Source organism: Podarcis tiliguerta (genome assembly GCF_965153285.1).
Source record: "Podarcis tiliguerta genome assembly, chromosome: 2".
Taxonomy (NCBI): Eukaryota; Metazoa; Chordata; class Lepidosauria; order Squamata; family Lacertidae; genus Podarcis; species Podarcis tiliguerta.
Window position 1 is genome coordinate 9,765,999 of NC_139535.1, and position 279,239 is coordinate 10,045,237.

Consider the following 279,239-nt stretch of genomic DNA (forward strand, 5'->3'; position numbering starts at 1 on the left):
AGTTGGACTAAGTGCCCCTTTGTATTACTTCCAAGTCTACAATTCAAAGATTCTATCATTAATAAAAAGGTAAAGGTACCCCTGCCTGTACGGGTCAGTCTTGACAGACTCTAGGGTTGTGCGCCCATCTCACTTAAGAGGCCGGGGGCCAGCGCTGTCTGGAGACACTTCCGGGTCACGTGGCCAGCGTGACAAAGCCACATCTGGCGAGCCAGCGCAGCACACAGAAACGCCGTTTACCTTCCCACCAGTAAGCGGTCCCTATTTATCTACTCGCACCCGGAGGTGCTTTCGAACTGCTAGGTTGGCAGGCGCTGGGACCGAGCAACGGGAGCGCACCCTGCCGCGGGGATTCGAACCGCCGATCTTTCGATCGGCAAGCCCTAGGCGCTGAGGCTTTTACCCACAGCGCCACCTGCGTCTATCATTAATGGTTTCTCCCAAAAGGGGCGTGGCCAGCAAGAGAATTCCCAGTTGGCCCTGCCCACCTCTTCTAGTACCCAATGAGGCGGCTCTTGTCTGAGGACATCCAGAATTCGGGAACTACTGCCAGGCTCACAGCTCTTGAGCTATTGCTCCGAAAAGCTCTGAAAACATAGGCATTATCTGCAGCTTACAAAAAGGTCTGTGTCTGTCAAAACACACACACACACAAAATACACAAACGGCCAGCGCATCTTTGAGAGCCCCATTAATTCTCAGAGTATTAACAAGGCCTTTTCCCCCAGATGGGTTTTCTCGTGTCTGTTCAGTATGGCTCTCTGGGTGAAGCTTTCCCCGCAGGCCTGGCACCCGTATGGCTTCTCTCCCGTGTGGATCCTCTGGTGCCTGAGCAGCACCTCTTTCTGGTTGAAGCTCTTCCCGCACTCGGGACACTCGTACGGCTTCTCCCCTGTGTGGATCTTCTGGTGCCTTACCAGCGAGTCCCTCCGGCAGAACTTCTTCTCGCACTCGGGACACTCGTACGGCTTCTTCCCCGTGTGGATCTTCTCGTGCCTGATCAGGCTCTCCCTCTGGCTGAAGCACTTCCCGCACTGAGGACACTCGTGAGGCTTCTCCCCTCTGTGCATCCCTCGGTGCCGGACGAATCCTTCTCGCCCGTTGAAGCTCTGCCCGCACTCGGAACACTGGTACACCTTGGGCCTCGCGTGGATCCTCTGGTGTTTCGCCAGGTAATTCTTCTTCTGGAAACGCTTCCCGCACGCGAGGCACTCGTAAGGCATGGCTGCAGAGTGGACACTCTGGTTTGCAACCAGTCCGGATTTGCATCGGTACCATTTCCCACCCTTCGAGTACAGAAATTTATTCACCCGTGCATGTCTCGAGGTTCCCTTCACTGCCCCGTGACTTTCTGCCACCTCGTTTGATTCACCCCATCCCTCCGCCGGCTTTCCTCCCCATCGCTCGTCAGATTTGCATCCTTGTTCGTGAATCTCGGCTACCAGAGAAGCTTTCCCTTGGGATATTTCCAGCGACATAGTGTATATTTCATCCGGCTCTCTGGATCCTTGCGCAGGACTCTCCTTCTTGATTTGAAGTTCTTCATCATCTGCAAAGAGAGATGACGCAGACAATAATTCTGTTCAAATTGACAGCCCTTAAAAATACCCCAAAGCCTTTTTGCTAGGAATAATGGGCATGGAGATCCCGAGAAAGCTGACTAATTTATTTATGTACGTGACAACAGCAGCTAGAACTTCATATGCACAGGGGTGGAAAGAGGAAGGATTACCAACGAAGAAGGAATGGCTTACGAAACTGATGGACTATGCTGAAATGGCAGTATTAACTGCCAGATTAGGAGGACATAATGATGAAGTGTTTGAGGAGGATAGGATTATCTATCAGAGTGTCACCCATACATAATCTCTGGCAGGATTTGAAATATAAGCAGTGGATTAATGAAAGAACTAGAATTTAGATAGTAAAAACACGTTTGTTGTAAACAGCTCAGAAGATGGAGTAAAAAACAAGCATTAGGAAAGGGTGGGTGGGAAGTCAATTGGAAACTTTATGGGGGGGGGGGGTCTGTACAATATTTTTGGAGATTTAATAAAAATTATATATAAAAAAGAATCAAGAATTCCTGCCATTACCAACGTCAGAGTGTAAGTACCGTTCGTTATGCAGCTAAAATGCCACCATCCACACACAAGGGAGCAGAGACAGTAGGCTCATGCATGATGTCACAGCTAACCTGTTTTTCCAAGCATGGTGTGCAGAAATCCCAACGATCAGCTCACTGTCTCCGCTTGCAAACTGTTGTGAACAGGGCTTTTCAGATGTCCCCAATCAGCTTATTGGCAACGGATGCAACTCCTCTTTCCCCCCAGTTTGCATCATGAGCCAGTATGCTGGACTAGGATTTGGGAGATCATGATTTGAATCCCTACTCAGCCAAGAAGCTCACTGGGTGACCTTGGGCCGGCCAACATCTCTTAGTCTAAGCTACCTCACAGGGTTGTCATAAGAATTAAATGAGAAAGTGGGAGGAAGCTGCTCAGAGGGGGGGGGGGGGCAGTTTGCCTATACATATAGTAAATGTAGTAAGTTTCAGATCCTTGCAAATAGTAAACCAGCACAGCAGGCAAAGGAGGTATTTTTCCTCTTTGATGTGCTAGATTTCTTCCTGCAGGGAGGTGCTGGCTCACTCATTTTATACAGGGAAGTTTTTAGTGGTTTGATGTTTTATCGTGCTTTTGCTATTCTGCTAGAAGCCAGCTAGAATGGCTGGGGAAACACAGCCAGATGTGCGGGGTATTATTATTAATAATAATAATAATTACTACTACTACTACATGGGACCTTTAAAAAATCCCCATGCAGTCCGAAGTCTGTTCAACCACCTCAGAATTCTCCCACCTCATTCTGACATGTGGATTGGCTGAAGCAGCCATGTGGGTGTGGTCAACCGTATGGAACTTTCCCAGCCAATCAGCACCCAGGACAAGAAAATCAGGAAGTGGCACATGGAAAAACAGGCACAATGAAAGCAATCCCAGGGTGTGTGATGCACCCCTCTGTAACCACCCCCTCCCAACTAAGCCCCGCCCTGCCTTTAATACCCCTCCCCTTTACCTGAGATGCTTTCTGCAAATACCTCGCCATCCTCAGAGTCCTCGGTGAAACCCATGTCTCCTTTATCCATTTGGGATACAGCCTCTGGTTTGGGAATCACAAACCCTCCTTAGAATAGAGAGAGAAACAGATAAAAGGAACATTGAGAGAAATAGTCATTGACTGAACGTTTGGCGGGGCAAAGAATATTTGTGGATTCAACCTAAAAAGTTTCAAAATAAGCTGGTTTATGAAACTGATGGACTCTGATGAAATGGTGAAATTAACTGCTGGACTAAGAGGACATAATGACAAAGTGTTTAAAGAAGAATGGAGGCCATTGATGGATTATCTATCAAAATATCACCTATACATGAAGTCGCAGGCAGGCTTTGAAATGTAAGCAGTGGGTTACTGAAATAACTAATGGTAGTGAAGTTTAGATAGTAAAAACAGATGTATTGCAAAACAGCTAATGAAAAGAAGCAAAAAACAAACACCAGGAAAGGAGAAGTGGGAACTCAAGAAGAAATTTACATTGAAAAATATTTTTTTGTATATGATGATAAATGGTTTGGAATATTTTTGGAGATTCAATAAAATACAGTTTTAAAATAAGCACAGAACACTTTCTACTTAGACTGCTGGTTGGGGATTAAGCAGAAGCAGCCACAGAATGAGATCCTCAGTCAGCCAAACCCTGTTCCACAGTACTCCATTTCATTCATCCTCCAGTTTTCCTCCCTCGCAAACAGCCACCCAGCATTCCATGACCAATGAACATGGTCAATCTTCATTTGATTGGCTTTTTGTGGGGGGGGGGGCAGTCTCTTCTGAGGGGCTCCCCCACCCAAAAAGATGTTTCGTGCTTTGCAAATCATGGGGCATTACCCCAAGTTTACCAATGCTTCTCTCTTCTGTATGGATGGGGCTGTTTCAGTTGCATTAGGATCCCAACTCAAACAACGAGCTTGCCTTTAGGATATAGGATGAGGGCAGGGAGGAGGGTGCGTCAGAGTCATAGCTGTCAACTTTCAGATTTGAAAATAAGAGATCAGCAGCCTCGAAAATAAGGGATCAGCAGCCTCGAAAATGAGGGATCAGCAGCCTCACCTGTCCCGGGGACAGTCCACGGGATATCTAACAATCCGGGATAGCAGCAGGAAGCAGCGGGAAACTGCGCTGGAATAAGGGAATTTCCCACAAAAACTGGGAAGGTTGACAGCTATGGTCAGAGTCTGCCAACCCAAGCCCAGTTCCAACAGCCTTGCGGGGTTCAAGACAACACCCTGTTCTTTTCATGGAGGGATCGTTTTATTGATTGTTGTGGAAACTGCTTTATGACCATCTATGGTGAAAATCGGTCCCTAAAGAATTGGAAATAAATAAAACGTATTTGTTCTCCCCCCACCTTCTTTTTCCTTATTATATTTTGATGCATTAAAAAAAAAAAAAAACCTCATATTCTCTCTTCTGCCACGTTCCATTAATACAGGGTGAGGACTTCCTTACCTAGAGAGCTGATGTCCTCAGAGTCCTCCTGCATGACTTCCCAATGCATGGTTCCTTGACTGGTGTTCAGCACTGCCCACTCAGCACTGCCCAATGCCACAGTCACCTCATTCAAATTCACACTTCCCTGGAACGATAAAAGTATCCCCTCCATTCCTGCATTTTCCTAGGTTGGACCAGATGATGCTTAGTGTCCCTTCCAACTCTACCACTCTATGATTCTAATAGCTGTATAATTTTGGAGACTGGCCCTTTCCTCCTCTCCATTATCTCTCCCCACTGTCAACACTGTAGGCTCATTGAGGTAGAGGCCCACCTGGTTTGCCTTGTTCTGCCTCAAGTTAGATCATGGCTGCAAAACGTCAAGCTCTGGGGCCAAATGCAGCTCCCAGGACATTATCTGGCCCTCGGATGTTTCCTCTCACCAGCCCTGCTTCCAGCCTTCCTCAAGTGTTTTTGGTTGCTTGAAGTGCGCCCTTGAACTCTTGCTTGCCTGGATGAAAAACGGTGTGGGGTGTGTGTGTGTGCACGCACATGCACATAAGCATGTGTGAACGTACAGAAATAGTCCTACTCTCCAAACGGTAAAATTCACACTTGTTACTCCATTCACTTTTGCCTACTGCTATGTGGCTCCTGGAAAGTTGCTCAGAAGGAAATGTGGCCCTCTGGTCAAAACTTATTTCCCACCCCAGAACCTCACATACCTCAGAAAGCTCAGTGTCGACTATTTCTTGTTCTTCGGGAGGAAGCACCGGACTGGGATGACTTGGCGACATTATTCCACTGGCTGTAAAGAAGGGGAATGTTTCAGATACCAATAATAGTGATCGAGTCCATTTCTTATCCGCCCTTCCCGATAAGGTCCTGGGCAGGTTGCAGCGATTTAAAACCCACTAGGAAGATAAATTTCAACAGGGCTTTTATCAGCTGAAACTCATCGGAACGTTAATTGCCATTATAAGAGAACAAGGGAAGCGTTCATGGTGAGTTCCAGCACCGATTTTTCTAGAAAATCAGCACTGAGTTTAAAATAAATTACAGTCAGAAGCTATATAATGAAGGAGCCAGAAACAGCTCTGACAGTAAGGAGTTCCACAATCGTGGGGATGCTAGAGAAGGCTCTCTCTTGGGCTACCCCACCATAAACTTCTGGGGTGAGCAGAACTACCAAGAAGGCCCCCTCTGCTTATCTTAACACCCGGGAGGGTCTGTAGGGAAAGAGGTCATCTCAGATATTTGAGGCCTAAGTCATGTAGATATTTGAGGCCTAAGCTTGAAACAAACTGGCAACTGGTGCATCTGTTTTACAAGGCAGGATGCCACACAATACCCAGGGCTTGGAAGAAACAAGTGTCAGCCCCAGACATTTTGTTCCTTGGAGTGGCGGCCACATGGTAGCTAGCCCCTCTTTGCTGCACTTTGAGCCCAGAAATAACCAGCACAGATGTCATAGGAGTGCCAAATGGAACCCCAGCCATCTTTGTTCGTCCCCTAAAATAGCCTTCGCCAACCTAGTGGGCCTTCAGAAGTTGCTGGACTCTAACTCCAGTGAGGGATAATGGGACTTGTAGTCCTTCAATATTTGGGGTGAGCCATGACTGTCTTTCAGCCGTTGCTAGTTTTCTCATCGCAAGACCCCCTGAAAATCCGCGGAAGGATCCCAGGAATCCAGTTTGAAGAAATGCTGTGCTAGCCCAATGAATCCTCACCCAGCAAACAGAGGTCTTTTTCTGCTTTCTCATCGGCCTCTATGTAGATTTGCCTCCGAGGTGCCCCCTTGGCTTCTGAGGGGCTTGTGGGCACTTCCTCCGCCGGCATCTGAAAAAGAACAACACAGATCCCACTCAGGATGGGGAAGACGCAGGGGGGCTTGAGAGGAGGGCAGGAGGTGGACAAAGCGAATAACTGAAGGGGGCAGGGGGAAGCAGGGGAGCTTCTTACAAAAGGGGGGGATCAAGTAAGAAAAGCGCCTGGGCATTTTGTGTCACCTCTATCATCTGCTTGGTGCATATTGAAGGCCTTCCTTGTTCAACCATCCTTTCAAGTGCAGATTTTTACCCCAGCCTATTGAGGATGTTTCACCCTTCCCATTGCAATAATCTGCTGACAATGTTTCAGGAAGGAGGGGGCAGATTTTGCTCATCACTTCTTCAGCTCCAGCCTGTGGGAGTCTGAGTGTTATCAGTATATAGATAAGGTGACTGCTCAAGCAGCCGTAACACTCATGCAGTCCAGCGTCTCTAATTAGTCTTTAGCTAGTTTATGCAGTAGCTGTAGAGAATAAAAGAAGTTATACTTCAGAGCTGTCGTTTGTGTGGTTCATGCTCTGCTGTGCTCCGCTGACTTTTGGAACTGAGTTTGGTGCTCACAGCTCTAAGTTGTGAGTCCACGGCACTTAGACCTGCTCCCTGCAGTGGAAGGTCTCTGGAAGTGCTTTCCAGCTCGCCTGGCCCAAATTCATATTGGATTTGAAATAGTTTCTTTATTCCTGCTGCTAGAAGACGATGGAAGAGTGTGCCTTGGTAGGCAAAGTCAAACTGATGGAAAGTTACAGCACCTACTGCAGTGTGGAATTGTTCTTAATTGCTTTCAAACGTGGAATTGTTTTAAAATTATTTTTACCGTTGAGGTATTTTTGGGGAAAGCAATTCATAAATGGCATGAAAAAAGGAGCAAAAGATGAGCTTGCCAAAGTCTCTATGACACACTGGGTGATAGATATACTGTAGGACATAATATAGATTTTAATCTCTGGGAAAACCTTTGGAAAAGCGATTTGAAGTTCACAGCATGTTATTCTTTGAAGGAGAATTACTCAAAAATGATTTACAGATGGTATTTAACTCTGAGTAGGCTAGTTAAGATGTATAAGACTGAATCAGATAAGTGCTGGAGATGCAAGGAGGTTGAGAGAACGTTCCTTCATATGTGGTGGACTTGTAAAAGGGTAAAAGAACTGGGAAATAATCCAAAATGAATTGAAAAAAATGTTTAAAAGTACTTTCCCAAAAAAACAACAGAGTCCTTTTTGTTGGGGATAATTCAGACAGAAATCCCCAGGTGTCAGAAAAGATTGTTTATGTATGCCACTACTGCGGCCTGTGTTTTGTTAGCCCCAAAACTGAAAACGAACTAGGTCCCAACCAAAGAAGAATGGCAACTTAAGTTGATGGATTATGTGCACCTTGCAGACATAGCATATAGAATAAGAGAACAAGATGAACATAAATTTAGAGAAGATTGGAAAAGGTTTATTGAATATATGGCAGGAAATCGTGTTCACTTGAAAATGTTGGCAGCATTAAGATAAATTCAACAGTGTAAATAAGCTTTGATGGATAAAATAATGGAATACTGAATGGTTTAGTTTATATAAAATATGCAGGGATTTATGGTATGCAAAATGAACCATGGAAAGAGAAGAAGAGAAGTCATTGATAATTTAAGGATGTTTAAATGAGTATTCAAAATTGTGAAAGAGAAAATTTAATAAAAAACTATAGATAGATCATGATAGATAGATAGATAGATAGATAGATAGATAGATAGATAGATAGATAGATGATAGATGATCTAGATAGACAGACCGCACAGCACAGCTTTCACAAATGCCAAAAACTTTCCTCTGTTCTTTTTAGTCGAAAGCTGGGAATTATGATTTCTTTTTGGGGGTGGAAGTGGCTGTTCTCCCTGCTCCTTCCCCCTCTCCTGTCATAGATGCCCCATGTGCTGGCTCAATGTATTTTGCTGCCTGAGGTGAAAGACTAGAAAACACTTCTGTATGCAAAAGCAGGCCCGACTAGCCGTTGAATTACAGGCAATTGAATGTTACCAAAGTAGGAAAAGTCGTGGGAAGACCCCGCTATTCCCCTCACGCAGCTACAATTTCCAGGTGACTTTGTCAGGCTCTCTTCCCATGGAATGCTGGGAATTGTGGCTCCGTGAGGGGAATAGGGTCAGCACCCTCAACAAACAGTTCCCAAGGCTCACTGGGGGAAGAAGCCATGACGGCTTAAAGTGATACAAGACTGCTTTAAAAGTACAGGGCAGATGGGGGCCTCATTCAATCAGGAGCCGTCCAAGTAGCGCAGGGTTGGGGAGCCTGCGGTCCTTCAGCTGCCATTGGACTCCAACTCCCATCATGGCCGATGGCTGGGGACGATGGGAGTTGCACTTCAGAAGCATCTAGAAGGCTGTTTCCCCACACCTGAATTAAACGGCGACATGCATTAAAACCTCACCTGCCATTTCCAAGCCTTGGCCTCTTGGGGACTCATCAGGAACTCCTCTGCCGCCATCTGGGTGCTGGTCTCCGGGTCCCAGGCCCTGATCCTGCTCTGCATTTCCTGGGGCAAGATGGCCAGGAACTGCTCCAGGATCAGCAGCTCCAGGATCTGCTCCTTGCTGCGCCTCTCCGGCTTCAGCCACTGATGACAGAGCTCCTGCAGCTGCCCGTAGACCCTTCGTGGGTCCTCGACTTCTTGGTAGCGGAACTGCCGGAAGTGCTGCCGCAGCGCCTCCATTCTGCTGGCTTCCCCTCGCAAGATGGCCGCCTTCACCTTCCTGTAGTCCTCCCTCTCGGCAGCTTCTAGGCCGCTAAAGGCCTGCTGGGCTTCTCCGCTGAGAGCCGGCAGGAGACGCGCCGCCCACTCTTCTGGAGGCCATTGGCAGGCTTCAGCCACTTGCTCAAAGGAAGCCAGAAAGGCCTTGGCATCGTCCCAGGGCCCAAGCTTTGACCGTGGTGGGCTTCCCCATCCTAGGCGATGGGAGTCCAGGGCCTTCAGGAACTCTTGGCACTGGGTTGCCCATTCCTGGGGCAGCCCATCCTCAAGCTGCTGCTTGCCATTTTGCAGCGCTGCCCGGCCCGGCAACTCCTTCAGGCGTGCCATCGTGACGCCATGCGGTGCTGCTTGGCCTGCGGGTTCTAACCTCTCCTCCATCTTGGATCCTCGGTGTCCTCTCTCTGCTTCAGGGGGGGGGATTGGGACAAATATCCCACACCCGTAATGTCAAATTTTTGTTTCGGGTCTGTGGCTATACAGACAGGTTCAGTTCAAGGAGGAGACCCTACAGCATTTTGCCGAGACTTTCTCTGACAGTATCCCCTGGGTGTGAACGGCAAGTGGGACCGGTCCCTGCAGAGAAGAAAAAGAACAAAACACCAAAAGGCATAATGAAGGAGCCATTTTGGCAAATTGCGGCACTATAAAATTCAAAACACCACAATTGCCATAGTGGTTGAACAATCAATCCCTCTTTTCCAGGGAACTCTAAGAATTGTAGGTCTGTGAGGGGAACTGGGGTCTTTTTGAACCGCTCCCAGCACCTTCAGCAAACTACAGCTCCCAGGATTTCCTGGGAGGGAAGCCATGACAGTTTAAAGTGATTATCATAGTGCTTTCAATGTATAGTGCCATTTACAACATGCGCTCAAGTCCCAGAAGTTGGGGAAACAGAAGCCTGCTCAGTCTCAGACTCAAATTCCCTCTCCCTGATGTTGATGGACTACAACTCCCATCAATTTACACTGGTTATTCCAAGCACCTTTCCCCACAAGCAGTGACAAAACAGTGCCTGTTTTTGCCTTGCTCCCATCACCTACAACCGGCATATGGCCCTCCGAAGGCTGCCTGGAAGGGAATGTGGCCCTGGGGCTGGGAAAAGGTTCCCCACTCGTCTCTACACTCTTCCCCTGGGAGTAGCAGTGGTTAAGAGTGTCAGACTAGGGAGATAAGGGTTCGATTCCCCACTCAGTCATGAAGCTCACTGGGCCAATCTCTCTTCCTAACCTCCCTCACAAGGTTGCTGTGGGCATGAAATGAAGAGGGAAGAACCATGTGCAGCACCTTGCACTCCTTGAAGGAAAAGGTGGGGCAGAAATGCCAGTGTGGCCTTTTGAACCGCAGAGAGAAGAGCCCCCACTTTGGTTTGGGGGTAACAGCTTCTAGATCAGAAGACGGGGTTCCCACAGCAGACCTGGCCAGCCACTCTGCGCATGTTGTTGTTTCCAAACCTGCAAATCGACCATTGCCGCAAGCTCAAAAGGTGCGGGATTGCAGCGGGGGCTTCCTACCCACCCACCCTCGAACCTAGTTGGAAGCCCAACTTTCCCAGTCGCGCCTCCGCACGCAGCCCGGACAAGCAACACATTTTTGCAACTCTTCCTTTCTCTGATCTGCACCAGCCCCCACCACATTTCGGCCAAATCTGCCCCTTTAAAACTCACCTTTCTCTCGCAGCCATTCAAAAGCAGGCATCCGACCCTCTCAACAAAGCAGGAAAGAGAAGGGGAGGGAGCAAGAGAGAAAGAGAGAGAGAATTATTACACCACTTCCAGTTCCACCCCCCTTCTCAAATTTCCCAGTTCCTCCAGGAATCTGAGTTTAACCCTTTCCAGCAATACTTTCTCTCTCTCTCCCTCCATCACTCTGAGGCAGGAGGAGGTTGCAACCCGGATCAGGCCAAACCTTAGCGGGGGTGGCTGGCGTTTGCAAGCTTTACTTCCCCGGGAAAGCTGCATTTAAGGCCGGATCGGGCTGCCACGCTTTTTAAGGAGGAAGGAGGCAAGAGGCCGGGAGGAGGCTGCAACGCACACGCGCTTCTTACTCTATTTCCGGTCCCCTTTTGAACGGAGGGAGAGGGGGAAATCGCGTTCCCTCCGCCGTTTCAGATGAAGCTGATCAAATGTCTGTGTCTTTTTGATTAAATTGCAAGATGGGAAGGTGACTTCATCCATTGGGCCCATCCAGCCCGCTATTGCATGCCCTTATTGGCAGCAGAGGTTCTCCAGAATTTTAGGCGAGAGTCTCCTTGACCTCCCTCTCCTGGAGATGCTAGGAACAGAAACAGAGACCTTCTGCATGCAAAACAGATGTTCTGACCACTGAACAACACAGCCCCATCGCAAATAGCAATTTGCATTTGATGATGTGGTCTACAGAAACTTCTGCTCTTAAAAATGAATTATTATTATTATTATTATTATTATTATTATTATTAAGCTGTTACGCCCTAAAGGTGCCACAAGACCCTTTGCTGTCTGCTTTTGCTTCATCAGAGACTGGTAAGGTCTGGAATACCCCTCAGATTTTTTTGCAATTTTAGGCTTGCAGGCAAGGGAAGTCAATAGTTCCCCGCAGTTCCACCAGTAGTTTCTTATTTCGTAAAATTCATACACTGCTTGATTGTTAAAACAAACAAGCAAACCTCTAAGCGGTTTGCAAAAAAATATAAAATAATAAAACTCCCAATAAGAACAACAGTAATTTAAGACTTTGAGTAAGTTAAAATAGCAATACACTAAAAACGGATTAAAGGTTTTCTAAATATTTTGGTAGGCTTGCCTAACAAATCTGTTTTTATCAGGCACCGAAAGGAGCACAGTGAAGACGCCTGCTTGGTCTCAACAGGCAGGGAATTCCAAAGTGTAGATGGAACAGGTATTTTGTAGCACCTGGAAGTGCCCGTTCCGCTGATTGAAGTGGTAACAGTGGGTGTATATTGGGTAAGGCGATCTTGTAGGTTAACCAGTCCCAAGGTAAGGGCTTTATAGATTAACAGTGACACATTCAACTTGGCCCAGTAGCAAATTCCCAACCAGTGCAGATCTCCAAGTGCAGGTGCTATATGCTGACAAGGCCTCGCTTCTGTCAGCAATTGTGCACTAACTGCAGCTTCTGGATCGAGTGCAGCGGAAGCCCTGCATGGAGTAATCCAGTCTTAAATTGCTTGTAGATAGCTCCCTCTGCATAGGTGGAATCTTAGTCTCAGTGGCAAAATGCATCTCTCAAACCCTCTCTGTGTGGCCCCTCCCTGGTCTTGCTGCCCCTCGCAAGTGTCCTTGAACTCTGATAATGCCTCTAGCTTGTCTTAGAATGATAGAATTGTAGAGTTTGAAGGGGACCTGAGGGTCATCTAGTCCAACCCCCTGCAATGCAGGAGGGGATCTTGCCTACCTTACAGAGGTAAAATTTACTTTTGTTGCTCTGCCCAGTTCAGCTCCTGGCTCCCCGCCCCTCACTAGCATGTGCCCATGGAAAGTTGCCCCAGAGGGAATGACAAGGGTTTCTTTTCTACTCTTGCTGCGTGTGCAGAGCTAATCCAAGATATTTTGCTGCCTAAGGTGGAGCAGCAATGGCATCCCATTCCCCAAGTCCCAGGACTGCTTCATACCAGGGTTGTTGTGTGAGACAAGAGGACAGGAGGGTCGCTCCCTCTTTTCTAAGACTCTTCTGAGGCTCCCATGTTCTCTTTGTAATAATTTTTAATTGAGTATTTATCAAAGTGATACAGAACAGAGCCAAAAACAAAAATTAAATAATGAAGAACAGTCCAACCAGATTGGATCAGCATGAGAACCAAAAGTAACTGGCGCGAAAAGCTATACCGTATATTATATAAATTAATCACAACTTCTTTTCGGAGGGAAGGAAGCTGCATTGGGGAAAAACCCCAGTCAAGTCAATAAGGAAAGGCATTGCGATTCAAAAACTATATTTCAAATGACCAGCAGAACGGATGGAAGAGATTGCTGCAATTGTTCATTACTGACACGTGAGATGAAGTCCCAACACAGAGCAGCAAAATGGTCTGGGTTTAGCTTTTCCAACCTAATAAGCCAAGTGATTTTTTCCCTCTCCCCTGAAGCACAACGTTCCACCCATTTTGCCACCAAATTGAGATAGTAATATTGGTTAATGTTTTCCCAGCCCAGCATTGGCCTGTGGCCCACAAAAAGTTGCCCAGGAGGTAATGCAACCCTCAGGCTCAACAGCTTTCCCCACCCCTGGATTAAATAAAAACCACAGCCAGGAACTGCTCCAGGACCAGCAACTCCAGGACCAGCAACTCCAGGACCAGCTCCTCGGTGTTCCTCTCAGCCTTCAGCCACCCGTGGCACAGCTTCCGGAGCCGACTGTAAGCCCCGCTGGGCCCCTCAGCCTCCAGGTAGCAGAAATGTCTGTAGTGCCAGCACTGGCTCTCCCTCCTCTTGGTGTCCCTCTGCAAGATGGCCGCCTTCACCTTCCCATAGTCCTCTCTGTCCCCAACTTCCAGCCTGAGCAGCAGAATAATCTGGCCTATATTAAGAAATTCAGTGCTTGGTACGCTTATCTGCCCCCCTCCCACTTTGATTTTCGGGCATCTTATTTGTCTACCTTAACCATCCCAAAACTCAGACAGGCCTTTACACTGGCCAGACTAAATATGTTACCCTCAGCTGTTCTTGAAGGCAGATATCAAAAAATTCCATTTGAGAACCGGCTCTGCCCCTGTGGAGCTGGCTATGTAGAGACGGTGTCACACGTTCTCTTGTCTTGCTCCCTATATAAAGATCTCAGGGACGAGACCATTACGCCGCTCCTATCTGCCATCCCGGGCCGCTCTTGCGAAGCCAAATTGTTCTCACTTCTAGCCGACCAGAACAGCTCGACAACAGAGAAGGTTGCCAAATTTATCGAGAGAGCAATGAGACTGAGAGCTGTTATCTGAATGACACCAGTGTCGTCACCCGGATTCCTCGCCTAGGATCTTATGATTATTATCATTATGTTTTATTATTATTATTTTATTACTTCTGCCAAGTTTTAAGAACTGAGATTATTAATTTACCTAGGGTTTTAATAGGTCACAAGATTTTATGGTAACTATATTTGTAATACATTTTTGTTGGTGTTTGTTCTTTGATGCTATGGCCTGTCGGCTACGCAAATAAAGTCTACTATCTATCTATCTATCTATCTATCTATCTATCTATCTATCTATCTATCCAGCCTGGCAAAGGCTTATACGGCTTCGCCCTGGAGGGCTGGCAGGAGTCGGGTCACCCACTCCTGCTTGGGCTACCAGTAGGCTTCGGCCACTTGCTTGAAGGATGCCAAGAAGGCCTTGGCGTCATCCCAAGGCCTAGGCTCCTCCAGCGACTATGCCATTGCCCGGTGTGACGGAGGCGATTCCACCGTCCTCAGGAACTCCTACCACTTCTCCAATACTCCCAGCCTGGAGGACATGAGGGTCTTGCCTATGGCCCAGACATCCATCCCGTCGAAGCTTTCACACCTCCATTTTCATCCTCGCCAGATCCTGCAGTAATAATGTCTTGCGCCTTCAGAAAAACAAGAAAAAACAAACAGGAGTTCATGACTCCTTTTTCATTCCCCGCGTTTGCATATTTTTTTTCTCTCTTCAGGTGGTCCTGCCAAGAATTCTGTAACCGAGGCCCCATCTGTTCTGTACATCAAAAGCAGAATCGTGCCACTTTAAACAGTCACGGCTTCCCCCAAAGGATCCTGGGAACTGTAGCTCAAGTGTGCTGAGAATTGTTAGCAGAGCCTTCCCCATTCCCTGCTAGAGCTACAGTTCCCAGAGTTCCCCAGGAAGAAAGACGGACATTTAAGCCACTCTGGAAACTGTAGCTCTGTGAGGGGGGTAGGGGTCTCCTAACAACCCTCAGCACCCTTACAAAACTACAGTTCCCAAAATGTTGTGGAGTTTAAAGTGGCACATTCTGCTTTAAATGCATAGCCTAGAAAGCCATAGATGGGGCCTGAGAAGCAGTGCCTATGCTTACTTAAAGGTAAAGGTAAAGGTACCCCTGCCCGTACGGGCCAGTCTTGACAGACTCTAGGGTTGTGCGCCCATCTCACTCAAGAGGCCAAGGGCCAGCGCTGTCCGGAGACACTTCCGGGTCACGTGGCCAGCGTGACGAAGCTGCTCTGGCGAGCCAGAGCCGCACACGGAAACGCCGTTTACCTTCCCGCTAGTAAGCGGTCCCTATTTATCTACTTGCACCCGGGAGTGCTTTCGAACTGCTAGGTTGGCAGGTGCTGGGACCGAACAACGTAGCGCACCCCGCCGCGGGGATTCGAACCGCCGACCTTTCGATCGGCAAGCCCTAGGCGCTGAGGCTTTTACCCACAGTGCCACCCGCGTCCCCCATATGCTTACTTACCCCCTCCCAATAAATTTTCCTTTTGTGTCATTTCTTCTCATTGATATTTGTAAGCTGTTGAGGAACCTTTCTCCCCCCCCCCTTTTTATTTTTATTTAAAGTTTATTGCTTTATCAGCCTGTAGTTCAAGTTATTTTATCATGCGCAAGCGGCGAAATCCGGAAGTAACCCTTTCCGGTACTTCCAGGTCGCCGCGGGACACAACCTGACAAGACGTAACCTGAACTGAACATAACAAGAGGTATGATTGTTATTAGATACTTTCAATAAAAAATTCACAAAGTTAAGTTGAATGGTTTAATATAGCCGAGTTTCCATCCAATACAAACTAAATATTACATCAAATAATCAGGTATCCGACAAGCTAAGGAGACTGTTTTTCACTTGATTCAAATTTAGTTTCCAGAAGTTAAGTGTATCATACAGCTGTTGCCACTGCTGTTTTCCAAAGGTTTGATGTGTGCTGTGACTGACCACTACTTTTCTCTGTTTGATCAATTTTGCAATGCACCATCTTTGTCTTTACAGCATCAATAACAAATGCTCCAACATTATCAGCTCCAACCTGAAGTTCCTGCTGCATAGTGTCAAATGATATTTCCTTGTTTTCCACAGCCATTCCCATAAAGTGAGCAGTCGCATTTTTGCCATCTTCTGTTCCTGCAATAAACCAAGAAAGAGAGTTTACCTCTTTGCTCAACTCCAGATTCTTATCCCTCTGCTCCTAATGGAATTTCACAGAGGACCAGAAAAAGGCACACAGCCTCTACAGCTGGTATTTGTCTGAAAGCAACAAAGACTTTTCTTCTTTTTTAAAAAAATAATTTTTATTAACCGGCCAATCAGATCAAATCACATCACACAAATTCCGAATTACAAAGCCGAATTTTAAATTTTGTTGAGGGGACCCATATTTCAAGATCCGAAGGGGGATTCTGATCATCTTCTTGCTGCTGCATTAATGTCCAAATCAGTCCAAACAAAGTTCATAATTCTATCCAGTCTTATCTTGCGGTTTCCACATCACATCTTGTTCATATATTTTCTCTTTTTTCTTTATGATCTCTTCTGATAGTCTCCTTAAGCCGATAAACACCAATAATAATCCTGTGTGAATTTTTCCATTCTTACAATCCTCAAATCGAGATGGTTTCCATATATCATCGCCTTCATAGATAACATCGCTCTTTCCATCATTAATTGCAGAACTGTCAATCTTAAGTCCCTCTGAGGAGTTTCATCCACAGTATAAAAACAGCTCTATTTCTCTATTTCTCCTCCCAGACTCAAGACCTCCGACAGAACTTCCCAATATGGCGACGATATTTTTAACTGCGTCATTCCAAAGCCCTTATACATTCCACGCTCTTCTTAAAACATGCTTTGGTTCGAAAGTTTATCTCCACACAGCCTTAAATCCACAGCTTAAGTCCTTAAATCGACATTCCTGACTTGGGGGGGGGGGGTTCTTGTTTAATCACATAAAGGAAAGAAAGGGAAGTTTTTCCCCCCCCCTCCCCCATCAGCCCCTTTGCCATACCGAGTCTTAGCGTATCTTCTCGTAATCTATCCTTGTTCCTCCGAGTCATCTTGATTTATCAGAGATCTCTTCTGTTAGCAGTCTTTACTCCCCCTCCTTCCTTGAAATATGTGCATTCCTTCATCCAAATTGTTTCTTTTGAAGTTCTTGCCGCTAGTGGCGCGAATCAGAGACGGCGTCCAGGAGCGCCGTAATCCCACAGGAGGGCATTGTGCCTAGTGCCCCCATCCCCACAAAATCGGGGGGTGGTATAGGGCACAGCAGGCAAGGGCAGTTTCCCCCACACACAATCCTGGGGGGGTAGGGAGGCTATTTACTCCCATCACAGCCTCCAAATTACCTCGTGTGGGTCGGAGAGATGTTATTGTCAGCCATCTTCTGATGCGCCCCCTAGTGGCCCCCAGCAACAAATATTTTTCTGTGGGCGCAATGTGGCATCGATTTGTTCCTTGGCAAGTCTGGTGACAACCTTGCATCTCACATAGGTGTTTTGTGAAAGTAACAATATGTTTTTTTCCTGTCTCTGCATTATATACCCCTTGCATTGAATGTTAGGGTGGAAATCTGTTGAATTGACTACCGGAAATATTATAAGGACCTCATAGTAGCTCTAGTCCCTTTGGGGAACATCCCTGGCATAATAGGAAGGGAGGCTTCACTGTTTTGCATGCTTCCTCTCTGCAATCCTTGGTGGGCCTCTCTAGGAAACAACCTTCTCTGGGTTTAACTCTTTGAAGCTTTGCATAAAAACAAACAAACCACACACCTTTTTGTTGTATAGTGGGAAAGGTGGGTGACAGACACAGCTCTTTTAAGCAACAGCCCTTTATTACAGCAGTTAGCACTGCTCTAAGTCTCTCTGAACAACAGTGAAGCTGGCTGCCTTATATAATGCTCAATAACTTGTAACATACAAGACTATAAAGAAGGCTGATCACCAAAGAATTGATGCTTTTGAATTATGGTGCTGGAGGAGACTCCTGAGAGTCCCATGGACTGCAAGAAGATCAAACCCATCCATTCTTAAGGAAATCAGCCCTGAGTGCTCACTGGAAGGACAGATTGTGAAGCTGAGGCTCCAATACTTTGGCCACCTCATGAGAAAGCCACTTCCGGCTTGCCCCAGGAGGTGGGGTTGCGGGCGTCACGCCCCCCCACATGAGCAGGGGCTGGTTCAGCCCCTGCGAGAATAGGAATGGGAATCCCGGGGGCTTCCCTCCCAATCAGCTGGCTTAGGGGGCGGGGCTTGCCCCTATTTAGCGCCGGGGCGAGGAGGCTCGCCCTCCTTTCGCCGGCTGGGACCCCACGCAGGGCGCAGGGTAACCAGGAGGAGTCCCAACCCTTTGTTATACCTAGTAACCCGCAGGCTCTTGCGCAGTTTTTTGCATCTTTCCAAGAATTTTATAGGCAAAGGTCCGCCGCCCAAGCAACAGTGGTACCGGGGACAGCGGCTTCGCTGGCACCAGTAACATCAACCCCAGCGGTTCAGATGGTGTCGGCACCAGCGGCTCCAGCAGCAGTGGCACCAGTCGCAGCAGTAGCACCGCCAATGGCACCAATGGTGCTGACCCAGGATTTCATTCCGGACACTCAATTAATCGAGGTAGTTCTTCCCAGTACTTCCGCAGCCACAGCGGCAGTACTGAGTGCGGCTCAGGCAAGTCAAAAGGGGGGCAGAAGGGCGGCAGGAAGGGCAAGGCCGCTGCACATGTGGCTACAACAGTAATCCAACAGGGGGATCCAGGTGTCCCTAGTTTTTTCCAGAACCCCCCACAGCAGGTGGCACCGGCCGAGGGTGCATCCGATTCCTCTTCAGATGAGGCCCAGGGACTGCAGGTGGATCAGTCGCTCAGCCGGCCGTTGCAGGGGGCACCGGAGGGCCGCTCAGGGAAGAGGAAGGAGAAGAGGAAGCACGCCAGCAAGAAGAGTAAGAAGAGTAGGCGGTCGGAATCGGAAGACGACTCAGGTACCTCCTCCTCATCGTCTGATTCCGATAGTGAGGTCCCCGTGGAGGAATATTGGGGCCACGGGGAGGATTCTGTGGGTTTGCCTCTATGGGTCCATGAAAGAAGGGCCAATTCCTATCGTAAATCATTCAATGGGACCCTCGAATGGAAGGACGGGGCATTGGTCCCGGATGTTAAAACGTCCACGCATCAGTCCACAGATTTCATTGTGGGTAGTCATTTATCACAAAGAAAGAGGAATAAGATCCTCAACGGGGAATTTATTGATATATTTAGATTATTGCCTCCAGCTAAGCTTACAGGTAGAGGGGAAAAAAGGCGCAAATACGGGAAACGCAGGTACAGGGCACCTAGAGCCGAGCGCACTTTTGACAACTGGCTGGATGGCTTCCAAGTCTACATGGGTGTCGTGAGTGCTGCTTATCCAAAACGGGCGATGCACCTGATTGCCTACATGGCTCATGTCAGGAGGGCACGGGATTTAGCAGGCGATATTGCCGCTTTAAACTACGATGAAGATTTCCGCAGAAATGCGTCACAGCTGTCTTCCACGCGCTGGGACCTGAAGGACCAGAACTTCTGGTCAGAGCACGTGGGCCCGTTCGTAGACAAGAAGCTCCACGAATCGGTAAAATCCTGGAAGACCGTCCCGAAGCAGCGGCGTCTATGTTGGGAGTATAACAGAGGGGTTTGTGCGCGGCCGGTGTGTAAGTATAGTCATGAGTGCGAAAAGTGCCTTGGCAACCACCCAGCCACGGCCTGTTTGAAAGGGAGGCAGCCCTTTCGAGGCGGCAGGGGTGCGTTCAACCAGGGATCCAGAGGGGCTCATGGAGCCCCATTTGGACCTCAGGGGAACAGGCAGTAACTGCAATCTGAACCTGGCCTGTTCCCCCATTAAGTTGATTCCTCTAAAGAACCTCCTAGCCCTTTATCCCAACAGAACTGCTGCTGCGTATTTGCGGGAAGGTTTCAGCACCGGCTTCAGGATCCCAGTAGCCTTTCCCCCCAACTCCGGGGACCCACCAAATCAAAAATCAGTGAGAGACATGCCAGAGGTTGCCCGGAAAAAGATCAACAAAGAAATAAAGGCAGGAAGGGTAGCTGGCCCCTTCTCAGTTCCTCCAATAGCAGGTTTACACATATCTCCGCTAGGCATAGTCCCTAAAAAAGCGCCTGGTGAGTATCGCATGATTCACAACCTTTCCTACCCAAGGGGAGGGTCTGTTAATGATGCGATACCGCATGAACTATGCACGGTGAGATATGCCACCTTTGACCAAGCGGTCAAGCTTATACGCAAATTTGGTAAGGGTGCGCTGCTAGCAAAATGCGACATCGAATCTGCTTTTAGGCTCCTTCCAGTTCATCCCCAAGACTTCCGGTGGCTTGGCTTTAAATTTGAGGGAGCTTATTTTGTCGACAAAGCAATGCCCATGGGTTGTTCAGTGGCCTGTGCAGCCTTTGAGACATTCAGCACCTTCCTGGACTGGGCGCTGCGCTTTAGAACTGGCTCCGAGGGGGTGTCGCACTATTTGGACGACTTCATCCTCGTGGCTGATAGTAGGCCCAAGTGCTCAGAGCTCCTTAAAGCCTTCATATCATTAGCGGGGGAGCTGGGAGTTCCGCTAGCCGCCGACAAAACAGAGGGCCCCGCTACCACCATGGTTTACTTGGGAATTGAATTGGACACTGTCGCTCAGACTTCTAAGCTTCCAAGGGAGAAATTGATAGCACTAGGGGACACCATCCGCCAGCTACTCCCCTTAAGAAAAGTCACCCTTAGGCAGATCCAGTCCCTGCTGGGCCATTTGAATTTCGCTTGTCGCGTGGTTTCCCCGGGCCGGCCATTCTGCAGTCGCATTGCAAGGCTGTCAGCGGGTTTGCGTTCCCCTCACCACAGGGTTCGCTTGTCCAGGGAGGTGAAGTCCGACCTGGAAGTCTGGTTAAAGTTCTTGGAAAATTATAACGGTATTTCCTTGTGGCAGGACAACTTGTCGCTGCAGGTTGACTTCCAGGTGCATTCGGACGCCTCTGGGTCCCTTGGGTTTGGCGTCTATTTTAGAGGGCAATGGTGTGCCCAGCGCTGGCCTGCTGCCTGGCAGGGTGGCCCCATTACAAGAGATCTAACCTTCTTAGAATTCTTCCCAATCGTAGTGGCAGTCCACCTGTGGTCCGAAGTCCTCAGCAATCATAGGGTATGTTTTCACACTGACAACCAGGCAGTGGTGGCAGTCCTTTCCAGGCAGGCAGCGCGGTCCCCAAGGGTAGGAGTTCTTCTGCGTTCCTTTGTTCTTCGGTGTCTGGAGCTCAATATTCACTTCTCCGCCAAATTTGTGCCTGGTGTAAACAATGACATCGCGGATGCTTTATCTCGCTTTCAGATGGACCGCTTCCGCTCGTTAGCACCGGACGCGCAGCCGCTTCCTCAGGCGTTCCCGGAACATCTGTGGAGTCTTGGCGACCCGAGTCCTGGGAGCCAGAAGTGATCCAGGGAGTATTGGCCTCATTGGCACCCTCCACGCTAAGATCATATAATAAGGCCTGGGCGGACTTCTTAAAATTCCGCAGCAAAACCTATCCCACCAGGAGTAGTGCTCCTCCCATTACATCAGAGGTTTTGTCCTACCTAGTACACTTGAGACGCTTAGGGCGCGCCCCGAAAACCCTAAACATACAGGCTGCAGCTATATCGTTCTTCTGCAAGGTGCTATTTGCATCTGACCCATGTGCCGATTTTGTAGTGCGGAGAACCTTAGAGGGTTGGCGTAGGCTACAGCCCCCAACCTGCGATACAAGAAGGCCGATATCATTTGACATCCTTTACAAAATCCATAAAAAATTGAGAACTGTCTGCTGGTCAAAGTATGAGGCGCGCTTATTTTCAGCGGCATATTCCATCGCCTTTTTCGGGGCCTTGCGCGTTGGGGAGGTTGTATATGAAGTAGGGCAGCGCGCTTCCTCCCGGGGGTTGCTTTTAAGCGACGTTACGCTCTCGCAAGACGACCTGGTCTTGCGGATACGTAGCTCCAAGACTGATCAGTACGGGAGGGGGGCCCTAGTGCGGCTTCTGGCAACCGGGCAAGCAGGCCCGTGTCCAGTTAAGGACACTAGGCGCTTCTTATATTTGAGGGCCAATTCAGCGGGGCCATTATTGATTCATGCAGATGGCTTACCCCTGACGCGTCACCAGTTCACTCGGGTTATGCGATTAGCACTGGCTGCATGTGGCCTTCCGCCCGCAGATTTCGCAGCACACTCCTTTAGGATAGGGGCGGCCACCACAGCGATGCATTTGGGCCTCACTGCAGAGAGGATTAAGGACCTAGGCCGCTGGAAGTCTGATGCTTATAAACGTTATGTTAGAAATAATCTGTGATGCATCACATGGTTTGACTGACCATAGCGTGTTCTTCAATTTCTTACAGGAAACATGGGGGTACGCGTTTGGATAATCGGGCACAGTATTGTGCATTGGGCCAAGGTCCGCGCCATCAGTTCGGGTTTGGGACCACGCCTGGGTTTACCGCCCACAATTGCTATATCCTGGGTTTCCCGGAGGGGGATGCGCTGGGCTGAGATGTTGCCCGCGGTTAAGGCCAAAGCAGCAAGGGAGGGGCCCCCAGACGCTTTACTCATACAGTTGGGGGAGAATGACCTGGCATACAGAAAGGCAGTTGACCTACAGTGGCATATAATTAGTGATTTTGAGGAGCTCAAGGCCTCCTACCCAAATATCACAATCATTTGGGCCTCGTTGATGGAAAGGCGGGTTTGGAGAGACAGCAGGTGCCCGATAGCCATGAATAGGGCCAGGAGAGCCCTGGATCGGGCGGTGGTGCGTAGAGTGGCAGCCCTGGGTGGAAAGGTGGTGGAACACCCGGGCATACGTTACAACAACGAGGCCCTCTACCGGTTTGATGGCGTGCATCTGTCCGATGCTGGGAATGATGTTTGGCTGAAGGAGGTAGCGAAGGGTATAAGGGATTGGTTTCAGGCATGAGAGGATTGGCGGCGAGCGTGCGCTCGTGTGGCGGTAGGCATTGGTAAGAAGGGGTTCAGAGGATGCGTGTGGGGGGGGAGGAACGCCATCACCTCCCCCCAGTGAACGAAGGGTGGTCCGTTAAAGGATTCCGGGGGGCGTGGCCCTGTCCGAAGCCTATGGAGGTGTGGGCCGAAGGCACGCCCCAGAGCGGTGACCGGGGGAGCTCCTAGCTGACGTGCCTCGGCGGGTGACTCCCCCACTAAGGTGTTAACCCTTCACCGTGTCTCCAGCAAATGGGCTGGAGCCGGATAGTCGGTAGGGCCAATGCCTAAGCCAATGCCTCTCATTCCTGAATTCAATAAAGTTGTGGCCTAATTCGCCCATTTAACCTTATATCATGGTGTCTCGTGTCTTTATTTATCCTGGTGGGGGGCGGGAACTCGCCACGCAAAGCCACTTCCGGCTTGCCCCAGGAGGTGGGGTTGCGGGCGTCACGCCCCCCCACATGAGCAGGGGCTGGTTCAGCCCCTGCGAGAATAGGAATGGGAATCCCGGGGGCTTCCCTCCCAATCAGCTGGCTTAGGGGGCGGGGCTTGCCCCTATTTAGCGCCGGGGCGAGGAGGCTCGCCCTCCTTTCGCCGGCTGGGACCCCACGTTTGCCCGCCCTCCCTCCCTTTAGGTAGGCGTTAGGTAGGTCTCTGACCTTGCTATGGACCTCGGTCTGTCGCCGCAAGGGGCATGGTAGGAATTTTTCCCAATTGGCGATTTCCAGCCTTTTGGTTTTTCGCCTACCTCGTAGCAACTCGTCACAACTTCTCGGCATTGGCGGTAGGCATTGGTAAGAAGGGGTTCAGAGGATGCGTGTGGGGGGGGAGGAACGCCATCACCTCCCCCCAGTGAACGAAGGGTGGTCCGTTAAAGGATTCCGGGGGGCGTGGCCCTGTCCGAAGCCTATGGAGGTGTGGGCCGAAGGCACGCCCCAGAGCGGTGACCGGGGGAGCTCCTAGCTGACGTGCCTCGGCGGGTGACTCCCCCACTAAGGTGTTAACCCTTCACCGTGTCTCCAGCAAATGGGCTGGAGCCGGATAGTCGGTAGGGCCAATGCCTAAGCCAATGCCTCTCATTCCTGAATTCAATAAAGTTGTGGCCTAATTCGCCCATTTAACCTTATATCATGGTGTCTCGTGTCTTTATTTATCCTGGTGGGGGGCGGGAACTCGCCACGCAAGAGAAGACTCCCTGGAAAAGACCCTGATGCTGGGAAAGATGGAGGGCACAAGGAGAAGGAGACGACAGAGGACGAGATGGTTAGACAGTGTTCTCGAAGCTACAAACATGAATCTGACCAAACTGCGGGTGGCAGTGGAAGACAGGAGTGCCTGGCATGCTCTGGTCCATGGGGTCACGAAGAGTCAGACACGACTGAACGACTAAACAACAACAACAACATTTTAGACACATGGTTTATATATTTAGATATGTGTGTGATGTAAGTAAAAAAAAACTGCTTCTTTTCCCTTATGGGGTACCCAAGAGCCCATATAGAGTCCTTTTGTAGGTTCGCTATCGTAGGAGAAAATAACAGAGACCAAACAGAGAATATTGAGAAGCAAAGCAGCTAGTAAGCCTGATCTTTATTAACTGTTGCAACAGGATGCTCCCCCACACGCAGGAGAGAGGAGGACCACCCCAGCCATTTTAAATTGCCCGCCCTGGAGTCCAAGAGCACCCCCAGAAACATCATACATACATCACAGAAGGCGGCAACAGAAATCTGAGTGCATTGTTTCTACCTTGTCTGCCAAGTTACCTGTTAATGTTCACTTGATTGGATTACCTGGGGAGCCTTGCTATTCTTTTGTAATGATAATACTTAATTCCTGAGCCAGGTCACAGGCTCACCCTATTCACACCTTAAATGTGCCCTTAAAGCACATTTGTCAGGACAGAGACAATGGGGAGGTTTCTGCATTTCCTTCAACCTTGTTGAGAAATATTTGAGGTGACTGAAAGAGTCAAAATGGCTTTAGGACTTTTCCTGTGGGTTTTAGACATGTGATTTATATATTTATATATTTGTTTGCTTGGTACATTTATGAACATTTATTATATACATATAAGACCTAAACATTATTATAATATTTGCATTTATGAATATTCTATATTTGAGACCTTAGAATTCTTATAACAATAGTGCTTTATAGAAGGTGGTTGTTTTACTGATTTGATAATTATTCTATAATTGTGATGTTCTATTATGTTATTAGGGACGTGGGTGGCGCTGTAGGTTAAACCACAGAGCCTAGGACTTGCCGATCAGAAGGTTGGCGGTTCGAATCCCTGCGAGGGGGTGAGCTCCTGTTGCTTGGTCCCTGCTCCTGCCAACCTAGCAGTTCGAAAGCACGTCAAAGTGCAAGTAGATAAATAGGTACCTCTCTGGCGGGAAGGTAAACGGCGTTTCCATGCGCTGCTCTGGTTCGCCAGAAGCGGCTTAGTCATGGTGGCCACATGACCCGGAAGCTGTACGCCTGCTCCCTTGGCCAATAAAGCGAGATGAGCGCTGCAATCCCAGAGTCGGTCACGACTGGACCTAATGGTCAGGGGTCCCTTTACCTTATTATGTTATTGCTTGTGAGTCACTTTGTGACTCGTGTGAGTGAAAAGTGGCATAGGTATAAAAGGTAAAGGTACCCCTGCCCGTACGGGCCAGTCTTGACAGACTCTAGGGTTGTCCGCCCATCTCACTCAAAGAGGCCAAGGGCCAGCGCTGTCCGAAGACACTTCCGGGTCACGTGGCCAGCGTGACATCGCTGCTCTGGCGAGCCAGAGCAGCACACGGAAACGCCGTTTACCTTCCCGCTAGTAAGCGGTCCCTATTTATCTACTTGCACCCGAGAGTGCTTTCGAACTGCTAGGTTGGCAGGCGCTGGGACCGAACAACGGGAGCGCACCCCGCCACGGGGATTCGAACCGCTGACCTTTCGATCGGCAAGCCCTAGGCACTGAGGCTTTAACCCACAGCGCCACCCGCGTCCCTGGCATAGGTATACAATACATGAAATGAATGAAAATGGCTGAGGGGAAAGAGGCAGTTATTAGTGGGAAGGGGGGAAGAACCCAAAGAGGAGGCAGCTCAGGAGAAGCAGAGGCATGGCTAACCAGAGACACAAAAGGGAAAACAGGGTTGGCTTCTTCCTGTCTACCTGAGTTGCCAACTTCTACTTCTCTGCAGGCTCCCAGGCTCTGACGTACATACATACGTAGCTGTCAAAAAAGTCACGACTGATTCTGTCACTGAGAATCCCAGCTCCTCCAACAAACATCTAAGGATCCCCAGAGTTTGGAAAGCTGGACAAGCTGCTTGCTTCAGGATCAATCAGTGATAATATTTGGAAGAAAGACTCTTAGGGAAATGTGACTTGTGACCCTCTGTAATTTTCAGCCATCTCAAAAGGGGCCTGCGGGTAGAAAATTTGATAACCCCAGCTTTAAAACTATATCAGCAGCAACAGAAAGGCAGTGCAGCTGGGTTGGGGGGGGGTGAGTCAATTTGCCAAAATCTTTGGGGAATAAACAGAGTGACTTTCAAAGAGCACCACAGATCCTGGGGGCCAAAACAGAAAAGTTCCTGCTTGTTGCTGAGACTGACTTATAGAAGTTGAAAAGGTCTCACTTGTTGTTTTGTAGGGATTAATTTGGAAGAGTTTCATATGGGCATCCTAACTAAGAGCTGGAATGTTTTAAGGTTTAACTAATAAAAACCAGCACCTTGGATTGCAAACCTAAGCATGTGTTTACTGAAAAATAAGTCACATTAAGATCAGTGGGGCTTAAGAATTAGCTTGTAAGTACAAGAGGTTAAGTAAAAGAAGTCACTCCACTGATTTTGAAACTTCAAAGCCATTTTTAATAGACAAAAAGTAATTCAACAATTCCTCCTTGCCCCCCAGCTGCCACATTTTAACAGGGCACACATAACTTTGCATCTCTATCTGCACATGTATCAGAACAGGGTGTTATAGGGTCTATTGATTCTTCTGGGTGTGTAACAAGGTCTATTTTCCTACTTGGTTAGAACTACAACTTCCATCATCCCAGCCATGTCGGTTGGCTGTGGCTGATGAGAGTTGGAATCCCACACTATTTGGATTACGCCAGGTTGACTATGCCTAGATTCAAATGTCAATTACAGTACCATAGGCATCTTGCTCAAAATTAAATTGGAAGATTTCAGCCTTGTACAGTTGAAATCCGTCCAGTTGAAATTGAACAAATTAATTGCATGTGAAGAGAAGAGCTTAAAAGCTCGTTTTGTGCCACGCTTTCCTGGCATGAAGAAGCTTTTAAGCGTTGTCTTGCTTACCAGGCTCTGGGATGCTCTTGCAGGAACTCAGACAGAGCCATGGATCCCCAAGCTTACTCACCGGGCTGGTAAGCAAGCTGGAGAGCTTAAAAGCTCTCTGCTCTTCCTTGGAAGGTAAGGATGGTCTCACAGGGGCAGTTTCAAGAGGGTGGTTTGCATATGCGTGTTTTTGTATACATGCACCATCCCCAGAATGTAGCCCTTGTACAAGATACGATCGTACAGCATTAAGCTTCTTTTTACATCAGAACAAGCAACATTCTCCCTGCTCTCTGGTGATTCACATGACTGTTCCTCTGGATTTGTGCATCAACAAATGTTCTACAAAACATTCTTCAAGGAAACAACCAGGAAGAAAGAAAATGGGCGAAAAGCAATGTGTCTTCATATAGAAGCACAGATCAAGCTTTACAGATTACAAGCCTCCACAAACACTCAAGCAACCCATCACTCTCACCATTGCAACAAGTGAAGTCAGATTCAGGTTGGGGGAAATGACAGAGTGGTGTTGGGGAATCAAGTGGTGCTCTATATCTCTCCTGCACCCATCAAATTTTACAGTCAGAGGTTTAATATCTACAACTTCTCACTATAAGCTTTTTCCTCTCTCAAAGCATCCATAGGCTTTCTTTCCTGTGTGGATTCTCTGATGGCCAATGAAACACTCTCTAAAGCAGGAGTAGGGAGCCACCAGGCCATGGGCCAATTTAGGCCCATCAGACCTCCCTAATTTGGCTCACAAGGCCATTTTGGCACAGCCATGCCCATAGGCCCTACACCCGATACCATGCACGATATCAGGTCAGACACTGGGGCAGGAAAAATGTGGCCAGGCCGAAGAGGGGTCACAGGCATCACCAAAGATAGCCAGTGCTTGCACAGCCCTGTACCTTTGCCTGCATGGTCCAATTTCAAACTAAATCAAGTTTCGTTTAGAACAATTCCTTGTACAAGTCTCCCGGTGTGTTCTCAACCCGGTTTTCCAACGAAAGCTTCTACCACATGTGAACGTTTTCTCCCCACTATGGATCCACAAATGTTTGAACACACAGTTTCTCCAGTGAAACTTTTCCCCACACTGTGGGCATCCATAAGGCATCTCCTATATGGAGCCTATGATGATCTTCAAGACAAACATTGTTCATTAAGGTTTTGCCACACGAGGGACATTGATAGAGTGCCTTCTCTGTAGGAGGAGTTTCCTGGATTACAAACCCTGGTGTGCTGCGGCACACATTCCCAGGCTGGGAGGAGTACGACAATTTTTTCACCCACATGTGCGCCACAGTTTCCTTTGGGGACTTGCGGCCTTCTAACAGCTTGATGGGCTTTTTTTGTGTCTTCTTTCCCTGCTGCCCTTCAGGTTCCCATTCTGGTTCTTGAGCCAGTGTCATCTTACTCTGAGGAAATTCTGCTATCCTTCCATTAGATATACTCTCTCTCTCGTTCCTTTCCTGCCGAGGAGTCTCCACCCTGAACTTACTTAGCCCCTCATTTCCTACAAGGATGGAGAGAAAGTTGAATTAACCCCTCTGAATATGAGACACAATTCTCCAACACAGAGAATGAAACTTACATAGAGGTGTTGCGCTGGGTGGGGCAAATCCATTATTATAACTTCCTGGCAGGCGGATTGCTGTTGCTCACCAGGAGGGAGAGGGGAAAGGTCAGTGTGGTGCAAAGGCACTGGCAAGAGCACTGGTCTGGCTCTCTCTGCTGGTGTGTTTGCACCATGCCAACCTCCTCATCCATCTATTGCCTGGTAAGCAGCAATAACCCACCTGCTGGGAAGCTGGCATAGCAACTCTGCCCCACCTACTGAGCTACTTCTGAAAGGGCATAATATGGGAAACATTAATGTAACTTAATGAATGTATATAATACAAGGAAAACTGGGCAACTGGATTGGCCTCAGTGGTGGTCAAATCTGAAATCAAAGTTGCAATTAAGTCCCCAGCAGCTGTTCTGAGGAAGCACTGTTTTGCCCTCAGCTCCAGTTGCTGGACTCCCCCCCCCCCGCAAACCCCCCCCCAACAAAGCAGGTTTCCACAAGTCTATTTGTCTGATCATATCTGCAGCCTCAAAGTAATCTCTGACCTTTGGTGAGAGATGCCCTGGCAAGCAGTTGCTTCTTGCCTCTGGGCTCCATCTTGGTCTTGTGGACTCTCTGGTGGCCAGCAAGGGCATGTATCCCACAGAAGGTTTTCTCGCACTCAAAGCACTGGTAAAGTCCTTCCCGCGTGTGAATCTGCCTGTGCTGAACGAGGTTTGAGGAGCAAGTTCTGGACCCGCGACGGAGTTTTTTCTCTTGTGGTGGATCTGCGATTCCTTCTGCAAACTCCTGGCTCATACCATGCAGAGTCGGCTCTCCCTGCTTCATCCCTCGGTCACTCATTTGAGGCCACATCACTCCAGGACTCAGGGAAACACCAGGACTCAAGGGAACAGTGTCCTGGGGGTCTCCTGATCGTATCACAGATGGGCCTTGTCGCTCAGGGATTCCTTGCTGAGAATTTTCAGTCTCCTTCCTGTTCATGCTCCTTCCTGTCGTGAAGGTGAGAAAACACAGGGGGGGATCATTGCTATTTTATACAAGAGCCAATTCTGCATTGTAAAGAGAGCTGAGCTTTGAGCAAACCCTGAACACCCGGCCTCAATATCTGCTGTCCAGAGAAAATATGCCAGCGATAATCAGTTGCTCAGGTCCTGCTCATGGGATTCCCATGGGCATCTGCTTGGCTGCTGCCAGAAAAATATACTGGACTAGATGGTTCTTAGGCCTAATCTAGCAGAACTGGTCATGATGGTAATGTCAATATCAGCCGCAGTCTTGCATCTGGGTATCAGTTGCTGGGAATCATATGAGCTGGTTTGCTCTTCTCATGGTCCTGCTTGTAGTTTTCCAAGGGACACAGTAGGGGAAATAAGGTGCTGGGCTAGGGTGCAGGATTTGATCATGGAAGGCTCTCTTTCTTACATTCTTCTCCTGTGATATGGGAATAATAGGGACCACTATCCCCACTACTGGTTTTCCCAGTAGTGATGTATGGAAGTGAGAGCTGGACCATAAAGAAGGCTGATCGCCGAAGAATTGACGCTTTTGAACTATGGTGCTGGAGGAGACTCTTGAGAGTCCCATGGACTGCAAGAAGATCAAACGCATCAATTCTTAAGGAAATCAGCCCTGAGTGCTCACTGGAAGGACAGATCGTGAATCTGAGGCTCCAATACTTTGGCCACCTCATGAGAAGAGAAGACACCCTGGAAAAGACCCCGATGTTGGGAAAGATGGAGGGCACAAGGAGAAGGGGACGACAGAGGACGAGATGGTTAGACAGTGTTCTCGAAGCTACAAACATGAATCTGACCAAACTGTGGGTGGCAGTGGAAGACAGGGGTGCCTGGCGTGCTCTGGTCCATGGGGTCACGAAGAGTCGGACACGACTGAACGACTAAACAACAACATCCCCCTAACAAGATTACTGGAAGTACAAACACAGCCAATATCTCCATCTCAGTCTCTGCTCTCCTCTAACTAATAAAGGATCTTGAGAAGCAGGGGGATGGGAAAGGACCTTCTCTGTGTTTTAGACTCTGAATTGCGCCTGCAAGTCAGAGCAGGTAGTATTGGATTAGATGGGGCGAGACACTGATGTGGTTTCAGGCTGTTGCCTATGTACTCATCGCCACCAGGATGTAGCCATGGAGTCTCTGTGATTACCCTTACCTGAGAGAGTCTTACCTGGGAATGTATCTTTATGCTCAGAGTTTGGGAGAAATACTAATTTTTCTTGTCCAACCAGGCTGGGGAAGACCACTGGTCCTCCTACAGGTTGGAGACAAAATTGATGAATGGGGAGAAAAGAGGAGTTTGTCTCACAACTGGGAGAAATATGGATGTCAGACATATCCAGTGCTTTTGGGGTGTGACAGCAGTGTACATATGCTTGAGACATTTACCTGAGAAAGCAACGGTCTCATCCTCCTCCATCAAAACTTTCCAGTACACAGGGCTCTGAATGGGATTGAGCACAGCCTTCTCTGTTGTATCCGACAAGGCAGTTGCACCCTTCAAATCAACTGTCCCCTGAAACTACAAGAGGGTTTCCTGCTCTGAATACAGAACTGTAGACAGGTCACATTCATGCCATACATTTAAAGCTAATTTGTTCCCTCCAAAGAAACCTGGATGCACTGTTGTTTGTTCTGGGTGCTGGGAACTGTAACTGTATGAGGAATAAGCAGCAGTTGTAAGGATTCCTTGGCAGGTGCTTTTAAAGGCATGGTGTCAGAAATGTGTCCCCCACCCCGAGCACAGCAGAAGAGTCGGCCTCAGAAACTAAACAGAGTTTAGAGAGGACAGCCCAGCCCCACTCCTTCCCAAGGAAGAAGCTGTTAGCTCCCAAGGAGAGGAAGAGTTGGAAGTCAGCCAGAGCGTTGGCAGGCAACCATCAGATAAGCCAAAGTCTGAGTCTGTGTCTTCTGGGAGTGGGGAGGAGACAGGCCAGCCGTTCAGTCCCCGTACTAGAAGATGGGAGAAGCTCAGAGAACAACGGAAGGGAAGGAGAAGAACAGCTCGATTTTGGGGTTCTTCCTGTTGGGGAAGGGACAATGAGACAGACTGAGCAACTACTGTTAATGAGAGCAGGCGGGAAGACTGGGCTCTGGATATGTTTCTTCTTGTAAATAAACTTACATAAAACTGATGGGGACTCATTGCTGCTTATTAGGCTGCTTGATTGCCAGAGATCATTATATATGGCATGGATGTGACCTGGAAAATACCTTCTTAGCCAACCAGTATAATTTCCTGCTTGGTGCAGGAGATTCAGAGCTAGAGTTCTCCAGATTCGGATTGAAGATCTCCAGCAATTCTTACCATCAAAATGTTTCTCCTCATGTCCTACCAAAATCTCCCTTCCTGCCACTTAAATCCCTTAAATCTAGCCCCTTAGGTCCCTCACTATCATATATGCATCTGCTTCCTATAGAAACTAAGGTTTTTAGTGAAGTGGCACCAGTACCTTAAAACACAGTTTGGAGAAACAAACTGTTGCTTGTCCGGTTGTTTGCAGGACAACCAATGGTTTGTTGAACAACCCAGTGGAGGAGCTTCATGCTCCGGCACCGGGGGGGGCGGAGAGCAGGCAGGGGCGTGGCTGGTGTGCGTCCCAGGGGCGTGGCGCCCAACACAGGCGGGGGGCAGCCGTGATGGGCAGCCGTGCTCCCCCCTCCCCTCTCTGCCTCCGCCAGTGGAACAACCTATGGGTTAGTGCAGCATTGGCAAATCATAGCCCATGGGCTTCATTAGGCTGGACAGGCCTCCATGGTCATTTTGGGCAAGTCAGTCAACAATAGGAAAAACTAAAATGAAAAAGATGGCGCCTTCTGAATTTGGCAGCAAGGTGACAGAAAAAAGCTGCCCAATTCAAAAAACTTTTTGATGCAAAGAAAGGAGCCCGCAGGAGGAGGGGAGACATCAGGACAGCTAACGCATGAGCCCACCTCATCGAAGACACCTTCTGCCAGCTCTGATCCATCAGGGCAATGCAAGGGAGCAGAGACACTTTGGGATGGTGTTCTGCTGGCTGTAAGAGACAAGAACAGGTTATGTTTTCAGAAGCAACATTTGTATTGCCATTTATTTCAGTCATTTCCATGATCCATCCCTTCTCAAAACATAACCAAAGCGGCTTACAAGTATCAGAGAGTTTGGACACACACAGGAGGAGATCCACTTGTGGTAGCCACAGATCACAACAGCCATTCCACTTGTGGACACCCTGTTCTTAGCAGAGCACAACAGCCAAATCCAATGGGCTGCTTGGACCGGCAGAGTTGTTGTGTTAGCACTACCTATTTTGCCCTCTTCTGCACAACAAAAAGAGCTTGCTCAGCAACATCAAAAAATCCAGACCACCTGCCAACCCCCTGCCCCATTACCAATCTCCATCCCCTCACATTTCACCCCAAACTCCTCCCTCCCCTCCCAGTTTGCCCAGTCCCAAGATTCCCCCAATTGCTGCTCATGTTTCTCCCCTTCATCCTCCCTCCCTTTCTGTCTGCACACTTCCTTCTATCAGCAGTGGCAGCTGTTGGGGTCAAAGGGGGGGATGAGGGGTGGGCATAGAAAGGCCTGCCTCAGCCACCTGCCTGCCCCACTTGCTCGGCCGGCCTATGGCGAGTCACTTAACCCTTACATAGAAGCGTGGCACCACCATCACCCTGCTGCTTTGCTTCCTTGCAGATCTCTCTCTCGGTGGAGTGGGCTGCCATCTCCTCTGCTCTCAAGAAACTCTGGGTCATCTTCTGCAACGGCTCCTGAAAGAGCAAGGAAAATTGCATCCCATAAAGTGGATTGAAACAGAAACATTAGGGATGGAGGCCATACTCAATTTCTGAACTCCTGTTTCCTTGGGGACACTGCTCTGGAAGTGGCTTAATGTTGAGGGGAGTGCAGAAGATCCCAAGCTAAGTCCCCATTTTAGTCTTGTTCTTTAAAAGGATCAGGTAGTGGGAAACAGCTGCTGCTGGCCAGAGCAGGAGACAATGGCCTGACTCACTTGAAGTGAGCTGTACAGTGGTACCTCAGGTTAAGTACTTAGTAATTTGTTCCGGAGGTCCATTCTTAACCTGAAACTGTTCTTAACCTAAAGCATCACTTTAGCTAATGGGGCCTCCAGCTGCCGCCGCGCTGCCAGAGTCTGATTTCTGTTCTCATCCTGAAGCAAAGCTCTTAACCTGAAGCACTTTTTCTGGGTTAGCGGAGTCTGTAACCTGAGGCGTATGTGACCCGAGGTACCACTGTATATCACTTTTGAAACTTTATTTATTTACTTTATTGTTTCCTTCCTTCAATTTAAATCCTGCCCTTTCTCCAGAGAGGGAAACATATAAATAGAAAACTATTTCAAAACCATCCTAAAAACAGTTAAAACATTTGTGGCACAATGGGTCAGTGTACCTGGCTGTTAACCAGAAGGCTGGTTCAAACCCACCCAGGGACAGCTTTGGGCAGGATTCCTGCATTACAGGGGGTTGGACTAGATGACCCTTGGGGTCCCTTCTACAACTCTACAATTCAATGATACTACGATTTCAAAACAGTGATCTCAGGTGTGTCAGGAACAGTGGTTTTCACCCACCAAATACCTGGGTCAACAGAAATATTTTCAACATTTCACCTGAATGAAGGGCACAGACATACCTTGCAAGAAGGCAGGGCATTCCACAAATAGGGGACCCTATCATAGGCTTTTTCTGCACCAACTAAACAGCACCAACTTTGCAGCCCCCAGTGGTGGTACCACCAAAACGGCATTGATCCACACTTTTGACTTATTTTGTTTAATTTCCAGCCTCCCCCGCCCCACAAAAGAAGTCAGCATTGGGCTATTTTGAGATTTCCCCCCCTCCCTAACCCTGCCCCAATTCTTAAGATGTGGTCCCCTTCTACGACTGGATTGAAGACTTATACAAACTCGCAACATGTGAACAATCTGCATATAAACGCAGACTTGCCATGGACAAATTCAATGATCTTTGGAATTCATTCTTACAGCTACTGTAATAGGTTAAGAATTTGTGAGGTACAATAACCTTGCAAAATATACAGTTTTGAGTTTTCCCCCTCCCCCATTTTATTTTCCCTTCTACACAGGTTCTGTTTCTCTTTTTCACTTTCTCTCTTTTATTTACGTCTCACCATGTTTAGTGCACATATAATTATGTACTTTCTGAACTTTCAATAAAAATGTTTAATTATTATTATTTTTAAAAACGTTTTGCATTCCCGTGAGGTTTCTCCATTCCTATTGTGCCTGAACGAAGCTTGTGGAGACTGGTGGTCCATGGACCAGTTTGGGAACCTCTGCTGTAGATCAAGCCTATATTAATGGCACAAGAGCAAGGCAGGCCTCTTTTCTCAGCAGTTGGCAACCCACATCACCCCTCTGCGCTGGCTTCAAACAGACAGGCCATTAAGTTTTCACATCATGCAAATCTCACCTCCAGTCTCCACAGCTTGGCCTCTTGATGGTTCCTCAGGAGGTCTTCTGCCAGGGCCACTGCCTGGGCGCAGGCTTTTGGGCTACATTTCTCCATCCTCTTCTGGGTTTCCCGGGGCAGGATGGCCAAGAACTGCTCCAGGACCACCAGATCCAGGATCTGCTCCTTGGTGTGTTTCTCTGGCTTCAACCACTGACGACAAAGCTCACGGAGCTGGCCATATGCCCTCTGCGGGTCTTCCACCTCCTGGAAGCGGAACTGCCTGAAGCACTGGCGCTGGACCTCCATTTTGATTGCATCCCCTTGCAAGATGGCAGCCTTCACTTTCCCATAGTCCTCTCTGTCGCCAGCAGCCAGCTTTCTAAAGGCTCTTGCTGCTTCTCCGCCAAGGGACGGCACAAGCCGAGCTGCCCACTCTTCTCTCGGCCATTGACAAGCTTCGGCAACTTTCTCAAAGGAGACCAGGAACCTTTCAGGATCATCTTCCGACAGTATGGGCTCTGTCAATCCTGGATTCTCCAGAGTCAGCTTTGGAGGCTGGAGGTCCTTCAGGAATCCTTCAGATTGGCTCACCCTCTGCTGTGGCGGCCGCTCCTGGGTTTGCTGGTGAACATTTTGTGGTGCTGCCCCTCTTGGAAACTCTTCAAAGTGGGCAATGCCTGGACCTTTTCCCAGGTCTTCACAGCTTATGTCCATTTTTGACCCTCAGTCCCATCCCCTTATTCTCTTGGCAAAATCCTGTCAGTTACAACAAGTAGTTCTATGCGCATTTCTGAGGCCTTGAGCCTTTTCTTGAGAAAATTCCCCAAGAGGGTAGTCTTGGATGGCGGGGATACTCCCTACAGGAAAGAGATAAGAGTAGAAAATAAGTACAGTGGTACCTCGGGTTAAGAACTTAACCTGAAACTGTTCTTAACCTGAGGTGCCACTTTAGCTAATGAGGCCTCCTGCTGCTGCCATGCCGCCAGAGCACAATTTGTGTTCTCATCCTGAAGCAAAGTTCGTAACCCGAGGTACTATTATATCTGGGTTAGCGGAGTCTGTAACCTGGAAGCTTCTGTAACCTGAGGTACCACTGTATCTGTTTGGTTACATGATATATACTTGAGGGAGAAGCCAACTTTTGTTGTTCTTTATTTCTACCAACTCCCCCCCCCAAAAGAAATAATAATTAAGAAACAGCTTGGACAGTGTCTTGCCAAAGACAAGGGGCTTCTTTCTCAGAAACAATACAAAAGTGATGATAACGCTAAGGTTGCAGGTTCAATCCCTGTATGGGACAGCTGCATATTCCTGCATTGCAGGGGTCGGACTATACTATAATAATAATTTTTTGTTTATACCCCGCCCTTCCCCTGTTCAGAAAACCGGGCTCAGGGCAGCTAACAACAAATTTAAAACACTTACTTGTAGAAGCAGCATAAAATACAGTATAAAAAAAACGAATAACAATAAAATTCAAAGTTCAGAAATCAATTTGGGGGGAAATCCATCTAATAAGCATTAGATAGTCACCAGATGATGGTCAGGATCCCTTCCAACTCTACAGTTCTAAGAAGTCTCAAGATTAATTAAACAGCAGGCAGATCATAAATAAGAATATACCATACCAAGCAAGCAATGTCTTTCAGCTGCTGGGAGCCCCCACCGTAGCCTTGAATCCCAGGGGCCTTATAGGTTTCTTGAGGCTTGTTTGATGAATGACTCCCCCGCCCTCCCCTCTGAGAGAGCAAGAGAGGGCTAAATTGCTCACACCTGGGCTGGACCACATAATCTGGGCTGCAGCTGCCAAGAGAAAGCCTAGCACACTCCAAGGTCATTAATCATGGGATGGGATACTCCCAACGTAATATCTCTTGCAGGTATTAAACTGGCAGGTGGACAAATTACACAATCGAGCAAAATCATGCTAACTGCCAACCTAGGAGAGCGGTGAAGGACTATATAAATGTTTCCCATGCAGATGGATATTTTTTATAAAACACAACTTTCCTCCCAAGGCACTTTGAGATAACCTGTTTATTGCAGGGCTGATTAGAGGGCACCAGCTATTTAATGAACATACATTCATTGTTTGCATTAAGTAGAGATACTGCTGCATCAGAACAAGTGCATTTTCCTGTCACTTTCCTTATTGAAAAAAGCCTGGTCTTTTAGAAAATCAGGTTTGTTGTTAAAGACACCCCCCCCTCAAAAAAACCTAGACTGACTACCCTCAGTCAGCAGAGCATAGGGCAAATCCACAACATACATTTAAAGCAAATTCAATGCTTTATGGTAGTGGCGCCCACCCTGTGGAACACCCTCCCATCAGATGTCAAGGAGATAAATAGCTTAACAGATCTGTATAGGGAGGTCTTTAATGTTTGATGCTAAGCTTTTATATTTGTTGGAAGCTGCCCAGAGTGGCTGGGACAACCCAGTCAGATGGGTGGAGTACAAACAAAACAACAACAACAGGTACTACTATTGCGCAGGGTTTGCCTCAAAGATTCCTAGAAATGGGAGCTTCACCCTCACAGAGCTACAATTCCCAGCACCCTTAAACAACTTGTCCCATAATTCATTGGGGTAAGTCATGTGCTTTGAAAGTATAATGTGCATCTGCCATCAGTATTATTTTTTTCAGGTGTGAGGAAAGACTGACTCATTTTGTTGATGGGGACAATATATTCCACATAGAAAATAAGGATTCAGATGCAGATTGTTCTTCAGTCTTGGGTCCTTAGATGTCCAGGGACTTTCCCCCCCAAGGAGCTCAAAATCTGCCATACATAGTTCTCTTCTTTCTCATTTAATCTCCGTAACAACCCTGTGAGGTAGGTTAAGCTGAGAGAAAAAGGGACTGGCTCATGGGTGAGCCGGGATTTGAACTCTAATCCCCCAGGTCCTAAGGTCCTAGTCTGATCCTTTTAACAACTTCACCACACGGACTAAGCTTTGAGGCTTTCTTTTTTTAAAATAGGTTTGACACGAAAGGAAAAGCGCAGGAAAGAAAGAGGAAAATAAGCAGATTCTGGCACCCCTTTTCGCATAATGTTACATTATTCTTACAATGGCCAAGTGCGGCAATTTGTGGAAGGGGCAGAACTGATGGGAGGGGTTGCTGGTGGAGATTGTTCTGGGAGGAGAGGAGCCAAAACACCAAATGGGGGATAGATGGGAGAGGCCTCACTGCCTCCGTCCCTCAAAGATTCCTGGGAACTCTGGTTTGTTAAGAGCGCTGGGCATTTTTAGGGGACTCCCTATTCCCTTCACAGGGACTCCGGTGGCGCTGTGGGTTAAACCACTGAGCCTAGGACTTGCTGATCAGAAGGTTGGCGGTTGGAATCCCCGCGACGGGGTGAGCTCCCGTTGCTCGGTCCCTGCTCCTCCCAACCTAGCAGTTCGAAAGCACGTCAAAAGTGCAAGTAGATAAATAGGTACCGCTCCGGCGGGAAGGTAAACGGCATTTCCGTGCGCTGCTCTGGTTCGCCAAAAGCTGCTTAGTCATGCTGGCCACATGACCCGGAAGCTGTACGCTGGCTCCCTCGGCCAATAAAGAGAGATGAGCGCCGCAACCCCAGAGTCGGCCACGACTGGACCTAACGGTCAGGGGTCCCTTTACCTTTACCCCCTTCACAGAACCACAATATGCAGAGTGGTTTTTTAACCATTAGTCCGTCTTCGAAGGGAACTCTGGGAAGGAAATAGTTCTCTGAAGGAAATAGGGAGTCTCCTATTAACTCTGAGCACTCATAACAAACTACAGTTCCCAGTACTCTTTTTGTGGCCATTCATAGAATCATAGAATCATAGAGTTGGAAGAGACCACCTGGAGTACTGTGTCCAGTTCTGGGCACCACAGTTCAAGAAGGACACTGACAAACTGGAACGTGTCCAGAGGAGGGCAACCAAAATGGTCAAAGGCCTGGAAACGATGCCTTATGAGGAACGGCTAAGGGAGCTGGGCATGTTTAGCCTGGAGAAGAGGAGGTTAAGGGGTGATATGATAGCCATGTTCAAATATATAAAAGGATGTCACATAGAGGAGGGAGAAAGGTTGTTTTCTGCTGCTCCAGAGAAGCGGACACGGAGCAATGGATCCAAACTACAAGAAAGAAGATTCCACCTATGATTCTACAAGGGCCATCAAGTCCAACCCCCTGCCAAGCAGGAAACACCATTCATTTTTCTCTTTGATGGAACAGGCACAGAAGTCCATCCTCTGCCCACCTGTTTCAGAGGACTGGGTTCAGACCAAATGAATACAAAGGAGGATCTTTATCTGGTGCATGAGAGGCTTTCCTTGTGTGGACAGTGTCAGTCAGGCTCTCCAGGTACTTGACCACTGGCCATGCTGCCTGGCGCTGATGGGAGTTGTAGTCCAAAAGTACATCAAGGGCGCTACGTTAGGGAAAGCTGCTCACCACAATGGAACTACACCAGGTGCGGGCAACTTTCAGCCCTCCGGACGCGCCAGGTTCTGCCCAATTTCGGTGGGACAGGGGCAGCGTGTGTGTATGACGTTATGTGCATGGTGTGTGTGGGTTCGCTGCGGCCACAGGTAGGCCCTGAAAGGCCAGTTGCAGCTGCAGGAGAGCCCCTGCTTGAACATTTTGGGGGGCCTTGCCCCTCAATGGCACACCTGCTGAACTACAACTCCCATCAGCTCCACTTGGCATGGTTAGGGATCAGGGGTGGTGGGAGATGTAGTCCAACAATATGTAGGGGGGCACAGGTACTCCACTTTTTATTTTCAAATATATATATTTTTAAAAAATTTCTTGGCTAAGACTAAAATGGTATGGCCATTTGTTAGCAAAGTAGATTTAAATCAATGCAGCCCAATTTGCTGGGCGTAATCTAAGCCAGTCATAGTTCTTCCTGCCCCACGTTTTTCTCTCTCACTCTGATGTTGGACTCAGGCAGGGAATTTGTTGATGAATTACCTCTGAGCACGTGCAGAATGCTAGGTCCAGAGCCGCCTCAGTAAATCAGCCGCTTTCCATGAGTCAAGGATAAGGAGCAAAGCTCATGGCTGGTTGCCAGGCAGTCTGTTGCTAAGCGCCCAGAGGGAGAAGGCCTAATCCAGCTATCTGCAATGCCTTCCTTCCCCTTATTGGATCATTTCTATCATCTGTTTGCCTGTTGCAATTGCAAGGGCATGTAGTAAATACATGTTTAAGTTTTTTAAAATGGTGAGGTGCAAAGTAATTGAATAAGTATTGCTGGGTGTAGGGGAACTTTATAACCTAATAATCTTTCCCAATGGGTTTATATTCTTAATATCCCATTGCCAACTTACATTCCCACCACATGTGTAAAAAATACCCCCCCCCCAGGCATTTGGCTGAGGGGAGAGAATAATTTTAATTTTTATCAGGGTTATATATAATCATTATAAAGGTAAAGATACCCCTGCCCGTACGGGCCAGTCTTGACAGACTCTAGGGTTGTGCGTCCATCTCACTCAAGAGGCCGGGGGCCAGCGCTGTCCAGAGACACTTCCGGGTCACGTGGCCAGCGTGACGAAGCTGCTCTGGTGAGCCAGAGCCGCACACGGAAATGCCGTATACCTTCCCGCTAGTAAGCGGTCCCTATTTATCTACTTGCACCCGGGAGTGCTTTCGAACTGCTAGGTTGGCAGGAGCAGGGACCGAACAACGGAAGCTCACCCCGCCGCGGGGATTCGAACCGCCGACCTTTCGATCGGCAAGCCCTAGGCACTGAGGCTTTTACCCACAGCGCCACCCACGTCCCTTTATATATAATCATTATTACATAACAATTTTCTCTGATACCTGAGTCCAAAAGAGAACCTATTGTGCTGATGTCCAAAAATTCTCCTAGATCTCTATTGGAATATTTCCCCTCATATTCTATGCCCATTTTACCATGAAGTCTTGAACATAAGGAAGTAATAAATTTTACATGTTTGCCAGCCAGTGTTTATTTGTTTATTTAAAATATATATATTATTTTTTACCAACCACCAAAACACAAACTGTGTTTATTTGTTTAATGTACTATCTCCCCCACCAAAAAAACACACAAAACATTCAGTCAATTCGCTAATTAGACCAGGGATTTGGAGAATATTCTTGTACATGGGATATCCATTTGAAAACATTGAAACCACAGTTATCAAATTGCCAGTATCATAATGCCATTGTACAGATCTGTGGCACAACCCACACGCTAGGTAATACCTTGACTCAAAAAGGATATTGCAGAGCAGGAAAAGGCAACTAAAATGATCAAGGAGGTTGGAGCGACTCTGCTATGCAGAAGAGTTCCAAAGTTTGGGGCTTTTTAGTTTAGAGATAAGGCAAGCAAAAGGAGACATGCTAAGATGTGCATAAGCAGGGCTATTTTTCTAGAAAAAGGGGTGCTGGATCTCAACTTGAACACCTCCGTTGTCCTCTTAACATTGGCAATGGCGCCCACCTGATAGGTGCGGGAACAGAGTCCTGGGTGAAAAAGGCCCTGGATGTGATAATAGCCAACTCAGATGCCTTTAAGAGGGAATTAGACAAATTTATGGATAATAGGGCAATTAATGGTTACTAGGCATGAGAGCGGCTCAAGCAGTATGTGGACCGAGAACTCCCAGAAGTGCAAGCTGGATTTAGAAGAGGCAGAGGAACCAGAGACCAAATTGCAAACATGCGCTGGATTATGGAGAAAGCTAGAGAGTTCCAGAAAGACATCTACTTCTGCTTCATTGACTATGCAAAAGCCTTTGACTGCGTCGACCACAGCAAACTATGGCAAGTTCTTAAAGAAAAGGGAGTGCCTGATCACCTCATCTGTCTCCTGAGAAATCTGTACGTGGGACAAGAAGCTACAGTTAGAACTGGATATGGAACAACTGATTGGTTCAAAATTGGGAAAGGAGTACGACAAGGCTGTATTTTGTCTCCCTGCTTATTTAACTTATATGCAGAATTCATCATGCGAAAGGCTGGGCTGGATGAATCCCTAGCCGGAATTAAGATTGCCGGAAGAAATATCAACAACCTCAGATATGCAGATGACACAACCTTGATGGCAGAAAGTGAGGAGGAATTAAAAAACCTTTTATTGAGGGTGAAAGAGGAGAGCGCAAAATATGGTCTGAAGCTCAACATCAAAAAAACGAAGATCATGGCCACTGGTCCCATCACCTCCTGGCAAATAGAAGGGGAGGAAATGGAGGCAGTGAGAGATTTTACTTTCTTGGGCTCCATGATCACTGCAGATGGTGACAGCAGCCACGAAATTAAGAGACGTCTGCTTCTTGGGAGGAAAGCAATGACAAACCTAGACAGCATTTTAAAAAGTAGAGACATCACCTTGCCAACAAAGGTGCGTATAGTAAAAGCTATGGTTTTCCCAGTAGTGATGTATGGAAGTGATAGCTGGACCATAAAGAAGGCTGATCGCCGAAGAATTGACGCTTTTGAATTATGGTGCTGGAGGAGACTCTTGAGAGTCCCATGGACTGCAAGAAGATCAAACGCATCCATTCTTAAGGAAATCAGCCCTGAGTGCTCACTGGAAGGACAGATCCTGAAGCTGAGGCTCCAATACTTTGGCCACCTCATGAGAAGAGAAGACTCACTGGAAAAGACCCTGATGTTGGGAAAGATGGAGGGCACAAGGAGAAGGGGACGACAGAGGATGAGATGGTTAGACAGTGTTCTCGAAGCTACAAACATGAACCTGACCAAACTGCGGGTGGCAGTGGAAGACAGGAGTGCCTGGCGTGCTCTGGTCCATGGGGTCACGAAGAGTCGGACACAAGTGAACGACTAAACAACAACAGGCATGAGAGCTGGACGCGGGTGGCGCTGTGGGTTAAACCACAGACTTGCCAATCAGAAGGTCGGTGGTTCAAATCCCGGTTACGGGGTGAGCTCCTGTTGCTCGGTCCCTGCTCCTGCTAACCTAGCAGTTTGAAAGCACATCAAAATGCAAGTAGATAAATAGGTACCGCTCCGGTGGGAAGGTAAACGGCATTTCCGTGTGCTGCTCTGGTTCGCCAGAAGCGGCTTAGTCATGCTGGCCACATGAACCGGAAGCTGTACGCCGGCTCCCTCGGCCAGTAAAGCAAGATGAGCGCCGCAACCCCAGAGTCGGCCACAACTGGGTCTAATGGTCAGGGGTCCCTTTACCTTTACCTTGGCATGAGAGCTGCATACTGCCCTCCAATGTCAGAGGCAGCATGCTCCTGTTGCAAGCAGATGTTATGCTGCAGTGGTGCCCTCCAAGGTTGGCGTCTCAGTCCCAGGAAGTAAAAGCTTTTTAGCAAAACACTCAACCAAGACAGCAGGGTTCTAGGGACAGCATAGTCTCCACAAACGAAGCACAGGGAATCTGGAAAGCTGTGTTGTTTCCAGAAGGCGCAAGAGGGATACCCTATATCTTGCAACCTCTCAGACCCCACCATGCACACCTGCAAGGCTTCATGTGGCAACTGCTCCCCAGCACCAATCCACCCAAACACACCAGAAAAACAATTGAAATAAAAACAGTTTTTAAAAACACAACAACCAAATTTTTATACACCATTTTTTAAAATAAAAAGACCCCTTTATTTATTGCTTTCTCAAGTAAACAGTTCCCAAGGCACCAATCAATCCCAATCAAAAGAAATAAAAACTCACAAAATCTAAAACACTTAAAAGCAACCATCTAAACACTCTTTCCCCCTCGTCTCTCCCTCCCATGGGTAACTTGTTAGAGAAAAGGATTAATTTGTATTTAATCATAAAATGCATGTGTTAGTTTAAGCACATCCAGAGAGCACTTGTTTGTAACTCTCTGTTGACTCTACCCTTAAAAGCTAAACTATTATTTTTTTGTGTTATTCTTTCTCAACTTGTTGAATCAACATGTCCGATACTTCCAAACATCCTTTAAATAGTTCCTGCATGAATAAACTCCAGAAACTGTAAATGATTATTCCAATCTATTTCATCCAAGCTGCAGGGTCTGCGAACATAACCCCTAGACCATAATGCTCTTAGGAGGCATGGGCCTGCGTTTGGTTTTTGTTCAAAAAAGCACAATGGTACTGTTATAATAATTTTAAGGTATTTTATATATATATATAATAGATGTTCATAAATGTACCAAGCATACAAATATGTAAACCACATGTCTGAAACCCACAGAAAAGTCCTGAAACCATTTTCTCTCTCTCCCAAAATGACCTCAAATATTCCTCTGCAAGGTCGAAGGAAATGGGAAATCTCCCCGTGGTCTCTTTCACAAATCCTGTCTTAAGGGCACATTTAAGATATGAATAGGGTGTGAGCCTGTGACCTGGATTCAGGAATTGAGTAACAAAAGAGTGGCCAGGATGCCCAGGTAATCCAATCAAGCAAGTAGCAGACAAGAGGAAAAAACAAGGCACTCAGATTTGTATTGTAGTCTGGGGGAGGTGGTCCTGGAATACCCCCCTTCTGTGATGTATGTATGATGTTTCTGGGGGTGGTCTGGAGTTTGAGGGTGGGCAATTTTAAAAGACTATATATTCCACAGTTGGTATTTAACACCAGCTAAGTTGGCAAAGATATATAAATTGAAATCCAACATTTGTTGGAGATGTGGTAAAGAAATAGGAACAACAATACATATGTGGTGGAGGTGTGAGGAAATTAAGAAATTCTGGACAGTAATACATGAAGAATTAAAGAAGATGTTGAAAATATCAATAATAAAAAAACCAGAGATATATCTCCTTGGATTGATAGGGGAAGAGATGGGGGGGGGGGTCAATCTTCTTATATGCAAGTACAGCAGCTAGAGTAGTAATTACTGCTAAATGGAAATCACAAATTCTACCCTCAAGGGAGGAATGGATTTGTAAATTAAATGAATACTTAACTTTGGCAAAAGTAACAGCTATTATAAGAAATCAATCGAATCAAAAAAAAAAAAAAAAAGGAGTGGAAAAATATTGCTCAAAAAAAGATATGCTAATATGCCTGGATTAAAATGTAAAGTATCTGAGGTAAATGAGTAAGGAAGGATAATAAGAATACATAGAAGGATTGAGAAGATTGTAGAATGCAAAGATAAATGTAATCTCAGAATGTAGAGGAAATTGAGTGGGGGCGGAGGGAAGGGACAAAATACTGCATTCGATCGATGATTTAAATGATAAATATATGTGGGGATGGGGAGGATGGCTTTGGTATATTTGCATTGTGATGTAATATAGAAAAAAACCAATAAAAATGGGGGGGGGGAATAAAAAAATAAAAAGTCATATAGACTTTGTTCTGGGTCCCTCCCTGCCCTCCTGCGTGTGTGGGGAGCACCCTGTTGCAACAGCTTTAATAAAGATCAGGCTTACTAGCTGCTTTGCTTCTCAATATTCTCTGGTTAGTCTCTGCTATTTTCTCCTGCCAATGCAGAACTTCTTGGGTCCCCCATAAGGGAAAAGGAGCAGTTTTTCTCATAAGAGTACACAATAGCCAAAAGGGGAAAGATAATTGGCAAAAACCACATTCCCTCTCACTATTGATTGAGTTGAAAAATTATTTCCTTGGGATGGAAGCATTTTCTGTTTTGTAAATATGAGTGGAATGTGTTCGCTCTGTATAGGATTGGGAACAAGATTAATTAAAAAAAATTTATTTGAGCATTAACTCTGGTCAATATCCAAGATGAATTGTCTGGTGTCTACGTAAACTCTCCTTAACCCCAAAGCTTTTGCCACACTCCGGACATTCATATGGTTTCTCCCCGGTATGAATTCTCTGGTGCCGAATCAACTTATCTTTCCGATAGAACTTTTTCCCACACTTGGGGCATTCATGCACTTTCTCGCCCGTATGGATCTTCTGGTGTCTCAAAAGGTTTGTTCTCTGATTAAAGCTTTTCCCGCACTCGAGGCATTCAAAGGGACTCTCCCTGGTGCGGATTTTCTGATGTCTAGGAAATGTAGGTCTTGTAGGGAAGCTTTCCCCACATTCAGAGCAGTCGTACAATTTCTTCCCAGGTTGGATTCCCTGGTGTGCCAGAAGGCATGTTTTTTGCTGGACGCTCTCCCCTGATGTGGGGGAGTGATAGTGTTTCTCTCCAGCATGTTTCATGACGCGTCCTAATCGGTAGTTGCGCTTTTGGCCGTACTTGGAGACTGAGAGCTTCTTGGGCCTCACGTGTACCAAGGAGGTTTCATTAGCAGCAGCTGTAAGACCTTCTGGGCCCTTGCTGACTTCATCCTCCTGCTCTGCTGGCTTCCTCCCCCGGTCCCTCTTGGACTCACATCTTTCCTCATCAATAGCTGCTGTCACCGGCATGTACCATCGAGAAATTTCTGTTAATGTGTTATGCACCTCATCCTGCTGAGAGTTCTCCATCTTGATCACACTCCCCTTCTTGACACCTGAAGGGACAGAGAGAGGATTTTTTCCATGATCTGCTCACCTCCTATTTACAGTCCTGCAACTACCTTCTTGTTGGCTTGCCCCAACCCATCCCTCCTTTTCCAGTTGATTCAGGATATCTCTGCTACATTCATCTCTCGCCTGTCTAATTATATTTGCACCGTAATCCTTAAGAAGACCCCTGAAGTTGGATCAGGCCAAAGGAAGCTACTGAGAGTGGCTGCGGAGGCCACATAACACCAGTCCTGAAAGACCTACATTGACTCCCAGTATGTTTCCAAGCCCAATTCGAAGTGTTGGTGCTGACCTTTAAAGCCCTAAATGGCCTCGACCCAGGATACCTGAAGGAGCGTCTCCACCCACATCGTTCAGCCCATACCCTGAGGTCCAGCGCTGAGGACCTTCTGGCAGTTCCCTCACTACAAGAAGCGAGGTTACAGGGAACCAGACAGAGGGCTTTCTCGGTAGTGGTGCCTGCCCTGTGGAATGCCCTCCCATCAGATGTCAAGGAAATAAACAACTATCTGACTTTTAGAATACATCTGAAGGCAGCCCTGTTTAGGGAAGTTTTTAATGTTTGATGTTTTATTGTATTTTTAATATCCTGTTGGGAGCCCATGGACTGCAAGAAGATCAAACCTCTCCATTCTTCAGGAAATCAGCCCTGAGTGCTCACTGGAAGGACAGATTGTGAAGCTGAGACTCCAATACTTTGGCCACCTCATGAGAAGAGAAGAATCCCTGGAAAAGACCCTGATGTTGGGAAAGATGGAGGGCACAAGGAGAAGGGGACGACAGAGGATGAGATGGTGGGACAGTGTTCTCGAAGCTACCAACATGAGTTTGACCAAACTGCGGGAGGCAGTGGAGGACAGGAGTGCCTGGCGTGTTCTGGTCCATGGGGTCACGAAGAGTCGGACACGACTAAACAACAAAACAACAACAACACTCAAGGATTACTGAAAGGTATGTGCTTTGAAGCATCAAAGTATATGTTAAGGATAGACAATAAGTTAAGGAGTTTAACAATAAAGAGTACAGTGTTTTGAAAACTGAAGTATGGTATCAATATTTTTATTGTAAATGCCAAATTAAACACGTATTAACAATTTCTGTACAAAAATGTGATATTAACAATGTGTCACTTATGCTTATCAAAAAAAGAAATAAAAACTGTTGCCAACCCCCCAAATGGCGACTAGACATTTTGTTTTTGCACCCACAACCCAGGTCCCAGGATCCAGTTTGGCTCCTAGCTTTTGTATCCCAGTTTCTAACACTGTTCACATGGTATGTAGCCAATGTGACTTCTCCCAGGATCAGTTAAACACTATCCAAGAGTGGTTTTTCACACACTAGGGGCTTCTGTGAGGTTTCACTCCAGAATTAATTCTCTATCATCTTCAGGTTTTTTTGGGGGGGGAGGTGGGGGGGGAGGTGTGAGCTGTTGCTGGAGGTTCTCCCCCACATCACATGATGTAAACTCGCCTTCTTTCATAGGTATTTATGAGCACAGTTCCTGACATGTCATGGAATTTCCCGCCAGAAAACAAGTCTCTAAGAGTTGGAGCATATTTTGAGGGCATGTGGGGACAGAAGTCACATTGTCTGAGTGAAACTCCACACAATCATTGGATACAATCCATAATGTCTGTGTAATATTTCTTTAGCACAGAGCACAGGTGGGCTTGCCAACCAATTCCTAATATGACAAAGTTTGCTACTGGAACTTTTTCCAACCCAACACTGAGTTCTCAGAGTACAGCCTCGGTTATGTGGGTCCTCTGATGCTTAACGAGAGTGCATCTTTGGCTAAAGCTATTCTCACACTTGGCACATTTGAAAGGTTTCTCGCAGAGATGTTTCCTTTGGTGGTCTACCAAACTGTCACTCCGGGAAAAGCTCCTCCCACACTGGGGACACATGTGTGGCTTCTCTCCTGTGTGGATCCTCTCATGCCTCATCAAATGGGCTCTCTGGCTGAAGAACTGGCCACACTGAGGGCATTCAAACGGTCGCTCCCCAGTATGGATCCTCTCATGCCTGATCAATGTCCCTCTATTAGAGAAACATTTCCCACACTCGGGACATTCATAGCACCTCTTTCCTGCACGAACAGGTCTCTGTAAATTCTGTCTTGGGCGGAAAGTGAGCCCGCCCTCAGAGCGTTCATTCAATTTCTCTCCAGTGTGCAGTCTCTGGTGTCTCTTCAGATTTTCTCCCTGCCTGAAGCATTTCCCACAGTCAGGACACTTGAAAGGTTTCTCTCCTGTCTGGATTTTCTGGTGTTGGGAACGGAAAGCTTTTTGGTAGGTGTTTCCCTCCCACTTCAGATAGTCACAGCGGTCCTCTCCATTATAAGCCGTAAGTCCTATGTTGTGGTGGTGGTACCTTCTTTGGTATTTGGAGTGTCGAAAGGAGGGTTCATTATGCGCATCTTCTAAAAGCTCCCTGGAGCCATTTTCTCCCCTCACTGGTTCCTCCCCCTCGCATCTCTGCTCATGAATTGCTCCAGCTCCAGGAATGGTCCGTAGAGATAACTTCATTATCGTCCCTGTCTCTCCCTGCTGTGAGGGGTTCACCTTGATCAGACATCTCTTTTCATCACCTGAAGAGACAGAGAGAATTGTTTTTTGTTTTGTTTTTAAAATCTAGGTTTTTGTCACTTTTCCTAGACTTCATGCCAACCTTCCCTCCTGTGCTCCCTCTCCCTCTCTCTCTCTCTCTCTCTCTTTCTCTTTCCTTCTCCAAAGTAGGGTGTCGTTGCTAAAACTCCTCTTTATTTCCTGTATCTATGATCATATCCCACAACAACCGTACCTCTACATTTAGAAGTCAATGGGCTTTAGGTGACCAGGATTTCCAGCAATTGAGGTGAGGCTTCAAGGCCCAGCATAATTCCTCGCAGACCAAAACCTGAATAGATTTTACGGTAAATATTAAAAACAGCAGAACTAATCGTGCAAAAAAGCAAGATTTCACAATGCTGTAGCACTGAGCTTCAGGAGCGTCTTTCAGCACAGATGACAACAGTCCTTCTGTCGAGGGCCAATAGCAATGGGATTAATAACTGAATATTTTAATGTTGAATGCTGTGTTCTCAAATGATGTTAATGCCTCCGTTGCAACAGTTAAGGATTTCTTAACCAGGAACAATGGTTCTCAGAGGCTTGATTTCTTTAACACTAATTTCTTTTATTTGAACTGACAAACCTTGCTAACAACAAAAAGAACCCTGCTTCTACAAAATGTAAAGGAAAGGAAGAAAAGAACAGGAAAGTGCACTTCTTTTTGCTTTTCATAAGGTAAAGGTAAAGGTACCCCTGCCCGTACGGGCCAGTCTTGACAGACTCTAGGGTTGTGCGCCCATCTCACTCAAAGAGGCCAAGGGCCAGCGCTGTCCGAAGACACTTCCGGGTCACGTGGCCAGCGTGACATCGCTGCTCTGGCGAGCCAGAGCCGCACACAGAAACGCCGTTTACCTTCCCGCTAGTAAGCGGTCCCTATTTATCTACTTGCACCCGGGAGTGCTTTCGAACTGCTAGGTTGGCAGGCGCTGGGACTGAGCAACGGGAGCGCACCCCGCCGCGGGGATTCGAACCGCCGACCTTTTGATCGGCAAGCCCTAGGCACTGAGGCTTTAACCCACAGCGCCACCTGCGTCCCTGCTTTTCATAATACTCAGTGGGAATTAAGGAAAAAACGAAAATACCTTTGTGTCAATCCCAAACCATTCCCCTTAAAGGAACAGCACACTTTCTCAACATCTTCTATAGTCACATGACACACTTCTCTTTACTTCTCAGTGAAATAATGAAAACCAAACTTCTGCAGCAAGGTAGCAGCAAATTCCCCTGAATTGCAAATAACAATTGCTCAGGCAATTGGCAAGGGACGCGGGTGGCGCTGTGGGTTAAACCACAGAGCCTAGGGCTTGCAGATCAGAAGGTTGGCAGTTCGAATCCCTGCGATGGGGTGAGCTCCCGTTGCTTGGTCCCTGCTCCTCCCAACCTAGCAGTTCAAAAGCACATCAAAGTGCAAGTAGATAAATAGGTACCGCTCCAGCAGGAAGGTAAACGGCGTTTCCGTGTGCTGCTCTGGTTTGCCAGAAGTGGCTTAGTCATGCTGGCCACATGACGCGGAAGCTGTACGCCAGCTCCCTCGGCCAATAAAACGAGATGAGCACCGCAACCCCAGAGCCGTCCGTCACTGGACCTAATGGTCAGGGGTCCCAATTGGCAGCATTCTCACATAAAGCATTTTGGGCACTACAGAAGAATGCAGGAAGCTGCTTTATGCTTGATCAGACCACTGTCCCATCTTCCTCAGTATTTAGGGTTGCCATATTCTAAAGAGTGAAAATCTGGACACAAAAGGTGTTGTTGTTTCAAAAAAAAGAAGTTTTTGAGCTATTTTTCAAGAAATTCGCCAAAATCTACACTTCATGGGTTGCTATACGTCCGGATTTTTATAGACATTTCAACAATATTATCTACACTGATTTGCAGTGGCTCTCCAGGGTTTCAGGCAGGAATCTTTTCCCCAGCCCAGCCTGGGGAATGAAAACCAGGGACCCCCTGTATGAAAAACAGCTGCTTTGGCTCTGAGCCACAGCCCTTCCCAAAGGCCTGATCCCTCCTCTTCCATGCCTTTCTTTGTGTGAGGCGGTAAATAAATAAACAAGGAAGGGGGATATCTTAGCACTGCTCCAAACCTGAGATAATAGTTCATTTCGCCCAAAAAGCCAGTTTCGGTAAACAAGGTGGAATGTTTTGATAATCTTACAAATCCTGGTTTGTTAGGGAGAATGCACCAGAATGCAAGTTGGGCACAGCATGGTTCTTTCAACCAAGGTTCTTTAGTTATCATTATGTGGTCCAACATCTGTATTTTAATTCGGGGGAAAGCAGCTTTGTAAAACAGGGACGGCAGGTTGGTCCTCTTAGTTTTCCATGCAAATTCCAAAAGGAGTGGCTGTATCAGTCAGTCACAGCAAAGTCATAAAAAAGAAAGACTAGGCTGAAGGTAAGCTGGGACCTGCTGGTTTGTCCCTAGGCTTGTAACAGATTTAACTCCCAGTTGTTTCAGAGCAACAGCCACACAATGGTCAACTGCTGGAATGTAATGGAAGCTAGTCCGCTGACTTGCTCTTAGAATTAATTCGCTAATGAAGCAGTGTGTGTGTTTGTGAGATCACTGGCTGGGGTTGATGGGATTTGGGGGAGCAACATCTCAAGTGCCATAGGTTCCTCCACTCCCAGTGCCGCTCCGGGTGCCATAAGGGATCAAATCTGGCCTCAAGTGGGAAAAAAACCAGTTGAGATCCAACCATAAAAGTGGGGGCAGTACCAGGGCTTTTTTTCAGCCTCCTAGCAGGCAAAAAAATAAAATAAAATGACAAAATGCTACAAAATGGTATTTATTGTGAACCGAACGCATTTTGGAAAAGGCTATTTCTCAAGCGCACTGAAATATAGAAAGCAGCTGAGACCAGCTGAGACTCTGCCAATGACCACCCACAAGACCAGCTTTCACAGCAGACAGCTTTCAACGTGCTAAGCCAAACCATGGCTTGACTCGGCAAGGCAAAAGGACCTCCCTGGGAACCAGCACACTCATTCATTCGTGCAAACCACAGCTTGGCTTAGCACGACGTGTGACCCCAGGTCTATATACTATTTATTCAGCACAGAGTACACGCGGGTTTGCCTAACAGTTATTAACATGGCGTTTCCTATTTCTGTGCTGCTTGTTTTTCTACAGGTCACCAAGTACTCAACCATTTCTTATCAGTTTTTCTGGTGGCCTTTGTGTGGGGGGGAAAAGCTGTCCTTCTGCTTAGGGAATCCAGAAGGTTTCTCATGGAAAAGGTTTCCTCTGATACTGATCAAAACCAGCAAGGGAAACTTCTCCTGCACTCAGGGCAATTGGTGGAGTCTCCCTCCTGGACAGGCTGCCTGACGGTTTCATCTAAGACTGGCAGCTCCCCAGTCTTGGAGCACTTTATACGAAGCGCTTTCTCATATGTATCGCCTGATGCCTCAACAGATGCCCACTCTGCCTGAAGCATATCCTGCAATCGGGACATTTGTATGGTTTCTCTCCAGTATGTATCCTCTGATGCCTCCTCAAATTTCCTCTGCGAGTGAAGCTTTTCCCACACTCAGGACATTCATACCATTTTTCTCGTGTCTGGGTTCTCCGATATTTATCAAGATGGGACTTTTGCAGGACGTTTCCCCTCCCCGTAGGACTCTCACGAGAGTCTTCCCTGGTAGGTTTCAAGAGATGTTTTGATCTGCAGAGGTGCTTTTTAGCATACTTGGATGACAAGGGTGCTCTTCCCCTTGTTTTCACTGCAGAGGTTTGGTTAACAGCAGCTCTAAGACCTTCCACAGGTTCACAGCATTCGTTTTGGTCCTTCACAAATTTCGACTTGCATCTTTGCCCACAAACTGCAGCTCTCAGAGTGAGGTTCTTCTGGGATACTTCTGCAGGTGTCCCACGTGTTCTCTCTAAGACCGTCTCTCTCTGTTGAGAATCCTCTCTCTTGATGTTTCTTCCATTCCTGTCTCCTGGAGAGAAAAGAGAGAAGAATTCTGTCCCTGTTCTAGTTCCCCTCAACAACAACAAAAAAGGCACCTCAAGCCACACAACAAGGCCAATCGATGCCAAAGAAACCTGCCCACACTCCTCATCACAACACAAGACAACCAGGCAAAATAATATGAAGCAAAGGTTTTGATTTATTATTTATTAAGCCTTTTAAAAAAAGATTTCCACTTTTTCTATTGGAGGGTTTGGTATAAAGGTCAAGGTCAAGGGACCCCTGACCATTAGGTCCGGTCGTGACCGACTCTGGGTTTGCACCGCTCATCTTGCTTTATTGGCCGAGGGGGCCGGCATACAGCTTCCGGGTCATGTGGCCAGCATGAGTAAGCTGCTTCTGGCGAACCAGAGCAGTGCACAGAAACACCGTTTACCTTCCTGCTAGAGCGGTACCTATTTATCTGCTTGCACTTTGACGTGCTTTCAAACTGCTAGGTTGGTAGGAGCAGGGACCGAGCAACGGGAGCTCACCCCGTCACGGGGATTCAAACCGCCGACCTTCTGATGGGCAAGCCCAAGAGGCTCAGTGGTTTAACCCACAGCGCCACCCGCGTCCCTTGGTATAAAGGTACACAGCAACAAATTCCAAAAATTGCAAGGAAATCTATTGCAATGTTAAAAAAAAAAGAAAAAGTGAAATGCAACAAAACTGAAGGGAATATTATATAAACAACCCAGCTCGTGGTACAAAAAAAGGAATATTAGAACTGTGCTGGCAAAGTGTGTAAGGTCCACCTTTGTCCTTAGATGGCTCCACAGAGGCCCTGTGAAACCTCCGATCCCATAGTCAGATGGCACCCTGTGAGCGTGGACATACAATTTGCAGGGTTGGGACTATTGAGTAAATAGTTTTTTTGTGGAAGAAGGTTCAACATCCAAGCCTGGAGAAAAAGAAGGAGGGCAGAGTGAAGCAAGTCAGATTGCACTAAAGGACACGAGTGGAACAGGTCTGTTAAAACAGGAGGATAAACTGTGCTGTTGTTGGGAGAGAACCACAACAGCCCCTCACCCTGTCCCACCTGGAGGGAAAGGTAGGGCAAACACCTGAATGTGCGGAGACCAACTTTGTGGCATTTGTGTATGGGTTCTGTATGAATCAAAAATCAAACTAAAGAAATGTGAATGCTTAACTGGGATGACCTGGGCGAGACGCTGATCCGACACAAACCTGAAAGTGCCGTTCCACTAGAGAAAGGAAGACATTCACCCTCAGTTGCTCTTGAAGCTGACGGCCCCAAATTGTTCAGCTGAACCTGGAAAGGTTTGGTTGCCTGGCTGGTGGCAGAGTATCTCATCCTTTTCTGCCAGTGGTCAATGATGTCAGTAACGTGGCACTGCCAGGTCCTGCTTGACGTGCGGGAACTGGCTCAGCCATTCGAAAAAGAGCCATGTCTGCCACTTCCTGGTGGCTGTTCCCTTCCAGGAAGGCCTAGTTGCCCTTCCGCAGATGCCCTGCCTCTCGCCAGCACCGTAGCCAATTCCTCTCGTAGTCACGGGTCCTTGTCTCATCCGAGATCCATAGCAACTGGGAGACAGTCCAGTTGTTTGAAAAGAGTCACCCCCAGTTCTCAATAAAGGCACGGATTTCCCCATCTATCCCTAAGTTGGGGAAACGGTGAACACGAACAACAACAACAACAAGTAAAGGTAAAGTACCCCCGAATGGTTAAGTCCAGTCAAAGGCAACTATGGTGTTATAGTGCTTATCTCGCTTTCAGGCCGAGGGAGCCGGCATTTGTCCAAAACAGACAACTTTCCGGGTCATGTAGCCAGCAACACTAAACCGATTCTGGAACAACAGAACACCGTGATGGAAGCCAGGGCACACGGAAACGCCGTTTACCTTTCCGCAGCAGCAGTACCTATTTATCTACTTGCACTAGTGTGCTTTCGAACTGCTAGGTTGACAGGAGCTGGGGCAGAGGAACGGGAGCTCACTCCTGTTGGCGGGGATTTGAACCGCCAATCTTCCAATCGGCAAGGCCAAGTGGGTCATTGGTTTAGACCACAGTGCCACCCGCCATATTTGAGTACGGCGCAATGATGTAGAAACTAGGATTTATGAGAGCGACGCAGGACGGGAGGGGATGTGTGGTAAAAGGCAAGGACAGGTGTGATGCAGGGAAGCACAGTGGGATAAACTGTGACGCCAAAACAATACAGGTGCCAGAGGCATAAAACGGGACTCAGAGACAGTGGCAGAGCATAAACAGGAGCGAGCCGTAGACAAACGTTAAGGGGAAATACAGGCATAGTAAGAACATGTATGACGAAAACACTTATACCTGTGTTTGGCAAAAGACACACAGCTCTTTAATGTAAAAGAGGGGTGGGAAATCTTTTTTTCAGCCAGAGGGCCACATTCCCTTCTGGGCAACTGTCCAGGGGCCGCATGCCAGCGGTGGGCAGGACAAGAAGCAAATGTTCAAGGTCACATTCCAGCTCAGACAAATTCCACTTGCGGAGGGCATCAAACAGAGCCATTAGGATGTATGGCTTGGGGAAAGCTGGACAGAAAGGCATGACTGAGGGGCTCCCTGTTAGGATATTTCCGTTCCACCTTAAAAAGGGGACAGGCTGTTGTGAGTCACAGCCTGTGTACTTCCTGCTCACAGGAAGTTTCTGTTTTGTATATAGCTTTTGTCTCTCTCTATTGCCTCCACACGCAGGCAGGCTGTCATGTTTTTTTCTTTGTTCTGACCAACGCTTAATAAATCTGTAAGATATGCTCTCCTGGGTGCATCTTTCGTTGTTGAAGCTCTGCGAAAAGGGTGTGCACGAGTCCTGGAATGTGGAACAGCTATTTCCGAGGCTCGTGTCGCTACTTGACTGATACTGTTTCCACGGGAGACTGGGACGTGGATGCACAATGGCCTTTGTCTCCCTGGCAGTATCCCAACACTCCCCACCCCTGCCACAGGCACTAAGGAATAACACGCAGGCCACACAAACACTCGCACACACACACTCTCCATCCTCCAGCCAAGGAAGCAATAATGCATTTCAGCTCCGCAAAAATGCTCAAGAAGGGTGTGAAGCAAGGTATGGTCTGGGAAGAGTCTTGAGGGCCACAGTGAAAGGTCTCAAGGGCCATAGTCCATCCCCAGACCTGAACTTCCACACTCCTACTGTAAAATGAAGTTTAGACCTCCGCAATGGAGCATGTGCGTTGTAGTCAGAGGACCCCATGTTCATTTTCAGAGAGCAGATTCAGGAGAGGCCTGCTGCCCATTAAGAACCATGCGGCTCTTATAAAGGCAGACAACATCCGACGTTCTGAGATTTCATCAAGCATTATCCATACATATTCCAGCTTGATTTTGCGTTCACAAATAAGGGCTAGAGACTTCTATTTAAAAAGAAAACAAAGCTACACCACTTTTTGCAAAACTGCATGGAAACAAAAAAACAAAAAAGACCTCTTCTGATTTTTAGCCAAATACTTTCTGCTGCTTCTGCCAAGCCTGAGAACATTAGAAAAATATCTGGGGAAACCATCCTGGGAGAGAGAAGACAGAGGCAAGGATGTTCTCCAGTCCTCTAAGGGGAACCCCAGAGTTCTTCAGAGGCAGTGTGGTGTAGCAGAGCATCTGACAAAGACTGAGGAAGACCCAAGTTCAAATCCAACTCAGCCATGAGACTTGCAAGGGTGATCTTGTCCCAAACAGCTTCCCTTACCTCTAACCTACCTTGTGGATTAAGAAAGGAGCGAGCGACAATCCATTTACACCACCAAGAGCACTTTGGCAGAAAGGCAACATTAAAACACAGGAATTTGTGTGTGCTGCAAAGTTGCCATTTTGGGTTCTCTATCCCCTTACCTGAATCTTGACTTGGGAATCCTTCACTTTCCACAGGAAACTGGACAAAGATCTCCTCTTCTTTTTCATGGTGAGAGGCAGGGTCAGGTTTAGGAATCAAGAGTCCCTCTTCAGTTTGAGAGAGAGGAAAAAAAATAAAATTATTATTATTATTTCTGTCACAAAGAACATGCATTGATTCTTCCTGGCAGTTTTTGGCTTAAAAAAAAAACATTTGACAACAAAAATGAACTATTCATAAGAAAAGCAATTTGAACTCAAAACAGTTTAACAAAAGCAGTGAGTGCTTGGCGCTGCCCGAGTATTTTTAGAAACCAACAAATATTGTGGTTTGTATTGTATGTTTGGACCCGTCATGCAAAAAATCGATATATCAGGGCTTTAATGGAGCAGAGACTCACCCAAAGATTCTGTATCTCTATGGTCTTCCTGCATGACTTGCCAAAACATGGTCTTCTGGCCTGGCTGGGCTAGAGAGGGCTGGTCCATGTGTGAAGTTTCCTCGAGATTCATTGGCTCCTGAGAATGGGAGATGGACAAGATTGCTTATAGGGCGACATCAATATGCACGGACCTGGCAAGGGCTCCCTATCCAGAGGTGCTTCACAATTTAGGATTTGACAGAGAGGGAAAACGTAATGATGTGTGGCTATATTCTTAGGGATGGTTTTACACTAATAAATCACGTAGAAGCCATTCTGGCAAGTAACCTGCATATACATAAATTAAAGAGTTTAAATGACTGAGAAATATACAACCTAGGTCTTGCTCCTTAAAAGTGAACATACCTCAGCCTGACCTGACATGGCCATTTCCGGTTTTTCAGGAGGAAGCAAGTTGCTGTGATCCCTTGGACCTTGGCTTTCGCTGCCTGCGAAGGACAGAAGGGAGATAATTTCATCATCATCATCATCATTTTATTGCCTTTCACTTATGTTTCAATAGGATTTACAAATACACCAGAAGGACCGCCCAAAAAATAGAACAGAAAACAAACTGAAGACAAGTTTAAGAATGATGCAAAATGGACGATAATGGCAGAGGGAAATTTACCCACCTGGGGCACCTTGTTGGAACAAAAACATCTCCTGCTGTTTCCAGGCAGTGCAGACAGTGACAGGAATGCTGTTCCATAGAACAGCAGCAGCCACACTGCAAGCCCTGCTCTGAGCAGATTTCTGACATCTTGGGGGACTGAAGTGGAAACCCTCCTGCAGAAGGCAGTTATCGGGTGCTGGCGTTGCTTCTTTCAAACACAGGGCCTTCAAAACTTTAACTTTCCTTCTGTCAACTCTCAGGTGGCACACCCCACTTTTTTGAATTTGCAGCTCCTTCTGCATATGCTTCTGTGGGGCAAACTCTGAAGAAGCATGTGTAAGGGCCTTAATGCCAAAGTGGAAGCCTTACCCAGCAAACAGAGACCGTCGCTACTGCTCTGCTCCTCTGTTTCCTCAGCCTCCAGGGAACCCTCCTGCAGCGGCTTCTGGAAAAAAGACGATCCGATTGGTGAAGAATTTAAAGATACCCTTATCCATAGGACTTGAAGATGCTCGTAAACGTAGAAGCTGCCCTTTATCTCTTCTACTCATCAACCTTGTCTGGGTATCTCTTTCATGTGTTTAAGTCAGGACTGGTGGATTGCTTTAACCCTTAACATTTGCAAAACAAAAAGGCATCTAAAAAAGATGACATTGGGCTTTTGCAGTCATTTCAAGCCTCTGAAAAGCAGGGTTGCCATCTTTTCCATCAGCCTCTGTTCCTGGGCTTAGCAGCAGTTTGATTTCACTGACACTGGCAGGCAATTGCTGCTTTTCTCCCTCTGCGCTGTGCAGTGAAGGGTTACACCTATCTCCGCATTCAAGCAGCTGCTTAAAAGCACAAGAGCAGGGCAGAGCTGGTTAGCTGACAACCCTCTGTGTGTGTGTTCCCAGTAGAGCTACTAATATTTTACTAAGAGTTATCTCCTTGAATTAGACAACAGCTCTACGGCAACATTCACACTATACATTAAAGTGGTGTGACACTGCTTTAATCAGTCATGGCTTCTCCCAAAGAATTCTGGGAACTGTAGTATGTTAAGTGTACTGAGAGTTGTAAGGAGGCCCCTCAGACCAACAATTCCCAGGGTTAACTGACTGGGAAACCACTTTGAGAATTGTAGCGGAGTGAGCACCCTTGATGAACTACAGCTCCCATAATTATTTGGGGAAAGCCATGAGTGTTGAAAGTGGTGTCGCAGAGTTTAAATGGGTGGCATGAAGGCTGAACCAGTCAACGTTGAGCACCCTGGATGATGGCAACAACCTCGTCCATATTTTGTTCCCATATCCTAGACTTCCCCAACCTGCTGCTTTCAAGGTGGTTGAAAACAGAAACACCTCTCAGCCCCAGGGATCATGGCCAATGCTCAGGGATCAAGTGAGTTGTAGTTTGAAATATCTGGAAGGAAACTACTTGGGAAAGATAGCGTTATCCTCTTCAAGATTCTGGAAATTAAACCTCAAACCCTCACCTGCCACTCTGCAGCCTCGGCCAAGTCTTGCTGGCTGGCCATCAAGAACTCCTCCGCCAGGGCCACCGCCTGCGAACACGACTCCGGTCCTCCTGCTCGGATCCAGCTCTGCAGCTCTGGCGGGAGGCTAGCCAGGAACTGCTCCAGGACCAGCAGCTCCAGGATCTGCTCCTTGCTGCGTCTCTCTGGCTTCAGCCAGCGGTGGCAGAGATCCTGCAGCTGCAGGTGGATCCTCCGGGGGTCCTCCACCTGCTGGTAGCGGAACTTCCTGAAGTGCTGGCGCTGCACCTCCATCTTGATAGCGTCACCTCGCAAGATGGCCGCCTTCACCTTCCCATAGTCCTTCCTGTCCCTGGCTTCTAGGGCGACAAAGGCCTGTTTGGCTTCCCCGCTCAGAGCAGGCAGGAGCCGGGCTGCCCATTCTTCCCTAGGCCACTGGCAAGCCCTGGCCACTTGCTCAAAGGAGGCCAGGAAGGCCTTGGCATCGTCCCATGGGGCGGCCTCCAGTGACAATGGGTTCTCCGTTGTGTGGGGAGACTGCAATGTTGTCAGGAACTCCTGCCATTGGGCCTCCCAGCGCTGCTGCATCCCGTTGCTAGGCTCCTGCTTGGTCTCTAGGGATGCTCTCCATCCTGGCTGCTCCCTCACACAGTCCGATTGAGCCACGCTGGAGGGCTTGTTATCCCCTTCCAGCCCTCCTTCTCGTTCTGGGCTCACAATTTGAGGCTCCATTTTCCCACCTAGTCTGCGAAGCCCTGAATCTGGAATCAGGAGGTGGAGGAGTGGGCTTGTGGGCAGACTAATCCCAGTAGAAGCCTCTTTTCCCACCACACTCAAATTTCTCTTCTCACAAGAGACTTCCTGAACTTTTGGCGGGCGTTATCTCATTGCTTGAGGCTGACCTTAGGGTGTATAACAAAAGACCCAATGTAAAAAAATGAATTTGTGGCAAAAATCAACACACCAAGAGAGACCAATAAGGGTCGCAGGCAGATCGCTGGTGCCTTTTCACATTATCTGGCAAAATTTTATTTCGTTTTGAAATCGACCTGACATAGATTATCCTCCATAAGCAGCAGTAAGAAAGAAAGGTCTTAAGAAAGGTCTGTTGGTGGTTGTTTTCTTTAATTATGCCTTGTTGATGGCTTGTTGGTTTCTGACCCCACGTGGCACCTGAAAGATGAAAATATTTCAATTGAAGAATGGAGAATGAAGTTAATGGACTATGCAGAATTAGACAAATTAACAGGAAGGATCCGAAACCGGTGGGACCAGAAATTTACCGAAGACTGGAGTAAATTTACGATCTATTTGAAAAGTATTTGTGATGACCAGACGATGTTTGTAGGTTTGCAAGAAGTTCTGTGAGGAGTATTATTGGAAGTATTGTAAAAATGGAGAAGGGGTGAGGATACGTTAAGAGATGTAAAGACAATATAAAGTTAAGAAATGCATAAGAAGTGGTTAAGATGGAGGATCATCAGAGGTGCTGATGGAAATCCAATAAGATTGTATTTGTAATAAACTGTGCGGTATGATTTATAATTTATATGTTAAAATTAATAAAATATATTTATAAAAAAAGAAAGAAAGATGAAAATATTTACCATTGACAAATGATGGCTGTTACAAACATCCAAGGTGATGATACTATTGGATTCATGAAATGGGCCCAAGGACCGCATGGTCAGTGGCGTAGCGTGGGTTGTCAGCACCTGGGGCAAGGCAAGTAATTTGCACCCCCTAACCCGGGGCAAGGCAAGTAATTTGCCCCCCCCCCCCACTGCACTGCCCCTCTCCCAGATAGTCCCTCGCTCTCTCTCCGCACCACACCGCACGCCTGGCACCCTCCCCTCCACAGTGGGCGGCGACCCGGCGGCTCGGATCGGATTCGCACAGCCAGCACTGCAGTGAGAGAGAGTGAGTGAGCCAGGTAGGGGCAGAGAGCTGCGAGTGTGAGCGCCCCCTCCCGATGTTGCTCCCGGTGCGGCCGGCCCCCCCTGCACCCCCCACGCTACGCCACTGTGCAGGGTTCAAACCTCTCCCCATTTTTTTATTAACCCCCCCCCCACACACACACATTGATTTGAGTGTTGCATCACCTTTGAATATAAATAAAACTTTTAAAAGAAGATGAGAAAGAGCAGAATTCTGGTCAAGAAGCCTCTGCTCGGGGGAACAGCCGTCGCTCAGTGTTAGAGGAATCACTTTGCAAGAAGAAATCACAGAAATCATAGAGTTGGATCATTATTCTAGTCCAACCTCCTGCAATGCAGGAATATGCAGCTGTCCCATACAAGGATCGAACCTGTGACCTTGGCATTATCAGCACCACGCTCTAACTGAGCTACCCAGGATGATCCCAGGTGTAATCCCTCAGCATCCACAGGTAGGCCTTGGAGGCAAAGACCAGGCTGCCTATGCTCTTTTGTTGGAGGCTTCACTCCAGGTTTTCAAACAAGTGCTTCCCTTCAACAAGTGCATATCCTTGCCCTTAGGTACTGGCTAAAATTATAAAGGGGGTTAGGGCCCGTTTTAATACTTTCAGATTTCAAGGACGTGCTGAATCTTAACACCGGAGCAACGCCATCTTGGAATCAGGAAACGCTACAAGTTACTGAGAATTACGGCCTTTCTTTGGACAATTCTGAGTTCCTTAGACTTTGAGGTGGCATCTTGCCTCATGAAATCTGCCGTTTTGAAGCATTATTTTTGTGCTGGCCGCACGTCTAAGCTTGTCTGTCCAAAATTTGCCCCTTGGTATGCCAAGTTACCCATTCAGACGCCTCGCCCTCACTTATGTGATCAGCACCACCAGCAGCAAATGGAGAATTGCCTTTATGGCTCTGTGGCTCCAGTCTGTGCACTTGGCCACAGTTGAAGGATGCTATCGCCAGATCCCTTATACATGGGACCCACTTGCCCATGTGGAGGCAAGTATTATTATTATTATTATTATTATTATTATTATTATTATTATTATGCCCCACTGCTTCCTGGTTTGCCCAATCTACACAGACATTAAGAGAAGCTTTGTTCAAAGATTTAAATCTCCCTGTTGGGAGATCAATTGGGTATTTGATTAACTTTTTATAAGTTGGCAGGTCCCCCTACACTTCTGGAAAAAGTGGCCGGTTTTGCCTTTTGAGTGGCAATTTTGAGAAGAAAAGTTTATGGGAATGATGTAAAGTTCTTCAGGGGAGCAAACTGTCATCTCATAGAGTGTCTGCTTTTAATAATCATTTTAACTACGTAATAGATTTTATTCCATTTCTATTCTGTATTCTGTCTTCTTTCTTTTGTAATGGCTTTGGCTAAACAAACAAACAAACAAACAAACAAACAAACAAACAAAGACCTCCCTCCTGGCTCTTAGCCCCTGATAGCCCTTATCCTCCAGGCACTTCGTATTTTAAAGCCATTCAATACCCAGGAAAGGAGTGAGCAGACCTCCCTCTTAAAAGCACAAGAGATACTTGGAAAGATGTATAAAGTGAGTAATAAATGTTGGAAATGTCAGGAGAAAGAAGGAACATTCTACCATATGTGGTGGGAATGTAAAAAAATGAAAGGTTTCTGGGAAATGATTTATAATGAATTGAAAAAAATGTTGAAATATACTTTTGTTAAAAAACCAGAAACTTTTCTGTTAGGAATACTAAGAAATGACATAAAAAAGAAGGATGAGAAGTTGTTCTTATATGCGGTAACAGCGGCAAGAATTTTGGTGGCACAAAAATGGAAACAGGAAGAAATCCCGACGAAAGAAGAATGGAGAATGAAGTTGATGGAATACGCAGAATTAGACAAGCTAACGGGGAGAATTCGGAACCGGCGAGACCAGAGATTTACCGAGGACTGGAATAAATTTACAGAGTATATTAAGAATATATGTGAAGGTCAATTAACGTTTGTAGGTTTTCAAGAAGCTCTGTGATAATAATGGAAAGAAATATTGTTTTATAATAATTGTTAAGATGAATTTGGTTAAAAAAACCAAAACAATATAGATGCAAGAAATGTGAATAACTGTGAAAACATGAAAATTTCCAGATAGACCGAAGGAAGTCTGAAAGTGGAAAGATTAGAATTGGATGTATAATTCAAATGGAATGTTGTTGTTTTTTAATTGTTAAATTTGAAAAATTTCTAAATAATTTTTTTTTTGAAGCACAAGAGATACTACCCTCCAAGCTTCCTTACCTACAACCAAAAATACCTTTTAACTCCAGCTGCCCCTTAAGGGAAACAGGGGAAGACTTTTCACAGCACGGAATTGTTGCTTTTTAAAAGAGCATCATTTTGAAGCACCCGCAGGCGACGAGGTTGAGCACTGGCAAGCGCAGCAGTTGTTGTTTTTTATAACGATATATTCAAATATTGTACATAAAACCAAGCCCCCTTGTCCTCATTTGAACCCACGGCTTCCCCAGTTTCTGTTTGTTCCCTGTGTGCGAAAGAGGGGTCGAAGTTGGTCTGTAGTTGATGATGGAATGCAATTAAATGATGAAGATCAAATGCAATAAAAGGGAAGGAGGCGGAGGGGAGTTCGGACAGCGAGTGAGACTCACCTTTTTAGGGGGGAGGGAAGCGCGGCTCCCCGGGATTTTCCGGCGGGGAAAGGGGAGAGGAGGGCGGCTGCGAGGTCTCTGGAGCGATGGAGGCTGCTCTCGTTGCCGGTCTCGTTTCTTCCTCCTCCTCCTCCTCCTCCTCCTAGTCTAATGGCGACAGAGAGGGACCCGAGGTTCCTGCACGCGAGCAATGCTGCCCCCGACTGGAAGAGGCTGCTCATGGCTCCTCCACCCACCCAAAATAATTTGAGTAATTAGTTCTTGTTTAATTATGATTACATCGCCCCTCTCCCCTTGCCCCGAACTCAAAACGGCTTGCAAAAGCAAAGATTTGAGAAATAGATATTAAACACGAATGAAAGCAACCTACAACATGCACAGGTATTTTGTTTAGTAGTTGTAACCCCTCTGGGACCTTAGGTAATGCAAAGGTTGGATAGCCATTTTGCTTTTCATTGAGTTTCCTGCATTGCAGGGGGTTGGACTAGATGACCCTTGGGGTCCCTTCCTACTTATTTGTTTGTATTTGTAGAGCGCCCTTCATCCAAGGTTCACAGGTGGTTTACTTTACAGTATTTTATAGTCTGCAAGAAAAGGGACCCAACAACTCGCAGGGTCATCTAACCCAACCCCCTGCATTGCAGGAATCTTAGCTAAAGCATCCATAACAGATGGCCCTCCAACCTCTGCTTATAAACCTCCAAGGAAGGAGAGTCCGCCACCTCCCGAGGGAGACCGTTCCACTGTCGAACAGCTCTTACCATCAGAAAGTTCTTCCTGATGTTTAGTTGGAATCACCTTTCTTGCAACTTGAAGCCCTTGGTTCAGATGCTAAACTCTAGAGCTGTAGAAACAAGCTTGTTCCATCATCCAAGCACCAGCCCTTGAGATGTTTGAAAATGGCTATCATATCTCCTTTCAGTCTCCTTTTCCGTGCTAAACATCCCCAGCTCCTTCAACCGCTCCTCATAAGGGTTGGTTTCCAGACCCTTGATCATCTTGGTTTCCCTCCTCTGCACACGTTCCAGCTTGCCAACATCCTTCTTAAATTTTGGTACCCAGAACTGGACATAGTACCCCAGAACAGAGTGGGACTATGAATTCTGATCTGAACACTGTACACTGGTACCTCGGGTTAAGAACTTAATTCGTTCTGGAGGTCCGTTCTTAACCTGAAACTCTTCTTAACCTGAGGTACCACTTTAGCTAATGGGGCCTCCCGCTGCCACCCCACGATTTCTGTTCTCATCCTGAAGCAAAGTTCTTAACCCGAGGTACTATTTCTGGGTTAGCGGAGTCTGAAACCTGAAGTGTCTGTAACCTGAGGTACCACTGTATCTCTGTTGATGTAGCTCAGAATAGCATTAGCTTTTTTCGCTGCTGCGTCACACTGTTGACTCATGTTAAGCTTGCGGTCTACCAAGACCCCTAGATTCTTTTCACATGTGCTACTGGCAAGCTAGATGTCTCCTTGCTTATATTTGTGCCCGGTTCAACTTAGTCAGAAAGCCCAAAAGGACAACTCTCCCTTGTTTTGGAATGTCAAGACTTCTCATCGATTAAAAAAAAAAGTATTGTCATCTTTTTAAAGATATAGCTGTTGGCTTTTTAAACACTCCACCATTTTATGCAAGAGGCACTTCCTGTCATGGCCACCCCAATACTCTTCTCTAGAAAGGAAAAAGGAACAGGGGCACCATCTATGCAGGGCCGTGGGGGCCACCTCAAAAAAATTAAATGAAGGGGCTGCCCCCCCCCAAGTTCTGTGGCGGCCGCATGCATGGCGTGAAGTGAACTGATGTACGCTTGGGAACAAACAAGTCCCCCACATTCAACTGGTCCAGCCTCCACAAAATGTAAGACAATATGCCCCTGCCTCCATTTCAGAACTGGAGTCTTATTTTTCTGTAATCACACAGTGAGCCTTTACAAAATAACAGTGCTACACTCAGAGATAATTAATTAATTAATTAATTTTTATTCATTTTCAAAACCTTAACAAACACAACAAAACGTAACTTTGGGGGGGGGGGGGTCCTCTCCGAGAAAATAGGAGGCTTGTCAAAGGAGAAATAAAGGCCACAAAAGTGCAAACCAGAACAAGTCAAAATGGTTTTAACGCAGTAAACGACTCCGTGCCTTTGAGGTGTCCTTCTCATAAGATCTTTTCGAGGCATCTATAGGATGAATAGGTGTCAAACATGCATAGGAGGATAATGGATCCGATAATTTTTGGACCACAATGTTCCCCCGCTGTTCATTTGAGTGCACAATCCCTAAACGAGTGGTTTTCAACCAGCGTGCCATGGCACCCTGGGGTGCCTTGAATGATGGTCAGGGGTGCCATGGGCAACACTGGCCTTTGTCCCTCTTTCCTTCCTTCCCTCCTCAGATGCCCTCTCATGTCTCTGCTTCCCAGGCCCCTGTGGGGCAGCGTGAGGAGGCACCTCTCCTTGGGGCTGAGCAGCTGCCCGGAGGCCTCCCAAGGAGAGGGGAGGGAGAAGGCAGAGTCTCCCCGTCAGCTGTGGGGCAGGCGGTGGACACAAGTCCCACACTGCCATTTGGGGCAGCGCAGAGCCTGCGGGTGCCCAAGCCACCATGCCACTCCCAGGAGAGTTGCGTAGCTCAGGCGCACTGCAGGTCCCGCAGTAAATGCTGCCCCCACAGTGTGGCGGCCAGTGCGCACCCCCCCCCCAGCTATGCCTCTGGAAACACTCCACAAGGGAGCAGAATTAAGCCTTCAATGGCAAACCTTCAGAGGCCATAAGGTTTCTGTTCATTTGTGACACAATATCTGGCTTTAAAAGGAAGTGCCAAACTGGTTAAAGTGAAGCCATGACCGTGGGCTGATGAAAACTGGTGATGGAGGGAAGATCCTCGACCCATGCTGTGGGGCCTACGGTGTTGGCAGAGCTCTTATGGCCTCCCTGCTGCTAGATGTTCTGCTTTCAACAGCAGCTGCAGGTATTCCTGCAGTGGGATATTACATGTTCTCAGTCCTGCTAAGCATTTTCTTCCCCTCTGGATTCTCTAATGTGCAACAAGCCAATGTGCAAATCGGTGTGTTTTAAGTAGGCACAGAAAAATAAAATGAAGTCAGGATGAAATGCCTCAATAGAGAGGGTATTCCATAAGGACTAGAACAGTGTGTTCCTAACCATGTCAGTCTTGCTGAATTCAATGGGGTTTATGTCCAGGATAAAGTGGGGTGAGGACTGCAGCCCAAATTCTGCGATTACAGCCACAACTACAGTATTCTGCTTATGCATGCTTCCTCACCCCTGCATTTTTGTGGGTAAGCTTTTAGTTTCAGCATGCATTATGTATATTGATGGGCGGGGTATAAATAACAAAATTATTGATATTATTAAATGTATATGAGTAACTGGTGCCTTGTGACTAACACATTTGAGACTTGGAGTCTAACTGAAAGTGGACATGGTTGCTCTTTACTACGGGCTTTCAGAGAGCTTTTTGAGCTCAATCCCGTTTTGAGGCCTAATGCTGGCTACTCCCAATGGGAATATGGCCACTGGTACAGGTATGGCAGAGGCCTGCACAGCGAACATGCTGCCCCGATTTGAACTCTTCCCACCCTCAGAGGACGCAGGCCTCGGGAGCGTCCTGTGAGTTCTCTGGTGTCTTTTCAACGTATCTCTCTGGGAAAAGCCCTTTCCACATTCGGCGCATTGGAACAGTTCCCCAGTATGGATGCTCTGGTGCCTAACTAAGTGCGTTCTCTGCCGGAAGCTTCTCCCACACTGAGAACATCCGTATGGTTTCTCTCCCGTATGGATTCTATAATGTCTTGCTAACTCTGCTCTGAAGGTGAAGTTTTTCCCGCACACAGAACATTCGTGGGGTTTCCTTCCTGAATTATTGTTCCGATGTCTATGTCTGAAGCGTTTCTCATCTTCGGGGCATTCGTGGGAGCTCTCTTCTGTGCGACTGTCCTGGCGTCCAACGAATTCCTCTCTCCCACATAAATTTTCACCACATGCAGACAAGGCATTTTGTTTCTCCCCCCTAAGTATTCCCTGTAGTTTCTCAAGGCAACATACTGACTGGCTGTCTCTCGCTGATGCGGGGCACTCAAAAGGGTTCTCTGACTTAGATTTTCTCCTGCAGGGCTTTCCACTGTCTGTGGCTTTGCTAACAGAGACTGCAATAACTCCTGAGAGGCACTGTGTTTCTCTCTTCACCGGCTGCTTCTCCCGTTGCCCTTTGGAATAATTTTTCTCCTCAGGAATTCCAGGTGTCACAGCCGAAATATCCCGTCGGAATTCTCCCGCTAACTCCCTGTGCATTTCTTTCGGCAAATTCTCTCCCAACCGGGACTTCTCCATCTTCGTCCAGCACCCGTTTTGTTCACCTGAAGAGAAAGAGAGAGGAATTTTGTCCAAGCTCTGGTCACCTCTTTTCTAGACTCTTGCAACCTCCTCCCTCCTGGCTTTCTCTGTCCTGCCAGAGCTCCCTTTCTAGGCAATTCTGAATCTTCTCCGCTACACTCAGCTTTTTCTCTCAACTTCTAGCCATGCATCACCACTGTCTCCACAAGTGAGGTTCTCCTCTTCACTCTAAATTAAGACATCTCTAAATTAAGATGTTAAAGCCAAGTGGGCCTATTTGGGTCTGCTTGCACTAAATCAGTTTGTTGCAGAGGAAAGTCATCTTCCACACTGTAAATGAGACTGTCCTCAACCATTCTGTCAGCCATTATCTCTCATCACGGCTTTAAAGGTAAAGTTACCCCTGACCATTAGGTCCAGTCGCGGACGACTCTGGGGTTATGCACTCATCTCGTTTTATTGGCCGAGGGAGCCGGCATACAGCTTCTGGGTCATGTGGCCAGCATGACTAAGCCACTTCTGGCGAAGCAGAGCAGCGCACAGAAATGACATTTACCTTCCCGCCAGAGTGGTACCACCTTATCTACTTGCACTTGACGTGCTTTCGAACTGCTAGGTTGGCAGGAGCTGGGATCGAGCAACGGAAGCTCACCCTGTCGCAGGGATTCGAACCGCCGACCTTCTGATTGGCAGGCCCTAGGCTCTGTGGTTTAGACCACAGCACCACCCATGTCCCCATCACGGCTTTATGAAGGGGCAAAAACATAAATTCCAGGAGTTTTGCTTTCTGAAGGAAACACGATACCTCTGGTTGCTCAGTTTCAGCGCCCTCAGAAAAAGCAATTCCTGGGGTACATTGGGGGTAAATGAGGAAAACAACAATGTATTATAGTTTGTTCTAAAGGCTGGTATCAAAAGCCTGTAATTTTAATTAAGTCCACAATGCCAGGTAGCAGACTTTTTTTTAGGATTGCAGTCTAAACCTGTCTACTTCTCCCTAATAGCTAAAGTACTTTATGGATAAATGGTTATGTTCATAGGGGCCAGCAACAGCAGTTTGACTGGCTAAATCAGCTGTGGGGAACATTTGAGCCTCCAGATGTTGCTGAACTCCAACTCCCATCATCCCTGGCTATGTTCAGCAACATCTGGAGGGTCAAATATTCCCCACACTTGGACTAACCCCCACTCCCAAGTGTTCCGTCTAATACAAAACCAGTTCCAACTAATCACAAAGAAGATATATTTGGGGCACTGAAGACCCTGATCACCTGCCCCCTTTCCATACTATCAGCCATGTCTCCATATTATGGCTTCCCTGTTGAAGTGAGAAGGGGACAACTCAGAATCAGACTCTGGGAATTGTACATCAAGAGGTCAGTGCAGGCCTCTGGGCTACCAAACTCCAGTTCCCAATGCTCCTTGAGGAAAAACAATGGCAAATAGAATGGTTTAATCCCAAGCAGTTTGACACATGAGATATTCCACTAACTATGTCCCAGTATGCAGTTTTTAAGACTGCAGCCACTACAGTGGTACCTCGGGTTAAGAACTTAATTCGTTCTGGAGGTCCGTTCTTAACCTGAAACTGTTCTTAACCTGAAGCACCACTTTAGCTAATGGGGCATCCCGCTGCTGCACGATTTCTGTTCTTATCCTGAAGCAAAGTTCTTAACCCGAGGTACTATTTCTGGGTTAGCATAGTCTGTAACCTGAAGCATCTGTAACCTGAAGCATCTGTAACCTGAAGCATCTGTAACCTGAGGTACCACTGTATTGACAAGATAAAAAATGGTTTCTGGAACTTCCTTCACTAGAGGAGCATGCCGCTGAGGAGCTGTGGGCACAAATAGTTCATAGTGGCCACCCACTTGCTATCGAGAGTATAGAGAAAGTGGAATCTGTGGTGATAGGATCTGATGGCAGACAATATTAAAGGTGCTCTGGTGCTTAACCAATCTTTCCTGGCTTTTCCTTGTGGCATTTGTAAGGTCTCTTGTGAGTGCTCTGATGAACTTGAAACAGTTACTCTCTGCTATGGGTCCTCTGATGGCCCATCAGGTGCTGTCGCCGCCTGAAGCTCTTATCGCACTTGGGACATTTGTACGGTCTCTCTCCGGTATGGATCCTCTGATGAATCTTCAAGTCCCCCCTCTGACCGAAACATTTCCTGCAGTGAGAACATTTGTACGGTTTCTCTCTAGTGTGGACCCTCCGGTGTCTGCAGAGGTTTTCTCCCCGGCTGAAGCTTTTCCCGCACTCAAGGCACCTGTAGGGTTTCTCTCCAGTATGAATCCTCTGGTGCCTTGTTAAACCTGCTCTGGAAGTGAAGCTTTTCCTACACGTGGAACATTCATGCTTCTTCCTTCCTGAAGGAACGTCCTGATGATTCTGCAGCCTGCATCTGAAACTTTGGCCACCCTCAAGACTTTCCTTGGGTTCCTCTTCTGTGCAAATATTCTGGTGGCCGACAAAAGAGTTTCTTCCACACTCGGCAGGTGCATGTTGTTCCCCTCCTGTAAGCATCCCCTGAGGTTTACAGAAGCAACGCTTTGTCTGGCTTTCTTTGCCCCAAGGAGGACGTTCGCTGGGGTCCTCCCCAGGGTGACTCACAACAAGCCCTGACTTGTCATTGTGTTTCCTCCCGTACCCAGAAAATGGAAGCTTCTCCCCCTCTATGGGCCCTGAGGAGGTCAGGATAACAACACCTGGAATAACTTCTGTGCGCTCGCTGCGTTCTCCCTCTCTCTCCACTGGCTTCTTCTGTCGCCCTTTCCCCTCACATGGCTGCTCGTGAGTTTCAGACGTCAGAGGAAAATCCCACTGAGGTACTTCTGCGCATGCCCTGTGTATGTCCTCTGGCAAAGTCTCTCCTCGCTGAGACGTCTCCCTCTTGATCCAGCATCTCTTTTGTTCACCTGAAGAGACAGAGAGAGGGGTTTTGTCCATGCTCTGGTCTTTTCTAGAAGCCTGCAACCTCCTTCCTCTCCTCACCGTTTGCCCTTCCGCATCATCGAAATATATCTGCTAAGCTCAAGCTTTATTTCTCTCTCTCTCCCTCCCTACCTCCAGCCAGATATCAACCCCTCTCCTTACATCCCAGGCTGTGCGGATTGTTCGCTTAACCCAGGTTGGTTTGTGGCCAGTGTGGTGTGGTGGTTAAGAGCGGTAGACTTGTAATCTGGTGAAACGGGTTCATGTCTCCGCTCCTCCACATGCAGCTGCTGGGTGACCTTGGGCCAGTCACACTTCTTTGAAGTCTCTCAGCCCCACTCACCTCACAGAGTGTTTGTTGTGGGGGAGGAAGGGAAAGGAGAATGTTAGCCGCTTGGAGACTCGTTTGGGTAGTGATAAAGCGGGATATCAAATCCAAATCCAAACTCTTCTAAATAAAGGGAATAAATACGGCTATTTTGTTCTATTTGTACAGAAACTGCTTCGGCTAATCCTGCACAGAAGGAATTTGGGGCACTGAGTGCTATCAGGCATGTCTCACACGATGGCTCCTGTTTTGAAGGGGCAAAAGGGACATCTAACACTCAAGTCCCGGGAATTGTACTATCTGAAGCAAACCAAGGCCTCTGGTTTCCCAAGAGTTTTCAACACCCTCAGAAAAAGCAATTCTCAGTCATCCAGCCTCTGCTAAGAAAAACCTCCAAGGAAGGAGAGTCCACTACCTACTGAGGGAGACTGTTCCACTGTGAAACAGCTCTGACTGTTATTCCTAATGTTTTTGTATTTATGCCTTGTACTGCAGTACACAGAATTGGGGAAAAGGCTCGTTCTTCCTCTTTCGAATTCCAAAAACGGCAAGTTGTTTACTGGACTTGAACAAACCTTACCAAAAGACAGGACATTTCCATTGTCCTCTGGCAGGACTTGCCAGAACATAGTCTGTTGGCCTGGCTGTGTTGGAGTCCTTTCATACATGTGCAAAGACACGCCTGTCTCCTTGGAATTTGGCAGTCCCTGGAAACATAAAACACCCCAACACCGCCATCAGATGCTGTTGCATAAGAAACAATGCAAATGCACAGAATTATGCTAATGTCCTTTCCCCCCACAAACAAACAAACCCCAGACCCGTTAAATAAGAGTTTCAGCTCTCAATTCAGTTGTAAAAATACAAAATTAAATACTGAGGAAAAGCTACACTCTGCAATGTGACTTAGAACACAGAAAAGGATGATGAATACATACTGGGAACATAAATAGCCATGGAGAACAAACACCATCCGCAGGTGGACAAGGCAAGGAAATGTCAAAAACTGGGAGTTTATTCTTTGCTTCTTAAAACGAAACCAGCATGCTATAAACAACTTACAACAGACAGGTTACTCTTTTTGTGTGTGAACAGTTTGCTCAGTTGCTGCTGCTTCTTTAACTGGGCTCTAAAATTAGCCCTACTATGGCGGAAATAATCTGAGGCAGAACAATAGGGAAACTGGGGTAAAAGCGAGACTTTTACCTCCTCTACTTGCACACTGAGACCCCGGCCCCGGGAAGCATTGCTGTGGTCTCCAAAGCTCACCTCGCTCAGGACAACTTCAGCCATCTCCCGTCCTTCAGGAGGAAGCAACAAACCGGAATTACTTGAGCTTTTGATGTTGCCACCTGCAAAGGATGGAAAGGACAATTTCAGAAGGGAAACCTGGCCACCCCTTCCCTTGGAGGTTTCTAGGCAGAGGTTGGATGGTCACCTGTTATGGATGTTTTAGCTGAGATTTCTGCATTGCAGGGGGTTGGACTAGATGACCCCTGAGTCCCTTCCAACTGTACAAGTCTATAACTGGATGCCAGCAATTCACATCATGCCTAACTAGATCATCCTACAGAGGATCTGTCCTCAAAATTCTAGTACTAGATCAAGTCACAATCAAAGGAAAATTGACTAGAAAATCTGGAAAACCTGGGCCAGACTTGAATATGCAGTTATTTGGTACTTTGTGGTTGCTTCGCCTCAACATACAACAAATTATTTTGGCAAGAGGCTAGTTTTGGTACCTCTGAAGCGACCTTGCGCTGTTGTGTAGAATAGGGATATTCAACAGGTGCAGTGTTTCATCATCTCCTCCCTGCGTGACAAATCTCACCTGCCAAAATCTCATCACCAGACAGCTTAAAGGCACAAGAGACTTCCGTTACACCTAGTTGTCCAAATTATACCACTCATACAAAAGGTGCAAAACTCTTAGGTCTCCATCTCTTCCTTGGAGTAAGCCCCAACTTACTTCTGAGCAGACACGGTTAGGACTGCGATGTTAGTCGCTCTTGTGAATCCTTACCTAGCAAACTGATCTCCCCATCTCTGTCTTTGTAGATCCGTCCTTGAGCAACTTCCGATGGCACCTCCTCTGCATCCACGGAATCCACGCACGCATCCTGCAACGGTTCCTGAATCAGTGAGGGTGGTCATACTCGGAACAGAGCGAAACAACTACAAAGAGCAAGTGGTAGGCAAGGAATGATCAATTTACTTTAATAGTGGCTGAATGTAGAAAGACTGGGCCATTATAAAGAGATTTAGTGGTTCTTAATTGATCGATGATGCGGTAGTGTTGTATTGTATTATTTATGCAAATTGATTTTCTCTGGAGTTAAAGATCTGACTAGGAAAACCTTGTTATGTTGAGCTCTCATTTTATACAAATTGTAAACGGTATCTGTTTGATAATGTGTGGTTTGCTATGCCTAATAAAGGTGGTTATTATTATTATTATTATTATTAATTACAAAACAAAAATGCTGTTCTTTTTTTCTCTGCCTGTCTTGGCAAAACCCCACAGGAATGTTCCCCAAATTTCTTGGTTGGAGTCATGAAAAGTTAAGGCTCTCTTTCAGAGGGGATACATGTAAACACTTAGCACATGCCTAAGACACATTCCATGTCCAGTTAAATGCATTATTCCCCCACCTGCCACTCTGCAGCCTCGGCCAAGTCTTGCTGGTTGGCCATCAGGAACTCCTCCGCCAGGGCCACCGCCTGCGAACACGTCTCCGGTCCTCCTGCTCGGATCCAGCTCTGCAGCTCTGGCGGGAGGCTGGCCAGGAACTGCTCCAGGACCAGCAGCTCCAGGATCTGCTCCTTGCTGCGTCTCTCTGGCTTCAGCCACCGGTGGCAGAGATCCTGCAGTTGCAGGTGGATCCTCCGGGGGTCTTCCACCTGCTGGCAGCAGAACTGCCGGAAGTGTTGGCGCTCGGCCTCCGTCCTTAGGGCAACCCCTCGCAAGATGGCCGCCTTCACCTTCCCATAATCCTCTCTGTCTCCAGCTTCCAGGCTCCGGAAGGCCTCGTCTGCTTCCCCGCTCAGCGCAGGCAGGAGCCGGGCCGCCCACTCTCCTCTGGGCCAGCGGCAGGCTTTGGCCACTTGCTCAAATGAGGCCAGGAAGGCCTGGGCGTCTTCCCAGGGGGCAGACTCAGGTGTCTCTGGGGGGCTTCCCCCTTCTGGGTGAAGGGGCTGCAGCGTCTTCAGGAACTGCTGCCACTGGGCTTCCCAGCGCTCTTGCCTCCCCTTGCCGGGTCCCCCTTTGCCGTCTTCAGACGCTCCACATCTTGACTGCTTGGTCGTATATTCAGAATAAACTGCTCTGATAGGCTTTGTTGCTCCTTCTGACCCCCCTTTAGGTTCCGTGCCTGCATATTTTTGCTCTATCATCTTCTTTCCAACTCTTGAGCTAAAAAGCTAGCGATTTTGGCTGGTTGGTTCCGGGGGGAAGGGAGATCCTTACCAGTTCTTGATATTGATGGAAACAGAGAGATGGTTAGTCCAAGGAGATCTCAGAGAGGAAGGTTCAGGTCTGATGAAATTTGCTTGGTGGCAAAAGAGCTGCAATTGGCCGAGGACCCCAGTAGTCTGAAGACCCTGGGGGTCTTCCTCAGTTGAAAGGGGCGTTTCTACCTGAGCTAAAGAAACACACAAACACACACACACAATGGAGTCAATGAAAACCAAAGCCAAAAAGTGGTTAGCAATCAGGGTGGTGGGGCACATATCAATAGAAAATCATAGACCAATGGTCAGAGATCATAGAATCATAGAGTTGGAAGAGACCACAAGGGCCATCGAGTCCAACCCCCTGCCAAGCAGGAGGGATGATGGGAACTGTGGTCCAAAAACAGCGGGAGGCCCAATTTTGGGAAACGCTGCCTTAAGGGAAGTGGTTGGCCACTGTGAGAACAGGATGCTGGATTGCACGGGTTGCTGGCCTGATCCTGCAAGCTCTTCTTAAATTCTTCTTTAATGGGAGTATTAACAGCCAGTGTGGCTAACACACTAGATCTATGAGGAAGGTTATGCCCACTTTTCAGACCAAAATGAAGACTAGCAGCTTAAGCAGGCTTTTAATGTATTTGGAGGATTTCATCGACATATTGCAATTTGAGGCGGCTGAGGAACAACCCTGCTATGTAATGCAGCAATATTATTCCCACATCTGGTTGGGTTTCCCTAGCCACCCTGGGCAGCTCACAGCAAATATCAGAACATAAAACATCAAACATTAAAAACGTTCCAATACATGGCTGCCTTCAGATGTCTTCTAATAGTCAGATACAGTGGTACCTTGGTTGTTCAACGGAATCCGTGCCGGAAGTCCATTCGACTTCTGAAAATGTTCGACAACCAAGGTGCAGTTTCCGATTGGCTGCAGGAGCTTCCTGCACTCAGTCAGAAGCCGAGTTGGACATTTGGGTTCCAAAAAATGTTCACAAACCGGAACGCTCACTTCCGGGTTTGCAGCATTCGGAAGCCAAAACATTCGAGCCACAAGGCGTTTGAGATCCAAGGTACGACTGTAGTAGTTTATTTCTTTAACATCTGATGGAAGGGCATTCCACAGGGAGGGCGCCACTACTGAGAAGGCCCTCTGTCCGGTTCCCTATAACTTCGATTCTCATAGTGAGGGAACCGCCAGAAGACCCTCGGAGGAGGACCTCAGTGTCCGGGCTGAACAATGGGGGTAGAGATGCTCCTTTAGGTATACAGGGCCAAAGCCATTTAGGTCAGCACCAACACTTCGAATTGTGTTTAGAAACGTACTGGGAACCAATGCAGGCCTTTCAGGACCAGTGTTATATGGTCCCAGCGGCCACCCCCAGTCACCAGTCTAGCTGTCGCATTCTGGATTAGTTGTAGTTTCCGGGTCACCTTCAAAGGTAGACCCACATAGAGCGCATTGCATTTTGAGAGGAGCAGCAGCAGCAGCAGAGAGCGATTTGCAGGAACATTATAATAAAAACCTGGCGTTAATATCCCACCACTGCATATGGGGGGGGGAGGGCTAATCTGAATAACAGCAGCTTTAAATTATAGGCTTCTCCCATAATCTCGGGTCAAGGGCAGGCTGAGAGTAACTGACAACAACATGGGGGACCTGTGTTCAAATCCCTCCACTCGGCCAGGAAGCCCACCAATCACTGCCTGCGCTCAACCTAATCTGTGTTTTTATATCGTAAACCGCCCTGTGATCCTCGGATGAAGGGAGGCATACTAATAATACTAATAATGACCTACCTCTTGGGGTTGTTGTTGTTGTGGGGGCCAAACGAGGAGGTGGGTGGGGGACCTGTGCGCCACCTTGAGCTTCTGGGAGAGAAGAGGTGAGGCGGGACTGCAGCAAAAAAACCCCTGCGACCTATTTGTTGTTATTGCTTCCCATACTACATAGGCGGAGAACTGAGGCGGGGCGACTTAAAGGGGGGGGGCAGCCGGCGGCCACGTGGCACGTGGGGCTTCTGCGATTAACCGCGGGGATTCCCACGCGCACCTTTGCACAGTCCCGGAAGCGGCAAGAAGACACGTGTTTGTGTGTGTGCGTGCGCGCGTGCGTGTGTATGTGAGACAGAGAGAGAGCGCGCGCGTCTGTTGCAACTCACTTCTCCAATCGATCCGCTTTGCTGCTGCTGTTGCGCCTATGACGCTTCCCCAGACCCCAAAATCGTCCTTCCCCGCTGCCAGCCCCTCTTTTCCTCCACCCCCACCCCTACCTAAAATGCTCCCTCCGCCTCTTCTTCCTCCTCCTCGGTGTTTTAATGGCGGAGCTGCGGAGGCAGAAAGACGCTCCTCCGACCGCCCCCTGTTGAGGGACTGGGTGGCTACAGGAGAAATATTTCTTAAAAAACGAAAAAACAGACGGATGTCCCTATGCATATTTGCTTGTTCCCTGCATCTGAATATGCACATTTGCTTATTCGTTGCAATGCTGCGTTTTATACTGTAAAGCGCCCTGTTCTCCTCGGGTGAAGGGCGGCGTTAGGGATTTAATAAACAACAAGAATAATAATTTCCCAGCTTTTTCAGGAGCTCAAGGTGGCGCTCGTGGTTTTCTTACCCCGGCTTCGTTTAATCCCCAACAACAACCCTGTGAGGCAGGTTAGACACACAGTGAGTGGTTGGCCCAATGCCACCCAATGAGCTTCATGGTCGAGTTGGGATTTGAACCCTGGTCTCCCAGGTCTGACCACTGTACCACCTTGGACTAGGAGGCAAGTACTGTTGAATCCAGGGTTGTAGTGACTGAACCTGAGCAGGATCTGGCAGTCCAGGAGTAAAGACACATTAACCTTTAGAGGACCTAAGCCCTGAAAATATTGATATGGGGGGGTTGGACTAGATGCCCCTTGGGGATCCCTAATATGATAGAATGTCCCCCCCCTCCCCAGTTTAGGTGGGGATTCATTCATTCATTCATAATTTTATTTGTATGCCGCCTTTCCATCGTTAAAACTATGCTCAAGGCGGCTTGCAATACGAAAAAAGCGTACGTAATTACAAAGGTAACAGAAAAAGTCATAACAATTTCCACAAAAATCCAAAAATATGTCAAACATAAAGGTACAAAAAAAATTATTAATAGAATATTATCAACAGAAACAACTCATTTCCCAACGAAACCTCAGAAAGTAATAAAAAGAGAACAGGACCGAATGGTCACAACACCAGACCCCATAAACACAGCAACATGTCGGGCCTACAACTTCGCAAAGTCTGAGGCTATGTGCTTCAACAGGCCCCCTCACACCCAATATCATAATGCAAACTTCACAGAAATGTAAATCAGGCAAAGTTCAGAACTCTGTAGACAAGCCTATTACTCAGATTTTAAAGCTAATTGTTTTCCTGGGCTTGCCAGAGCATCTTATTGAAATGCTGATTAGACAGGTACTGAATCAATTGACTAAGGATGGGTCCCATTCCTACCAAAGATGTTTATGTATTAGCAGGGCTTGAGACATTTGCAAATGTAAAGACTGCTGGCTGTGAAGGATTGATTTTAGCAAGAACTTCCTTCTGAATGTTTGGAAGGGGCTCTTCAACTGGAGGCTAAAGTTGGTCTTGCTTTTGCTCTGTGAACTGTCGCTTGTGGTTTTGCGGGTCGGTGGCCGGCTGTGAAATTGCCTGTTTCTGTGTCACCATTTCCTCATGAAAATCAATACAATACATTTTTTTAAAAAGGAAAGCTTGGGGTGAACAAAAGGCTAACGGGGAGACGTAAAGGAACTGGCAGTGTTACAGGTTCCACGTAATACTTGTTCGGCATTTGTAAAAAATCAATCTTTTAGAGCGGCAGAAACTCCCTGCCTGTTGTTGACATCATCCAGGTGCCTTCACTGTACTTTTCGGCTCCTGCTAAAGACATTTAGGCCTTAAATGGCTCAGGACCACAATACCTCAAGGACCGCCCTTTTCCATATGAACCTAGCTGGAGCCTGCAATCATCATCTGAGGCCCTCCTTCATGTGCCTCCTCCATGTGAGGCCTGGAATGTGGCAATACAAGAACGGGTCTTTTCTGCGGTGGCTCCCCGTTTGTGAAATGTTCTCCCCAGGGAGGTTCAGCTGGCACCTTCATTATACACCTTTAGATGCCAGGTAAAAACATTCTTCTTTAACCAGGCCTTTGGCTGATTGACATTCAATGCCCTTTTAAAATGGGAAGACGGGATGGGGGTTAATTGGGTAGTTTTTGTTTTGTATTTTGTTATTTTATATTGTGATTTTATGTTGTAACCGTCCTGAGACCTGTGGGTATAGGGCGGTATACAAGTTTAATAAAAGCCTGCAAGCTTTTATATTGTTGTGTGTGTGCGCGCGCTAGGCTCTTTGCCTGAGTCCTTTTCTAATTCAGCAAGGATTCAATTGATTGAAAAGTCCTCCAGCTTCTTGGTGAGATAATGGCATAGCTGTCAACTTTCAGATTTGAAAATAAGGGATCAGCAGCCTCGAAAATAAGGGATCAGCAGCCTCACCTGTCCCAGGGACAGTCTACGGGATATCTAACAATCCGGGATAGCAGCAGGAAACAGCACTGGAATAAGGGAATTTCCTGCAAAAAAAGGGAAGGTTGACAGCTATGGATAATGGCCCCCTAAGTATGGGACATTAAGGTAACAACAACACCTTTATTGTCAATGTACAACCTGTGTACAATGAAATTAATGAAGTGGCTTTGTGCAAATGGGTGTGTCCATCAGTTTGTAAGGTAAAGGTAAAGGACCCCTGACCATTAGGTCCAGTCGCAGACGACTCTGGGGTTGCGCGTTCATCTCGCTCTATAGGCTGAGGGAGCCGGCGTTTGTCCGCAGACAGCTTCCGGGTCATGTGGCCAGCATGACTAAGCCACTTCTGGTGAACCAGAGCAGCGCACGGAAACACTGTTTACCTTCCTGCCAGAGCGGTACCTATTTATCTACTTGCACTCTGACGTGCTTTTGAACTGCTAGGTAGTTAGGACAAAATCCAGGGCTGAGTCCTGTGTATCTGTGTGTGTGTGAGAGAGAGAGGGAGAGTGCACTAGAAGCAGGCTGAAAGTAGAAGGGGGAGAGAGGGCCATGCCTGACTTCTGCTGGAATCCAAGGCTATGGGGGAGGCAAGACTTTCTTGAGAGTGTTAATGCTGTGAGCCCCTCCATCATGGGCTCAGGTTGTCTATATGTGTAAATAAACCATCTATCCTAACGACATCAGTCTCTGCTGTGTCTTATCCAGACGTTTGAGGCTAGAAAGGCCACTGTACAAAATTTACATTAATTGCTCCACCCACTTTTACCTCTGGCCCCGCCCACCACACCATCTCCTTAGGTCTTTTTCTTTAGAACGGGTGCATAATTTTCACTTCAATTATGTATTAAATTATTTTCACATGTATGACTTCTTTTAGCTAGGCCCCGTAGGCACTCAGTACAGTGGTGCCCCGCAAGATGAATGCCTCGCAAGACGGAAAACCCGCTAGACGAAAGGGTTTTCCGTTTTGGAGGTGCTTCGCAGGACGAATTTCTCTATGGGCTTGCTTTGCAAGATGAAAATGTCTTGCGATTCCTGGGGTTTTTTTCCGCTCCCCACCCCCCTTTTTCTAAGGCACTAAGCTGCTAATAGCCTTTTAGCAGCTAATCCGCTAATCCCTTAAGCCTTTAATAGCCGCTAATAGCCGCTAAACCGCTAATAGCGCTAATCCGCTTGCTTCGCAAGACTAAAAAACCGCAAGAGGAAGAGACTCACAGAACGGATTCTTTTCGTCTTGTGAGGCACCACTGTACTTAAAGCAGTATTACACCACTTTAAGCAGTCATGGCTTCCCCCAAAGGGACCTGGGAGCTATAGTTCGTTAAGGATGCTGAGAGTTGCTAGGAAACCCCTATTGCCCTCATGAAGCTATGATTCACAAGAGCTCCTTGGGACAAGGGATTCTTAAACCAGTCTGGGAACTGTAGCACTATGAGGAGAATAGGGGCCTCCTAAAAACTCTCGGCACCCGTAACAGACTACAGTTCTGTAATCCTTTGGGTGAAGCTGTGACTGTTTAAAGTGACATGATACAGCTTTAAATGTATGGGGCAGATGGAACCTCTGTCTCTCATTGTCACTCTTCTGCATTGTTATAACTATTATAATCATTTAATGCAAGCGAGTAACCACCAGAGACGAAGGCCCCGCCTGCAGCATACATGTAAAGCACTCTAATAATAATAATTTATACCCCGCCCAACTGGCTGGGTTTCCCCTGCCGCTCTGGGCGGCTCCCAACAGAATATTAAAAACATGATAAAACATCAAACATTAAAAACTTCCCTAAAGAGGGCTGCCTTCAGATGTCTTCTGAAAGTCAGAAAGTTGTTTATTTCCCTGACATCTGTTGGGAGGGTGTTCCACAGGGCAGGCGCCACTACCGAGAAGGCCCTCTGTCTGGTTTCTTATGCCACTTTAAGCCGTCATGGCTTCCCACACAAGCTTTAATCCTTAATGTTCATAGCACAGAGGCAAGCAAGAGACTCGGCCATGATTAAAGGAGACAGCAGACACCCAGTCAGAATTCCTTTTATTATTGTACTCCTTCAGAGCTTTGCAAACACGGATTCTGAAGAAACAGGCCTGCTCACAAAACACCACGCGCTGCATGTGCTTTCTTGTACTGCACAGGCCGCAGATGAAATTTCCACCTGGAGGCTTGGCCTTTCCTTTTATTTACAGCGGTACCTCAGTTTTTGAATGTCTCCGTTGAGAAACATTTCAGTTTTCGCATGCCGTAAACCTGGAAATAAATGCTTCGGTTTTTGAAGACACCTCAGAAGTCAAACATGCCACGCAGCTTCCGTATTGAGTTTTAGGTTTTCACATGTTTCGGAACTCTGTCTTCCGGAACGGATTACGTTCAAAAACTGAGGTACCACCTTATTTGTTTCTCTGTGGCAATGCAACCTGCTTTCAGGGACGGGAGCTTGAGCCCCTGCTTCCCTCCTGACTGTGGAAAATGTGTTGCCGTCTACTGAGCGGAAGAGTCTCTCAGCACCCTTCTTGGAGGCCCTGGTGTTTCGCCAGCGCTGCTCTCTGATCGAAACTCTTCCCACCCTCCGGGTGCGAATAAGGCCTCTGCCCTCTGTGGATTCTCTGGTGCCTGATCAGCTTATCCCTCCGAGAGAAGTTCCTCCCACACTCGGGGCATTTGAACGGCTTCTCCCCCGTGTGGGTTTTCTGGTGGCACATCAGGTGCACCCTCTGCCTGAAGCACTTTCCACACTGAGGGCATTCGTACGGCTTCTCTCCCGTGTGGATCCTCTGATGTCTCAGTAACGGCTCCCGAGAGGTGAACCCTTTCCCACAAGCGGGGCACTCGTGCAATTTCTCTCCCGTGTGAATTTTCTGGTGCTTAGTCAGCGTCTGCCTGTGTCTGAAGAACTTCCCGCACTGCGTACATTGGTATCGCCTCCCCTCTGTCTGAATCCCTTGATCCCGCTTTAACGCCTTTCGGTTCCCCAAGCTTTTCCGATCCTCAGGACATTCGTAGGGATCCGCTTGGGTGCGACTGTTCTGGTACCCGGTCAAACCGTCCCCACGGCGGACGCTTTTCCTGCCCTCAGATTGCTCATGTCGCCTCTCACCTGCAGAGATTCCTGGACGGTTATCCAAGAAACATTTCAGCTGGACGTTTTCTTCCAGCGTAGGACTTTTATAGGCGTTCTCCCTATTAGGGATCATAAGAAGTCCTGATTTGTAGCAGGATTTTCTGACCTGCTTGGAGATTAGCTTTCCCCCCTGGGTCTGCACAGTGCTAACAGCAGGTGGGAGAATTTGCACGACCTCCGTGTATTCATTCTTTTTATTCATCAGCAGCTGCTTCTCCTGATGGTCTTTGGATTCCCATCGGTCCTCAAAGATTTCAGATGCCCCAGGGAAATCCCATCGGGATGTTTCTGCTAACGTCCTATGTGCTTCTGCCAGCAAAGTTTCTCCTAGCTGAAATTTCTCCATCTTGATCCAATGTCTTTTCCCATCACCTAAAGAGAGAAGAAGAGAGGGTTTTTGTCTATGTTCTGGTCACCTCTTGTCAAGAGAATCCTTCTCGCTGCCTCTCCCTGCCTGTTGCATACTCTAATTCAGTGGTTCCCAAAACTCTCCTCCCCTCACCCCACGGACCACTTGAAAAAGGCCAGACTTGTCAGACCACTTAATGTCGCCACTGCAATGTGCTAGATGCTGTACAATGTTTAATTGTATTTCTACTGCTCCTCCTTTTCTTGTGCTTCGCAGCATGACAATTTACTTTCCGTAGAATTCAAATTGCAGCACAACAGAATAAATTTGCTTCCAACCGAAGAAATAAAAAAGCAATAGAAATAAAATTAAAAATCAATTTGGACATTTAATGCAGACATGCCATGAACCGCTTGAAGGAAACTTGGCCACATTTTTGGAACCCATTCTAATTCATCACATCGTTGTTAAGCTCATGCCCCCCACCCCCGTCTCAAAGATCACCCTCTCCGTAAAATAATAAATGTCAGCGTTCCCAGATTCTGCTCTTGGGAAAGATGGATGTTGTCGCTTGTGTTGTTGTTATTTTATACACCGCCCATCTGTCTGGGTTTCCCCAGCCACTCTGGGCGGCTCCCAATTAAATTTTAAAAATATGATAAATACACAAAACATTCATTCAAAACTTCCCAAAACAGTTAAATTAGTTAAGCCAGTCAAGGCAAATGGGTTTATTTCCCCCTCATTTTGCGAAATAAGCTATTATGTATTTTACACAGAGACTCAAACCCTGGGAATTATGGGTTGCATCCAACATTAGCCATACTCATAGTAGACCCATTGAAAATAATGAATGTGCCCATAAATTCCAACAGGTGTACTCTGATCAGAACTTTTTTTCTGAGGTAGGTCAATGAGCATCCAAGAGATTCCAGTAACCTCCCGAAAATGTGTTCCTGAGGTGTCACAGCAACGGCTGCATTCCTGTGTGTTCAGGATCCCGGCCTATTCCTTTGACAGAGGAATTTTGTGTGGAATAGGACTCTTGCAGAATATGCTAGGGGTCAGCAATATACCCTCAAACAGACACAGTTCCTGATCGGGTGATTTCAGCCCTGTCACTGCCCTACATGGAGGTTCTAACATAATCGTTCCCAAACATCCTCATGGACTTGAAAATGGACTTGGCTTAATGTTGTTTCTGCCTCTCATAGCAATTGGAATGTGCGGTGTTAGATGCTGTAGGGCAGAGGTGCCCAAACTTTTTTCAAAGAGAGCCAGATTTGATGAAGTGAACATGCATGAGGGCCAACCAAAGTTGCTGAGTTTTTTTAGGATTTACCCCAGCACATATACTGCCACGGGGGCCGGATTAAATCAACTGGTGGCCCCCGAAACGGTCTTTGGACATGCCTGCAGCATAAGGTTTTTAGATGTGCTTCTATTGCTCCTTTTATTACTTACACATTTTTTTTCATCGCACAGGGTAATTCACATTCCACAGAATTCAAATGGGAACATTGTAAGATACAACATAAGAAATAAAAGACTGAATAAAAATACAGCTGAAAATATTCACACTGACTGCAGACATGCTGCAGACCACCTGAATGAAGCTAGCAGATTCTTGGCAACCCACGAGTCACAGAGTTTGGGATCTCCTTTAGCTCTCCAACTGAAACTTGGGGTTAACTGCTGGCAGTCTGGTACACGGTAGTGGACCAGACAACCAATGGCCTCACTCTGTACAACTCAGTCCCATATCTCAAATTCCCTCTGACCCCTTGGAGAAAACCTACGATAAGGCCAAAGGTTTATTTTTTCTGTTTCTCACAAAAAGTCTGCCTATGCTCTCTCAGATCATCAATTCTTGTTCATGTCACAAAATGATAGAATCATAAAGTTGGAAGGGTCTCCGAAGGTCCTCTAGGGGCAATGCATCCACCCAACCTCTGCTTAAAAACCTCCCGTGAAAGAGAGTCTATGGATTCTTTGATGGAGGAGCTCTGAGCGTCTGAACCCAAAGTTCAGGGACCTGCTACGCTTCTGTTTGTGAGTTCTCCAATGTTTAATCAGCTCAGATTTCCAGGAAACTATTCTCCCCCACTGAAGTCATTTGTGATGTTTCCCTCCCATGTGGATTCTCAAATGTCTCCTCAGATGTTCCTTCCGTACAAAGCTTTTCCCACACACGAGGCAATTGTGAGGTTTCTCTCCCGTATGAGTCTTCCGGTGCCTTGTCAAATCCGATCGCCAAAAGAATTTCCTCCCACACTCCTGACAAACAAAAAGTTTCCTCGCTGTGTGGCACTGCTGATGTTTAAGGAACTTAGTTCTCTCGTGGAAGATTTCCCCGCATCTGGGACACTTGTAAAATATTTCACTGGTACGTTGCCTTCTCTGATCGCCTAGATGCTGCCAGACGATACCCACCGGCATATGACAGTCAGATGAATCTTCCCCAGCATGTTTCATAACAAGTCCTGGTTTGTGCCGGGAGCTTTTATCACACTTGGAGAGCAAAGGACTTTCTTCCCTGGTGCACACTGTGTGTTTTTCACTCCAAGACTCCTCAAGACCTTCTGAGAGGCTACTGGATTCATTCTGAGCTGTCAGTGGCTTCTTCTCCAGTCCACTGTTGAACTCAGATCTTTCCTCGTGGACCTTGGCTGACACATTTCTTTGGTCTATCTGTGGAAGAGACCTAGGTGATTCCTCCAGTTTATTTCCTCCATAGTGAGAACACCCCATCTTGATCCAGTTTCTCTTGCTGTCACCTGAAGAGACAAGAGAGAGGAATTTTGCTGGCCTTCCTTCCATTGTACGGCATAACAGGCTCCGTTAAACATCTCTTCTCCCGCAACCCCTTGGATCTAGAATGTAAGAATAACCTGCTAGATCCAGTCCAGTACCCTGTTCTCACAGTGGCCAACCAGATGCCCCATTGAGAAGTCCTCAAGCAGGCTCTGAGCACAACAGCACAGGACTCTCCCAACTTGTGATTTGCAGCAGCAGCAGCCATTGGGAGGAATGCAGCCTCAGGCAGTGGTGGCAGAACATAGCGCAACATAGTGCTCGAACCCACAACCCTCAGATAATAATAATAATAATTTATTATTTATACCCTGCCCATCTGGCTGGGTTTCCCCAGCCGCTCTGGGCGGCTTCCAACAAAATATTAAAATACAATAGTCCATCAAACATTAAAAGCTTCCCTAAACAGGGCTGCCTTCAGATGTCTTCTAAAAGTCTGGTAGTTGTTGTTCTCTTTGACATCTGGCGGGAGGGCGTTCCACAGGGCGGGTGCCACTACCGAGAAGGCCCTCTGCCTGGTTCCCTGTAACTTGGCCTCTCGTAGCGAGGGAACCGCCAGAAGGCCCTCAGCGCTGGACCTCAGTGTCTGGGTGGAACGATGGGAGTGGAGATGCTCCTTCAGCTATACTTGTCCAAGATTAAGAGTCTCACGCTCTACCAACTGAGCTATCCCTGTCAGCAGCCTTAGGGGAGCCCTGAGATCTGAAGAAGCACAAGACAAACCTTTAGAAGAAACGTAAAAGGGGAAAGGGGAACAGCTCAGTGAGGACTGCCCCAGTGTACACACCACACATTTAATTTTTTAAAATATATATATTTATAAATTTTCACAAATAAAATACAATTAATCAAACATTTTCCAGCATACATTCACTTTAAAAGTCGACTTCCCTCTGACCCCTCCATGTCTTTCTCATTATTATCTTTTGGTGCTGCACATTGCAACTAATCTATATCTTCTTTTCTCAGCTTTATTCTCAAAATAACTTTTACTACTGAACTTACTTCACACCTGCTAGCGTGCTGGCATATTTACAACATTTTAAAAATAATCTGCAAACGTTTTCCATTCCTCCTTGAAAACTGTTCCACTGTGTTCTTTGATTTTAACAGTTCAACTTGCTAATTCTGCACATTCCATCAAATTCAACTGCCACCCCCCTTTCATGGGTACTGCCTCCTCATGCCATTTTGGGGCACCATCGACACACCTGAACCAGGTACAGTGGTACCTCAGGTTACAGACACTTCAGGTTACAGACTCTGCTAACCCAGAAATATTACCTCAGGTTAAGAACTTTGCTTCAGGATGAGAACAGAAATTGTGCTCTGATGGTGCAGCAGCAGCGGGAGGCCCCATTAGCTAAAGTGGTATCTCAGGTTAAGAACAGTTTCAGGTTAAGAACGGACCTCCAGAATGAATTAAGTTCTTAACCTGAGGTACCACTGTATTTTGGCTACATGACCTGGTGCGAAGACCAGAGAGGGAATGGTTGCTTAAAACTTGTTCAGAGAAACTTAAAAGGCGAGTAAGGAGTCTATAAAACAGCACGGAGAAAGGGGACACAGGAAAGTTTTCCTCCATTTCTCAGAACACCAGAACTCGTGGCCACCCAAGGAAGCTGAATGCTGGGAGATTTGGGACGGATTTAAGGAAGTCGTTCTTCACGCAGTTAAACTACGGAACTCCCTCCCACAAGAGGCGACCCCCGAGAGAAGTTCCTCCCACACTCGGGCCACCACTTGGACGGCTTTAAACTATGTTCAGACAAATTCATAGTGGATTAAGCTTTGAACGGCTGCCTGCCACAATGGCTGTGCTTTGCTTCCACAGTTGCTGGAAATCATGGGAGGCGAGATGACTCTTGTTCTGTCTTCAGGTTTCCCACTAGGGCATCTGGTTGGCCACTGTGATAACAGGATACTGGACTAGATGGGCCACTGGCCTGATCCAGACAGCTCTTCCTTTGCAGTTTCTGCAGGCCCACTAGAAACACGTTCACCCATAACTCCGGTGCACTGTCAAGCGCTCTGACATTTGAGAGTCCTCTGATGCCGGAGCAGCTGATCCTTCCGAGCGAAGCTGCTTTTGCAACGGGGGCACCTGTGCGGTCTCTCTCCGGTGTGGGTTCTCCGATGTCTCGTCAGGTTTATCCCCTGAGGAAAGCAGCTCCCGCACTCCAGGCATTTGTGAGGCTTCTCTCCGGTATGAGTTCGCAGGTGGTGCTTCAGATGCGCCCCCCGATAAAACTTCCTTCCGCACTCGGGGCAGTCATAGGATTTTCCCGTTGCTCGGCTGCTCTGTTGTCCAAGAAGGTCCTTTCTCGGATGAGAGCGTTGGTATAATTTGCCCCCTGCATGCCTTCGCTGACGGTCTGGATTCTGCAGGGAGCGATCCACCGTCGCGGGACGTTCGGAACGGTCCTCTCCAGCACGTTTCGCAACATGTCTTGATTTAGAACAGGTCAGTCTACCATACTTTGAGAACGAGAGCGTCTCCTCCCTTGTATCTACAGAGCAATTTCCTCTACCTACAAGACCTTCTGAGATCTTGTTGGATTCAGTCTCAGTTTCTAGAGCCTTCTTCCCCTGCTCCCTGTCGGACTCACATCTTTTCTCGCACAGCTCAGCTGCCATTGGTCCATTCCCTTGGCCCATATCTGGTTGTGGCTCGGGCTCATTTCCTCCATACTGCGAATTCTCCACCTTGAGCTCACTCCGCTTCCCATCACCTACAGAGACAAAAAGAGGACATTTGGGACTTTTTTTCCAGATTCCTGAGACCTCATTGCTTCTGCCTCATATCACCCTCAGAAATTTATATCCTGCCAGGTTATTCCACACCAAATCACCTGATTTCAATACTCGACCGTGCTCTCACGTCTCAGATTTTGTTCAGTTTTTGTGTGTGTACATACCTATGAGACACCCTCAAATTAATTTTTTCAGATTTTTTGGTCCAAAATTGGGCTCAGGAGATTTTATTTATTTATTTCAATTTTCGTGCGATTTAGGCTAATGCAATTTCTGTGTCAGTTTAGAAAAAAACTGTTCCGCTTATTTTTCAACCAATTGGGCTTATTTTGGTATCAAAATAAAGCTAATTTTTGTCTCTTTCGAAATAAGGTATAAAAGCGGTATTAAGTGCCAAAGATTTTGAACAAAATCTGAGACATGAGAGCACAAAGCACCAGATGATTTGGCGTGGAATGACCCTGCCCTGTTTCTCAAACCCACAAATGATAAAGCAATGAAAGCACCTGAAAACATATTTAAAACAATTCCAACACAGAAATAAGACTGGGAAATGATCTCAGCTTAAAAGGTTTGTGGGAAGAAAAAGGTACCAAAAATACCAGAGACCATGCCTGTCTAAGGGCCCACTAAATATTTTTAGTTCCCTTTACCTTGTGGGGCATTTTGGGGGGGGGGGGAGGGTGGGCGTGAGCGAGAAGACAGAGAAAAGGGAGGTTCTGTTGCAAAAGTGCAAGACTTTGTAGGCTTCTTTGGACACAATGCATGGTAGTTAAACTAGATTTAAATCTTAAGTGGAAAGGAGCTCATTGACATTTCCAGAAGTTTTCTGGACTTTCAGGAAAATAAGAGAATGCACGAGGAGTCAGTCCTGTTCTGCATAATTTTTTTGGTTCATCCGCTAGTCATCAGAAATGCTGATGAACCTGTGTACAATGACCGTTGGGGAGAGGGAAAAAAGAAAGAAAAAAGAGTGGCCTTCAGCTCTGCATGGCAACCCCAGTGTCCTTCTCCAAGGTCAAACACTGCCAACCCCTTACCCATAGCTTGGTCCGAGGGTCGTTCACATTGCACCGAAAACTGGTGGAACATCTCATCCTCCTTTTTGGGGTGGGAGGGGAAATCAGGTTTGGGCGCCAAAAATCCCTCTTGAGTGGAAAAGAGGAACAGAGAGAGAATGATGTCTAGCTCAATTCAAAACCCAATAACCATGCTTTTCAAAGCTCCCGCAGCCAATCAGAAGCCGTGCCTTGGTTTTCGAACAGTTTCGGGAGTCGAACCGACTCCTGGAACGGATTAACCAAGGTACCACTGAATAAATAAAAAACTCACATCAACTTTATATTACAGAAGAATACATGTTAATTAAATAATAATAGTGTGGAAATGCTCTTTTTTGGAAAGGCACGCATCAGACAAAATTAAGTTTCTTCAGAAGCTTCACCTTTTGCTATGTGCTTTCAATTCTATCCACTTTAAGCTGAACAAAGCTGCATTTTGGTTTCTCAACGTTTTAGAAGTCGAACGGACTGATTCCGTTTGACTTCCAAGGTATGACTATACAATGAAAGGAGCCAACTAATCTAGAAAAGAAAGAAAGCAAAGAAAGAAAGAAGGAAAAGAAACAGAAACTACAAGATCCTCCCTCATCAATAAAGCTTAACAGAGAAAGGTGTGCCCTCTCAGCTGTCACCTGGGCTCATGTTTCTCTTCTCAAAGCTGGTGATATCTCCCCTTGCCCATCTCCTTGGAGTCTCCTTGTTTGGAGGTCTTTAAGCAGAGGCTTGACAACCATATGTCAGGAGTGCTCTGATGGTGTTTCCTGCTTGGCAGGGGGTTGGACTCGATGACCCTTGTGGTCTATTCCAACTCTATGATTCTATGATTCTATCTCTCACACGGGGTCCTCAAACTGTCATTCCCCTTCATCTGTGTACAGTTCTTACCAAAGTACAACGAGAGAGAGTAATTATATAAGAATAATAAAAAACTATCCAGGGAGATAATAGTTAAGAGAGAGAAAATGGAAAGAAATGGATTAAAGGAACTCCATCTGTCAGTTGTGTATGCAATATTTATTCAAAGGAGTCAAATACTCAATCTAGTTATTCAATTATTCCGCCCTCCTTCTATAGACTCCAAAGAGGGCAATCGGTTATGCCAGCATCCACAGCAGCTCCTGGGGCCTGAGAATGACAAAGCCTTACCCAAGGATTCGGTGCTCCCATCTTCCTCCTGCAGGACTTGCCAGAACATCGTCTGTTGGCCTGGCTGGATCAGAGTCGGCTCCACTAGGTGCAAGGAGACACCTGCCTCCTTGAGGTTTACCAGCCCCTGGAAAAACGTGAAAGGAACCACCAACTGATTTGCCCAGTCAGGTCTCGTTGCACAATAAATAGCATTCAGAGCCATTGATTGCACATGGAATAACTTCCATGAGCACAACGAAACTTCACCTCCTCCTCCTCCTCCAAATCGGCTCCAGAGACCTGGAGGAAATTGGGAGAGGCATGCAGGGGGAGGACATATTGTTGCGCTCATGAAAGTTGATCCCTGCACGCAGCTAACTTAGGTGGATTCCACCGTCTTTGATCCACTTGTAAAGCATAAGGGAGGGGGGAAACCACTTTTCTTGCACTCTTTACAGTGCTATTCAAGACCCACTGCCCAATATGCAGGTAAATGTGGGCAGGGTTCCAGCCTTACAGGCCAATCTACTACAGTGCAACCTCGGAAGCCAAATGCCTTTGAACTCGAAAGTTTCAGCTCCTGAACGATTGAAACCCGAATGTCTGGTGTGGCTTCCAACTGGCTGCAGGATGCTCCAGAAGCCGCACCTTGATTTCCGAGCTGTTCCGGGAGTCAAACAGACTCCCGGAATGTATTAAATTCGAAAACCAAGGTACGACTGTATAAACAATGAGGACTAGGAACAGAAGTAACTCCAGTGCACATGTGCACTAGAAAAATGATTTCGCTTTTTGGCCAACTTGTTTTTAACTTCTGACCTTCATCAAATACTTTAACGTACATTTTACATTTTATGCGAACTGCTTATAGGGTTTTTTAAAATGATTTGTCAGTACCCAAAGTCTGTTAAATAAAGGCTCCCTCCCTCTAAATGAGCAGAAAAAAAGAACCAACAGTTTACCAGGACAGGTATTAGAAAACCAGGAAAGAGGACTCATCGCAGCATCCACTGTTAGCCTAGCTCCTCTATAGTCTTAACACACCACACAGAAAAGCTGACCCACCCGGACTTCTCGTACCTCATTCAGACCTGAGTCAGCCATCCTTTGTCCTTCCGCAGGAGACAAGGAACTAGAGTGACCTGAGCACTTGATTCCACTGCCTGCAAAGGGCGAGGGAAAATTTAGAAATGGGGAGCAAGTTATTCCCATCACCTTTAGGGTGTCTGGGTACGGCAGAGTAAGTTTCCTGTTCTGTTAAGAGTTGCATAAAGGAGAGAAGGGGCAGGTTTTCATGGAGTGACAGGGAAAGTCACCAATTCCCCTTTTGGTACAGCTGCCAAAAAATTGCACAGACAGCGCCTTGCTTTTGCTCACCTGGAGCAAGATTTCTGCTGTTAAGAGATTAATAATAATAATAAGCCAGATTTAGTATTATTATTCATGGATGGCTGCCTATGAAGGATCTCGAAGTCATTTCACAATACTGCACAAAAATAGACTAATAATAATAATAATAATAATAATAATAATTTATTATTTATACCCCACCCATCTGGCTGGGCCTCCCCAGTCACTCTGGGCGGCTTCCATAGAAACCAAAAATACAGTAAAATATCACACGTTAAAAACTTCCCTGAACAGGGCTGCCTTAAGATGTCTTCTGAATGCCAGGCAGTTGTTTATCGCTTTGACATCTGCTGGAAGGGCGTTCCACAGGGCGGGCGCCACTACCGAGAAGGCCCTCTGCCTGGTTCCCTGTAGCTTTGCTTCTCGCAATGAGGGAACCGCCAGAAGGCCCTCGGCGCTGGACCTCAGCGTCCAGGCATAGATATATTGTGCTTGGGCTATCGCTCTCTCATGCACACGTATTTATAAAGTTAAAAAGATTGCTGCCTATGAATAATTGCATATCCAAAAACAATTAAAAACCCTTACATATATAAAAGTGGATTTCAAATCCAACACAGGCACAGACTGGGATGATGATGTTGATGATGACAATGATAATAAGAATAATGATAATAATAGCTTTCTTGTTTATATCTGGCCCATCTGGCTGGGTTGCCCCAGCCACTCTGGGTGGCTTCCAACACATAAAAAACACAATAAAACATCAAACATTAAAAATTTCTGATTGCAAGTATTCAGCAAGAAACTGAAAGGGGAAAAAAGAGAGTAAAGAATCAGCTTTCTAAACCCCTCACATGTGGGTGGGATTTATTCATTTCTATGAAATAAAAGCTTGACTTAGAAGACCTGGGCAGCCATTCTGATTCCCCAAAACAAAAGATGAACACACCATAGTTCCTTCCTTCTGAGAGACTGAGGCAGCCCAAATCTCATCCCTCTCATAATCCATGAAACTAGAACGACGCGAAACACTAATTCGGTGACTTCTTACCCAGCAACCTGATCTCCCCATCGCTTTCCTGCTTCCCTTCGTAGCAGACCTGCCCCTCGGCGGCATCTGAGGGCTCCTCAACTGCATCCAGAGAACCCAAACACACCTCTTGCAGCGGCCCCTGAAACAGGCACAGAAAACCCCTCTCAGAACAGAGGCACAGGAATGATAAGGGCTCTGCACTCCTAAACCTCCTTCCCCTTCGAGTATTAATTCAAGGAGCTATTCGGACCAAATAAAGCTTACCTATCAAAAGTCCTGCTGGATCAAACCAAAGCTCCGTCTAGTCCAGCATTCTGTTCCCACAGTGGCCAACCAGATGCCTATAGGAATCGGGCAAGCAGGATCCAAAAGCAAAATTTGTCCTGGTGGCTGCCAATTCAAGGTCAGACCATAATTCTGCTTGAAATTTGGATTTCTTAGCAGTAATTGTGTTTTATGATTTCACCTGCGTGACATCTGGTGGGAGGGCGTTCCACAGGGCGGGTGCCACTACCGAGAAGGCTCTCTGCCTGGTTCCCTGTAACTTGGCTTCTCGCAGAAAGGGAACCACCAGAAGGCCCTAGGCACTGGACCTCAGTGTCCAGGCAGAATGATTGGGGGTGGAGACGCTCCTTCAGATATACTGGACCGAGGCCTTAGGGTCCCTTCCAACTCTACAATTCTATGATACTACACTTCTGTGCTGCTATGGTCTAAGGAATAGCGCAATGAAAGTTATTCTATTCTACTGAAAAAACTTATTACAATTTGTAAGAAATTAATCCACCTTTTCATTTAGTTTGACATTCATTTCAACCATCCCCTGTGTCAGTAGCAATAATACCAGTCATAAAATGTGAACAAAAATTAAAATGTCAACTGACTATCTAAACACAAGGCTTTTTGGCGTTTAACAGGAATATTTTATAATGGTAATGGAGCAGTTGTGAACATTTCATATGGCTGCATGTATGAAACTTCTTGCCAACTGAAGAACCATACGAGCATCTTACAAAAAGCATTTAGAGATGCCCCGATAATGTTCAACAGATCGTATCAAGCTAAGAATGTTCTCAGCTTTGGCTATGCTGTGGGAAAACATCCAAATGTATACATTTAAGATGTATGTGCAGAAAAATAATGTGTCAAAAAGCTATTGGGGATGGAGGGATTTTGTAAAAATAAGCCAAGAGGCCTTTTAAATTATGAGACCATCTTCCAACTGCCTTGCCCCACCCTCCAGTCTCTGCTTTTCAATTTTTATTGTATTCTTTTATGCACTGTGACTTGCTGAAGTACTTTTTATTGATGATAGTTTAGAAAACATTTATTATACCTGTTAATAATAATAATAATAATTTATTATTTATACCCCGCCCATCTGGCTGGGTTTCCCCAGCCACTTAAGAGTGGATTGCTGTTTAATTTTTATATGCTGATATTTAATATTATTCTATACTGTTCCAATGGATTGTTGAATATTACTTTATTTGATATAAGTTGCTTATTTTAAAGTTATGTTTTATTATCACATTTTTGTATTGGATTAGATGCTTATAAAGGGTACATTCTTTGTTTCTCCAGCTTGTAAACTGCCTTGGGTATTGTAAAACAGAAAGATGGTATACAAATTAAAAGTGAAATGAAATGAAGAAAAGAGAGAAGGAATTTGTTGACGAGGCCTGTATGACCCCACTGAAGCCAGAAAGGTCACTTTCCTGTGTCTGGTAAAAAGTGTTGCCTGGGAAACCAAAAGCTTCCATTTTTAAGGCTGCATATGACCTAGAGATGCATGCTTTTTGCTGAGATACATAACTTGGTAACTTCTAAAAGTTAACCTGATGCTTTAGAATTCTTAATTCCCTCAGTGCTAATAACCAATAAAGGCTATTGCTTAGCTCAACAAGCTTAGTGTGGTTAACTGAAGAAAATTCACCACAGCTCCCTGCTAAAAATCCCACCCATTGCTAACTGAACAACTGCAGATGACGCCAATAATCCAGGTAACCGCCTGTTGCTTGAGAGGGACTCCAGGGATGAAAACCTCACCTGCCATTTGTCTGTTTTGCCCACCTGCTGGCTGGCCATCAGGAACTCCTCCGCCAGGGCCACCGCCTGCCCACACGACTCCGGTCCTCCTGCTCGGATCCAGCTCTGCAGCTCTGGAGGGAGACTGGCCAGGAACTGCTCCAGGACCAGCAGCTCCAGGATCTGCTCCTTGCTGCGTCTCTCCGGCTTCAGCCACCGGTGGCAGAGATCCTGCAGCTGCAGGTGGATCCTCCGGGGGTCCTCCACCTGCTGGCAGCAGAACTGCCGGAAGTGTTGGCGCTCGGCCTCCATCCTCAGGGCGACCCCTCGCAAGATGGCCACCTTCACCTTCCCATAATCCTCTCTGTCTCCGGCTTCCAGGCTCTGGAAGGCCTCGTCTGCTTCCCCGCTCAGCGCAGGCAGGAGCCGGGCCGCCCACTCTCCTCTGGGCCAGCGGCAGGCTTTGGCCACTTGCTCAAAGGAGGCCAGGAAGGCCTGGGCGTCTTCCCAGGGGGCAGACTCGGGCGTCTCTGGGGGGCTTCCCCCTTCTGGGTGAAGGGGCTGCAGCGTCTTCAGGAACTGCTGCCACTGGGCTTCCCATCGCTCTTGCCTCCCCTTGCCGGGTCCCCCTTTGCAGTCTTCAGACGCTCCATATCCTGGTCGCTCGATCGTAATTCCAGGCTGGAGCACCCTGCTTGCTTTTCCTGCTGGGTCTGGTCCGAGTTCCAGTTCCGGACCTGTAGATTTTTGCTTCTTCATCGCTTCCAAAGTTCACTGGGCCAATCTAGAAGCCGGTTGATTGACAGGAAAACTATCTTTGCTCTCAATCCCTGAAAGTCTGGCCAGAAACACAAAAGAAGGAACAGCTAATTTCTTGGTTGATCTTCTAGTCCTTTAAAGGATTGGATTGTGGTCAATGGGGTTCAACCGTCATATACACCACCTGCCCTTGACCATTCCCTGGCAGTGATGCTCAGTGGTTAGGCGATAGTCGTCCTGAGTGAGAAACAATGGAATTAGTTTATTAGCGAACAACAGCCCCAAGGACAAAAGGAATATATTTTTGTATATAACCGCAGCCGCAAAAATACTTATGGCAAAATATTGGAAAACAGAAAAAGTACCACAAATGACAGAATGGCAAGTTAAGATTTGTTATTATTAGTTCTTATTGGTAGAAGGCAATGTTAATTTACGCTTCTTCGTTTTGCTGTCTGTATAATTTTCTTAAGTCAATAAAATAAAAATAATAGTTCAGCATCTTTAAGTATTTCATTAATTCATTAATTTCCTTGATTGCATTATTTTCTTTATTGAATTTATACACTGCCTTTCATCAAACAATCTCAGGGTGGTTACACAAGATAAAAACACAAGGTAAAATTGCAAATAAATACTTAAAACAGAAACAACAAAGCCATAATACACACACAAACACATTTGAAAGGCTGTAGAGTATTAATCAGCCAAAGGCCTGGTTGAAAAAGAATGTTTTTGCCTGGCACCTAAAGATATACAAGGCAGGTCCCAGGCTAACCTCCCTGAGGAGAGCATTCCACAAATGGGGAGCCACCACAGAAAAGGCCCTGTTCTCATGTTGCCACCCTCACATGGAAGAGGCACACATTTATAGCCCACTTTCATTTCCAAGGAACTGAAGCCCATGGCTCTCCACTTCCTCATTTAATCGCCACAACAGCCTTGCAAGGTAGGTTAGGCGGAGAGGCAGTGACTGGCATGAGGCCACCCAGTGAAAGCTTCGCAGCCAAGTGGGGACATGAACCCTGTCCTCCCATATAAGGTAAGTACGATATGAATAAACAGTGTTTCGTATGCTCAAGCCCCCAGGGTTTGAAGCCTGGCATCTCCAAGTGAGGCTGGGGCTGCCGGCCAGTGCAGACAGTCTTGGGCTGCATGAACCACTGGTCTGGCTTGGAATAAGCTTCCTATGTCAGTAGGATATAAATAAACAACATTTTGCATGCAGGTACGATCCAGGTGAGGCTGGGACCGTCCGTCCCCCCGCCTGAAACCCTGGCGAGCCGCTGCCGCTGCCAGCCTGTGCAAGACAGTATTGGGCTGCAGGCAAGCGCTAATGCAGGCGGCTCTTCCAGCTCCCGACGGGACTTCCCTCTCGCAGGGCTGCAGGGCTTCGAGAGAAGCTGCCACAGCGACAAAGCCGGAGCGATCCCGGTTCCTACCGCGATCGATGGCGATCCTGGTTCCTACCGGCGCTACTCCCCGCTCGCTCCGTTTCGGCGCCCGCGAACTACAGTTCCCTGGCGCCGCCCCCGGCTGGAAGCTGGGCGTCGGAGGCTGCAGGCGGTCTCTGCCGCCTCCGCCTCCTCCTCTTGCTCGGTGGTTTAATGGCGGAGTCGCAAGAGGCAAAACCCGGAGGATTCACACGATCGCCCCCTTCTGAACGCCGGGATGCGTGCAACTCTCCCACGCCAGCTCCGCCCCGAAGCACGCGAGGGAGAGGATTGCGCCTTAAGAGGGACAGAGAGGAGGCGAGGCTGGGATCCGCCGGTGCGGCATCGTTCTCCGCAGGGATCTGGGTCCCCTCGCCCGCTAGCCTCCCGGACGGAGCCTTTTTTTGCAGCCATTCGGAGGGAGCCGAGCAGCCGAGAGAGTTGCAGCAGCCTCTTCGCCGTTTCTGGTGGGAAACGTCTAGTTGGAGGGGGATCCAAGAGTCGTCTAGTCTAACCTCACGCAATTCTGGAATCTCAACGAAAGCAAGGCCATGCAACCACCCGAGGGAGCCCGTTCCACTGCTGAGCAGCTCTGTATTTTATTTGTTTTATGATTTTCAGTTAAATACATTTCAGTAGTTTTACAACAACAACAATTAATATGGGCGGCTTCTAACAAAATATTAAAATACAATACTCTGTTAAACATTAAAAGCTTCCCGGTTTTTTGGGTGTGTGTTTTTTGCTGTTTTAATTTAACTCATTCCTTTATCCAGCTACTTTAAATACAGGTAAAAGGTAAAGGTACTTTAAATATATACTCCTATGAAACTGCAGGTTATTACAATAATCCTGCTCATTTCCTTATCTGTTTACAGTTTATTTGTAAATATTCAATTTCCATTCTTTTATAAAAAGTTTGTTATCTTGATTACTTTCCCCCCCGCCATTTCTGCATACTCCACCAGTTTTTGTATCCATACTTATAGATGTTCTTCACGATCCAATCTCGTGTTCAGCCTCAACTGATTCATTGTGACCTGGATTCCCACTTGCACCCGTGGAGGTTGTAGGTCACTGGAAAACAATGGGATTCTGCATGAAAGGCTGGCTAGATAAAATAAGAGGCATGGCATTGTTAGAAAGAGTTGGCTTACAAGAGTTGTATTGTTAGAATTGCCAATACAAGCTCGATATAATATGGTGACCCTTTATATTTTGTGCAAATAAGGGTGAGAAATAATTACAGCCTCCAGTGAGGCAAGTCATGTCACGGAGGGCTGCAATCAAAAGACTTAGGTTGCTCTGCTTTGAAATACTGTGTCTCAACATTGTTGTATGCATTACTCTAATGTACTTTGTCAATTTTGGTAACTTTTTCATATCTGGTTTTTATACTATCTCAATAAAAATTAATTTGCAAAAAGACAGTTGAGAGCTAACTCATACCGGAGAGAAGAGGCATGAGAAACCATATGAACGTTCTTGGTTTGCAAAAAAATTATGTGACAAAGTAAATTTGAACAGACATCCAAGAACTCACAGTGGAGAGAGATGATCTGATATTCTCAGTGTGGTAAATAACTTCAGTGAGAGAGGAGAGTGGAAGAAACGAGGGAGTTCATACTGACCATATAAATGTTCTTGGTGTGCAGCAAGTTTCAGTTGGAGTAATTGAGTTACCCATCCTGGAGAGAGATCGTTCAAATGGCCTGAGAAACGTTTCTTGACAAGATAGATTGATTGGACATCAAGAAACCCATGGGAAAGAGACCTTATGAATGCTCCTGAGTGTGGGAGGAATTTTGTTTGGAGCAGGGTTTCCTAAACTTGGATCTCCAGCTGGTTTTGGACTTGCATCATCCCATGCTAGCAGGACCAGTGATTATGGAGGATGGGAACTGTAGTCCAAAAACAGCTGAGACCCAAGTTTGCAAAACCCTGGTTTGGACAGATAAAATGAATCTACAAACCACACAATATATAGACCTCCTGAGCTTCTGGATTGGATGTGGGCATTCGGTTGGCACCCCTAAGTTCCTGACCTCTATTTTTACGTCTAGTGTATTAAATTCTACCCAAAGCAGTTATGGCTAATGTCACCTTGTTAGTGGCAAATGGACTGATGTCGGCTATAGTCCAATGAACGCTAACTGAAAGGTAAAACACTGCTTCACCTTAACAGGACTAATGGCTCAGTTGGTTAGACTCTAGAGCAGGGGTCTGCAACCCGCGGCTCCGGAGCCGCATGTGGCTCTTTTACACCTTTGTCGCGGCTCTGGGGCGGATACTAGTGAGGGGAGGAGGCGCATTGTGCGCCCCGACACTCCCCACTGTGGCGGGCGCTGTACTGGCTGTGACGTCGCATGGGGGCAGTGCGTGCGTTAGTCACGCACTGTCGCGACGTCACCTTCCCGCCCGCTGCATTGTAAGGGGCATGTACGCTGGTCACTGCATTGAAAGGGGGCATGTACGCTGGTCACTGTTTTGAAGGGGAGTGAAGAACACACACACACAAAAAGGTAACTTGTTAATTTAACGTTTATTTCTATGAGGAGGAGTAATTCTGAGGGGTCAAACAAAGAAATAATAAAAAAGTGACAAAAAAGTTATTTTTATAATGACGAGTTTTGCGGCTCCCAGTTTTTTTTCTTCGGAAACGGGTCCAAGTGGCTCTTTTTGTCTTAAAGGTTGCAGACCCCTGCTCTAGAGCATGGTGCTGATAATGCCAAGGTTGCAGGTTCGAGCCCCATATGGGACAGCTGCCTATTCCTGCATTGCTGGGGGCTCGACTAGATGATCCTCTGGGTCCTTTCCAACTCTACTATGATTCTAATAAATCTGATCCAGATGAAACCATTCCTCCTTTCATTGTTTTCCTGAAAAGATTTTCCGATTTTCCTTGGGAGCCCAACCCAGGAAAGATGCAGAAAACTCTGCAGTTCACAGTGAAGGGATCACGAATTGCTGTTGTTGTTATACGCACCATAGGGTATACCAACTAATAGTGTGTGTTGAAGGAGAAACATCGACAAAAAAACAGAAAGCATGAGTTCAAAAGAAAGCAGGTTGGAGAAGCATCCAAAATAATGAGACAGGATTTGACTGCTCATTGGAACACTGTTTTAACTTTCAGAGTGTTATCATAATTGGGGAGCAACTCCCCTGTGAAGACAGGTTGCAGAATTTAAAACTTTTTAGCTTAGAGAAAAGGTGAGCAAGAGGTGACATGAGAGAAGTATTTTTCTCCCTCAATGCACTAGAACTTGCAAGCATCTCACAAAACTGGGTGCAGGAAGTTTCAAGGAAGACAAAAGAAAGTCCTTCTTCAAAAAGGCAGAATTGAACTAGGAACTTGCTCCCGCGGGAGAAGGGAGGGAGAGATGGCCAACACCATTGATGGCTTTAAAAGAGGACTGGACAGATTTCTGGAGAAGACTCTCAGTGGCTTCTAGCTGTCATTTGTTGTTGTTTAGTCGTGTCCGACTCTTTGTGACCCTCTGGACCAGAGCACGCCAGGCACTCCTGTCTTCCACTGCCACCCACAGTTTGGTCAAACTCATGCTGGTAGCTTCGAGAACACTGTCCAACCTTTTTGTCCTCTGCCGTCCCCTTCTCCTTGCGCCCTCCATCTTTCCGAACATCAGGGTCTTTTCCAGGGAGTCTTCTCTTCTCATGAGGTGGCCAAAGTATTGGAGCCTCAGCTTCACGATCTGTCCTTCCAGTGAGCACTCAGGGCTGATTTCCTTCAGAATGGATAGGTTTGAACTTCTTGCAGTCCATGGGACTCCCAAGAGTCTGCTCCAGCACCATAATTCAAAAGCATCAATTCTTCGGCAATCAGCCATCTTTATGGTCCAGCTCTCACTTCCATACATCACAACTGGGAAAACCATAGCTTTAACTATACGGACCTTTGTTGGCAAGGTGATGTCTCTGCTTTTTAAGATGCTGTCTAGGTTTGTCATTGCTTTTCTCCCAAGAAGCAGGCGTCTTTTAATTTTGTGGCTGCTCTCACCATCTGCTCATGGAGCCCAAGAAAGTAAAATCTCTCACTGCCTCCATTTCTTCCCCTTCTATTTGCCAGGAGGTGATGGGACCAGTGGCCATGATCTTCGTTTTTTTGATGTTGAGCTTCAGACCATATTTTGCACTCTCCTCTTTCACCCTCAGTAAAAGGTTCTTTAATTCCTCCACACTTTCTGCCATCAATGTTTTGTCATCTGCATTGTGTCATCTGCATGGGAGTTGTAGTCTTAGGCAAACAGAGGACACCAGCTTGGCAATGCTGAAAGCGTCTGTTTCAATCTGAAGTTCTTTGCCAGCTTGCTAAAAACAGATTAAGTTAAAATTAGCAACCAGACTTTTAGGAGTTTTCTTCATGGAATCAAATCCCGCTTGCTAAATCAAAACTCCCATCAATTTATGGCAGCAGCAGATTTTCTCCAATTCAAAAATTACAAGAAAGCCTACGAATGAATATGTTAGTATGAATACCTCAACTTACTAGGTATGTGTGTGTTTGTGTGTAATCAAAAGCATAGGAAGCAATCCAGAAGCATTCGCTGCTCCTTGAGAAAACATTCAGCAGCTGCAAAGACCTGGGGACATTTAAAAAAAAAAAAAGTTAACGTGGTCTCTGAGTTTCTGAGTCATTTCCAGGAAAGGAAGCTCCTGGTGGCAGAAAACAGAGTAAGTGAAACTTAACTTGGGTCTTTGGCGTGAGAGAGCCATGGCTGCTGCTGGGTGTTCCGACCAGAATCTTTCTGATGTAGCCACTTGCTCCATCTGCCTGGAATATTTTAAGGATCCAGTGATCATCCCAGAGTGTGGGCACAACTTCTGCCGGTCTTGCTTGATCCAGCGCTGGGAGGAATCGGAGGCAGAGGCTTCCTGCCCTCAGTGCAGAGAAACAGTCCAGCAAAAGAATCTCATCTCCAACCGGCAACTGGCAGACTTCTTGCAATTAATCAAGATTCTCAGCCTTCAAGAGGGAAAGGAGAAAGGAGGGAACGGAAGAGTCTGTGAGGAGCATCAGGAGCCCCTGAAGCTCTTCTGCAAAGTCCATGAAGCCCCCATCTGTGTGGTGTGTGACAGATCCAGAATACATGAAAATCACAAGGTGATTCCTCTGAAGGAGGCTTTGGAGGAATACAAGGTAGGAGATCCCTGGATCTTGAGGGGGAGAAATAGCTGTGGATTCTTCTTTTTAATTCTCAGATCCAAATTAGGCATGGCATTAAGTGGTGGTTGTTTGTTATGTAAAAAGCAGCCAAGGGGACGCCTGAGGGCTCCTGGGAGGAGGGAGTTGAAGTCTTTCTCTCTGCTGGGGTGACAAAGGGATCTTTCCTTGAAATAATCACAGCAGCTTCAAAGATTTGAACTGGGACCATGGTGGGGAGAGAAAGGGTTAACCTCATCCACATCCCCCAGCAAGGTTGCTTTGTACTTATTAAGAACACTACAAATGTAAATTGCACATACACAATTAAGTACATGTCTCCTTTCGCTGTCAGGATGCTTCCTCAATGCCCTGCAAAACAGAGAGCAGCAAGGGATCGGCTGGTGGCCAGGAATTGACCAGATGGTGCAGGATTCCCCCCCCCCCCCCCAGTATCTGTTGGAAGCAGATTTGGGGGGGGGGGTGGAAGCACCTACTGGTGGGGAGCACGCTTATTCTGGGGGTGGTGTGGGGCCTGTGCAATGAGGTTTCGGGGGGGGGGGCCTGAGGATCTCCTCCCATCCCAAATGGCAAAGGACTCAGTGGTTCAGAGTAGCATCTGCAAAGACAAGGGGAAAAGATGACTTTTTCATGGCAACTCTTAATCCCTTTTTAAAAATCACTTGTTCTACTACAGTGGTTCAAAAATGCTTCTGTGCCATGCAACGGAAATAATGTCAGCTCTGCAAGCAAGGGGTGACCTAACTGGGTCCCTGAGCCCCACAGGGGTGCCGCAGAAAAGAAGGTAGTTGGTCCAGAAAGGTTGAAAACCTATGGACTTTTTTTTCCTTCTGTATACTACTTCGCAAGGCCACTGGGTGCAAGAAGCCAGAATAATATCTATCAACTCTCTGTCTGTCTCAATCAAACCTGAGTTTTTCATTTTCTCTTTAGGGAGAGATCTGTAGCTGCCTGGAAATTCTGAGGAAAGAGAGAGGGGAAATTTTGGTCTATCAAGCAGCCCTGGACAAGGAAAGCAAAGACCTCCTGGTAAGTGTCTTTATTGTTACTAGACAGGGAACAAGCATTTGAAAAATCAAGTCAGGACTGAGGAGGGATGAGGAAATTTGCCCATTTCAGCTTCTCTGCATTTCTCATTTTTCCATTTTGTCTGCTTATTCATTTATTATTCTGAAAACGAATCAGATGTTAGGGTAGCTACCTCCTTGTATAAATATTGTAATACGTACTTTACCCTACATCCGTGGCTAGAAAAAATGCTTCTTCCTTTAGGCTGTAGCCCTCTGCAAAATAGAAGTCAACAGAAACAGCAATGGAGAGGGGCTTCCCTCAAAATATAGGTTTACATCTTTAGCCACTGGAGGTTTCATGTCTCCAAAAAATCAGAAGTGTCCTCCCTGTGGAATTCTCATAATTCTCTTCCTGATGTTTGAAAACTGACCATGTTCCACATCCAGACCTCCTCTTTTCTTGCAGAAATTAACAGAAACGGAGAGGCTGAAGATTGTGGAGAAGTTCAGACAACTGCGCCAGTTTCTGGAAGAACAGGAAAAACGTCTGCTGACTCACGTGGAAGAGGTGGAGAAGGAGATTGCAGGGAGAAGGGATGAGCAGCTGGCCAGACTCTCCAGGAATCTCTCCTCTCTTGAGGAGATCATCCAGGAGATGGAGGAGAAGAGTCAGCAGCCAGCGAGTGAACTCCTGCAGGTAAGATGGTGGCAGGAACAGCCCAAGGCTCCAGGAGAAGGCTGCCTCCAATCCTTCATGTGCCCCTTTCATGTATACAAGGAGTGCAGGGGATCAGATGATGGAGCCTCTAGTCAGGTTTGTAATGGACAGGAAGACCCAAGAGACCTGGGATGCTTAACTCACCTGAATGCAGACTAGAGATTCGTCCGTGTTCTTGATGGAAAGGGAGGTGCTTTTCTGCTCTTTGCTGATGATCTGTCTCTGAATGCCTTCCAGTTTGGCAATCCTGCCTTCATGCCCTGTGCTGGGCTTTGTCTAGGATGCGTTCAGGGCTCCTTCCGACATGAGCCAGTCTCTTGACCAAGCTTCTCTTCCCGTTCCCTCCATGACTTCTGGGTTGATCCCCTTCCCCATGGATACAGATTGACCCAGAATGGTGCTCAGTCACAGTGAGGAAAGAGCAAGACAGAGGGACTCATCCAGACTGCTGCTTGTCTCACCCCTTTCCTCCAGGAAAACCCACTGTTTACTGCTCAATTAGAGCAAACCTCAGCCAGGTTTTCTCTGGATTGACGTTTGCTTTGATGTTGCACCGAGGAGCAGGTTTTTCCTGAGGGAAATAGGCAGGGCAAAGACAAAACCACTTGGACTTGTGTTTTCTGGGCACAGGAAAAGTAGAAGTGTGGATGAGACCAAAGAAACACTGAGCTGTTTTTTTACCCCTCTGGAGGCATTTTATGCTGCAGGTGCATTTTTAAATTTCCAGATGGAAAATAGAATTTGAAATTTGGATACTTCTATGGAAGACAATTTGGGACAATGTCCTAGTTGGATTATCCTTTAGGCTTATTTATGTCTGAATTGCACAATGCAAACTGAATTAAATTAATAAATTATAATCTAAGACAAGAGATGGGGTATAATCTTCTCTTGAACCCACAAACGTGAAATTTCCCTAAAATACTGGTGGATTTTCAAAAGGATTCAAAAAATTAATTGCAAACTGATGTTGAAATGTGGAGAACTTGATATTGGCAAAATTCATAATTTCAGATTGGAACAATAAAAACTGAGAAAAACAAAAACTGGCTGATTCTGCCATCCTTACCCAAAAGCTTGCCATGTGCCAGGCAGACTGACATCTGAGGGCTAGTGTTCCTCCACTCCAGGGTCTGAGGGGGTCTTCCTAGTGTGACCTGTGATGTGCAGTGAATTCCCTTCTCTTTTCCCCTCTAGGATATGAGAAGCACCTTGGAGAGGTAAGTGGATCTGGCTCATTTCCATTAGTATCACTCCATGAGGCCGGGATGCAAGAACCTCAGACATGGCCCTCCAGGGGCTGCAGGGGGGAGACTGTAGGCCTCACTGCCTGCAGCATCTCACAGGTAAAAGCAGGGGACCCTATTTTGGACTCGTAGCCCCCCAGTTCTCCCACCAAGAATCAAGGCCAGAGCACTGCCTCCTCCCTCCCCACATCACTTCACAAAGGGATGGGGGCTCTTTTATTTCTCTTGCACTTTCTATTCATGGACTTTGTGGTAATTTCAATCATCTGAGGAGTCTGTAGTGAGGAAGAATCTCCCCACTCACTGTCTGCCTGTCCCTCTGGGCTTCCTCCAGCCGGCTTTCTCCTCTCAATTCCTTTATTTTCTTTACCAGAAATTGTGGGCTTGAATGGGCTGATATTGTTTTTCTTTTCACCAGATATGAGAAAAGAGAGAACAGAGAAGGAGAGCCACTGGCTTTCCCTCCAGAACTGAGGAACAAGATCTTGGAATCCTGTGATGTAATTCACTTTGTGGAAGATGCAATGAAACAATGGAAAGGTAATGAATAATGGCTGCCAGGATTTCACACTGGGAATTCTATCAATGTCCCGATTCACATAGAACCTCACTTGTTTCCTTTCCCTCCACAAAACCTGGAGAGGTTGTTTCGGGCTTCTTGAGATTTGCTTGGAATTCCCCCTCGTGAAGTGTGTTAAAAAGGGCACCCGCAAGCACCCAGTCCCTCCTTCCCCTCCTGCCCAGGCTGGTCTCCCAGCAGCAGAGCCAAGGCCTGAGCCGCCTCTTCCTCAGAGTTTCAACCTCACCAGCCATTTCTCGTGCTTCAGCCATCCCCATCTCCTCAGAGTTCCCCCAGTTCTTAAGAGATCAGCCCCTTTCCATGAGGGAGGACTTCCCATTGCACGAGACCCTTGGAAGTACAGTGCAAAGCTCTGCCGATTTTCCCTGTGCAATTTGGTTTGTTAGCATACTTGGAAATGCCAGTTTCAACAGCTTTGCCCCACTAGTTTACTTGGGGGCAGATGTTAACCTTCCTCCAGCCCTCCAGTACAGATCCTCATTTTATTTGTAGATTTTGAATGATTGTATTCTGCCATTTTCTAATATAGTTTACCATTTCTGATTTTCCCATGGAATCATGGAATAGTACAGTTTGAAAGGATCCCAAGGATCATCTAGTTTCTAGTCCAACCCCTTCAATGCAGGAATCACAGCCAAACATGCTAGTTGTTTTAATTCCTTAGGCCTACAGTTGTTGTCTTTGCAATTATTTGTTCTATGATTTAATCTTTTGTGTGAAATAAGGAAGCAACAAATGCTATGTTATGGTGATGTTTTGTAAAAAAAAAATTTGGGGAGCTGTTGCCGTGTAGCCCATTAAGCCTGTCTTTTTGCTTCCTCAGATGTCCAGTCATTCAGAAATCTTCAGAGAGGTAAATTTCACATGCAGACCCCAATTCACAGGAGGGGTGGGGACTAGTGTTTCATGGGGGGTAAAAAGTCTCTTCTGTACAGTTGAGAACCATCCACAGCTTGACTCTAGACCTGCTGTTTGTACCACTATGACAGAGAGGGTGGACTTGAAGATGCAGAAGGCGGGGGGGAGAGAAACTGCCCAGAAGAGTCAGACTGAGGAGGGAAGAGTTTCATTCCTGCCCAGAGAGAGTTGGGTTGCTTTTCCAAGTGACCTTTTTCAGGCCTGGTTGTCACATGTCCTCTTTTTCTCAGACAGGTCGTCTATTTTCATGATAAAAATTTCTCCCCTGGCAGATCTTTAAAATTTGGCAAAATGTCTCAAGTTTTTTTGTTTGGTTTTTTGGTTTACAGTAACCCATGAAATTTTTTCTCATGCATTAGACTCACATCTAAGGCACCCGGCTAAGCTAGTTTGCGATTTTCACTTGTGGGCACGAGGGCCCAGAACATGACCCCTGCGAAAGTGAGGGGACGCCTGTATATGTTTTTATGTTGTATTTTTATGCTGTGAACCACCCTGTGACCTATGGGTGACAGGCAGTATGCAAATGTAATTTTTTATTATCATTATTATTATTATTATTATTATTATTATTATGGAGCCCTCATCTCCCATCCCAACCCAAAGGCCAATTCCCACAGAGATAGTCAGAGGAAAGCAGCTTCTCTCTTCTCATGCCTCCTCCAATTCTCCTCTCTTTCCCCTTCACTAGCACAGATAAGATGAGTAAAAGGTTTACTAGTTGGTTTTTCCTCTTAGAAAATGCCTGGGTTGAGAGGAGGGCAGGCACAATACACACTGAATATAAGAAAGTGGAGAAGACCGATTTAAAAACCAACATGTAAGATATTCTGATGAGAGTCTGCAAGGAGGAGCCTTAGTCATGCATGCGATGGAAAGAAATCCCATTGACCTGAAACGGAATATGGTTTTTTGGGGGGGTGGGTTCTTCTTATTCTTATTATCAGGATGTCCATTTCTGTCTCTCAGCTGACTCTGCCTAATCTTCTCTTTCTGTCATTTCTCCTCAACAGCAAATGTCACTCTGGATCCAGACACAGCCCATCCCAGCCTCATCCTGTCTGAAGATCAGAAAAGCGTAAGATGGGGAGACAAAGAGCAAGACCTGCCTGACAATCCTGAGAGATTCAGCAGCTGGCCTTGTGTGTTGGGACGTGAGGGATTCACAGCAGGCAGACATTGCTGGGAAGTCAATGTGGGAAGTGAGGAAGAGTGGGCTTTGGGGGTCGCCAGAAAGTCTGTGAGGAGAAAGGGCCTATTCTCCTTCAGTCCTGGGGGAGGGATCTGGGCTGTGGAGAATTGGGAAAGCGAGTACTGGGCCTTCACCTCTCCTGATTACTCTCCTCTTTCCCTGAGGGAGAAGCCCAGAAGGATCATAGTGACTCTGGACTATGAAGGGGGACGTGTGTCTTTTTCTGACGCTGACTCAGGAGCCAAACTCTACACGTTCTCAGGAGCCTCGTTCTCTGGAGAGACCCTCCTCCCTATCTTTTTTCTGTGGGGATACCAAACGTACCTCAGTATCTCCTGAGGAGACTAAATCTGCCTCTCAGGCCCAGCAGGAGTTTCTCTGCACACCAAAATGACTGCTATAAAAACATTTACCTGCCAAGAGCACTTTCGGCAGTTTTTCCAGTCAAAATCAGCAGAAATAACGGGGGGAAAGGGGGTTCTTGTTGTTGCTTTGCATTTTCCTTCCTTTTTCCTCAATTCCATCTGCAGAGATAGTCACACATTTAACAGTACCAATAAACAATATTTTCCTCAAATGAGCTCCCTCACCTTCAACCTTGTTTTCCTTTTGAGATGTCTGATTTGGGAGAGCACGAGACTCTTAATCCCAGGGTTGTGGGTCTGAACCACACATTGGGCAAATGTTTCCTGCACTGCATGGGGTGGGACTAGATGACCCTCAGGGCCTCTTGCAACTGTGCATTTCTAGGAAACCTTCCTCTCCCCACAAGACATTGTGCAGCTGTGAAAATGCCTACATTATTGGATTAATAGATGATGGGGAAAAAATGAACCCCTTCACCTATATCAGGCAGGATAGCTGCTTGCTCTGGAGACCTCAGAAGGGAAGAAAATGAAATTGAAATTGAACAGGGCATGAGCTTCAAATATTGTCTGCAAATACAGCCTCACTGTTAAGTTGTGGGCGAACATATCAGATGACACAGCGATTCTTCCAAAGCAGCTCTTTATTTGTAAGCTGGAAACAGAACTGAACAGCAAACAGCTCAGCCAGCCTGCTTTTATAGGTAGCCGGCTGTCAACATAGTAGCAACAACAACCCAGGGTTTCCCTCCTAAAATAACTGACGTGGACCTGAGTGAAAACTACATACACAATACTCCTGGTGGCCAGGGTGAGAACTTCAATACATAACACTCACCATCTTCACACTGTGTCAGAAATAAACCTCAGTGCATTGAGTGGGGCTTCTGCCCAGTTATATGTGTTTAGGGTTGATGCATTAACGTTCCTTATTTGCAGGCTAGATTCTGTATATTGGGGGCATCAAATGGGGTGTCCTCTGGATAGTGCTGGACTCCAACACCCCTCTGACCCATCCAGCATGGCCAGGGGTCAGAGAGGATGGGAATTGCAGTCCAGCAGCTTCTGGAAGGGGCCCCATGGGCTGTGCTGCCCCATACATTTCACAGGGCATCTTCCCTGTGTTCCTGAGCCCCACCCCAATTACACAGTGCTCCCCAAAGGAGCGTCTTTTCAGCACCAGGTGCATCTGATTTTTCTCCTGGGATACTAATAAGTAGAACAACAAATGCCTATTGAATTGACCACTCTCAAATATCAGGCAGGACTCACTCTGGCTCCACTATCAGCACCGCTTACTACTGACCGCTGTAGCCTGCTCTTCTTTTCCTGAAATACACCTTTCTCCACCTGCATGAGGGCCACCTCCCCTTGGTCCATCTCCTATATGATGTTGGCTACGTTTGTGTGTCATCATACGTTTCCCTGTGAGCCTCCACTCACCCTGTTGAAGGACACAAAAGTGGCCCACTTGGTCCAGCACCCAAGAGGGGCCACCCAGACACTTGTGGAAAACCTGCAAGGAGGACCAGAGAGCAAAACCAGCCTCCCCCCCATTGCAGCTTCCAGCCACTGAGATTTAGAAGCCTGCTGCCTCTGGACTGGGGAGGCAGAGCAGAGCCATTGTGCTTAAGAGCCATTAACAGCCTAGTGCTCCGTGAATTTGTCCCCTTGTCTTCTCCCCAGCTCGGTGGGTGGAGCACAGTCGTCTTAATCTAAGGGTCACCGGCTTGAGCACCACGTTGGGAAAAAGATTCCTCCATTGCAGAGATCTGGACTAGGTGACCCTTGTGGTCCCTTCCAACTTTGCAATTTCATGATTTTACGTTGGTTGCCATCTCTGCCTCCAGTGGCAGAGAGTTCCATAGTTTAATTATGGGCTGCACAATGCAATGCTTTGATGTGTCCTGGATCTCCCAACATTCAGCTTTGTTTGGGGGCTACGAGTTCTAGTGCTATGATAATTATCTGTGGAGATAATGTGCCTCTGCCCGCCTGCCTCCATCATGGGCATCAGAGCAGGGGGTGGGCAGATTGCTTGTCCCCTCCTGGGACAGGAAGCCTCGAAGGAGAACTTTCTTGAATTAACAACAATAACTGGTTTCTTGAGGCAGCAGGAAAACAATTTGGGAAGCGGCAGGCCTCTCAAACACAGCACATCTCTCAGCTCCAGCCTCCCTGAACTGGGGGAACAGAAAGTCAGTCTTGGAGATGCCATGCACTGGTGTGTGTGTGTGTGTGTGATCGTGCTGGCTTGGTGCTTTAGATGCAGGCACATCTTGCTCTGCAGTGTCTACAGTGAGTGGCTGTGGCTGGATTTCAGACTGACACCTTTCCCAGTCCGAAATGGGAGATGCAAGGGATTGAACCTGGTAGCTTTTCCATGCCAAGCAGACGCTGTTCCCCTGAGCTGCAGCTCTTCTGCATTTTTTAAGTAATGCTCATGACCTTCTTGATACTATTCATTTAACTTCATCAAATCTGGCCCTCTTTGAAAAACGTTTGGACACCACTGATCTATGTCCAACCACCTGCAATGCAGGAGCACACAGCTGTCCCACACAGGGGAACCGAACCTGCAACCTTGGCGTAATCAGCACCACCGTCTAGCCAACTGATATGTCCAGGCTGTCCTTGATTTACTTATTTTATTTAACAACATTTGTGTACTGCATGACTGATGGTAATAAAATCTCTAAGCATTTTACCCAAAACAAATTTAATTCACCTCTAGTTCCAGCAGCGTTTATGGGAGGTACTTTCTGGTGCAGTTCACAGAGGCTGTTGGAAATATTTCAAGGAACTTTGTTCACCCAAACTAGTTGATTCCAAGCAGGGGAGAAAGGGCAGCCCCGCCCCTGAAAAATCCCTGCCTAACCCCACCAGATCCCAGAGCTGAGCAGGGGATCAAGATGTCCAATCCAGGAGGTGGGGGAGGGATCTCGGGCTGCTACAAAGCCCTGCCCTCCGGGAGGTGGATTTTCTTGAAGCGGAGGCTGCTGTTGCTGCACGATGCCAGGGATTTCCTTTATTTCATTTATTTATAAAAGTACGTACACAATGCCTTCTCAGGACAATGCACCGCCATGCATATACTGCATAAGAAATACAAAGCGAGGAGGAAACGAGCAAGGATAAATCACGTGAGCAATAAACTCCGGAGTCATTTGCAGAAAAACCCAGGAAGTGAGATCGGAGGAAGTGGCGGGAGGGAGCCATGGCTGCTGCTGCTGCAGGGAGTCCCGTCCAGGATCTCCGTGATGAAGCCACTTGCTCCATCTGCCGGGATTACTTCAAGGATCCAGTGACCATCCCAGAGTGTGGGCACAACTTCTGCCGGTCTTGCTTGGCTCAGTGCTGGGGGGAATCTGAGGCAGAGGCTTCCTGCCCTCAGTGCAGAAGAGCAGTCCAGCAAAATAATCTCATCCCCAACCGGCAGCTGGTAAACTTTGTGGAATTAATCAAGAAGCTCAGCCTCCAAGAGGGAAAGGAGGAAGGAGGGAAAGGGAAAGTCTGCAAGGAGCACCGGAAGCCCCTGAAGCTCTTCTGCAAGGAGGACGAAGCCCCCATCTGTGTGGTGTGTGGCAAATCCAAGGCACATGGAAACCACAAGGTGATTCCTCTGGAGGAGGCTTACGAGGAGTGCAAGGTAGGAAACCACGCGGGATCTTGAGCAGGGGAGGGAATAGCTGTGGATACTTCTATGTGCTTTTCTGTGGCTCACACGTCTGAACAAGGCATGACATGAATTGTCTGGATGCAATTTGCATGCTGGTTGTTCAGTGGAGCTTGCTCCTGAGTAAGGATGGAAGAGTACCCTTAAACACATCAATTGATTCCCTTCCTTTTAAGGATTTGAAATTTTATCAACACACATTGCAGCACCTATAGTAAGCTTTTGAAGTCCTGGGACTTTCTCATTGTTGTTTTCTGCCTAATAATAATAATAATAATAATTTATTTACTTATTTATACCCCGCCCATCTGGCTGGGTTTCCCCAGCCACTCTGGGCAGTTTCCAACAGAACACTAAAATACAATAACCTATTAAACATTAAAACTAGTGCAACACTGCTACCCCTTTGGGATAATAAAATGATAGCAACGATGATGCTGATAAGACTTGTCTCTGAGGATGGGTGCATCTCATAGTAGCCATAAATTGCATGCTGCGGTAAATCTACAAATCTTACCTGTGCTTCTTGCATTGCAGGGGTTGGACTAGATGACCCCTGGGTGCTTTCCAGTTCCCAGGGCTGCATCTCCACTGTGGGGTGGGGGGAGCTGGCAGAAGCTGACAGGTTTGCACCGAGGTGGAACACTTTTGATGTCCGGTCATCCACCCTCCCCCATTGTTTTTTGCGCACCTTGGGAAGTTGGAGGGGAGCCATAAAGTAGCCACGTTTGTGGATGGCACTCAGCATCTCTGTCTGCCAAAATCTCCGAGGCTTCAAAGGGCTCAAAAAGGGCCTCTCTAGTTCCCAGCTAGGTAAATATGGTACTTGCTTTTTGTATGAGTGGAACATGGTGAGGGGTACCATTTTTTAACGGTTACCCTCAGGCAATGAAATGTATTGGGCCAGCCCTGGCACCTTTCATTTTTCTACATAGTCTCTTGTTTATGCGGAAGATATAACCACTATATTTTGTGACTTTGAACATTTTTTATTGTTTGTATTTTTTATTTTACGCTAATATAAATAAGAATAACAACAATAATAATTTATTATTTATACCACCCCCCCCCCCAATCTGGCTGGGTTTCCCAACAGAATCTTAAAAGCACATTAAAACATCAAACATTAAAAAGTTCCCTAAACAAAACTTCTGGAGGGTAGCGAGATTGGCAAAGCCTGCTAAAAATATCCCCACCTCAGTAAATCTTTTGTGGTTTTTCTCCAAACTTTTGCAGTTTATAATCATTTAATTAAAACATAAAAAATACAAGCATTAACTGTTGCATATTAAATCTGCTCAATTAAAAGTATTAATGAAACAGAAGAGGGAGAGAAACTATTAAGAGCAGGGCCACCGCATACTAGAAGTCAGGGTAATACTCAATTTATCGCTCCATCTCTCCATGTCTAGCCTGAGTTTTTTATTTCCTCTTTAGGGACTGATCAGCAGCCGCCTGCAGATCCTGATGAAAGAGAGAGAGAAAATTCTGGCCTATCAACTGGACCTGAAAAAGGAAAGCCAAGCCCTCCTTGTAAGTATCACTGTGATTATTAGGGAGGGAACAACTACTTGAAGAATCAAGTCAGGACTGAGGAGGGATGGGAAATCTGCCCATTTCATCCTCTCCCTGTTTCTCATTTTTCCGCATCATGACAAGGCTCTTGCTTTATGCTGTGGCCATAAACAAAATGGAAGGCAATGGAAATGGCAGTGGAGAGGGTAGAGAGCGTGTGTTCATCCCTTCAACCTCCTGCCACCCTCCAATTTTTACTTTAATGTCTGAAGAAGAGGCCTTCTTTAGCTGCTAGGGGTTGGTTTTATGTCTATGAAAAATCAAGCATGGCCTCCCTGTGGAATTCTCTCGTCTCTCCTTCTGATGTTGTAAATACACATTCCAGACTCCGGCCTGCTCTTTTCCTATTTCTTACTGCTTCTTGCAGAAATTGACAGAAACGGAGAGGCAGAAAACAGTGGAGAAGCTCAGGCAACTGCGCCAGTTCCTGGAGGAACAAGAAAAGCACCTGTTGAATGAGATAGAAGACGTAGAGGAGCAGATTGCAAGGGAAAGGGATGAGCAGCTGGCCCGATTCTCCAGCGAACTCTCCTCTCTTGAAAGGAGCATCCAGGAGTTGGAGGAGAAGCGCCGGAAGCCAGCGAATGAACTCCTGCAGGTAAGATGGTGGCAGGAGCAGCACAAGGCTTCACGCCTGGAAAAGGGTGCTGGCAAACTTTTATGTGCCTCATTCATCTATACAAATAGTATGGGGCTCAGTATATGGAGGCTCTAGTCAGGAGAGCTGGGATGATTTTCTCACCTGAATGCAGACTAGAGATTCTTTTGTGGTGGATGGAACTGGATGCGGTTTTCTGCTCTTTGCAGAAAATACTGGTCTCCTAATGCCTTCTAGCATGGCCATGCTGCCTTCATGGCCTGTGTTGGGCTTCCCAGAGGCTGCTTTGGCTGCCTTGGATCAAAGGAAAAAATAAAATTGAGCAAACGAGAAGTGAGCTTTAGCATTAAGCGCAGTTTCTTTATTTGACACCCCAGGTTTTAGGCATTGAGATTGTCCTTTCCTCTCGCCCCACCCTCTCTCACCCAGAGGCAGACAAGGGACAACCGCCATTGTTTTAGGGACTCATGTGAGATGCCTAGAGTACAGAGATGCTCACAAAGGCCACCCAGCACTACTACAGTGGTACCTTGGGTTACAGACACTTCAGGTTACAGATTCCGCTAACCCAGAAATATTACCTCGGCTTAAGAACTTTGCTTCAGGATGAGAACAGAAATCTTGCTCCAGCAGTAGGAGGCCCCATTGGCTAAATTGGTACCTCAGGTTAAGAACAGTTTCAGGTTAAGAACGGACCTCCGGAACAAATTAAGTTATTAACCCGAAGTACCACTGTCCTCATATGAAGTAACAAATCTTGCAGCTCCTTCACGCTGGTATGTTGTCTTGACTCAACTAAGGCCTTGTCATCATGTCTATTTATCTCACCTCCGGGAGGAAAAAAAACCCCATTTCTGTCCTCAAGAACTTAAGACTGGGTAACTTAAGAACTTAACATTGGAAAAATGAAAACTGAGAGAAAGCAAAATTGGCTGATTCCTACCCAAAATTTTGTCATGTGCCAGGCAGACTGACATCCGAGGGCCAGGGTCTGAGGGGGTCTTCCTAGTGTGGCCTGTGGTGTGCAGTGAATTCCCTTCTCTTTTCCCCTCTAGGATATGAGAGGCACCTTGGAGAGGTAAGTGGATCTGGCTCATTTCCATTAGTATCACTCCATGAGGCTGGGATGCAAGAACCTCAAACATGGCCCTCCAGGGGCTGAAGGGGGGAGATTGTAGGACTCACTCCATGCAGCACCTCACAGGTAAAAGCAGGGCCTCATCTTCGGAACTTGTAACCCCCCAATTCTCATTGCAAGAATCAGAGTTATGCCTTCTCTCCCCCCCCCCCCATCACCTCACGCAGGGCTGGAGGCTCTTCTCTGCCTCCTGCACATTATATTCATTTCTTGTTCTTTGAATAGACATCAGAGGGGAGACTCAGAGGCCTGGGGTGCTGTTGTGGCCCCATGATGTCTGGCTGTGGAGTTTATAGCGAGGAATAATCTTTCCCCTCTGTGCCTTCCTGTCCCTCTGAGCTTTCTGCAATTCTCTTCCTCAATTCCATCTTTTTCATGTACTCGGAATTGTGGATTTGAACAGGCTAACAGTGTTTTTCTTTTCAGCAGGTATGGGAAAAGGGAGAGTCAAGAGAATCCACTGGCTTTCTTCCCAGAGCTGAAGAAGAGGATCTCGGAATTTTGTGATATAAATATCCTTGTGGAGGATGTCATGGAACAATTTGAAGGTAATGAAAACGGCCTGCAAGGATTTTACACAGGGCGTTATATTAGTTCAGAACTGAACATACCAGGCTCTTGTTGCGTTGAATTCCATTCCTGCTGCTGATGGGGTGCCACCAGGATAGTTTCCTTCTTGGTGCTCCAGCCATCATTTCCTTTCCCCCCGTGTATATTGTCACTCTGGATCCTGTAAAGAAAGCCTGAAAAATAGAGCAAAGTCAGGGTTTTTTTCCTGCAGTGTGCATCTGTTTACAGTTATATGGAACCTCCTTTTTTCCTTTTGGTTCCCCATCTACACAATCTGGGGTTGTCCTTCTGGAGATTCTCCTGCTCTGAATGGAGTCAAAGGACATTGAGAAGCCCTCAGTTCCCCCTCTGCCTCCTGCTCAGGCTTGCTTCTCATCAGTGGAGCCAAGGCCTGAGCCGTCTCCTCCTCAGACGTCGCCCTGCAGCTGCCATATCTAGGGCTTCGGCCTTCAAGATCTCCTGAGAGTTCCCACAGTGGAAGTGGAAGCAAGAGCACATGAGCCCCAAAGGGCACAATTATGCTTGTTAACAACCTTAAAGATTTGTAGAAGGTTTGTGAAGAAGGGTTTCCTTTTGCCTGAGATCTCTGCCAATCCTTCCTCATCGGCCTTCGCTTCTCCTTATGTTTCACAATTTTAGTTTTAATAATTTTCCCCACCACTTTACTTGGGGAAGATGTTAAGGCTGCCTCCATCTCCCCTCTGCCTCCTTTTACCGGATTCCTATTGTGCTGCCTCCTCTCCAACCCTCTACTAGACACCAATTATAGTGACAAAACTCCGAGAATATCAGGATTTATGCTGAATATTTTTATTCTGATATTTGTAAGCTTGCTTTACGATTATGGAGTTTTAAAGCTTTCGTGGTTTTCATAGATTCTTCCTATGATTTTCTTGTTTATAATTATTTTTTCTACTTCTTTATCTTTTTCTTGAATTTGAAGATGCTACGTTATGAAGCGTTACTTTTGTATAGAGATTTATTTCAGGTGGAAGAGTGTTGCCCTTACACTATATCTTTTTTGCTTCCTCAGATGCTCTGTTGCTCAAAGAACAGCTTCAGGAAGGTAAATTTCATGGGGAGAACAGTTTCACAGGAGGGATGGGGACTGATATTTTATGGCTGTTGAACCGTCGTTTCTGCAGACTTTGGGACCCCCAATGGCGTAACTCTGGGTAACAGTCCTCTAGTGGTGTTTGGGTTCTTTGTATGTCTCATGAATGAACTGGGAGGGAGGCTGAAGCCTTGGATTGGAGGCAGAGCTGTTCCCTGTGAAGAACCTGCACATCAGTCTGGGACTATAATGGAAGAGTCCCATTCCTGCCTGTCATATCACTGGTTTTCCACTAGATTTTTTACTTTTATTTTTATCTGTTTCATAAAATTTACATATCACTTGATGGGGACGGACGGACTTCAAAGACTTAGAATACCTTTCAAGAGTCTAAAAGGACTCACACTTCTTATGATATCGACCCCATTCTATGAAGGAGGGCTTCCCATTGCCTAAGACCCTTGGAATTACATTTTTAAGCACTGCCAATTCTTCCTGTGGAATTTGGTTTGTCATCATGCTTGAAAATGCCAGCTTCAGAGAGCCAGTGTGGTGTAGTGGTTAAGAGCGGTAGTCTCATAATCTGGGGAACCGGGTTCGCGTCTCCGCTCCTCCACATGCAGCTGCTCGGTGACCTTGGGCCAGTCACACTTCTCTGAAGTCTCTCAGCCCCACTCACCTCACAGAGTGTTTGTTGTGGGGAAGGAAGGGAAAGGAGAATGTTAGCCGCTTTGAGACTCCTTTGGGTAGTGATAAAGCGGGATATCAAATCCAAACTCTTCTTCTTCTTCTTCTTCTTATTTCCCACCTGTTTATACTTGGGTCAGATCTTAACCTTCCTTCAGCTTTCTTTTGGATCTTTTTAAAAGATGGAAATGGCATTTCTGGCCTTCCAGTCTTCCAGTATAGATCTCTATTTCATTCATGAATTCAAATTGATTTTATTTTGCGATTTTCTAGTATGGAGTACCGTTTCTGGTTTTCACATAGAAGCATAGAATATTAGAGTTTTAAAGGTTTCCAAGGGTCATCTGGTTCATCATGTTAGTGTCTTTAATTTCTTAGTCATACCGTTCCTTGTTTGCAATTATTTGTTCTCTGATTTAATCTTCTACTTGAAATAAGGAAACAACAGGTGCTAAGATATGATGTAATCCTTTCGTAACAAGATTAAACATCATATCTTTTTGCTTCCTCAGATGATCCATTACTCAGAAATCTTCAGAGAGGTAAGTTTCACATGGAGGCCTAAATTCACAGAAGGGGTTGGCGCTGGTCTTTCATGGGGTCTGTGCTGCAGAGTTAAGAACCATCCATAGTTTGACTCTGGCCCTGCTGTTTGGGTTTTCCCTACGTACAACAAAGGCAGAGAGGCTGGGATTGAAGGTGTAGACAGGATGGAGAGAGGGCTTCCCCTCCAAAGAAACTGCCCAGAAGAAGAATACTAAGTTCTCTTCCTGCCTAGAGATAGTTTGTTTGAATTATGTGACCAAAGCACTTCGCAGCTGTGTCAGACCAAGAGTCCATCTCATCCAAAATCCTCTTCCCAGCAGGAGCCAAACCGATGCCACCAGGAAGCCCCTAAGCAGGACTGGAAGGCAGTGGCCCTCTCCAGTTTCTGGCTTCCATCACCTGAGAATCGGAGGCAGCCTTGTCAATAGCCCCCACCTAGCAAATTTAGCCCAAATTTAGGGAGATCTGTTTTGCTGACCAGACCCAGCACTGTCCGCACCCCCGGCCTTGTTAAGGGACCAAGAGGGGCTTCATCTTCTGGAAGTTTAAAAAGCAGTTCCAAGAAGACAGGTGCTAATGGCTGATTTGGTAGGGAGAAATCTGTGGTCTGAAATGGCTCAGCAAGGTCAGGTCAGGGAGGAGGAGTTGGTCTTAGTGGGAAGGGGCCAGAAAGAAACAGCCCACCCTAAACATCCTTCTGCTTCCAGAGCAACTTTGGGAAGAGATGCTTCACTGTGGAGGGACAGTGCTCTCTTTCAAATTTTTTTGCCTCTTATTTTTTTAGAGAAAAAAATCTTTGAGCCGTGGGGCTTGTGAGTGGGAGGCATGCACATGATGGTATTAGCTCTAGTTCAATAGGTACCCCACCGTAGCCAACTTTCCCTTGTTTCAAGGTATTTAAATATACAAAAGCAGGTGTGTTTTCAGGACAGTGAACCAGCTTTACAATGAAAACTGCAAAAGACAATACAGTGGTGCCTCACAAGACGAAAAGAATCCGTTCCGCGAGTCTCTTCGTCTTGTGGTTTTTTCGTCTTGCAAAGCAAGCCCATTAGCGGATTAGCGCTATTAGCGCTATTAGCAGTTTAAGGGCTATTAACGGCTATTAAAGGCTTAAGGGATTAGCAGATTAGCTGCTAAAAGGCTATTAGCAGCTTAGTGCCTTAGAAAAAGGGGGTGGGGAGCGGAAAAAAAACCCCAGGAATCGCAAGACATTTTCGTCTTGCGAAGCAAGCCCATAGAGAAATTCGTCCTGCGAAGCACCTCCAAAACGGAAAACCCTTTCGTCTAGCGGGTTTTCCGTCTTGTGAGGCATTCGTCTTGCGGGGCACCACTGTATTTAAATATACAAAAGCAGGTGTGTTTTCAGGACAATGAACCAGCTTTACAATGAAAACTGCAAAAGACAATACATTATTTAAAGTGCTTTTAGCATGCACTAGGAAGGCAAACTTGCATGTTAGTGGTACAACGCTTCTACGAAAAGTTTTGCAATTCAAGGGTATCTGCTAGGTTGCCCAACTTTGTTTTCCTCATTGAAATGTTACCCCTGAAGCAGCATTAGTCTTACCTCCAGCTGAGCTAAAATTGGCTGATCAGTCTGCACTGACGCTCTTCCTATAAATGAGGTTATTAAGGGGTCGATAGCTGTCCTCTGCTGATCTGAACTGGGGTGCCCTCATTCAACACCCCATGGGAGCTCCAAATGGCTAATTCACCCAGAGAGTGTCAAAGGAGGATAGTTTCCATCTACTGGCCACTATCCCCTTCACTAATATAGAAGAGCTGAATATTCTTATTATTTATTGAATTTATATACTGCCCTACACCCAAGGGTCTCAGGGCAGTTCACAGAATAAAATAAAGATATAAAACCACAAAATACATAATAATAATAATAATAATAATAATAATAATAATAATAATAATAATAATACAACCCAATAGCCTCCCCCCCAAAAAAAAAGCATTTTAAAAGGGCATAGGACAGGCTTCCTCAGCCTTGGCCCTCCAGATGTTTTGAGGCTACAATTCCCATCCTCCCTGACCACTGGTTCTACTAGCTAGGGATCATGGGAGTTGTAGGCCAAAAACATCTGGAGGGCCAAGGCTGAGGAAGCCTGGCATAGGATAATGTTTCCTGGGTGATTTTGCTTCTTGGAAGATACATAGATTGAAAGGAGGGGAACAATATAAATACATTGACTATAAAAAGAGGAACAAAAGTGAGTCAAAATCCAAAAGGAATGTATTTATTCTGGAAGACTCCTAATCTTAGATGTGAGGCAAAGAACTCCCATTTTTTTTTAGAGGGAATCTGGTACCTGGGGTGTTTTTTGGATCAGGATGTCTCTCTCTGACTCTCGGCTGATTCTGCCTCTCTTCTTTTTCCCTCATCCTCCCCCCAAAACAGCAAATGTCACTCTGGATCCCGACACAGCCCATCCCAGGCTCATCCTGTCCGAGGATCGGAAAAGCGTGAGATGCGGAGACAAAGAGCAAGACCTGCCCGATAATCCTGAGAGATTCAACAACCGTACTTCTGTGTTGGGACATGAAGGATTCACAGCAGGCTGCCATTTCTGGGAAGTCACTGTGGAAAGTGAGGGAAAGTGGGTCTATTGGACTGTGGGGGTTACCAGGAAGTCTGCAGAGAGGAAGGGTGACTTTGCCTTAAGTTCTGAGGGAGGGATCTGGGCTGTGGGGAAGTCGGGAGGTGAGTATATGGCGTTTGACCCCCCTGATTACCTTCCTCTGTCCCTGTTTTGGGAGCCCAAGAGGATCCGAGTGACTCTGGACTATGAAGGGGAGGAGGTGTCTTTTTCTGATGCTGACTCAGGAACCGAACTCTACACGTTCTCAGGAGCCTTATTCTCTGGAGATACCATCCTCCCTTTCTTTCACCTGTCAGGAGATAAAACCCACTTCAGGATCTCCTGAGGAGATGGAATCTGCCTCACAGGCCCAGCAAGTGTTTCTCTCTGGACCAGAATGACTCAGATTAAAACAAGAGTATTTGCCTCTCAAGGGCACTTTGGGAAGGATTCATTCATCGAAATAAGCAGAAATAACAAAATAGTCAATAAATTGTTGTTGCTTGTTGTGTTTTCCCTTTCCAGAATTTATTCTGCAGGTGAATTCTTAAGGAAACAGTAACACTTGACCAGTCTGAATAAAAATCTTTTCTTCAAAAAGGTTCAGCCTCCATCACCTTCAATCCTGGTTTCGTTTCTCTACCTTCCTCTCCTCACAAGACCTTCCGCAGCTATTCAAATGTGCACATTATTGAATTAATAGATTTCTAGAAATTAACCCCTTCACCCACATCAGTCAGGAAAGCTCCTTGCTCTGGAGAACTCAGACAGGAAGAAAATGCAAATAACTTGAATTGGCCACAAACTTCAAACCCCCCTCTGCTTTCATGTGCATGCAGACTTCTTCAGATACACTGAAACAGAAGTCACCAGACCCTTATATATAGTGAGGGGGTGGGGAGGGGTATTACTCAGAAGGGTGGTGGGAAGGGGTGATTGGATGATAGGTGTGGTAAACCTGTTGACGACTGTTAACGCCTGCAATTGGTCTTACAGGAAAAAGCAAGGGGTGAGATGGCTAAAAATAGCTTTATCATGTATAATGAGATAAGAATCCAATGTCTCTACTCAGACCAGATCTCTCCATGGTTTTAAGTTTGGTAATAAGTTGCAATTCAGCAACTTCTCTTTCCAGTCTATTTCTGAAATTCTTTTGTAATAAGACAGCTACTTTGAGATCTTGTATAGAATGGCCCATGTGAACAAAGCACAACAGATCAGCATGCCACCATCCCAGGCTCAAAGGAGAGCTCCCTTTCCCCGCAGTTTTCCACATAGCAAGGGGAGCGTCCTTTGGGGTAATGCCCATCAAAGGGAGTGAATGGACTATGCAAAAGGAACGCGGCCCGTAAAGCTTTGCCAAAGCCCGGGGTTGAACCAGGGACCTTTAGATCTTCAGTCTAACGCTCTCCCAGCTGAGCTACTTTGGCTGCCCAGGGCAAAAGCAAGCACCACTCTAGTTTCTCCCAGAAACAAGACTCCCAAGTTGCAAGATGAGGTGGCTGGACCTTTTCCTCAGTGGCCAGGAGTCCTGGCATCAAAACCTTTGGATAGCTGTGCTGCCCCCACCTCTTCAAGGGGCGAAAAAGAGAGGGAGGCATGCACGAACCCAGGTCACAGGACTGACATATGATACCCCATCACTACTCGCCCAGCTAGTGAGGAGGTGATTTTCTTTCCAAAGAAGTACTACATTGTTTGCTGGACACAGAACTGTTAGTTGTCATTAATGCGTGCTGCTGTCTTGCCGGGCGCCAATGGAAGCCTAGATGAGCCCTTGAATTTAGATAACAGGCCCATCAAGAAGTGGAACAGCAACCTGGCTGGTCTAGTGATTTGGTAAGTCTCACCACACTGGCAGGGGATAGATTTCCAAACAGGGAGCATAAAAACATAAGGAGAATGCTCCTGGATCAGGCCAATGACCCACCTAGTCTAGCATCCTCTTCTCACAATGGTCTACTAGCCTTCGATAGTCCACCCTGAATTATTCTAATTCTTCTTTAAAGCTATACAGTTCAGTGGCCATCACTGCTTCCTGCGGGAATGAGTTCCATTGTTTTAAATGTGGTGCGTGAAGAAATGCTTCTCTTTCTTGCCCTGAATCTTTTGAAATTCAGCTTCACTGCATGCTCACGAGTTCTAGGGTTACAAGAGGAGAACTTTTCTCCCTCCACTTTCTCCATGCCATGCATAATTTTATAATCTAGCATGCCACCTCTCTGGCCGGCCTTTTCTGTGCATTGTAAAGTCCCCAAATGCTGCAAGGGAAAGTGTTTCCTCTCCCCTCATGGAGGTGATGCTCTTGCAGAGGTTTTGTCTTGTGGCCCACACCTGACATGGGTTTCTGTTGAAAATGTGCTCAGGCATATTTCTGTGCAGCCTTCTTAGCGCAGTAGGCAGCGCGTCAGTCTCATAATCTGAAGGTCCTGAGTTCGAGCCTCAGAGAAGGCAGCTTGCAGATCTCTTTGTTTTTGCAAAGGGTGTGTGCCCCCTCTGTTTTCTGAGCATAGCTGTCAACGCTTCCCTTTTTTAAAGGGAAATTCCCTTATTCCAAATAGGATTCCTCGCAAGAAAAGGGAAAAGTTGACAGCTATGTTTCTGAGCAAGAGCTCCGAGTGTTTTATCTTGTGAATTCAAGCACAGGGGTGATGCTTTGGGTGGGAGAGGATGTGTGTTGGTGTCTCAGATAAGCCCATGTGCTTGGACAGAGCAAAACTGTCTTTCAAACAAACAAACAAACAAAGCCCATTGAGTGAAGGAATGAAAAGTCATGGAGGTGGTGCTAGTTTCATCTGTCCCTGATGGTCTAGTGGTCAGGATTTGGCGCTTTCACCGCCACGGCCCGGGTTCAATTCCCGGTCAGGGAATCCTTTTGCCAGGAAGAAGGAGCACTAACCTGACTCTGGCTCCTTTTCAATGGGTCACAGAATCACAGAACTGTAGAGTTGGAAGGTACCCCAAGGGTCATCTAGTCCAACCCCCTGCAATGCACATTGGGTCACACTGAGTGATGTGCTAAGGAAGAAACCTGTCTGCAGACACCTCCATCCTGTCGTACTACCTGGTGGTTTAGTGGTTAGGATTTGGCAGTTTCATCACCACCCCAAACTGGGTTTGATTCCCAGTCGGAGGATCCTTTCTTTTTTTAGTTTAAATATTTTTATCAGTTATTTAAAACAGAGAAATAGCACTAACTAAAATCCTCAACCCATGCTCACTTTCCACAAATCACCTTACCTGTTTATCAGCATTCTGAATCATTTTTAAACCTCGTATCGGGGAATCCGAGTTTGGGTGCAGGCAAAGATGCTCAGCTGAGAAAGCAGAAAAGGAGCTGAATTTGATGCAAGGATGCCTTGACTTGCACACCTACAGTCCTCTGCTTTACCAGCCGAGCTATCAAAGGGCACTGAGATATGGGCAAGCTGGCAAGGGGGAGCCTTTGCCCTTGGGTTTCTGTAGTGTAGTGGCTATCACATTTGCCGAACATGCAAATGGTCCCCGGATTGAAACCGGGCAGAAACATGCCTTTTATTTTAGAGCAGCCAGACTGAAAACAAAACCCCAGCCAATGAAATGAACAAGAAATCAGTGTGTATGAATCACTGTTTGTGATGGATATGTACTGCAGATAAAGATATATACATGCAAAAAAGAGATATGGACAAAGAAAGTTTCTATACCAGGGGAAGTTAGAAAATGAAGAGAGGAAGAAAGTAGAATTCATAACATTTTAACAAATTTCAATTGCCCTTCGAGTAATTCAGCAATTTGCACACACATAACCTCCGCCATAGAGCTACAATTCTCAGAGTCCCCTGGGAAGAGGAATAAACTGTTAAACCCAGTGCTTTTTTTCTAAAAAAATGTTTAGAGGTACTCTCATTTTCCTACTCATATTGAAATACTGCCCCTCAATGAGGCCAAACTTAGATTCATAAAATGTTTAGGGGTATGCATACCCCTGTGTTCCTCCCAGAAAAAGCACTGGTTAAACCACTCTGCAAATTGTAGTTCTGTGAGGACGATAGGAGTCCCCGAAGAACTCTCTGCACCCTTAGCACAGGGGCAAAACTAGGCTTTATTTCACCCGGGCCAAAGACCCAGTTTGGTATAAAAAAAACATGTGCATTTGCACACACAGAGACTGGGAGCATCAATGGCACCCCTCTGGAGGCTTCACTGGGGGAAAAACAAAAACAAGCCAGCCTGCCCTAGTTACAGCTCTGTTTAGCAAACCACAGTTTCCAGGGTTCTTTGAGGAAAGCCATGACAGTTTAAAATGGCATGTTACTGCTTTAAATGTATAGTGCAGATGGAGGCCCAGGAAATGAAGTTAGCAGCCTCCCATAATGCCTCTGCACATACGGTCATTCACAAGGGCCTCTTTCTTCTGTGGAAGCAGCAGGCATAGGTCACATTGACCTGACTGCTCTCTGCTTACAAAGCAGAAGCAGCATACCCTCCAACCTTTCTCTGATGGGAATAGAGACGTCCCATTCCATAATGATAATTTTACTATTTATACCCCACACACGTGACTGGGTTGCCCCAGCCAGTCTGGGCAGCTTCCAACATAAATAAAAACATAATAAAACATAAAACTTTAAAAAAAACAAAAAACTTCTCTATACAGGATTGCCTTTAGACGGCTCAGGGGTTGGATAACTCCATATCCTCCAACATTTCTCCAGTGAAAATAGGAACATCCTAAGGAAAACCAGGACATTCTCTAAATCAGGGACATCCCTGGAAAATAGGGAAGAGATGGATGTTCTGAAGCAGTACTGGCTCATCATTTCTCACTGACAAGTTAAAAGCACCTGCTGGTGGTGGGAGGCTATTTCAGATGGCTCAGTGTCATTTCCCAGCTCTGCTCGCCTGTCTTATGAACACCTCCATCCACAAAACCTCAGACGAAAGGAGGCTGAGGAAAGCTGCCCAGGTCTCTGTGGCGCAATGGGTTAGCGCGTCTGGCTGTTAACCAGAAGGATGGTGGTTCGAGCCCACCCAGGGACGGCTGCGGGCAGGATTCCTGGACGAGGTGGCCGAGTGGTGAAGGCGATGGACTGCTAATCCATTGTGCTCTGCACGCGTGGGTTCGAATCCCACCCTCGTCGGCCCTTTTCCCCTTGGGATTCAGGATTTCAGGATGGAAATTTTTACTTAGTTCTGCTGTATTGACCCCTGGAAAAAGTAAGAGTCAGAATAAAGTGTAGAACTTGAAGACAAGATTGGCAACCTCACAAAATGCCTCTATACCATTGGCACACTAAATGGGGGTCTTTTCATTCTGTCGCAAAGATACTGCATGGAGTTGCTCCAATGAGGCACGGCAGAGGCTGAGGACTTGGCCTCTTGAAGGAAAGACTTCTTTGCTGGCCGCCATCCACAGAACCATCACTGTCTGGAGAGAAGGTAGTTAGCTCTAAGTCTGTTGCTGGAAGAGAACAGAGGACTGCAGAATCTGGAACTGTTTAACACAAAGCATTCCAGCCAGTAGCAGGAAGCAAATGGCTCTCACCGTTTTCTTTTGTGTGCTGTCTAATGCAGGGATCAACAACCTTTTTCAGCTGTGGGCTGGTCCACTGTCCCTCAGACCATGTGGTGGGCTGGACTATATTTCCGGGGGGGGGGGGGGGAATGAACGAATTCCTATGCCCCACAAATAACCCAGAAATGCATTTTAAATAAAAGCACACATTCTACTCATGTAAAAACACCAGGGAGGCACCACAAATAACCCAGAGATGCATTTTAAATAAACACATTCTACTTATGTAAAAACACGCTGATTCCCAGGCCATCCGTGGGCCAGATTGAGAAGGCGATTGGGCCGCATTTGGCCCACGGGCCTTAGGTTGCCTACCCCTGGTCTAATGGAAAAGCAAAATGCCATTGGCACCTAGCAGAGGATGGTTTCGATCCATCAACCTCTGGGTTATGGGCCCAGCACGCTCCCGCTACGCCACTCTGCTGGATGGCAGGAAAGTGGCCTGGTTCTTTTCATCTATTCAGCTCCGGCAGATAAACTTCAGGTCAAAGGAGGCTGATGGTGGTGGTGGGGAACCACTCAGCTCTCTGCGGCACAATCAGTTAGCATGTCTGGTTCTTAACCAGAAATAAGGTGGTCTGAGCCTACCCAGGTCAGGGGTTTGCATGGTGAAGGCGATGAGCGGCTAATCCATGGTTCCTTGCACATGTGAATTTGAATCTTGCCTTCATCAACACTCCCCCCACTGGATGGAGGATCTGCAGCATCAACTTTCGGCTAGCTATGCTGTCTTTGCTACTTGGGAGGTAAAAGGCAGAGGAAGGCATCTGCCAGCCTGGATTCAAACCAAATCCATCCTCCAAGGAATGTATTGCGCCTCCAAGGGGGTGCGGCGTGCCACCCCCAGGGGCCATGGCGTGCATCCCGGGGAGTGTGGCGAGCGTCCGGGGGGGTGTATGCGGCGAGTGGCACGCGCCCTGGGAGGTGCCGCCGATCGGGGGTCGGCATTTTGTCACCCCTCCTTTGGAATGGCACCCAGGGTGGACTGCCCCTCTGCCGCTGCCTCAGAACACCCCTGCCTGCTGCTGCTGCTGCCGCCACAGTAGCAGTGATGGCTTCAGCCCACTTCTTGGTGCTGCTGGTCTCCCCTCACCCTAGGGAGGAAATGGCAGGGGCTGTCCTTTGGGGTCTCCTGGGCTCTGCACCTTCCCAGCATGATTGACAGTAACACCCCACCTCCCACACCCAGTGACAGCCTTTGATTCCCTCTTCAACTCCCTCCCACTTTGTTCCTGATGTAGATCCTTATTCCATGCTTGTTTCTGATATACATCTTCACTCACCTCCCCGCCTCCTTTTCTAGCAGCAGAGGCACCATTTTGTGGTTTGCCTCAAGCGCTGAAATGTATTGGGCTTCTACATCACTGGCTTGTGGGAGTGGGGCTGGTCACCAGGCCACCATTTTGTGGTTCTGTCCCTTTTTCTGGGGCAGCCATTTTGTGTTGTGCCCTGTTGCCGCAGCAACCATCTTGCAACTGGCGCCCACAATACTTTCTCCAAATTCCAAATAGGACAACCAGCTCAGAAAAGTTGGCCTAATCGCCCTGTTCTACATAAATAGCTCCCTCAGGTCCCCGCCTGTATTGTCTTCCGCTGCTCAGGTGTATATTTACAATAAACTGAGCCAGTGATTAAAAAATCTTTACTTCTCTGCACAGAGCAGCAACTCGGCTCTCTGGCCAGGACCTGCCCCGATGACACAGCAAAAGGATTCCTTGACAGGAAATGGATTGAGAAAACTGGTTAAAAAAAACACAACTTGCTACTTGAAAAGGCCTTTGGTGGCATATCCTTTTTGGTTTGATTGGAAAGCTTTTATATTTCAAATCCTGCCATCAGTGGCCTTCCCCACACTGGCTAGAGGCTCAGGTGTGGGGAACTTGCCAGGCTCCTCATCTAACCCGAAGTCTATTTGTGGGGAGCCTTGCCTACCTACCCTGCTCTGTTCCTTAAACCCTCTCTGCTCTTCTCTATCCCACCTGCGAAGTCACAGGTAGAAAGGAGAAGCGAGGGGAGAAATAAATTTCACTGAATTCAGTTCTGTTCTGTTCTCATAGATAAATCTCACTGAATTCAGTGTGGCTTCAGCCCAATTAAATGTGTTTGGACGTCCTGCATTAACATTCCTTATTAAACTTGCTTTGGATTGGGCTGCCGGTATTAACTGTTCGTGAAGGTTGGATTTCTGAAGGTTCTCACCAGGTGTGATGCATTGTCACTATGTGTCAATATCAATGAATTGTGAGTTGTCCATCTTTGCAAGGAAGGTGGACGGAGTGAGAGAAAAACAACATTGTCTCCACCTCCTATAACTACCTGGCTCTGCCTCTTGTGACCAGACCTGCCATGAGCTGCCCTACCCACCATCCCCAATGGGGAGGAGATGCCACTGCCTGCCTGCTTCTTAGCACATGAAGCAGCCGGTCAGTTTCATAATCTGAAGGTCCTGAGTTGGAGCCTCTGAGAAGACAACTTCCTCCTCTCTCTTCCTTTTTGCCAAGGGGTGTGTTCAGCTGCGCTCTCTAAGGGGGGGAAAGGGAAGACTCTGGGTATCATAGGTGATGAGTTCGAGATCTTGATTGCTGTTATTTACAGTGGTACCTCAGGTTAAGAACTTAATTCGTTCTGGTGTTAGATCCCACCTTTGTATGGACGTAGAGTTCAGGTTTTGAAGAACAGATCTTGCTGGGTGAAAAACAGGCTAATGAGTCATACCATAATACAGAGGTTGATGGATCAGACACCCCCTGTGTTATCTCACCAAGAAATGGCCTCCTGGGTCATCAGTGCCTCTCTCAAAGGGGCGACTTGCCACATACTTAGTTGAGAACGCATGAATTGCACAGCCTCAGCCATGCCCAGTTGGCTGTGGGCTCCAGTGACTATCATGCAGACCAGCTGTGCTTTTAAAAGTTAAAAATTCAACAATGATAGCATTAAAATGTTACACAAAATTAAGAATTAGGAGCATGAACTCTTGTCCTGTCCACACCTTTCATGTGTTTTTACCCATTGCGCACTTCTGCTAAAATCCTGATTTCTCCATTTTCTTCTATGGGAAACTGATCAGTATCATCCCCAAGGGAAGGGCTGGCTCAATGTACAATATATTTTTTTCAGAAAATTGAGAGGGAAGGCCAGGGATTAGACTGTGTTTGGGGGAAATATCTACTTTCAAAGATGGTGTGGTATAGTGGTGAGAGTGTGGGCTAGGACCAGGATGACCAGGATTCAAATTCCCACTCAAGTCATGAAATTGACTGGGTTACCCTCGGCCAGTCGCTGTCTCACGGTCCAACCTCCCTCACAGGACTGTTGCGAGGATGAAATGTTTTTGATTACAGTATATGAGTTTTTGATCTGCTAATGTATTATCTTGGAATATTGCCGTATTGCCTCTTTTACACAAGTTTCTTTCATTATTTTTCGTTATATCTTTTGTCTCTTTATCTTACCTGTGCACATATTCAATTGTTTTCTTCCTTTGTTGAATTGCTGGAATACTCTGCTAGTTGTGTTCTACAAAAAGTATCTATTGAGGGCAGTGGTGTCCAAACTTTTTTCAAAGAGGGCCAGATTTGATGAAGTGAAGGGCTGTGATTGAAGTTTTAGGATTGATGTTGTTGAGCTCTTTTTAGGGTTGACGTTGTTGAGGTTTTTTAAGGATTTTACCCGAGGAAACTAACTGCCACAGGGGCTGGATTCAACCGACAGGTGGGCAGGATTAGGCCCCCGAAACGGACTGTGGCTGCTTTGCACTCTTTGTGGGAAGCACTGAAAATAAATAAACAAAGTAAACCTTGGTCTGATCTAGCAAGATGATTCTTACATTCTTACAGAAGACATCTTTCCCCCCCAACAAGAAAAAGAACAACCTTGTACAACCTACAGTTAATATTTATTCATCCAATTCTCCTGTGGCCACCTAGAACACTCAACAATATTATCTTTAATGCATAGTTAAAGGAAATGGAAGATTCTTAAAAAGACACGGCTTCAGCTTGGCTTCCTTTCCACGTGCAGCTTCTGATGTCGAAGAAGGCCGCTGCGCCGCGTGAAACATTTCTGGCACTCGGAGCATTCGTAGGGCTTCACCCCTGTGTGGGTTCTCTCGTGCTGAATAAGGTACGACCTGCGGCTGAAGGTCTGCCCACAGTCCGAGCACTCGTAGGGCTTCTCCCCTGTGTGGATTCTCTCATGTTCTGTAAGGACCGAGCTGTAGCTGAAGCTCTTCCCACACTCCGAACACGTATACGGTTTCTCTCCTGTGTGCATGCGCTGGTGTATGAGGAGGTGGGATTGCCTGCTGAAGGTCCTCCCGCACTCCGAACATACGTGTTGGTTTGCTCTTGTCTGGATTTCCCGGGGCTGAGGAGCATCGTAAGGCTGAGGGAGCCTTTTCCCAAAGTCCGACCAGATGGAGGGTTTCCCTCCCGTGCGTTTCCTCTCAGGCATATTGAGGTGCAGCCGCAACTTGAGGCTCTTGCCCCATTCCGAGGATTTGTATGCCTTTTCTGCCGTCGGCAGTTTCTGCTTCTTGAGGACGTCAGAGCTCGGGAACAAGTTCTTCCCACCATCCACACCCACCTTCTTTCTTTTACGCCAGAGCAGTCCGTCCTGGAAGGCCCTCTTGTGTGAGCCTGTGTGAGCACCCACATGGAGAAAGGATAGCTCTGCTGTCTTCCATGGATGGTTTTCTACACGATTTTCTTGAACCTGCAAACCTCTGGGCATCAGTTCCATTTCAGGATCCTGGGGACTTTTCCCTTTGGTGTTTTCCCATGATCCTGTGGGGACATCTCCTTTCTTGGGTCCTTCTGGCAGAAGAGTCTCTTCATCCTTGGGCTCCTCTTTCACCTTCACTTGACAGTCAACAGCTGGAAGAAAAAAAGACACCTGTTAAATCGGTCACACGAAGGACACTAAGTGGAGTAAGAACTGATCTATGCATCATAATTAACAGGACAAGTTGACCACTCGTTTAAACAAGAACATAGATGTCAACAAAAATCACAAACAAACCTATACAGTGGTACCTCGGGTTAAGAACTTAATCCGTTCCGGAGGTCCGTTCTTAACCTGAAACTGTTCTTAACCTGAAGCACCACTTTAGCTAATGGGGCCTCCCGCTGCTGCCGCACTGCTGGAGCACAATTTCTGTTCTCATCCTGAAGCAAAGTTCTTAACCCAAGGTACTATTTCTGGGTTAGCGGAGTCTGTAACCTGAAGCGTCTGTAACCTGAAGCGTATGTAACCCGAGGTACCACTGTACATTTCATCAGGGGTGTCAGATAATTCCATCCAAAATGGAAAAGGGAGTAATCTGGATATTCATCCAAGGCCAGGGACAAAAACTGTGCAGACAAATATGAGTGGTATTCACTATGATCAGTGCTATTTTTCTAGAAAAAGAGATGCCGTAACTCATCATTAGTGTCTCCTTGTTCTCTTATAATGGCAATGGCACCCAACTGAGGAGGTGTCAGAACTGAGTACCAACTGAAAAAAAGCCCTAACTATAATACACATAGGGAGGTAAATATCAAAGAAAGCCTTCTTGCAAATATTTGGATCCCACAACATGGCTTCCTCAACCTCGGCCCTTCAGATGTTTTGAGACTACAATTCCCATCATCCCTGACCACTGGTCCTGCTAGCTAGGGATCATGGGAGTTGTAGGCCAAAAACATCTGGAGGGCCGAAGTTGAATAAGCCTGATTTAGGGCTTTAAATACCAAAGTTGACACCTTGAAGTGGGCCTGGAAAATAACTGGCAAGCAGTGTAGCTGTTTTAAGACTCTGTTAGGAAGAAAAGTGTTTAAAAACAGGATTCCACATCAACAACTCTGAAGTGGTATAGCCTTCTACTGCCTCATTCAGATCCAACTGAGGAGAAAATATTTTTTTAAGGGGGAGGCGGGAATCTTGACCTCATACCCTGTGTTGGTTTCTAAATCGGGAGTGTGGACTTTAGGTGCACTCTGAACTTCACATAGGAGGAATGTGGAGCCCCTGCTACACCGCAAGCACCTCGGACGCTCAGTAAATACTTGCCTGGGACGATGGTCTCTCCATCGCCGCCTTCTACAGCCTCCATGGAAAGCTTCAACGTGACAGTCTCTGACAGATGCTGCCCACATGGTGTCTGAAATGAAGGCCAGTGAATAATATATTTTCATTTTTTTATTTACTTATTTCATACGCTGCTTGATTTTGTGTCTCTCTGTGTGTTTTTAAGCAAAAAACCTCAAAGCAGTTTACCAAAAAGGAACAATAAAATTATTAGTAAAAACAATTAAAAAGTTCAAAAAATGAAAAACCAGAAATAAACTTGAAACAAATACGCTTTCCTAGATATCTGGGAAGGCTTGTCTAAACAAAAATGTTTATAGCAGGTGCAGAAAATAATAAAACGAAGGTGTCTGTTGGATAGCCATAGTTCTAATGTGTAGGTGCCGCTACACTAAAAGACTGATTTTTACACACACACACACAAATGCAGATTGTATCGCTTTTTTGTTAAGGGCTAATTTCTGAGAAATTTGTGACCCTCAGGATGAAACAGTTGGCTCACCTGCTCTTTGTGGTTCTCAGACCACTTCAACCTCAGGAGGAAATCCTCTGCCAGAGCCACCGCCTGCTTGCCGGTGTCTGGCCCGCGTTCCTTGACCCAGCTCCGCATTTCCTCCGGGAGGATCATCAGGAACTGCTCCAGGATCACCATCTCCAGGATCTGCTCCTTGGTGTGTCTCTCCGGCTCCAGCCACTGACAGCAAAGTTCCCGGAGATGTCCAAGTGCCTCTTGAGGCCCCTCAGCCTCCCAATAGGAGAATCGCCGGAAACGTAACCTCTGGGCCTCCAAGCCAGCTAGAATGCCCTCCTCTGCTAGGTTCCCAGAAAGATCCTGGCTCCGGTCAGCCTCATGGGATCCTCCATTAACACCCGGCAACGTTTGGACCCTCCACTCTTCATGAGTCCACCATTTGGCGTCTGCAAATCCCTTTATGGAATATTTAAAATCCGTGGGGATCTTCCCCAGGTGAGGCCGTGGTGGCAACGGATTTTCCCACCCTGGCCAAGTGGCGACCACATCCTTTGGGAACTTACCCTGCAGAGCTTCCCAGCACTGTTGCAGCCCTCCATCTGGCTCCTGCTTAATTCTGTGTGCGGCTGCTTCCCCAGAAAGCTCTCCATTGGTCTCCACCTGGATGATGTGAAGGTCCCTCTGCAGGGACTCCCCTGGTTCAGACTCTGCTGGATCGTCCTTTTCTGTTTTTATTCCAGGCATGCTTCCTTGCTTTGCACATGAAACTGGAAAATATCCAGAGCAATGTCAGTAAGTGTGCAATTTATTAAAGAAACGCAAACCAGGTCTAACCCGGTTTCTCGGTTTTAGATTCTAATTTCCCCAATCTTAAATTCGTTTCTCCACATGATTCGTTCTTTGATTTCTGCAAATTCCTCTTTATATGCATATCCTCACCACCACAATTTCTCCCAACATTTTTGCAAAGCAATCACAAAAATATGCATTACTCTGACCAGTTTGCCCCAGTACATGCAATTTTGTACACATTATCTGGCTGGAGAACAGCACTGAAAATTTAGGATAAATGTGATTTTTTTGGGGGGGTGGGGATGTTTTTCGGTTCTTTATTTCTTTTGCTAATTAAGTAGATTCCCCTTTAAATGTGAACAGAACTGATTGCCCTCCCCACCCCTAGATCTGACTAAGAGATGAGAAATCTGTGGCCTTCAGATGCTGCTGGACTACAACTCCCATCATCCCTGGCTTATAAATAGTTCAAATAAACATTTTTTATATATAGCTAGCTACAAGAGCAAAACTGTTTGGGGGTATAAAATCATTGGTTTATTCCAAATGACCCATAGGAATATTCTGCGTTTCCAAATAACCAGGAAACACACTGGCTTCTTTCGTCCAAATGGTCATTTGAATACAAATAGGCAGAGAAATGTGAGACCAAAAGAAGATCAGTTGCTTTTACTGTTCAGTCTTTAGGGACTATCACCAAATGGACAATATACACCCCTTGCTGTTATAAGATAGATAAACACACTATCCTTCTAAGCAGCTACTGGATATTTGCAGGATCGATTTGCTTAAAAAATGACACCAGTTATTAGTACAGGGGACGCTTGGGTTGTGAATGCGATCCGTGCAGGATGCACATTCGCAACCCGCAGCGTTCGCAACCCATGTCTGCACGTCTGTGCAGGCGCGAGTTGCGATTCGGCGCGTCTGTGCATGCGCAAAGCGTGATTTAGCGCTTCTGCGCATATGCAACAGCCGAAACCCGGAAGTAACCCGTTCTGGTATTTCTTGGTTTCGGCGGTCCACAACCTGAAAAAACACAACCTGAAGCGCCTGTAACCTGAGGTACGACTGTATTTGCAGTGTTTTTTAGGAACATCAGAAAAGCCCTCTTGGGTCCGGTCCTCTGGTCCAGCATCTCTTGCAGTGGTGAGCTGGATCCCCCAATGCAAAACCTACTAGCAGGATCCGAGCACAACAGTGCTGTCCCCACTTCTGATTCCCCATAAAGTGGTCTTCAGAGACCCATTGCTTCAGACGCTGGACATAATTTTCAATGGAACAGAATCCAAAAACGACTCCTAAGCAGGGATGCAAGTGATGCGAGCCATGGCACAGTGCTATCAGCAGCTCAGGTCTACCACTCAAAGGCTGCGGTCAAAAAGGCACAGGCGAGAGGCTGTAAGTTGCCAACCCCAGCGCAGACTCTCGGTTTTCCTGCTTGCAAAACACGGCTGCTTCCCTCTCTCCAGCTATTTCTGGTTCTCCTGCTCTTCCTCTGGATCCGGGCCTTGCCTGAAACTCACCCTCTCCTGGGGGTCTTTGCATCACAGCTGCTGCTGATGTCTTGGGGGCTCCCCAGATCTTCATAAAGCGGGGTGTGCGCGCGTGCACCCCAAAAGCCACTCTCCCAAGCAAGGAGGAGAAGGGACACAAAGCGGCTGCCTTCTTCACATCTGCCCTTCTCAAATTCATGCGCCTCTCTGCCAAGGAGAACTCGGTTCATTTAACCCTTTCCTTGTATTTCATTTTGTTGTTGGTTTTTGGAAATGGCAACTTGCGTGTTATATATAAAAGTGGACAGATTAAAAGCAGAAGGACATCAGGGGAGACTGCTGGGTCAGGCCAACGGCCCATCTAGGCCAGCATCCTGTTCTCAGAAGGTCTGTCCAGATCATGGACATAGCCAAGGGATGGCAGGGAGGGGCAGCTTCCCCCTAAATCAATAAAAATCAATGAAAATACATAGCAAACTGAGGTTCTGCCCCCCTAACAAAAGGCTTGGCTACACCCATGATCCAGATCTCTGTGGACCCCCCCCCCCAGCAGGATCGCAGCACAAGAGCCTTCTCCCCTCCTATGGTTCTTAAAAAGGTAAAGGTACCCCTGCCCGTACGGGCCAGTCTTGACAGACTCTAGGGTTGTGCGCCCATCTCACTCAAAGAGGCCGGGGGTCAGTGCTGTCCGAAGACACTTCCGGGTCACGTGGCCAGCGTGACATCGCTGCTCTGGCAAGCCAGAGCCGCACACGGAAACGCCGTTTACCTTCCCGCTAGTAAGCGGTCCCTATTTATCTACTTGCACCCAGGGGTGCTTTCGAACTGCTAGGTTGGCAGGCGCTGGGACCGAACAGCGGGAGCGCACCCCGCCGCGGGGATTCGAACCGCCGACCTTTCGATCGGCAAGCCCTAGGCACTGAGGCTTGATATTCAGAAACATTTACTGCCTCGGACTGTGCATAGCCATCATGACTAGTAGCCAGCCTTGCCCTCTGTGAATTTGTCTAATCCTCTTTTCAAGCCATCCCAGCTGGTGGTTGTCATGGCCTCCTGTGGCAGGGAGTTCCACAGGCGCTGCTTGAAGTATTTTCTTCCCTGGATAACCTTCAAGTTCTAGTATTAGGAGAGAGGGAGGAAAACTTTTCTCTATCCACTTTCTGCTTGCCAGATTCATGCAGGCAGGTTTCTCACATACATAAGAAGAAGCTGTTATACTATTCCAAGTCTGTCCATTGGTCCATCTAGCTTAGTATTGTCTGGCAGCAGCTCCCCAAGTTTTGGGATCTCCCTCAGTCCTTGCTGGAGGTGTGGGAGATTGAACCTGGGATGTCCTACATGCAAAGCCACTGAGCGGCAGCCCATCTCCACATACTGTAACTTGGTCCCAGGTTGTTTAGGGCTCCATATACACAAAGAACATAACCTTTAACCGGGCTCAGTCACAAGCTGGTAGCCTGTACAGTTATTTCAGATTAGGCATTGTATGTGCCTGCCAGAACACCCCCCTTTACCACCTAACTGTCACTTTTGAAGAAGACTAAGGGGCAGCCCCACCCAGAACTCATTAGTCAAGTAAGCTCTTTGAGGTGTCCCCGATAGATGTGTTGTGACCTGAAGAATTCCATCTTGTGGCAATGTGGTAACAGGCCTTCTTCAAGACTGGCACCTGCTCTTTGCAATGATCTCCCCTCTGCAATGCAGGTGCAAAGGCAATACAGCCAAACCCACTTTGAGCTTGTTTCCTCCCTTCTCCCTCCCGGTTTCTTCTTCCTTGTGTGCTGTGCCTTTTCAGATGGCAAGTACTGATTTTTGCAAGCGGCTCTTGAAGAGCCTTTGTGTTGCCAGAATAAATGCTGTAAACAAATAATACAACAGGCAGAACACCAGCACACTCGACACAAATAAAACACATTAAAAAAAAAAAAACAGGCACAACCTCCCGTCTATTCCTTATTTCAAATTCATATTAGTTATTGCCAATACACGCTTTTATCATCATTTAACTTTTTCTTAATATATCTTAACTCTGATGTCTAACTTGCAGCTATTACTGAAGTTCCTCAAATGCTGCAACAGAGTTTAAACTACCGTATTTATATTTCAAATATTCTTTGAAAACCTCCCATTTTGAGACAAATTCCTGTTTTGATTTATTCTTTATCTTTTCTGACAGACTGTCTAATTCGGCATATTCTGTCAGCTTTTGGATCCATTCATGTATAGAGGGAATTTCAACACTCTTCCATTTTGCTACGATAAGGACTCTTACTGCCGCTGCGGCGTATAAAAAGATACCCTTCATTTTTTGCGGAATATCGAAATCTGTAACTCCCAGGAGATAGGCCTCTGGTTTTTTATTAAAAGAGATCTTTAGCATTTTTTGCAGTTCTGAGTGAATACTCCCCCAGAATACCTGTATTTTCTTACATAACCACTATAAGTGGTAGAAAGTTCCTGAATTATCTCTGTATCTCCAGCAATTACTTGGCACATTTTTGTACATTTTCAAAAGTTTCCAGGGTGTTAATCAGTGTTGTATTGTTTGTTAAGAAAAAAACAACAGGCACTATTCACTCCCTGAAATAACAGGCAACTCCCTCCCAAACCAAGCAGCCTCCCCCCGCCAACCCTGTGTATTACTGATTATTTTTTACAGCAAAACACCAAAGCGCAGAGGGGCAGTGGACTTTGGTAGGAAGCAGGTGTGTGTGAGAACTCCATGTTAGGGCTCTAACTATTACACCGCACTGGGTTCAAGTTGCATCCACTGCAATACAGGCAAGCTGTTCTCTTGCTGAGACACAAACACCCTGAGTTGAAATCTGGGGACCTGGGGCCCTCAAGGTTGCAGGACTTCACTTCCCAACATCCATGTCCATTGGGCTAGCTGAGGCTGATGGGAAATGCAGACCAACCACAGCTAGAAGGCAACACAGCAGCTTCTCTGCTACTCACATGGCAGGACCAGATGCCCCTGGGGTTTCAGTGCCCTGAAGAATCCTGGGGTCTGTAGTTTGTTAAGGGTGCTGGGAATGATAGTTCTGTGATGGGTGATCTACAGCTCCTAGGATTTTTTGAGGGGAGAGGGGAGAACCATGTGTGTAAAATGTGCTTTAAATATATGGTGTGGAAGCAACCTTAAGATTTTTCTGTATTTTCTACAGATTTTGTGTTTTCAGGTAACCAGCTTACTATTATTTCCACGAGTCCATAGCCTGAGATATGGAAGTAAATAAAAGAAAAGAAAAACACAAAAAATTCATATGCTTTATAAGAGAGACAGCAAGAAAACGAAGGAGGGGGTAAAGTGTTTCTTTATGTTTTATTACAGGGGAGCTACACCACCATCACAGCATAATTTTTGACTGGTCCAGACATGCCTCTTTGCCCAAAGCTTTGGTTGTGTGGAGCTCCTTTCCTTCTGCACAGCTTCCCTCTCCTGCTTTGTCCTCAGATAACCATCTACAGTGGTGCCTCGCAAGACGAAATTAATTCGTTCCGCGAGTTTTTTCGTTGTGCGAGTTTTTTCGTCTTGCGAAGCACCACTGCATTTTAACACTAACAACGGCGGGGAGGTGTGGGGAGAAGCAGGACAGCTGCCGCAGCCGGTACCTCGGACTCACCCGCGTTGTGGCCACTGCGCGACGCGGCTGCTGGAGGGCGGCGGGGCTCAGGAGCGCGACTCTGGCTGCAACGCTGGCTATTGGCGGCAGCGGTGCTCTGAGGGGAGCGCGCGAGGGGGGTGGGCAGCGGCGCGAGGCAGCCGGAAGGTCGGCCGTCAGCTGGAAGGTGGGAGGGAGCCGGAGGAGCCGTCAGCCGGAACGTGGGAGGGAGCCGGAGGAGCGGGGAAGCGAGCGTGCGTGCAGTGACCGTCGCCATGACAGGAGAGGCAGGGCTGTTTCGTCTAGCGAAGCAAGCCCTTAGGAAAATCCGTCTTGCGAAGCACCTCAGAAAACGAAAAACCCTTTCGTCTAGCGAGTTTTTCGTCTTCCGAGGCATTCGTCTTGCGGGGTACCACTGTATTCAAAGTGGTTAGCATTACAGAACGCTAATAAATTTCTGTATTTGGGGATGCTGAGCCCCCCCTTTTCTCTGGAGCTGACCAAGGAATCAGAGCCCTGGCTGCAGCTGGGAGGACGAGAAATGGAAGTGAGCCGCCCCACATCTTGTATTCACTCCTGGGGAAAATCCTTAGGAGAAACTTAGGCTGCGATCCCCTCTATAATTACTTAGGGAACACTGGGACGTCTGAGTACATCTGCAGAGAATCAGGCTGTTAATGTGAACAACAACAACAAAAAAGTGGTTGCAATATATTGGTGTGTGTTTTTATGATGGTAGAAAACTTTGGAATGTTGTTAAGGTTGCTTCAGGCTTCTATGTATATTTTAAATATATATGTTTTGTGGGGGAGTTGCATGTACACATTCTATCACCTCAGAGTGTGTTCTGCCTTGGTAACATTACCTAGATACGAGGAACATCTGAGCAAATCCAGTTCTCAGATTTAGCAACCTCCTTTCTGCCCCATCTCCAAATTCAGGAGCTACATGTTCAGCAGCAAAAGCAGGGCTGCCAACCCCATCTGCCTCTTTCCCCCCACAACACTGTCCAATCAGGTGTGGGGAACCTTTGGCCTTCCAGGTGTTGTTGAACTACAACTCCCATCAGCCCCGGCAAGGGCGGCCAATGGCCAAGGACAATGGCAACTGTAGTTCAGCAACATCCAGAGGGTGAAAGGTTCCCCACACCTGCTCAAACACCACCTCACCCAGGGTGTTCCTAGGTGGGCTTGCTGGTAAAGTGGGGGGAAACAGGAAATGGTCCCTTAGAAAAGTGGTGGTGGTAGGGAAAGGGATTAAGCACCCCTGCTTTTTAACCGCTACTTCTCCCGTACAAATAGCCCTCTCCCCCACTGGCAAATAATGGAGCTGGAAATCCTTTAAAAAAATGTTCTTACTGTTTATTTTTAAAAATACTTATAAACTGCCATTCCCGAAAGTTTCACAGCAGGTAGCGATCATAAAAATGACAGCAATAAAAACTAAAACGGGCAAGAGTAGTGGCTTGCATAAAATTCATAGCTTTGCCAACTGAGACACAAAAAGTGGATTCGCAAAACTGCTTGTTGTGGTGACCACAGACATGGAGTGCCACTTCACCATATATATAGGCTGTGTTATGAGGTAATTTTACCTCAGCACCTGATCAGAAACATCACACGGTGTAGGGGCAAAAGTCACCTCACAACAAGGCTTCGGAAGACAGTTTACCGGAGCTTTCTGTGGTAGATCCCCAGCTTCTCGGAACAAAGATTGTTTTGAATTAAACTGAAGTGTGCATTTCGAAACTTTTCTGCTTTTCTTTCATCCAAGGGCTCCATGAGGAGTTAGGAATTGCTCATGAAGTAGCTTGCCAGAGCTTCCCTCACCAGGCTCCCATCCCGTGCATCCTCTGGGGACGTTGGGAGCCTCAAGTGTCCCTCAGGGGCCTGGTCCCACACGCCGTCTTGGGCCCAAGGCCCGTCCACCAAAGCATGTCCACGATTCTCGCAAATATTGTGGAGCACGACGGACCCCACCACCACGGGGATAATGTTCTCTTCGGCCACCTCCAAGCGGGTGGCCAGGCACCTCCACCGTCCCTTCAGCCGCCCAAAGGCCTCTTCGGCCACCTTCTTGCAGTCCCTTAGGCGGGAGTTGAAATGTTCTTGGCGGGGGCTGAGGTTACCAGTGAAGGGCTTCATGAGCCACTTCTTCAAGGGGTAGGACGCGTCGGCCAAGATGAGCGGGGGGATCTCCACGTTGCCAATGGTCATTGAATGAGTCCCTGGTACGAACGACCCTTGGTCCATCGCCTCACACAGGGCTAGGTTTCGGAAGAAGGAGGCGTCCTTATCTTTACCGCACCAGCTGAGTTCGATGTCAATGAAACGGCCCTTGTGGTCCACCGTGCCTTGCATTGACATAGGGAAGAACCCCTTTTGGCTGATGTTGGTCCCCTTTCGGACAGTGCAGATGATGGGGATGTGGGTCCTGTCCATGACCCCCACACAGCTGGGAAACCCCATTTCCTCAAATCCTGCCATGACCTTTCAAAACAAAAAGATGGAAGAATTAGAAAGCCGATCGACCCATCATCATCATCCAAGCCAGGCTTCCTGAAACAGGTGCTAGCCAGGTGTTTTGTACTACAGCTCACATCAGCCCCGGTCAGAACTTGGAATGATGGGACTTGGAGTCTTAAACATCTAGTGGGCATCAGGTTGCTTTGGGAGTCGTCTGAATGAAAACTGGCATAGAAATATAATCAATCAATCAGTTCCAGAAAAGGAATACATAGTAGATAAAATTTACCCTCTTTCCTCTTACATCTTCAGCACAGATTTGAGCTGGTTCTAAACAGCTCAGTGGTGGTCCTGTGGTCCTGTAAAAGCTTTCTAGGAAATGATGTATAATGAGTTAAAGAAAATGTTTAACAAAAGTTTTGTTAAAAAACCAGAGGCTTTTCTCTTATGCATGCTAGGTGAGGAACTACCAAAATAAAATAAAAGACTATTTATGTATGCAACGACGGCAGCAAGAATGTTTCTAGCCCAGAGATGGAAAAAAAGAAGTACTGACCAGAGAAGAGTGCGGACCAAGCCGATGGAATATGCAGAAATGGCAAGACTGGCGGGAAAGATCAGAAACCAGGAAGACCAAGTATTCTTAAAAGATTGGAGTAACTTTTGAATATAACTTGAAAGACAACTGTAGACAGTTGAAATCATTGGCAGGAATACAATGACACTTGTAAAGTGAAATGAACTTTGGTTACTGTGATTATATAATAGATAGATAATGGTAAAAGATGCAGGAAAAAAGAAAAAAATCTTTAGAATGGAACCCATGGAAGGAGAGACGGAGGTTGGAAGATTTGAAAGAACCTTCGAATCTTTTTGTTTTGGAATGGTTATCGTTGTTGTGTATAACTTTATGTAAAACTAATAAAAATCTTTATAAAACAGAAAAGAAAAGGAATAGTAGAAAGAGAGAGAGAGAGAAAGAAATGTCAACACAACAATAAATAAACAAATAGAACAAGAAGAACCTATGTTTAAAGAAGACTGGATAGCGTTTATTGAATAGATGGGAAATAATTGTGTGCAGCTAAAAAGGCTGGCAGCATTAAGATATATTCAACAGTAAATAAGTTTTGATAGGTGCAATAATGGAATATTGAATGGTATAGTTTTTGTAAAACATGCAGGGGTTTATGATATCTAAAGTGAGCCATGGAAAGAGAAGAAAGGGAGTCACTGAATATCTTAAGGGTGTAACATGAGTATTTTAAATTGTAAAACAGAAAATTTAATAAAAAATTCACACACACACAATAAACAAACAAACAAAGTAGTAGTAGTAGTAGTAACAAAGGGAGAGGGAAATTCAAGTACATAAATAAAAATAAAAATACCATCACCTCTTTGGGGTCCTCGAGGGCCACCACCTTCCTGAAGAGCAGCTTCTCGATGGCCAGGCACACCTCGATGAAGACCTCCCCGACGGTGGAGCGCCCCACCCCGAAGTGCGCGGCCACGGAGCGGTAGCACTCGGTGGTGGCCAGCTTCCAGAGGGCGATGCCCACGCGCTTCTCCACGCTCAGCGGCGCCCGCATGGTGGTGGTCTGGCGCTGCAGCTCCGGCCGCAGCTCCTCGCACAGCGCCAGGAAGGTGTCCTTGGTCATGCGGAAGCCCTGCAGCCACTGGCTGGGCTGCCACGTCTCCAGCACCACGCGCTCCCACCAGTCCTGGCTCACCTGGCGCGACCAGAAGCGGTGCGGCCCGGCGTGGAGCTCCTCGGCCACCAGGCGCGCCTCGCTGTCCGGACACGCGTCGGGAAGCAGCTGGTGCAGCAGCGAGACGTGGTTGGCCATCACGCGGCGCATCGTCCGCCGGGCGCGGGCAGCCACGCCGCCCCGGTGCAGGTGGAGACGCACCAGGTTGTGCGTGGCCAGGATCACCAGCACGATGGCCTCCAGGTTCTCCATTCGCACGAGAATTCGCGCAATCGTTTATTTGGATGGTGATGACAGAATCGAGGGCAGCTGCGCTGGGTAGCTCGGTCAGTAGAGCAGGAAGCGCTTGATCTCAGGGTTGTGGGTTCAAGTCCCACAGTGGGCAAAAGAGGCCTGCATTGTCAGGGGTTGGACTGGATGACCCTAGGGGGTCCCTTTCAAAATTGCAATTCAATGATTCCCCTTCCAGTTTTTTGCGACGACTTGCACAAGCTTCTCCAAAACGGCTCAAAATGGCCCAAAGCGCTTCAAAGCAAGCATCGCGGGCAGAAAGCCTGCAGAAATGTTGCTATAAGAAGAATAAGCGGGTTGTTTTGCACCCTGCCGGAATGGCTGAAAGCGGCCTACGAGTAGATTTAAAAACACGACTAAAAAAAGAGAGAGAGAACTCGGAAGAAGAAGAAGAAAAGGGTCGTAAAATGCCGTGGCGAAGTCAATCCATGCCGAATTCTGGAATTTTGGGCATTTTGCAATTCGCAAAGTCAAACTTCCAAGGCGGAAACGCAGCAATGGAAAGGCCGGAGGTTTCGGCTGCAGCGCGACGTCAGCCCTCGCAGTAGATCGTGGAAACCAACGTTGCAAACTGATTTTCCTTCAAGGGAAAAAAAAAGAATAAAAATAAAGCGGGGTGCAATCCAAGCATTTCTTTAAAATCAGAAGATCGCGAGGCTGCAGCGAAGCTCGTCCTCTTCGCTCCCCCGCTTCCCCGGGAGCCTCCCTCCCGCTTCTTTCTCTGGGCGTCCTTCCCCTTCTCCCCCAGTTGCCAATGTCTAGCGCTAAAGGCTATCGAGAGCCTGAAGGGTTAAAGCGACAGAGCTCTCCCCTCCGACACTAGACGGTGCCTACGATTCAAGGGGAAAGCGCGTCTCCATGGCAGGTGCCTGTGCGCGTGCGTGTGCGTATTGGGATGCCATTCGCCTAGGTTCCACTAGGGGGCGCCTTCTGCAAAGAGTCCCTATGGGCTGTGAAGGCGGATATCCCAGAAAGTGGGAGAGGAATCACATCAACCCCAGGAGGGATTGAAGATGGTGGAAGAGCCCCCACCTCAAAGTATTGGCTTATTTTATTGAGTTTAGATCCCACCACCCTTCCATTTTAGGGATACACAAACACAGACACGCGTAGGTAAAGGTTAAAACCACCGAGTTCCTTTCCGATTCCTGGAGAGACCACGATACAGAGTCGCGGGAATGTAGTTTAAAACACCAAGGGCTACAGTTTTCATGTTGTTCAAGTGGCAATTCCGATTGCATAGGAACCCGTGCGACGAGCGTGTCTCTGTGGCGCTTTGGCTTTGAAATCATCTCGCTCCCTAAACACACGCAAAATAAAATCAAGTTTCTAGCAATTGTGGATCCTGAGATACGAGGCAAAATGTACGGGCACTGTTCTCATTTTGTGGGATGAGAAATTGGCCGGCTTCCCCTTTTCAGTACTGCCTCCACCCTCCAAAATCCCTGCAGATGCCCCTTGAGCACTCGCTGCTTCTTCACCCGAAGCTGTTTCCAGACTGTGAATATTTTGCAGTGTGTGGAGGGGAAAATTCAATTACACACCTGCAAATTCAGGGTGCGCAATTAAATTTGGATTTGGCGCTGTTCAGCAACAATCCTACTCACCCCCCGGCAGATATTTTTACAATAAGGAAATTGAGTGCAAAACATACTGGGATGTGTGGGGATAACGCGTTGACCCGACGGCGAATGACAGGCAGAAATTCAACCCTTTTTAGCCACCTTCAAATTGAGGGCTCTGCTTGGGAACCTGAAATGAAGGTTGGGTGGACCTCTTGGATTTTCCCCAGTGCATTTTTTTGCAGTGAATAGATTACAGTATCTGAGAATTCACTTCCTGCCCAAACACCCACATCACCCACCCCCCACTTGACACCCCCCCCTTCACCTCTGGTGGCAAACTGCCTTTTGAATTACTTCTCTTTTTAAAGCTTGGAGGAAGACACAGGGGAGCTGCAAGGAGCAGATTTCTTCAGCCAGGAGGATAAGTGCAGCTGTCAAGTCTGCAGGGAAAGGTGAATTAAAAGGGGGAAATTGTGGTTAAGAAGGAGCGAGGCAGTGGCAGCAAGATCAGGGAGGGAATAAAACTGCAGGAGGGGCCGGGTGGACCGAAGCAGGGCTGAGGAAACCCAATGTTGTCTACTCTCCAGCGGGTCTCCAGAGGTTCAGACAGCAGCTTTCCCTGCCCTGTCCGCAGACTCCCGGGATTGAACCTGGGATTGCATGAAAAGCAGATGCTCTACCGTTGAGCTACAGCCTGCTTCTTAGAAACGTTGGTCCATCTACCTTTGTGTTGTCCACACTGACTGGCAGCAGCTCTCCAGGCCCTCAGGCAGCCCTACCTGGGGATGTCAGAGGTTGTACTTGGGACCTTATGCATGTAAGCTGAGCCCCCACACCACTGAGCTGAAGAACACAGGGCTCTGCCTTTTACAGAGTCAGAAAATTACCCCTTCTACCACAGTATTGTCCACACTGACTGGCAGCAGCTCTCCAGGGTTTCGGACAAGAGACATCTCCCAGCAGTACCTGGGGACGGAACCTGGGACCTTCTGCATATACCACTGAGCTGCCCTGCACTTCCCAGTTTATCCTCTCTTCCAAATCTTAAAACAAATAATAAAGCAAACATACCCAAAGGAGTGATTGCGGAAAAGTTGAGAGGTGACACAGTTATATACTTTGGGAGGTTGCTATAGAGCAGAGGTGGATTAGCTTGAGGCTTATGTGACCTACTTTGTTTCCCCCCACTAGATTCCCCAAGACCCACTCACTGGAGCCAAGTGTGGAAAAGAATTCTGAGCCTATCCATCACCACACGAAAAGACTCGCTGCCGGCAATTCCCTGGAATTTGGAACTCTAGAGACCAGGAATGTCTGGACTGTGGCTGCATTAAAATTGATTGTTCTGAGTGAGGTGGAAAGCTCATTTCTGAACATTATTATAATTAACAATTAGTCGCTGTTCTCAGAAGGGTGACTGCAAGGCAACTTGCAAAAAGGATATTCTCTTGTGCATCTATTTCTCTCTTCCTCCCACCTCCCTCAAAATTCCTTTTAGCAGAAATACCAGTCTGCAACACCATCGGTCTTCTATGCTTTCTTGGAGGACTCATTTACAGAGAGATTCATGGACCTTGAGGAGTGACTTTATATGAAGAAAGCTCTTCAGAGGCTGGATGATCTTCGTGACATTTGAACAGTTCAATGGAGACCTTGAGAGTGGAGGTGAACATGTCTGTGGATGAAGGGGCAGCAAAGGCCCCAGGATTGCAGAAGGGAGAGCAAAACACCCCCAACGTCAAATTGTGGACAGATCTGGGGGGAGCAAAAGCCCCACACCTTGTATGCATCAAGGGGATTGGAGAATCACAAGCTACGGTCTATCCATGGCAGGTGAAACATGAACCAGAAGAGGAGCTTCAGGAACGCTGGGAAGCCCAGTGGCAGGAGTTCCTCAAGACGTTGCAGGCCCCTCACTCAGGATGGGGGAATCATCAGGTATCAGAGGGGCCCTCCCCATGGGAGGATGCTAAGGCCTTCCTGGCCTCCTTTGAGCAAGTAGCCTCAGCCTGTCGGTGGCCTCTGGACAAGTGGGTGACCCTGCTCTTGCCGGCCCTCAGCGGAGAGGCCCAGCAGGCCTTCAGCAGCCTCAGTGCCCAGGACAGGGGAGACTACGGGAAGGTGAAGGCGGCCATCTTGCAAGGGGAGTCCACCTTGAGGGAGAAGCAGCGCCAGCACTTCAGGCAGTTCTGCTACCAGGAAGTGGAGGGGCCCAGAGGCGTTTACGGCCGGCTGAGGGAACTTTGCCGCCAGTGGCTGAGAGCGGAGAGACACACCAAGGAGGAGATATTGGAGCTGCTGATCCTGGAGCAGTTCCTGACCGTCCTGCCCCAGGAAATGCAGAGCTGGGTGAGGGAAGGCAGGCCTGAAACCTGCGGCCAGGCGGTGGCCTTGGCAGAGAATTTCCTGCTACAACAGAACACGGTGAAACAGGAAGGAGAGGTGAGGGGAGTTTGATGAGGGTCACACTGCTGGTCCTGGAATGTGGATTCAGGAGAGAGCTGATGCTTTAACATTTGTATTTTTTGACAGTCAACAATTCTGTGCTTCCCTGTTGTCTGAAGTGTGTCACTGTCCCAGAAAAGACACCCATCCTCTCTGATTTGAATGGCTTAGCAAGAGAGGGCAGGAGATAGATTATTGCGACAAGAGATAAGAGCAGCACTAGCTTCTTCTGCTTTGTGCCACAGTGTCCCACCTAGGAGAGGGATGCATCCCAGGCCAGCCCACCTGGCTGTGCCCCTGCAGGTGTCTCCATGTCTCCTGCCTGGGCTCCAGAAATCTAGAGCTGAGGTGGAGATGGGAAGTACTAGCATGTCTGGGAGCATCTTCTCCTGTCCCGAATGGTTTTTCTCATTGCTGTTTCAGGGGCTGTGGCCCTTGGGTGTGGGACTGGCTGTGAATCACTCCGAGGCAGGCTTGGCTCCACCACCAGAGGCCTGGGAAAGGCAGCCTTTCAAGGAGCTCAAGCAGGAGCAAGATGAAGAGGCAAGCTTGTTTGGTAAGGATTCATTGTAATCTAATTGCTGAATGTTAACACGCTGGGGGTGAAGACTCATTCCTATTTCTGTAGCAGAGTCCCTGTCTCCAGCATTCTAGAGCTACCTGATGAGCATAAAAGGGGAGCTTTCTAATGACTGACCAGAATTTGATGGCTTTGTTAATCTGGGCCATGACTCAGTGGCAGAATTTCTGCTTTACATCAGAAGTTCTCAGGTTCAGTTCCCAACATCGCTACGTACCACAAGCTAGCTCTGCAAGTGTTTGGATTTTGTTCAGATTAAGGTCTTCTTTTCTGAAATAAAAATTGCTTCAATTTAGACTATACAGTCATACCTTGGGTTACAGATGCTTCAGGTTGCGTGTTTTCAGGTTGCACACCGCGCTGAACCCGGAAGTACCGGAATGGGTTACTTCTGGGTTTTGGCGCTCACACATGCGCAGAAGTGCTAAATTGCTCTTTGCGCATGCGCAGAAGCGCTGCATCGCAACCTGCGCATGCGCAGACGCGGCGCTGTGGGTTGCGAACGCTGCGGGTTGCGAATGTGTCTCCCACATGGATTACATTCGCAACCCGAGCGTCCACTGTAGAACCCTTTGTAATAATAGTCCATACACCCTTCCCTTCTTAGTATGTTTTGTTATTGACTCAGTAAATCACACACTTCTTTACTGGCAATTGTGACAACTTACAATTTCTAAATCAATTTGTATTCCGTTTATTCCCCTGTAACCTGTTGTTGTGATTATTACTTCGATTTATATACTCCCCATTATCAAAAGATCCTAGGGCGGTGTACAACATTAAGAACACACTTTACAGAACATCAATAATAAAAGCATTATTAAAACTCAATAAAAAGCATAACAACAGACAGCATAATACTAAAAGAAACATAACAGCAGCCCCCCCCCCTCTCCCTGGTTTAACAGGCCACAGATTATTTAAAGGCCAGGTGCCTGGGTAAAGATGAATGGTTTTTCCTGGTGCCTAAAGACAAATAATGATGCTGCCAGGTGAGCCTTTCTGGAGAGAGCATCCCACCGTCAGGGAGTCATTATTAAAATGCAATAAACAATTACTTATACAAGACATGTGACTCTGTTTATTCCTGCAGGTGATGGGCAGGTATATGAGAACCAACCTGATAATCTTCAGCAGGCTGATTCTGAGGAACCAGCAGATGCATCACTGCAAGGAGATGACATCTTCCATTGTTGCAAAGAGGGAAGAAGCCTTGGGAGTCAGGAGGGACTGGAGAGCAAGTGGAGAACCAAACCTGAGAAGTGCTCGGGTGAAGCCGTTCCTGTCCATGAAGGTAACTTAGATCAGGAGGAAACTGGAGCCCACCCCAAAATCCACCGCTGTCATTGTGGAAAGAGTTTCCGTTGGAGCTCGAATTTCAGGGTCCATGAGAGAATCCACACTGGAGAGAAGCCATATAAGTGTGCCGAATGTGGGATGAGTTTCCGTAAATCTGCACAGCTCAAGGCCCACGAGGGAATCCACACTGGGGAGGTGCCCTTCCGGTGTTCCATGTGCCAGAAGAGTTTTACAAGCGGCTCAAACCTTGTTGCCCACGAGAGGATTCACACTGGAGAGAAACCGTACAGGTGTACGCACTGCGGGAAAAGTTTCCGCCAGAAAGGCACCCTCACGACACATGAGAAAATCCACATTGGAGAGAAACCTTTCAAATGCTCGATCTGCGGGAAGAATTTCCGTCAGAAGGGCACGTTGACGACGCACGAAAAGATCCACCTGGGACAGAAGCCATATAAGTGCTCCGAGTGCGGGAAGAACTTCCGGACCTCTGCGGACCTGAGGGTCCATGAAAGGATTCACACTGGAGTGAAACCATATCAGTGTGCCGTGTGCCAGAAGAGTTTCACCGACGGCTCGAACCTCATTACCCACGAGCGAATCCACACGGGAGTGAAACCATATCGGTGTGGGCGCTGTGGGAAGAGCTTCTGTCAGAAGTCAGGCCTTATGACACACGAACGAGTTCACACCGGGGTCCTCCCTTACAAGCGCCCGGCTTGTCGGAAGGGTTTGGCCGGTGGCGCAAGTGGAAGTTCGTGTCAGGAAACGAACCCTGGAAACAAATTGCATATGAGTGCTGATTGTGGGAAGGGCTTCAGTGACATAGGGCATGTGAGGAGAGAAGAGCCAAACATCAGAGAACAGCCGTATGGGCTATTGGAAAAGAGTGCGGATGGAGCATCGTCCTTCTGACACTAGAGAGAATCCAGAACGCAGGGAATCCATTTGTGTCGACGGGGGTGGGGAACCTGTGGCTCTGCAGATACTGCTGAACTACAAATCCCATCATCCATGCTAACTGGGTGTGGTGGGAGTTGGCGTCCTGCAACACCCAAAGGACCACAGGTTCCTCACTACTATGTTAAGGCTTTGTTAAAGGGTTAGGTCAGCCTTCCCAACCCAGCACTCTGTAGATTAAACTCCTTTCAGCCCCAGCAACCATGGGCAAGAGTTGGGGATGATGGGAGTTGTGATCCAAGAACTTATAGAGGGCACCAGGCTGTGGAGGCCTGGTCAGTAAGGCAGGGTTGGGAAACCTGTGGCCATTTAGATGGTGCTAGACTACAGACTCACTGGAAGGACAGATCGTGAAGTTGAGGCTCCAATACTTTGGCCACCTCATGAGAAGAGAAGACTCCCTGGAAAAGACCCTGATGCTGGGAAAGATGGAGGGTACAAGGAGAAGGGGACGACAGAGGACGAGATGGTTAGACAGTGTTCTCGAAGCTACAAACATGAATCTGACCAAACTGCGGGTGGCAGTGGAAGACAGGGGTGCCTGGCGTGCTCTGGTCCATGGGGTCACGAAGAGTCGGACACGACTGAACGACTAAACAACAACAAAGACTACAGACTTCCCTCTGCCCCAGCCAATAGTCAGACGTGGCCTGGAGAGCCTTCCTGCCACAAGTATTTGGAGCTCGGCTATGAGATAAGTTGCATCAGTGCTCTGACTTTGGAAGAAGCTCCCAATGGACTTTGGAAGAAGCTCCCAATGCTGAGGAAGCCTGAAGATGAGTATCTGATCTTCATAAAACTCAATGTGAATCCCCAAAGATTTGGAGCCCTTAAACCCACACAGAGTGGGTCTGCTTTAGTCAGACTACAGAATTTGCTGAATGTTTACACATAAAGAGAGGAACTTTTATATTAAAGAAAGTGACTAAAGTTCAGTGAGAGGCTTGCATGCTAGTAATAGGACAACGTACGATACTTTTGGTAGGACTGGGAAGAAGTGTTGACTGTAACTAACATTTATTATTGTCTTAATAGGGAATTGTGTGCAATGAACTTCCTTCTGCCTGTCTTGGCTTGGGGCGGGGGGCGAAGATCCCTTCCACTAGGAGCCTGTGCAAGTGGTAGGAGCCGGAGAGCACTTACATCCACCCAGTCACAGACTAGACCTGAATTGGGAACGGTACCCATGGAGGCTGGCCAGTTAAGGCAAATGGGGCCCACTAGTCTCAGTTTGCCCTCAACCAGCTGTCACCAACCCACCTTCCTTATTACAGCCGGTCCAGTGGATAGCCCTGGCTGTCAGCTCCCTCCTCCTTAGTTTCAGTGTTGTGAATATTGAACTCAGCAAGGAGGAGGACAAAGCAAAGCTAGAATTAATTGGCTGGGCCAGTCATTGTCTCTGGTGCCACCTAGTGTTGGGCTCCCTGCTTCCTGCCCCACCAGTCCCAATGAATGCCAGCCACTACCAACCAGTATTTATAACCTTTTTTCATAACCTATTAGGATTTAGGGGTGAGCACCATAGCTGTCAACTTTTCCCTTTTCTTGCGAGGAATCCTATTCTGAATAAGGGAATTTCCCTTAAAAAAAGGGAACAGTTGACAGCTATGATGAGCACTGAGGTGGCAAATTTCGCTTATAAAACCAAATTGTTTAGGGTGATTAAAAACAGAAAGGGACTGTGAAGAGCTTGAAAATTATTGAGCCAAACTGGGATCAATTTACACTGATGGAATCTGAGCTGTCTATGACTGGCAAGGAATGGGACCTTGAGGTCGTGGTGGAAAGTTCAACGAAAATGCCAACCTAGAGTGAAAAAAAGGTAAATTCTATGCTAGGAATTATTAGGAAAGGAATTGAAATTAAAACTGCCAATGTTGTTATACAAATCTATGATGGAAAAGGTTCAGAAAAGCGAAACCAAAGTGATCAACGGGGTGGAGCAAGTCCCTTATGAGGAAAGGTTATGATGTTTGGGTCTTTTTCATTTAGAAAAAAAAGGCCCTGGGGGGAGCGCAATAGAGGTATATAAAATTATGCACATTGTGGATAGAGAGAAGTTAGCTCCCTCTCTCATAATATGAGAACTTGTAGTCATCCAAAGAAGCTGAATGTTGGAAGATTCAGAAGTGGCAAAAGGGTTAAGTTCTCCACCAACTTGGACTGCTTTAAAAAGGTAGGTTGAATTCATGGAGGATAAGCCTGTCGGTGGCTTAGCCAGTCATGATGGCTCTTTGGTACCTCTATAGAATCTGAGGTAGTATATGTCAGTGAATACCTGTTGCCGAGGGAACAAGAGTGAGAGGCGCCTGACTGGTCACTGTGGGAAATAGAAGGTTGGGCTATATTGAGCTAGCAAAGGCTCTTCTTATGTTCTTAACCCATTCAACCCTTACCCAGCCCTGAATTTCTGGCAACAACGGTGCATTCCGTATGCTGTATATGGAAATGATGTGTATTATTTCCTTGTGTTTAAAACTTTAAAAAATAAATATGACCCATTCTCAAGCTGAATTTTCTTTTCTAGAAAATTTACTGAAGCGCTCTTGTTGCCTCTGATTTTTAAGGACAACCTGACAGAGGCAAACAAAGTGTCCCTCAGGGCTAGTTCTTAATGGGGCAAACCTAGAATCATAGAATCATAGAGTTGGAAGAGACCACAAGGGTCATCGAGTCCAACCCCCTGCCAAGCAGGAAACACCACCAGAGCACTCCTGACATATGGTTGTCAAGCCTCTGCTTAAAGACCTCCAAAGAAGGAGACTCCACCACACTCCTTGGCAGCAAATTCCACTGTCGAACAGCTCTTACTGTCAGGAAGTTCTTCCTAATGTTTAGGTGGAATCTTATTTCTTGTAGTTTGGATCCATTGCTCCGTGTCCGCTTCTCTGGAGCAGCAGAAAACAACCTTTCTCCCTCCTCTATGTGACATCCTTTTATATATTTGAACATGGCTATCATATCACCCCTTAACCTCCTCTTCTCCAGGCTAAACATGCCCAGCTCCCTTAGCCGTTCCTCATAAGGCATCGTTTCCAGGCCTTTGACCATTTTGGTTGCCCTCCTCTGGACACGTTCCAGTTTGTCAGTGTCCTTCTTGAACTGTGGTGCCCAGAACTGGACACAGTACTCCAGGTGAGGTCTGACCAGAGCAGAATACAGTGGCACTATTACTTGTGATCAGGGGTTATGCACTATTACCTGTGTCAGTTTGTTTATTTTTGAAATTTCTATACTACCCTTCATCAAAAGCCCATTGGATAGTGTTTTGGGTTTACACTCATACATCACACATTCCTAAAATTATTTGTAAATCATACGAAATTACAATAAGAGCTATAAAAACATCAGTAAATACTGGTTGGTGAAAATTGCAATGCTTTGTCTCAACAACACTGCTTTTAGGAGATGTCTAAGAGAAGACAAAATGATTCCTGCTGAACCTCTACTAAGCAGGGAGTTCCACAGGGCAAGGCCTGCCACATTGAAGGCTCAGTAGAGGCATCCATCCATCTTGGGAGATGACGAAGTAGTGCTCCTTTGAGGGTGAGGTCAAGCTGTTGGAAGGTTGCAGCTCCTGTTGTGGCTCTAGAGATGATATGGGAGAGCCATGTTTTGTTGCAGCTGGGGAAGATGAAGACGTCCAGTTGTGCTGTTGCAGATGCACCCATAGTGTTTCTTTGCACTCCTCCCAGCGGTCATTTCTCCCCTGATCACTACTATGGATATACAACTTGACTGCCTGTCTCCAGGCACTGCAGTCTTCTGCAAGCGATTCCCACAGCGGGGCAAAAGGGAGCATATATGCCATATGTATGACAACCATTGTCAGAAACTCAGATAGATAAGTGAGGTGCCAAATGGCTCCTTAAATCAAGGTTACAGTCGCCAGAACAGAATGTCTGCTTGCCATTTTTTCAAATGATGGACCGACACTGGTTGATTCTCAGATAAACATCTGACTAGTTCAGGTGACAACCTTGAGCTAGGTTAAGAACACTGAGAATTTAAAGAAGAAAAGCCACTTGATCCAGGGACAGTCCACATATATATTGGCCTATTTCTACCTCTTTAAGGCTGACACAGACCATTCATAACATGCGAATATTCTTCACAACTGTGGGCAGGGCAGTGGGGTGGGGTAAATGAAGACAAGCTACAACAATTAACTATAATATTGTTTACTGATCCTGTGCAGGCTGCACGGGGGGGGGGTCATTCTTATTGTTCAGATAGAATATATCTGATAGAATTCTACAGGATGTGGTATTAGTGTGTGAAAACAGTGAGGATCCAATGATCTCGAGATGATGCAGATGTCAGGCAAATAGCCAGGTGCGAAATGTGCCTGTTGCCTGGCTAAATTCTTATCAACACTGGTTATATATATATATATATTCAACTGAGAAACACACACACACACACAGAGAGAGAGACACAGAGTTTCATGAGTCTGTATGTGAGTAGGCAGAGATCCAAAGGAAATGAAATACAGAAAAGTGCACACAGATTGTTAGGCCATTCACAGCAGCAATCCAAAAACAAACCAGTTGTTCCAAGTTCACACAGCTAAGATGCAGCTGCAAGATGTGCTTTTTGAAACAACCGATAGGGATGGGGGAGGCTTCCAAAAAACAAGATCCATTCAGCCCAGCCCCTCCACCCTGAAAGCAGTTGAAGGGTTAAATCCATAGAATTCCACTCGGATTCCTAGCAAGGCCTGGAAACCTGAGAAATCTGATGCACTGCAAAACCCCAAAGGGCTGCAGTTTTTATGGTTCTCCAGTAACATTTCTGACTCACAGTTGCAGTTGGCAGAAAAGCAGGAGGAAATTACCTAGGAGTTAAGGTGTTCTTTTCTATAAAGGTCTAACAGACAGTTTGAAATGAGCAGAGGAAAGAAAAAAGTACAACACAAACTTGGCAAGGCTGATTCTACCCTCCAAACGTCTCTTATTTCTGGCATATTATTTGGAGCGAAGACTTATACAAGAAACCCCCATAGGGAAAAGCTCTGTCAGATTTGACATTTTCTTATTCATTTTTCTTTTGAATAAAATTTTTATTAAAAAAAGGAGAAGACATTTCCTGCTCGTTCTTCCTATGCTCAACAGGAACCAGGGCGGTAAAAATAATTTGCTGGATGCGTGAGAAAAATCCTGGTTGGATCAGCAGGACATAGGCCATCATAGTCCAGCACCCTGTTCTTACGGTGGCCAGATAGATGTTGCACTGGGAAGCCTGGACCTGAGCCCAACAACCAAACCCTCCCTCCCTGTGATTTCCAGCAACTGATGTTCAGAGGCAGAACAGAGCCCTCCCAAGCTAGTAGCCATTGCAATAGTGGCTGGTGCTCCCTGGGGAAGAAGGCAGGGAGCCAAAACAGCAGCATAAGCCACTGACAGGCAGAGGCAACTAATTCTAGTTTTGTCCCTGGCCCTCTGGAGCGTTGCACAAGTGCAACATTGACACTGAGACTGAACGGCAGCACCAACCCCTGGACTGGTTATGAATTAAGAAGGCAGGCAGGTGAATTAAGAAGGCAGGCAGACCGAGACCATTATCCCCGATGGATTTTATTTATTTATTTATATTTACTGCATTGATGATATCCCACCTTTTTCTCCAAGGAGCTCAAGGAGAAGGGGCACCACACGGTTCTCCCTCTCCTCATTTGATCCTCACAACGACCCACTGAGGTAGGTTCGGCTGAGAGAAGGCTGTGGCTGGCCTAAGGTCTCTCAGTCAGCTTCATGGTTGAGAGGGGAATTGAACCCTGGTCTCTGAAGGTCCTAGTCTGATGCTCTAGCCACTGCGCAACACTGGCTCTCTGATATCGCTATTTCATTTTTTAAAAAGATAATGAGGTGCTGTGCTCTTTGTGGTGCTTAGTTAAACTTGTAAGAAGTTCCTCAAGAGACTTAGTTAATCCTACACCATGTGTGAACAATTTTTGGGAACTTGGAAGCTTGTTTCCACTGAAAAATTTGATGACTATATGAAAGAACTTGGTGTGGGCTTTCCCACCAGGAAGCTGGCTGGTGTTGCCAAGCCCAATGTGATCATCAGTTGCAACGGAGATGTTATAACCATCAAAACAGAGAGCAGTTTAAAGAACACCAAGATTACCTTCAAACTGGGGGAACCGTTTGATGAGACCACAGCAGATGACAGGAAAGTAAAGAGTATTGTAACATTAGACAATGGGTCGCTCAATCAGTTGCAGAAATGGGATGGCAAAGAGACCACAATAAAAAGAAAAATAGAAGATGGAAAGCTGGTTGTGGAGTGTGAAATGAACAACGTTGTCTGCACCAGAGTGTATGAAAAAGCATGAAGATAGACTCCTTCCGCTGTGTGGTTAGTGGGACACAGAAGCAGGAGAGTTAGCTGGTTCGGGATGCAGAGCCCCACAAGGCAGTTGCTTTCTCCAAAGAACTGATATGTTATTGATAGAACCATTCCAAAGAACCTGTATACAGTATTCAAACTAAAAGTATGGTGACTATTCAATAAAGTGCTTAATGATAAAGAAAGAAAAAAAAGATAATGAGGTGGTTTGCAAGAAACACAAAACCATACAGTGAGAACCATGAAAAAATGAAAGCAGTAATCAATTACAGTGGTACCTCGGGTTAAGTACTTCTGGAGGTCCGTTCTGAACCTGAAACTGTTCTTAACCTGAAACACCACTTTAGCTAATGGGGCCTCCCGCTGCCACCGCGCCACCACTGCACGATTTCTGTTCTCATCCTGAAGCAAAGTTCTTAACCCGAGGTAATATTTCTGGGTTAGCGGAGTCTGTAACCTGAAGCATCTGTAACCTGAAGCGTATGTAACCCGAGGTACCACTGTAATCATTGTGGAAAGATGCATTCTTATTTGCCTGCACAGGCCTGGCAGAGTAGAAAAATTTTCAGCAATGCATTTAAAAGCTGAAACCTTTGAAGTTGTCTCAGCGCTCTGTGATTCTATATGCTTTAGTGGAGATCCCTGCATTGCGGGGGGTTGGACTAGATGACCCCTGGGGAACCCCTTCCAACTCCGTGTTTCTATCATCTCTTTTGGAGCTGTCCAAGTTAGTGGCTGTGACCACATGGCCTGGGTGCGAATGCCACTGTGCTGTGCAATGAGGCTGTTTCTTTAGCCTGTCCCGAAAGAGACTTTTTCACCCTTCCTGCCTGATTTATTTATTTTGGAAAAAAACAATAACAAGAACTGCAGCTAAGGATGCCCTGCACTTTTCCTCAGATGAAGAAGTCCAAGGAGAACCGGAAATGAAGGCTCTTGCTTTGGGGTTTTGTTTTTTATAAAGGCTTGTTTCCTTTCAAGCACTTATCTCTTTGTGGTAAACAAAGGGCATCCACTTCCTGCCCCCTCCCCTCTTTCTCCCCTCTGGAGGGAAACTAGCTTTTGAATATCTTCTTGCTGCGGAGAATAGGTTGCCAAGCCAGGAGAGAAGTGTGCAGCAGTGGCCAAGGCTGCAAGGGAGAGGTGAGTGAAAATGGGGGGGGGGGGAGAGACCTTAAAAGGGGAGGCGGCAGGAAGAAGCTGCAGTTGGATAGAGAATGCAAAATTGCAGGAAAAACAATGAAACTACTGCTGCAATCCCAGATCCTGAGAGAACAATAGGGCAGCAGCAACAAGATTCAACCTCTCTCCTAATAATAATAATAATAATAATAATAATAATTGTTTATACCCTGCCCATCTGGCTGGGTTTCCCCAGCCACCCTGGGCGGCTTCCAAAAAAGTATTAAAACAGTGGCTGGTTAAACATTAAAATCTTCCCAAATCAAACCAATTCTAAAGAACGATGTGGGGAACTTGTGGTCCTCCAGATGTTGTTGGACTACAACTCCCATCATTCCCGGCCACTGGTTGTGCTGGCTGGGGCTGATGGGAGTTGGAGTCCTAATAAGCATTTGGCTGGCCCCAGGGGTTCCCCGCCCCCAAATCCCTGCTGCAAAGTGCATGCTAGTGCAGAAGTGGGAAGATGTCACAAGTGTACACACTAAATCATATAATCATAGAATTATTGAGCTGGAAGGGATCCCGAGGGTCATCTAGTCCAACCCCCTGCAATGCAGTAATTCTGTGCACAGTTGTCCCTGGGTGGGCTCAAACCAGCATCTTTCCAGAAGCTATGTAAGGTTGCTAGGCATTGCACAGATTCTGTTGCTGTGTCTAGGAACAGCAGCTTCAGCCTCAACTGTTAGCGCACGGCAGTACCACACCACTTAAACTACACAGGAGCAGGTTGTTGTTTTTCCTCCCACTGGTCAGTTGGCAAGCCTGAGTTGCCACCTTTTCTTCAGCTTTCCTGATTGGGCTCCTCTGCTTGCCGCCAACCTTAGATAGACATTAGAGTGAAGTTTTGCGCTGAAAGAGAAATCTATTATTTGAGGGAAGGCCTGTTTCTTCCTTGAGAGGTGGTGTGTTCCCCTTAACGGGAGGTATTTAATAGCAACCGCCTGTTGGGGAAACTGTGCTGTAGCTGCATTTTATGTCTTTCACTAATCAGGGAGTTAGACTAGATGAGAGGAAGATCCCGTCCGTCTCTGTGGCTCCATTCACATCATACATTTTAAAATAGGATTGTACCACTTTAAATTATCATTTTTTTTCTGTCAAAGAATCCTGGAAACTGTAGTTTCTAAAGGGTGCTGAGAGTTGCCCCTTATTCATCTCACAGAGCTAGAGTTCCATATTAGTATAAACAGCCCCTTTTCTTGGGAAACTCTGGGAATTGTCAGGGAACTCTGTCAGGGAATTGAATTGTGTTATCTGCAGTTAATATCGTTACCAGTGATGAGTTTATTTTGCATTGTTTAAGAATAAATAATCCATGTTAGAGTTTATTTCCTCTGAAACACCTCAAATTTATATTTAACCTCTGCAAGTTGCTCATACCATAACATATAATGGAAAGTGTGCCACAGTTCCATTGATTTATTTGCCCATCCTTCATTCTTCTCCATCAGTTCTGGGGCTATTTATATTGGCCTGTCTTTCTGGACAGTTGCAGAGAAATAATCCTGAAATAATGGATAAGAATCATCTTGAAATTCTGTCAATCTCGATTTGATTTCAGATGTGTGGAACACACTTTTCCAACAATAGTGTTGAGCTCGACGCACCTTGCAACAGTAATAAAGCATTTGAAAATGATGGGTAAATAACATTAAAAGAAAGGAGCTGTCTCTTAGGACAGTCGTGTTTTGTCTAGTAAGTAACTAGACTTTATTTGCATAGCCGACAGGCCATAGCATCAAAGGACAAACACCAACAGGAATACATTACAGATATAGTTAAAATCTTGTGACCTATTAAAACCCTAGGTAAATTAATAATCTCAGTACTTAAAACTTGGCAGAAGTAATAAAATAATAATAATAAAACATAATGATAATAATCATAAAAACCTAGGCGGGGAATCCGGGTGACGACACTGATATCATTCAGATACCAGCTCTCAGTCTCATTGCTCTCTCGATAAATTTGGCAGCCTTCTCTGTTGTCGAGCTGTTCTGGTCGGCTAGAAGTGAGAACAATTTGGCTTCGCAAGAGCGGCCCGGGATGGCAGATAGGAGCGGCGTAATGGTCTCGTCCCTGAGATCTTTATATAGGGAGCAAGACAAGAGAACGTGTGACACCGTCTCTACATAGCCAGCTCCACAGGGGCAGAGCCGGTTCTCAAATGGAATTTTTTGATATCTACCTTCAAGAACAGCTGACGGTAACATATTTAGTCTGGCCAGTGTAAAGGCCCGTCTAAGTTTTGAAATGGTTAAGGTAGACAAATAAGGTGCCCGAAAATCAAAATGGGAGGGGGGCAGATAAGCGTACCAAGCACTAAATTTAGGCCAGATTATTCTGCTGCTCAATGTCCTTCATGCGCTGATCAATAATGGTTTTTGCCTTGGGGAGACCCATTTTCAGAAGATGCTGTGCTTGTAGGCCACATGTAAGTAGTTTTTGATGCACTACTTTGGACCACCGACTTCTATGAGCATCTCGTGCTACTAGAGGTAATAGTCCGGATGGGCTTAAATTTAAACGAAGCCAATAGTTGAATGTTCTTATCCAGGTCCGGGTCTCGACGGAGAGGAGGCCAGTCTCCAGCCGTAGGGCCGCATTTGGTACGCATGATGGAACGGCTAGAATCTGTCTTAAGAATTTAGACTGGACCGTTTCGAGTGTGCGGCAATGATTTCCCGTCCAGATTTGGGCCCCGTAGAGTAGTTGCGCCAAGGGTTTTGCTTGAAAGACCTCCAAAGCTGCTGGGATATGTCTGCCCCCCTTCGTAAAGTAAAAGCGAGACAGTATTTTGACGCTTTGAGATGCTTTTTCCCTAGCATATTTATGGTGGGCCTCCCAGGCCCCTGTTGACTGGAAAACTACTCCAAGGTATTTGAAAATTTTGACCTGTTCTATTGGCTGATTGTCCATCTCCCATCTGTGATGTCTGTGTCTCCTAGCGAAGACCATGACTTTAGTTTTTTGGTGATTAACCACCAATTGATCTCTCCTGCAGTAAGCTGAGAATTCTCTTAGTAGCCTTTTGAGGCCTACTTTAGTTTGTGATAAGAGAACCGCGTCGTAGGTCATAGAATCATAGAGTTGGAAGAGACCACAAGGGTCATCGAGTCCAACCCCCTGCCAAGCAGGAAACACCATCAGAGCACTCCTGACATATGGTTGTCAAGCCTCTGCTTAAAGACCTCCAAAGAAGGAGACTCCACCACACTCCTTGGCAGCAAATTCCACTGTCGAACAGCTCTTACTGTCAGGAAGTTCTTCCTAATGTTTAGGTGGAATCTTCTTTCTTGTAGTTTGTATCCATTGCTCCGTGTCCGCTTCTCTGGAGCAGCAGAAAACAACCTTTCTCCCTCCTCTATGTGACATCCTTTTATATATTTGAACATGGCTATCATATCACCCCTTAACCTCCTCTTCTCCAGGCTAAACATGCCCAGCTCCCTTAGCCGATCCTCATAAGGCATTGTTTCCAGGCCTTTGACCATTTTGGTTGCCCTCCTCTGTACACGTTCTAGTTTGTCAGTGTCCTTCTTGAACTGTGGTGCCCAGAACTGGACACAGTACTCCAGGTGAGGTCTGACCAGAGCAGAATACAGTGGCACTATAACTTCCCTTGATCTAGATGCTATACTCCTATTGATGCAGCCCAGAATTGCATTGGCTTTTTTAGCTGCCGCGTCACACTGTTGGCTCATGTTAAGTTTGTGGTCAACCAAGACTCCTAGATCCTTTTCACATGTACTGCTCTCAAGCCAGGTGTCACCCATCTTGTATTTGTGCCTCTCATTTTTTTTGCCCAAGTGCAATACTTTACATTTCTCCCTGTTAAAATTCATCTTGTTTGTTTTGGCCCAGTTCTCTAATCTGTCAAGGTCATTTTGAAGTGTGATCCTGTCCTCTGGGGTGTTAGCCACCCCTCCCAGTTTGGTGTCATCTGCAAATTTGATCAGGATGCCCTTGAGTCCATCATCCAAGTCGTTGATAAAGATGTTGAATAAGACCGGGCCCAAGACAGAACCCTGTGGCACCCCACTAGTCACTCTTCTCCAGGATGAAGAGGAACCATTGATGAGCACCCTTTGGGTCCGGTCAGTCAGCCAGTTACAAACCCACTGAGTGGTAGCATAGTCAAGACCGCATTTTACCAGCTTCTTTACAAGAATATCATGGGGCACCTTGTCAAATGCCTTGCTGAAATCAAGGTAGACTACATCCACTGCGTTCCCTTCATCTACCAGGCTTGTAATTCTGTCAAAAAATGAGATCAGGTTAGTCTGACATGACTTATTTTTCAGAAATCCATGCTGACTATTGGTGATCACAGCATTCCTTTCTAGGTGCTCACAGATTGTTTGCTTAATGATCTGCTCCAGAATCTTCCCTGGTATTGATGTTAGACTGACTGGGCGGTAATTATTTGGGTCCTCTCTTTTCCCCTTTTTGAAAATAGGGACAACATTTGCCCTCCTCCAGTCTGCCGGGACTTCGCCTGTTCTCCAGGAATTCTCAAAGATGACTGCCAGTGGTTCTGAGATCACATCTGCCAGTTCTTTTAATACTCTTGGATGCAGTTCATCTGGCCCTGGAGACTTGAATACATCTAAACTAGCCAAGTATTCTTGTACTATCTCCTTAGTTATTCTGGGCTGTGTTTCCTCTGCTGAATCATTTCCTCCAAATTCTTCAGGTCGGGCATTGTTTTCTTTATCGGAGAAGACTGAGGCAAAGAAGGCATTGAGGAGTTCAGCCCTTTCTGTGTCCCCTGTTTGCATTTCACCATCTTCTCCTCTGAGTGACCCCACTGTTTCTTTGTTCTTCCTTTTGCTACGAACATACCCATAGAAGCCTTTTTTGTTGCTTTTAACCTCTCTAGCAAGCCTGAGTTCATTCTGTGCTTTAGCTTTTCTGACTTTGTGTCTACACGTGCTGGCTATTTGTTTGAATTCCTCTTTGGTGGTTTCCCCCCTTTTCCATTTTTTGTGCACATCCTTTTTTAATCTTAACTCAGTTAAAAGTTCTTTAGATAGCCACCCTGGCTTCTTTAGGCACCTTCCATGTTTCCGTCTCATTGGTATTGCCTGAAGTTGTGCTTTTACTATCTCCCTCTTAACAAACTCCCAGCCATCATGAACTCCCTTTCCTTTTAGTATTACTGTCCATGGGATCTCACCTAGCACTTCCCTAAGTTTTATGAAGTCGGCTTTCTTAAAGTCAAGAAATTGAGTCCTAGTATGCTTGGCTGCTCCTTTCCGTTGTATAGTAAACTTCAGAAGAGCATGATCACTTGCGCCTAATGATCCTTCCGCATAGAGGAGCGCTGAAATTGATTTTTCGGCCAGTTTGGGGGCATGAAACTCCGGGGATGTTAGGTGTTTGACCATGTCATTTATATATAAGTTAAATAAGGCTGGGGCTAGAATGCAACCCTGCTTGACTCCTTTGGTGGCTGGTACAGGGCCAATTAGTTGCCCATTTACTGAGGCTCTTACATATAACTTGGAGTCTTTATATAGGCTTTTTATCAAGAATAGTAATCTTTTGTCAATGTTGGTAGCATTGAGTTTTGCCCAAAGTTTGACTCGTGAAATCGAGTCAAAGGCCGCCTTCAGGTCAATAAATGCTGCGTATAGAATCCCACGTGTTTTATTGACATATTTGTCAATGAGATGTGCTAATACGAAGCAATGGTCTATTGTTGTTCTGCCCTGTCTGAAGCCGGCTTGCTCCTCTGCCAGAACTGCCTCAGTTTCCATCCAGTCAATTAGTTTGATGTGGAGGTGTTTGGCGTACAATTTGCTGGGAATGGGGAGGAGGCTAATGGGTCTGTAGCTCGCTGGGTCTGCCATAGGACCCTTTTTATAGATTGGGATGATTACTGCCTCTGTCCAGCAACCAGGGATTATGCCTGTTGAATCGATGTATGTAAATATTGACGCCATTATAGGAGCCCACCAACTGGTATTGTTCTTCAGGAGCTCTGCTGGAATGTAGTCTATGCCCGGGGCTTTGTTGTTTTTCAGTTGGGCAATTAGTTTCCCCACCTCCTCTATGGAGACAGGAGGCCAATATGGTAAATTCTCAGAGTAGGCACTTGGATCGTTGTGCTGAGCTTTGTCGTCATAGAAGAGGGTTTGGAAATATTTCATCCACTCCTGGGGTTCTACAGTACATGTGGGACCAATCTGCTCTTGGCCCAGGAGCCCCCTAATGGTACGCCAGAAGGAGGTTGAGTCTTTGTCATTCAAGGCCTTCACTAATCTACACCAGGCCAATCTCTCAGCTTTTTGTTTTTTTATCTTTAATAGCTGTTTGTAATTTCGTCTTAAATAGATGTAGGCCATAAATAGCGAGGGTGCTCCGGAGTTTCTGTAATTCCGATAGGTTGATCTCAGACGTTTCCTTGCTTGTCTACACTCCAAATCAAACCAACTCTCTTGATCCTTTGCCCGCTTTGTAACAGAGTTAAGTATCTCAGTTGTTAGGAAGGTCTTTAGTCTTGCTAATAACTCGTTGAACGAGTCCATGGCCTTTTCCCCGGTATTAGCTAATACAATGGCTGAGTAGATGGTCTTCACGTCTTCCGAATGGAGGAGGTGAGTTAGCTCTGTATTGAGCATGGGGGGACCATTTAATGCTTCTGGGGGCCAATGATCCCAGGTTAACAATGGGGGTGTAGTAAAGGTTAGCTGTGGGTTTGTTAAATACCAGATCGTGTTTTGTCTGTTCTAAGCTCCTTGCACCCAGAGAGCTACCGTAGTTTATCAGGAAGGTCCAGACACTTTGTGAGGGCAGGAAAATCAGTTGCTTTGCCTGTGGTTCCCATAAATCTTGTTCCCTTTCAGGAGAAGCCTGCAACACCCTGCAACTTATACTTTCCTAGAAGACTGTAATATAGCAAGATATTCATGGACTGTGAGGAGTGATTTAGAGAAAGCCCACCAGAGGCTGGGAACTCCTCCTTACACCTGAACAGTTCAATGGAGACCTTGAGAGTGGAGGTGAACATGTCTGTGGATGAAGGGGCAGCAAAGGCCCCAGGATTGCAGAAGGGAGAGCAAAACACTCCTACCATCAAATTGTGGACAGATCTGGGGGAAACAAAAGCCCCACACCTTGTATGCATCAAGGGGATTGGAGAATCACAAGCTACGGTCTATCCATGGCAGGTGAAACGTGAACCAGAAGAGGAGCTTCAGGAACGCTGGGAAGCCCAGTGGCAGGAGTTCCTCAAGACGTTGCAGGCCCCTCACTCAGGATGGGGGAATCATCAGGTATCAGAGGGGCCCTCCCCATGGGAGGATGCTAAGGCCTTCCTGGCCTCCTTTGAGCAAGTAGCCTCAGCCTGTCGGTGGCCTCTGGACAAATGGGTGACCCTGCTCTTGCCGGCCCTCAGCGGAGAGGCCCAGCAGGCCTTCAACAGCCTCAGTGCCCAGGACAGGGGAGACTACGGGAAGGTGAAGGCGGCCATCTTGCAAGGGGAGTCCACCTTGAGGGAGAAGCAGCGCCAGCACTTCAGGCAGTTCTGCTACCAGGAAGTGGAGGGGCCCAGAGGCGTTTACGGCCGGCTGAGGGAACTTTGCCGCCAGTGGCTGAGAGCGGAGAGACACACCAAGGAGGAGATCCTGGAGCTGCTGGTCCTGGAGCAGTTCCTGACCGTCCTGCCCCAGGATATGGAGAGCTGGGTGAGGGAAAAGGGCCCAGAGACCTGTGCCCAGGCGGTGGTTCTGGCAGAGAATTTCCTGTTGCAGAAGCAGAACACGGTGAAACAGGAAGGAGAGGTGAGGGGAGTTCAGTGCTTCATCATTCTGGTGGTCCTGGAAGGTGGATTCAGAAGAGAGTGGCTGCCCCGATTTTTGCATTACTTTATTGGTGGCAATCCAGTTAAAGCTCAGATGATTAGATAAATGGCATTGGAGTTGAAGAGATACTGTTGCCACTAGCATTTTAGATCAGATTTTTGCAGCTAGCTTTCTGGGGTTATGGTGGAGTCAGCTGGGATAAAGTTCCTCTATGGAAACAGGAATACAGGAATATACCAAGTCAGGCTCAGTACTGCTGACAAGTGACTGGCAGCAGCTGTAGAGATGACCCTCCTGCACGTTATATACCACTTTAAACAGCCATGGCTTCCCCCCCAAGAATCCGGGGAAGTGCAGTTTGTTAAGGATGCTGAAAGTTGTTAGGAGACCCTATTCCCCTACAATTCCCAGAGTTCCCTGGGAACAGGGACTGGTAGTTAAACCCTCTGGGAATGGATTAATTCTGTGAAGGAAACAGGGCGTCTCCTAACAACATTCTGCATTACCTGTAGTCTCTCGACCAAGTGCAAGGGAACCCCGTACTGAGTGGATTTTTTGAGGAGAAACCAAATATTTGCCTCTCTTGGAGCACTAACGCCTTGATTTTTCTTTAATTGCAGCTTCAGATGTCTCGACCTCAGGGGATCATAACGGCTGTGGATTCCTCTGAGGCCAGCCAGGTCTTGCCCTTGGACACCTGGCAGAGGCAGGTTTGCCAGGCCACTGAACAGGCGAGAAAAGGAGGTAAGGACACAAGGGGTAAGATTCAGGTTGCATCAGAATGATGGAAATTTGATTGGGTTGTTGTATCTAAGGAAGTCATACTGTTGGCGCAAGGACTTCCATCTGTGCCATCTGCTCTCTAGAGATGAGAAGGCCTGGGGGAGGGATAGAAAAATGGGGGGACCCAGTTTTGCTTTAATTTTAAATGTGACGGGCACCACATTCTGCTTATTCTTGTAGTTGACGGGCAAATGCGCGAGAACAAGATGAAGGAGCCTCATCATGGATGTTCTGTGCAGGTGGCACCAGAAAAGCGCTCCTTAGGAAGAGGCGGCATATTCCAGTATCACGACGAGGCCACAAGTCTTCAGATTCAGCGAGAGTCGGAAAAGGAGCAGGGAGAGGATGCGACAAAGAGTTTTGCCGAAACCCTTTCTTGTTCGGAAGGAGGCTCTCGGAGGCAAGTGGCCATAGCCCAGAATAACACCCTGCATGGCAAGGGAGAAAAGGCCCAGAGTGACCTCAGAGGAGACTCCAGGTGGAGCTCAGACATTCGCATAATCCACCTGGTTGAGAAACCAGGGCAATTGCAGTACCGAGTGGAAACCTTTGGTGAAAGCTCAACCCTTTTGGCAAGCGAGAGAAGCCCCCAGGGAGAGAAGACGCATAAGTGCACCTACTGTGGGAGGAGCTTCTGTCATAGTGCAAGTCTTGCAGCACACGAGAGAATCCACACAGGTGAGAAAATGGGTGCGTGTCAGGCTATAAGCTGCATTCGCTGGGCAGGAGAACTCCATGGGTGCCTGAGCAGATTGGGGGCTGAATTGAAGGAAGTCCCCATTGCCATCCCTGGCAGATCCAGTTAAAAGGATCTGGGGTTTTTTCCTGTCCCTGAAACCCATCCTTAACTGCACTGCCACAGGAATATTCAATACACAGCTAAGGTAAACTATTAGTCTCACTTGATATAAAGTTGCTTAGCAATGTCTGGGTTCACACTGACCCATTTGCAACGCAAAAATGTAGTTTTTCTCATTCCAGAGTCATTCATGCTCGTCCTCAGCATGCAGATGGAACAGGTGATTGCAATCTTGGTATACATCCATGGCTGCTATTTTTTAATTGTTATTTAAATATATTGGTTGCTTTGTTAACCTAGGTAACTCAAAGTGAATTACAATATATAAAAATGCAAACACGTACATTGAAATAAAAAACAAAACAAAGACAATCTAAAAGACAATCCTGTTTTTAAAAGACAGGATTAAAACATTCCACCAGGTCAAGTTGGCCACAGATAATTAAGAACCAAAGGCCTGGCAAAAAAGACATGGGTTTGCCTGGTGCCCAAAGCTATGTAATGATGGTGCCAGGCAAGCCTCCCCAGGGAGAGCATTCCACAAGTGGGGAGCCACCACCGAAAAGGCCCATTCTCATGTTGCTACCCTCCAGACCTCCTGAGGAGGGTCACGATGATTCTTTACTTGCTCTGTTGTTGCTTTTCTTGTCTTGTGAGACCCTTTGGGCACATTTCTGTGGAAAAGCAGCATGCAAATTTAATGGGTCTCCTCTCAGTGGGACTAGTATTGGATGCAACATGATGTCTTCTTGTCTTGATGGCTACCTCAGGATAGGACTAGAACTAGATACAAACTAATAACTAAAATAATGTGGGAAACGGGTGAAAATACAGATTTTTCCTTCTTTGGGGTGGAGAACCTTTTTGCTTTAGTTGAGATTCCTGCATTGCAGGGGGTTGGACTAGATGGCACGTGGGGGTCCTTCCAATTCTACAATTCTGTGATTCCATGTTTAAATTCGAGGAACAGGACAGAGATTTGCAGCTGTTGGGAACTCTTAGCCAGAGCAAGGATTTCACATCAAGGTTCTTTTTTAATATATACACCTCCAGGAGCACTTGAAACCGCGGGACATCGCCTTCAGCAGGAAAGCTCAGAACAACTGGAGCTAAGAGAGTCGAGAAGAGGCAAGGTTTCGCGTCATGGCAAAGAGGGAGTGAGGCCTGCGGGTCAGCAGGGGATCAGGCCAGAGAGGAACGTGGATGGAGCTCTTCCCAGTAAAGGAGGCGACTTGGGGTGGGAAGAGGGCAACGGTCACCAGAGGCTCCACCACTGCCATTGCGGAAGGAGCTTCAAGCACCGCTGCAACCTCAAAGCCCACGAGCGGACCCACACGGGAGAAAGGCCCCACAAGTGTTTGGACTGTGGGAGGAGCTTCGGCAAGGGTTCCACGCTCCGGGCTCACGTGAGGACTCACACCGGGGAGAAGCCGTACATGTGCTCCACCTGCGGGAAAAGGTTCACGACCAGGTCGGGCCTCCTGACCCACGAGAGAATCCACACAGGGGAGAGGCCCTATAAGTGTTCGGACTGCGGGAGGAGCTTCATCCAGAAGTCCTGCCTTCTGGCCCACGAGATAAGCCACAAAGGAGAGAAGTCGTACAGCTGCTCCGATTGCGGGAAGAACTTCGGGCACAGCTCAGGCCTTCGCGTGCATCGGAGAATTCACTTGGGAGGGAGAACCACGGAGAAGCTCTGACTGCGGTGGAACAAATGGACAGACAAACCATGGTTAAAGCAAATTACGGCTGAGTGTTAAATGTGCTAATGCGGTGTCTTTCTGGAGCTACAAATTTGTGTTGTTAAGGCAAAGGAGTCTTTCAGATATCAATATGTGATGGGTGAGGACTGAGATCTGGCAGTTGTGGAGAACACAAAAAGCTTTGTTGAACCGGATTTACTCCCCTGATTCTCCCAGATAAAACCTCATAGTTCTTATTTCAGCAGTAAACTGGTGTCTTGAGCTGTACCATTTCTGACGGTAGTAGGGAGCTCAATATGTTCAAATACTTCACTATTAAAAAGAAGCAAACACCCTGCATCTAGAAAGCTAGTGTGCCAATGAGAATCATTTAAGCCCAGGCACACTAGTTTTCTATATGCAGGGTTGTTGTTTTTATGCATTCAGGAACATGAGTCCTCCCCCTGCAATCTGAAATGGTACTTGCCAGAGGCAGATTTACCCCCTTTAGGTGAACCAGACCATAGCTGGAATTGTATCTCTTTTGACAATTTTTCACGTTGTATGGATGCTTTTTATTTATTTGCCCCTGAAGAAATCGGACACAAGAACTCCAACCCCACCTGCAAATATGAATGTAGAGGCAGAGCACTCAGCCTTCTTTGAATTGCTGTCGTAGATAAAATTTTATATGTATTTATTTTTAGTGAGTTGCTGTTCCAATTTGTATTATACAAACTGATCATTTTATTTTTCATGTTTTAAAAGCAAGGTCTTTGGGCCAAACAAACCCCAACACTAACAGAGTTAGTAATGCCAGTAACTAGCCAGTGACAAGACCTTGAGGTTGTGGTGGATAGTTTTGATGAAGACATCTATCTACCCAGTATATGCCACAGCTGTGAAAAAGGCAAATTCCACCCTGGGAATTGTTAAGAAAGGAATTGAAAATAAAACTGCTGATATAATGCTGTTCTACAAATCTATTGTGGTAAGAAAAATACTACTCCCTTTCACTTATGGGGTGTCTAAGAGCCCGTATAAAGTCCTTATGTAGGTTCTCTATCAGTAGGAGAAAATAACTGAGGCCAAACAGAGAGTATTGAGAAGCAAAGCAGCTAGTAAGCCTGATCTTTATTAAACTGTTGCAACAGGGTCCCTCACTCCCCCATGCAGGGGAGGAGAGGAACCCAGAACATTGGTGTGCAAGCTGTTATATAGACATTTGAAATTGCCTACCCTGTAGCTCAAGACCACCCCCCAAAACATCACACATACATCACAGAAAGAGGTGGTCCCCAGCAGAAATTTGAGTGGGTTGCTTCTACCTGATATCTGATTGCCTTTTCTGGGTAGCCTGGTCATTCCTTTGAGATGGTAAATACTTAGTTCCTGAATCTCTTACGCATATTGATAGTGTGCTCAGCTTAACAGATACTTGCCAGACTGTATTTACAGGGAGGTGTAAGCCCCTATAGTCCAAAGACAATTGGAAAGCTTTTCCCATTTCCTTCCTCCTTGCAGAGAAATATTTGAGGTCAATTTGGGAGAGTCAAAATGGCTTCAGAATTGCCCTCTGGCCAATAAAGCGAGATGAGCGCCGCAACTCCAGAGTCGGCCACGGCTGGACCTAATGGTCAGGGGTCCCTTTACCTTTACTGTTTCAGACACTATACTTATGCATGTGTATTTGCCCTGTACATTTATGAACATTTATTCTATATATATGACCTTAGAATTCCTATAACACTATGATGAGACTGCATTTGGAATACCGTATATGTACAGCTCTGATCATCTCGCTTCACAGAAGGATATTGCAGAGCTGGAAAAGTTTATTTTTACATTTCTACTCCACCTTGAGCTACCCTAAGCTTGCATGCATGGTCGTCCCCCCCACACCTCTCCATTTTATCTTCACAACAACCCTGTGAGGTATATTAGGCTCAGGCTGACTATTCCAATCTCACCCTGTAGGTGGCAGAGTGGGGAATTTGAACCCTGGGCTCCCAAGTCCTAGTCCAGCCTTTAAGCACTTTACCATGCAGGATCTTTGTGTGTGTGTGTGTGTGTGTGTGCATATAAGCACATCAACACATTCAGGTTCCCCAGTCACAATTTATCTTGCACAACCAACTTGCTTCGCCATCAGACTTCACTGCAATAAGAAAAAGCGCCAGGAAACAAGTCGGATTATCGACCAGAGAAGAGTGTCTGCAAGGTTATTCATTACTCAAATGGTTAAATCCACCGAGCTTAGCTCCAGTTCCTAGAAAGGCCAGAGAGAGAGAGAGAGAGAGAGAGAGAGAGAGAGAGAGAGAGAGGAGGAGGCAGAGGAGGGAGAAAGATGACGATTGAATAGGAAAACTACTTCCTTGCCAGACCTTTTCCCATCGCGCCCCCTGGAGGTGGGTGGCGGAGTTGGTTTGTTCTACGACCTTTGCAGAAAAGGGGGTTCGCGTTGGAGCCTTTTAACAGATCTCCCCACCCCCAGCTGCAGTTAGCAGGGTTTGCATTGCAAAAGGCTGCAAGGAGAGGTGAGCGCGGAGGGAAAGGAAGGGGGTTCAAAGGGGAGCCTAGTAAGTTCCAGAGAATGGACAGCAGCATCCCAAGAGCTGGTTGCGCAAGAAGGGAGAGAGACTGAAGAAGAGGAAGAAAAAAGATCCGTTGTGTGTTCAGATACTCTGGTTTCGTCGATTATCTGGCATTTCACCTTGGTAAATCCACGTGTGCGTGTGTGTGTTTTGGGAAGGAGTGCCTTTATCATTATGATTGTAAAATAGTAATACCGGTACATTTCTGGTCAGAGCGTTTCTGCTCATGCAAGCCTATCCAAGATGCCTAGAATGCTTTAGTCGGCCTTTAACTACACATATTTTAATAAACAGCTTGATTTTTTAAAAATCTGTTTTTGTTGTTGTTGACAGTTATCATCATCATTATTTGCAAACTCTTTAGAGGTTTTGGGTGCAATCCAGCAGTATGCAATATAGTTATCACTCATATCTTTATTTACTATCCCAGCTTCCTAACAGCTTGTGGTACCAGCTGCTTCCTGGTTGGCCACACTGAGAACAGGACGCTGAACTAGATGTGACACTGGCCTGAAATAGCAGGGCTCTTTTCGGTTGTTGTTGTGGCCCTCAGGCTGAAAAAGTGCCCCATCTCTGCTGTAAGGGGGTGCCGCCACTGAGACATCCCTCTGCCCAGTCACCATCCGCCTCATTTGCTAGGGCAGGTGGCCTAGAGCAGAATCCCAGGTGACGATTTTAATATTTATTTATGGCACCATGTATATGCCGTTCCCAGGGAGTTCTCTGGCAGCCTACGATAAAGAGGTTTAAAGGCAGCCCTAACCTTAAGCATACAAATGCAGCATAGCATTAAGCAACATGGAAAAAACACGTTGAAAACTAAAGAATTCTCAAGCAGCCCAAGCAGAACTCAAAACCCTTAGAGTTCCAAATCCTGCAATCCCTTAAAGACTTTGAAACTTTATTTTACAAAAGCTGGGATGCTGTATATCTTCACCCAACTTATGTTGAATTTACATTACTGTCTTAGAACAAAATGGAGCAGTCTTCCCTCTGGCCTACATGATATGAATATCATGCAAACAGCCCTAAAGAGAGGTTTCAGATCTCAGAATAGTTGTGCTCTTTGTGTCTCTAGGCAAAAGTGCTGTTTCCAATTCTGCAAAAGAGGAAAGGACAAAAAAATTCATCCATCCAGCCATACAGAAACACCTCTCTTTTCCTTTCATGCAACGAAAGGCTTTATAACAATTCAAGTCAGGCAAAAGCACTCAAGGAAGGAAAGGCCTAAGCGAGGGGTTGTGACTTGGTGGTCCTGAGGGCCAAACGGAGAGGTTTGAAGGGTCACTTTTGTTCCTGAGCCTGAGGTTCCTTACCCCAGACTTAGGACATTGTCTTGTTGCTCACCTGGTGCTGAGCTGCTTGTCTTTCTGCAGTCAGACAAGTCCTTCTCTTTGCCCAAGATGTTTAGGTTTTTTAGATCCTAGCCTTTCATCTTCTGTGTCACTACTGCCTTTTGGCTGTTCTCATACTGTGGCGAGCCATTTTAAAAGACTTCAGCCTGACATGTGTTTATTCGTAAGAAATAAGCACCCAGAGCAGGATGTGACTCATATTATGATTCTCCCTTTCGTCCTGGGCAGGTTATGGACGGGTGCATGAGAATATGATGGAAGAAGCTTCAGGAGCAAGTGGATCTGGGAAAGATTTGAGTGAAGCTGCTCCCAGAGGATTGTTTGGATGTGAAGAAAGTGAAAGCTCATGATTATGGTGCCCTAAAGCCATGTGCTGATGTCAAAGGCAGCTTCCAACAGAGCTGAAATCATAAACACCAAATAATGCATACAGGAGAGGATAAATATAAGTGTTCAGAATGTGGGAAAACCTTCAGCCGGAGCACCAACCTTCTTGTACATGAAAGAACCCATACCGGAGAGAAACCATACGAGTGCTCCAACTGTGGGAGAAGCTTCACCCACAGCTCAAATCTTAGGGCACATGAAAAAATCCACACAAGAGAAAAGCCGTATGCATGCACAGACTGTGGCCAGACCTTCTATCACAGCTCGAGCCTTACAGCACATGAGAGAATCCACACAGGGGAGAATGTACACAGGTGCCCACACTGTGAGAAGGTATTCACTCGTGGCTCAGTTTTTAGGAAACACATGAGAATCCATACAGGTGAGAAACCATTCAAGTGCTCAGACTGTGGGAAAAGTTTCTCTCAGAGGTGCAATCTAATTATCCACGGGAAGACCCACACAGGAGAGAGACCCTTTAAGTGCTCCGATTGCGGGAGAAACTTCAGTCGAAAATGTGACCTCATCGCACACGAGAGAATCCACACGGAAGAGGACCCATACAAGTGTCCGCACTGCGGGAAATGCTTCTCTCAGAAGTCCAACCTTGTCATACATGAGAGGATCCATACAGATGAGAATCCATATCCATGTCTGCACTGTGGGAAACGCTTCCGTCAGAAGGGGAACCTCATGACGCACGTGCGGATCCACACAGGAGAGAAGCCGTACCAGTGTCTGGATTGTGGGAGGAGATTCAGTCAGAAGGGCAGCCTCACATCACATGAGAAAACCCATTCAAGAGAGAAAAGGACATCTTGCATGCAGGAAGTGAGGACTTGACATTTTTCAGCCTCAGGTGGAAGTACCTGATTTAGTTTTTTGGCTTGGGAGAGCCCTGGTAGTTCCTCAAAACCTTACTAAGGGATCTCTCAGTGCAAAGATCAATAGGGGCAAACATGCTTCCCTGAAAGATGGATTGCCCACTACTATTGATTGTCCTCAACACATAGCTATTGATCTACCAGGCTTGTCTTGTGTTCTTGTGCACCACAAACCCTGCCCCTAAAAAGATGAAACCCTAGTTATTGTGGCTGGAGAAATACAGGACTGTGAAACCAGCTAGGAACAGTTAGAAATAGTAACATTACTCAGCAGCACTCAAGCTTTAATACATCTGTCATGAGTTTTAAAAAGAAAAGGCATTGGGGGGGGGGATTACTTAAAATACTCTGTGTTTGCTGCTCTTGGGGGTTCTTAAAATGATATGTTGTATGTGTATATTTTAGCTCTGGTGTTGGAATTTGCTCTGCAGAGGGCCTCAAATGGTAGGAAATGGTTTAAGAGAAGGGCAGGTTCATAACCGCCTCTTCCTGGTATTTCATTTAACAGAGTCCTACCGCCTCAGTTTCATAACGGAGTGGGTCAGCTGCTCCTTCTTCATAGTTATCCCGTATTTGCACTTGGGAATTGATCACTTTCGCCTGCCTACAGCGGAGTTGTCAAGGATTGTTGGGGAAATTAACGCGAAACACTGAACACTAAAAAGACAATTCTACTACAAATTAGATTTGTAATGAAACGCAGCAGTCTGTAGGGTGCTCATGGCTATCTTGCTGTCTTCTAGGATACTTCTCTCTCTCTCTCTCTCTCTCTCTCTCACACACACACACACACACACTTTTCCTGTCTCATCAGAGAATCAGCTTTTCAAGGCCACTAGAAATGTGTGTTCCTCTTTGGCCTTTTTTTGGAAGGTTTTCTAAAGTTGCTGGGGTTCCTCTATGCCTGCTGATACTTTGTGCATGGATGTTGCCATTTTGGCTACCTTTGGACCAGCACTTGAAGAACCCAGTAGCCATGTGATTGCCTACTTTTTTTGTTTTTGAATAAAAGTGATTCCTTTTTCTCCTTCCCACCCTCCCCTTCCCACCCATTTTATATGTAAGTGCACAACACTGAACATTTCACTGCCAACCTTCCATGGCTCAGTTTTCAATTCACAGCAACCCATAAAATAAAATAAAAGGAAAGACAGAGCAAGAAAAGAGGAAACTCACTTGACTGAACCCTCCACTGTACAAAAGCAGTCCCTGCATATAGAAATCTAGCAAGTCAGGGGAAAGAATGTTAGGGCCAAATTAATGCTACTGCTTGTGGGCATCTTCCCACAGGGTTCTGGTTGGCCACGGTGAGAACTGCATGGGCCATTGGCCTAATCCAGTAGGCTCTCCTTGAGTTCTTATGCCCAGCTTCCATAATTCAGTTTGGGGTCATGTGTTGCTGGAGGTGAGATGCAAACCCACATGCCTGAAGAGCAATGGATGAGCCAGTCATCACCTTCAGTTTGCGATCATGAGGGTAGAGGACCCAAACCTGTACCTGGATGGACTCAAACCACCATTCATAGAATCATAGAGCTGGAAGATACCACAAGGGCCATCGAGTCCAACCCCCTGCCTAGCAGGAAACACCATCAGAGCACTCCTGACATATGGTTGTCAAGCCTCTGCTTAAAGACCTCCAAAGAAGGAGACTCCACCACACTCCTTGGCAGCAAATTCCACTGTCAAACGGCTCTTACTGTCAGGAAGTTCTTCCTAATGTCTAGGTGGAATCTTCTTTCTTGTAGTTTGGATCCATTGCTCCGTGTCCGCTTCTCTGGAGCAGCAGAAAACAACCTTTCTCCCTCCTCTATGTGACATCCTTTTATATATTTGAACATGGCTATCATATCACCCCTTAACCTCCTCTTCTCCAGGCTAAACATGCCCAGCTCCCTTAGCCGTTCCTCAGAAGGCATCGTTTCCAGGCCTTTGACCATTTTGGTTGCCCTCCTCTGGACACGTTCCAGTTTGTCAGTGTCCTTCTTGAACTGTGGTGCCCAGAACTGGACACAGTACTCCAGGTGAGGTCTGACCAGAGCAGAATACAGTGGCACTATTACTTCCGGAGGGAGCACACTTCCCCACCGGCAGGCAGCCACATCTTCCTGCACGCATGACCTTGGGGTGCAGGGCAACCCGCCCCCCCCCAGACAAGCCACAGCTGTCTGGTGCATCGTTCCACCTATGCCTGACCTTTTGCGGTCTCAGAAGTCAGCGGTGTCCTGTCTGTAAGTTTTCCCCTGAGACCTTTTGTCTCCTACGTCATACACTGTGCAAGGGGAAAATGACGCTGTGGAAAGAGGTGCCAAAATAGCTTTGTACCACCCCGCGATTTCGGGACGGAAGATGTGTAAAGGTCACAGCCCCAAAATGTATTTGCCTAGCTTGTATGTTTGTCTCAATAAAAAGAGGCTCCACAGGAATGGTGGTAGCTCGCTTCAGCCCACCTGTGCGCAGCTCACATGATGATCAACACCTGTCTTGGGCCTTCACTTCACTTCAGGTGTATGCTCTTCTCCTCACACACAGGTGGAGAGGCGCATTTTCATCTGAGGGATGGAAACAAGTCCAGAGGCCAGGGCACAGTTTCTCTACTCTGGTGGTTACTGCGATCACCTCACACGCAAAAGGTCTGAAGCAGCCAGCAAATGTGATGCCCTCTGGAAGTTGCTGGACTACAATCCCATCATCTCTGACCAGATGCTGGACAAGGCAGATGGGATTTGGAGTCCAGCCTCACCCAAAGGACACCACATTGGCTGTAATCCTAAACACATCTAAACAGCCAAAAGCCCCACTGAAGTCAGTGCATTCCTATTCAGGAACATAATATTTACTGGGACTGTTAAAGTGATATTGTCTCTTTAAGAAATAACCTGCAGAGGGAATTCCAGGAAAGGAGAGGAGAAAGCAAATAAAACAAAATAAAACAAAATTTTAAAAACTAGCCCCATTTTTTGTCTGTTTTCTTGCTTCTGCTGATTGTGACTAGAGTGAGTCATCTCAAAAGGCCTGTGCAAAGCTGTCAAAAGAGCTCTTGAGGTGTTTGGTTTTATATCTGTCATTTTCATTTGGAGAGAAACTCCAGATGTTCCTGTGAGGCGGATTTAGCTTCCTTAGGAGATCCTGAGGTGGATTTTATCTCCCCTCAGATAAAAGAAAGGGAGGAAGGTCTCTCCAGAGAACGAGGCTCCTGAGAACGTGTAGAGTTCAGCTCCTGAGTCAGCGTCAGAAAGAGACATCTCCCCTGCTTCACAGTCCAGAGTCACCCGGATCCTCCTGGGCTCCTCACTTAGGGACAAAGGAGAGGAATCAGGGGAGGTGCAGGCCCTGTACTTACCTCTCAATTTCCCCACAGCCCAGATCCCTTCCTCATAACTTAACTCACAGAAGGTATTAATTATTCTCATGAGAAAGTCATCCTTTCTCCTCAGAGACTTCCTGGCAACCCCTACAGCCCATTCTCCCTCACTTCCCACAGTGACTTCCCAGAAATGTCTGCCTGCTGTGAATCCCTCACGTCCCAACACAGAAGGCCAGTCATTGAATCTATCGGGATTGTCAGGCAGGGCTTGCTTTTTGTCTCCCCATCTCACGCTTTTCTGATCCTCGGACAGGATGAGGCTGGGATGGGCTGTGTCTGGATCCAGAGTGACATTTTCTGTTGGAAAAAGAGGAGAAGCAGAATCAGCTGAGAGTCAGAGATGGACATCCTGATCCAAGAAACACCTCAGGAACCAGATTCCCTCTCAAATAAATGGGATTTCTTTGTATTGCATACAGAACTGGGATACTTCTCTTTTTCTTCCATACTTTCCCCACAATAAATACTTTCCTTGTTGGTTTTAAATCTTTTTTTTTATTGCTCATAATGATATCTTTACATCATAACTTTACATCCTAAAATATATATATCCAAAAAATGTTTTTGATTATTGTTGTTGTCCATTTTAGATCATCAAACTTGTACACAAAAAAGAAAAGAGATGTAATTCAAATAATATTCTTCATAAATAAATGACTTCCCGTCCCTTCCATTTTATTATAATAAACTTGTTGCCTGTATTTATTGATTTTCTTTTTCTTTGAAGTACTATTATTTCTATCTTCCTTTTAATATTGGTTATCTACAGAAATTACTCAAAGGCTGTTACCATTTTCAGATTGCAGCCCTTGTTGGTTTTAAATCAGTTGTTTTCTTCTTTCTGTATTCAATTTACCACATTTTTCGTTCTATAGGATGCACTGTTTCCCCTCCAAAAATTAAGGGGAAATGTGTGTGCGTCCTATGAAGCGAATGCAGGCTCCTTGGTTTCAGCGATAGCAACGCAAAGCCTCTGAAACGCAGAGAGAGCGCTCCGTCCGCGCTCCGGAGGCTTCGCGTTGCTTTTGCTGAAGCCTAGAAAGCAAGAGGGGTCAGAGCACACCGACCCCTCTAGCTCTCCAGGCTTCAGGAATAGCCGCCTGAAGCCTTTGGAGTGCAGCGGGAACTCGCACTGCACTCCAAAGGCTTTGGGTTCCTTTTGCTGAAGCCGGGAGAGCAAGACCCTCCTGGCTTCAGCAGAGAGGGAGAGCTACACAGCGCCCCTCCAGCGAAGCGGGAGGAGAAATGGAAAGGGCTCCGTTTCTCCTGCTGCTTCGCTGAAGGGGCGCTGAGCAGAGAGGGCGAGATTTCCCCCCCTTGTTCTCCCCCTCTAAAACAAGATGCGTCCTATCATCGGGTGTGTCCTATAGAGCGAAAAATACGGTATTTACAATGAAACAAAACCACTTAGTGAACCTTTACTCAGCTCTTCTGTGTTTGTGAATGGGAGGGGGGAGTAGGAGAGAAGGGGACTTGCCCTCCTTAGGCATCTCTGTATGATATGGCTATTTGGGGCTCTCAGTGGGTGGGTGTTGAGGGCCCCCCAGTTCAGATAAGCAGAGAACAGGCATTCACTCTTAGATGCCCTCATTAGGCTTAGAGTTGGGGAGAGTGTCAGTGCAGAGACCCATCAACGTATTCTGCCCAGAATTGGATCTGATATAAACTAACAAAGCTTAAGCTTCAGGGCTCCAAACCCCATAAAGTCCCCAGAAGTGGCTTGATTCATGCATGTATATAACGTTTCTCTAATTTTCATTCCCCCCCAAACTTGAAAACTATAAAAGAAATATTTATTCACACGAGTGACACTGACCTGAGATAATCCAGTACAGCAATTTTAAGCAGAATCTGAGATCTAGTAGCTAATAATAATTTGAAAAATTGTGGTGATCTGTCATGGAACGACCCCACTGAAGAATATAACAGTGGTTACTCAGACCTTTGTGGTTGTCAGGTTGAATTTTACTTTTTGAAATATGGCAACCCTAGATCAAGCAGGATTGCCATGTTGTGCCCACACTCTGGGATGATCACTGGATCCTTGGAATACTCCAGGCAGATGGAGCAAGTGGCTTCAGCACAAAGAGTGGCTTCCACACTCCAGAGAAGGAGTTAAGTTTCACTTTCTCAGTTTTCAGTTTTCAGTAACTGGGTGTTTCCCTTTCTGTAACTGATTCAGGAAGAAATTCAGTGCTGACATGCTTTTTTAAAACTGCAGTTGCTCAACAAATCAGCTGAAAATAAGCTGGTTATACTGGTTCTGTTCTCTCTTTCTGTCAAGGTCATGCTGTTTATAATCAATAATAAGGCCAGAAGGAGCCTGGGTTTCACTTCCTATCTCCTTCCTTCTGGTGTGGTGTTCTTATATAAGTTATTGTAAGTTTAAGTTAAGTCTGCTGCAACTGGATTTCTTATGGACAGTGCCAATCCTGACAAACCCACTATTAAAAGCCTGCCCCCCCCCAAAAAAAATTCCTGGCTACGCCCATGTGCTTAGAGACTCAAAGAGTGAAAAACACATGAAAGAGAATGAATTTGAAGATGAACTAGAAATCATTCAAGACAAAATTAATTCACTGTCAGTGATTGGGGCCTACACCCACCTCAGCTAGATAGGACTCCGGAGCTAAGCAGCCAACCAAGATGTCCAGGCCTGGAGGCAGAGCCATAGCTGGGGTGTGTGTAGCCAGTACTTTTGCCCCGGGTGAAGCTCCCAGAGGGCACCAGTGAGGGTCACAGCCTGTTGGCCATTTACTGTATGTGTACATAAATGTGCGTGGCAGGGTAACCAACTTGGTCTTTGACCTGGGTGACAGAAAGCCAAGTTTCAACCCTGCCAGGAGGGCAGAGCATCATCCAGTCCCCATCCCTCAGATGAATTTGGGCCTCAGTCAGAAATTTACCTTTCTGAAGCTGTTGTCTGAATAAAAGAGAGTCTGAGGAAGCAAAACGATATGGAGTTTAAGCGTTATACTCTTGTACCTCCAATAATAATAATAACAGCAATAATAATAGTAATTATATTTGTACCCTGCCCATGTGACTGGGTTGCCCCACCCATTCTGGGTGGCTTCCAACATATATAAAAACATAAAACATTACAATAAATATTTGTACAAAAATTACACTTCATAATGTAGCTATAAAGGTAAAGGTAAAGGGACCCCTGACCATTAGGTCCAGTCGTGGCCGACTCTGGGGTTGTGGCGCTCATCTCGCTTTATTGGCCAAAGGAGCCGGCGTACAGCTTCCAGGTCATGTGGCCAGCATGACTAAGCCGCTTCTGGCGAACCAGAGCAGCGCACGGAAACGCCATTTACCTTCCCACCAGAGAGGTACCTTTTTATCTACTTGCACTTTGATGTGCTTTCGAACTGCTGGGTTGGCAGGAGCAGGGACCGAGCAACTTCGACCAGTGTGATCTGCAGAGTCTTCCAGCAGAACATCCGAGTTTTTCTGCTTTCCAGTAGCATTTTCCAGAGTTCCTTGGTAAGGAAACAACTTTCCCACTCAGTTCAGTTCAAAGTATAAAGTGTTGATTGCCTCATGGTACAAGACAAACTTAAACACACTAGCTACATAAACTTTAAGAGATGCTGGTATACGATTAGCTCAACCCACTATAATACAGTTCTGGTCTTAGAGGTAAACCTTATATAGATACAAGTATACAGTGGTAGGGACATGGGTGGCGCTGTGGGTTAAACCACAGAGCCTAGGACTTGCCGATCAGAAGGTCGGTGGTTTGAATCCCCGCGACGGGGTGAGCTCCCGTTGCTCAGTCCCTGCTCCTGCCAACCTAGCAGTTTGAAAGCACGTCAGAGTGCAAGTAGATAAATAGGTACCGCTCTGGCGGGAAGGTAAATGGCGTTTCCGTGCGCTGCTCTGGTTCGCCAGAAGCGGCTTAGTCATGCTGGCCACATGACCCGGAAGCTGTATGCCAGCGCCCTTGGCCAATAAAGTAAGATGAGCGCCGCGACCCCAGTCAGTCACGACTGGACCTAATGGTCAGGAGTCCCTTTACCTTTTATGGATATGGTGAGGCTGCATTTACACAGGGAATCTGTAGTTTGTGTCTCTCTCACACAGTTTGTATCTTCTTCCTGTCTTGAAGTCTACAGAACCAAGAGCGCCCTCTTTTGATATGCACGAAGGGGTTGATTTCTAGTAATCCACCAATGCAAATACAATGTGCATATCTGAACAACTATTGGAGGTCTTGTAGGGACATGAAGGCATACCACACAGCTGTCTCATTTTAAGCAGGACATTATTCCAGATTGACAGACTTCCTGGGTTCAGATCCCAATCCTGGATGTCCAGTGCTGGCTCGAGTTTTGCTCTGGCCATGCATTTTTCATCCCACCCTGTGGCATGAGTGAATTGGCTCACACCAGAGCACGGAATAAAAAAAAAAGGAAGTGAAACCCCCCTCCAAGTTACCACTCCTCTTCCTCCTTCCTCCAGGAGGAAACGGAGACGAAGGCCACGGCGGAAGTGGAGGAGGCTGTGCTGCCTGCAGCAGCTCTGCCCATGGCTGGGGCCACTCTGCTTGAGGCCATGTTGGTGGTAGAGGAAAAGGCGGTGGTGGCCAAAAGGATGGTGGGAGAGGCGGCTGCTGAGCAAGTGGACAAGAGAGGTGGGGTGCAAGTGGGTGGGGAGAGCGATCAGTGAGGGTGCAGCAGGGGGGGAGGGTGGTGGCAGAAAAAAAGAAGGGTATGGGAAGGTGGAAGAATGAAACTAGGATTGAAGGTGATGGAAGCTGAACCCTTTTGAGGAATATGTTATTTATTGGGAAAGTTAAAAGTGTTGCTGTCTCTTTAAAAAATAAGCTGCAGGGGGGATTCTGGGAAAGGGAAGAAAAACCAAACAAGGACTTATTTTTGTTTGTTTTTTTTATTTATGCTGATTGTGACTGGAATGAATGCTCCCAAAGGACCCCTCAAAAGCTGCCAAAAGGGCTCCTGAGAAGCATATGCGTGTGTATGAACCACCCTGACACCCCCAAGTATAGGGCGATATATAAATTCAATTACACATGTGTGTTGTGTGTGTCATTCTGGTGAGGCAGCTTTAGTCTCCTCAGCAGATCTCAAGGTGGGTAGAAACTGTATCCAGCCGAAAGAAAGGGAGGAGGGTCTCTCCAGAGAACCAGGCTCCTGAGAAAGTGTAGAGTTCGGTTCCCGAGTCAGCGTCAGAAAAAGACACACATCCCCCTTCATAGTCCAGAGTCACCCGGATCCTCTTGAGCTTCCCATTCAGGGACAGATAACGGGGAGTAGGGGAAATGCAGATCTTGTGCTCACCATCTTTCATTTGTACAGCCCAGATCCCTCCCCCGGGACTTAGGGGAAATCCATGCTTGCTCACAGACTTCACAGCAACCCCTACAACCCATCCTCCTCCATTTTCCACATTGACTTCCCAGAAATGTCTGCCTGCTGTGAATCCCTCACATCCTAACACCGGAAGATAGCAGCTGCTGTATGCATCACGAGGTTTTCCTCCCAGTCTCACACTTTTCCGATCCTCAGACAGGATGTAATTGGAATCGGCTGTGTCTGGATCCAGAGTGACATTTGCTGTTGGGGAGAAGATGAGGGAAAGAGAAGAATATGCAGAGTCAGCTGAGAGTTGGAGATGAATATCCTGATCCAAGAGATGCCCAGACTAGATCCCATCTCAAGTAATTGGGAGTTCTTTGCATTGCATTCTGGATTGGGACCCTCCTCCGCCTCTTCCAGACTTGCCCCAAGTGAACCAGGTTTCTGTTGTTTTTATATTCAATGTATTTATATTGTGCTCCTCCAGTTATTCCAGGTGAAATAAAAAAGTTTAAGGCATATATATTTATATATAAAAAATAAATGTTCATAAATGTACCAACCAAGCACATACATAGATATATAAACCACATGTCTGAAATCCCACAGAAAAAGTCCTGAAACCATTTTGTCCCTCCCAAATTGACCTCAAACATTTCTCTGCAAGGTCGAAGGAAATTAGAAAAGCCTCCCCATTGTCTTCTCCTTCACAAATCCTGTCTGAAGGGAATGTCTGTGTATGAATAGGGTGAGCCTGTGACCTGGCTCAGGAACTAAGTATTTATCATTACAAAAGACTGGCCAGGCTCCCCAGGTAATCCAATCAAATGACCATCAACAGGTAACCTGCCAGACAGGAGATAAACGCACTAAATTATTATTATGAATTATTAATCATTATCATTCTTTTAAAAATCATGAAAAGTGTGATTTCCAGTATATTTGGGCATATGGAGGGTGTCAGCTGAGCTGGGGGTTAGGGTTGAGTTAGGAAATCCCTAACTGTGAGCCAGATAGAGAGGCTGAAAAGAGTGTCTCTTTCCATGCGTTTTTTGCTCTTGCCTGCTTGTGATCCTAAAGTTTTCTTATGCTGCTGGGCTCCACTTTTGCATGCAGACAAAGGGCTTCTTCACATCACAGTTTATGCTGTGTTTGTGGCTGCTTCTGACCCCATTTAATTCCGTGGTCCAGGTGATATTACCCTCAAACAACATCACTTGGGGGCCATATTCAGGCCTCCATCATGTTATTGAATTGCACACGTGTATTTCTAAAGAACAGCCACTGAAATTGTTTAGCTCGTTTCTGATGCTAGTCCTACACAGAGTAGACATGTTTAAATTAATAAATCCAAGTTACTCATTTTCACTCTGTCTATATTTTACAGCAACATAAACGAGTTCTCTCCCTCAATTGTTTCTCCTTATTGCAATTGTGCTCTTCCACAACTGGAATATTTATTTTTTAAAAAGGTAATTAATGGCTCCTCCCCGGCCTTCCTTTGCTGTCCTATTTCAGACTGCAGATTTCTCCCTACTGTGCCAATATCTCAAAGGAAACATTTGCATTAGACTCTTTGAACTGTGTTTTAAACCTCCATAACAGGAAACCCTCCTTGCTCCCTTAATGATGGGGGAGGAACCTAGATCTGGCCAGTGAAATCTTTCTCCCTGTGGGCAAAGTTTGATAGGTGGGTGCACAACTGATCTGTCAATCAATATCCCTGATGTCAGAACTGTGGGATAACCAGACTTAGATAAGCAACATGCTTAAATCTAATTAATGCATGAAAGGGTTAAGACCATAGAGTAAGCTAATCGGCCAGGCTTTGCTCCCCTTGGGAAGGAAACAGTGTATTTTTCCAAATTTTATTTTTGTTGCATATACTGTGATTTCAAATATCTGCCAGAGTTCCCTCACCAAAGAGTACTTACCCAAATGCTGGATCCTGGCATCCAGGGAATTCTCCTCTTATATATCTACTTCTTTTTATTTGCCACCAATAAGAATGCTAGGTGATCAATTTTTGCCCCATATAGATTGAAATCAACCCTGAAAACCCTGATGATCAGCTAATTGGCAGCATTTGCAAAGCTAAGATAAGGCCTGCATATTCATGTAATTTTGGAATGGAGTCTTTGTTTAATGCTTCTCTCTTGGATTTAATCTACTCAATAAGGCTAATTGCCTGGGGAAAACAGGAGACAATAAAAATGTACCCAGTTACAGGCTGAGTGTCAAGATAACTACAGTGGTACCTCAGGGTTAAGAACTTAATTCATTCTGGAGGTCCGTTCTTAACCTGAAACTGTTCTTAACCTGAGGTACCACTTTAGCTAATGGGGTCTCCCGCCGCCGCTGCGCAATTTCTATTCTCATCCTGAAGCAAAGTTCTTAACCTGAGGTACTATTTCTGGGTTAGCGGAGTCTGTAACCTGAAGCATCTGTAACCCGAGGTACCACTGTAACTGAAGCCTCTGTGTTCAGAGGGAGTATCTCTCAAAGCAGGAACAGAAGTCTGTAAAGGTTGTATTTAGTAGCCAGCAGACTTCACATCTCTCCCTCCATGATTTGTTTTCTAAAAGAAAACTGAATTAACCATTCTAAGGTTTTTGAGTCCTGATATCTGGAGGAGATTGTTAATGGAAGTTACAGTCATATCTCATGTTACATCCACTTCATGTTACGTTTTTTCAGGTTACGTCCTGCGGTGACACGGAAGTACAGTGGTACCTCGCAAGACGAATGCCTCACAAGACGAAAGAGTTTTTTGTTTTTTGAGTTGCTTCGCAAGACGAATTTCCCTATGGGCTTGCTTCGCAAGACAAAAACGTCTTGCGCCTTTTTCTTAAAACCGTCAATGCATTCCTATGGGAAACCGTCAATGCATTTCCTATGGGAAACCATGCTTCGCAAGACGAAAAATTCACAAGACGAAAAAACTCGCAGAACGAATTAATTTTGTCTTGTGAGGCACCACTGTACTGGAAAGGGTTACTTCCGGGTTTCGCAGCTCGCGCATATGCACAAATTGACGTCACGCGCAAAAGCGGCGTATCACAACCCGTGCGTGTGCAGACACGTTGCTGCGGGTTGCACTCTTTTCATGTTGTGAACGGGCCTCTGGAACATATCCCATTCGCAACCAGAGGTACCACTGTATAACAAAAAAGTATGGCTACTCGCAAGCCTGTCCCTGAATCTCAGGTAAAGGGAGCCTGAAAGTGGCGGGAGCCATTGCTTTCCTGCCATGAATGTGGGATCCCTGGAGGCATCAGACAATCTCTAGGCAGGAACAGAATTCCTCCATCATTAGTCTCACTTTTGGGTAGTTCCTTTGTAAGAGGAGGCACTCTCCAAACACCCAGTTCTGCACTCTCAAGCCCACCACCCTCTGTTTTACATATGAGGAACCCAAACAGCAAGACCAAAGCTATTAATGCTTCCGAACTCTGCAGAACAGACTCCTTAACTCCAATGAAACACCAGACCCCTCCCGTGAAGGTGGGCCTCCAATGGATATTTACCTTTCTGTTGTCCGAATGACCAATTATCTGAGGAAGAAAAAGATATAAAGTTTAAGGGCTATTATCTCTCAAAATTGTAGTTACAAATAATCACTTCATAAAAAAGCATATGTTGTTTACTCATTTCACATCAAAGATTAAGTCGCAGAACAAGCACCGTATTTTTCACTCTATAAGACGCACCAGACCGCAAGACGCACCTAGTTTTTGGAGGAGGAAAACAAGAAAAAAATTATTCTGTATCTCAGAAGCCAGAACAGCAAGAGGGATCGCTGTGCAATGAAAGAAGCAATCCCTCTTGCTGTTCTGGCTTCTGGGATAGCTGCGCAGCCTGCATTCGCTCCATAAGACGCACACACATTTCCCCTTACTTTTTAGGAGGGGAAAAATGAGTCTTATAGAGCAAAAAATACGATAACTGGAAACAAGAAAGTTGTAGTCAGATGAAATTGAATTAACTAACAGGTAAAAATCAGACATTGTAAACCATACTAGACAACAACAGAATAAAGCCATTCCAAATCCATCAATGAAATGGGGATCCATAATGGAGGATTGGAGGCCCGTATCAGTATTCTTAAAGGATCCAGAGAAGAGCTGGAGGCAGGTTCAAAGCTGCCCCAAGTAAACAGGTGGGGGAAAGCTATTGAAACCAGAATTGTTAAAAATACTGACAGAGCAAACTTGGCAGAGAGGAAAAATTGGCAGAGATTTGAAATCTAATTCCAAGGGTCTCGTGCAACAGGAAGTCCTGCCTCATTAAACTTCTAAAATTCTTACAGAATGTTAACAAAATCTTTGGTAGAGGCTTCCTGGAAAAGTGTCCTTAGCTTCCCATGTGGGGCTGATCTAATAAGAATTGCAGGATTGTGTGATGGTTGAAGCACTATGCATGGCAGCTGTGGGTGGATGTCTGAGGAGGAGACGGCTCAGGCCTTTGTTCCACTGCTGGACCAGCCTGGGCAAGACACGGGCTGCTTGCTGATGCCCTTTTTGATGACCTTCAGGACATTGAAACCCAAGGAAAGACCGGGAACCTCCAAAAGGAACTTCAGATTGTGTAGATGGGAAACAAAACGTAAGGAAGGTTCCATGTAAATGAAAACTGGATGTTAGGCTCACCCAGTGGGATTTCGTAAGGGGAAAAGTCAATGAAATAGTTTATAGGTAGGAACCAAACTCCTAAGTCATTGGTCCCAGAATGGCATGCAGGTTCTTCGCAGGGATGCCAGCACCCCCACAAAAATCTACCCCACACCTGCATCTTCAAACCCATCCTCTGGTCATTCATTGTACATATAAAGAAACTAAATGCCACTATAGACCCAGAGCTAAGCTATTGAATGTGTTTCCAAAGTCTGCAGAACTGACTGCTTAACCACAAAGAAATACCTGAACCCCACCACTCCTGTGAATTGGGGTTCCTCATTGGAAATTACCTTGCTGAAGCTGTTTTCTGAATGAAAGGGAGTCTAGGGAAGAAAAAAAGATAAGAAGTGTAAGTACTACATTCTTTCATTTCAAATATCTGTTCTTGCCAAAGAACACTTTATACTGCAGCATCTATCTAACCCGTGATCTTTTCTCTGCCATGGTTTCTTCCTAAAACGGGTGCAGCCAACCAGCTAAAAAGAGACAGATTGTCCTGATCTCTCTCCTCTCACCCTCCCTCCATGGCCTCTGCCCGAAATTGGCACCAAAGCACAAACGAGTAAAGAAGTGGGCAAACCTCAGCTGTTCAGACATCTAAATCAGGTGTGTGTGCAGTGAGATTTGACTATAATTCTTTGTGTTTGTCTAACTGAGTGTTCATGTAACAAGCAGACAGATAACGGGACCAGTGTGTACAATATAATATGAGCCTAGTGTGCTCACTTTTTGACTTACATAATGCCCAGAATAAAATCATTGCAGTCATTCTTTTATTACCTTGGAATTTCTCCATGGCAGAATCCAGAAATTGGTCTATATCACAGAATCTGGAGGTCTTTCTCTTCAGCTCTGGAGGGAAAGTTGGTGGATTCTCCAATTTCTGTCTTTTGTCATACCTGGTGAAAGGAAACAAAATACCGTATTTTTCGCTCTATAAGACGCACCAGACCACAAGACGCACCTAGTTTTGGGAGGAGGAAAACAAGAAAAAAAATATTCTGAATCTCAGAAGCCAGAACAGCAAGAGGGATCGCTGCGCAGTGAAAGCAGCAATCCCTCTTGCTGTTCTGGCTTCTGGGATAGCTGTGCAACCTGCATTCACTCCATAAGACGCACACACATTTCCCCTTATTTTTTAGGAGGGAAAAAGTGAGTCTTATAGAGCAAAAAATACGGTATTAGTCCAGTCAATTCCACAAATCCTGGTAAAGGAAAGAAACCTGAGAGGAGGAAGAGAATGGTAGAGAGCCTAGAGGGGCAGGCAGACACAGAGAAAGATTCTTCCTCGCGATGGGGTCCAAAACAGCCAAACCCCAAGCCTCCATTTCTCCTCGCTTGCATAGACACCCCGTTATTATCTCCCCCACAACAGTCTTCAGAGAAAGAGTTTAAAGTATAGCAGCTGTAAAAGCCCTCATGAGAAAGTGCTTCCTGCCCACTCAAGAAAATGCTGCCATGCAGGCACTGGTGGGCAAAGCCTGCCCTGGGAGCAGAGGAGTGCATGGGCCCTGACAATGGCTGGTGGAGGGTGTGTGCCTGAGATGGCTACTCCAAGGCCTGCTTCCTCAATCAAGAGGCCTTTCCCAATGGAATTAAGGATGGGGCAGCGACCGCAATCCTCCTCCATTCTAGCCTGTGAGACATTGCAAGAGTGGAGAAGGTGACCAGGCCAGACAGAGGGGTAGCCCAACTCAAGAAGGAGGAAGCCTTGCCACTGCTGAGGTGCTTGTTCAGGAAGATGGTAGCCACCCATTCTGGCCCCTGCTGTCTGAGGCAACCAACACCCTCTTTGTTCCATAGCATGGCGCAAAATCCATCTTTGCCTTTTGTGTGTGTGTGCGCGCAACTAGAAAGAGCACTAAAAAACCCCCAGAACAGTGGGCTGTAATATATAACACTTTTGGCAATCACTCATAGCCAAGTAAGATTGTATTCCACAAACATGAGTCCGTAAGTGACTGTGGAGGCCAATTCTGGACCCCCACGTCCTTCCACAGTGGGGATATAGGTTTCTGAGCAGAAGTTGGCTTGCCAAATGTGCCTTCCTTTTAGCTCGTTTCTCCCTTGCGTCCTGAGTTCAAGCGTCTTAAAAGCCCATGACACCTTTGGTAAAGGTTGTTCTCCAACTGAAGCGGACAACAAGACAGAAACGAAAATATGTGAGATATACTTCAGAAGTCCAGAGTATGGGAAACCCGAAAAATTAATAATTAATAATTTGGATTGTAATTTGGCTGTTGGATTATGATTTGATGGATTTGTTAATTAGATGTTCTTGTTGGAAAACTAATAAAAATGATTTACAAAAAGAAAAAGAGAAAGTCTTTAAACCTCTTTTGTTGACCACCAGCATTATGCTTTCCAATATATAACTACCTCTGTCGTAAAGGTATATATGAAAGTATTGAAAAGGTAATTTCAAAGACTGGAAATATGAAAACCTTTCAGACCCCCATCAAAACATTATTGTTATTATTAAGGGAAGTGCTCAGTGGCTCCATGTGGATGCTAAAAAGCAATGGGGACAAGCTGGAACCCTGTGGGACACCCCTGGAATGCTCCCATGGCGCTAAAATATGTCCCCCATAGAAATTCTCTTTCAGATGTTTGAAACTATTGCAGAGTCAGTGAGTAGGATGTGCAGGAGGCAGAGAAGAGCTTCCAGACCTGTTTGATAGTGGGGAGTTAGGTGCTGCTCTAAGCCTGATTCTTGGAGGGAGAATTGGGGCACAACAAGGTCAAAAAAGAGGGCCCTGGTTTTACTTGTGAAATGCTGTAGGTCTACAGTCTCTCCCACAGTAGGCAGATCTTACGTACTCTCCTCTTTAATCCCTCCTGGCATGCTAACAGAAATGAGCAGGATCCACTTACCTCTGCAAGGTGCTCCTCACATCCTAGAGGGGAAAAGAGAAGGGAAATCACTACACACCACAGGCCATGCTATGAAGACCCCTCAGACCTTGGAATGGAGGAACACTCCTGCCCTTTGATGTCAGTCTCATAGCACACACACCAAAGTTTTGGGTAGGGATGGCTGAATCGTCCAATTTTCAGCAGTTGGGTAAATCATACACTGTGCTTGGCTGGAGAACTGCCTTAGAAAGTCCAGAAAACTGCAAATGCTGACGAATGTTTGCAATTCAGTTTGCATATCGATTTATAAAGTGCAAATGAGGAATGATCCATCCCACGTCTATTGGATGCACAAGAGACCTGGCTTGAGGCTCCACCAAGGAGGCCCCTTTATGTGCCTACTTCATGGGTAGGCAAACTAAGGCCCAGGGGCCAGATCCAGCCCAATCGCCTTCTCAATATGGTGTCAGCATCGCCCTTGAGCCAGTGTTACCAACTGGACTCATCCACCTCAGCCCCGACTGGGCCAGGCGAGCTAGATGGCACTTCCAGAGACCACCTTCCTCTGTAGAACAGGTCCAAGTGCCGTGGACTCACAACTCAGAGCTGTGAGCACCGCAAACCACTTCACCAAGAAAACAGTCGTTGTGCAGCAGAGTACAGCAGAGCATAAATACTCGGACGACAGTGCTGAAGAATATCTTCTTTTATTCTCTAACAGCTACTGTTCTATACACTATATACAAATGGAGATTCTCAGTCTTTTCTACACACTGACTTGCTGACTCACTCACTCACTGGCTGACTCACTCTCTCTGAGTCTCTATCTCACACTGAGTCACTATCTCACACTGAGTGCTGGATTGGAACATGCAGATATAAGAACACGCCTGCTCCTCTCTGCCGAGTCAGGAGACTGATGAGGTGATTCTTGAGTATGGGAGGGGTGAAATCTCCTCATCTGGCCCATGGACGGTCTGGGAATCAGCGTGTTTTTACATGAGTAGAATGTGTGCTTTTATTTAAAATGCATCTCTGGATTATTTGCGGGGCATAGGAATTCGTTCATTTTTTTCTTTCTAAATATAGTCCAGCCCACCACAAGGTCTGAGGGACAGTGGACTGGCCCCCTGCTGAAAAGGTTTGCTGACCCCTGGCCTGCTTCATCTATACAAGCAGCAAAGGTCGGCAGCCATCCTTCTCCTGATGTGGAGCCTTGTGCTCTTCCTGCCACTGTCTTACCTGCAGGAATTCACTCTCTGGCTGCTGGCGCTTCTCCTGCATCTCCTGGATGATCCTTTTCACATAGGAGAGTTCCTTGGAGAGGCTGGCCAGGTGCTCTTCCCTTTTCCTTGCAATCTCCTTCTCCACCTTTTCTATCTCATTCAGCAGACATTTTTCTTGTTCTTCGATAAACTGGTGCAGTTGTCTGAACTTCTCCGCTGCCTTCTGCCTCTCAGCTTCTGTTAATTTCTGCAAAGTGCGGGAAGAGAGAGAAGAAAAGCAGAGCCCTAAGTCGGGAATATGGGAACTCACGAAAACAGACGTGAGACTTCCACTTCCGACTTTTCATGGACACAACTTCCTGCTGGTGAAGAAACTCCCTTCGGTGGAAGAAGATTGGAAAAAATTTAAAGTGTATTTACAGAAATACTGCAAAATTAATGAATGTTAGAAGAATGCTGGAATGAAACTATATGGTTTTAGCAGAAATGTTATAAAGAACTAAGTAAAAACTGATTGTTAATGGGTGAAAGTGGAAAATCTAAAGTTAGATTGTGTTAAGATAAATTATAGAACAAAAAAAAAAAGATTGAGAAAGATGGAAAGGATTTGCTGAAATAGCTAAATTGAACTAGAATACAAAAAAGGGAGGTGTGAGGAGGTCAATGAAACAGGTAAATGAAAGGCAAAGAAATGGAAATTGGATGTGTTTTTTTAAATGTTTTTGTTTTCCTTGTTGTTTTGATGTATTTTTTTTTGTTTTCCTTTTTATCTTTGATGTATTGTTTGTTAAATTCTTTATTGGTTTTTCTTTTTTTCTTCTTTTTGTAACTATTCAATTTCTAATAAATATTATTTTAAAAAGAAAGAAAGAAACTCCCTTCAGACATTAAAGGAAACATGGTGCTTTAGACTGGCACCTTAAACAAGTAGGAACAGGAGGAGGTCAGAGGTGGCATGTTCATCCCCAGCACTCCCCATTTACTTTAAAGCTCCAAGATGGCTTGAGTTTCCTAAAAAAATGTAATGTGTCCATTTTTGTGGAACTAAGTCAGAGCGTTAGGTCAGCTGTCAGCTCAGAACTAGCAGGACAGATGGTAGAGAGGTAACTTTAGGAGGCAGAAAATGTCAGTAGAAGCCTGGAAAGTGTCCAGCTTCTCCTGCACCAGTGAATGAGAGCTCACGCTCATCTCAAGCCTGGTGAATTTGCCAAATGCCGTATTTTTTGCTCTATAAGACTCACTTTTTCCCTCCTAAAAAGGAAGGGGAAATGTGAGTGCGTCTTATGGAGCGAATGCAGGCTGCGCAGCTATCCCAGAAGCCAGAACAGAAAGAGGGATTGCTGCTTTCACTGCGCAGCGATCCCTCTTGCTGTTCTGGCTTCTGAGATTCAGAATATTTTTTTCTTCTTCTTTTCCTCCTCCAAAAACTAGGTGCATCTTGTGGTCTGGTGCGTCTTATAGAGCGAAAAATAAATATGCAGCGAAATACAGTAATCTTCTGAAATTCACAGGTCTCCAAATTTAGCCAGGTAGCATTTACAAGAAAAAAGGGTGATGTATGAATACAGATGAATTTATTATTATGCATTGATTAAGTTCGTAAAGTTAAGAATAAACATTGTAAGATTGTTTATGGGGTTAAAGTAACTAATATATATAACAGAGTGTTAAGTTATTAAAAAAAGACGTCGAGCTGTGGTGGAGGGAAGTCACAATAGTAGAAACAAGGAAAGCAGATATGTATACACATGTTCAGTAATGAAATAGATATAACATAAAATGTACTGTTAAAAATGAAAACTTACAATTGAATGTAATATTTCATACTTTATATTCTGCATATTCTAAAATAAAATAAAGCATTAAGTACTAAACAAAATGTTATAAGAATTCTAATGTCTCAAATATAGAATAAATATTCATAAATGCATACATATCTAAATATATAAACCATGTGTCTGAAATAGTACAGGAGAGCAATCCTGAAGCCATTTTGACTCTCCCAATGACCTCAAATATTCCTCTGCCGTAAGGGGGGCAAATGGAGAAAGCCTTCCCATTGTCTTTTCGCTTATAAATCCTGTCTTAAGAGCATATTTGTACATGAGTAGGGTGAGCCCGTGACCTGGATTCAGGAGCTAAAGTATTAGCCATCACAAAAGAATGGCCAGGCTGCCCACGTAATGCAAACCGCAACCATTATCAGGTATCCTGGCAGACAGGATTTCTGTTGTAGTAGACCGCCTCCTATGATGTATGTATGATTTTGGGGTGGTCTTTGGCTAAGGGGCTTGGGCAATGTCAAAAGTCTTTAAAGGTTCCTGCACACTTTTGTTCAGGGTCTCTCCGTCCTTGGAAGGAGGGGAGGGAACTCTCTTGCAAAAAATAAATAAAATATCTGCCTTGCTTTCCACTGGATCCTGCCTCTATCCATTCTCTGACCGATCAAAAGCCAAACCCCAATTTTTACATCACTAGTAACAACAGTGACACTTACAAGGAGGTCCTCACATTCCTTTTTCACATCTTCTTGATAGGCCAGAATTCTTTCTCTCTCTCTCCTCAAAATCTCCAGGCGTCTACACATCAGTCCCTAAAAACAAACAAACCCAAAAGCTCAGGTTTGAATCAGAGAAGCAGAAGTGTTGATTATTTATTTTATTTATCACAGTGATATACCACCAAGAATCTCAAGGTGGTATCCATGGTTCTTTTCTTCCCCATTTTATCCACACAACAACCCTGTTGTGGCTAAGAGATGGTGACTGGCCCAAGGTCACCCAGTGGGGATTCGAAGCCTGTCCTCCCAGGCCAGGCATAGGCAAACTCGGTCCTCCACATGTTTAGGGACTACAATTCTCATCATCCCTGACCACTGGTCCTGTTAGCTAGGGATCATGGGAGTTGTAGTCCCAAAACATCTGGAGGGCCGAATTTGCCTATGCCTGTCCCAGGCTCTAGTGTAACACTCTAACCATTACGCCACACAGTTAAGCTGACCTCTTGGTGGCCTTGCTATTAGCTCTTTATCACATAAAGTGCTCTGGAACATTCTAGAATTTTTTCGAATTTAATTCATTTTATTGAGAATAAGCAGTGGTTAATGATTTTTTAAATTTATTTTTGATATATTATTATAGAAATGGTGTAGAAACTTGCATAAAATCAGTATTTATTCAGGGGGATGGTCAGCCCCGTGTTTTTATAAGCAAAAATAATAATCAACGTTACAAAAGATAGGAGCAGTGTGCAAGTTGTATTTTCCAACTAAGCAGAGAGAAGGTGATGTAGAAAAATAAAAGCAGTAAAACACATATTGAAAGCCAAATTTTGCAATTTGGTGGGGGGGGGGGAGTTTTGTATATCTGAATTTGACACAAAATTGAAGTCCCTCCATCCCGTGTAACCTAAGAGTTACAGAAAAGCTCCCAAGAAGAATCCAAAAAAACCCAAAATCGAGAATAATTTCCTACCTTGTACTCCTTGGAAGCCTCTTTCAGAGGAATCGTCTCGTGACATGTGTGCTCTTTGGATCTGTCGCACACAAGACAAATGGGGGCTCCGTCCTCCTTGCAGAAGAGTTTCAGGGGCTCCTGGTGCTTCTCACAAACCTTTTCTTTTCCTCCTTCCTCCTTCCCCTCTTGAAGACGGAGCTTCTTGGCTATTTCTACCACGTTTTGCAACGGCCAGTTTGGGATGAGGCGCCTTTCCTGAACCGTTTCTCTGCAGTGAGGGCAGAAAGCCTCTGCCTCGGATTCCCCCCAGCACTGGATCACGCAGGACCGGCAGAAGTTGTGCCCACATTCTGGGATCATCACCGGATCCTTGAAATAGTCCAGGCAGATGGAGCAAGTGGCTTCATCGCAAAGACTCAGCACGGGACCCCCTGCAGCAGCCGCAGCCATGGCTCCCTCGCGCCAAAAACCAAGCAAACTTCCACTTTCTCGGTTTTCAGCCAATGGGCGATTCCCTTCCTGCAGGATCTCGGTGCTGATGGGACTTTTTAAAAAAGAGGAAGCAGACCCGCCTCTGCAGCTGCTTAATGTTTTTTCAAATAGCCTTGATTGTTTCATCATTGCGGTGATTGCTTCTCTCTCCCTCCCCCCTTCATTAGAACTATATAGACACATAGATTTAAACATATCGTTGCGCACTGTCCTGAAATAATAAATGCTTTTATAAATAACTAAACTAAATCCTTGACATTGTGGAGAAACAGCCTCTGCTTCAAGGCAATCCACTTCCCTGAGGTCAGAGCTGTGTAGCCGTCAGTCTAACCAGTCCAGAAACCTCTCTCTCTTTTTAATTTTTATGTATGCTTTTCAAATTTATACATTTCATTAATTTTACAATCATTTTAATTAACATTTCCCAATTTGACTTCTTTCCCCCTCTTTCTGCGGTTCTGTAACTTTATTTTTAATATCTTCTGCATATCCAAATTCACTTAATTTCCTCCTTTAAAAACAAACAAACAACTACTTTAAATATATAATCTTGTAAAACTGCAGGCCATTACAATCAACCTGCCAATGTTTTTATCTGTTCACAATTTTATCTGTACATACTCTGCAAACCATTTCCATTCTTTTATAAAAAGCTTGTTGGCTTGATTTTTTTATTCTCCTGGTAAGTTTCGCCATTTCTGCATATTCCATAAGTTTTTGTATCCATTCTTCTTTCGCTGGGACTACTTCTTTCCATTTTTGGGCAAGTAACATTCTTGTTGCTGTAGTAGCATACAGTGGTGCCTCGCAAGACGAAATTAATTCGTTCCGCGAGTCTCTTCGTTTAGCGGTTTTTTCATCTTGCGAAGCAACCCTATTAGCGGCTTAGCGGATTAGCGCTATTAGCGGTTTAGCGGCTATTAGCGGCTATTAAAGGTTTAAGGGATTAGCGGATTAGCTGCTAAAAGGCTATTAGCGGTTTAGCGGCTTAGAAGAAGGGGGTGGGGAGCGGGGAAAAAATCTCAAGACTCGCAAGACATTTTCGTCTTGCCAAGCAAGCCCATAGGGAAATTCGTCCTGCGAAGCGCATTGAAAAACAGAAAACCCTTTCGTCTAGCGGGTTTTCCATCTTGCGAGGCATTCGTCTTGCGGGGCACCACTGTACATGAATAAGTTTATGTACTCTTTAGGTTGTTTTTACCCTATAATTCCCAAGAGAAAAGCTTCTGGTTTCCCCCCAAAGTTATTTTAAACATCTTTTTCAATTCATTATATATCATTTCCCAGTAAGCTTTAACCTTACTTACTACAAGACCACCGCATATGATAAAAAGAAACTTCTTTCTCTTTACATTTCCACAGTCCAGGAACCTCTCTCACAGTAGCCAGCAGGGCATCTCTCTGAAGCCCACAGGTAGACCAGGCAGAGATCCATGTTGCTTTCCCTTGGATTTCATAGCGAGTGACACAAGGAGAGCCAGCCCAACTCAAGCACCACAGGCAACCTTTGGAGCAATAGAAAGGAAATGGGGGAGGAGAAAAACAGTGTCCAAAATCGAAACTATTTTGCAAAACAACAACAGAAAAGGGGAAGCATCACTTCCTCTCATTTGCAACGAATTCATGGTGGATGCCGTTGCTCTGCAGTCCAAGGTCAGTACATTTCTAGATTAAATTGTGGGAAATGGCTGCATCCAACTTAACATGTTGGGAGGGGGCCTGCTCTGAATCACACCGGCCAGGACCAGACCCCAGGAAACCCCTCCTCATTTCCTGCCTTGGGTTGGGAGGAGATCAGCAGCCTCTCCTGTTCACTGAGAGGCCGCTGCAGAGGAGGCACTGGGATGGGGGGCTGCCGATCCTTGCTCACAAGAGACGGCTAGTTGAGGGGTGAGTATGGCACTGTGGGTTAAACCACAGAGCCTAGGGCTTGCCAATCAGGAGGTTGGTGGTTCAAATCCCCGCGACGGGGTGAGCTCCTGTTGCTCGGTCGCTGCTCCTGCCAACCTAGAAGTTCGAAAGCACGTCAAAGTGCAAGTAGATAAATAGGTACCGCTCTGGCGGGAAGGTAAACGACTTTTCCGTGCGCTGCTCTGGTTTGCCAGAAGCGGCTTAGTCATGCTGGCCACATGACCCGGAAGCTGTACGCCGGCTCCCTCGGCCAGTAAAGTGAGATGAGCGCTGCAACCCCAGAGTCGGCCACAACTGGACCTAATGATCAGGGGCCCCTTTACCTTTACCTATCGTACAATTAGACCCCAGTCTCTGTTTGAAGCAAAGGGCCAGGTTAGACGGGATGCTAAAAATGTCTCATGCTAGGAAATACTAGTCAGGGTTGGTGCAATGTTCGCTGGGACCAACCCTTTCCTTTCCTTCTCCAGCAGTCTTGATGAAAATCACTTCCTCCACAGATGCTGCCAGCCCCCTGGCAGTTTTCTGAGAGATTTGCGTGGTGCGTATATTAGTGCCATTTGAATGTCAGGCAAAGGGTGGTCTTGGGCTACACCCCTTCTGTGATGTATGTATGATGTTTCTGGGGGTGGTCTTGAGCTACAGGGTGGGCAATTTCAGATTCTATATAAGGGCTTTCACACCTTTGTCCTGGGTCCTCCTCCTCTCTCCTGCGTGTGGGGGGAGCACCCTGTTGCAACAGCTTGAATAAAGATCAGGCTTATAGCCGTTTTGCTTTTGTATATCTTGGTCTGGTCTCTGTTCATTTCCCAGCCAGTTTGAGCCTTAAAGGTACGCTGTCTCTGAAGGTCTAGTCTTCCTTTAGAAGCTGAACCCCTTGAAGGGACCTCTCAATATTCTTATTTCAGCCACAGTGAGCCACACTCACTCCCACAAGAGAGATTTGGAAATCTTTATTGCCCAGTGGTTTTTGCAGGTTTCTGCCCTGCTCAAGCTGCTTCTCTTTACTTTGTCATATTACAGCTTCCCTTTCTATCAACAAAGCCGCAAACTCTTCACCCACTATGGCCTCAGCACCACCATCCGTGGACATGGACCAGGACGCCTTGTGTCCCATCTGCAAGGACTACCTCACAGATCCAGTGACTTTGGACTGTGGACACAACTATTGTCAGGGCTGCGTCACCAATTATTGCAAGATACGGGAAGAACAGGCTATGGGGCACTTGGAGTGTCCCATCTGCAGAGCCCAAATGCAGAGAGGGAGCTTCCGCCCCAATTGGCAGCTGGCAAGTATAGTAGAAAAAATTAAACTCCTGCAGTTAAATAAAGGGGGAAAGGATATGTGTGTGAAACACAAGAAGTACCTTGAACTGTTCTGCAAAGAAGATGAAGAATTGGTTTGTGTGTCTTGTGAACGATCCCCAGAACACAAATCGCACACTGTGGTACTTGAGGAAGAGGCTGCCCAGGAATACAAGGTAGGAAGTTATCTTGACACTTAGTAATGCAATCCTTTCAATTTTTTGTGAAATATTGCAATGTGGCTGGAAAGCAATTCCCGTGGCAATTAGATATGTTATTGTGTACGGTTAAACAGCCTGGAAACACACAGAACAACTGTAAGTTTTAAGGAGAACCCCACCACCAATAAAATATAAAATGCTGTGAAATAGTAAAATCCTTAATCCTGAGCTAGGTTGAAGTGATGGACATGAGGCAGGAGTTGATAAAACAGGTGAGCTGCGCACAGGTGAGCTGCATGCAAGCTGCTGGCCAGCAATGTGGAGCCTCCTTTTATTGAGACAAATATGCAAACCAGGCAGAGACATTTTGGGCTGTAACCTTTACACATCTTCCGGTCCTGAGATCGTGGGGTGGTACAAAGTTATTTTGGCACCTGTTTCCACCGCGTCATTTTCCCCTTGCACAGTGTATGACGAAGGAGACAAAAGGTCTCAGAGACAAAGGTTACAGACAGGACACCGCAGACTACTGAGACCACAAAAGGTTAGACAGTGGCAACGATGTTCAGACAGCCGTGGCTTTGTCTGTGAGGGGTGTGTGTGCTCCGCACCCCAAGGTCACGCGTGCAGGCAGGCTGAGGGTGCCTGCGGGTGGGGAGTGTGCTCCCTCCGGACCCCACTCCCCACTCCGCGATCATCCCTACACTAGGTGACAATGTTTTTAAAAAAGAAAGAAAGAAAAATATGCTACTAAATAGTCGGATACCAACCACCAGCTGGCGCGGAGAGAAGACAGCACTCAAATTTCTTAAAAATACAAAACTATATGCTGGATGCAGATGTGTTAGTAAACAATCTCATTATGATTAGCAGTGAGGCCATTGGCATTCAATCCAGGACTTTCCAAAAGCTAACACATGCTGGATGAAACCTCCGAAACCTCAAGTTTCATATCCTTCCAGATCAAGCGCCATAATATAAGGAGAGCCAGGCCGGGTCAGGTCAAAGGCCCATCTAGACCAGCATCCTCTTATCACAGTGGTCAGACAGCCAGGTGACCCTTCTGGGAAGCCATTAGGTGGGACCTGAGCACAACAGCACTGCCCCCTCCTCAGGTTTCCAGTATTCAGAAGCAAATACTCTCCCACACTGGAGAGTCACTGGTGTATTTACTTCTGACCCTTCAAATGAAAACCTTTTCTCCACATCATAGCAGCAACTGGGGATCAGGGGTGAGGAGACACAGTTCTTAGTTCTCATTAAAAAGTGTGCTTTTATGTTGCTGGAGGAGACTCTTGAGAGTCCCATGGACTGCAAGAAGATCAAACCCATCCATTCTGAAGGAAATCAGCCCTGAGTGCTCACTGGAAGGACAGATCCTGAAGCTGAGGCTCCAATACTTTGGCCACTTCATGAGAAGAGAAGACTCCCTGGAAAAGACCCTGATGTTGGGAAAGATGGGGGGCACAAAGAGAAGGGGACAACAGAGGACAAGATGGTTGGACAGTGTTCTCGAAGCTACCAGCATGAGTTTGACCAAACTGTGGGAGGCAGTGGAAGACAGGAGTGCCTAGCGTGCTCTGGTCACGAAGAGTCAGACACAACTAAACAACAACAACAACAGCCTTTGCAGATGCTACTCTCAGTCGCAATCACACTCTGAGCTTTCGTTTCCTCTTTAGGGACTGATCTGCAGCCATCTGGAGATTCTGAGGAAAGAGAGAGAAACAATTCTGGCCTATCAAGAAGACATGGAAAAAGAAAGCCAAGATCTCCTTGTAAGTGTCACTAGGAGTAGTTATTATTTTTTTAAAGTCCTCATGAAAATCAATCAGCATCTTAGTGCAATTTCTGCTAACATGTTTTAAACAACTATATATAGCTTTAAAAAGAGTTATATAATTATATAACTTTTTGTAGACATCTGAAGGCAGCTTTTCATGTTTGATGTGGTCTCCCCCCCCCCCCCGTATTTTTGCTGGAAGCCACACAGAGTGGCCGGGGCAACTCAGTCAGATGGGTGGGGTATAAGAAAATAATAGTAGTAGTAGTAGTAAAAAGGTAAAGGTACCCCTGCCCGTACGGGCCAGTCGTGTCCGACCCTAGGGTTGTGCGCTCATCTCACTTAAGAGGCCAGGGGCCAGCGCTGTCCGAGGACACTTCCGGGTCACGTGGCCAGCGTGACAAAGCTGCTGTGGTGATCCTGCACCAGCGCAGCACACGGAAACGCTGTTTACCTTCCCACTATAAAGCGGTACCTATTTATCTACTTGCACTTTAAGGGTGCTTTTGAACTGCTAGGTGGGCAGGAGCTGGGACCGAACGACGGGAGCTCACCCCGCCGCGGGGATTCGAACTGCCGACCATGCGATCGGCAAGTCCTAGGCGCTGAGGTTTTACCCAGAGCGTCACCAGCACTACCGCAGTAGTAATAGTTGCATGCAATTTTGCCTAGTATACACATTTTTTGCAAAGCAATTTCCCCTAATATTATTCCTTTTTCTATGCCTTAATAAATGCATTTTAATGCACACTTTACCTTAGTATATGCATTTCTGTAGTTATTACTTGGCTGAAGAACTGCATTTCAAAATTCAAAGAAATGTTAATTTCAAAAGATTGCTGAGTTTCTCTCTGCATGTTTTCCCCCAGAAACTACTAATGAGGTAATTTTGCATTTGAAGCCAAGCTGAACTGAAACTCTTCCCCATGTGGCAGCTCAGATCCACAGAACATAAATTAGTTGCAACCTTCTGATTTGCCTTATAGATTCTAAAAGAAATGTCTTTCTTAATGTGCACTTTAATTTTTAGGAAGCTCAAGTCGACTCAAAACTTTAAAGTAAACAGAGCAGTGCTGGGGATGTGCAGGCTAGATCCGCCCCACTTCTCCTCTGTTTCTAGTAATTCACTAGTCATGAAAGGAAGGTAAAGGTAAAGGACCACTGGACAGTTAAGTCCAGTCAAAGGCGACTATGGGGTTTCGGCACTCATCTCGCTTTCAGGCCGAGGGAGCCGGCGTTTGTCCACAGACAGCTTTCCCGGTCATGTGGCCAGCATGACTAAACTGCTTCTGGTGCAATGGGACACCGTGACAGAAACCAGAGCATACGAAAATGTCGTTTACCTTCCTGCCACAGTGGTACCTATTTATCTACTTGCACTGGCGTGCTTTTGAACTGCTAGGTTGGCAGGAGCTGGGACAGAGCAACGGGAGCTCACCCTGTTGCACGGAACTTCTGATTGGCAATCCCAAGAGGTTTCGTAGCCAGTGTGAAGTGAGGACTGTTTTATGTCCACGGAAACTCTCTGAACAATGTAGAAAGCAAATTATGCCAAGTTCAGAACTGTACCAGGAACCTCCATAGATAGAAAAAAACTCATTGCTTCCACAAGGTGGACGGCAACAGAAAGATAGATAGATAGATAGATAAACTTTATTCGCATTAGCCAACAGCCATAGCAACATAAAACAAGCAATATATACAATTAAAAATTCAACAATGGGTAAAAAGGACAATCATGTGACCAGGATTATCGTTCAGATAGTGGCCCTTAATCTCATTGCACCCTCAATAAACCTAGCAACTTTTGCTGTTGTCTGATCATTTTGATCTGATAAAAGAAATAACAATGTGGCCGCAGATGGGCGGCCTGGGATGGTAAGTAAGAGTGGGGTGATGTTCTCATTCCTCAGATCTTTATAAAGGGGACAGGACAGGAGAACATGAGCCACTGTTTCCAGATTGCCATCTCCACAGGGGCAGAGTCGTTTCTCAGCTGGAATCTTTTGGTGTCTGCCCTCAAGTACGGCAGAGGGCATCACATCCAATCTGGCCAGTGTGAAGGCACATCTGTATTTTGGGGTAGTTAATTTATACAAATATGGTGCCAGGGAATCAAACTGAGAAGGGGGGGGGGGGAGGCATACCAGGGACAGAGTTTCTTTATAATGGTCAGATTACTCTGTTGCTCTAAGTCCAATTAGCCTTTTTGCTTTAATGAAGCCCGTCATGAGAAGCTGATGTGGGTGGAGTCCGCAGGAGAGGAATTTTTGGTGCACAATTTTAGACCACACACTTTTATGGCAACAGAAATGGCAAGGGATAGGGCAGAGCCAGTGTGTTCATCCCTGCTGCCTCCCCACTGTGTTTACATTAAAACCTGAATAAGAAGGCTTCCTTAGCAACTGAGGGCTCGTCCACACTTCCCCTTGTCCTGAGCCTAGAAAGCACGAGTCCAAGCAGTTGCCCCTTGCCCCACACCTTTCCCAGTGAAAACTGCCGCTTGCATGGAAATGGCGGAAATGACTGGCAGAATTCAAGACCAGGGAGAAGAGTCGATGGAAGAAGATTGGGGAAAATTTAAAGTATATTTACAGAAATATTGCAAAATTAATGAATGTTAGAAGAATATTGGAATGAAGTTATATGGTTTTAGCAGAAGTGTTATTAAGAACTGTATGAATATTAATTGTTAATGTGCTAAAGTGGAAAAGTTAAAGTTAAATTGTGTTAAGATAAATTATAGAACAAAAATTGAGAAAGAGGGAAAGGATTTGTTGAACCAGCTAATTTGAACTAGAATACAAAAAAGGGAGGTGTGAGGAAGTCGAGGAAATAAGTTTATGAAAGATAATGAAATGAAACTTGGATGTGTTTTTTCTTTTTTCTTCTTTCTCTTTTTTCCTTTTGTAATTATTAAACATTTAATAAATATCATTTAAAAAAAGAAAAGAAAACTGCCGCTTGCTGCTAAATTCAAGCGAATGTCCAGAGAAAACCCAAATTTAAGAGGAAATGTGGTTAAGCCCTTAGCATTGGTTTCATGTCTTTGAAAAAAAGGAAGTGTCCTCCCAGTGGAATTTCCATAACTCTCTTCCTGTTGTTGTAAGGACTGAGACCATATCCCAGACTCTTATTCTCTTTCTTCCTGCTTCTTGCAGAAATTAACAGAAACCGAGAGGCAGAAGATAGTGGAGAAGTTCAGAAAACTGTACCGGTTTCTTGAAGAACAAGAAGTACACCTGCTGAATCAGATTGAAGAAGTGGAGAAGGAGATTGCAGGGAGAAGGGAGGAGCAGCTGGCCAGACTCTCCAGGGAACTCTCCTCTCTTAAAAAGCTCATCCAGGAGATGGAGGACAAGAGTCAGCAGGCAGCAAGTGAACTCCTGCAGGTAAGACGGCGGCATGAACAGCACAAGGCTCAACTTGGGGACGAGGCTTTCTCCAAACCTTTATGTCCCTCTTGCATTTATACAAGTAGTAAAGGGACTCAGCTGATGGAGGCAGATGCACCTCCCTGGGGAGGACCTTCCACAACTAGGGAACCAGCACTAAAAAGACCCTGTCACAGAGCAGTGCCAACGGAGCATGCCAAGTACTGAGGGGGAAATGAAACTTATACCCATGAAGCTTTAACATTTTGTAATACATTCCTTGCCCTGCCCCCCTATTCAGCCAGAATCATACACATCACATTCTGTCCTTTGTGTTGCCAGGTTCAGGCTCATTTTGCTTTGCAAAGTACATCAACAGCTTTAATTAACAAATGTAACATTCTTATTCCACGCAGGTGCTTTTTTATATCCAGTTGTAACCCATATTCTCCATTCTAGAGTCTTATCCACAGGTCTGGGGTGAGAACAGAGTAGTCTCTGGGGAACCTTTGCAATAACACAGCTCTGTCCTTTCCCTTTAATCAAACAACTTTGCAAGTGCATGCAACAAAGTTAATACAGTGGTACCTCGGTTAAGTACTTAATTCGCTCTGGAGGTGCGTTCTTAACCTGAAACTGTTCTTAACCTGAAGCACCACTTTAGCTACTGGGGCCTTCCGCTGCTGCCATGCTGCCAGAGCACAATTTCTGTTCTCATCCTGAAGCAAAGTTCTTAACCCGAGGTAATATTTCTGGGTTAGCGGAGTCTGTAACCTGAAGCGTATGTAACCCGAGGTACCACTGTACATCTTTTTGACCTTCACGCCAAATTCAATCAATCACCTGCAGCTTTGTTGACATCTTGTCAACAAGGGTGCCCCTTCACTTTGATCCGCTTGTCCAAATTTAAGGGGAATCTGCAGCGTTAAGCGGTTGTAGATCGAGGATGTCTCATGATGGAGTCTCGGAGCCCGGAACCTTGCCTCGTCGGCCACCAAACAATGATTTCCACCCCTGTCAGCCACCAGCTTGGGCATGAAAGGGCTTCTGCACCTCCGTTACATTGTAAGGGTCAAAGGGGCTCACTCCCCCCTCCCCAACCACAGACATTTGTGTGTGCTAGGCAGACTGACACCAGAGGGCCAGAGTCCATCCATCCCAGGGCTGAAGGGGTTTCATAATGTGGCCTGTGGTGTGCAGTGAATTCCTTTCTCTTTCCCCCTCTAGGATGTGAGAAGCACCTTGCAGAGGTAAGTGGACCTGCTCATTTCCATTAGCATCACTCCGTAAGTGTCAGGGAACTGCCATCAGCTCAGTGGCGAGAGGTGGAAGGGCAGCTGGGTTACAGGGAGCCTCCAAAGATCGTAGGAAGCAGCACTTCCTCTGCGGAGGAGGGAAGCCCCGCCTCTAATGGGGAAGAGATGCAGGGCTCGGAGAATGCAAGAGAGAGCCAAGACCGTGCATGAGCAAAGCGGGGGGGGGAGGCAGGTTCCCCTTTACCCACGCCCTCTCTGCACAGTAGGTTTACGCGCAGAGAGGGGAGGCGTTGGATGTGTTGGGATACTGCCAGGGAGACAAAGTCCATCATGACTCCACGTCGTCTCCGGACGTCCATCGATCTCCCGTAGACACGCAGTATCAGCAATTAGCAACACGAGCTCCAGAAATAGCTTGCCACATTCCAGAGCCGTGCACGCTCTATCAGCAGATAATGCACAGCGAAAGTTGCACCCAGGAGAGCATTATTTACAAGTTTATTTAGCGTTGATCAGAACAAAGAAAAACATGACTGCCTGCTTCAGTGTTCCGGCACCGAGAGAGAGACGAAAACAAAGACACAACAGAAACATCCTGTGAAACAGGAAATACGCAGACTCTGTGACTCACAAAGCCTGCTCCCTTTGAAGGTGGAACGGAAATATCCTAACAAGATGGAGGTCAAGAGACTACTCTGCTGGGGAATGTTTAAGGACCCCCCCCCCCACTCTCAGATTCTGCTAGTGACTGAGCAAGACATGGAATTGAGACGTTCTGCACTGTATGTAAATGTTTTTGCACCAATAATAAAGCCTTTGAAAAGACCAGTGGGGATCTTGCCTGTTCGCTCTCAAGCAATCATGCCAGTAGGCATAACAGTAAGGCTGGGGAAAGTCCAGAAGGACGAAAAACTTGGCCCTCCAGGCTCCCAACGAAGAGACAGTAGGACTCCACCCTCTGTATCATTTCACTGGCTCACATAGGGGCCTCTCTTTTGAACTTGTAGCACTCCTATTCTCAACCCAAGAATAAGGACCAAAACACTGCTTCCTCCCTCCCCCAACCCCACATTGCTGGAGGCTCCTGTTGGATGTTGTATTCATTGACTTGCTCTTCAAAAGCCATAAGGAAGGCAAAGTTGGATTTTGTTTTGAGCAATGGAACAAAGGCCTCAGGCAGCAGGTGCTCGAGTGAGTGGTTCCCATCTTCCTGGACCAGCACCTCAGCGTTGGGAAGGGTTAATTCTGGTTGGCCTGGGCTGCCTGCCTGTCTCACGTCATCACCTGCAATGTGTCACAGCCAAGGACACTGAGAACGGCCACTGACTGAAGGAATAGGCACCTCAGAGGCATACCCTTGACCACACCAGGCATGGAGAGGGCCCATGAACTGCTCTGCTCCCATGACAGACCCTGACTACCACTGCTTCGGCATGGCAGCATTTGCCTGAGAGGGCAGGAAGCCGTTTCTCATGAGGGCTTTTTCACCTGCTATACTTAAAACTCTTTCACTGAAGACTGTTGTGGGGGAGATAGAACAAGGCTTGGAGACACACCAGGGTCTCTGTGGGTGAGGGTCCTGGAGGATGCCCCTCAGTTTCCCCTCTGTTATCCCTTGCATAGAGCTCTTTGCTAAGAAAGTGGCTACTCTATACTTCTACACAACAGGAGAAAGTTACATTATTTGGAGCAACCAGTGTTTTAGTTGTTCCCCTCAAGATATACCAGTTCAGTCACTCTTCAGCAAACCCCCATGTACCACTCAAGTTCAGATTAAAGGTCACAGCAGCCATCTTTTTCTTCTCCACACCTTCACTGCTGACGTCTAGAGAAAGGAAATGTGTGTTGTAATGTCATCGCACCCAGGATATTTTGTTCCGCTTTCTTGTGGAAATCAATGAAGTGAAGTTGGGGCAGAGAAACTGAGTATTACAATATTACCTGATGGTGTTGAATAGATGTACATGGGGGGACGGGACTCAGAGGCCTGGGGTAGCTATTCTGGCCCTCCAGTGTCTGGCTGTGAAGTCTGTAGTAAGGGGAAATCTCTTCCTCTGTGCCTGCCTGCCCCTCTAGGCTTTCTACCACTTTCTTCTTACTCTTTTTTCTTTTTCTTTTTTCTTTTTTCTTTTCCTTTACTAGGAATTATGGCTTTGAAAGTTTAACGTTCTTTTTCATCAGGTATGAGAGAAGAGAGAGACCACAGAATCTACCGTCTTTCCCTCTAAAGCTAAAATGGAAGACCTCCAGATTTTGTGATATGAATCTCCATCTGGAGGACGTGATAAAGCAGTTCAAAGGTACTGAAGAATGGCTGCAAGGAGTTTATGCTCGGCATTATATTAGACCAACACAGAGCTTGCCGGGCGCTTACTGCATTGTATTTTGCTCTTGCTGTAGACAAGGGTAGGACCATAATACTCGTGGTCAGGCATCCCCAAACTCGGCCCTCCAGATGTTTTGGGACTACAATTCCCATCATCCCTGACCACTGGTCCTGTTAGCTAGGGATGATGGGAGTTGCAGTTCCAAAACATCTGAAGGGCCAAGTTTGGGGGTGGCTGCTCTTGGTGGTCCAGCCATCATTGGATTTTCCTCAGAAAAAAATTATGGGGTATGAGAAATTGTGACTGCTTTCAAATAAAGAAAACCCACACCAGGCTGTGTATTAAGGCAGGATCCCCTCCCCCCCGCCAAATTGTGCATCTGTTTACAATTCCTTTTGAATGAGAGCTCTGCCAGCCCTTCCTCAGCAAGCTTAGTTTCTCATGATGTTTAATAATTCTGGTTTTAATAATTTCCCCCACCACTAAGGCTGCCTCCATCTCCCCGCTGCATCCTATTACAGGATTGCTATTGCTTGGGCTACCCTCTGCTATGGACCCCAATTTCAGGGAGAACATTCATAGACCATCAGATTTAATGTGGGATATTTTTATTCTGCTGTTTTGAAGTCTCGTTTACCATCGCTGAGTTTTACAGTTTTCTTCTTAAGTTGTTAATCCTTTGTTCTACCACTTGAAATAAGGATACAACAGATTCTGTGTTGCTTTTCTATCAATACTTTATTGAGGTATCGCAGTGCAGTGTTTAAACTTGATCCATTTCTTGTTCTTCTTCAGATGCTGTGTTATTCAAACTACAGTTTCAGAAAGGTAAATTTCCAATGGAGACCCAAATGCACAGGAGGAAAGGGCACTGGCATTTCTTTGGGGTTAGATAATCTTTTCTGTAGACTTTGGAACCATCAATAGGTTAATAGCCTTATAGTGGCATTTGAGTTCTTCATATGTACATTGTATGACCACAGGGTGGGTTTATTTTATTTTATTTTATTTATTTTATTTCATTTCACTTCATAAAATGTATACACTGCTTGATTGTAAAACAAAACAAAAAACGTTGGAAACCTAGTGTGGAAATTGCCTTTTTCTGCACACCGGGTCAACATCTTCATCAAGCTATCTTACTATGAGTCCAAGGTTTCATGCATCACTTTCATTGAATTGCATTTGCCATTTTACCACCCATTCACTCAGTTTCTGGAACTCTTCAGTGTCTCTTTTTTGGTTCAATACAGTCATCATAACTAAAATCAGGGAGCAGCAGCATCTAAAATTACAATCATCATGATAAAATGTCTTCAGCTCCTTTTTGTAATCTCTTTGCAGTCACAACTTTGCATTCTGCCCCTGTGCAGAGTTTCATTCAGGATGACATTTTGCTGGGTGCTCCACCTCTACCCTGTATGCAAATATGCTATGTACTGAGAGCAAAATCATGCATTTGCTTTTATACATATATGTTCATGGTTTACCAATTATGATTATTATTTATACAAATATTGAAGAATAGTTTCCAAACTGCTCTGGGGATGGGAGGAGGATATGTGTGTGATGATATTGGCACTAGCCAATAGGCACCCACCACAGCCAAGTTTCACTAGATAAGCTACAAACTGGCAGATCCAGTTTAGGCACATCTTGTTTCAAGGCATGCGGAAATACAAATGCAGGTGTGCTTTCAGTACAATATCTGAGCTTTAAAACAACAACTGTCAAACCCAGGGAAACTTTGGCAGGCTTCAGGATAGCAAATGTGCACATAAGAAAACAACATGGAAGGAAAGTTCAGAAGTTCACAAGGCAAGAAAATCTTCTTGGTTGCTTAACTTTCCTTCTTTCCCAGATTGAAATGTGACCCTTGAGCCAGAATTAGTCATACCTCCAACTGAAGCAGAAATAGGTACAGTGGTACCTTGGTTCTTGAACGGCTTAGTTGCTGAACAAATTGGCTCCCGAAAACTACAAACTCGGAAGTAAGTGTTCCAGTTTGCGAACATTTTTTGGAAGCTGGACATCTGACGCAGCTTCCACTTGAGTGCAGGAAGCTCCTGCAATGAATCAGAAGCCGCGCCTTGGTTTTCAAATGGTTTCGGGAGTCGAATGGACTCCCAGAATGGATTAAGTTCGAGAACCAAAGTACCACTGTAATGGGTTTGCCCTGACACACTCCCCAACTGTAACCTTAGTGAGGGCATTAAAGATTCTGTGGTGCTTCTCTCCTTACCTGAACTGGGGTGCTCTCATTCCTCACATCCCTGAAGCCCCAAATGACCATTTCTCACAGAGAGTGTCAGATGAGGGCAAATTCCTTCCTCCCCTGCCACTTCCAATCCCTTTCCCCTTCTCCTTCACTTAGAGCTGAATAAAGGTTTACTGGGTTGTTTTTGCTTCTTGGAAGATGCCTGGATTGACAGCAGGGGCCCAATCCTGATTTAAAAGCCAACTTGGGTTACATACACTTCAGGTTACATACGCTTCAGGTTACATATGCCTCGGGTTAAGAACTTTGCTTCAGGATGAGAACAGAAATCGTGCTCTGGCAGCGCGGCGGCAGCAGGAGGCCCCATTGGCTAAAGTGGGGCTTCAGGTTAAGAACAGTTTCAGGTTAAGAACGGACCTCCGGAACGAATTAAGTACTTAACCTGAGGTACCACTGTATATTTATTCTGATAAGAGTCTGGAAGAAGGGGGGAGGGTCTCAATTCTGCATGTGATGCAAAGAGGTCCCATTTCTTTGAGAGGGGTTTATTAGATCAGGATGCCCATCTCTGACTCTTGGCTGATTCTGCCTCTCTTTTCTTTTCCTTATCTTCCCTCAACAGCAAATGTCACTCTGGATCCAGACACAGCCCATGCCAGGCTCATCCTGTCCGAGGATCAGAAAAGCGTGAGAAGGAGAGACAAAAAGCCACGCCTGCCTAACAATCCTGAGAGGTTCAGCAACGGGCCTTGTGTGCTGGGACGTGAGGGATTCACAGCAGGCAGACATTTCTGGGAAGTCACTGTGGGAAGTGAGGGAGAATGGGTTGTGGGGGTCGCTAGGGAGTCTGTGAGGAGAAAGGACAACTTTGCCTTTTGTCCTGAGGGAGGGATCTGGGCTGTGGAGAAGTGGGGAGGGAAGTACTTGGCCTGCACCTCACCTGTTTCCCACCTCTCCCTTAGTGAGGAGCCCAGGAGGATCCGGGTGACTCTGGACTATGAGGGGGGACGTGTGTCTTTTTTTGACGCTGCCTCAGGAGCTGAACTCTACACATTTGCAGGAGGCTCTTTTTCCGGAGAAACCCTCCTCCCTTTCTTTTATCTGTGGGGAAATAAAACCCACCTCAGGATCTCCTGAAGAAACTAAATCTGCCTCACAGGCCCAGTTGAAGTTGGGGATGATAGGAGTTGAAGTCCAACATCATCTCAAGAGCCACAGACCTCTCGCCCCTCTCTAACCAAAGTGAGATACCTGAACAAAGAAACGGCCTTTCGTTCCCCACTGTATGTATGAATGGAAAACCTGATGAGAACTTATTTAATGGGTTCCCCCCCCCAAAAAAAAATACTCACACACCAGCAGCATTTTATTTAATGATGACAACAAATTATTGAGTACTTGCCCTTATCACTGAGGTGCTTTTTTCAAATTTCTCACATCACCCCAAAGAAAAAGCCCACATCTTCCTAGTGCATAATTTAGAAATGTGGAAGTCTTGAACCCAAGTAGCAACCCTGAAATGAAAAAGCAGCTACGTTCGTGGGAGGGGGACACCATGGTTTTTGTTGAGATGCCTGCCCTGTTCATGATCTGAGCTCCAGCCTCCAAGGCTTTGCTATTTCTTAAAAAATAAAACAAAATAATCATAGTGTTTTTCTTTCTTCACTCAACACCCTGCTTCATGAACCTTTCTAGAAAGGAGAGCATCCCTAGGATGTAATTCCTAGTGTGGGTTTTTTGTTTTTGGATGCTTACCGAAAGGAATGCAGAAGAGGGAAACCTATTTTCATAGGTCTGACCTTGGAAACTTTAGCCTAGGCACCTAGTGCACTTTACCACTTCAGACTGCAGCAATGAAAATCCATTATTTGAAACGTTAGGTAAAGGTAAAGGTACGGGCCAGTCGTGTCCAACTCTAGGGTTGTGCGCCCATCTCACTTAAGAGGCCGGGGGCCAGCGCTATCCGGAGACACTTCTGGGTCACGTGGCCAGCGTGACAAGCTGCATCTGGCGAGCCAGCGCAGCACATGGAATGCCGTTTACCTTCCCGCTGGTAAGCGGTCCCTATTTATCTACTTGCACCCCGAGGTGCTTTCGAACTGCTAGGTTGGCAGGCGCTGGGACCGAACGACGGGAGCGCACCCCGCCGCGGGGATTCGAACCGCCGACCATGCGATCGGCAAGTCCTAGGCGCTGAGGTTTTACCCACAGCGCCACCCGCGTCAAAGTAACGTTTGAAACGTTACTTTATGTTAAAAAAGGCCCTGCACATAGAAACCTAGTACAATAGAGAGCAAGCTTGGCCAGAATCATTCTCCCTGATGTGTTAGATTTTTACTTGCATTGAGGGTTCTCATCTAAAATAAATTAAAACCGAAGAATCAAAAAGGTCATGCCCTACCTTCAGTTTGTCCAGGACGCGTGTAGCACTGTGGTCTAAACCACTGAATCTCTTGGGCTTGCCAACTGTAAGGTTGGCAGTTTGAGTCTTTTCACTGAGGGCATCCTTCCCATCCATGATAACGTCAACCTGGACCAATTTTTGAAATCTTTCTTTCTTTTTCAGGATAATCTTTATTGGTTTTTCTGTTACATACTACACATCCACATATTGTATTACATTTTACATTTATACTTGCTCCTAGAAGCAGACTTCACTCCTTCCTTCTTCTGGCTTTTTTATATCGCCTCTAATTTTTTTGCATTGTCTTTTTCCATTTTGTATATTGTTCTTCTTCTTCCACATTTGTCCATAAAGTGTCTGTAAACAAATAAATCCTTCTATATATACAATTCTTGTTGTCTGTCTATATTCATTTACAACTACTATTAGTTACATTGGTCACATTATACGTTTTACTTCAACCCACTCCAACAGACCCTTGAGCAGAGTAAGAGACTAGACATCCTGGCCAGGAGGACAGGGGAAGCCCCTTTTACACGGCTCTTCCTTCAAGGAGGTGCGTTTCCTTTAAACTGGGTGTGTTCCTCCACAATGACAGTATTTTATTTGTTTATCACAGTATTTATAGTACTGACAAGATTAAGAAAAATTCCTCAGTCATTTCTAGGTAGGGAAACACCCAGTGACTGAAAACTGAGAAAGTGGAACTTAACTCGGTTCTTTGGCCCGAGGGAGCCATGGCTGCTGCTGAGAAACCCGTAAAGGATCTCTGCGATGAATCCACTTGCTCCATCTGCCTGGAGTATTTCCAGGATCCAGTGACCATCCCAGAGTGCGGGCACAACTTCTGCCGAGGCTGCCTGATCCAGTGCTGGGAGGAATCGGAGGGAGAGGCTTCCTGCCCTCAGTGCAGAAGAGCAGTCCAGCAAAATAATCTCATCCCCAACCGGCAACTGGCTAACTTTGTGGAAATAACCAAGAAGTTAAGTCTCCAAAGCGGGGAGGAGGAACAAGGAAAGGGGACAGTTTGTCAGAAGCACCAGGAGCCCCTGAAGCTTTTTTGTAAGGAGGAAGAAACACCCATCTGTGTGGTGTGTGACAGGTCCAAGGAGCACAGACATCATGAGGTGATCCCTCTGGAGGAGGCTTCTCAAGAGTACAAGGTAGGAAATCACTCGGGATCTTGATGGGGTAAAGAGCTGTGGGTTTTCTTGGGAGGTTTACTGTAATTCTTAGGTTCAACTAGACGTGACATTAACACACCCTCCAACTGTCCCTATTTTCTAGGGACAGTCCCGGATTTACAGAAGCCATCCCAGTATCTGATTTGATCCTGGAGTGTCCTTTTTTCCTTAGGACATCCCTATTTTCATTAGAAAATGGATTTTTCTGCTTTGTCCTGGATCTTAGGCAAGTGAGAAAGGAAAACGCTCAACAACCTTTTGGGTGTCCTGGTTTTTTAAATATGGCATTCCTACTGGAGGGTATGCAAAATTTCCCTGAAAGCTTGTTTAAATAGCCATTGAGAAGCTTGGGGTCTCATGGGAGGTGGGTGGCACAAGTGCAATTCTTTTCTCTGTGTGCCAAAGGGGACTTCACTTGAAATCCATATGAGGGTGCCAAAATACCAAAGATTACCAAAGTCTGTCCCTGATGCCATCCACTATTACAAAAGCTGCCCCAAGTCTTGTGAAGTTTTGCCTGACTGCCCCCACACTTGCAATGAAGACTCCTGAGGCAAAGTGATGGTAGAAAAAGGTTTATATTTCTTAACAAGTCAAAAATCTGCAAATCAAATTTAGAAACGTGCAGGCAGGCCTAAGGCTATGCACACATTTGCGATTTAAAACGCAGTGCGGTCACTTCAAATTACATTTGCACCTTGCTAGGCTCAGCTGGTGGAACTAGGAACCAGAGTGGGACCTGACTGCATGGGCATAGCAGGCTAGAGCGGGGAGAAGCACACTTTTTAATGAGAACTCTCCTCTGTGCTATTATGAATAAAAACAAAATTCTGATTTTGTTTCAGGAGCATCTTTTTAAAAGGCCTTTTACTTTCTTTTTAAAAAAACCCCACTACACTTGTTTTTCTACACTAGCGCAAATGTGCTCTTGTGCAATGTAATAATAACAATTCAAAGTAAAAGTAACAATAATGAAATGAAACTTCACAAAAGAGCCTTCCTTTAAAAAATGTCCATTTAGAAACCTGAGGGATAACCCAGTTTTCGGGAGTGGGGGCACAGCTAAGCCTTAAGACTCTTAATTTCAGGGTCGTAGGCTCAAGTCCCATGTTGGGCAAAAGATTCCTGCTTTTCAGGGGATTGGACTAAATAATGATGAGGATGATGATGATGAAGATGATTTACACCCTGCCCATCTGGCTGGGTTTCCCCACACACTCTGGGTGGCTTAAAGGTAAAGGTAAAGGACCCCTGACAGTTAAGTCCAGTCGCAAACGACTCTGGGGTTGTGGCGCTCATCTCGCTTTATTGGCGGAGGGAGCCGACGTTTGTCCGCAGACAGTTTTTCCGGGTCATGACTAAGCTGCTTCTGGCGAACTAGAGCAGCGCACAGAAACGCCGTTTACCTTCCCGCTGGAGCGGTACCTATTTATCTACTTGCACTTTGACGTGCTTTCAAACTGCTAGGTTGTGAGGAGCTAGGACCGAGCAACAGGAGCTCACCCCAAGGGAGTTTGAACTGCTGACCTTCCTATCGAAAAGCCCTAGGCTCAGTAGTTTAGACCACAGCGCCACCTACGTCCCTATATAAAAGCATAGTAAAACATCAAACTTTAAAAACTTCCTGATACAGGGCTGTCCTCAGATGTCTTTTAAGTTATGTAGTTCTTTATCTCCTTGACATCTGATGGGAGGGTGTTCCACAGGGAGAGTGGAACTAGCAGAAGACCCTCGGAGGAGGACCTCAGTCTGGGCTGAATGATGGGGTTGGAGATGCTCTTTCAGGTGTACTGGGCTGAGGCCATTTAGGGCTTAAAGGTCAGCACCAACACTGAATTGTGCTTGGAAACATACTGGGAGCCACTGAAGATCCTTTAGGATCTTACATGGTCTTGGCAGCCACTCCCAGTCATCAGTGTAGCTGGATTAGTTGTAGTTTTCGAGTCACCTTCAAAGGTAGCCCCAAGTAGTGTGCATTGCAGCAGTCTAAGTGGGAGATAACCAGGGTATGCACCACTCTGGCAAGAGTGCACAGGCAGGTAGGGTCTCAGGCGTACCACATGGAGCTGGTAGACAGCTGCCCTGGACACAGAATTGACCTGTGTCTCCATGGACAGCAGTGATTCCAAAATGACTCCCAGGCTGTGCACCTGGCCCTTCAGGGGCACTGTTACCCCACACCCACCTGTTCCCTGTCCCCCCAAAAAAGTACTTCTTAATCCTTGTGGTCTCTTCCAACTACAGTTCTATTATTCTATGAATCTCCCAGAGCAAGTGTCAGAAACTAAAATGTACCAGAGAGATTATCAGTTAAAAAGCTAAGAGCAGAGCCACTGGGCAATAGAATGGAGCATAGTGCTTGACTTCTCTTTATCTCTCTTTATCGGTCTTAGTCACAATCTGAGATTTTGTTTTCTCTTTAGGGAATAATAGGTAACTGCCTGGAGATTCTGAGGAAAGAGAAAGAAACCATTCTGAAATATGACGCAGACCTGGAGAAGGAGAGCCAAGACCTCCTTGTAAGTGTCACTATTGTTAATAGGAAGGGAACAACTACTTGACGAATCAAGTAGGGTCTGAGGAGGGATGGGGAAATCTACTTTTGTTTCTCTCAGTTTCATATATTTCTGTCTTAAATTCACTTCTCCACATCTCCACTTCACTTATTATTTTTTTAAGTCCTCATGAAAATCCATCAGTATTTTAGTACCATTTTCTGCTAATATACATATTTTTACATGAGGTTTTGCCCAGTATACACATATTTTGCAAAGCAGTATCCCCTAATTCCTATTTCTAGGCCATTTACCTTAATAAATACATTTTCGTGCACCCTTTAACCTTAGTATCTGCATTTTGTAGGCATTACCCGGCCTCCTCTTTTCTTCTTTCTATCTGCTTCTTGCAGAAATTAACAGAAACTCAGAGGCAGAAGACAGTGGAGGAATTCAGACAACTGCGCCAAATTCTGGAAAAACAAGAAAAATGTCTGCTGAATGAGATAGAACAGATGGAGGAGGAGATTGCAACGAGATGGAATGAGCACCTGGCCACACTCTCCGAAAATCTCTCCTCTCTTGAAAGTATCATCCAGGAGATGGAGGAGAAGAGTCAGCAGCCAGCGAGTGAACTCCTGCAGGTAGGATGGTGGCGGCAGGAACAGCACAAGGCTGGAAAAGTTTGCCTGCATACTTTTATGTGCCTCATTCATCTATACAAGTAGTAGAGAGGCTGTTTACTGAGCCTCTAGGTAGGTCTGTTCTGTACAGGAGCATCCCAGAGAACAGGGATGGTTTATTCACTGGAGATTCTTGTTCAGTGCTGCTGCTGCTGCTGATGATGATGATGATTATATTTACTGAATTGATATCCTTCCCTTCCTCCCCAAGGGGCCTGTGGCAGCAGATTACAATACAAAAACAAAGCAAAAAGCATTTTAAAAACCATTGCAATAAAAAGCATTGAGAACAACTGTAGTTAAAGGCATTCTAAAAGCAATTACAATTTTAAAACAGACTTCCATCTCATGATGTCGAGGTTGCCAGGAGCAGTGTTCTTCAGCTATCAGATGTCTGAGTAAACAGGAATATATTCACATTCCTCCTGTAAGTTTTCATGCTACAGGCTTTCCCCCCATAGAATTGTAGAGTTGGAAGGGATCCCAAGGCTCATCTAGCCAACCCCCTGCAATGCAGAAATCTCAACTCAACCATCCATACTTCTGCTTAAAAACCTCCAATGGAGGAGAGTCCACCACTGTCAGAGGGAGTCCATTCCACTGTCAAACTGCTCTTACTGTCAGTTCTTCTTGCTGTTTAGTCGGAATCTCCTTTCTTCTAACTTAAAGCTATTAGTTTGAGTTCTGTCCTCCTGAGGAGGGAAAACAAGCTTGCTCTATCTTCCATGGCATAGCGCTTTAGATATTTGAAGATGGCTACCATATCTCCTCTCAGTCTCCTTGTTTTGTTTTTTTTAAAAATGTTTCCAGAATCAAAATGGTATAAATTTCAAACTGATGTGGAAATGTGAGGAGCTAAAGACTAGAAAATTAAATTCTGAGAGATAACAACATTGGCTGGTTGAACTATTCCTATCTAAAAAATTGGTGTGTACTGGGCAGACTGACATCCAAGGGCCAGGGTCTGAGGGGGTCTTCCTAGTGTGGCCTGTGGTGTGTAGTGAATTCCTTTCTCTTTTCCCCTCTAGGATGTGAGAAGCACCTTGCAGAGGTGAGTGGATCCTGCTCATTTCCATTAGCATCACTCTGTAAGGTTGGGAAAAGACCAGAAGGTCACTACATAAAGCCTGGCCCTCCAAGCTCCTGATGGAGAGACTGTCGGACAAACTCCTTCATTTCACTGGCACAGATAGGGGCCTCTCTTTTGAACTTGTAGCACCACTATTCTCAACCAAAGGATCACCTGTGGAAGGCAATGAAGTGAAGCTGGAGGAGAGAAACTTTTGAGCGTTACTATAGTACATTGTTATGTACTGAAGTTTTCACCCTGGGCCAGCAGGGGGATACTGTAGATAGTTTTCACTCATGTCCACATATGCAAATAAGGGATTGAAAGTGACGTTCAGTGATTGGATAGTTACAGAAAATGGTTACTGTTGAGTTGTAGTGGAGCTCTATATAAGCAGGCTGGCTGAACCCTTCAGTTCAGTTCAGTTCAGTTCTGGCCTGTGAATAAACAAGAGCTGTGTCATCTGATATGTTCACCCACAACTTAACATACATAATGTTTCTTATTTGAATAGAAATAAGTGGGGAGACTCAGGGATCTGCAGTTGCCTTTCTGGTCCTCAGGTGTCTGGCTGTGAACTCTAGAGTGAAGGGAAATCTCTGCCTCTGTGCCTGCCTGTTTCTCTAGAGTCTAGACATTCTACCATTTTCTCTCTCCTCTTACTTTTAAAATTTAAAATTTTGAAATTTTGCTTTTACTAGGAATTCTGGATTTGGGGGGTTAACATTCTTTTCCCCATCAGGTATGAGAGAAGAGAGAGACTGGCGAATGCACTTTCTTTCCCTCTAAAGCTAAAATGGAAGACCTCCAGATTCTGTGATACAAATCTCCTTCTGGAGGACATCATGAAAGAATTCAAAGGTAATGAAGAATGGCGGCAAGGATTTTGTACTGGGCATTATATTAGTCCAACACAGAGCATGCCAGGCTCTTAGGCATTGTATTTTGTTTTTGCTGTGGACATGGGGTGGCACGATCGTAACTTCCCTCTTGGTGCTCCAGCCATCATTGTATTTTCTCCAAAATGCCTCATATGCATTGGCACTCTGGGGCATTAGAAATTGTGTCTGCCACTTGTAACGAAACCCTGCACCAGACTGTACAGTAAAGTCAGGATTTTTTCCTCCTATGTGCATCTGTTTACAATTACCTTTGCATGAGATGACTGCCTTCCTCAGCAAGCTTAGGTTCTCATTATGTTTAACCATTCTGACTTTAATTATTTCCCACACCACTTTACTTGGGGCAGATGTTAAGGCTGGGTCCATCTCCCCCGTGCATCCTGTTCCATGATTGCTATTGCTTTGGCTACCCTCTGTGCCTCCATTATGGACCCGTTTCAGGGAGAACATTCAGATTCAATGCTGAATATTTTTATTCTGCTATTTTTAAGTCCCATTTACCAATGTGGAGTTTTAGTTTTCTTTAATTGGTTCATCTTACATTTTTAAAAAATTGTTACATGACCTCATCTTTTACCTGAAATAAGGATACAACAGATGCCATGTTAATAAATGATATTATTCTAACAATGTTTATTTGAGGTACAGCAATCTTGTGCTTAAACATATTATCTTTTATCTTCCTCAGATGCTATGTTATTCAAACTACAGTTTCAGAAAGGTAAATTTTTGATGGAGACCCATATTCACAGGAGGGCTGGAGAATAGTTTTCAAACTGCTCTGGGGATGGGAGGAGGAGGATATGTGTGTGATGGTACTGGCACTAGCCAATAGGCACCCACCACAGCCAGGTTTCACTAGATAAGCTATAAAGATCCAGTTTAGGCACAGCTTGTGAATATACAAATGCAGGTGTGTATAAAAAGGAGAAAATAACTGATTTGAAAACCAACAAGGAAGGTATTCACTGCAGGGAAAGTCTGGAAGAAGGAGAGCAGTGTCCCAAGCCTAAATGCAAGACAAGGAACCCCATTTATTTGAGAGGGAATCTGGTTCTTCTGGGTATTCCTTGGATTAGGATGTCCGTCTCTAACTCTCAGCTGATTCTACATCTTTCCCCCAACAGCAAATATCACTCTGGATCCAGACACAGCCCATCCCAGCCTCATTCTGTCCAAGGATCGGAAAAATGTGGCATTGGGAGGCAAAAAGCAAAAGCTTCCTGACAATCCTGAGAGATTCAATACCTTTCAATCTGTGTTGGGACATGAGGGATTCACAGAAGGCAAACATTTCTGGGAAGTCACTGTGGAAAGTGGTGATTGGTGGGATGTCGGGGTCGCCAGGAAGTCTGTGAGGCGAAAGAGTTGCTTCTTCTTAAGCCCTGAGGGAGGGTTCTGGGCTTTGGGGAATTGGGGAGGCGAGTACTGGACCCGTACCTCCCTTGATTCTTCTCCTCTGTCCCTGAGTGAGAAGCCCAGGAGAATCCGAGTGACTCTGGACTATGAAGGGAGGGAGGTGTCTTTTTATGATGCCGACTCAGGAGCCAAACTCTACACGTTCTCAGGAGCCTTGTTCTATGGAGAGACCCTCCTCCCTCTCTTTTGTCTGTTGGATAATAAAACCCACCTCAGGATCTCCTGAGGAGACTAAATCTGCCTCACAGGCCCAGTTGGAGTTTGTCTCCAGACTGGACTGACTGATATAAAAATAAGCATTTACCTCTCAAGAGCAGTTTTGGCAGCACAAATAACAAAACTGACAAAAACCTCCATTTCCCAGGATCCCCTCTGCAGCTGAAAGAGACAGAAACACTTTCAAGAGTCTCAATAAATAATCTTTTCCTCAAAAGGATAGCTTCCATCACCGTCAATCCTGGTTTAATTTTCTACCCTCTTTATCCCCACAAGAAATCCAGCAGCTGTTAAAATACAAACATTAATAGATGACTAGAAATTAACCCCTTTACCCACATCTGGAGGGAAAGCACCTTGTTGTGTAGACCTCAGGAGGAAGAAAACGTTAATAATGTGTGTGAGGCCATAACTTCCAGCCCCATCTGCAAATGCAGCCTCTCCATCTCCACACTTTATCAGAGATGAATCTCACTGAATTCAGTGGGGCTTTTGGACAATTCAATATGTTTAGGGTTGCTGCATTAATCTTTTCTATATAAATGTTGGATTCCGTATATTGGGACAGCCAATGAAATGTCCTTTGGACGATGTCGAACTATAACTCCCATCCAACAAGGCCAACAAGTCAGAGATGATGGGAGTTGTAGTCCAGCAACTTTTGAAAGGCACCCGCTTGGCTCTGCCTGCCCTATATACCGTATTTTTTGCTCTATAAGACTCACTTTTTCCCTCCTAAAAAGTAAGGGGAAATGTGTGTGCGTCTTATGGAGCGAATGCAGGCTGCGCAGCTATCCCAGAAGCCAGAACAGCAAGAGGGATTGCTGCTTTCACTGCGCAGCGATCCCTCTTGCTGTTCTGGCTTCTGAGATTCAGAGTATTTTTTTTCTTGATTTCCTCCTCCAAAAACTAGATGCGTCTTGTGGTCTGGTGCGTCTTATAGAGCAAAAAATACGGTAATTCCCATTCAGATTTCCCTCTGATCCCAAACCCCATCCTGGTTATAGGATGCTCCCCCAAAGAGGGTCCTTTCACTACCAGGTGGATGTTACTTTTCTCCCAGGCTTTTAATAGCTATCATTTAATGCAGTTTAATTCTTATAACTATTTTGTTTCTACCCTTGCTTGTTTTTAGTGCTGCATTTATTGGTCATGATATTACGCTGCCTTTTAGCGTTCCACCTAAACATTAGGAAGAACTTCCTGACAGTAAGAGCTGTTCGACAGTGGAATTTGCTGCCAAGGAGTGTGGTGGAGTCTCCTTCTTTGGAGGTCTTTAAGCAGAGGCTTGACAACCATATGTCAGGAGTGCTCTGATGGTGTTTCCTGCTTGGCAGGGGGTTGGACTCGATGGCCCTTGTGGTCTCTTCCAACTCTATGATTCTATGATTCAGTGCCGGGGTTACACTAATTTTTTTGTGCCGATACAGATTTCCTGCTGATTTGCTTTTAATGAATTTCATTTGTATTTTAATTTGGGAACTGATCAGAGTATGTGGCTAATTAGAAGGCATAGAAATGCCAAGAAATAAAGTAAAATAAAAGCTCTATAACTCCTCAGGCTGTCAAGGGCCTCCTTCTGGACTGCTGCTGTTTTGCAGGAATATTTTGCAAGATGCTATCAATGCAATAATACTGCATTTAAAAAAGGTAAAGGACCCCTGACAGAAGTCTAGTCACGAACTACTCTGGGGTTGCGGTGCTCATCTGGTTTTGCTGGCCGAGGGAGCCGACGTTTGTCCACAGACAGTTTTTCCAGGTCATGCGACCAGCATGACTAAGCCACTTCTGGCGAAACCACAGCAGCACACAGAAACACCATTTACCTTCCCGCCGGAGCCCAAGAGGCTCAGTGGTTTACACCACAGCGCCACCCATGTCCCTAATACTGCATTAGTAGCAGATTCATAAGGGACCCTTCTGCTTTGGGGGTTATTCTGCAAGGCTTCCCCAATAATAATGCATTGTTGCCATGGGGGGGGGGGCTCCCATATCCTATAATGGAACAAATATTTATGGCATGGAGAGCTCTGCAACTTCAGCAGAAAGAATCAGGACATGGATGCTTTAGCTGGACTAGATGAGCCTTGGATCCCTTCCAACTCTTATATTCTAGGATTCTATGGACTGATAACCAACGAAGCCATTGCAGAAGTCTGCAGACACAAATAGCAAAATAGACACAAAATAAATGCAAAAAAACCTGGGATTGTGTTTGACCACCCCAACAACATCATGACCGATATTCATCCAAAATACACACACAGAAAAAGTTATATATAAATGTTAGGGGCGTTGCATTTTGTGTTGGGGTAGAGGGGTGAGCATTGGGTCATCTCACCTTAGGTGAATGTGAACTAAGGCTATAGGGCACCATAGCAGATTCAAAACATGTTTTGCATATCATTGCACGAATTAAAGTTTGGTACACCTGCGTCCTTCCTGCTATCTAATGGCTGCTTACCCAGTCACAGGGTGGGCAGCTGTTGTGGTTCCAATCTCCAGGGAGTCACTGTTTTTCCTATCGATAAACACACCCATTACCTCTCAACAGCGCCATTTGACTATGCAATAAATGTTTTAAAAACAAGCTTGTAAAACACGCAATAAATAATTTGTATAAATTGAATGTATATAATCTAGAGAGGTGGGACCCGGGTGGCGCTGTGGGTTAAACCACAGAGCCTAGGACTTGCTAATCAGTAGGTCGGTGATTCAAATCTCCGCGACGGGGTGAGCTCCTGTTGCTCGGTCCCTGCTCCTGCCAACATAGCAGTTCAAAAGCACGTCAAAGTGCAAGTAGATAAATAGGTACCGCTCCGGCGGGAAGGTAAACGGCGCTTCCATGTGCTGCTCTGGTTCACTAGAAGCGGCTTAGTCATGCTGGTCACATGATCCGGAAGCTGTACGCCAGCTCCCTCAGCCAATAAAGCATGATGAGCGCCGCAACCCCAGAGTTGGCCACGACTGGACCTAATGGTCAGGGGTCCCTTTACCTTTACCTTTACTAATCTAGAGAGAGAAATAGAAATTCAGATCTTTGGAAGCAAATAGAAGACCAAGACCTTACATGGGATGTTGGATTTCTCCAAGGCTCATTTCAGTCATCCTCTGAAGCCACAGAGACCAGCTTCAAAGTGGGTGCATCTCTGATGCGTGGGGGGACAAGTCAAATCAAGGCCTCTTAAGGAGTTCCCCATTTAAATCCAGCTACCCTAACCAATGTCATTTCCACCAAGTTGTGGCAAAGAAAAGGCTGGGCCACTCAACTTTATTATTTATACCCTGTCCATCTGGCTGGGTTTCCCCAGCACTCTGGGCGGCTCCCAACAGAATAGTAAAAACACGATAAAACACCAAACATTAAAAACTTCTCTAAGCAGGGCTGAGATTAGTGGGGCAGAGCACCAGTCTCCCTAACGGACCAGCCCCAGTGCAGTCTGCATGGATTTCCTGATGGAGCAAGAAGGGAAGAGCAGTGATGGGCACCAGCTCCCCGACAGTCAGTGTTCATATGCAGTGGTACCTTGGTTGTTGAACGTAATCTGTTCTGGGAGTCCGTTCGACTCCTGGAACCGTTCGAAAACCAAGGCACGGCTTCTGAATCGCTGCAGGAGCTTCCTGCACTCAATCGGAAGCTGCACCAGACGTTTGGCTTCCAAAGAACGTTCGAAAACCAGAACACTTTGAGGGTTTCGGTGTTCAGGAGCCAAAACCTATGAGTACCAAGGCATTCGAGAAGCAAGGTACGACTGTACTTTTAATGCTAAATGGGGGTTCTGTGGCTGGAGGTTTTCCTGCAGCCTGAGCATTGGGTAGGTTCTGTCCCCTTCTTCCACCACGTTTGCCATCCTTGCACAAGGAGAAGCTGGCCCTACTCTCAGGTGTTGCTCTCACTGGGTCTCTCCTAGCTGAGAACTGTCTCGCTTCTCTCCCAAGCTCAATCAGATGACAGAACCATTTCTCACAATGGGAGCATTTGTAGATCGGCTCATCCTCATCTTTATTTGTATGCCACCTTTCCATAGCTGAAACCGTGCTCAAGGTAGCTTACAGCATGAAAACATTTACATAATTAAAGGTAAAGGTACCCCTGCCCATACGGGCCAGTCTTGACAGACTCTAGGGTTGTGCGCTCATCTCACTCTAGAGGCCGGGAGCCAGCGCTGTCCGCAGACACTTCCGGGTCACGTGGCCAGCATGACGAAGCTGCTCCGGCGAACTGGCACCAGAGCAGCACACGGAAACGCCGTTTACCTTCCCACTATACAGAGGTACCTATTTATCTACTTGCACTTAAGGGTGCTTTCGAACTGCTAGGTGGGCAGGAGTTGAGACCGAACGAAGGGAGCTCACCCCGCCGCGGGGATTCGAACCGCCGACCATGCGATCGGCAAGTCCTAGGCGCTGAGGTTTTACCCACAGCGCCACCCGCGTCCCTTTTACATAATTACAAACACAAAAATGATTACTGTTTTTTACATAATTACAAACACAAAAACAGTAATCATAAACAATAGATTTGTTGTTGTTGTTTAGTCATTTAGTCGTGTCCAACTCTTCGTGACCCCATGGACCAGAGCATGCCAAGTACTCCTGTCTTCAAAACAATAGATAAGACACATCAAAAAGCATAATCGAATTTGAACAGTTTTCACATAGATCATAATAAGACCTGAAAATAAAGATACAAAAGACTGATATCCATAACAGCAGCAAAAACCTTTCAGCACTTTGTTTGCGGTTCTTTCAGTTGGATGTGACTTTGTAAGACTTGACACAAGTCACAGTCTCCTGCTAGAGACAGACAGAATGAAATCATCAGGATAACGGAGGAATCTTGTTCCTGTGATGTTGAACCCTCCACATCTCTGCCCGTCCAGCATCCCAAGAAGCACCTCTCTTATTTCCCTGCTGCAGGAATCATTCCTACAATCACAATTTCACAGTGAAGGAGGGAAATCTGCACATCACTTCCTATGTAGCCACTCGCTTTCATTATACCAAGACCAAATTGGATGCATTTTTTCCCCAGCTGACCAGCAGAGTCAGAGTTTTTCTTAAAACAAATGTCTGCCCATCCATCTGTATTACCTGAAGAGGAATAAGGCAAAGGTCCCCATTATTGGGGGGGGGGGGGCAAAACAAGTTCAGGGCATTATCAGAAAAGCCACATGAGCTAATCTCTTTGCACACCTATGGTGTCTCCATAAAAGCTATAGGGCTACAATTCTAATCATTTATGACCACTGGTCATGATATCTTGAGCTGATAGGAGTTGCACTCTAGTAACACTTGGAGGGCACCATGTTGGCTGGCCCTGGATTAATCCCTATCTGCTGTGACCATGTAAATAGGGACATTTTCATCTGAGGGATGTTGGAGGGAATGGTAGCAACTCCTATTTTCCTCTTCACATATAGCATCCAAAAAGGGGGCAAATGGTGTTGGTGGTAGGAATAAGACAAGGACTCCTAGATTAAAATCCTCTCGTGGTCAGAGGAATTAATGGACTGGCAACTTATCTTGTTCTTCGTTGCTTCTTCTGAACAACTCTCTGCAATAGGTGTCAATAATCACAACTGTTAGGCTTGCATAACAATCTGTCTCTGGCGTTACAAGGGTTGAGAGATAAAAACTTTAGATTTACTGCTAGGTCCTGCTTGGAAGGGACTTTAATCACACGGATGTTCTACAAACAGCATTAATGATTCCTATAAATGCCAGGTGGTTTTTTTCAGCAGATGAAACTGAAATAGCTACTCTATTTACAGGATGAATAAACAGCTTATTACCCAATTGGCTACAATACTTTTCCTTTCTTATATTTTTTGATAACTTCACATACCGTATTTTTTGCCCTATAGGACGCACTTTTCCCCCTCCAGAAATGAAGGGGAAATGTGTGTGCGCCCTATGGGGCGAATGCAGGCTTTTGCTGAAGCCTGGAGAGCGAGAGGCGTCGGTGCGCACCGACCCCTCTCGCTCTCCAGGCTCCAGGAAGCTATCCGCAAAGCCTTGCGCACCTGGGGGGAGTTCCCCCGGGCGCGCAAGGCTTGCGGGCGGCAGCCTGCAGTGCGGAGCACGGGGCGCCCTCCGGAGGATGTCCCGTGCTTCGCGCAGGTGTCGGCAAGCCTTGCGCGCCCGGGGGAACTCCCCCCGGGTGCACAAGGCTTGCGGGCAGCAGCCTGCAGCGCGGAGCACAGGGCGCCCTTCGGAGGACGCCCCGTTCTTCGTGCAGGTGTCGGCCAGCCTTGTGCACCGGGGGGAACTCCCCCCGGGAGCGCAAGGCTTGCGGGTGGCAGCCTGCAGCGCGGAGCACGGGGCGCCCTGAAGCAGAGCGCCCCTCGCGCCGGGCAGACATCGGACAGCCGCACAAGCTCGGGGGACAGCGGGGAGGTGCAGCGCCGCCATCCCACTGTTCCCCGACCTGGTTTTGGGGGGGAAATAAAGGAAATTTTTTTCCCTTTATTTCCCCCGCCCAAAAAGTAGGTGCGTCCTATGGGACGGAGCGTCCTATGGGACGAAAAATACGGTACCTCTCAAATAGTTATAGCAGGGGTCGGCAACGTGCGGCCCATGGGCCAGATGTGGCCCACGAGGACTGTTTTACCGGCCCCCAAGCTGACCCTGAACCGAACCGCCCGCTTGGTGAGTCCCCCACTCGCTGCACTACACCAGCGCAGTGTGGCGCGGGGACTTGCCAAGCGGCCCCAAAAACCGCGTCTGTGCACGCACAGATACCGGAAATCATGTCTGCGCATGTCCAGACGCCGAAAATCGCTTCTGCGAAGGCACAATTTTTGGAGTCTGGGCATGCGCAGAAACGATTTCCAGCACAGCAGACATGCGCAGACGTAATTTCTGGCATCACGCTGCAGCAGTGCAGCCCACAGACAATCTCTGTGGGAGTGATCCGGCCCATGGCCGGTAAACCTTGCTGACCCCTGAGTTATAGGGCCATTCGTAATTTGTCTTTGATAAGAATCTGAAATGTTTGGTAGATGTCTTTGCACGTGATCTATTTTTTTTCAGAAGACAAATGTTTTTACTGTCTTCAGCCGCTCTCCCTCCAAGATGGCAATATCACCTTCAGTGACCTCAAGAAGGTCTGCAAAAAGCTCAGTTTCACAAGCAGACTGAACATGGATGAGCTGTATGATGAGGACACTACTGTACAGCCAACAGCCTTTTGAAGCATCTTCAGAAGGATGATCAATGGAAGCTGCAAGGTGGGTGGCTGAATTTACAGCATCTGATCTACCAAATAAGTGGACAGTCATCTCCTACACTGTGAGCTTTCCAGCCTCAGCAGGGTATGTGGAGAGCATCTTCTCCACAATGGAAAGCAAATGGACCAATGTCTGGAACCAGTGCTCTGTGAAACTGATAAAAAGTGAGCTCCTAATTTCACTCGACTGTCACCTGCTGACTTCCACTCAATTATTTTGAAGGACAAGCCACAAGGAGTGACAAAAAGTACTTGTGAGAACGTTGAGTAGAGAGAGAGAAATATTGTTGGCTCAACTTTCAACAGCAACAAAGATTTCTATTATTATTATTATTATTATTATTATTATTATTATTATTATTATTATTATTATTATTATTTCCTTTCAGTATTGTTGGAATGTTTGCAGTTACCAATAGTTACCATCTGATTGGGATAGACACCATGTTATCATAATGTTTGGCATTACAAAGCCAAGCTATGATGTGATATTATTATTTCCTTTAAGTATTGTTGGAATGTTTGCAGTTACCAATAGTTACCATCTGATTGGGATAGACACCATGTTATCATAATTACTATGTTATCACATTACAAAGCCAAGCTATAATGTGATGTGCAATATTTTTCTTACACTTGTAAATTATAGTGCTTTTGTTATTTTTTTAATTGAAGAAAGTCTTGTAAACCATGTATGTCATTGTAATTGATTGCTTTGAACTCATTTCAGAACCGGGCAAAAAACAATTTCAGTCCCCAATCCCACCCTCCATCCTGTCCTGTATTTTGCCAGAACAAAGGTGATAACCCTGTGCCCAGATCAGGAGAACAGGGAAGCTCTTGGTACATAGCTCTTACTCCAGGGAGGAAGCTTTTCTTCAAGAAGGGTTGTTCCTCCACAATGTCAACATTTTATTTGTTTATAACAGTATTTGCACATTGATTTCTCAGGGCAGCGTTGAGGCAAACAAGAAAGGCGTGTCAGCATAAAATATATGCATTTCAGCACTGAGATCCTTATCCATTTACAGGATGAGAAACACCCAGGGTATATAAACAAAGAAAGTGAAATTGACTGTGTCTTTGGTGTGAGGGAGCCATGGCTGCTTCTAGGGGTCCCGTAAACAAGAAAATCCGTCTCCAAAGCAGGAAGGGAGGAGGAATGGGGAGATATTGTGAGAAGCACCAGGAGTCCCTAAAACTCTTCTGTATAGAGGATGAAACTGTAGTCTGTCTGGTGTGTGACAAATCCAGGAAGCACAGAGGTCATGAGGTGATTCCTGTGGATGAGGCTTCTGAGGACTACAAGGTAGGAAATCACTCTGGCTCTTGATGGGGAGTAGGGAAGTCTTCTTAATTCTTCTTGGGAGGTTTTCTGTAATTCTTAGGTTCAAAGTAGGCATGGCATTAATTGCCAGAATGCAATTTAAATGCTTGTTGATTAAATAGCCAAGGAGAAGCCTGAGGTTTTTTTTGGAGGTGGGTGGCATGAGTCTAATTCTTTCTCTCTCTGCCAGAATGCCAAAGGGGCTTCCCTTGAAATGCAAGCAGCAGGTTCAGTAACTGTTGGGACCATGACAGGGAAATAAATTATTAAAACTTGGGGACCCATGGTACATAATAAAAATGTGAATTTCACTTACACAATCTCCTGTCTAGTTTTTGTTTATGATTTTCAATTTTATACATTTCAACAATTTTACAATCATTTTAACATTTCAAAACTTGACTTCCCCCTTTTTTCTGCGTTTCTTTAAATTTATTTTTAAATATTTCCTGCATATCCAAATTAACTTAATTTGCTCATTCATTCATTCATCTACTTTAAATATATACTCTTATAAAGCTGCAGGTTATTACAATAATCATGCCAATGCTCTTATTTGTTTACAGTTTATTTGTGAATATTCAATAAACCATTTCCATTCTGTTATAAAAAGTTTGTTATCTTGATTTCTTATTTTTCCAGTAAGTTATGCCATTTCTGCATGTTCAATAAGTTTTTGTATCCATTCCTTTTTTGCTGGGACTTCTTCTTCTTTCCTGTCTTGTTTGGGCTGTGTACAGACTCGTTTACTCAGCACCCAGTGTGCTTCCACCATTGGTTTGGGAAGCTGTGCACACGTGATATTAGCCCAAACCCATTGGGAGCGTGACACGGAAATAATGGGTTAACGGTAACCCTTGGGGACCTTCTCCCCACCCCTCAAGGCTGCTGTAATTGTTGGCCTCCGGGACAAAGTCATTGAAATATACTCAGAGTCGCAAAGTGATTTCATGCTCTTTATTCAGCTCATAGTGGTGAGGAGGAATGAATGAATGTCCCCTCAAAGTATCTGCTTTATATACATTATTTACACAATGGGCTGCACATGATTGGCTAATTCCGGAATTCTACTGTAAGCCAATCAGGTTGTGGATTCACTTCTATCTGGAGCATGATTGGGTAGTTCCTGCCAACCAATCATACTGCTGCATTGTTCTAGGACCAATCAGACTGCTGCCTTTTGGATCCTATTGTTCTAGGACCAATCAGACTGCTGCAGTTTGGATCCTATTCAACTCAGTACATAACAGTCATACAGTGGGGCCTCGCAAGACGAAAAGAATCCGTTCCGTGAGTCTCGTCGTCTTGCGGTTTTTTTCGTCTTAGCGCTATTAGCGGCTTAGCGGCTATTAGCGGCTATTAAATGCTTAAGGGATTAGCGGATTAGCTGCTAAAAGGCTATTAGCGGCTTAGCGGGCTTAGTGGATCAGCTGATAAGCAGCTTAGCGACCAGCTGTTAAGCGGCTTAGCGATCAGCTGTTAAGCGGCTTAGTGATCAGCTGTTAAGCGGCTTAGCGGGTTGGCAAAAAGGGGGGGGGAACCCCGCAGGAACTCGCAAGACATTTTCGTCTTGCGAAGCAAGCCCATAGCAAATTCGTTTTGCGAAGCACCTCCAAAACGGAAAACCCTTTCGTCTAGCGGGTTTTCCGTCTTGCGAGGCATTCGTCTTGCGGGGCACCACTGTACTGCCAGAGAGTGCCTCCTGTGGCTGCAGAAAGCTGTAACTCATAACAGCTGCCTGTTGTTTTTGCTGTGTTAGCAGCACTGAAGTGACCTCTCCAGAACACAAGCGTGGGTCGTTTTTGTGTGGAGGTCCTGGGCTGCCCAGATGACAAGACCTCACCTCTCGGCCTCACAGATGTGGTCCAAAGGGAAGCAGTGGCACCAGTTTTGGCACCAGCTGGGCTGCAGGAATTGCCGGAAGGAGGCATAAAAGGCGCCATCCAATCGCCTTAAGGGACTCCGGATTTTATTTAGGGTTTACTCCTTAGCCTTTTCTTTTCCCGAATACATCCCGCAAGGTGGCGGGTACAGATTTTTCCTTGGGATGTACCCCCAAAGCCTTTCTCACAAATGAGTATAGCCACAAAGCAGTGGAGGTTTAGGATCAGAGTTTTCCTTCTCCTGGATGGGCTATTTTCCCTGGCTGATGAGCAAGGCTGCTGTGTAAATAATAAAAAATACTATACACATTAATTCCACGTAAACAACCTCATGTCTACTTTGGGCTTAGGCTGTGTACAGACGCCTCCACTGCTGCTTTGGCAAGATATCCTGTATTTACCCTGCATCTATCATGCTGCGTTAAACATGTCACTGCAAGAGGGAGAGACAATACGCTTCTGCCCTCCGTATTGTTAATCTTGGCCTCATACAGACCACACCCAGAAGTTTGGATAGTTTTTATGTGCACAGTAGAGCAGCCATGATGGATCAAAGTGGATTACACTATGACATGTCAATAGAAGCTCCTTGGACTTTTGTTCACATTGCTCATGGAGACCTTGTCAATGTGATAAGATAAGAGCAGCCATGAAGCCAAAACAAAAATGAAAGGATTACATTTTTTACTAACTAGCACTGGAATTTACAAAGTTCCAATGGGTCGGGCACCAGTGACACATTTGGGATCAAACCTGTTCATCGCCGCACCCCAATAGAGTATAGTCATCCAGAGTCTACATTTTATGTGGGTCCACCAAAAGAACAGTAAAATTAAAGGAAAACTCAATGAAAAGGTGCAGCCCCCAGATCCTGTTCAATCAATCAATCAATATTGTTATGAGTTTATGGGTGCCAGATTCCCCTAAATTCCTGGATTCTGATGTGTTAAGAACCTGGGGTGATGAGTCATTAAGAAAACAAAGGAAAGGTTATGGAGTTTTAAGAAAGCAAAAGAGAGGGGGCTCTGTGCCAGACAGCAAACATTTCTCCCACATACTTGCAATGAAGGTTCATGAGGCAAAGTGGTGGTAGAAAAAGGGTTATATTTCTTAAGTGAAAAAATGTGCAAACCAAATTCATAACATACAGGTAGGCAAAAGGCTATGCACACATTTGTGGCGTAAAACACAGTGAAGTTGTTTTGAATCACATTTGCACATTTCTGGGCTCAGCTGGTAGAACTAGCAACCAGGGTCTGATCTGACTACAGGGGGGGGTCCATTCCCCCCCCCCCTACAATAAGGCAGCAGGTAGTGGGAGAAACACACATGGTCTGGTTGTGGGGTGGGGGCTTGCACAGTAAGGTGGCAGGGTGGTGGCCCAGGTGATCTCCCCCCAGAGGGAAGGGTGGAGGTACACACTTTTAAAAGAGAACTAAGAACTGACTCTCCCCTCCTCTGTGCTATTATGATTAAAGCAAAATCCTGATTCAGCTTCCAGATAATTTTTTTTTAATGCTTCTAAATTTCTTTTTAAAAAACAAATATTAGCACAAAGAAGCTCCTATGCAATTTAATAATAATGAAAAGTAAAATAACTAATAATGAAATGAAACTCTTCAGAGAAGGTTACCAAATTTATCGAGAGAGCAATGAGACCGAGAGCTGTTATCTGAATGACATCAGTGTCGTCACCCGGATTCCTCGCCTACGTTTTTATGATTATTATCATTATGTTTTTTTATTATTATTTTATTACTTCTGCCAAGTTTTAAGTACTGAGATTATTAATTTACCTAGGGTTTTAATAGGTCACAAGATTTTATGGTAACTATATCTGTAATGTATTCCTGTTGGTGTTTGTCCTTTGATGCTATGGCCTGTCGGCTACGCAAATAAAGTCTAGTTACTTACTTACTTACTTCCAGAGAAGAAGGAGACAGTTCAGAATTACAGCAGGGGGTTGAGGGAGGTCACAGCTCAGAGGCAGATGAGGAGAAAAGCTGGGAAATAATGGGAGAGGAGGAGGAGGAAGAGGAAGAGGAAGAGGAGGAGGAGGAAGAAGAAGAAGCAGAAGAAGCAGAAAGACAGCTGACAGACTGTCTTTAGACAGCATTCCAGAGCCCCCCTCCCAGAATACGGCAGGCATTGAAAACAGAAGAGCTAAGATCTCAAAGGCAAAAGGCATTTTTCAACACCCGTAGTGATGACTCATGAGGAAGTGAGAGAGACAGAAGGGGTGGGGTTTCACTCAGAGCAACACCTTTGCTACAAGAGACTGCATTTCTAAGCCTCTCTCTGTGAATATTGAATAAAAAGCATTGGTAAGAACTTTCCTTGTCTTATCCATTCCTGGCAACCTGCCATGGGAGGTTGGATCCTCTGACGCCTGACAATTGCCCAGTCCTAGCCATGAGTACTATTATATTTCCACCACAAACACTTTGATGTGTGAAGCTCGGATGTTGCTATGGGACAATCTGTCCACAAAAGGTTATTCACTCCTCCTTCATTAAAGCCTTGATTTCAAAATTTTGAGCTAAAAAGCCTAGAAACTCATAGAGCAGATTTCAAAAACTAGCAATTATCAGGTAAAAAGCTTTAAGAGTAGTGAGGCATCAGGCAATAGAAGGGAGCATAACAGCCAACCAAATTCTCTCTTTCTATGTCTGTCTCAATCACGATCTGAACTTTTATTTTCTCTTTAGGAAAAGATCAATAGCTACCTGGAGAACCTTAGGAAAGAAAGAAAGAAAATTCTGGCCTATGAAGCAGAACTGGAAAAGGAAAGCCAAGACCTCCTTGTAAGTGTCACTAGTGTTCACTGGAAGGGAAGAAGTGCTTGACGAATCAGGTCAGGACTGAATAGAATGGGGAAATCTGTCTATTTCTGTTCATCTCAGTTTCATACATTTCCATTTTAAAGTAATTTCTCTCAATTTTGCCTTTGAATCCAAACTGAACTGAATCTTCTTCCCATGTGGCAGTTCAGATCCACAGAAGATAAGATAGTTGCAACATTCTGATTTGCTATACAGATTGTTGACGAAATATCTTTCTAAATGTGCACTATTTTATATCTATAGGAAATTCAAGTTGACTCAATGTATTAAAGTAAACAGAGGACTGTTGGGGATGAGCAGGCCAGCTCTGCCCTGCTTCTCTGTTTCTGTTGATTTCCTACTCATAGAAGTGTGAGGTGAGGACACTCTTATGTCCATGGCTTTCTGATCATCTTGTTGTTGTTTAGTCGTGTCCGACTCTTCATGACCCCATGGACCAGAGCACGTCAGGCACTCCTGTCTTCCACTGCCTCCCGCAGTTTGGTCAAACTCATGCTGGTAGCTTTGAGAACACTGTCCAACCATCTAGTCCTCTGCCGTCTCCTTCTCCTTGTGCCCTTAATCTTTCCCAACATCAGGGTCTTTTCCATGGAGTCTTCTCTTCTCATGAGGTGGCCAAAGTATTGCCAGATCTCAGTTCCAGCACCTCTCAGGCAGGCGCCATTGCCATTGTAATAGTAATAATGGTAATAGTAATTAAAACAAGGGAGGTATTCATGGTGAGTTCCGGCACCTCTTTTTCTAGAAAAATAGCACTAGGTACGGAAGGCAGGAGAAATGGCAACAGAGAAGGCAGAGCCACTGTGTTCATGCCTGCTGCCTCCCTGCCATGTTTACTTTAAATTATGAAGAAGAGGGCTTCCTTAGCCACTAAGGGCTTGTCCACACCTCCACTTGTTCTGAGCCTAGAAATCATGGGTCAAAGCAGTTTCCCTTTCCCCCGCTCCTTTCCCAGGGAAAACCCACTGTTTAGTTCTCAGTCAGAACCAATGTCAATCCAGAGAAAACCCAAATTTCCTGTGCAATTTTCATAACTCTCCTCCTGGTGTTGTAAAGACTGACCACACTCCAGACTCCGGTCTCCTCGTTTCCTCTTTCTATCTGCTTCTTGCAGAAAGGTACAGCAACTGAGATGCAGAAGGCAGAGGAGAAGTTCAGAGAACTGCACCAATTTCTGCTGAATCTGATCGAAGAGGTGGAGAAAGAGATTGCAGGGAGAAGGGATGAGCAGCTGGCCAGACTCTCCAGGAAACTCTCCTCTCTTGAGGAGATCATCCAGGAGATGGAGGAGAAGCGTCAGCAGCCAGCGAGTGAACTCCTGCAGGTAAGATGGTGGCAGGAATAGCCCAAGGCTCCACTCCAGGAAGAGGCTGCCTTGAAATCTGAAGTGCAGTTGTGTGAGAAGGAAAATGATAAATGGTTACTGGCTTATACTTGGGCCTGTGTTAGGAGTGAGTATGAAAATATCCTAGAAAAACTACCTAATAGTTCAACTTATGTGTACAATGACAAGTGCACTGGGAAGGGGTGGGATACCACAATTTTTTGTGTGCAGCAAATTGGATGAAATTTAAGAAGTTATGGCCCAAAATTACCAATGGTGGAAAAATTCCTTAATTTTGCACTTAAAAGTGAATCCACCAAATGGGCATTTTATAAATCAATATGCAAATGGAATCACAGCCATCTGTCAACATTTGCACTTCTCTGAAATTTCCAAACAGTTCTCCAATAATGTTTACAAAAAAATCATACAAGATCATAAAGTGAAACTACCATTTAAAAATCATTATATTACAGAAAATTGCTTTGCAAAATGTGTGTTTCAGGCAAAATTGGATATAAAAATATCTATATTAGGAGAAAGCCACACTAAAAGGCTGGTGAATTTTCAGAAGGACTTTTAAAAAATTGCATACTGATGTGGAAATGTGGAGAGTTGAAGAGGGGACAATAAAAAATCTGAAAGATTCCAAAATTGGCTGACTAGGCCCTCCCTACCAAGAATATTTGTGTGTGATGGGCAAACTGACACCAGACAGCCAGAGTCCCTCCATTTCAGGGTCTGAAGGGGCTTCTTACTGTGGCCTGTGTTGTGCATTGAATTCCATTCTCTTTTCCCCTCTAGGATGTGGGAAGCACCTTGCAGAGGTGAGTGGATCCAGCTCATTTCCATTAACATCAGTACTTAAAGCCTGGCCCTCCAAGCTCCTGATGGAAAGACTTTAGGACTCCATACTCCATGTAATTTCACCCACAAAGATTGGGACCTTCCTTTTGAACTTGTGGCACCTCTATTCTCGTTCAAAGGATGAAGACCAAAACACTGCTGCCTCCCCCCTGCCCCGATCATACATGATATACTACTACTACTACTACTACTACTAATAATAATAATAATAATAATATATTTATACCCCGCCCATCTGGGTGGCTTCCAACAAAATATTAAAATACAGGAATGCATCAAACATTAAAAGCTTCCCTAAAAGCTATTTTGCTGAAGTTTATTGTGGGTGAGACAGAACAGTATTGAACAGTATTAGTACCTTCAAGGCTCATCAGGGTCTATATGGGTAAGGATCCTGGCCCCTCCATTTATTCTCTGTTGTCCCTTGCAATTCCTCTCCACCATCCTTTCTTGGATATATTGATTTGATTGTACAACTGTAGAAGATCTGCTTCACGCTCTGAGAGCATCTGGTTCCAGAGCAGAGGTTATCTAAGGCAGGACACCAGCAACCTCAATAAACAAATAGTCTGACCTTACTCAAGTGTTGCTAAGATAAAGCTGCTATACTTCCAAGCAACAGGAGAAAGTTACTTTCCTTGCAGCAACCAGTGCCTTTGTAGTTCCCTTCAAGATTTGCCAGTTCAGTCACTGCAGAAAACCCTCATGTACCACTCAGGTTCAGATTAGAGGTTACTAAAGCATCCATCTTGTTCTTTCTACCATTTTCTTCCTCCTTTTACTTTTTTCCTTTTCCTTTACTAGGAATTAGTGATTTGAAAGGTTAACATTTTTACTCATCAGGTGTGAAAGAACAGAGAGATCGGAGAATCCACTGGCTTTTCCTCCAGAGCTGAAGGAGGAGGCCTCCAGGTTCCGTGATATGAATCTCCGTCTGGAGGAAGTCATGAAGGAATTCAAAGGTAATGACAAATGGCTGCAAGGATTTGATGCTGGGCATTACATTAGTCTAACACACAACATGTTAGGCTCTTACTGTATTTTGCTCTTGCTGCAGACGGGAGTGGCACCATCATACCTCCCCCCCCCCCCCTTGGTGGTTCAGCCATCAATTAATTCCCCCCAGAATGTCCCATGTAAGTCAGCATGCTGCAGCATTAAAAATGGCGACTGCCACAAATAAAGAAAGCCCACATCAGACTATAGTAAAGTGTGGGGGGGGTATTGTTTTGCTGTTTTGTTTTACTTATTTTCATGTTTTTATCCTGTATCTTACTCTGTGTACCACCCTGAGATCTTATGATGAAGAGCAGTATATAAATCTAAGAAATAAATAATAAAATAATGTGCATCTGTTTACAATTCCCATTGCATGAGAGCTCTGGAATCCTCCTTCAGCAAGCTTAGTTTCTCATTTTGTTTAACCATTCTGGCTTTAATTATTTTCCCCACCACTTTATTTGGTGCAGATGTTAAGGTTGCATCCTTCCGATTTAATGTTGAATATTTTTATTCTGCTTTTTAAAAGTCTTGTTTACCATTGCTGAGTTTTACAGTTTTCTTTAACTGTTTTTTTCCTAAGTTCTTAATCATTTGTTCTACTGATTAATATTTTACTTGAAATAAAGATAGAACAGGTGCTGTGTTACTAAGTGATATTTTTCTAACAAAATTAATTTCAGGTAGAGCAGCATAGTGCTTAAACTTGTTATCTTTTTTCTTTCTCAGATGCTATGTTATTGAGACAACAGTTTCAGAAAGGTAAATTTCCAATGGTGACCCAAATTCACAGGAGGGATGGGGACTGGCATTTCATTGGGGTTGCACAATCTTTTCTGAAGACTTTGGAACCCTTAATACAGTGGTACCTCGGGTTACATATGCTTCAGGTTACATACGCTTCAGGTTACAGACTCCACTAACCCAGAAATAGTGCTTCAGGTTAAGAACTTTGCTTCAGGGTGAGAACAGAAATCGGGCTCCGGTGGCGCGGCAGCAGCGGGAGGCCCCATTAGCTAAAGTGGTGCTTCAGGTTAAGAACAGTTTCAGGTTAAGTATGGACCTCCGGAACGAATTAAGTACTTAACCTGAGGTACCACTGTAAGTTATTAACCCTAAAATGGCATTTATGTTCTTCATATGTATTGTCAAATCCCCGTTTTTTCAGGCGTCGTGTTCCAGGTTAAAATACACATAAGCCTGCCTCATTACATGTCAGTTTCTGTCTCTCAGCTGATTTTGCCGCTCTTTTCTTCATCTTCCCCCAATAGCAAATGTCACTCTGGATCCAGACACAGCCCATTCCTGCCTCATCTTGTCCAAGGATGGGAAAAGCGTGAGATTGGCAAACAGAAAGCAAGATGTGCCCAATAATCCTGAGAGATTCAACAACTGGCATTGTGTGCTGGGACTTGAGGAATTCACAGCAGGCAGACATTTCTGGGAGGTCACTGTGGGAAGTGAGGGAGAATGGGCTGTGGGGGTCGCCAGGAAGTCTATAGGGAGAAAGGGCCGCTTTCCCTTCAGTCCTGAGAGAGGGCTCTGGGCTCTGGAAAAGATGGAAAATGGGTACTGGGCCTGGAACCCGCCTTATAACACTCCTCTGTCCCTGAGGGAGAAGCCCAGGAGGATCCGGGTGACTCTGGACTGTGAAGGGGGACGTGTGTCTTTTTCTGACGCTGACTCAGGAGCCGAACTCTACACGTTCTCAGGAGCCTCGTTCTCTGGAGAGACCCTCCTGCCTTTCTTTCGCCTGTGGGGAAATGAAACCCACCTCAGGATCTCCTGAGGAGACTAAATATGCCTCTCTGGCCCAGCAGGAGTTTCTCTCCAGAAAAGAAGGGCTGAGATAAAACCCAACATTTACCTCAGTTGCACTTTGGGCAGCTTTTTAGGAGCCGTGTGAGAAGATTATTCTACAATCAGCAGAAATAGACAAAAATGGTTGCCTTTTCCTGCTTTTTATTTCCCTTTCCCAGAATTCTCTCTGCAGATTATTTCTTAAAGACACTTTTAACACTCCCAATATATAATGAGTTCCTCAAAAGGGCTCAGCCTCCATCATCTGGTTTCATTTTGCCACCTTCCTTTCCCCACAAGACCCCCAGCAGATGTTAAAATGCAAACATTCATGGATTACTAGAAATTAACCCCTTTACCCACCTCAGGAGGGAAAGCTCCTTGCTGTGTAGACCTCAGACCGGAAGAAAACACAAATAATGTCTGTGTGGCACCAACTTCAAGCCTCACCATGTCCCCTGTTTCTCAGAGATTAATAAAATACAATAATCTTTATTGTCATTGTCCCATACAGAACAACAAAATTGAATCTCGCTGGATTCAGTGGGGCTTCTGGACAATTAAATGTATTTACAGTTGCTGCATTAATCTTCTATAAGTGTTGGATTCTGTATATCAGAGGCAGCCAACACAATGTCATCTGGACGGTGTTGGGCTCCCATCAGCCCCATCCAGCAAGGCCAACTAGTCAGAGGTGATGGGAGTTGTAGTCCAGCGACTTTTGGAAGGAACCAGCTTGGCTGTTTGCCCAATATAATTCCCACTGAGCTTTCCCTCTGATCCCAAGCCCCACCCTGGTTATGGGATGTTCCCCCAAAGAAGGCCTTTTCACTACCAGATAGATCTTAGTTTTCTCCAAGGCTTTTATAGGCTATCATTATTGCTGTTTAATTCTTAGAACTATTTTGTTTCCACTGTTGCCAGTTTTTAGCGCTGCATTTATGGTTCAAGATCTTGTAGCCTTTTTAATCCATGGGTAGGAATAATTGTTGTAGCCTTTTTAATCCATGGGTAGGAATAATTGTTGCACCCGAGCAGAGACAAAAGGAGCCAAACGACACCAAGGGGTTAATCCAGAGAAAGAGCGTTTTATTCTGCCATCCGGAGGGGCAGAGGCACCTGTGTGATTCAGTTCACAAAAGACAGGCCGCACCGAAAACATTTTACAAGCAGGTTTTATCCTTTTTTCCAAACCCCTTTTTCCCTGTCCCCCTTCACAGATTCTTACATAGAATGTTGCTTTTTTCGTTCCCTGGTTCTGTTCCCGGAAGTATGTTGCAAATCAATGTACCAGGACAAGGTTGCTTAGATCTGGGAACCGAAAGGTTTTCTGTTCTCAGCTCTAGGTTTGTTACAGCGTTTTTGTTACAAAGAGGACTGCTTAGCTTGTGCTTTTTGTCTTAGAGGAAATTGCAGTTTTTAAAATGCGTACGCCGAGGCCTGGCTGGGGGGGGAATTCGCAAACAGTTTTTAGGGCTTTCTGGGGTAACCCTAACTGTACCCCTTCATTCCATACCTCTCAATTTTGGACAGCCTTTTTCTCAAAAGGCTCGTCCCAGGAAGGCACAGGCTGATATTCTTGGGTCAGAGCTATAATCTGGGGGCGAAGCATGCGAGAAATCATATTGCGTGTCATTGTATGCAAGCATTGCAGCAAGCAAGGTACAGAAAAGCAAAAAATTAGCAAAATGAAAAGTGGGCCAAGCAGCAGCAAAAACAGGCCTTTTACCCATCCTAGTTTTGGCAACCAGTCAAGCCATGACATGTCCCATCCCTCCCAGGTTTGGGTAGGAATATGGGCCACTGTTTCAAGTCCTGCTGCCAAATTGCGAATGGCCTCACCATGATTAGAGATGTTAAAGCAACAGGCCCCACCTGTGAGATTTAATGCTGCACAAAAGCCGCCATGTTGCGCCAGGAGAAAGTCCAACGCTAATCGGACTGAGAGAAACGCATTGCGTGTCTCATCCAATTGCGTGGCAATTAGCCTAAGGGCCGTGGCTGTCGTGTTAGCAACAATCTCTACCACTGCCTGGAGTCTGATTATGCGGTTCAAGTTATAGATTGGCCCCCTTGCCCCAGAGATTTTCTCTCCCCGATTCCAAGAGGCTGGAGCATAATGGGCCAGTATCCTTTCCGGAGGCCACTGATTTTGGCCCCAATCCTGGGAGCTGCCACCTGCAAGTGTTGCCAGGTCAGCCGAACGCCTCCTTCTAGGGGGTGCAGAGGGTATCTGGTCAGGAATCCACATGGGGGGTATTAAGTAGGCTGGAAAACAGACCCCATGCCATCCTCTTGGGAGGGCATGATAGGCCTGTCTGCCACACACCCAGTAAACGTCCTGACCATGGGCAGATATGGTGCCTGTCAGCAAGCGGGCCAGGCATGCAGTCAATTTGGAACCAGAAAAAGTTCCTGTCTTGGACTCAGGCATGTCAGTTGGGGCTGGGAAGGCACGATCACAGTGGGAAGTGCCCACATAAGTCTGAGCGTCACTGGCGTCATTTGATTTGTTGACACAAGGCAGCCAGTGATCCTGTGAACCTGGAAAGGGACGGAATGATTCCATAAAGAAGAGTGGTTGCCCAGAGGCTGGAAGGCAACAAGTGGAGTTGTAACCAAGGATTCATTCCAAGGCACAGGGAGGAGTGGCATTCGTCCCAGAACATCTACAGGGGCCAGAGTGCAAACAGCACAATTGGTCCAATTTGCAGAGAACGCAACCATCTCAGCAACCTGAATCCACTTATTATATGTGTGGTGGGCCCCCCACGATTGCAGCAGTTGTCTGGTCACTGTGAGTGGTATTGGCATATCAAAGGTCAAAGGCAGCAGAAATACCAGCACGGGGACCCACAGTCGTATTTGAGCCATTGTATGCATGTGGAGGGGCTTAGGTAAGTGCTAGAGAGTGGGCTGGGGTGTAATTTCGCTGAAAGAAAAGACCCACTAGACACCCTCCTCTGCAGGGGTGGCGTAAAGCAAAGCAGGCACAGGTACCTTCAATAAAGTTCAGTTATGCAAAAGGAAAGAAAAGAAAATGTGAAAATGTCCTCTTTCAATCCATGCTGGATTCTTGAGCCGTGCAAAACGTCAGCTTCCAGAGTGACGTGAGCAGGGCTGTAGTGTGGTGGGCGTTCAGTCGTCTGGTGGGCGTTGGACATCTGGGTCTCTTCCATCAAGGCTGGAGCGATGTCTGGGTGCCTGGGGTGAGTCGAAGGGGCCAGTGCAGATCAGGTGTCACAGATGCTGGTGACTTTAACAGCTGTAGAGAAACAGGACAGCCTCTGGCCGGTTTACCTGTCAAGAGAAGAGAAAAAGAAACACACGGCAGAACGACTGTACATTGACAGATAGCATTTGCACCTAAGGTATAGGCCTAGCAAACATTAATTCAAAAGGGTATGCTTGGCAGGAAACTTCGCAAGGGGTTAACAGTTCTGTTCCTTGGGTTTAGTTTTTGCCAGCTGAGATTTTTTAAAAGTCTCATTCTTGTGCTCTAAGTTTCAGAGCTCTCGTGGCCTGTAAGGCATGTTGCAAATTTCAGTTTTCATCTGCCAAGTTTGCTAGTGTCCAATGTGTTCCCTTGCTTCTGGCAAAGTATCAAAGTTTCAAAATTCCTATGTTATGCTGCAGCTCCTTTTTCAGAATAAAATTGCACCTTAAAAAGTAAAACTTGAGAAAGTTCACAGAAAGCATTCACTTGCTTTTAAGAAAGTCACTTTCCTCAGGTTAGTGCTTGGGGCAAGGGGGTGGGTAACCCTTGGCCTTCTGGGTTTTTTGTGGCTGAACTGTAAATCCAGACAGTGTGGGGTTCAGGGTAGCTGGTTGGTGAGAATGCAGCATTTTCCTCTTGGGATAGCAGCCAAGAGATAATGCTCTGAAGCTACCTCCAAGCGCCTGGCACAAGGAGGGGAAAAAAAAGCTGATGTCCTGTTACTTGCATGATTTTTTAAAAAACAGTCTGTTCACATGCATTCTGCAACAGTCTTTGAGCAAGAACAGAGATGAGAAGAATTCATTTTTGAGAAATCTTATTGTTCCCAGCCTGTGGGGGTGGGGTGTGTCGGGCGTAGGGCATATGGGCATTCCATTTCCCAATGACCCTCTTGCCTGCAGATGGTGCACTGGTTTCTTCCCTAGGCGTCTTCTTTCCCTCCGGTGGACACCCTCTTGCATTTTTGGCTTTCTGGCTGCTTGAAGACAAATCCCTAATTATTTTGGCTGGGTCCTCTTCGAAAGAAGGATTCTGATTTAAGGTCTGTGGAGGTCTGTGGTCCTGTACATCGGATGACTCCAGGGGGTCATACACTCGGTGGGGTGGGGCCATCAAAGTGGAGTTTTAGCTGCCTCAATTGCAACATCAGTATTGTCCGCTGCCCTGAGGGCATTTATCTTGCGGATTTCCTCAGTGGTCAGTATTGTAATCCCAGGGCTTTCAATCCCTTGGTTTTAATTGTCTCTTTTTTAACAGTTCTGTCCTATGCGACTCTCAAAGCCTTCTGCTCTGTTTCTTTCTGTCTGCCAATTCACATCCTTGCATTGTGCTGCTTCTAGAACCAAGAAGCCACATCCAGCTCACTCTTTTAAACGGTTCTACATACTGGAACACTCTGTCAGACTGCTTACTAGTCCATCTTATCTCTTTATCTAGAGTTTTTCTGAAGTCATCATCATCACCATCATCACCTTCCTCTTCACCTTCCTTGCTTGCATCAAAAGGGGGTTGGGTAAGGGGAACCTCATTTAGCCCTGGTGCAGTTGCTGCATATGGTGGTGGTGGGGTAATTATCTCCTCTTCCAGGACTGGCAAAACTGGCGGCTTTTTAACTTGTAATTGTACTGTACACAGTTTGACTTGGGCAGTCACAATTCTATTTTTCCGAAGCCATGGGGGATTTTGATCCACATTGGCTTTCCAGATAGAAATATAGGGAATCTGATCTGTGTGGGCCTTGAAAATGTTACTCCATAAAATGTTGACCAAGTTTGGATCAAATGATCCTCCAGGAGGCCATTCTGGTAAATACGAAGGCCAGTCAACTTCACATAAATGTTGGAGTCTGTTTTGTTTGAGTTTACATCCCCACTCTTCTGCTTTCATGGCACTTTTCCAGTTTTCCAGAAAGCTCTGTAGTGGTGTCTCAAGAATTGTTTTACTGCTTTTATTTCCCATGACTCTGGGATCCTGGGGACACTGGGACACTCAGCCCTCCTAACGTTAATTTCTCTCACTCAGTCACAGGCCGGACGTTGCTTTCAACGTCTCACACTCAAAACATTCACTGGAGTGTCCCCACACGCACATTCAGAAAAACCCATGCACCTCCCCCAATCCCCTTTCCCCCCCAAAAAAATAACCACAACCGGCAGCGTTTTGACTTCGACCGGGGCCCAAGAGCACTCTACTGCTTCTTTTGGACACAAAAAGAACCATAACCGGCAGCGCTTAGACTTCGACCGGGGCCCAAGAGCACTCTACTGCTTCTTCTGGACACAAAACCAACCATAACCGGCAGCGCTTAGACTTCGACCGGCGCCCTGCAGCACCCTTTTTGCTGCTTTTCTGGGCAATACCAAAACCAGTGGCACTTCTTCTACCCTGCTGGCGGAGTTGATCAGACTCTCTTATTGCTCCCACCTATCCCTGTGGAGCTTACCTTGTTCCTCGAGGTACCTTCTTTCTGCACGGCCGTTGCTCTTTCTCTCCGTCACTTGTCGCGTGTCCACTCAGGAACGGGTGGCCAGTCCCTCCCACGAAGTTGGCAGGATGCGCGCTGGAACTGTTGACCCAGGATCCTGAGCTGCTCGCCTTGCAGTGACGCCCTGGACCTCTTTGTCCCTCGATCTCGGGGAACGTACTTATTCCCGGCCAACGCACCAGAAATATGTAGCCTTTTTAATCCATGGGTAGGAATAATTGTTGCACCCGAGCAGAGACAAAAGGAGCCAAACGACACCAAGGGGTTAATCCAGAGAAAGAGCGTTTTATTCTGCCATCCGGAGGGGCAGAGGCACCTGTGTGATTCAGTTCACAAAAGACAGGCCGCACCGAAAACATTTTACAAGCAGGTTTTATCCTTTTTTCCAAACCCCTTTTTCCCTGTCCCCCTTCACAGATTCTTACATAGAATGTTGCTTTTTTCGTTCCCTGGTTCTGTTCCCGGAAGTATGTTGCAAATCAATGTACCAGGACAAGGTTGCTTAGATCTGGGAACCGAAAGGTTTTCTGTTCTCAGCTCTAGGTTTGTTACAGCGTTTTTGTTACAAAGAGGACTGCTTAGCTTGTGCTTTTTGTCTTAGAGGAAATTGCAGTTTTTAAAATGCGTACGCCGAGGCCTGGCTGGGGGGGGAATTCGCAAACAGTTTTTAGGGCTTTCTGGGGTAACCCTAACTGTACCCCTTCATTCTTATGCTGATTTTTATGGTTGTTGTGCTGATACAGATTTTATGCTGATTGCTTTTAATGAATTGCATTTGTTTTTTAATCTGTGAACTGACCAGAGTATGTGGTTAATTAAGAGGTATAGGAATGAAGTGAAATAAAAATAAAAATGAAGTGAAATAAAAGCTCCAAAACTCCCTCCCAGGCTGTCAAGGGCCTCCCTCGATTGCTGCTGTTTTGCAGGAATATTCAGCAAGACGTCATTGACGCAATAATAGTGCATTAGTGCTGTATTTATATGGGACAATCCACATATCATTCTGCTTTGGGGGTTATTCTACGATTCTTTCCCAGTGTTAATGGTTCATTGCCACATAAAGGGGCTCCCATGTCTTTTCTGTGAACCGCCCTGAGACTCTGGGTATAGGGCGGTATATAAATTCAAATAATAATAATAATGGAACAAAAGCCGACACCCCGCTCCAATATTCCTGACATAGAAAGCTCTGCAACGTCTGCCCTGGACTGATAAGAAATGAAGCAATTATGAGTGTTGCACCAAGAAGAAGAAGAAGAAGAGTTTGGATTTGATATCCCACTTTATCACTACCCGAAGGAGTCTCAAAGCGGCCAACAATCTCCTTTCCCTTCCTCCCCCACAACAAACACTCTGTGAGGTGAGTGGGGCTGAGAGACTTCAGAGAAGTGTGACTGGCCCAAGGTCACCCAGCAGCTGCATGTGGAGGAGCGGGGAAGCGAACCCGGTTCCCCAGATTACGAGACTACTGCTCTTAACTACTACACCACACTGGCTCTCAGATCCCCTCTTGTGCCGCTAGACCTCTGGGCCAGAGAGCCCTAGTAAAGAAAGCCACATAGAGCCGGAAGCCAAACTGTCGCCTTCAGTCAGGCACACGACTGAGAAAGGGAACTAGATTTGAGGATGGCAGGATGTGGGGAGCAGGGCTTGAATAGAAATAGTACTTAATACCCTAACCTAACCTCTGGTTTCACAGTCAAAGTAAAGAAAGCAGGCTATGTACTGGTTGTAGTTGAAAGGCTACAATTGGATCACATCTCTCACTATCTCTGACCACTGGAGGGTGATGGAGTCCAGCAATGCCTGGAATGCCACCGATTTCCCATCCCTGACCTAACAGGACAAAAGAAAGGGAAGTGGGGGTTGTTTGTCTGGAACTCACTCATACATTCCATACTCCAAAACACCGCTTGAGGTTGGGGCGAAATGGGAGTTTTATGTCTTGGAAAGAAGGGCTTTAGGGCTCGTTTTTAAGTCAGACTTGCAGTTCCTCACAGGCTGCTACTCATTTCTGAGGAGGAACAGATGGTCCTGAGGACAATGTTGGGATGAGGCCAAAATAGGCCAACAGCCCTGACAGTGGATGGTCCAGTCCTGCGTGTGTGGAATTGACAAGAACCATGTGAATGGTACACATCTTGAAACACTGAGTGAGAGAAGAAGAAAAAGCCAAGAAATCGCAAGCATGCATTATATACAAAATTTATTACTCATTCACACTCCCAGCTAATTTCACCCATCAGCTCTTAGTAAGTTTTTTTAAAATAAATGAATTTTATTAGTATTTTCCACACAACAACATGAAAGATATCAAAAAATAACAATACACAACACACAAAAATCAACATTCAAAAACTAAAAAAAACACACAAAAAACAAAACAAAAAACAAACAAATCCATATCTTACAAGTTAATATTATAAACACTAAAACAAGACATTGACTTCCACCAATCCCACAGCACCTCCTTTATCTCTCATTGTGTCTTCCTGTTTTCTTTATCCTCTCTATCCTAACATCTAGATATAAATCCTTCTTTCATATCCCTTCACTTCACAAGGTTATTCCAGACTCAGCCAGATTTCTGCCCTCGAACCTTGACTCTTGAGGTATTCATTTAGGCACTCCCATTCTTTTTTTAACTTCACTTTTTGGTTTTTGTCTTATTATATCTGTCAATTTGGCTAATTCTAGGTATTCTGAGAGCTTACATAGCCACTCTCCCCTAGTGAGTAACTGATTCCCTTTCCAGTACTTAGCCACCAGGATTCTTGCTGCAGACGTTGCGTATAAGAAAAAAATAGTTTTGTCTTTTGGAATATCGTCATTTAAAATTCCTAAAAGGAATGCCTCTGGCCTTTTACTATACGATATTCTTAATATTTTCTTTATTTCTTCGTGGATCATGCTCCAAAATTTCCCAATTTCGGGGCATGTCCACCACATATGGTAGAAGGTTCCTTTTTGTATCTTGCATCTCCAGCACTTATTATTGTATGTTTTATTCATTTTTGCAAGCCTTTCTGGCCGGGTACCACCTGTGATACATTTTCATATAGTTCTCTCTTATTAGGTAACCTGCTGTAAAATTTATATTTTTTGTCCATAGTCTTTCCCATTCATTTTATTCAATTAGGTGGCCCAGATCTTGTTTCCATTTTTTAATAGTGTCTCCTTTTTCCTCCTTTTCTACTTTCCCATTTTGTAACAGTTTATATATTTTTGAAAGAGTCTGTTGGTTGTTATATAAAATTTATTTTTCCCATACCGAGATTTTTTTTATCAAACCCCTTAAGCTTACTATCCTTCTCAAATATTGTTTTTAATTGGAAATATTCTAACCAATTCACCCCCTCTCTTTTAATTCTTCAAATTTCTTTACTGTTTGGCAATCTTTTATCTCTTCTACAAGTTCCCTATATGTTAGCCAGCTATCTTTCATATTGTTTCTATGCAAGGCTGATGACTCTATAGGTGATAGCCACCAGGGAGTTTTGGCTGTTACTACTGTTTTATTTCTTTCCCAGACTTCGAATAGGGCCTTTCTCACCAAATGATTAGTGAATCCTCTACGTGCTTTTATTTTATCGTGACCCAGGTAGCCATGCCACCTGAAAACTTTATACTGTACAGTCGTACCTCTGCTTACCTATCCCTCTGGATACATAAACTTTAGTATGCGAACAGAGCAAACCTAGAAGTATTTTTCCGGGTTCCGCTGCGCACGCATGCGCAAAAGCACTCTGCATGCCGTGTGCATGCACAGAAGCAACCCTCTGGTTGCGAATTCCTCGGGATGCGGCCATACCTCTGGAACAGATCCCGTTCACAACCGGAGGTACCACTGTACAGGTTTTTTATACAGCATATTCAAAATTATTTTTTTTTAAAGTACTCCCCCTTTTTGGAAAATAATGGAGATCTTGCTAAAGGAGGGATACAGAACCTGTGGTTCTCCAGGTGCTGCTGAACTACAACTCCCATCATCCCTGACCATTAGCCATCATGGCTGGGGGTGATGGGAGTTGAAGTCCAGCAATATCTCGAGGTCCACAGACTTCACTCTCCTGCCTAACCAAAGAGCTACACACAATGGGATACCCAAACGAAGAAATTAGCTTTCTTTCCCTGCCATATGTATTAATGGAAAACCTAATGAAAACTTAATTAATGGAGAGGAGTTTTTCAAATGCTCATACAGTGGTACCTTGGAAGTCGAATGGAATACGTTCCGGAAGTCCGTTCGACTTCCAAAATGTTCGGGAACCAAGGCACAACTTCTGATTGGCTGCAGGCGGAATCTGTGGAAGCCGCATTGGACGTTCAGGTCCCAAAGAACGTTCGAAAACTGGAACAATCACTTCCAGTTTTCAATCATCGGGAGCCAAAACGTTCGACTCCCAGGGCGTTTGAAAACCAAGGTATGACTGTACATTGGCAGCATTGTTCTAAATGAGAACAAATTCTTGAGCATCTACCCTTATGAAAGAGCTGTTTTCTTTTCAAATTTCACACATCACCCCAAAACAAAAGCCCATGTGGCACTATCTTCCTAGTGCAGAGTTTATAAAGGTGAAAAAGCCTTGAGCCAAATGACAACCCTTACGGAAAACTGCATCAGATTCTCTGGGGAACTAGTGTGCTAGAGGAGTCTTGGAAGGCCTATCCACATTCACACTGTCTCATAAGAGCAGCAGGGGTACGGAATGTGTGGCCCCTCCAACTCCCATTAGCCCCAGCCAGCCAGGATAGCTAATGGTCAAGGATGATAGGAGCTGGTCGTCTGACTGTATCTAGAAGGCAAAGAGGTTCCCAATCCCTGCTCCAATACTTCTGATAGAAGCTATGATCGTGGGAGGGGCTGCACCACAACTTTTGTTGAGATGCCTGCCCTGTTCATAATCCGCACTCTAGACTCCAAGATCTTGCTACTTCCTTAAAAATGAATAATAATAGTAGTGTTTTCCTCCCTTCGCTCGACACCCTGCACTCCCTGAAGCCTTCTAGAAAGGAGAGCATCCCTACAATATTATTCCAAGTGTGGCTTTTTGGATGCGAACCAAAAGTGGTGCAGAAGAGGGAAATCCATTTTCATAGGCCTGAACTCTGAAACTTTAGTTTGGGTACCTGGCCTTATATATAGGCAACTCCCCATTTGCGTGTGATCGGCACATGTGTGACCACTGACATACATGCAGTTTTCAGCACCGAAAAGGGGATGGAATGGGGGCAGCGCAGACTTACACACATCCCACTGATGCACATGGGGACCAGGAACGCAACTCCCACACAAACGGAGAGTTGCTTGTATACAATCATATTGAAGGAATGGGTTTCCCAAACCCAAAACTGACTGTGAAGGTAGTTTGAAACTGCACCAAAATCCCTATTTTTCCATAGCTAAAATCCATTAACTTGAGCTCTGAGTCAATGTATAAACAGAAACCTGGCCGTGCTCAGAGCCCTCTCCTTTATCAGCTTGTGACGGCAGGGATGACCCCGACTGCACCAGTAGAACAGAAAAGACACATTTGTACCTTATCTTATGTGCTGACCACAAAAGACGCACCGACCTAAGTCCGGAACAAGGCCAAAGCGTGTTCTCGGAGATGACAACCTCTTCCTCCCCGATAAGAGTAGGAAGAGGAAGATCCTTTTATGGTCAGAAGTACAGGAAGGAATTCCCTTTTATGGTTAAGAATACCAGAGCAAGAACATATGTGATGTCAACCTGTGTACATAGGCTGACGTGGTTGGATTCATATGAGAAGGAGGGAGAGGGTGCCTGGAGGATATATCTACTGCATGAAACTTTCTTTGGACTTGCTGTGGACTTGATCACGCAAGTGCCTTCTGCTATCTGGAGAGCAGAATAAACTCTTTCTTTGAACCAACCTCGGTGTCATTTGACTTCCTTCCTCCTGTCCCGGAGCAACGCAGACCCAATCGATGAACTCCTATAAGGCTACAATATAAGGTGGCAGAGTCTATAGGCAGCATAGAGTGCATTGTACTGCTGCCGACTGCAGCAAGAAAAAAACATTTTTCAAAATGTTCCTCCATGTTAAAAAGGCCCTGCAATAGAAACCTAGTGCATCAGGGAGCAAACTGGGCTAGAACCATTCTTCCTGATGTGCTAGATTTTTACTCGCCCAGAGTGTTCTCATTTTAAAAAATTAAAAATGAATCTGGGAAATTAAAAATGGCAGGTCCTGCATCTTCAGTTTGAAAAGGTGCAGGCCAGTCTCTCACCACACCCAGCCACGTGCATAAGGCAGGCTATGCGCTCAGGACCACTTACCACTGCTCCTCTGCTGCGCATGTGGTTTTTAAAAACGCTGCCCAGAAAACTCTCCCATCCATGAAAAATGTTCAGCGATTCGTCAACTCATGTGGAATCCAGAGGACGCTTGCCACAGTTGTGAACCACTTCCGTGTGCTCTCTCTCTATCGGCGGTGGCTTGATTCCACTGGCGATAATGGGGCGGAAGGCGGGGAGCCCAACAGTAGGTGGTGCCAGAGAGTCAATGACAGGCAGATCCAACTAGAATGCTAGTTCTCCCCTCTTCCTTCCTGCTGAACTCAACAAGGGACATCCTAAGACGATGGAGGCAGCCTACCGGCTGGGCCACTCCCCAGATTGGTGGCAAGTTGAGGGCAGGTGAGGTAGGGGCTGGCTAAGGGCAAACCAAAGTTGGGTCACCTCTTCTGCCAACTCTTACACCAGGAGAACCCACACTGAAGCTGGCCCTCTGCTCGGAGCACTGCTGTCGCAGGGTCTCTCCCCACCATGAACCTTCTTGTGTCTATTCAGGGCGGTATTACGCGTGTAGCTTTTCCCGCACTCAGCGCAGTGATAGGGCTTCTCTCCCGTGTGGGTCCTCCGGTGCCTGATGAGGTTGGACTTCCAGCTGAAGCTCTCCCCGCACACGGAGCACCGGCAGGCCTTCTCCCCGGAGTGGGCGATCTGGTGCCCCATCAGGAAAGCTCGCTGCTCGAAGCACTTCATGCAGTCCAAATCACACCGGTGCGGGTTCTCTCCCTTGTGGTTCTTCTTGTGCGTCAGGAGGTCGATCCGGTGAGAGAACCGTTTCTCACATTGCGGACACTTGTAGATCTTCTCGCCGATGTGGGTCCTCTCGTGGGCAACCAAGTCCAAACTATCGCCGAAAGACTTCCCACAATAGGAGCACTTATACACTTTCTCTGCTTCCGGTGGCATTGTCTGGTCTTCCGGAAGGGGAGTGTTCCGATGGAGGCTGGTCCCATTCTCTTGGCCTCCCTTCCTCCCCTCAGTGCTCAGGAGGTTCTCAGGGAAGGTCCTCCTGGGTGCATTTTTAGCATCTTCCCCACAAAGCAGAGCTGGGTTAGGCTTGATCTCTTGGAAGCTGTCAACATGCTGCCCAGTCTCAGGAGTCTCCTCTACTTTGGGACCCCAAAAACATTCCCCCACGGCGATTTCCAGGGATGTCCTACTGCGTCTCATTCGCTTAGGCGTTCCTTGCCAAAAGGTCTCCTCAGACTTGAGCGCTCCGTTGCCGTTTCCTGAAACAAACAAGAGAAATGACATGAGAAGGAGAGAATGGGAAGGAGCCTTCAGTTTTTGAAAAATAATAATAATTTAAAATAGCGTTCAGCTGATCAGTTGGTAAGATCAGGGGTAAGGAAACTGTGGTCCTTGTGGTAAGGTTAAAAAGCTTACTGGGAAATGATATATAATGAATTGAAAAGGATGTTTAAATAATGTTTGTAAAAAAACCAAACAACCAGAAGCTTTTCTTTTGGGAATTATAGGGACAGAACTACCTAAATTGTATAGAAACTTATTCATGTATGCTACTACAGTGGCAAGAATGTTACTTGCCTCGAAATGGAAAGAAGCAGAAGTCCCAGCAAAGGAAGAGATCCCTGGCCTCTTAATTTTCCCACAATTCCCTGGAATGGGAATTGCCTCCCCTCTTGTACAGGAGTGGTCTTCTCTCCTGCCCCACAATGGTGGGCAAAACCAGAGCCAATGACAGGCAGAGCCAACAAATGCTCGCTTGGCCTCCTTCTTCTCTGAGTTACAATGACTCCTCCCCAAAGTGGTTTGTATTAAGTTTCAGTAACATAGGAGAAAAACTATTTAAACAAAACAACAATTTTAAAAAACCCTACCAGAGTACATATCAGTTATTGTGGGCATTACAATAAATATCTATTATTATATTTATGGTATCTGAAGAAGTGTGCATGCAGTACACGAAAGCTTATACCCAGAACAAACTTAGTTGGTCTCTAAGGTGCTACTGGACAATTTTTTTTATTTAGTTTATCTACTATAGAGGATGAGCTTGGTACATATCCTCTCCACAGATGGCAGGGTACTGTTCTTCTGGCTATGCATGGACTCTTATTTGGAAAATGAGTTCATTATTAATATTTATAGAATAGCATTCTAGCAACCAATTTGTGGAATTTGCTGTAAGAAGATGTGGCAATAGCAATCGGTTTAATGACTATAAAGGCAATCAGATAAATTAATGGAGGGAAGGATGGTTACCAAAAACCGCTATATGGAGCCTCCATGTTCAGGGACAGTGTAGCAGCAGGTGGGGGAGCAACAACAGGGAAGGACTATGGACCTGGTGCTTCCAGATAGGCCTCTGCTTGGCCATTCCAGGAAACAGGATGCCAGGCTTAGATAAGGCTTTGATCCAGCAGGGCTTTTCCGATACTCTTAAAACTTAACATAAAGCTATGTGGGTTTTTTATAAAAGGAACCACTTCAAATAACAGCCTGGTAGCATCCCTGGAGTCGCCCCGACAACCCTTACCCAAGAGATCGTCCTCTCGCATCTTCACCGAGTCTGTCAGATCCTGCTCCAACAAGGAGGTATTATCATCTCCTGTAGGCCTCGATGCCTAAAAGAAAAAGAGGAGTGCAACTCAGTACGAAGCATAGTACCCAAAAGAGGGTCTTCTCCAACATCAATCATCTCTGACACTATGAGTGGCAGGTGAAGCCTTGGTGGGGGTATCACCAAACACCACTGGGGGGTTTCTGGTTGGCGCTGACCCATGATGGGGCCTTTATAGTGGTGGTTCCCTATTTGTGGACCTAGCAAGGTGCATTTGTCTCCCTTGTTATTGACTTTCGGGGGGGGGGATTAAAAACACTGATATTTAACCATGCCTTCGGTGGCTGAAATGGCACACAATGAGATCTACGTTTTTAGAATGTTTTCAATTGCTTTTAGAATCCTTTTTCTCCCCGTTATAATTGATGTGTTTTCCATCCTGGGCGTCTTCAGGAGGAAGTGTGGGATAGAGAATGAAATAACTATATTAGTAATTTCATGTGGTGTGTGCCACAAGACAAGGGAAGCCCTGTTCTCTGCCATCCTTCTTTAAGGAGTGGAAGAGTAAAGGATGATTAGAAATGTAGTTCAGCAATATCCGGAGGACCACAGATTCTCCTCATCTCTGCTCAGACAAAACAGGAGTTTAGAGATCATCTCACTTTTTCTTCCGGCCTCCCTTGCATCTCCACACCAGCACTCTCCTCCTCAGACAAAACCTCTTCTTTCACTTTCACAAAATACTTCGGGCTTCCTGGAGTTTCACAGCCAAGGCCTGGCAAGGTGTGATCAACGCCTTCTCCACTATGTCCATGGCTGTGGTTCACGACCCCCTTCAAAGAAGCCTGGGATTCCCTTATATCAGACACCAACGAGGACTGGGGGCAGGGAAGCCCAGAGGGAGAGGATGCTGCTGTCTTCAGGAAATTCAGGAACTGGTCTTCCCATTCCAGCTGGGACCTAGAAGCGGGAGTCTGTTTGGCCTGCGGCAGACTTGCCCCACACAGAAACGGTCTCTCAGTCCCAAGTTGGACTGCAGGAGTCTCATTTTCTCCTCTTTCCATTTTCTCCCTGGGTTCATGGGCTGCTGCCAACTCCCATGCTTCCACATTCATTCCTGGCTGCAGCTCCTGGACTGGGGGAAAAAAGAGAACGTAAGAGCCTGGCATCTGGATCAGGCCAATGGTCCATCGAGTTCCAACATTCTGTTCTCACAACAGCCTTCTGAGTGCAATATTGCTGTCCTCGCTTATGACTGCCAGCAACTGAGGCATCCTGTCTCTAACCGTGGCAGACACTGGGGTCTCAAATTTCAGTGGAGCCCTGTGCAACACCCAAAATCGGTGGCCCCCTAGCCTTCCATTCTACATCATAGCTGCAGCGCCCCTAAATCCACCTTTCCAGTAGAGGTGGAACGTAGCCAGCCTAGCTGGCAGATATTGATAGCCTTGTCTTACATGACTTTGTCTAACCAACTGTTAAAGAAATCCAAGCTCCTTTTGCCTCTCCTGAACCTTCCAACATTTGGCTTCCATTGGATGGTTCACTAATTTGGGCAATACTACCCTCCCCACCAATCATAGTATAACTTCACTGAGGAAAGTGAGCCCAGACTCTTGAGGGCTAGTACAGTCGTACCTTGGAAGTCGAATGAAATACGTTCCGGAAGTCCATTCGACTTCCAAAGTGTTCGGAAACCAAAGTGTGGCTTCTGATTGGCTGCAGGAAGCTCCTGCAGCCAATTGGAAGCTGCAGAAGCCACATTGGACGTTTGGCTTCCAAAAGAATGTTCGAAAACCAAAACAATCACTTCTGGGTTTCAATAGTTCGGGAGCCGATTTGTTCAGGAGTCAAGGTGTTCGACTTCCAAGGTACAACTACACACACACACACACACACACACACACACACCCCTACACACTCTTAGCCCAATATATCCCTGTCTCTCACTCTCTATGGATCATGTCTGACCACTCTGTTTTTTTCCATTTTCCCAGTGTGGTTTTACAGTCAATTCTTCTTCCCAGGGAACTCTCAGAATTGCAGCTGTGAAAGGAACAGGTGTCTCCTAACAACTCTCAGAACCCTTCAAAATCACATTTCTTGGGGACTCTGTGGGGGAAGCCATGACTGTTTCAAGTGGCAGGATACTGTACTGTATAGTGCATATGGGGCCAGACAGAAGGGATGGCACAGAGCCTTCTGCAGTCCTGCAACTCTGCCCACCGTTGGCTGTGCCCCACACTGGCTTTTCCTATGGTGAACAAACTTTCATAGGAAAAAGATTCCCCCACTCTAGCACAGATGCATACATTTTCATTTATCTTACTCAGGTTAGGAGGGAAAGCTTGAGGGCTGAGAGGGTAGTCCACTAATCAGATCTATCAGGCTTCTTTGGTCAGGTGCGACAGATGCCCACCTTGCATTTGACCATTGAAGAGAGAATTAAAGTCTCCAAGAACAGCCCAAGAAAAGCCATTCTGATGAACTAGTGATGAGAATCAATATAACGAGAATGGCTGGAGAATGCTAAGGCTGAGTGTTATCTTGACACTTGATATGGAAAACCACAAGCTCAACCTGGCCTTGTTGACATCCTTGAGTTTCTGGCTGAGATGCAAAAGTACAGAGTGGCCCATCTAGTCTAGCATCCTGTTCTCACAGTGGCCAACAGATGCCCATGGGAAGCCTGCAAGCAGGACCTAAGTGTAGCTGCACTCTTCCCTCCTGCAGTTTTCAGCAGCTGGAATACAGAAGTAAGACAATGTAGTCTTATCCTCCAGGAACTGATCTCATCCTCTTTTAAAGTCATCCAAGTTCATGGCTATTACTGCCTCTTGCAAGCTCCACAGTTTGTGTAAAGAAGTATTGGTTTGAGGTGTGTACTTAGGATGTGACATGGAAGGAAGCTGGAGATCCTAGGAATGAGAACCAGCTAGAGGGGGTCTTAAGCAATAGGAACATTAGGGTTAGCACACCTTCACAGATACTTACCCAGGGAGGCTACCATCCCATAGTTCTCTGCCATGACTTCCCAGTAGAGAGCCCTTTGGCCTGGATCTAGCAGAACCCATTCCTCCTCGGTGAAACGCACGGCCACCTCTTTGAAAATCACAAGCCCCTGTTAAGAAGAAGGGCATGGAGGGAGATTCTCATTCCTCTGAAGCCGCCTTCTATCACAACACATCAATGACATGATTGAAATTATACATGGTACGGAGAAAAAAAAAGTTTCCCTCCCTCTCTCATAGCCCAAAAAATCCTGGTCAGTACCCAGGGGGGTATGGGGTGCTAGGGAAAGGGTAGCACCTCTGGTGGGGGATACATTGTGCTCCCTGTACCTAGTTCTCAAACATGACTCCTAGAAGCTGTCAGCACAAGACAGTCACTATTCGCTGGGAATGGCTTCAACTGGTCAGCTAATCCAGGTGAGGGTAGCCAATGGGTCTCAAACCCTTGGTAAGGGACTTCCCCTGCATGCGAAGACAGGCTCTAACAGGTTGAATGGATGAGACCAATAGTGAGTCCAATGGTCAAGAGGGTGGTTTCCATACATGCTGTAGAGAGAAATGAGAGGGAGATGGGGCCTGTCAACCTGGGAAGGGAGCCCATGTAGGAGAAGGAAATCTCTGGTCCTAAACCTCCACTGCCTTGTGGGTTATCTTCAGAAGAAAAGGCTAAAGAGAAAATCCGACACAAATCCAGACTGGAGTCTCTAATGAGGTTGCATGGCACCTTTTATGCCTCCTTCTGGGCAACTCCCGCAGCCAAGCTGGTGCCAAACATATTGTTCTGCTTTCCCTTGGACCATATCAGAAAGGTTGAGAATGGGCTCTTGTCCTATGGGCAGCCAAGGGTTCCACAAACACGGCCCACACTTGCACTCTGGAGATGTCACAACAAGGGAGATAGCAGCCAGGAGCTCCTTCGGTGCTTCTAACGCGGTAGTTTAGAATTCACCCCCGGAGGCACACCCCCACTGTCTGTCTCATGACAGACAGATGCCAACAACACCCCCGCCCATCTAACTGCGTTGCCCCAGCCACTCTGGGCGGCTTCCAACAGGCTATAAAAACCCAGCATAGAACAGAGAACTTCGCGATGCAGGGCTGCCTTCAACTTAGGGCGATTTGGGTGGGGGGACAAAGGGGAAGCGGGATGAGGATCTCCCACTCCTCTGAACTCCTCGGAGGAAAGAAGAATTAACAGCGCGAGAGAAGCAGGGCCACCCCCAACCCCGCAACCCTCACCAACCTCGCAGGGCTGCAAAGAGCCAGAGCCAAACAATGCGCGCCCAGCCGGCAGCCCAACCCGGAGACCCTTGCTCCTCGTGCTAAGCCTCCGGGGAGCTTCCCGAGCAGCCCATTCTCCTGACCTGCCTTTGGCTCTCCATCTCCAGCAGCCAGACGTCATCCTCTACCCGGGGGGTGGGATTCACAATCCCAGCTCTGTAGCAAAACGGAAGGAAGAGACCGGCTCTCGTCGACGCTTCCGGCCATAAACCGCCCACCAGCTAAAGCAGAGCCCACCATAGAGGCTGCTCTGGGTAGAGCGACGTCCCCATCAGGATTGCCATGGTGAGCCGCTCTACCCTCGTTCTATCTTTATGGGTGGTTATTATAGATACTTCCGGCTTTCCGCTCCTCCGATGCAAAATGCCGGGGGGGGGGGGGAGAGCGGCTTCACCAGAGAGATGCCATGGCCTAGAGCGATTTGATTTTACGTCACATGCTGTTGTGTTTCCAGGTCAGGAGGAGTCGGTGCTGGGCGAGGTGAGGGGAGAGCGAGATGCTTTTATACGACACTGGAGGACCTTATGGTGGCCGAGTGGGGAAAGCTCCTGGAGTTTAAGAAGTGGGCATTTTAGCAAATGTGGAATGGAAGACACGCTGCCCCTATTGCAATTTTCTTTTCTGCACAGTTACTAAAGGTGGAGGAGCCTTTGGCAATCAGCTTTATTTTGCCTGTTTATGAATGCATATCATTGTTTTTCGCTTTTGTTTGTTTCAGCGTTATTGTTGGTTTTAATTTTCGTTGTGAGTTTGCCGTTTTGTTTTGAAAAGCGACTCGTAAGTCCTAATAATATTAAAAAATCCTGTCTTCCAACAGTGGTCAACAAGATGCCTATGAGAAGCCCACAAAGCAAGAAACTCAGTAACAACAGCACTGTTCTCTCTACCTTTGTGTTCATAGGGAATTCGTATTCAGAGGCATACTGAGCCCCACAAACTCCCAAAATCTGCCCCAAAGGGTATGTGGGGTAAACATAGGACAGGTTTAGGGGAGTACATGGAGAGAGAAGGGCACGTTCTGTTGCACTAGTATAAATCCTTCCACTAATGTAATGAGAGACTATGCTGGATATACAAGCCATAACATTTATTGAATGTTTTTCTGTTTAGAGGCAGCAAAGGGGCTAGAATTGTTCGGAAGAAAAGTGCAGCAGTGAACTGGGTAAAACGTTTCTTTGCATGAGAGGAAAAGAACACATTCAGATCCGTTTTTGTAGGGAGGCAGAGAGGAAATGGTCCTAAGTTGAGAAGGGAGCAATTTGGTTCTTTATTTGCATACAATTATTCAGTCTTGTTGGAAATAATGGGATTTGAATTAGTCACAGCTAAATTGCTCCACTAATTTCATTTGGATGCATCTCAATAAGAGTTGGATTTGAGCTGATGTATGTGGTTGAAGGCTGCTGATTCAGGCTTCAGAATGGAAAAGCTTGGAATTAACCTTCATTTTTAAGAACTTAAATAGTTTAATTATTAAAATTTAATTTCTTTGTTCTTAAGTGTACAGTTATGAATACTTCATGAAGTTTATAGTAGATATGTCTCCAGCTCTTATTATTAATGGAAATTGTTATGTAAGTAGATTTATGAATTTTACTTTTTTTGTCTTCAAGTGTCTTTTGGTGTTCTGAATTATATGTTTAATAAACTGGGTTTAACCTGCTTGCATTCAGTTTTATTTTAACCATTTAGAAATAAAAATTGTGTGGTGCAGCTGTAAGCATTTTTACTCCAAAGCAAACTGTCCTGAGTTTAATGGGATACAGGCCTAGCAGCATGCTCTGCTATTCTCACTCTGAAACAGTTTCAGAGATCACTTTAGCTCTGCTGCTGACTTCTGGACTTAAAAAAAAAAGATAGGTAAATTTAGAACCAGAGGACAGGTGAGACCCTCACTTTTGCCCCTAGTCTTCTACTACATCCATCCATGAACTCACGTTTGTACCTAAGTAGGGTGCTGCTCATTTGAGCAACTTGAACACTGCAAGCTTCAGAGAAAGGCAGAGACGGGGAACCTGTGGCTTTTCAGGTGCTGTTGAATTCCCAGCTCTCCTCAACTCCAGCCAGCATGCCCAATGGTCAGGGATGGTGGGAGTCATACACCTAGAGTGCCACAGGTTCCCCTGCTCTGGGCGTTGGGGACACAACTTCATAAAAGCTGCAGCAAGGAGAGCTCAGGGCATTTCCAGACTGTCACTATTTGAATGGGATTCAATTACACTGGGAGTTATTCTGCAACAAACATGCTTCCCCCCACAAAAGACCAGACTTTTTGCAGTAAGGAAAGTGACAGGGAAATGCACTGGAAAGTGTGGGATAACATTTGCTCATGATTTCCCTCAAAAAAATATTGGGAATGGTAGTAGTGGCGCTGTGGGTTAAACCACAGAGCCTAGGACTTGCCGATCAGAAGGTCGGTGGTTCGAATACCCGCAATGGGATGAGCTCCCGTTGCTCGGTCCCTGCTCCTGCCCACCTAGCAGTACAAAAGCACGTCAAAGTGCAAGTAGATAAATAGGTACCACTCCAGCGGGAAGGTAAATGGTGTTTCCGTGCGCTGCTCTGGTTCGCCAGGAAGCGGCTTAGTCATGCTGGCCACATGACCCGGAAGCTGTATGCCGGCTCCCTTGGCCAATAAAGCGAGATGAGCGTCGCAACCCCAGAGTCAGCCATGACTGGACCTATGGTCAGGGGTCCCTTTACCTTTACCTAGTTTCCACTCACAGATGTGCAGTTTCCGGCACCCTTAACCAACTATGGTTCCTGGGATTCTTTTGGGCAAGTGATATGCTTTAGTTAAGATTCCTGGACTAGATGACCCTCAGGGTCCCTTCCAACTCTACAATTCTATGAAAAGCACATGGGATGTTTTAAATGTGTGGTGCTGATGTGCCCATTATCCAATCTCCCACAAACAAATCAGGATGAATGCTCAATAAACAGGCTGTCTCGAAGTGCCCTTGATATAGCCCCACATTTTTAACTTAAAACTGCCTGGTTACAACACAGTTATTTTATGCAAGCATTTCATTAGCCCAGACTTTCTTCTGGCTGAGACTATTGTTTCATCTTGGTTTTTTTGTTTTGTTTTTTAAACCCCTTGCACCACCGCCTGTGTTTATGTTTGTTTTTATTGCATTGTTTTATGTGCTGTGAGCCGGCTCTCAGCGCTGTGTTTTGTGGGAGAAGGGCGGGATATGCATTTCCCTCCTAAATAAATAAAATCAATAAAAGCCTCTCCGCTCGGTCTGCTGTAGTCATTTCTGCTGCAACAGCTTCTCCCCCAGAGATTTAAAAGCCGAGAGGGTGTTTCCTCCCCCCCTCCTCCTTTGGGCTTCAGACCTACTAGGAAACTATAATGGTCTGCAATATGTAATCAAAAGTAAAAAAGAAATGTTCCTCAGCAGCTGGAGTCTCTGAAATGGCAGCCTCTGCACAGTGATTAACAAAAGATGTTGCTGAGCTGGAAAGGACATGGAAAAGGGCAATCAAAATTATCAAACCACTAGAGCAACTTCCCTATGACGAAAGGTTAAGTGTGTGTGTGTGTGTGTGTGTGTGTGTGTGTGTGTATATATATATATATATATATATATATATGACAATTTTCTCCAAATTTCCCCTGCTTCAGATTGCTGGAAATTATTGAGGCCCACCAGTCACAAAATGGAGGCAACATTTGACATAATAATCTGGCAATTACTGTCCTTTTTTTTATTTTTACTGAAATCTAATCCATCTTTGAAAATGGTTGAATTCTATGCTGCACTATTTTCCTTGTGGCAAGGCGTTGCAGAGCTCACCTTTCCTCAAGTTCAGTGCAGCTGCTGGAAGTGGTAAGAGAGGAAGAGTGTTCTTGCAGTTGGGTCCTGCTTGTCAGTCTCCCAGAGGCATCAAGCTGGCCACTATCTGGGTGCTGAAATGCACTTAGGCAGGGAGAACCAGCTGCACAAATATAAAATGGGGGGCACCTGGCTTGCCGGAAGTACATATGAAAAGGACCTAGGAGTCTTGGTAGACCACAACTGTGATGTAGCAGCAAAAATGCTGCTGCTATTCCAGGCTGTATAAGTAACAGGACTGCACTAGTGGACGCTCGGGTTGCCAATGTGATCCGTGCAAGATGCATGTTCGCAACCTGCAGCATTCGCAACCCGCAGTGGTGCGTCTGCATGGGTTGCGATTCGGTGCTTCTGCGCATGTGCGACCACCGAAACCTGGAAGTAACCCATTCCAGTACTTCCGGGTCTCAGTGGTCTGTAACCCAAAAAAACACAACCTGAAGCGTGTGTAACCTGAGGTATGACTGAATTACGCCTTGGTCAGACCCCACCTGGAGTCCTGTGTCCAGTTCTGAGCATCATGATTTAAGGATATTGACAAGCTGGAACATGTGGTTAACTAAGATAATCAGGGACGTGGGTGGCGCTGTGGGTTAAACCACAGAGCCTAGGACTTGCCGATCAGAAGGTCAGCGGTTCGAATCCCCACGACGGGGTGAGCTCCCATTGCTCGGTCCCAGTTCCTGCCCACCTAGCAGTTCGAAAGCACGTCAAAGTGCAAATAAATAGGTACCGCTCTGGCGGGAAGGTAAACAGCATTTCCATGCGCTGCTCTGGTTTGCCAGAAGCGGCTTAGTCACATGACCTGGAAGCTGTACGCCGGCTCCCTCGGCCAATAAAGCGAGATGAGCGCCGCAACCCCCGAGTCGGTCACGACTGGACCTAATGGTCAGGGGCCCCTTTACCTTTACCTTAAGATAATCAAGGGTCTGGAAATCAATTCTTATGAAGAATGGTTCAGGTGGTTGGATATGTTTAACCTGGTAAAGAGGAGACTGAAAGGAGATATAATAGCCATCTTCAAATATCTAAAAGCTTATCATCACATGGGACATGTTTGTTTTCTCCTGCTCTGGAGGGTAGGACCCAAACCAATTGCTTCAAGTTACAGGGAAGGAGATTCCGACCCTGCATTGTGGAGGACAACCCCAACACAAGTTTTAGCTAAGCCTGCGGATGGTACCAATTCTGCCACTTCATTCTGCCATCTTAGTCTGCAAATTCATGTTTAACAACTGTGTTTTGTTACACTTTTTTTTTTTAAAAGGATCAACCTCCAGCCATTTCACAGAACAAGAATGCTAGAGAAAAGAACGGTCCTAGGCAGAATTTCAGAGGCGGCCAAAAGAGAAACAGAAAATAAAACCCGTAATTCACCTTACAACTTGAAACTGGAGCTTCTTCTCAATACGGAAGTCATCTTGAGATATAAAAAATAAATGGCAAAAAAGGAGGGGGAGAATTTAATGTAAAATCTACAAGTAATGCATATCCCTAATAAATTGAATTTAAGGGGTTTTTTTAATGCATTTTTACAACTACAGATTCACAAACATTCATAGGAAGGAAGCAGTGTTCACCTCTCCCCGTGCCTCTTCATGTGAACAGCAAACATGCAGACACGTCGAGGGATATAAACGGACGTGAAAGGTGGATTTAAGAATAAGTGAGGTCAAGGGAAGCCGGAGGAGGGCGGTGGGCTGATAATTTCAAGAGAGACGGTGCAGCTCAATTTCTCCCAGCAGTACAGGCAGATTCCAAGAAAGGCGTCCATTTCATGATGCCCCATCTTTGAGAAAGGCGTCCATTTTCTGACCCCTCTTACGTCTTGTAGAAAGATGGAAGTGTGGCCATTTTCTTCTTCTGGAGGCTTGGGCAAGACTTTGTTCTGAAGTCCTAGAGAGGATGGTACAGTCCCCATGCCCTTCCAGGCACTGTGTCCCCTGTTGTCACGGTCCAGGGGAGCCAGGTTCAAATGTCCCCTCCATCCATGAAAGAGAAACTAATTGTGATGGAGTCCCATGTTTGTCTATTTCTTTAACTGTTTGTGTATAGAAATGGGGGGGGGAGGGGAGGGAGAGGACCCCCAATAAGTGTCTGAGCTGATAGTGAGTGTCTCGGGTCCAGAAAGGCTGGAGGCTACTTTTCCACAAAAAAGGGTGTTTGCAAGGGAGAGGAGCAAAATGCTGTCTCCTTCCTTGTCGTTGTATTTCAAGCATTTTTCTCTCCAGCTCACTGCCAGTGAGGAAACTGCTTCAAGACAATGAGCAAGGAAAGGGGACCTGGGGAGGGTTCAAGGTTCGCCCCCACACCCTCCAAACACACTCCACATCGTGGGATGAACAACCCCTCCCTCTACCATCACAATCTTTATTCCCCTGCTTTAAAAAAAAAAGAAAGAAATCAGGATTGAATAAACTATACAATTAACTTCTCCCACCCCACATCTAGTTTCACTCTTACTGAGCGTCATATGGGAAGTCCCTCCTCTCCAGCCTTATCTCCCTCACAGGGTTATCGTTAGAACAAAAATTGATTTCTACTCCTGACTGCCCCTTTTTCCATTTGCATTTGGCCCTGAGCTCCTTGAAGAAGTTGCAAATTATGGGGCAGATGCTGTCGTTGCTACCTTAGCACAGGGAGAGAGAACTACTGGCCCTCTAGATGTGGTTGGACTACAATTCCCATCATCCCTATTGACTATGCTAGCTGAAGTTGATGGGAGTGGAGAGCACAGCAACACCGAGAGGGCTGCAGGCTCCTCAGCTCTGCCTTAAGTGTGCAAGGATTCCTTATCATGTTGTTCCCAATTTATAGAGCCAGTGTGGTGTAGTGGTTAAGAGCGGTAGTCACGTAATCTGGGTAACCGGGTTCGCGTCTCCGCTCCTCCACATGCAGCTGCTGGGTGACCTTGGGCCAGTCACAGTCTCTCAGCCCCACTCACCTCACAGTGTGTTTGTTGTGGGGGAGGAAGGGAAAGGAGAATGTTAGCCTCTTTGAGACTCCTTAAAGGGAGTGAAAGGCGGGATATCAAATCCAAACTCTTCTTCTTCTTCTTCTTATACTGAGTGCCCATAGCACCCTTCACCAACCAGGTGACCTCAAAGTGCTGTTGTGCTACAACTCCTACCTGCCCCAGCCAGCTTAGCTAATGGGAGTTGTAGTCTAACACCACCTGGGGAACAGCCTGCCATAACTGGCCAATCCTAGATATATGAAGGGGAGGAAAAAACCAGATCAAGCTAAAACAGCCCTACTGGTGGAAGCGGAGGAGAGGGGAGCAAAAAGACTACCATTATCTCTCTATCCTTCAAAATATTGATTATTTGTATTTATTTAAAAATCCCTTCCTTTACTCCTTTCTAGATCCCAAGTGCTGCGCCTGAACTGTCATTATTTGCAAGGAGGATCACAATGTGAGCAAAATCAGGGTTGTGCAATGATAGTTGACAGTTCATTTGGAGGTCTTGCACAACAAACCTACTTTCTTACAATAAGCAGAGAGATGGGGAAATGCTCAGGAGAGTGTGGAAAAACACTTGCCTCAATGTTACGCCATCTAGCCTCCTCGCGAACAAATCAGAATGTCGTTCTAATCTCCCTGCAAGCAAAGCAGGATGAAGGCTCAACAAACAGCTCACTTGGCAGCACCCACAAAACTTTCCCTTTCTGCCTTTGTAAGAAGACATGTCCACCTTTTGGGTGGGTGAGATCTAAATTACTCTGCTCCCAGTATGCTGCCCTGTTCTGACTTTCCTACACAAACTCACTTTCTTCATCTTGTATACACCTATAGGGCTTTTTTTCAGCTAGAACTCTCCAGAACTCAGTTTTGGCACCTCTCAGGGGGCCGCCATTGCCATCACAGTCAAACTTCAGCTCCCGACCAGCCTCGCTTTCGAATGATTCAGCTCCCGAACGCGGAAAATCTGGAAGTAAATGTTCCAGTTTTCTAATGTTTGTTGGAAGCTGAACGTCCGACGTAGCTTCTGCTTAAGTGCAGGAAGCTTCTGCAACCAATCGGAAGCCACACCTTGGTTGTCAAACGTTTCAGAAGCTAAACAGCCTTCCAGAATGGATTACGTTTGACAACCGCAGTCTGACTGTAGAAGAGGCATTCACAGTGAGTTCCAGCACCTCTTTTCTGGAAAAACACTATACCACAGTGAACTCTAAAAGCAGGGCTGGAGAATCTGTGGTCTTCCAGATGTTGGCGGACTCCAAGACCCATCAGCTCCAGTCAGCATAGCCAATAGTCAGGCATGATGGGAGTTGTAGTCCAATTTTACCTGGAGGACCACTGGTTTCCCACCCCAGCATTATGTAATTTCCCCATAAAGCTCCGTTCCCTTCATCCTGGAGGGGGACAGTTAAGCAGTCTCCTTCCTTCCTCCCCATCCCAGTTATTCCTGGGAGCACCACTTTATCCAGGACACGCCAACTGTCCGCTTTGGGGCAGGCCAACATGTCTGCTCATTGATGGACAGCTGTAGGCAGGCTTCAATGATGTGACATGTGGTCGAATCAAGAAGACAGCACAGAGTTTGCGCTTCTCCTCACATTCACCTCAAACTGGACCTTTGCAAGAGAGACCTGTTTAGTTGCTAGTGGACAGTACATGTACGTCTGAACCGGGCCAGAGAATCACCCTTTCTCCAAGAAAAAAATGCACATGTACCTAACCTGCTTTATAATTTTCTCACTCACACGCACTTTATGCAATTTGCTCTCCACTCCTTAGTCGTCCTCTTCTTCCAGTACCCCCATACTAAGGTCGCATCCACACTAGGCATGGACAAATATGTCAAGTACAGTTTCTCATTTTCCCATTCTCATTTTCTCATTCATTTCTCTGCTTTTCCACATCAGTTTGCAATTTTCTCCTCTAAAAAAGAAAGTCCTCATGAAAATTCATCAGCATCTTAGCGTGAATTTCTCCTAATATATACATTTTTTGCATGTAATTTTGCCTAAAACGCACATTTCCCCAAAGCAATTTCCTCTAATATAATTCATTTTATTGGTATTTTCGCTAACATGTGCATTTATATGCACACCTTACCCTAGTATATGCATTTTGTACACATTGTTTGCCTGCATGACCGCATGGCAAAATTCAGAGAAGTGCAAAGTTCAAAGGATGGCTGTGTTTTGGATCGCGCATTGTTTCAGAAGACGCAAATTAGGCAAGTTCGCCTTTAAATGCAAACTGAATCCAACCTCTTCCCCCATCCCTAACCCACACAGTGCATTCAGGGCACTCTTACACCACTATAGCAGTCCTAGAGAGTCCTGGGGACCATAGTTTGTTAAGGGTGTGGGAACTGTTCCAACAGCAGCCTTGGCAAACTATGGTTTTCAGGACTCGAATGGTTTCTCAGCCCTGCTTCCACATTTGCTGTGTATCAGAGATGGGGAACCTGCAGCCCTCCAGAGGTTGCTGAGACTTAAACTCCCATGATGCCTGTTCACTGGCCATGCTAGCTGGGGCTGCTGGGAGTCGGAGTCCAGAACCATCTGCAGAGTCATGTTAACCTGTCTCCCCCCCCCCCAAATCAATTCTTTAACATAACAGGGTGCTCCTAAACACATGCTAAGCCTAGCATGTTTCCAGTACCAGAACTGAACTGAGCTTACAGCCCTTCTATACCACAGTCCTTCACTACTTAGTTTTTTCCATTTTGGCAACCCAGGAAGTTTCTTGGGAGCTGGGTATGCTTAGCTGTTGCTACTGTAAAACAACCAGGAGTTCGAATCTATTTGTCAACCTGCTGCAACTATCACCACAATCCCAATCGACCTTCTGCCTCGATAGGAAACTTTCTCAGTCAGAGGCCACAGTCCCTTGTGGGCAGCCTCCCAGGAACTTCAAACTAGTGGCAAAGGGGTCTGGAGGGCCGCATTCTGGACCCCAGGGGCTGAGGTTCCCCACCATTGCTCTACGAAACTATAGATTCCCTTGGCTGATTAATACGACGAGTCTGGAAAGAGGCTTGAATTAGTCGGGCCAAGCAAGTGAGCAGCAGGAGCTCAACATTCCTGCATTGCAGGGGGCTGGACTAGATGACCCTTGGGGTCCCTTCCAACTCTACAATTCTATGATTCTGTGTTAAGACTAGGGGCAGGCACTCCTGCTGTGACCTTGAAAGCAGTTAAAGGTTGATCCGTCTAGCGCTTTACGTCGTATTTCTGGGTGGGGAGGGGACCATTTGCGGTGCTCTACCAGCAACGTGGCCTTGACTATTTGCTCAGGCCCCCCTCAGAGGAGGTCAGTGCAGCATGCATGCAAATATCCCCATCCACCCAGGCAGAAAAATGAAGGGCAGAGGTGAGCTTGCCCTAGATTCATTTGGGGCAGGGGGACAAAAATAGGGCCACACGTCACAGGCTAGAGGTGGTCAACCACAGTGGGACTGGATGAATTTGTTCTCCGCCAGGTGCAGCAGAGGATCGTTTGCCTGCAAGAAACTTGTGGCGCAGCGGTTGGGTGGCAGAGGAGAAGAGTTATACAGGTCTCCTGCCATCCCATAAAATACTTTTGCCTCTACAAATCTACACCCTGCCAGCTTTCCAATGACAAGGGAAGGAGGACAGAGTTACCAGGAGTGTTTTCAAACTACATCTTGAGGTGTGAATGGGAATGCTTGGCAATTTCTCAGAAGAGAAGAAAGGAAATGGAGGAGAAGCTGTCCTCTGAAAGGAAAGCGAGGCCACCACAATGCAACCAATATTCTCAAAACCAATGAAATGCTCATCTATAAGAGTGGGTTGGGTGTGCTGAAAGACACCGTCGGGCTTCAACGTGGTGACAAATTTAGAGGCCCGAGAGGCCCAGGCAGGTGTTTCCATGCAAACTATGTGTGGGTGGGTGTATGTCATAATAAATTTCCCAGAATCCTCTGCAACACGCTCCCATTTTATGGTGGCGACAGCTCAGGGCTGCTTCAGCGGATGAGTTGCTCTGGACAGGATTCCATAATGGAAAGCTGCCTTGAGAGACACTGCCTTGGAAGAGCTGAATTGTTCATCTCCATGCAGAGTCCTGCCCACCCTCCACCTTGGCCATTCTCTGCGGCAGGGACAGGGAACTTGCAGATATTGTTGACTCCCAACTCCCATTGGCCCTGGCTAACATGGCCAGCAGAGCAAGGTGATGGGAGTTGCAGTTCAGCACCAGGCAGAAGGCCCCGTCCCTAACCCAAAGAGAGTCACCAGAACACAGGAAGTTACCTTATATGGTCAACCTGCAGGTCCCTCTGGCTCAGAAGTTTCTACACTGATCGTGAGCAGCTCTCTATGGTTCCAGGCACAGGATTCTCCCAGCCCTAGCTGGAGGCTGTGGGGACTGAGTCTGGAACCTTGCACATGCATAGCTTGTGTACTACCAGTGAGCCACGGCCCTTCCCTTGACCTCAGGGATGGTCCACAGAGTTTGCTAGCTGGGAATCACAGGCAGGCGGCAGGCACCATAAGAACAAACCTGCCTTTGTGCCAGGTCAGACCACAGGTCCATCTAGCCGAATGTGCGCATCTCCCCTTATGCATGGGGATGGAGGTGGGGAATGCAGCATGCACACGTGCCACACTTGCGCACTCCTCATGGGCTGGAGGCCGGGAGATCTGCACAAACCACAGGCCTAGCCATGTTGATGCCCATCACACCAGCAAGCCTTAACAGCCAGGATGAATGACCAGCCTTTGGAGGAAACTTATACCTATGGAGAGAAAAAATATACGTGTCTTCTTTCTAAATTGTAAGAGAGATTCCGCGCCTTAATGTTATGTGTAGAGGATAAAAACGGCCCTTGAGATTACAGAAGCTAAGGCCATCCCTGATTTACAAGATTCCTGGCCGGGGCGATGGGTGAAGTGGCCCCATCAGGAGGGCCGGCCTAGTGACCAAAGCCTCTCCCTGCTCTTACGCGCATTTATATGGCTCCTCTCCCGTGTGGACCCTCTTGTGACTTAGGAGGTGGGAGCTGGAAATGAAGCACTTCCCGCACTCCAAGCACTCGTAGGGCTTCTCCCCCGTGTGTACCCGCTTATGGCTGACGAGGCGAGAGCTCGAGATGAAGCTCTTGCCGCACTCGGAGCACTCAAAAGGCTTCTCTCCCGTGTGGGTTCTCTTGTGTGTGATGAGGGAGGCTTTCTGCCGGAAGCTCTTGCCGCACCCTGAGCATATATATGGCTTCTCTCCCGTGTGGATCCGGCTGTGCGCCGTCAGGTTGGAGCTCCGGCTGAAGTTCTTGCCGCAGTCGGGGCACTTGTACGGCTTCTCGCCCGTGTGGGTCCTCTTGTGGTCGGTGAGGTGGGAGCTGCTCCCGAAGCGCTTCCCGCACTCCAAGCACTCGTAGGGCTTCTCTCCCGTGTGCACCCGGATGTGGTTGATGATCTGCGAGCAGGCGCTGAAGCTCTTCCCGCACAGCGTGCACTCGTAGGGCTTCTCTCCCGTGTGGGTCCGCTTGTGGGTGATGAGGGAGGCTTTCTGGTTAAAGTTCTTGCCGCAGTACGAGCAGCTGTAGGGCTTCTCCCCCGTGTGGACCCTCTTGTGCGTGATGAGCTGGGAGCTGGTGCTGAAGCTCTTCCCGCACTCGGAGCACTCGTACGGCTTCTCGCCCGTGTGGGTCCTCTCGTGGGTGATCAGGGAGGCCTTCTGGTTGAAGCTCTTCCCGCAGACCGCGCACTTGTGAGGCTTCTCGGGCATGTGGGTCTCCTCGTGCCTCATGAGCTCAGAGGGGTGCGAGAACCAGGTCTCGCACACCGAGCACTTGTAGGGCTTCTCCCCGGTGTGGATCCTCTCGTGGATCACCAGGTGGGTTCTCTCGTAGAAGCTTGCCCCGCAAAAGGAGCATTTGTGGGGCTTTTCAATCGGCTGCATTTCCTGATGGCCAAAGCTCTGGCAGGAGCTTTCCCCCGAGTCAGCATGCCTGTGGGTTCCCTCCTGGGAGGAACCTTCACGTAAGCCCCTCTCGCCTTCCTCAGAAAGCTTGGCGGCCTTCCCAGGAGGGCTTTCCAGGTGACCTTCTGGCCCCTGGCGACTTTCAGTCTTCCCTTCCATCTCAAGGCCCTGGAAACCTTTCCCTTTGGCTCTTTCCAGCGAGGCCCCACCAATACCCACTTGATCAGGCCGGTCGGCCTGAAAGGATGACTCCTCGTCGTCGTCATCTTGCACTTGCTCATTGCCTGTTCGAACACAAATACAGTGGTACTTCGGGTTACATATGCTTCAGGTTAAAGACGCTTCAGGTTACAGACTCCGCTAACCCAGAAATAGTACCTCGGGTTAAGAACTTTGCTTCAGGATGAGAACAGAAATCGTGCTTCGGCGGCAGTGGGAGGCCCCATTAGCTAAAGTGGTGCTTCAGGTTAAGAACAGTTTCAGGTTAAGAACGGACCTCCAGAACGAATTAAGTTCTTAACCCGAGGTACCACTGTATAAGAATTGTAGTGAAGGGCCCTGCTGCCTCACCCCAGAAGCCAGCTTCCTCTTTCCCACAGTAGCCAACCGGGTACCCCTCTAGCAAGCCCACAAACAGGATGTGTGGGCAACAGCCTTATTTCCTCTTTGTACTCCCAACAAACCGTGAGATTCCATTTAGCTAACACCGACAAACTGATTCCACAACGGAATACTGCGTTATTTTATTTATTCCAGCGATCACCACCCATACTCAAAAATGAGCTCAAGGTGGCGTTTCTCCAAGGAGTTCAAGGTGGTGTACATGTTTCTCCCCCCCACAATAACCCTGCGAGGTAGGCTAGGCTGAGAGGCAGTTAACTGGCCCAAGGTCACCCAGTGAGCTGTATGGCTGAATGGGGATTTGAATCCTGGTCTCCTAGGTTCTAGTCTGACACTCTAACTGCTCTTCCACACTGGCAAGCCTGTGAGGCATTTAGACAGAGAAAGAGTGATCAAGGAAACAGCAGGGGATTTCAAGTCTGATCATACCTGAGCACTGGACATAATGGCTGGGGTTGGTGAGAGTCCCTCGCCCCTGGGGTAGCAGGAATACTTACCGGACAAGGTGGCCTCCCAGTCATCCTCCTGCTTTTCCTCCAAGGGGAGCTGCATCTTCAGGACAGCAGCTGGCGAATGATCTGACATGGGAGAGTTAAATGGCTTCTCCAAGGAGCCTGACAGCTAATTTTTTTAAAAGAGAGAGAGAGAGATGCAGAATAGTCAGATGAGTATAAAAAACATGAATAGTGCAGGTAGTTACCACCAACCCCAAACCCTTAATCCAAAACCATTGCCTTATGTTCGGGTTCCTCGGACTCTTGCAGGTACCGCTCTGCCAGGGCTACGGCTCGGGTGCAAGTCTCGGGGCCCTGGTCCCTGACCCAGCTCTGCATTTCCGGAGGCAGGACAGTCAGAAACTGCTCCAAGATCAGGAATTCCAGGATCTGCTCCTTGCTGTGAGTCTCCGGCCGCAGCCACTGGTGGCAAAGTTCCCAGAGCTTGTTGCAAACCTCTCGGGGCCCCTCGGCCTCCTCGTAGCAAAAGAGGCGGAAGCGCTGCCGCCTCATCTCGACGTTGACCAGATCCTCGTCCAGAACCTCCTCCTTCACTTTCACCGGGGACTCTCGGCTGCTCTCGTAGGCCTTGCTGCTGTCTCCACTGAGGCCCGGGGGGCTCTGGTCCATGCACTCGACCTTCGGCCACCGGCCACCTTCAACCCCTCCCTTGAAGGAGGTCTGGAAATACTTGGTGTCTTCTCCTAGTGAATACTGAGGTGGTTGGGGGTTCCTCCATCCCGAACGGGAGGGCTGCATCGCCTTCAAGAAGTCCTGCAACTGGGACTCCCAACAATGGTCCTCCGGCTCCCGTTTAAACTGCTGAGGCGTGGCCCCTTCCATCAACTCCCCAGTGGCCCCGACCTGAACGACGTGAAGGTCTCGGGCTCCCCCCTCCAAAGTCTCCCGTGGTTCGGGTCCTGCAGGTTCCTGTTCCTCCATTTTGGTTTCCGAATCCAGCTCCTGAATGGGAAAGAGGGAAAAGTAAATTTTGTTATGTATCCCAACAATTGGGCCGGGGTACCACGATGACGGGGACGCGGGTGGCGCTGTGGGTTAAAGCCTCAGCGCCTAGGGCTTGCCGATCGTAAGGTCGGCGGTTCGAATCCCCGTGGCGGGGTGCGCTCCCGCTGTTCGGTCCCAGCTGCCAACCTAGCAGTTCGAAAGCACTCTCGGGTGCAAGTAGATAAATAGGGACCGCTTACTAGAGGGAAGGTAAACGGCGTTTCCATGTGCAGCTCTGGCTCGCCAGAGCAGCGATGTCACGCTGGCCACGTGACCCGGAAGTGTCTTTGGACAGCGCTGGCCCCCGGCCTCTTTGAGTGAGATGGGCGCACAATCCTAGAGTCTGTCAAGACTGGCCCGTACGGGCAGGGGTACCTTTACCTTACCACGATGACGACCAATGAGAGTTTATGCTGAATTAAGAACAGAAAAAGAACCTTGTCTCTCAAACCCCATGGAGATGTCTTGGAAAGGGTGATGAGCAGGAATGGGAGAAGATTTGGGAGCTGGAGCAAGCTGGGGGATGAGAATATGGGACCTCAGGAGGAGGACCCTGAGCTTCATGTCAGTGGCCTGCAGTGTGTATGTGGATTTGTGGTTGAAGACAAGAGATAGCCCATCCATCTCATTAAATATTCAATGATTTTTAATTGCAGGTCAGTTGCTTCTTTTATTTCTTATAGATTGGGTTTCATTGCATCACAGTTCTAATTCCATATATTTCAGCGCATTACGACGGCTGCAGCACCAATTTCAAGCAGCAGCTCCCTATATTCCTAGCTCAGTGGTCTAGCATCTGCTTTCCAGGCCAAAGGTCTGGGTATATCCAGGTAGGGCTAAGAGAAAGACCCCTAGAGAGCCTCTGCTGGTCAATGTGGACAATACTGGATGGGCCAAGATAAGGCCACTTCCTTTGTTCCTAGCTCTGTCCCATTATACTGAAGTTGGGGTAGGAATTTCACATCCAACCTCTGCTTCAGGATGTCCCACGATGAGCAGCCCACCTCTCCCTACATCACTGGTTCTATTTGGACAATGGATCCCCCATGTACCTATGGGGGGCAAGCCACTCTTTATCTTTTATCTTTGAACTACCCTTGGGAATGGATTGATAACCCATAAAAACATTAAAAAAAATATTAGAATCGTAGAGTTAGAAGGGGCCCCAACGGACATCTGGTCCGAACCAGGAATCTCAACACATGGTCCCCCATCCAATCTGAAACCATAGCAGACCCTGCTTAGCTTTGCGAATGTGCTAGCAGTTTTATTGCTGCACCACCAGATGTGCTTAAGAAGAGCCCTGCTGGATCAAGCCATTGGCCCATCTTGGTCCTATTTATTTATTTCTTGTTTATTTATTTTTTAAAAAAATTATATACCATTGTATATAATACCATTGTATCACAGGGGTATAGAAAGCCATAAAACCATACAGTAAAATAATGATAAAAAGCAAGTTAAAAGTTCTCATGATAACCAACCACAGAAGCAGAACCCGAACACAAGAGCTCTCTCCCCTTCTGAGGTTTCCAGCAACTGCTATTCAGAAGCATTGCTTCCTCCAACCGCAGAAGTAGAACATAGTCATTCAAGTTTCTTCCAATGCTGGCAATGAGGCTCCATCCATGCAGTCCAACGGCACTTCCATACAGCAGTTCAGTGCAGGCTCAGTGCTGTGAATGCATGCAAGTTTTGTGCAGCATCCACACACAACATGGCATCATCAAGATGCCAGCCCATATTATTTCCACATTTAATCTGATTTTACTGTCTCTGTCGAAAATCTACTAAGTAAAAAAACACAGAAAAAGTAAATCCAGATTAAATGGTGAGAGTGGACAAGCAAAATGTGGCACAGCGTTTTGATAACGACGACGTCATGTTATGTACCAGCAGCTCCAAGACCACAATAAACTGCTCTGCATAAAAACATAGCCTCTTTCAGCGGTTCCCCCTGCATTGCAGGGGGTTGGACTAGATGATCCTCGTGGTCTCCTCCAACTCCACAATTCTATGATTCTTCCCCCCCCCCTCACCCCGACCACTTGAAAACTGCTGAGAGTCTTGGCAGACCAGTTAGTGGTTTTTTTCTGTCCGTTGTAGCAACTGTAATGCACTGTGCTAGATGCTGCAGGATTTTTAACTGTATTTTTATTGCTTCTTTCATTATTTAAACTGTATTTTATTTTTTGACATAGACTGCAATAGAAGGTACAATAATACATTAAAAAATACAAAAGCAGCAATAAAAATACAATTAGAACTCAACATGAATATTTAACGCACTGCACCCACTGTTCACAGTTGCTGCACCCGCTGTTCTACACATGCACAGCAGACCACCGGATTGAAGTCCACGGGCCACATTCTGGTCTGGTCCGGGTCTATTTAGGGACACAGAACATAGGAGCTGCCTTATAATGAATCAGATCACTGGTCCATTTAGCTCAGGGGTCAGCAAACATTTTCAGCAGGGGGCTGGTCCACTGTCCCTCAGACCTTGTGGGGGGCCGGACTATATTTTGGGGGGAGAAATGAACAAATTCCTATGCCCCACAAATAACCCAGAGATGCATTTTAAATAAAAGGACACATTCTACTCATGTAAAAACACGCTGATTCCTGGACCGTCCGCGGACCGGATTTAGAAGGCGATTGGGCCGGATCCGACTTTCGGGCCTTAGTTTGCCTACCCATGATTTAGCTCAATATTGTCTACACTGTCTGGCTGCAGCTCTCCAGGGTTCCAGGCGGGAGAGTCTCTCCCAACCCTGCCTGGAGAAGCTGGGGACCGAATCTGGGACTCATGGGCACACACCACAACCTCTTTTATTGGTTACAACAAAATGCATCTTCCATGCCTAATTTAAGTAGGGGGAAGGGGATCTAGCAAGCACCAATTAAGGCCTCTGCAGAAACCTGTGTGCTCTTGGGTGCCACGTTGTCGATCCTTGAATAACAAAACAATACAGTGGTGCCTCGCAAGACGAAAAGAATCCGTTCCGCGAGTCTTTTCGTCTTGCGGTTTTTTCGTCTTGCGAAGCAAGCCCATTGACAGAGTAGCGCTATTGACATTTTAAGGGCTAAAAACGGCTTTTTAAGGCTTGGGGGATTAGCGGTTTTGCTGCTAAAATGCTTTTAGCAGCTTAGCGATTCAGAAAAAGGGGTTTTGGAGCGGAAACCCCCCCCCGAAAATTTTCGTCAATTTTCGTCTTGTGAAGCAAGCCCATAGGGAAATTCGTCTTGCGAAGCGCCTCTGCAGACGGAAAACCCTTTCGTCTTGCGGGTTTTCCGTCTTGCGAGGCATTCGTCTTGCGGGGCACCACTGTAATGTATAAGACTATTGGTGGGATTACTAACAGAACTTCAGCAAAGATCTAAGAACAGCAAGTTGCAAGTTTGTGCCTTTTTGTTTTAAAGAAAATTAATAAAGAATAAGGAACCTTTGGCTGCACACACACACACAATACATTTAAAGCACATCCATGACTGCCTCCCAAAGAATAATGGGAACTGTAGTTTATCTGTATACAGCCTTAGCACCAACCGAAAGGCAGAAAGAAAGGCCAGGTGAATTTTTTTTTTTTTTTTTTTTTTTCGCCAGGTGAATTTTTCAAGGGAAGGGCATTCCACAATTGTGGGGCCACCACCACCAAAGGCCGCTTCTGTCATCATGGCCCATCTAATTTCACACATGGAAAAGGGCAGAGCACAAGACCTCCGACGCTGATCCTCAGTGCCCACTGGTTCACATGGGTGCAAGAGATTACTGAGGTAACCTGGTCCCAAAGCCATTCCAGGTCCTTAACAACTAATAGCAGCCATTCATAAAATAAAGCTCCAAAACAAAAGCAGACAACCATTGTAGATGGAGCCACAAAACTTCAAATTTTAGGTGCCAGATCTCAAGCCTGTCAGCAACATTTTGCATCAATTGGAAGTTTATGAGGCATTGGTTTTGTCTGTTTTTTAAAGCAATTTCACATAAATAGCATTGCTGCAATCCAGCCTGGAAGTAACCAGGACACCGATAACTGATGCCAAGGTCCATCTTAAAAGATGGAATAAATGTGTATTAAATAACTTGCTGGCTCACTTTGGAGTTGTGAGACTGGCCCCCTTCCCCCTATACTCTCCCAGGCCCCATCTGCACTATGTATTTAAAGCAGTATTATATCACTGTAAACAGTCATGGCTTCCCCCACATGATCCTGGGAACTGTAGTTTTTTCAGGGTGCTGAGAATTCAACTCACAGAGCTATAATACCCAGAGTGGTTTAACACTCAGTTCCCTTTCCCATGGAACTCTGGGACTTGTAAGGGGAATATGCGTCCCCCGACAACTTCCAAAGGGCCAGTGACCAACACAGACTAGCACTTTTCAAAGTTAATACCCTTCTCGCGTTGTCTCATCTAGCTGGCTACGTTGTCCATGGAACTCCCCGCAAGAGGATTCGAGGCGTGGGATGCTCTGTTCAGCTCATGCACTGTGCTGGCCAGGCGGGCTTGGGCCTCGCCATCCCGTCCTCTTTGAGTGCACCTGAGACACACTGCCCCACCTGCCTGAGGGGAAGATCAGTGGCAACAGGAAGCTGATCCCCCCCACCTCCCTCCAGCCCGCTGCCCCAGGAAGCTGGTCCGCCATTACTGATCCTCTCGCGGAGCTCAGCTTCAGAGGGACTCCAGGATTCCCCGGGGCATAGTTTGGAAAGCCTCCGATTTAGGGCCTGCCTCTCGGGGTGACAGCCTGCCTCTCTCTCAGTTCTTCTGCAATAACAGTTCCTGGCGACCGTGCGAATCCAGACCGCATTAAAGCACCCATGTCAAACCACATGGCATCTGGGCACACAAGTGCTCCGAGTCGAATTTTGCACACTTTTAAGTTTCTCTGAGGACCCCCTGCTCCTTCCCTCCGGCATTAGTTCCCCATCTCTCTCGTCTCTCCCACTCAGCCCCCCTCCCGCTGCCACTACTTTGTACCTTGCATCCGGGTGTCCCCCCCCTTCCTTCCTTCCTTCCTTCCTTGAACTCACCCGCGCCTTGCAGCCTTTGTGTCTGCCGCAGCCCTTCGATTGCTCCCAGGTTGGGAAGCGAGATGCAAGAGGCCGTTTCTCATGTCAGACCGGAGGCAGGAGGCGGGACGAGAAGGGAAAGGGAGCCTTCCTCTCCCCCCCCTTCCTCTCTCTCTCTCTCTCTGCAGCTCTCATCTCAAATTTCCACACGCCTTTCTAGGAACCAGAGCTTCATAGGTTTAACCCTCTGAACCACTCCAAGTAGGAAAAACAACAACATCAACAGAGGAGAACAATTGCAGAGGGATAGTGGCCATGTTAATCTGTTGCAGTCAAGAGGACTTGACTTGCAGTCTTTTAAAGGCCAGAAAGTGAACAGTGGCTGGAGCTTTTCTTGGACTACAAAATGCCCCCCCCCATATATATATATATAATATGTTGCTTTTCTAGCCCTAGCGAAGCCCCTCTCAAATGGTCCCCCCCCCCCATGTAAACATCAAGGAACGAAAATTAAAACTAAAGCCTTAAAAATAAGAAAGGAACAGAGTTCGCACTCCTCCAAAAGTCCTTTTTATTGTGCATGGCTAATGTTTTGTGCCCATGATGCAATTGGGGTGTCCACACACTATTCCACTTTCAATACTGTTTACATCTTCAAAGGTTTGGAGGCAGAAACACTGATTTATTTCTAGTCACTGCATGTCTTGTGGCTTACTGCTGAAATCCTTTAACTTTTCATACCACAAATGTTCTGGAGTATTATTATTTTTGTCCCACTTTGGATGTGCTATAGCCCCTTAGGACAGCAATAATGTGGTAGCATTGGAGAAACATTATTTAACCAATGTTGCATTTCAAATTGCTGTAACCTGCCCGTGGGCCTTACAGTGAAGCATGCATAAAGAATAACAACAACTAATAAAGTAGAATAAATCCACCAGCAACAAATAAAGCAGAAACAAATCATAGCTGATACACCCTGATCAGTCACATCTGCACAATATATTTAACACACATTTACACCACTGAATCCTGGGAACTGTAGTTTACCCAACTCAGAGCTACAATTCCAAGCTCTTTAAAAACTACAGTTTTCAGGATTATTTGATGGGAAGCCAGGACTGTTTAAAGTGGTATATGAATGCTTTAAATATATTATTATTTTATATCATTATTATTTATTAACTTTGTATACTGCCCTTCATCTGAAGATCTCAGGGCGGCTCACAGCATCAAAATAAAAGATCAAAATACATAATAAAAACAGAAAGCAAAACAAAACAAAACAATAACACCCCCTTTCCCTCACCTCCAAATATATGGTACAGAAGTGACCTCTGGGTCAAGAGCATGCTGCAGAATACACCCACAATAAAATACCAGTCGGGAGGGTCCTACGTTAAAAGACATGTGGAATGTCTTCATTGCCTGCCTGAACGCCACCAGGGATATGGGGAGGACCAGGCTGTTACTGCAGAAAAGTCCTTGCTCATGTTTTTTCCCCCAAACTGGGGCATGCAAGAGGAACTTGGAAGATTATCATAATTTATAGGGAGGTTCATATAGGACAGGGAAGTGGTACCCTCCAGATGTTCCTGGGCTAAATCTCCTATCATCCAATGGCCAGGGATTATGGGAGTTGAAGGGTC

The 279,239-nt window shown here is 46.4% G+C and overlaps 18 protein-coding genes and 2 long non-coding RNA genes across 43 annotated transcripts in view; 10 read left to right on the forward strand and 10 right to left on the reverse strand.

The window, feature by feature from the left end:
* Positions 1-659: 659 nt before the first annotated feature.
* On the reverse strand, positions 660-36,218 carry LOC310672833 (uncharacterized protein). The gene is made up of 16 exons (XM_083430489.1): positions 35,380-36,218; positions 33,573-33,693; positions 32,878-32,960; positions 31,333-31,465; positions 31,115-31,198; positions 29,470-29,916; positions 28,396-28,870; positions 22,755-22,965; positions 22,426-22,445; positions 13,378-13,627; positions 8,814-9,581; positions 6,282-6,390; positions 5,277-5,359; positions 4,570-4,696; positions 3,079-3,186; positions 660-1,549 (listed from the first exon to the last, which is right to left on the reverse strand). The coding sequence occupies exons 1-16, from the start codon at positions 36,073-36,075 to the stop codon at positions 699-701; spliced, it is 4,566 nt and encodes a 1,521-aa protein (XP_083286615.1). The 5' UTR covers positions 36,076-36,218; the 3' UTR covers positions 660-698.
* On the forward strand, positions 20,137-24,179 carry LOC310670651 (uncharacterized protein). The gene is made up of 2 exons (XM_083426282.1): positions 20,137-21,521; positions 22,453-24,179. Exon 1 carries the CDS (start codon positions 20,215-20,217, stop codon positions 21,511-21,513), a length of 1,299 nt encoding a protein of 432 aa, XP_083282408.1. The 5' UTR covers positions 20,137-20,214; the 3' UTR covers positions 21,514-21,521; positions 22,453-24,179.
* Positions 36,219-45,653: 9,435 nt separating the features above from the next.
* On the reverse strand, positions 45,654-64,528 carry LOC310670310 (uncharacterized protein). Of its 3 annotated transcripts, none has more exons than XM_083425462.1 (7): positions 64,256-64,523; positions 59,685-60,857; positions 58,580-58,655; positions 57,961-58,043; positions 57,574-57,691; positions 57,173-57,280; positions 45,654-46,741 (listed from the first exon to the last, which is right to left on the reverse strand). In XM_083425462.1, the coding sequence occupies exons 2-7, from the start codon at positions 60,414-60,416 to the stop codon at positions 46,008-46,010; spliced, it is 1,851 nt and encodes a 616-aa protein (XP_083281588.1). In that variant the 5' UTR covers positions 60,417-60,857; positions 64,256-64,523; the 3' UTR covers positions 45,654-46,007. The 3 variants fall into 3 exon arrangements, with proteins under 3 accessions (XP_083281588.1, XP_083281587.1, XP_083281589.1); XM_083425461.1 differs by lacking the exon at positions 45,654-46,741 and adding an exon at positions 47,801-49,350 and having other exon boundaries at positions 64,256-64,527; XM_083425463.1 differs by lacking the exon at positions 45,654-46,741 and adding an exon at positions 52,147-53,317 and having other exon boundaries at positions 64,256-64,528.
* Positions 49,357-57,166, forward strand: LOC310671124. Its single transcript, XR_014507807.1, has 3 exons — positions 49,357-50,053; positions 50,428-50,547; positions 56,394-57,166. It is a non-coding gene; the product is annotated as an uncharacterized lncRNA (long non-coding RNA).
* Positions 64,529-66,216: 1,688 nt separating the features above from the next.
* LOC310670225 (zinc finger protein 446-like) lies at positions 66,217-77,691 on the reverse strand. 13 transcript variants are annotated; one of them, XR_014507542.1, is made up of 7 exons: positions 77,590-77,677; positions 74,519-75,507; positions 73,890-73,986; positions 73,136-73,218; positions 72,447-72,573; positions 70,333-71,522; positions 66,217-68,627 (listed from the first exon to the last, which is right to left on the reverse strand). XR_014507542.1 is itself a non-coding variant. In XM_083425153.1 (7 exons), exons 2-7 carry the CDS (start codon positions 75,257-75,259, stop codon positions 67,708-67,710), a joined length of 2,178 nt encoding a protein of 725 aa, XP_083281279.1. In that variant the 5' UTR covers positions 75,260-75,507; positions 77,590-77,691; the 3' UTR covers positions 66,217-67,707. The 13 variants fall into 13 exon arrangements, 11 of the variants coding, with proteins under 11 accessions (XP_083281279.1, XP_083281273.1, XP_083281280.1 ...); XM_083425153.1 differs by having other exon boundaries at positions 71,313-71,522; positions 77,590-77,691; XM_083425147.1 differs by having other exon boundaries at positions 71,313-71,522; positions 73,073-73,218; positions 73,890-73,998.
* Positions 77,692-81,894: 4,203 nt separating this feature from the next.
* On the reverse strand, positions 81,895-98,201 carry LOC310670195 (uncharacterized protein). 6 transcript variants are annotated; one of them, XM_083425049.1, is made up of 8 exons: positions 97,721-98,199; positions 95,565-96,515; positions 93,510-93,615; positions 92,186-92,268; positions 91,124-91,250; positions 89,957-90,064; positions 88,694-88,894; positions 81,895-83,371 (listed from the first exon to the last, which is right to left on the reverse strand). In XM_083425049.1, the coding sequence occupies exons 2-8, from the start codon at positions 96,276-96,278 to the stop codon at positions 82,380-82,382; spliced, it is 2,331 nt and encodes a 776-aa protein (XP_083281175.1). In that variant the 5' UTR covers positions 96,279-96,515; positions 97,721-98,199; the 3' UTR covers positions 81,895-82,379. The 6 variants fall into 6 exon arrangements, with proteins under 6 accessions (XP_083281175.1, XP_083281174.1, XP_083281173.1 ...); XM_083425048.1 differs by having other exon boundaries at positions 93,510-93,630; XM_083425047.1 differs by having other exon boundaries at positions 95,541-96,515.
* Positions 98,202-102,403: 4,202 nt separating this feature from the next.
* LOC310670435 (zinc finger protein RFP-like) lies at positions 102,404-109,022 on the forward strand. Of its 2 annotated transcripts, XM_083425799.1 has the most exons (7): positions 102,404-102,869; positions 103,827-103,922; positions 104,370-104,600; positions 105,819-105,841; positions 106,287-106,408; positions 107,272-107,301; positions 108,380-109,022. In XM_083425799.1, the coding sequence occupies exons 1-7, from the start codon at positions 102,444-102,446 to the stop codon at positions 108,895-108,897; spliced, it is 1,446 nt and encodes a 481-aa protein (XP_083281925.1). In that variant the 5' UTR covers positions 102,404-102,443; the 3' UTR covers positions 108,898-109,022. The 2 variants fall into 2 exon arrangements, with proteins under 2 accessions (XP_083281925.1, XP_083281926.1); XM_083425800.1 differs by lacking the exon at positions 107,272-107,301.
* Positions 109,023-111,882: 2,860 nt separating this feature from the next.
* Positions 111,883-121,961, forward strand: LOC310670541 (zinc finger protein RFP-like). 2 transcript variants are annotated; one of them, XM_083426044.1, is made up of 8 exons: positions 111,883-112,572; positions 114,037-114,132; positions 114,542-114,772; positions 115,828-115,850; positions 116,340-116,458; positions 117,514-117,546; positions 118,734-118,763; positions 121,181-121,961. In XM_083426044.1, the coding sequence occupies exons 1-8, from the start codon at positions 112,141-112,143 to the stop codon at positions 121,705-121,707; spliced, it is 1,491 nt and encodes a 496-aa protein (XP_083282170.1). In that variant the 5' UTR covers positions 111,883-112,140; the 3' UTR covers positions 121,708-121,961. The 2 variants fall into 2 exon arrangements, with proteins under 2 accessions (XP_083282170.1, XP_083282171.1); XM_083426045.1 differs by lacking the exon at positions 115,828-115,850 and having other exon boundaries at positions 114,542-114,789; positions 116,337-116,458.
* A 2,975-nt stretch (positions 121,962-124,936) lies between these two features.
* Positions 124,937-128,304, reverse strand: LOC310671150. Its single transcript, XR_014507833.1, has 2 exons — positions 128,202-128,304; positions 124,937-126,771 (listed from the first exon to the last, which is right to left on the reverse strand). It is a non-coding gene; the product is annotated as an uncharacterized lncRNA (long non-coding RNA).
* Positions 128,305-130,794: 2,490 nt separating this feature from the next.
* Positions 130,795-136,283, reverse strand: LOC310672834 (uncharacterized protein). Its single transcript, XM_083430490.1, has 4 exons — positions 135,781-136,283; positions 133,493-134,229; positions 132,888-133,063; positions 130,795-131,818 (listed from the first exon to the last, which is right to left on the reverse strand). Exons 1-4 carry the CDS (start codon positions 135,947-135,949, stop codon positions 130,915-130,917), a joined length of 1,986 nt encoding a protein of 661 aa, XP_083286616.1. The 5' UTR covers positions 135,950-136,283; the 3' UTR covers positions 130,795-130,914.
* Positions 136,284-140,694: 4,411 nt separating this feature from the next.
* LOC310670663 (uncharacterized protein) lies at positions 140,695-144,931 on the reverse strand. Its single transcript, XM_083426309.1, has 2 exons — positions 143,218-144,931; positions 140,695-141,844 (listed from the first exon to the last, which is right to left on the reverse strand). Exons 1-2 carry the CDS (start codon positions 143,782-143,784, stop codon positions 141,143-141,145), a joined length of 1,269 nt encoding a protein of 422 aa, XP_083282435.1. The 5' UTR covers positions 143,785-144,931; the 3' UTR covers positions 140,695-141,142.
* Positions 144,932-145,687: 756 nt separating this feature from the next.
* LOC310670284 (uncharacterized protein) lies at positions 145,688-150,629 on the forward strand. The gene is made up of 4 exons (XM_083425377.1): positions 145,688-145,840; positions 146,580-147,830; positions 148,257-148,389; positions 149,507-150,629. Exons 2-4 carry the CDS (start codon positions 147,033-147,035, stop codon positions 150,625-150,627), a joined length of 2,052 nt encoding a protein of 683 aa, XP_083281503.1. The 5' UTR covers positions 145,688-145,840; positions 146,580-147,032; the 3' UTR covers positions 150,628-150,629.
* A 5,902-nt stretch (positions 150,630-156,531) lies between these two features.
* On the forward strand, positions 156,532-157,211 carry LOC310670972 (fatty acid-binding protein, adipocyte-like). The gene has a single exon (XM_083426870.1). The coding sequence runs from the start codon at positions 156,611-156,613 to the stop codon at positions 157,007-157,009; it is 399 nt and encodes a 132-aa protein (XP_083282996.1). The 5' UTR covers positions 156,532-156,610; the 3' UTR covers positions 157,010-157,211.
* A 2,341-nt stretch (positions 157,212-159,552) lies between these two features.
* On the forward strand, positions 159,553-170,242 carry LOC310670280 (uncharacterized protein). The gene is made up of 5 exons (XM_083425367.1): positions 159,553-159,885; positions 164,923-165,992; positions 166,634-166,757; positions 166,977-167,474; positions 168,649-170,242. The coding sequence occupies exons 2-5, from the start codon at positions 165,192-165,194 to the stop codon at positions 169,293-169,295; spliced, it is 2,070 nt and encodes a 689-aa protein (XP_083281493.1). The 5' UTR covers positions 159,553-159,885; positions 164,923-165,191; the 3' UTR covers positions 169,296-170,242.
* Positions 170,243-182,748: 12,506 nt separating this feature from the next.
* LOC310670372 (zinc finger protein RFP-like) lies at positions 182,749-195,912 on the reverse strand. Its single transcript, XM_083425611.1, has 8 exons — positions 195,423-195,912; positions 194,447-194,542; positions 191,966-192,196; positions 190,742-190,764; positions 188,648-188,766; positions 188,158-188,190; positions 186,719-186,745; positions 182,749-183,449 (listed from the first exon to the last, which is right to left on the reverse strand). The coding sequence occupies exons 1-8, from the start codon at positions 195,852-195,854 to the stop codon at positions 182,950-182,952; spliced, it is 1,461 nt and encodes a 486-aa protein (XP_083281737.1). The 5' UTR covers positions 195,855-195,912; the 3' UTR covers positions 182,749-182,949.
* A 1,495-nt stretch (positions 195,913-197,407) lies between these two features.
* LOC310670477 (tripartite motif-containing protein 10-like) lies at positions 197,408-211,370 on the forward strand. The gene is made up of 8 exons (XM_083425898.1): positions 197,408-197,549; positions 198,831-199,288; positions 200,956-201,051; positions 204,218-204,448; positions 205,658-205,680; positions 207,868-207,986; positions 208,809-208,841; positions 210,854-211,370. Exons 1-8 carry the CDS (start codon positions 197,423-197,425, stop codon positions 211,366-211,368), a joined length of 1,602 nt encoding a protein of 533 aa, XP_083282024.1. The 5' UTR covers positions 197,408-197,422; the 3' UTR covers positions 211,369-211,370.
* A 2,002-nt stretch (positions 211,371-213,372) lies between these two features.
* LOC310670588 (zinc finger protein RFP-like) lies at positions 213,373-220,703 on the forward strand (the record flags this gene model as incomplete). The annotated part of the gene is made up of 7 exons (XM_083426155.1): positions 213,373-213,798; positions 216,243-216,338; positions 216,728-216,958; positions 218,026-218,048; positions 218,809-218,927; positions 219,657-219,689; positions 220,096-220,703. 7 exons carry the CDS (start codon positions 213,373-213,375, stop codon positions 220,611-220,613), a joined length of 1,446 nt encoding a protein of 481 aa, XP_083282281.1. The 3' UTR covers positions 220,614-220,703.
* A 7,714-nt stretch (positions 220,704-228,417) lies between these two features.
* LOC310670681 (zinc finger protein RFP-like) lies at positions 228,418-238,876 on the forward strand. Its single transcript, XM_083426342.1, has 7 exons — positions 228,418-229,143; positions 233,753-233,848; positions 235,002-235,211; positions 236,016-236,038; positions 236,922-237,040; positions 237,807-237,839; positions 238,349-238,876. The coding sequence occupies exons 1-7, from the start codon at positions 228,934-228,936 to the stop codon at positions 238,864-238,866; spliced, it is 1,209 nt and encodes a 402-aa protein (XP_083282468.1). The 5' UTR covers positions 228,418-228,933; the 3' UTR covers positions 238,867-238,876.
* A 7,892-nt stretch (positions 238,877-246,768) lies between these two features.
* On the reverse strand, positions 246,769-258,052 carry LOC310670517 (uncharacterized protein). Its single transcript, XM_083425985.1, has 5 exons — positions 257,798-258,052; positions 256,417-256,543; positions 254,085-254,557; positions 253,399-253,486; positions 246,769-252,127 (listed from the first exon to the last, which is right to left on the reverse strand). The coding sequence occupies exons 1-5, from the start codon at positions 257,813-257,815 to the stop codon at positions 251,301-251,303; spliced, it is 1,533 nt and encodes a 510-aa protein (XP_083282111.1). The 5' UTR covers positions 257,816-258,052; the 3' UTR covers positions 246,769-251,300.
* An 8,500-nt stretch (positions 258,053-266,552) lies between these two features.
* Positions 266,553-279,239, reverse strand: part of LOC310670251 (uncharacterized protein) — a 30,248-nt gene continuing 17,561 nt past the window's right edge. For 2 of the 3 annotated variants that reach the window (XM_083425230.1, XM_083425228.1), the window contains exons 2-4: positions 271,811-272,533; positions 271,574-271,697; positions 266,553-270,739 (exon numbers count right to left, since the gene is read on the reverse strand). In XM_083425230.1, the coding sequence (XP_083281356.1) occupies positions 269,475-270,739; positions 271,574-271,697; positions 271,811-272,512 (2,091 nt within the window). In that variant the 5' untranslated portion in view covers positions 272,513-272,533 and the 3' untranslated portion in view covers positions 266,553-269,474. Of the gene's footprint in view, positions 270,740-271,573; positions 271,698-271,810; positions 272,534-277,611; positions 277,757-279,239 lie in introns of those variants that run through there. The other variant, XM_083425229.1, reaches the window with a different exon arrangement.

Coding starts and splice junctions, on each gene's coding strand:
- LOC310670651 (XM_083426282.1), top strand. CDS start 20,215: ATGATTCACAACCTTTCCTACCCAAGGGGAGGGTCTGTTAATGATGCG.
- LOC310672833 (XM_083430489.1), bottom strand. CDS start 36,075: ATGGACATAAGCTGTGAAGACCTGGGAAAAGGTCCAGGCATTGCCCAC. Junction 31,466..32,877: donor CAGAAGGTGTCTTCGATGAG/GTGGGCTCATGC, acceptor ACCCTCTTGTAG/TTTCAGGGGACAGTTGATTT. Junction 6,391..8,813: donor CCAAGGCTTGGAAATGGCAG/GTGAGGTTTTAA, acceptor GTTCTTTTTCAG/ATGCCGGCGGAGGAAGTGCC.
- LOC310670310 (XM_083425461.1), bottom strand. CDS start 60,416: ATGGAGCCTCAAATTGTGAGCCCAGAACGAGAAGGAGGGCTGGAAGGG. Junction 58,044..58,579: donor CGACGGTCTCTGTTTGCTGG/GTAAGGCTTCCA, acceptor TGTCCTTCGCAG/GCAGCGAAAGCCAAGGTCCA. Junction 49,351..57,172: donor ATTCCCAAGTCAAGATTCAG/GTAAGGGGATAG, acceptor CTGTCTCTTCAG/GTGATGAAAAGAGATGTCTG.
- LOC310670225 (XM_083425147.1), bottom strand. CDS start 75,259: ATGATAGAGCAAAAATATGCAGGCACGGAACCTAAAGGGGGGTCAGAA. Junction 72,574..73,072: donor TCAGTGTGCAAGTAGAGGAG/GTAAAAGTCTCG, acceptor TTATGTTTCCAG/GGACTGCCAAATTCCAAGGA. Junction 68,628..71,312: donor GCGCACAGAAGTTATTCCAG/GTGTTGTTATCC, acceptor CTTTCTCTTCAG/GTGAACAAAACGGGTGCTGG.
- LOC310670195 (XM_083425046.1), bottom strand. CDS start 96,278: ATGAAGAAGCAAAAATCTACAGGTCCGGAACTGGAACTCGGACCAGAC. Junction 92,269..93,509: donor TGGGGAGATCAGGTTGCTGG/GTAAGAAGTCAC, acceptor CGCCCTTTGCAG/GCAGTGGAATCAAGTGCTCA. Junction 83,372..88,693: donor GATCTCAGAAGGTCTTGTAG/GTAGAGGAAATT, acceptor TTCTCTCTTTAG/GTGATGGGAAAAGACATTGG.
- LOC310670435 (XM_083425799.1), top strand. CDS start 102,444: ATGGCTGCTGCTGGGTGTTCCGACCAGAATCTTTCTGATGTAGCCACT. Junction 103,923..104,369: donor AGGAAAGCAAAGACCTCCTG/GTAAGTGTCTTT, acceptor CTTTTCTTGCAG/AAATTAACAGAAACGGAGAG. Junction 107,302..108,379: donor ATTCAGAAATCTTCAGAGAG/GTAAATTTCACA, acceptor TCTCCTCAACAG/CAAATGTCACTCTGGATCCA.
- LOC310670541 (XM_083426044.1), top strand. CDS start 112,141: ATGGCTGCTGCTGCTGCAGGGAGTCCCGTCCAGGATCTCCGTGATGAA. Junction 114,133..114,541: donor AGGAAAGCCAAGCCCTCCTT/GTAAGTATCACT, acceptor TGCTTCTTGCAG/AAATTGACAGAAACGGAGAG. Junction 115,851..116,339: donor ATGAGAGGCACCTTGGAGAG/GTAAGTGGATCT, acceptor TCTTTTCAGCAG/GTATGGGAAAAGGGAGAGTC.
- LOC310672834 (XM_083430490.1), bottom strand. CDS start 135,949: ATGAATTTGAGAAGGGCAGATGTGAAGAAGGCAGCCGCTTTGTGTCCC. Junction 134,230..135,780: donor GCAAAGACCCCCAGGAGAGG/GTGAGTTTCAGG, acceptor GATATTTTCCAG/TTTCATGTGCAAAGCAAGGA. Junction 133,064..133,492: donor CTGAGAACCACAAAGAGCAG/GTGAGCCAACTG, acceptor CCTTCATTTCAG/ACACCATGTGGGCAGCATCT.
- LOC310670663 (XM_083426309.1), bottom strand. CDS start 143,784: ATGGAGAACCTGGAGGCCATCGTGCTGGTGATCCTGGCCACGCACAAC. Junction 141,845..143,217: donor CCCTCGAGGACCCCAAAGAG/GTGATGGTATTT, acceptor TTGTTTTGAAAG/GTCATGGCAGGATTTGAGGA.
- LOC310670284 (XM_083425377.1), top strand. CDS start 147,033: ATGGAGACCTTGAGAGTGGAGGTGAACATGTCTGTGGATGAAGGGGCA. Junction 147,831..148,256: donor CGGTGAAACAGGAAGGAGAG/GTGAGGGGAGTT, acceptor TTGCTGTTTCAG/GGGCTGTGGCCCTTGGGTGT. Junction 148,390..149,506: donor TGAAGAGGCAAGCTTGTTTG/GTAAGGATTCAT, acceptor TTATTCCTGCAG/GTGATGGGCAGGTATATGAG.
- LOC310670972 (XM_083426870.1), top strand. CDS start 156,611: ATGTGTGAACAATTTTTGGGAACTTGGAAGCTTGTTTCCACTGAAAAA.
- LOC310670280 (XM_083425367.1), top strand. CDS start 165,192: ATGGAGACCTTGAGAGTGGAGGTGAACATGTCTGTGGATGAAGGGGCA. Junction 166,758..166,976: donor TGAACAGGCGAGAAAAGGAG/GTAAGGACACAA, acceptor TTATTCTTGTAG/TTGACGGGCAAATGCGCGAG. Junction 167,475..168,648: donor ACACGAGAGAATCCACACAG/GTGAGAAAATGG, acceptor ATACACCTCCAG/GAGCACTTGAAACCGCGGGA.
- LOC310670372 (XM_083425611.1), bottom strand. CDS start 195,854: ATGGCTGCGGCTGCTGCAGGGGGTCCCGTGCTGAGTCTTTGCGATGAA. Junction 192,197..194,446: donor AGGAATGTGAGGACCTCCTT/GTAAGTGTCACT, acceptor CGCACTTTGCAG/AAATTAACAGAAGCTGAGAG. Junction 186,746..188,157: donor CAGAAAACAGCTTCAGCAAG/GTAATTTCCAAT, acceptor TTTCTTCCTCAG/ATAATTGGTCATTCGGACAA.
- LOC310670477 (XM_083425898.1), top strand. CDS start 197,423: ATGGGGGAGGAGAAAAACAGTGTCCAAAATCGAAACTATTTTGCAAAA. Junction 201,052..204,217: donor AAGAAAGCCAAGATCTCCTT/GTAAGTGTCACT, acceptor TGCTTCTTGCAG/AAATTAACAGAAACCGAGAG. Junction 207,987..208,808: donor CGTGATAAAGCAGTTCAAAG/GTACTGAAGAAT, acceptor GTTCTTCTTCAG/ATGCTGTGTTATTCAAACTA.
- LOC310670681 (XM_083426342.1), top strand. CDS start 228,934: ATGGCTGCTTCTAGGGGTCCCGTAAACAAGAAAATCCGTCTCCAAAGC. Junction 229,144..233,752: donor AGGCTTCTGAGGACTACAAG/GTAGGAAATCAC, acceptor TTTTCTCTTTAG/GAAAAGATCAATAGCTACCT. Junction 236,039..236,921: donor GTGGGAAGCACCTTGCAGAG/GTGAGTGGATCC, acceptor TTTACTCATCAG/GTGTGAAAGAACAGAGAGAT.
- LOC310670517 (XM_083425985.1), bottom strand. Junction 254,558..256,416: donor TGGGATGGTAGCCTCCCTGG/GTAAGTATCTGT, acceptor TTTTTCCCCCAG/TCCAGGAGCTGCAGCCAGGA. Junction 253,487..254,084: donor AAGGGAGGCCGGAAGAAAAA/GTGAGATGATCT, acceptor TTTTTCTTTTAG/GCATCGAGGCCTACAGGAGA.